This window comes from Anastrepha obliqua, chromosome 3 (genome assembly GCF_027943255.1).
Source record: "Anastrepha obliqua isolate idAnaObli1 chromosome 3, idAnaObli1_1.0, whole genome shotgun sequence".
Taxonomy (NCBI): Eukaryota; Metazoa; Arthropoda; class Insecta; order Diptera; family Tephritidae; genus Anastrepha; species Anastrepha obliqua.
In genome coordinates, this window is record NC_072894.1 from 57,697,398 (window position 1) to 57,985,755 (window position 288,358).

The window sequence follows — 288,358 nt, forward strand, 5'->3', positions numbered from 1 at the left end:
TCCCATATTCAAACGAGCCACCTAGAAGAATATGAAAAAGAAAAGTTACTAAAAATTATTAAAAAATATAAACACGTATTCTATGATAAAGCCGACAGTTTAAGTTTTACTAGTGAAATAAAACATAGGATTTTAACTAAACACGATATGCCAGTTTACTCGAAGTTATACAGATATCCCGAGGTGCATAAAGACGAGGTGAATGATCAAATTGAAAACATGCTAAAACAAAACATAATCAGACACTCTAATAGTCCTTATAATAGCCCAATTTGGATCGTTCCGAAAAAATTAAACTCCTCCAATAAACAAAACTGGCGCATAGTAATTGATTATCGTAAACTCAATGATATTACTATTGAAGACAGATTTCCAATGCCTAACATTGATGATATCTTTGATAAACTAGGAAAATGCCAATATTTTTCTACACTTGATTTGGCGAAGGGATTTCACCAAATCGAAGTTCATCCAGACGACATTCCAAAAACCGCGTTTTCGACAGCAACTGGCCATTACGAGTTTTTGCGCATGCCCTTTGGCCTCCGTAATGCGCCAGCGACGTTTCAGAGACTGATTAACAACGTATTGAAAGAATACATTGGTTCAATCTGTTTAGTGTATTTAGATGATGTTCTAATTTTTTCGACAAGTATTGAAGAACATTTAGAAGCAATAGATAAAGTATTAAGACGTTTAAGCCAGGCCAATTTGAAATTGCAAGTAGATAAGTGTACGTTTCTGGCAAAAGAAACTGAATTCTTAGGCCATGTTGTCACTGCCGAAGGTATCAAACCAAACCCTGAAAAACTTAAAACGGTAGAGAAAATAGCTTTACCCAAAACACAAAAAGAAATTAAGTCATTTTTAGGCATAACTGGTTTTTATAGGCGTTTTATTAAAGACTACTCAAAAGTAGCTCATCACCTTATTAAATATTTAAAGCAAGGAGCAAAAATTAATATAAATGACAAAGATTATAGATTAGCTTTTGAAAAATTGAAACAATTACTTAAGAATGACCCTATACTGGTTCATCCGGATTTTAATAAAACCTTTACACTTGTAACCGATGCAAGTAATTTTGCATTGGGAGCAGCACTTATGCAGGGAAATAAAGCAGTATCCTTTGCAAGTCGCACTTTAAACGGCCATGAAAGAAACTACAGCACCATTGAGAAAGAATTATTAGCCATTGTGTGGGCAACAAAATATTTTCGTCCTTATCTTTTTGGCCGTAGATTCATAATTAAAACCGACCACCGTCCTTTAGTCTGGCTTAATAATATAAAAGAACCTAATGCAAAAATCCAAAGATGGAAAATCAAGCTAAATGAGTTCGATTTCGAAATTAGTTATATAAAAGGTAAGGAAAATGTAATAGCTGACGGCCTTAGTAGATTAAGTTATGAGGCATCAAATAGTGAAATTGATATTAATTTAAATGAATTGTTTGACGAAGATGCCAATACAGTTCACAGCGCAGATACTGATGATGCTGACTTTATTAAAATCACGGAATGTCCTATTAATATGTTTAAAAATCAAATATTTATACAAACGTCAAATGAAAATTCTTGTAAGACGAAAATAATGTTCAAAAATAAGATTCGACACATATTAAAAATAGCAAATACAGACGGTATTTTGAAATTTTTGAAGGATAAGCTTTCTTCAAAAGGTCTTGTAGTAGTTTTTTGTCCAAATATTGAGCTCTACAAAGAATTCCAAACTTTGTATATTAAATATTTTGCCAGAAACAAAAATCTCAAAATATTAAAAGCAAATTTATTTTTGGAAGATGTAGTTGATAGAGACAGGCTCCTAGAGTTAATTGAAACAACACACATTAAAAATAATCATAGGGGTATTAATGAGGTTTACGAAGAATTAAGAAAATTGTATTTTTATCCCAAATTACAAAAAGAAATTCAGAAATACATAAACAATTGCGAAACATGCAAGCTGGCAAAACACGACAGGTCTCCGATTAAATACAATTTAAATATTACGCCCACCCCTGTAAAGCACAATGATATTGTGCATGCAGATATATGGTACCCACAACGAGGCACCATGTATCTCACAAGCATAGATAAGTTAACGAAGTACGCAACTGCGTACTATTTAGAAGATAGAACTTGGGTGTCAATACTAAAAGCACTTAAGCAAAGAATCCAATATTTAGGAAAGCCAAATTTATTAGTATTCGACAACGAACTAGATACTGCCGTAATAAGGGAATTTTTAAAGGAACAAGAAATAAAATTTCACACTACCACAGCGTATCTCAAAACTGGCAACGCAGATATAGAAAGGCTACATGGAACCCTTAATGAGCACATTCGTCTTTTTAATGCGGATCCAAATAATAAAGATGATATTGACGAAAATGTACATAAAGCCATAATATCATACAACAATACAATTCATACTACTACTAATTTTCGACCCAGCGATCTTTTGAATAATATGATTTCACAAGAAGAAATATCCAAGCTTTCACAAAAAGTACATGAAAAGAAAGTTAATAAAATAAATTTATTGAATCAGAAAGCCAATAGAGTTGACACAGACAGTTTTGCCAACAACATTGTTAATAATAACAGGGTTAGCAAATCAAAACCAAAATATAAGAAAATTACTAATTATAAACAAGATGGAAATTACTTAGTATCAAACGATAATAAATTTAAAAAAATATATAAATCCCAAGTAAAACGAAAAACATGAAAAAAAAAAAAAATGAAGAAAAGAAAAAAAATATTCAGAAAAACTAGAAAATGTGAATAATGTTTAAAAATATAAAAATAAATAATTGCAATAATGTATACCAATATAAAAAATATGATTAAACATTTACCTTAAATAAGTTCATTTTGAACAAGCAGGGACTGCTTAGTCTACGGGTGGAGGTGTAACATAAGATACATACCTACATACATGTATAACACATAAATACCTGAATACATATCTACATACGTACATACTTACATACACAAACATATTAACTTACATATTTAAATATTAATCTTAAATTTAGCAATAAGAGAAATTAGAGTAAGAGTAGAACTTTAAGAGATTTCGTTAGATGTAAGCTTTAGATAAATAAGGTTTACTGTAAATAAATTTGAATAAAGGAATTGAGTTATTTCGCAGACACCGAGAAGTGAGTTTGTGTTTTAATAACGTTAATATATTGTTTATACAATTTATTAGCACCTTTGGGTTTCGTTTCACTATCTTAGCGTTCTATTTTTGTTTAGTTTTGATTTGATGAAAATATGTCATCTACATGTAGATTAGGTGACTCACAAATAAGTAGTCTATTAGAGCAGTTATGTGATGACTCTATTGCATCTAATAATGGAAGTGAAACAGAAAATGCCTTACTGGAGGATGATATACAAAGTGATGTAGAAGATGATCTCGTTGATATTCAGGAGTAAGACGAGAATGTGTCAACATCACAAACTTCAAATTCTACTCCTTCCGATTCACGCATTATAACAGTATCCATACCAACCTTTAGAAGTAAAAGTGGGCACTGCTGGAGTACATCAAAAGGAAATAGTGTTTACCGATTTGCGTTGACAAACAAAGTTAGAACCGCAAGAGGACCTACTCGACAATGCAAACCTTTTTATGATCCACAGGAATGCTTCAACGTATTTTTTACTGACAAAATAATTACAGAAGTGGTTCAATGGCTCACATACAACTGTTGACGAGCAGCTTTTGGGGTTTCGTGGTCTCTGTCCCTTTAAAATGTTCATTCCAAATAAACCAAGAAAGTATGGAATCAAAATACCTATGATATGCGATAATTGGTTTACGTCGAAGAGTTTACTGAAAGAGCCATACAAATTAACTCTTGTCGGCACCATAAGATCAAACAAACGTGAAATACCCGAAGATATGAAAAATTCACGAACACGACCTGTTGGAACTTCGAAGTTTTGCTATGACGGCCCATTAACACTCCTTTCATATAAACCTAAGCCATCAAAAATAGTTCATTTACTGTCATCTAATAATGAGAAAGGTACTATTGATGATGCAATAGGAAAGCCGAATATAATATTGTATTATAACCAAAATAAAGGCAGGGTAGATGCATTTGATCAAATGTGTTCCGTGATGTAGTGTTCGCGAAAAACTAATAGATGACCGATGGCAGTTTTTTATGGCATGTTAAATATAGCATTCATTAATTCGTATATCGTATATTGCCATAACATAATGAGTATAAATAAAAAGCCATTGAGCCGTAAAGATTATATGAAGGCACTTTCCTCATCGTTAACAACACCATGGATGAAAAAAAGACTTGAAATTCCTTCACTGTCAAAAACTTTGCGCAGCAGCATTCAAGTTGCCATACAAAACTCAACCGACAGCGCTGAAAGAAGCAATGGTGTTCCAGACCCCTATCCAGATGATACCAACAGTAATCGAGAAGGCAGTGCTGATCAACAAGAACCAAAAAGAAGAAAATGCTGTGGTTTCTGTCCGTCAAAAATAAGACGCATGTCTAAGAAGGTATGCGTCGTATGTAAAACACCTCTGTGTGGAGAGCACCAAAATCAAGTTTGCATCACGTGCATATAAACTTGTTGGATTTTAGCTTTTTTTATTTTGAATGATTATTCGATGCATTGTTGTGCAAATGAAGTTAAATAATTTCCATTCATTTAGATTTAAGAAATCAATTTTTGTCCTTATGAGAAGACTGCCTAATTTTTATTACATTTTGTAAGACAAAATGAATTTTATTATTTATTTTACGTAATGCATTGTATTATTTTATGTTTTTGTTCACTTTATTTGACTGAAAATAAATGATCTCAATTAAAAACTTAGTAATTTTTATTTTTATTCCACCCTTAATTGACACAAAAAGATGATACGTCATTTAGACGTATCCTTATCTTTTTAGGGGTAGACAATAGCGTTATCTTACTAGGGTTAATAGAGAGACATTTTTTTTGAATATGACCCGTGGAAATATTTAAGGGTATTCATAAGACATACTTAATCATAAATTTTGTTTTTGAATAACTTTTAAGTGGTAGACATCTTTATTTTATCTGTTTGTCTACTGCAGCTGTCTACTTCACAAGTGGGGTACGATATTACATATTTTCAAATATTAGAAATGTTCCAATAGGAGATTCATTTTGCGCCATTTGAGAAATTTATTAATTTTCGCAGGATGGTTAGTTATCTGATAATGTTATGGGGAGAGGGTATTGGGAGAAAAAGAGGCTCTTGGGTGTTGTGATAATGAGGTGGCAAGATGTTACGTTGCAAAAAATCAGCACTCCGAATTTTCCCTAAACCAAGGGCTTCTACCACGAGAACGTAGGGCTTTTCTCCTCTATGAATAAGCGATGTACTTGGACATTCGTAATCTTGGGGATATGGGGATAAGGCAACTACTTATACAGCTTCATTTCTCAGCATTCTCTAGTCTGAATTAAAAGCCAAAACATAAGTCGATATAGTTTCTACCGCTCTGAGCGACCTGTTACCATTTATTCTGATAGCCAAGCAATAAATAAATATTATAGTCGAATGATTTGGAGGTCAGAACGGACTGGCTGCGCTACACCACAATCTTAGTATACGGTGAGTGCTCAATAAGTACCCGTTCATCAATGAACCGAGCTTTTTCAGCTTCAGCATGTTTAGTCCGTCAGGGCCAATGGCTTTAGATGGTTTCATGTGGTTGATGGCCCCCTGAACCTCATCGCTGGAGAAAGCAAGTGGCGCACTGTTGTATGTTAGTTTGTGCAGCCGTCTGGTGGCTGACGGTTCGTTCTGTCGGCCGGAGGATGCAGAATAAACTGCCGGCTAAAGTAGATCGCGTATGCCGATGATATCGATATCATCGGTCTTAGCAACCACGCTGTTAGTTCTGCCTTCTTCAAACTGGATAAAGAGGCAAAGCGAATAGGTTTGGTGGTGAACGAGGACAAAACGAAGTACCTCCTGTCTTCAAACAAACAGTCGGCGCACTCGCGTATCGGCACCCACGTCACTGTAGACAGTTATAATTTCGGGGTTGTAAAAGACTTCGTGTATTTAGGAACCAGCATTAACACCGATAACAATGTCAGCCTTGAAATCCAACGTAGAATCTCTCTTGCCAACAAGTGCTACTTTAGACAAAGTAGGCAAATGAGTAGTAAAGTCCTCTCTCGATGAACAAAACTAACACTCTACAAGGCTCTCACCATGCCCGTCCTAACGTATAGCGCAGAACCTTGGACGATGACAACATCCGATGAAGCGACGCTTGGAGTGTTCGAGAGAAAGATTCTGCGGAATATTTTTGAACCTTTGCAACGGCGAATATCGCAGACGATGGAACGATGAGCTTTACGACGACATAGACATAGCGCAGCGAATAAGGATTCAGCGGCTACGTTGGCTGGGTCATGTCGTCCGAATGGATACAAACGCTCCGGCTTTGAAAGTATTCGATGCGCTACCAGCTGAGGCAGAGGAAGAGGAAGGCCTGCTCTGCGTTGGAAAGATCAGGTGGAGAAGGACTTGGCTTCACTTGGTGTGTCCAATTGGCGCCGGTTAGCACGAGAAAGAAACGACTGGCGCGCTTTGTTAAACTCGGCCAAAATCGCGTAAGCGGTTATCGCGCCAATTAAGAAGAAGAAAGTAGCTCGCGCATCTTTTCGGATCCGGCGAAGTACAACCGTTGAAGGTGGCATCCACCTTGCCGTTGTATCATACTTCGTCGAGTTTGCTGCCACAGTGGGCGGTTGCGGGTGCAGAGCTCTGCAGAAAGGGGCAAGAAAGTGTCCACTCACGGGTGGTGCGCAGGTCAGTGCCTGTTGTCAGGTTCCGAGGAACTCTGGTCTGACACACGGAACAGACTGTGGGGGAAACCAAGAGCTGCTGGTTTGTCCCGGCACTGAGATAGGAGCAGGAAGGTTGTGGCTCAGTAGGGGAGTTGTGCTGCGCCTAAGTTCTCCTTGCCGTTAAGGTATGGTTAGTGGCGGCAGTTTGACGTGCCGGCACTGAGGACGGTATGCCGTTGAGGCAGACCCCGCCTGATGACGGGAGCTACACGTGACCACACCCTGTGTGTCTTAAGGCCTGAACAGGTCTTAAGATGGCACCACCCATTGCACTTATTACGCCCTAACCGAGGTGAAGTTCGGGTGGATCTGTTTGTGGCAGATATAGCAGTAAAATACCTCTGGTCCAGGGTTGGGTTCAATGCCAGCCCTGAAGAGAAGTATTTGGAGCAGACGTGCTGCGAGGGACTGCTCCTGTTACGAAAGATTGGGGGTGCGATCCGGTACACTAGACAGGGCTAGTTTACTGTGGCGGCAGCCCTTGGTCGGGAAAAACCCGAGTCATTCCGGTAACATAAAACCGGCTGCCATAGGAATGCGGCCTAGCTGGCTCATACAACTCGCTGTTCCACTGTACACGATACTTCTCAGTAACGCGGATGAGGCCCAAGATCTTACGTAGAATTTTTGCTCTCGCAGACTCCCAAAACTTTTTCATCTGCTGTTGACATCGTCCATGATTCTGCGACATATATTAGGACGAGAATGGTGAGCGTTTTGTAGAGTGCCAGTTTGGTCCTTCGAGAGAGAGATCTATTTCTCAGGTGCCTACTGAGCCCATAGTAACACCTCTTGGCAAGAATTATTCTCCGTTTGATCTTCATGGATCTTCATTTACTTAACTAAAATGTGTAGTTAAATATTTTTATATAGGCCCCAGCGAGGTACCTTCCCCTTCAAAAAGGTGTCGATTTCAATTATGTTTGGAATTTTTTATTGTACTAGAAGCACTACTTCTACATATTTTTTGCTAAAAAAATTATGAACTGATATGACTATGTGTTGTAGGGTTTCATGAACACAGTAAGATATTTTTGCCTAGCATGGGGCAGCAAACTGTGCTCTGTAGTATCCAGCAATGTTTAGATGGTTTTTTGCGCAATTTTGTGATTTTAATATTTTCTTTTATTTATCACTGGATAATTTGTGCACTTCTTGACAAAAATGGATTTTTACCTAAATCTTCGAGCAAACTGCAATTTTAAATATGCAAAAGAACTCAATAAGACGCTTTACAAAATATGCCCTCATTTCTGCCTCGCATCTAACTTCAAAGAATTCTTCAATGCATGGTTTGGTAAGTTAAAACATTTTTGTTTCTTTCTTTTAAAGTGAAACTCTCTTGGGTATCAATATTCCCACTTTCTTTAAAGCTTTTTTTGGCATATTTAAGTTATTTTTACATATCTGTATCGATCTGAATTCACCTAAAATTCTTTCGCGCATAACTGAACAGTTTATCGCAATTAGCCGCTCATTATGAGTTGATTAGCGCAAAAACATGCGAATTTTATTGACAAATGAACGGCTACATTAACACTGATCGTAGATGATCGAGAAATTCCAGCGACAATCCCGTCAAGCGGTAAATGAGTACGACATACAAAGTGTTGAATGAAAATTTGTTCAGATTTTGCTCGAATTGAATTTGTTTTTTTTTTATTATTACTTATTACATTATTATTTAATTTTTTCTTTACGTGGATCTAATTTAGCGGTGGTGTGAATTGTATTTTCCGCAATTAGCAAATACATATGAATTAGTGGAAATTTAGCTGTTTCCCGCTTGGCCAGACTAGTTTTTTCAAAAAGCTGCGTGTGTTAAATTAAGTGTTTTTTAGTGAATAAAATATTCCGCTTCAAAATTATAGGCATTTTTGTATATATCAAGCCACAAAGTTAAATTAAGAAAATATGTACTCAATAATAAAGACTGTCTTACGGGCTCTATGGTCCCACATACAGGCTCCGGCACTCGATAAGTAATCAATTAAAAAGGCCATAAATTTGGTTTGGAAAATTACTTTTATTCAATTCAAAAAAATTATAAAAAATGTGTGAAAATAATATATTATATACAATAATAAAAAATTAATTTACTTTTGCTCGATATGATCACCTCTTGCCTGGACTATTGAGAGTTGCCTGAATGTTATTTGCAGGTATTTTGGCTCACTCGCGGACAATGACTTTTTTCAGCGCCTTCAGACTGGTGGATCTTGCTCTCCAAACTATTGCCTATGGCGAGTGCTGCCTCCTGGTGGCCAATCGATGACTAAAATTCTCATATGAAAGGTCGGTCAAATAAATTCTATCGTTTTGGGAGTTTACGAATTGCTCAATTTTCTTGTCACAAAACACAATTTTCGGAAATTGACCGCTTTCAGCCAAGCGAAGCAATTCCTTCGCTCTCTCAAGCCTGGCTTATTGCTGCTTTGGTGTGAGATCATGCGCCGTTGGGATCTTGTAAGGCTTGACTTTGAGATCATTTTCCTGTATGCGGTGGATGCTACGATCAGATATTTTCCTCTTCAGTTCTTTCGCCATTTGGTTGGCACTTCAACGGGGATTTCGCTCAAGTTGCGTCTTCACTTTTGAACCATTTCACGTGACGTTGCAGTCTTTTGATGACCACCTCCATGACGTTTCGCGATGCTACCAGTATCGGTGTAACGAGTAATGGTGCGATAAACATAAACTTTATTTCCTTTAAGGTGCTCGAGCTCACGAACAATCGCTGGTTCTGATTTTCCAGTCAAATATAATGCAATCGCACTATTAAGTTTGAAATCTATTACCGATTTTCTTTTTTCGCGTTTACTCTGGGCAAAATGCTTCCGCACTCTTGTGAGCAATACTCTGGACTGTCATTTAGTCAACAGACAGCTGATGGCCGTGCATTGCCTGCGCGAGCGCTCTGAAGTTGGCTTCACATCGAGTGCCGAACCCATTGGTGGAAGATTATTCCACCTTTCAAAATTCTCGGTGAGTGAGAAATAAGTTTTATCTATGGCCCTCATCCCTGTAATGAACAGCTAGACGGCGCTTTATCGGTATTTCGTTATTTGGGACCCCATTGTATGCTCATGAAAGTGCTTAGCTATAGGAAATATACGAAACTTGAAAGGTACTGAATTTAAAATCGGAAACAAAGGCAATCTGAATAGTTATCCTATCGATTCAATTAGGTAGAGAAGCCTTAAAAAATCAAGGCTAAACTCCTGAGCTAAAAAAGTGTTTGCCCTTTTTGGGAGCTGGATCAAGGAGGGCATGTAATAAGTATCTGTGATATATCGTTCTCACTAGACGAAGACTAATCAGCGTAGGTAAGGCAATCCAACCAAAAGATGATACATATGTAACCAAGGGTCAAATACCTACATAAGGGTAGATATGGTGAATGAAAAAGTTCAATGGCCCACGAAGGAAGTAATAATAAGAATTGGCACCTACACCCACAAAGGGAGGAGCCTACAGTTTTACGCCGATTCCGAACGGCGGATGATTTTTAGGAGGCACTTTTTCATGGCAGAAATATACTCGGATATTTGTCATTGCTTGTAGAGAGGCCCACACTGCTAGAAAACACCTTTTCTATCATTTGGTGCATCGTGTCCGGGGTTTCGAATCTGTGCACTTCAGAAGGATATGTTGTCTGTATGCATAGGTCCATATATATATGCACTACTTTTAGTTTGTATAATAATTTTATTGTTATGTAAACCTTTATAAAAAAAAAAAAAAAAAAAAAATATATATATATATATAAATACTATATATATATACATATATTTATATATGTATAGCGACCGCAGTAGCCGAATAAGTTGGTGCGTGACTACCATTCAGAAGTACATAGCTGCGACACCTGAAGGTTGATCCCTTAGGACGCCTACCAGAAATCGGAGCAGAAGCTCGACCAAGCACCTAACCGTAACAATGGTAATAATAAAAACAACGCTTTACGGGATATTCTCGCGTTCATAATTAGCATTGCTCTCGGGATTGTGAAAATAATTGTATTCTTCCCTCCATAGTTTATATATGGCTCGGAACTTAAAATCTTCTATAAACCGCCAATATTTCACGACTTTTTTTCTTATTGGCCAGCACCTCAAGTTCTTCAAACAAACCCCTGCATGGCTCTCGTAGCATCCAATCAAAGCCTGTACTCATCTGTGGCAGCATGGCATCCTCGTCGTAGTAGCTGTGCTTTCTTACTCGCTAAAATTAAACCTCTTTTTCTGCTGAGATACGCAGAAATCCAGAATTGTGATTCCGTTGGTCGCGTGAGTCATTTTGTTGAACTGTACAGTCTGAGAATAATCGCAAATCTGCCAGCTGTCCGGTGTCGAGCTTATCTTACAGTATTACAAGCACATACAGTACAGAGGCACATACAGGTTTTAATTCCAACACTGGAAGTGAACATTCAATCCATACCAGCGTAATCGGAGAGAGACACGCAGCTTAGTTCGTATTTTTGTACAGGAACCTGGGACTACAAACGAATATGACTCGGCTCCCACTGACTTCCTTTGAAATGCCTGGGAGCCGCACAATTTGGGGTCTGGAGGATATCCCAAAAATGGATCTTCCAGCGCTGCTTAGATTTGCTAAAAGCGGTGACATCCTATGTGATGTCTACTTTAAATCTTAATAGCGGTCAGTCTCCATCTGGCATGGCTAGGAACCAAAAAGTGGCTTAATGCCAGCTGGGTTAATCTAACCTAAGCAGGGTACTAAAGACTACGCCCACGGCAGCGATAAATGGTATGTTGCACTTATTACCGATTGAGGCCCACAGCAAACAGCTGGCGGCGAAATCGGCACTTAGCTTTGTAACTCAGTAGAGCTGCATGTAACCACATCCTTTACCGAAATCTTCCCAACGAGAGAAGATTGGAACCATTGGATAATAGACAGTAGAAGTGGAATCAGTATCTATACTGATGGTTCCAAGCTAAATGAACAAGTAGGCGGAGGCCTTCACTCTGAGGAAATGAATGCCAACATCTCATTCCGGCTACCGAATCACTGATAAATAAAAGTGTTCTCACCTCAAGAGATATAAAAATATGTTCAGATAGCCAATCAGCCCTGAAGTGTTTACAATCGCCTAATATTACCTCGAAGACAGTAAAAGAATGTATCGACGTTTTGACAGAACTATCACAGTGCTTTGTAATAAAGCTGCTCTGGGTGCCGGGTCACAGAGACATAGTAGCCAACTGCAAAACATATGAACTAGCGAGATTGGTTACCACATTTCCGATCCACCCAGACAAAGCGAATATACCTATACTTTTAACAACTTGTAAGATACTTATAGACAAACACACTATCAGAGCTGCCAACAGGCTATGGACTCAGTACCTGACCTATAGAATGACGTGGCCAGAATGAAACAATGGCCGCACAAACCGACTGTTGAAACTGAACAGAAATAACATGAAACTGAACAAAGAAATCTTCTTGGGGTCCTAACAGGGCATTGTCTGATTGGCAGGCATGCCAGTAGATTGGGAGCACCGTATAGCGACTATTGCAGAGCTGTAACGACATTGAAGAAGAATACACTATAGAACACTTTCTATGCGCGAGCTGGCTCTGGATAGAAGAGGATTCAATATTTTAGGAAAAAGTTCCCTCAATAACTTGGCAGAAGTAGCCAATATAAAAATAACAAGCCTTGTTAGATATATTAAAGCCACATATTGGTTCAATGAGGACAATGTAGAGTGAGGAGAGGGGACATCCCTGGTGGTATCACAATGGACCTACAGCAGGTCTGGGTATGTCAACCGACAACCACTACACCTACCTATCTACTTAACCTAACCTAACCTAAGGCAGTGCTCACAAGTGCGTTCTTTGTTGGTGTCGCTCTTTGCTTGCATCGGGACACACACACAAAGAGGTGAGATATTTAAGAATTTCCTTTTGATGCGAATCGTGAAATGATCAAACTTAGGTACTTAGCGGTGACGTCGCTCTCCCACCACAAATTCAATACAGGCTTGCACTCCTCCACATTGTAGCTGCATATCAAAGACGTTGCAAGTAAGGAAAAAGTTTTTTACTGTCATTCATTTGGCAGTGGCCAGAAACGATTCATTTGGGAACGGATAAAGCAGCTAGCATTTTCTGAATTTTGTAAAGTATCCTATGGGTAACACCAAACAGCTGTTTAATGGCGACTTAAAGTGAAAAGGTGAAAACTGGTAGGTGGCATTGGGACCTATTCGGCTAAAGGATTACACGAATAAGTTCGGATGTTCGCTCTACTTATATTATATAAACGTATTTTCAAAATAAAAAAACCTAGGATCTGGTTCTGCGTTTAGTTTAAAACCCTCCGTGTAAAAACAACTTCTAATCAAAAGTAGTTGAGACATGGCCATTTTTAAGAATTGATTAGTAGATTTGAGGCCTCATATACCTATACCATAAGAATTAGGGAGCCTACGCTCGGATGGTTGTACTCGTGAGAGCAACGTCTGCCTTCTGTTTTATTATTATGAACTAGCAAACCCGGCCTCCTTCGCTGGGCACACTAAAATAGAATAGATATGGTTTAGAACAGAAAATATATGGTTTTCAAATTATTTATTTCTTTATTCTTTATTCAAGCGCTTTGGCATAAACAATATTTTTTGTTTTTCTATTTGTTTTTGAGTAAATATAAAATATAAATTGAAAATCAGGATAAAAGAAGATTGTTTTTAAATTTCAAATCAACGCATATGAATAAACAATCGTCTTTTTTCCTGATCATCCATGAATTTTTCGTTTCAATTTATATGTTCTATTAAGCATTGGAGCTTTTTTAACCATTATCCATTTATATTTTTCAAAAAAAAAAAACGAAAAAAATTGTTTTTTCCACGAACACATAATTTCATTCGGATTTCACATTAAATTCTCAAATTTCGTAAGAAATTATTCACTGTTCCAAAATCCACTCCAAAAAAATTCACAAACAATTTTTACATGTTGCACTTACGTTTTTTCCTTATGGCATCAAAATCAGAAAGAAATATTGACACAATGCAACTCACACTGTCAATTTGACAGTTCAGTTCCGCCCCAAGCGTTAAAAAAGTAAGCGACATTATGGCTGGCTCAAAAGAACGCTGTACCCGTTGCCACTGCTCCGAATTACAACCAAACTTTACAAAACCCATTTTCAATACTTACTTAACAATGTGCATAAGTTTGGTTTAATTCGGTGCAAAGACACGGCGGGTCCACGTTTTGGCATATATTTCGAGACCCTAGTCATCAATAGGTATGAAAATTACCCCGTATTAAAGCACTTATCAACAGCTTTCATTTGATATCCATATTGTATAAACACATTCTAGGGTCCACGTTTTGGTCTCTATCTCGAGACCCTAGTCACGGAACGGATGGAAATACTCTGAACTAAAGCATTCACCAACAGCTTCCATTTGATATCCATATTGTACATACACATCCGAAGGTTACCCGGGTCCACGTTTTGACCTATATCTCGAGCCCTATCCACCGTATCCAAACTATACGGAAACCATCTTCAATACCTTCTTAACAATGTGTGTAAGTTTGGTTTAATTCGGTGCAGACACGGCCGGTTAGTAAACACACACAAAAAGTTGACTTTATTTTATATATAAGATTTTTTCAGTTTGTGTCCGAAAAATCCAAATATCTTACGGAACCCTATTTTTTCCAAAATAAAATGTAATCCATGTTACTCTTGGATAATGTAGTTTTCGAATGGTGAAAGAATTTTTAAAATCGGTCCAGTAGTTTTTGAGCCTATTCGTTACAAACAAACAAACAAACAAAGTTTTCCTCTTTATAATATTAGTATAGACAAAAGGAATTTAACCCATAATTTCCTGGCGGGATTTCCAGCTAATCTTTTCACAAACATTTTCACTCAAACAGATTTTGACTTGTCTTTTATACTTAATATTCTCTTTACCTTGGTGTTACCTCAGCGAAGGAGATTATTATTCATAATACTACGTTTTGTTTAATTGAACCGACTCTTTAACGGAAAACATCGCTTTTAATATTAAATGAAAACAAACAGTTTCGAGCTTTTTAAGTGTTTCAACTTAAGATAAATAAAATAAAATGTATATTAACATTTGTAAAGAAGCCCAATTTAGTTACTGAAAACTCTTAATACTCATGCATGCTCATGCACATACACTCACATATGTACATGTACCAGTATATTGGTGTTGCTTATCAGCGTCGGCGCTGATGGCAGCAACGTCAACACCTGTTCTTATCAAACGTGAGCGACACCTAAAAGCAATACTACTAATACTTTTACGGCAATAATAAACCAATACATATATAACTTAAGTGGCTGTGTAAAACTTGTAGAATACTTTCATGCTCTCAATAACAAACCAACTATTAAGCCATTTTGTATAAAGTATCTATTGTTTTGCTTGAGGACTTCAATCGTTTTGAGTATTTAATCGTTTCTGAATTAGTAATATTAAAAATCGATTGCCATAAATTCTCATATAATAATGAAAAGTGCTCGAAGAATTTTATTTATGGCGAGTTGTTGCGCTCGTCATAAATGTCATACACTTAACTCCTTATGCGAGTAAATTCCTTGGGGTCTTAAAGTGTGCAAATTTCTTTGGGTAAATACGAGTACACACATACATACAGGCATGCATTGGAATAGAGCCGTTTAAATGTTTGTTGAATTGATGTGCATTTAAATTAAAGTAAAGCAAATAGTGCAGTTAACACAGATGGTTCGACATTGATAACATCTCCTATTTACTTTCTTGGAATCACTTGAAGCACTTTGCAACCAAAACTCAAATTAAATCTTAATGCTATGTTATTATTGGGAAGAACCAAGTGTTTTATAATATAGCACCTTTTAGGGTTGCCATCATCTGTCGAGTGGTGGTCGCTAGTTGAAAATTCCTTCAAGACCAGGGGAATAATTTCACGTGATTGGCTTCTCGTGAACATCTTTTGGTAGTGTCTACTTTTCAAATTTAATGCGAATATACATATACCTATATCTTTTTTACTAAAATTTATGAACTTTTTACATATAATTTAAGTGATACAGAAAATATGATGAAGAAAATGTGATTACTTTGCTAGTGATGCAATTAAAATGATACGTTGAATAGATGGGATACATACATATATGAAAGATGAGAAGGTACAGCACGGAGAAATATCGGTTCCGGGGTTATTTATACAGGGTGACAAAAAATAAGGGTATACAATGTTTGAGTAACATTATATTCAGCCAGTTTCGAAGTGGCCACCTTTAACACGAATACACAAGCTAAAACGTTTCAAAAAATGTTGGGCTATAGGCCGTAGTTCGTCTACCGTTATGCGATCCCACTCTCGACTCAACGCTTGCTTCAGGGACTCCAAAGTTTAGTGGTGTTTTGCACTGGCTCTTGCTTCCAAAATCGACCATACGCTGTAATCTAGCGGATTTAAATCCGGTGAGTAGGGTGGCCATTCTTGGAAAGTAATGAAAGAGGGGAAATTGGCTTTGCACCACTCTTGGGTTGTTTTTGCTCTGTGGGCTGGTGCCGAGTCCTGTTGAAACGTCCACTCATCGTCACCAAAGTGCTGCTGGGACCAGGGAAGAACAACTGCTTCTAATATATCTTGACGGTAAACTTCTTTATTGATTTTGACTCCTTGGTCTATGAAAATCAGAGGAGTCTTGCCACTGGCTCAAATTCCAGCCCATACCATGACAGTGCGCGGATTTTGACGCTGTTCAACAATGGACGAAGGTCCAGGGGCTTCTGTAGACCATTTTCTTGTTCAACGGTAAACAGCTTCTCATCCGTAAAGACGATTTTTTCCTAGCCCGTACCTGCGGCCCGACGTTGGAGCGAGCGACATCTTTCGAGTCTTACTTTCTTGTTTTCATCCGTGAGCAGCTGGCATTTTTGTAGTGTATAAGGCTTAAGTCTAAGTTCTTTTTTTGCTACAAGGCGAACTGATTCACGATTGATCCCTATCTCATGAGCAATTTTCCTCATCGAGACCATAGAATTTCGTTGAACTCTTTTTTTAATGATTTTTCGATTGTTGAAAGTGCTAACAGTTCGTTTTCTTCCTCTTCCAGGACGGTCACCTTCATTACCAACCTCCTTAATTTGTTTGATTGCACGAGAAACCAATGAACGTGCAATTCCAAGCTTCCGTGCTATCTCGCACTGCGACTACTTGGCATCGTTGCACAAAGTATTTAAAAAGAGCTGGAACGAAAACTTTTTTGTACTTCAGAACACACACCAAAATCACAAAATAAGAACACTCGCTAAAAAAATTTACATTCATCTAATTGCACAGAGAAGTATACAGTTATTTTTTGTCGGGATGTGAACCAGCTGAAGTAACCAGAGTCTGAGCTCTATGTACGTTTTCAATTTATTTACATTGGCATTAATTTCCCACCTTTGGAACTCTATCCTATTTTATTTATTATTGGAACCTTTTGGAGCCTAATTCGAATACAGTTTAAAAAAAGCTTGGTGTTTATAGTAGTAATTTATTTCATGGGAGACTGACTTTAAAGGTTTTATTTTAAGTCACATAAAGAAAAAAATCTGAATCGAGACCGTTCAAAGTAATCTGTATGTAAATATTGTTATCTGCTCTAAGTTACTTGTGATAATTTAACATATTTAATTCATGTATTGTAATTTATTGTATTTAATTACCATCAAAGAAAATTTACATCTACTAAGTCCATCATTCCATCCCCACTACTCTTTTTACTCTTAAGCCACTATGTAGTCACACTATGTGCAGAACTAAAATCTAGTTGTAAAACAGCCAGGGTTCTGCTAACACGTTCTTCCGACTACGAGCATTACCAAGCAGTTAAACACGTTCAGTCAACTTAAAATGATTCCAAATTTCCACTTTTACACCGTATTCTTCGATGACGTAGCAATTGTGTTCCTATGCAGTATTTTGGAACTCATTTCGGAATTTCTTTCATCTTAAATGGTTCACAAATGGTTCAATTGCGACAAGTTTTGAGCTAATTGAAAAATAAAGAATTATGAGCACAACCAAATTTTGCTTTTTCGAACCGGATAAAAAGAATATAATTCTGAACTAGTTCAAAAAAATATAGTTGTAAACTAGTTAAAAAAGGCCAGTTATGAACTAGTTCAAAAAATCTTAGATATGAACTAGTTAAAAAAAGATTAGTTATGAAGTAGTTCAAAAAAAGGTTAATTATGAACCAGTTTCAAAAGGACGCAATTTTAGTGTTTTTCGGATAAAAGGCAGTTAAAGAAATAAAATAATTTTGTTTTCGTTAAAGAAATAACCAATTAACAATTTAATTTTTAGTTCTGCCTTGAAAGCAGCAATAAATAAATTACCAAACGAAATTACAAAAAATGGGTAGAAATAAAACAGTGTGCCAGAGAAAAAACATACACTTGAATTTCTTATAATGGACAAACTAAAATATAAATATAAAGTAAATAACATAAACTCAAATGAAGGAAACAGAAAAAAATATTGTAGTTATTTTCATATTAGAGTTAAGAAAATTAATGAAACAATTAATTCAAATACAAGGCGCAGTGAAAATCATACATCACATCTATCGGGTGTTTTTTTATCTACATGAGAACTATCGATATCGATAACTATGGTTTGACAGCTGAGAATGGGAAATTGTGTTGACATTTTTGTTCAGTAAGGTTTAGCAAGTTATCATGAATCGTTTAACGTTTAATAAAATTACTACAAAGAACCGCCTCGATCCAGGTGCGGAAGCAATTGCATGCCCGAATCAAATACTCTTTATTCTTATAGACCATAACGGTAATCATTGCAGCTTTCTGAGAAGAAATGGTGTTATAGGGATATTTATTGGTTTCATGCTCAACTACTCTGGCGGGTTAGAGGGCCATAAGTAGAAGGTTATGTGGTCATGAAAATTTTCAGCCATTCAATCTTGTGTCGCTATCGCTGTGTGTGAAGGAGCAGAGTCTGTCTCTATAACCTTGATGTATGCAGCAGAACTCACTCGAAATCCTTGAGCACTTGTAGAATAAATTCTGCAGATCGTGTCAAAACCTTGCTCGTATTTTTTTCGTTTTGTAACAGATTTCACATCCATGCCTAATGCGCGAAATTCATGGCGACCCTTATGAACGGGCGCACTAAAAAAGAGGTTTCTAAATCGATGTTAATTGCACATACAGCGACGATAACTGCACGTCCTTTCATTTCATGAGTTATAGTCCTCCATGTCCCATTTGAAAAGGAGCAAAACGGGAAATAAAGATTTCATACATATGCATGTTAGCAACCACTGTATGCACCCTGTATGTATTGTGTGTATGGTACGCGTTGTTATATTATTTTCTTGAATAAAAATGGTCTGTAGGTGAAGTTAATTTGTTAAATATTTCGAGTTAGATGCGTTTTTCGATATTTCCAGTCATAAAATACAAATTTATTCTAAGCGTTTTCATGCATCCTCGAACCAAGACTCAACCACAAAGTATTTTTCGTTGGTCTAAAATATTTTCAATTCAGTTCAAATGGAGGCACTGATAGAACAAATTGGCGAGGAAATAAACAAAATGAAGCTTATAAAGTCCCCTGAATTTGATTTAATTATAGCTAAAGTCTTTCGTAATCTGCCAAAAAAGTGCATTGTCTATTGACCAGTTTATTTAAGAAGTGCCTCAGCTTGATGTTTGTACCTAAATATTGGTAATTCGACGAAGTTATCATGATACCTAAGCCTGGTAAATAACCCAACGAAATGTAATTTTATAGACCAATATCTCTGTGACCAGTATTGTCGAAGCTTTTTGAAAAAATACTTTTAAAACCTCTGCAGTCAGGCATTGAAAATAAATGTCTAACCCCCATTCACCAATTTGGTTTCAGAAAAAATCATTCAACGCTTATCAAATACATAATGTCGGAAACACCATAGAAAGCGCTATGGAATAGAAAAAAGTGTATTCAGCAGTTTTTCTTAATGTCGATTAAGTATAACATGAGCGGCTCCTCCAAAAGCTAAAGTCCAGCTGCGAACACAATACCGCGAGATGCTCTCGTCATATCTTAATGATGATCCATAGCACACTCAAGCGTTCCACAGAGAAATATTTTGGGTGCTCTGCTTTATCCCCTGTATACCACTATCTATAATTGGTAAATCAACCAGTAACTGCACATTTAGTGTTTTACCAAAAAAAAAAACGCTACTTACAAGTTTATCGATTGATGCCAAACTGAGCTGGAAAGCTCTAGAAAAAGCGGGAAGAACTTGACTTAAAATTAAATAAGCTATATTACCTCATTGGTAGGCGGTTAAGCTTATCAATCAGCAACAAATTAATTATTTAGAAACAGATAGTAAGACCGGCTTGGACCATCCACTGTCTGCAAAACAAAATCCTGCGAAGTATAGTAAACGAGCTACACCATAAGTATCTATATAAGGAACAGCGATCTGTTGATGATCTTGACATAGCAAGTGGGATTGAAGTAGCGAAGGAATTTATCATAGCTCACAAAAAGCGTAAGTAAAAAATATTTAAACAAAATTTAGTTCTTCGCTAATCTGATTTGAAAATTTAAAATTTGTCATAAGCCGTAAAACGCACATTTTTTGAGAACTCAAAATTTATATTGGGTTGGGGAATAAGTTAATAGCGTTTTTATATTTTCCTTTATTTTACAAAGATTTATTGGCTATTTGGCAATGAGTAAGTATTCATTCGATAAAACTCTTTCTGCTCTACAGAACTATGTTTAATGTATTTTTGAGTTATTTAATTTTGTATTAGTTTTGAGGCTTAGACATTTTTTCTGCTTTTCTTTCCTTTCCATCGAGGCCAAAAAGCTGCCGAAGCAGCCCGGGACATTTGCGTCGTATATGGAGAAGGTGTCATAGGTTGTGGACTCACGGAAATGGTTTTCAGAGTTCAAAAATTGCGACTTTGACGTAGATGACCCGTCCCGTAGCGGATGACCTTTTGAATTCGATGAGGAACGTCTCAAATCACTTTTGAAGGACCAGTCTTGGCGGAAAAAATGAACGGCGATTATAAAACGAATCTAAATCACCTTCATTCAATGGGATTTACCGAAAAATTGGGAGCCTGAGTGCCTTACGAGCTCAAAAAACAAAAAAACCAAAAACAAAGTCGCCTTCAAATTGCTTCTCAGCATTTCGCCCCTCATCGAGAAACACGCGGTCATAAACAGTGCTGTTTGTTCCGAATCGTTACGGGAGGTGAGAAATGGTGCCTACACACCAATGTGAAGTAGAGAAAGGAGTGGGTGGCTCCAGCAGATACGCCAAAGCCGAGAGTCAAGCCAGATCATCATCCAAAGAAGATTATGATATGACTGGGAAATGCTCAAAAAGAGTGCCACGGTCAACAAGGAGCTCTACATTGCCCAGCTACACTGCGTGAATGAGACTATTCGACTGAAAAGACTTGATCGACATGTCAAATCGTACTCCTTCACGACAACGCCAGGCCTCATGTTGCATAAGCCGTCAAAGCCGCACTTCAAGAGCTCGAATGGGAGATCCTTCAACATCCGGCGTATTCTCCGGGCCTTGCACCAACCGATTACTATCTATTCCGCTCCCTGTCAAATCATATGAAGAGGTCCTTAAAAACTGTCTTCATAACTTCTTTGACACCAGACCAGGAGAATTTTGGCGGGGAAAGTCATCAACAAATTGACAAAACGGCAAATATTTAATTGATTAACTTTTTCATATAATTATTATTTTTTGTTTAATAAAAGTCTTTGGTAAAAACGCTACGAACTTATTCCCCAAGTTAATAAATATGTTAGTAATAACTTTTTTTGATAAGTAAACATTTATTTTAAAAGATAATGGTAACATTTTTGATCTATAAGAACTACTAAATTCAGAAAACGGTAGTTAATTAAAAAAACAAATAAAACAAACAATTAATAAAAATATTAGAACCTCTTCGATCATTTCTTCCTATATTACAGAAATATTTGAGCTTACAAGGTTTTAGGAACTAACTGTAAATTTTAGAAATTAACTTCAAAATTCAATAACTAAGAAATTAAGTACATACTCACATATTTTATAGACGTAGAAGCATGCATTTCCTTACTATTATTTCGCATATGTCTTTGACCTTGATTTACAGTGAAAATAACTTCTCCCATTTCATAATCCAATATTAAAAAAATGAATATCTTCATAACACGAGTACATACATTTAGCAAAGCCCGTAGAAGAGTGAAATATAACCGATTAACAGGCATTTAATGGAAGAAGAGAGTGCAGAAATAATGGAAGTATATACAACTCTCAAAACCTTTTGGCAATTATGTTATATTGTATTATCACACTTCCATACATATATACGTACATGCCCTCATAACATAAGCCGACACATTGAGGGATGGAGCACACGCAGGCGAAATATGAACGGGTGTGTATGTATATTTACATGTTTTCAATAATTAATAGGAATGTACATTGCAACATATCTACAAATCATATAAAAATAACCTATTTGCGTTGAGGAGTAACTTACCGTTCTCTGGATAACGAAGTTGAGGTCGTCAAATCAGTAGATGGTTGGCTGCCATACTTTGGTGTAATTGCTCATTTTGGTATTTTCGCGGTTTCTCCCATACAAGGTACTCGCCCATATACAAGTAGTGTGTACATTATGTGCATATGTACATTTGTGGTACTGAGCTGAAGTGTAGCAATTCTCGAGTGTTTGCTTTGCACATTTTTATCTACTCGCTTATACATATCTACACTGGTATGTGCTAGGTCAAGTCCGTCAGTCAGTTAGTCAGCTGTTAGTGGTTGTCAATTTATTTGAGTAGTAAAAAGTCGTGTGAGAATGACAATAAGCCGGCAAGTCTGATGACAGACTCAATAAAAGTTCTGGTAATGAGAGAAAGACGAAACAAGTTTAGCACAGTGTCATGTTTTAAGTCATTGGTGGAACAAATATTGAATGAGTTAAGATTGTGTGTTTGATAATTGAAATGAATGATAGGCAATGAATGTGGGAATTTATGAAGAAAAATACAAATATAAATCAAAAGTGTTAGAGCAATAAAATTATGCCTTGTGCCTAGCGTTGTCATGCATGATGTAACCCCAGTGTAAGGGTTTATTGAAAGCAATATCAATCAACCATTAGGGCAACAAAAATTTTTAAACCATTTTAATATTCTTCTTAATTGGCGCGATAACCGCTTACGCGATTTTGGCCGAGTTTAACAACGCGCGCCAGTCGTTTCTTTCTCGTGCTAACCGGCGCCAATTGGACACACCAAGTGAAGCCAAGTCCTTCTCCACCTGATCTTTCCAACGCAGAGGAGGCCTTCCTCTTCCTCTACTACCACCAGCTGGTACCGCATCGAATACTTCCAGAGCCGGAGCGTTTGTATCCATTCGGACGACATGACCCAGCCAACGTAGCCGCTGGATCTTTATTCGCTGCGCTATGTCTATGTCGTCGTAAAGCTCATACAGTTCATCGTTCCATCGTCTGCGATATTCGCCGTTGCCAACGTGCAAAGGTCCATAAATCTTACGCAGAATCTTTCTTTCAAACACTCCAAGCGTCGCTTCATCGGATGTTGTCATCGTCCACGCTTCTGCGCCATACGTTAGGACGGGCATGATGAGAGTCTTGTAGAGTGTTAGTTTTGTTCGTCGAGAGAGGACTTTACTACTCAATTGCCTACTTAGTCCAAAGTAGCACTTGTTGGCAAGAGAGATTCTACGTTGGATTTCAAGGCTGATATTGTTATCGGTGTTAATGCTGGTTCCTAAATAAACGAAGTCTTTTACCACCTCGAAATTGTAACTGTCAACAGTGACGTGGGTGCCGATACGCGAGTGCACCGACTGTTTGTTTGATGACAGGAGGTACTTCGTTTTGTCCTCGTTCACCACCAGACCCATTCGCTTTGCCTCTTTATCCAGCTTGGAGAAGGCAGAACTAACAGCGCGGTTATTAAGGCCGATGATGTCAATATCATCGGCATACGCCAGCAATTGTACACCATTTTAATACTTCACCTTTAATTTGATTAAACCAAATGATCTTGTTCCGAAAATTCTAACGGCTAACAAATAGATGTAAGTTTCTGTCAGCTGCCTTAGAGTTATACATGTATTTCATGTAAATACTGTTTAATAGAAAAATATTACTTGATAGTGTAAACTAAGTGAAATAGAATGATATGTATTTAAGTATTTATAACATTTCAATAAAAAACAAACTTTCATTTAAATACATTAATAAATAAATTTATTTCGATTTGTCAATTCATTATTAGAAGATTCAATTATTAAGGCTTGTGATATTAGAATTCTGACACCTTCTTACAAAATGTCGCATTTAAGTAGGGCGAAGAAAGTGGAAAAAATTAAATATGCTTTTGGTAAAAATGGTAGCAAAAAAGCATTGCTTTTAAATTAAATTATAAATAAATATATGGTACAAACAGAAATTGATAGTATGATATTAAAAAAAAACATGGTTCAACTTAATTCCAGAATTATATGTTGTGAAATATTTTTTAAATTCAAAACTGTTCGCGAAGTTGCGAAGTTTCGCCAATATGACGCTATTATGTCACCTAAGCATTATGCCTCTAATGAATTATTTCATAGAAGAAGCGTATTCGCTACAAATTTAGGTGACAAAAGATAAACTTTGAAAATTCTTACAACTTACTTTACCATGCTTTGCTCACGTAAGTTTGGAGTTTTGACTCCCAAGTCACGATTATTCTTAAATTCCTACTTATGTGGTACTTATTTAACTTTGTTATTATATCGACGGTAGGCGCCATAGTCGAATGTATTGCTGCGTGGTTGACATTCGGAAGTGTACGGACTCGAAACCCCGGGCACGAAACACCAACTAATAAAGGTCGCCCCTCGAGAGGCAAAAGCCAACCTCCGTGTGTATTTCTCCAATGAAAAATGTCCTTATAAAAACCATTTGTCGTTCGGAGTCGACTTAAAACTATAAGTCCCTCCAATTGTGGAACAACATCAAGACGCACGCCACAAATAAGAGGAGGAGCTCGACCAAACACCTAACAGAAGTCTACGTAGTAATTATTTATTTTAATTTTTTTAATAAGTACTTCAGCAACCTATATTTAAAAGATATTGGGTTTAGATTGTCAAAATGTCTAACTTTTGGGCGCATTGTCCCAAAAATATGTTCTATGATATTCTGATCTGAGCGGTATGGCAGGATGTATTCCACATCGTTTTGTACACCTTTTTGAAAACGAAGTGTTCTTCCAACAAATTTCACTTTTCCTCGACTTTTGCTCAAAATTTCCAGAGTCTTGTGTGTTTAAAATGTTTTGCTTCGAAAAGTACGTCGCCAGCAGAAACTCTTAAAATAAATTGTGAAGGTATACCTGTATATCGCCCGCCGTAGTTGAATGCGTTGCTGCGTGACTACCATTCGAAATTCAGAGAGAACGCTTGGTGAAACACTTATATGAAGAAAAAGTTGTTTTTTTCTAATAGCGGTCGCCCCTCGGCAGACAATGACAAACCCCCGAGTGTAGTTCTGTCATGAAAAAACTCCTCATAAAAAATATCTGCCGTTCGGAGTCAGCTTGTAATTGTAGGTCCCTCCAGTTATGGAACAACATCAAGACGCATACCACAAATAGGAGGAGGAGCTCGGCCAAACACCCAGAAAGGGACTACGCGCCAAGTATATGTATATATATATATGTATATTAAGAGAACCTTATCCTTAATTTTCAATTGTCCATCAAAGTGGTTAAAGTTTAAACGTGGTTCTAAAAGCGTTGAAGATGAGCCACATAGTGGACGGCCAAAAAGTGCAACAACACAGAAATCATTGAAGGACCATTGATCTAAATTTTACTAAGCATGAAACTGTGCATTCCACAGGTATCTCACATGAACGACTAGAATTAGAATTTCAATAGCGTTTAGAATTTCAATAGCGCATGCAAAAGCTGTTTGGAAGGTTAGTGCCGCACCCAGAAATTCATTATGGAGATGATGCGATATAAAATAATTGGACTATGAATAAGTGTATTGAAGTTGAGAGAGTTTCATATATTAAAAATACCAGTCTAACGGTTAGACGCGATAGAAGTGAAACCTTCCGTAAAACAAACTGAGAGAGAATGAGACGAAAGCAGCATTAGGAGCGGGATAATTATAGGTTCATTATAATATTGCTATAAAGTTCATATTTTATTTTCTTCATTTTATTATTATTCGTCCTGAATGTTTTCAATTTCAACAAATGATACGAGTGGCTTATGATAGCTAAAATATGATACAAATGCTTTGGTTTCGATGTTGTCAACATATCTTTGAAATACCGCGTCAATTGTTGTTCTTGATCGTGTTGTCGATTCAGTTCGATTGTTACAAATTTTTAAATTGTATAATATGTTGTATTGAGAAAATCAATTAAAGGAACCGCTGTGCCCAATGCAAAATTTACGTTAAAATCGCCACTTAAAATCATTGGAACTTTATCGTAATCTTTTCTAAGTATCCGCGATACTTCTGGTGTATACTTTATTAAATTTTCGTGAATGAATTCCGTGATGCTATTTATTGATTTTTTTTTCTGTCGATATTCACGACACTTTTCTGCATTATTTTTCGGCATAATTGCGGTAAATATTTAAAAATGAAAATATTTACGAATATAAAAATACACACGCGGTTGCTATTATGAGCGTCCCCAGCAAAACCTGCGTGACCGAAACTCTAACACAATTACATTTTTTTGAATGTTACAAACACATATGCACGCAGGTTTTGCTGGGGCGTGACCGAAACTCTAACACAATTACACATATGCACTCGTATTTGTTTGAAAATCGACTTTTGTTTTTGGTTCTCCGTCACCTTTGGAAAATGTGTAAACAGTAAGCAAACTTTATTCATATACTTTTCCTCATTTTTGCATCAGTAAAATTAAACAAACGCCGTAACCGAATGGGTTGGTGCGTGACTACTATTCAGAATTCACAGAGAGAACGTCAGTTCGAATCTCGGTGAAAACACCAAAATTAAGGAAAACTATTTTTCTAATAGCGCTCACCAATCAGCAGGCAATGGCAAAACACCGAGTGTATTTTTGCCATGAAAAAAAGCTCCTCATAAACATATCATAAAATAAAATAAAATAACTGTATAAAAAAATTTTTTTTTCTTGTGATTCGAACCAAGGATTTAGGATCGGAAGCTCACATTGCTAGCCGCTCGGCTATCGCGCCATGCTGTCGGCGCTGGCCTAAAAGTTATTTAGTTCGTCGCTACGTTTATATCAACATATAATATAACGCTTCGTAGCCAAGAGTGTCGCTTTTTCCGTTTCACTTTTTCTCAAATCACTCCCAACGATTCTAAAGAAATTTTCACTTCAAAATATTTTCATGTTTTGTCGAGGTTGAATGTTCAAAAAGGGCCAATAGAGATTGTATATCGTACAGAGGACCGAAAATTTCAGTGCAAGCAGAGTAGATTAAGATGACGGCGAAAAACTCATTACCAAAGTAGCAACTAAGTAACATTCTGATATGATGATCCGCTGAAAAATGTGTTAAAATCAACCTACGAATTTGATAAAATTGAGAAGATTGTAAAAACACAACTGCAACATTCCCAGAATGGCCCTCTACTTGTTGAATCATGATGGATAACTACACGGCATGCATTCAGCTGATTCTTGTTCATTTCTATCTCTTCAATTTTTATAGGCATTATTGTGAGTTATGGCCAGCCTTCTGGCATGGGTTCGACGACATGCCTGGGTTCTTCAATGGATCTAATGCTCTCCAAAAATGATATTTGGGGTGAGTTTGGCAATCCTGATACCTAACGTCATGCACCATCTATGGCAATTGGACCCGCTTGAGCGGTTATAGCGGTAAAAAGCATAAGAAGTGTTTGTTTCAATCGAGGTATTCACACAAGTTTTCTTTATTTTAGTTGGTATTTGGTTATTTTCTTGTTCACTAAAATCAAAATAAAGGATTAGCTGAATGTCAAATAATATTTCACTAATATAGAATTTAGGCGCACAGCTTATGGAGTAATCACTTCTTAAAAATAATCGATTTTATATTCTAGCAAATCAACTGCCAAAAATTTGAAAAGTAAGTTATTAGAGCTATCTTTCGCAGTTACTTGTGCTACTGTGAGCGAGATTTTTTTGTTCAATTTACTACCAACTAATTAACTAATAAACATTTATGGAAAGCAGCAAATATATGACCAGAATACTATGTGCTAAATATTTATTATAAAACACATATATGGTTAGTACAAATACAAGCACGCTCAAGTACAGCGAGCCAAGTTGCCCATTTCCAGTAGAGAGTAACTAAGCAGCGAGTTCTCTATTAATACGCCCAATTATTTAAAAGTTATTAGCAGTCATCAATTTTTTAGCATGTTTTATTCAACTACAAAACACTGTGCTCTGGCATGCCTTAACCACATTTTTATAAACGACATGCAAATGGTTATTGCCGTTGAGAGAAATAGCTCATGCGATGTGCAAGCATGCAACACAGAGAGCCCAAAATAAGCAATCCGCCAATGATGATGATGAAATGAGCGGCAGCTCAGAGCACAGCAGTGCATATTTAAATATGGAAAGATCCATTTGTGTGAGCCAGTCGGTCAGTCTGGCGTACAAACGAAGTCAGCTGCTATGAAGTTAGTATGCTTGCTTATGCTTGCCACTGTTGACTCTGTCACTTTGAGAGACCACAATAACCCGGCCAAACGAAACAAGCCAGCTACTACTTCTCAGACTTTACAAGCAGACGTTTATGCGAGCAAATGAGTACGCGATTCTATCTGCCGGTCTGTCGAAGTGAGTGTGGCAATATTTATGTATAGAGTGTATATAGTAGATATTTGTTTTTCGTTTAAACTTTAAAACGTGCTGCTAAAATCTATAGTAAATCATTGATGTGAGAAACGTGTAAGCGGCAACAAGTTCAAGTTTCGCGGCGCTATATATGTACATATCTACTGATACATAAATACATATTATATATACACATATACATAAATATATTAGTGCGACACGAATACTCCTGGAATACAATTCGGTACAACGTGAGTACAAAACGCGAATGTTACAATTTACCCTAAAGAATGTGCATTGGGCAAATCGAGTCGAGTCGAGACTATAAAATGGTTTGCGTGAAATCGCAACGATATTTCGATATTTGAACTTACATATTGGTTCTCGATTAGTTTTGTGGCAATTTGATGACAGTGTAGAAGGAATGAATATGTGATTGTGAAATTTTTTCGTTAAATATTTAAGAACTTACGTGTATTATATATGTACATACGTACATACATACATACACAAGAGTACATACGTATATAACTTTGGTTGGTTTTTTATGAAGTAAAGCGATAAGCTCGACAAAGCGGCGTCTGTGTTGAATGAATTTCATTTGTTTTTCCAGGGCGGCACATTAGCGAAATTCGATATGCCAACGACGCGGTTGTGCGGTACAAAATGAGTGAAGTGATTAGAAGGCTTAGCTGTGCAAGAGATAGTCTAAAAGAGTGAAGAGTGACTAAGTGGCACAGCAGTGGATGTTTACACCTTTTGTGAAAGGTGCTTAGTTTTTTGAGTGAATAGTTTTTCCGACAATTGGAAAAGCAGACTGAGTGTAAAAAGTGAGTAGTAGGGCGAAGAAAAAAAGACAAAAAGAGTGTCCAACTTATAGCGAATGACCTACTGGTTGTGCTGTATGCGAGTAATATTTATGTTTTTTCTAACACAGTTTGTTTGCTTGTTTTGTTTAGCTGCCTATTCTACGCTTCAAAGCAGTATAACTAATTAACGGCTAACAAAGTTTAATTACACCAAAAGATTATTTCAAATGGAAAGTTATCTTGCAGTTTAATTAGGTAAATTTTTATATAAACATATTTTGAAAAATATTTTCTTCCATTAATTAACTTAATTTGATATTAAATTGTTCCATATTTTTTCTACACATTTTTAAATGATTACTATTTTAAGCATAGCACCAAAAAATTACAAGGTATTTATCTCATTGACTTATTGACTGTTATTGATGCCATTCTTATGATCAACAACCAACATCATTCTTTTGGGAAACTCAAATTTATTCTCAATTTATCAACCCCCTGACTCTCCATAAGTAGGTTGCCCTTGAAAGAGTAATCAAGCGAACGACAGGAATTTTTAAACTGAGGTGCGAATTTACACATTAAGGTGGTTCACCTTGGCTGAGCTTAACATACATTAGCAGCTTGGGCTATAGCAACATACGCAAAGAAAAATTATGCGAAGGGTTTATGCACCTTTGCAAATATTATAGCCGAATGAACAAACAATGAGCTCTATAAGCTTTATAGTGAGTTTGTCATAATACAGTGCATATAGGCCCAGTGGTTTCGCTGGTTAAGTAATAACTTTTATAAAAATCTTAAGTTGTTCCTCTTCTGCTCTTCCCACATTGCATAGCTACACTACGCTTATGAATGGAAATCAGTCATCCAGGCTTATTTCTGAGTACTGCCTGATGATCATGCAGATATGGTAATCTGATTGCCTTAAGTCGCGATTATTACTGTCTGTTTTCTGACAGAAAGATTCCGCCAGAACTATTCAGTTCAGTTTATGCAAGGCCTGACAAAGAAAACACATTTTTTGTTGTTCAAAATCATTGTTTTGATTGACTTGTACACGGTGCGTTTTCTTGATGACACACACAGTTTTTTCTTCGCCATATTCGGTCGTTTCTTTGCAATCTCGGTCTTCAAATGCTTCAATGACGCTTAATATTCACTGTTGATGGTATTTCCCTTCCCAAGATATTCGATGAATATTACACCACACACATCCCAATATACCGAGGATATAACCTTTCTAGCCGATTGTTGTGCTTTGGACGAGGTTCACCAGTTGCTGCCCACTCAGATGACGATCGTTTTGATTCTGGAGTGAAGCGATGGACCCATGTTTCACCCATTGTCACCTACCAACGCAAAAATTCTTGTTTTTTGACAACAGTGAGAGAACGCGGCAATCGCTTTGAACGGAACTTTCTCATTTCTCTCAGATGGTCATGCAATATAAAGCCAACGCGTACTTTTGATATATGTATTTACGATGACAGCAAACTGACGCAACTTCAAAACGATTTTGTGATTCTTTACGATGTTTTCTGGTGTTACCGTCTCATTTGGACGTCCACTGCTTTGTGCATCATTAGTGTCTCTACAACAACGTTTTTAGTTAGCGAATCATTTATTTCTATTTCTGATGGGGCGGAGTCTCCATAATACTTTTCAAGCCATTGCCTTGCTGGAGCAGCATTTTTTCCCCATCATGAAGCAGAGTAAAATTAAAACATGAAATTCTTTTTGATCCATTGCTTTGAAACCAACAACAGCTCAATATCTCACGAACTAATAAATAGAATAACATGAAATTTTAACAACTGTCTTTTTAAGATTGCGATCTATGTGTTAGGCCCGGGACTTTTCAGTCTGTGTGTTGTAATGACATTAAATATGAACCGTGTGGTTTATAATATTGCCTGATTTGTCACTTAACTGGCATTCGCTTTCTTGTTTTGTTTGTTAGAAAGTGAGACATCTCGGCTATTTAACGAAATCTACAAAATATCAAAAATTTTGTTAAAATTTAATAGGACAAACGATTTGAAAATTTGTATTATTATGAAATAAGTTCTTTCGAGGAACTGCTCCTGAAAACAACCTAAACAAAAAAATTCCAGACAGTGAGGAGTAGAAGAGAATTACCACAACGTACACAGTAGCCGTTTATCCAAAAATTATTTAAGGTAGGTATACGAATATTTACACAGTTTAAAATAGGCCTGTTCAGACAATTCCGTCATCTTTTTTACCGTTAGTGTTGCTTTAGTATCAGTTTCGAGATCGGTACATACGGTGGCAATAATTGCTTGATTTATTTCAAAGACGAACTGACGTTATTCTATTGGAAGTTGCATTAGACGTGGATGAAAAATTACCGGATGATAAAACACAAGGTTCTGATAAATTGATATTTAACCAAACTCAGGCATTCCCACTGTGGTTGCCCCTTGCTACCTAAGCATGACTCTGAATGGTGTGATCACTAGGCCAATTATTATTAAAATTCTCAGCAAAATGTCCAAACGTATTAATTTTTTATTTTACAAAAACAAAATTTGTATACTGAATCATGGAAATATATATTTATATATGTACTCGTATATAATATATAATGATAATCACATAAATACCAAAACGCTTAGAATGGTGAAAGGTGTCGACTTAGTCATGTCTGTTCGACCATGAGTATGGCAACTTGAGCACAAGCTAACACATTTCATAGAAACTTGATACAGAAATTAGTACGTTAGTATAGGATGTTGGCGAAATCGGTCAATAACCACACCTACTCTTCATATAATGGTTATATACAAACAAAAAATGTTATATTATCTGTTATAAGCAATTAATATGAGATATTGTTCAAATTTGGTAGAAATAGTGAACCTAAAAAAAGAAATAAGCCGAATAAAATTGTAGAAAATGTATAGCGTCACGCTTAATAATGACTTAATAAAATGCGCCCTAACTTGGTACAAGTTTTGGCCTCATTTAGATCCGTCATAAATTGTATTGAGGTCGGATAAAAACCACGCTCACTTTTTATTTGTTAAGTTCTGCCCATCTAATGTTAAAAGCTAGATACAACCCTCACTATATAGGAATTTGTTTAATTCCAAACATTAACAACGAGACCAAATTTAATTTCACTAAAATGTGCGCTGGTGTATAAAGTTTTAGCCGGACCGAATTTGGCACTTCGTTACTTGTTTGTCTTAAGGTTTCAATTGGTTTATTTGAGATTAAATTAAATTTTTTTCTGATGAGAAAGTTTTGAGCTTCTCACCATGAAAAGGCTAAACCACCCTAATGTGCATATGTACTCGCGTGTATGTGTGCATGAACTCTACATTGGTCGGGCGACTGCTTACTTGCTCTGTTAGTCGCGTTTTCCTTAGCTACCACGCTGTTTTTGTCATTTTGTCATTTTGCGTTTTGTTTATTTTTATTTCGGCTTTTACTTTTACTTACAAGAATGTGTTGTTTTTATTTTCGCTACTAAATATTTTCAATATCTGTTATTTATTATTTTTACGTGGAAATGTTGCTTATTTATCGGACGCTTCTGGTAGCTAGGATAAAATATGAAACTAAGTATGAATTTGGTAATTGCGATGGTACGAATCGCGTAGACGGGTATTTGCTTATGTATTATTTATGCATGAGTGTGTGTGCATATAGGCATAGTATCAAGTCGGTATGCTGAATGTCACATAAGTGCTTATAATTTCATTATTATTTATTGAAAATATTGCTTAGCAATCTTCCTTTTTCCTCTAGTCTCGGGAAGAAACTGAATACTTTTCGCTTGTCGCAATTTCAAAGAAGTGAAAAATACCTGTCAATTTTATGCTATGTAATTAGTGCTGACTGCAAAACTGCTCATTATTATCGTCATAAACACCTTAGTGTCTAAATGGCTCAGCATGGTCTTGCAGGATATGTGTGCAGTACCTATGTGTACGAACATACACACAAATGTATAGATTTTAGACATATCAGTACTTTTTATGAGAGTGAAATGCGTTTGCAAAATCCATTGCCACTCGAAATGTTTTTTATTGTTGTTGTGTGCGGTAAATTTTGATTAAAATAAATGCATAAAAAACGTGTGTTCCGAGAAAAATTACTTAATTCAAAAATATGCTTGAGGAAACCATTAACAAAAAAAAATATTAAAAATAAAAATTCAAGATATTGTAAAGTTGGATACATATGTATATTGCAGAGCGTATTTAGTATGCTAATATAAAATATTTGTTCAACAACAACTACGTTCCTTGCCATTTCACTTTTGCTAATGCACCTGCTGAGTACTTTTTATGCTCTTGATCGTAATGGTTTGACTGCTATTGTGGCTTTGTTGACACTGAAATCGTAGAAAATTTTCGATAGCAATTTTTTAGAAAGTATCGTCCACCTAAACAAGGTTTTCCATTCAAATTTAAAATTCTATGGAAATAATAATTCTCCATTGTGAACAATCATTTAAAACTGCGCACCTTTTTTTCGTGTATATTTATTTTTTGTTTATTTTTAATTTGCATACAGTCAACCAACAAATAATAAATACTATATACTATACGACTATAAGTACTACAAAATATTTACTATCCGAAGAATTGGGATGTTCTCGCTTTTTCTCGCGGTCACTTGACCTACCGTCACATGCTGCGTGTTTATTTCTAAAATTAGTAAAAAACTAAATAAATTAATAGGACTATGTTTAAGTTCGTGCGGTTTTTTTTCGAAATTTGAAACTTTATTGACGTAAAATGGTTACAAATTTAATATTCAAAGTATTGTCCATCGCTTGCTATTACTTTTTCCCATCTTTCTGGCATTTCACGGATTCCCTTTGTGAAAAATTCGGTCGGTTTTGCCGCAATCCACGAATCGATCCATTTTTTGACTTCATCGTAATTACGGAAGTGCTGGTCAGCCAGGCCATGTTGCATCGATCGGAAGAGATAGTAATCGGATGGCGCAAGGTCTGGACTATACGGCGGGGGGGGGGGGGGGTAGGACATCCCATTTGAGCGTTTCTAAGTATGTTTTGACCACTTGTGCAACATGTGGCCGAGCATTGTCATGTTGCAAAATAACTTTGTCGTGTCTATCGGCGTATTGCGGCCGTTTTTCTCGCAGTGCTCGGCTCAAACGCATCAATTGTCGTCGGTAGACATCCCCCGTAATCGTTTCATTCGGTTTCAGTAGCTCATAATACACAACACCCAGCTGGTCCCACCAGATACACAGCATAACCTTCAGGCCATGAATATTCTGCGCCGACGTCGATGTTGAAGCATGGCCAGGGTATCCATACGTTGCCCGACGTTTTGGATTGTCGTAATGGACCCACTTTTCATCGCCAGTCACAATTCGATGCAAAAAACCCTTTCTTTTGTGCCGTTGAAGCAGTTGTTCGCATGCCATAAAACGGCGTTCAACGTCTCTTGGCTTCAATTCATACGGCACCCAATGGCCTACCTTTCGGATCATTCCCATGGCTTTTAAACGTTTGGAAATGGTTGATTGATCAACTCCCAAAGTTTTTGCAACCTCTTCTTGCGTTTGAGCCGGATCTTGATCGAGCAATTCCTCCAATTCGGTATCCATGAACTTTGGCGGCGCACCCTCGCGTTCTTCGTCTTCCAAGCCAAAATCACCACTTTTAAAGCGTGCAAACCACTTCTGGCACGTTCGCTCAGCTAGAGCATGCTCACCATAAACTTCCACCAAGATACGATGACTTTCGGCTGCTTTTTTCTTCATATTAAAATAATGAAGAAGAATTCCCCGCAAAAACACATTATTTGGCACGAAATTCGACATTTTCAAGTGTGGTAAAAATATTGTTGTTTACGCTTCAAATAAAAAACTTATACTGACGTTTGTGCCTTACGACAGTAGCTCTCCAATGAATGTTTGGAAATGTGGATCGATGGAATAATAATCAAGTTACGCCATCTGTTGTAAAACCGCACGAACTTATCGATAGACCTATTATAAAAACTTTAAGAGCAAATAAATGGTACGGCTTTATTTTAGAAATAATTTTCAATAGGGTTACCATCACATTCTATGTGATATTTTATTTTGTGTTCAACCCTTTACAACATACTATATGAGCCCATATATGGTGCAGTTTTGATTCAATTTTATTTACAAATTAAATATTATAATTATTCCATAAAATAAATAATTATAATAACAACAATATTTTTAAAATAATATAAATAATAAAATAAAAAGCAAAAAAAAAGTATGATTTTATGATCTTCCGAAATAGCCTCACTTTTGTGCAAGTGGGGGAAACAGCAGAAATGAAGTGCAAGTGATTCATTTTCAATACACAACAACAGAGTAAAACGTAAGTATTTTTAGACAAAAACATATTTTCATGGAATCAATATATTCATATTTTTCGATGGATAATATTAGGTGGGCAACTAAGTTTCCGCTGTTTGTCAATAGATGCCGCAGCAGTGTGTGCTAGTCGATTCTAACATAACCTAAACGTCATAAACCAGGCTTAGACATATGGTAAACAAACTGCTTGACACATTAGTGATTTTGTTTTCGTATCGTATGCTTTTTGGTTTATACTTGGCTTTGTGAAAATGCCTGATTTTGTGCGGCACAATCGTCATTTACGGGAAGTGTTGATTTTCCTCTTTTATTAGAAAAAACGGCGGCTGAAGCGCATCGAGAGCTATAAAAAGTTTATGGAGATGCTGCTTTAAGTGAAACAATGTGTCGAGATTGGTTCCGTCGCTTCAAAGACGGTGATTTTAATGTTAACGACCGTCCGCGTGAAGGAAGGCCAACAACCTTCGTAGGCGCTGAATTGAAGGCATGCTCAATGCGGATCCGTGTGAAACGCAAGAAGAGCTTGCTTCAGTATTAGGAGTTACCCGCCAATCCATTTCTAAGCGATTGCATGCTTTGGGAATGATTCAGAAACAGGGGACTTTTGTTCCTTATGAGTTAAAACCAAGGGATGATGAACGTCGTTTTTTCGCCTGTGAACGAATGGCTCCAACGGCAAAAAAGGAAGAGTTTTCTTCATTGCATCATGACGGGTGATGAAAAATGGATTCAGCACAGCAATCCAAAGAGAAGAAAGTCATGGGGACTGCCCAGGCATGCTTCTACGTCGTCGCCTCGGCCGAATATTCACGCTGCGAAGGTTATGCTATGTATTTGGTGGGACCAAGTTGTTGTTATTTATTATGAACTGTTAAAACCAAGCGAAACCATCACTGGGGATCGGTATCGACTTCAATTGATGCGATTGAGGCGAGCACTGCGCGAGAAGCGGCCGGAATACGCGGAGAGGCATGAAAAAGTGATTCTACAGCATGACAACGCTCGGCCTCACGTTGCCAAACCTGTTAAAACCTACCTGGAAACACCGAAATGGGAAATCCTTACCCCAACCCCCATATTCTCCACATATTTCGTCGTCCGATCATCACCTGTTCCGATGGATGGCACATGGTCTAGCTGACCAGCAGTTCCATTCATAGGAAGACAGCAAAAAATGGCTTGATCCGCGGATAGCCTCAAAGATTAACAGTTTGACCGCGACGGTATATGAGATCTCCCAGAAAGATGGGAAAAACTAGTAGCCAACGATGGGCAATACTTTCAATGATTCACTTGTAACCATTTGTTCAGAATAAAGTTGTATTTTTATCAAAAAAAGCAGCGATAACTTAGTTGCGCACCTAATATTTTTTCCGCTTTTCAACTGTTTTCTATACTTTACAACTTGTTTTTATATATGGTTCCATAAGGAAACAAAAAAATATAAAACTTTACCATTTTTTTTCTTTTAATTTGCCTCAATGATAATGTAATAAAACTTTTTCAACTGTGAAATATTTTTTTTTCAACGCGTTATTAATTAACGCAGTAAAGTGTTAAATATTTTAAAGCAGGAATGTAAATTTTCTAAGGGACAATACATTTGGCGATTAAACTTTTTCTTAATTTTTGGCCCACCCTGTTTCTTACCTATACATGTATCCGTTATACTATACTTCAACTATTTAAATAATTAAATTAATTAAAAAACATAAATTTTATACCAAAAATGCAATAGTAAGCTTATCCAAAAATATTTTACAATTCAGATTTGTAAAAATGTATCTCATTTGCAACTCTTATTGTGATATTCAGTTTATTAAATACTTGCGAATACTTTGTTAAATAATTTAAAATCAGGCGGCAATCTTATTTAGAATCTTGTCAAAAGAAGTGAGTTCTATATACAAAACCAATACTTTCTTTGATAAAATTTGAAAGCCGATTCACTTTACAATAATACACAAATTTTACTAAATGAGAAAAGTTTGTCTAAAAGTAACCGTAACAACGATTGCTATTCCTGTAAAAACACCTTCTTAATGTACATACCTACATACATAAATACACATATACATTTGTGTACAAACACTTTTCGCTTAAATGCAAATAAGATAAGATATAATCAATCCATAAACCTCACAATTGTAACTTATGTACATATTTAAAAAAGCCTACGCTATGCATCATAAAACGCGCCATATACTAGGTTGTTCAATAAGTTTTGCGGTTCGATAAGAAGAACACAATTGTATGGTTTGAAATATACTCTACAATTCAGTACAGTCTCCCTGAATATCAGTACGAGTACGTCCCTAAATTAACATCTGGAAGGGTTGCAAAATACGCTTCCGCAGCTGTTACGACCTCATCATTTGATGAAGAAACGCTATCCACGCATGCATTTTTTTAGGTCTAGAAACAGATGAAAGTGGCTAGGAGTCAAATCAGGTGAATTCGGTGAATGTTCCAACAATTTGAACTTTAATTCATTTCAGCTATTGTCAAAATGCTGTTGTGACATGGTTCTATTGTGAATTTTTTTGTTTTTGCGCAAACTAACAAACTAAAAGGTTGTACGAATATTCAAATTTTATTGTTTTACCACTTTGCAAGTAATCCCCAAACGAAATTCCTTTCATATCCCAAAAAACTGAAGCTAATATCTTCTTTGGCGATTTCTGGACACGAACTCGTTTCGGAGCCGAAGCACCAGGTTCACACTACTTTTTAGCCTCTTGTTTTGATTTAGAATCATGGTCATAGACCCAGGTCTCATCCGTAGGGATGATTCGACGCACAAAATAAACTTTATCCTTTAGAAAACGCTCTAAATGTTGCTGAGGAAGTCGCATTCGAATGGGTATTTTTACCTTATTGTTGGCAAATGTGGGTGCCACACTGCTTTCTGCTTTTTGAAGCCCAATACTTCAGTCACAATTTAGCTTACACTGCCCAATGAGCTACCAAGGGATTCTATTAAATTTCTCTTAGTCACTCGACGATTTTCCAATACGATATTCTATATTTTTTCTGCTTGACGTGAATCATCTTCAAGGATTGTACGACCATGTTTAGATTCAGCAACCCATCTTTCTACTGTATTATTTAAAGGCGAAAAGTCGTTATACACTTTCAACATTCGTTCCCTTGCTTTTAAACTAATAGGACTATGAATAAGTTCGTGCGGTTTTACAACAGATGGCGTAACTTGATTATTATTCCATCGATCCACATTTCCAAACATTCATTGGAGAGCTACTGTCGTAAGGCACAAACGTCAGTATAAGTTTTTTATTTAAAGCGTAAACAACAATATTTTTACCACACTTGAAAATGTCGAATTTCGTGCCAAATAATGTGTTTTTGCGGGGAATTTTTTAATATGAAGAAAAAAGCAGCCGAAAGTCATCGTATCTTGGTGGAAGTTTATGGTGAGCATGCTCTAGCTGAGCGAACGTGCCAGAAGTGGTTTGCACGCTTTAAAAGTGGTGATTTTGGCTTGGAAGACGAAGAACGCGAGGGTGCGCCGCCAAAGTTCATGGATACCGAATTGGAGGAATTGCTCGATCAAGATCCGGCTCAAACGCAAGAAGAGGTTGCAAAAACTTTGGGAGTTGATCAATCAACCATTTCCAAACGTTTAAAAGCCATGGGAATGATCCGAAAGGTAGGCCATTGGATGCCGTATGAATTGAAGCCAAGAGACGTTGAACGCCGTTTTATGGCATGCGAACAACTGCTTCAACGGCACAAAAGAAAGGGTTTTTTGCATCGAATTGTGACTGGCGATGAAAAGTGGGTCCATTACGACAATCCAAAACGTCGGGCAACGTATGGATACCCTAGCCATGCTTCAACATCGACGTCGGCGCAGAATATTCATGGCCTGAAGGTTATGCTGTGTATCTGGTGGGACCAGCTGGGTGTTGTGTATTATGAGCTACTGAAACCGAATGAAACGATTACGGGGGATGTCTACCGACGACAATTGATGCGTTTGAGCCGAGCACTGCGAGAAAAACGGCCGCAATACGCCGATAGACACGACAAAGTTATTTTGCAACATGACAATGCTCGGCCACATGTTGCACAAGTGGTCAAAACATACTTAGAAACGCTCAAATGGGATGTCCTACCCCACCCGCCGTATAGTCCAGACCTTGCGCCATCCGATTACTATCTCTTCCGATCGATGCAACATGGCCTGGCTGACCAGCACTTCCGTAATTACGATGAAGTCAAAAAATGGATCGATTCGTGGATTGCGGCAAAACCGACCGAATTTTTCACAAAGGGAATCCGTGAATTGCCAGAAAGATGGGAAAAAGTAGTAGTAAGCGATGGAAAATACTTTGAATATTAAATTTGTAACCATTTTACGTCAATAAAGTTTCAAATTTCGAAAAAACCCGCACGAACTTATTCATAGTCCTATTATCTAAATATAAAAATTCAATTACTGCACGACACTTGATTTTTTCCATTGTATTGCGTCAACAATACAAAAAAAATTTAGCAACTCCCTCTCTTATCGAACCGCAAAACTTATTGAACAACCTAGTATTTACAAAGTATGTATATGCTACACATTTAACCCGTGGTAGATGTTTCGGTAGTCACATTCGAACTTATTGAGTTCAGAGGGATTAACATATATACATACATACATATGTACTTATATAAAGGGTGGTTAAGTTTCAAATATATTATTAAAAATATTTTAATTCCACAAAAGTTCCGGACAGACTCATCTGCCCACCGGAGGGTTAACATAGAAAACATTTTTTTGTTTTACTACCTTTTACTGTAGCTTCCACAATAGCCTTTGTACCTAACGCTTTGCTACGCGTTCATCCAACCATGTCACGTTGCATTATTTTTTACATTTGTCAACCCCCATTTCACGCTAATTTTAATCGCTAAAATGAAAACCCTGCGTGCATAAAATTAAGAGGCGCGTGTTAAAATTCCACTCTAATAGTACTCAAAAGAAATAAATATGCTTAAAGACACCACAGTCACATATTTCGTGTAAGTATCCATAAAAGCACTCGAGTGTTCAATCAAATAGTCAATAGGCTATTGACCTGGTGGTGGATATTTGTTTCAAAGCAGTCGTCAAACGTCACGTTTTAGATGATCTCATTGTAAAAAAGGTAATAATAATAGCAATTAAGAAACGGATCTTGCTACTGGTAATAGAATCTATATATTACCGGTCCAAATGGACATGGTTTTACCAAGGGTAAGCAGAGTGAGAGTGGAGAAAGTCTCTGATCATCACTACTGTAGAGCTGAAGCAGCTCACAACTTCCGGATTTCACTCAAGTATCCCCTATGTAGCTTCTGAACTCCCCTTTTGGGTGTGAGAAGATTAAATAATCCAGAATCTCTGGACTGACGCTGGGTTTTGGACATAACAGCAGTGCCTCGGGTGAGAACTCGACCAAAATTGCTTAGGCGGTTCTGCATTAATAAAGAAAGAAAGGAAAAAAGTTCGGGGCAAACATTTGGTTGCAAAAGAAAGCTATAAATGTGTAAATGCATATGTTTTTTCTGAAAAATAGGTGGTAATCCTGTCCGAAATTAATCTCTACTTAAGGCTTGTTTCAGATTATTTCAATAACTTTCAAAAACTGTTTAACTTGTTGTTAAATTTTTTAAGCTGTGCAATATTGGCAGACCTATTCAGTATTAGTTCGAGACATACCTTTTTTAATAAGCATTTTTTAATGTTTTACTTACAGGGTCCGGAACTCAAAGTGTAACCAACTTCAGACCACTAGCGCAGCTGATACACAGGCAGCGGTCAATTTCCAAACATTGTGTTTTCTGACGAGACAAATTTTTTCAAGTTTAGTAATTCGTGAACTTCCAAAACGATAGGGTTCATTTGACCGACCGTTCATATGAGATTTTGACTCATCGATTGGCCACCAGGAGGCAGCACCCGACACAGGTAATGCGAAATATTATCGGGAAAGTATTCTGGAGGTTGCTTTAAAGCCGTGGGCAGACAATCATTTCGGTGGCAGACCGTGGACGTTTGAACAGCACTCGGCACCGTCTCACAAAGCTCGAGTGAACCAAGAATGGGTAGAAAGCAACGCCTCAAACTTCATAACGTCTACACAATGGCTCTCAAATTCACCAGACGCGAATCCGATCGATTATTCTCTTCACACCATTTTGGAGACCAAGATCCGAACTGAAAGATTCATCAGTCTCGAGGCGCTGAAAAAAGTTATTGCCCGCGAGTGAGCCAAAATACCTTCAAGTCACATTTGGGCATCTTGCAATTCATTTCTGGACCGTCTCAAGGCCACAATCAAGACAAACAGTGGTCATATGGAGCAAAAGTAAATTGATTCTTAATTTTGTATTATTTTCAAACATTTTTTACTTTGAATTGAATAAAAGTAATTTTTCAAACTAAATCTATAGCCTTTTTAATTGGTTACACTTCGAGTGCCGGACCCTTCGTCTTCTCATTGTTTTTATAATTACCTATGAAGAAATTTTCTTATGTCGTACATATTCAAGAAGAGACATTTATTCAAGAAACTAGTTTCTGTTCACACTGATAGCCTTTGGCTATCTCTGAAGAAGTATTTTGATTTACTAACTATAAATATTTCAAAGCATTCAATGATATCCTCACGACTTCTGAACTATTAGTTACTGATGGAATAACCAAAACTCTTGGAACGAAAGACCGGAGATCGTGCTGAGAATTTAGTCAAGCGTCGCCACTAAGGAATAACTAGGAAATTTCTGCTTACCATTGCCAATTTGTCATGCTGACTGTTCAGTTCTTTCCAATTCCAATTTGGGAGCGTTGTTCTGGCATTAAACGATTCATGATGACTTGCACAACCTTGCTAAACAGAAATGCCATTATCAGCTGTAAAACCATAGTTATCGTAATCGATAGTTCTCTAGCAGCTAAAAAACGTCACATACTTCAGATTACGTGTGTTTTTTTAATTGTTCTCGCATATAACACTCGCAATGTGATAATTAACTCACTTTACAATGTGATAATTTAAAAAATGTAAGAGTACCATTTATTTTCCATGTATGGCTCTAACCTCTTATCAACATAAGTATGTAATCTTATATGGAATCTACTTTCAATCGCAATCGATACTTGAATACAAAATATTTGTTTATTTGCACCCATTTATGGATAATTACGTACTAGAAGTCAGAAGACAAAAAGAAAATCAAAAACTACTTACTTAATCATACATGAATGTACCTCGTATGAAACTAAATTCACACCCTGTATGCAGGTGTGAAGTTTACGCGATAAATAAGAAACAACAACATAAGATAACGTACACATTGAAGTTACTCACCACGCCAGTAAACCACGCGCCTAAATATAGGACGACATAAATGATTTTCCAGTTCTCTACTTTGTTATTATTGTTCTCTGTTCATGCTGGCAATTGTTGCCCATTGGCACGTGAATCATTTTCAGTGCTGTTCATACGTGCATACCGTGTCGTAAAGAAACACATGAAAACATGCATGCATACAAACTTATGTACTTATATGAGCGCAATGTGGGAGACCTGCAGGAAATCTCTTAATATTGAAGTGGTGCACTTATAGAAAATTATATTCATGAATTCTGTACTTTTATATAAGGATTTTTTACATTTTCAGATAGTTTGGAATTGCATAGTAGGTACTGAATTCGAATTTAGAGGATTAGTACTTCCCTTAGTTCCCAATCAGTGTTAAATTCATAACACATTTAAATTATTAACACCGGACTATTTTCACGCTTTGCTCAACTGAGTATCTTGCATGACTAAGTTTATCAGTTCTTTAAAAAAAAAAAGAGTAGCCCATCACAAATGCTAGGTTGTTCTATAAGTCTTGCAGTTCGATAAGAGAGGAAGTTGCTACTAGCCTATATTAAATATATATTTTTTTTTTAAACATAATTATTTTTTTTTATGATATTAGTACATTCTTCATATGAACGTGGGTGAAGTTTCATTTCAACCTGTCATTCCATGTTTACAAGCCATTTAGTATTGACGTGTCACAATATTTTTTACAATGGAAAAAATCAAGTGTCGTGCAATGATTGTTTTTTTTTATTTTTGGAAGGATTAAAAGCAAAGGAAGTTTATGAACGAATGTTGAAAGTGTATAAGGACTTTTCAGCATTAATTAGTACTGTAGAAAGATGGGTTGCTAAACGTGGTCGTACAAGCCTTGAAGATTATTCACGTCAAGCAGCGATCTAAAAACAGCCACAACACTATAAATCGTAGAAAAAACAGAATATCGTATTGGAAAATTGTCGAGTGACTGGAAGAGATTTAGGGATTCTACTAAATGTCTTTAGGCCCTGAGTATCTCATTAAGCAGTCTCAGCAATAATTACACGGAAGAATTGGGTTTCAGAAAGCTGTGAGCACAATTGGTGTCTCATTCGCTAAAAATAGAACAAAAACACCTTCGAATGTGACTTTCTGAACAACATTTAGAACAATTTCTAAGGTTAAAGTTTATTTTGTAGACCAAATCATCACCATGGATGAGATCTGGGTCTATCACCATGACTCTGAATCGAAGCAAAAGCCTAAAGAGTGGTATGACCTGGTTCTCCACCTCTGAAACAAGTTCGTGTCTACAATTCGGCCAAGAAGGTGTTAGCATCAGTTTTCTGGAACGAGAAAGGAATTTTGCTTGTGGATTACTTGCAAACTGATAAAACAATAAATTCCGAATACTATTGTAACTTTTTCGATCAGCTGAAGAAAAAAATATGTGAGAAAAGTCCAAATTAGCAAACGAAAAAAATTATTTTTCATTAGCGCAATGCACCGTGACACAAGAGCATTGTCACGGACATTGGCTAGAATTCTCGAATTGAAGCTCGAATTGTTCGAGCGCTCACCGTGGTCACCATATTTGGCTCCTAGCGACTTCTATCAGGTTTCAGCATATAAACGCATTTTGTAGTCCTTCCAGATGCTCACTTCAGGCATGAAAGTCATAGTTTGGAATCTCTTTGGATCAAGTGTATTGATGTTCAGGGAGACTATATTGAAAAATAAAGTTAACTCAAACTATAGAATTTTATTTTTTTTGTCGAACCGCTAAACTTATTGAACAACCTAGTAATTGCTGTCTGCCTAACTCGACACAAGTGAGAATCAAACCAAGAATTTAGACGTTGGCTCAGGAGATTTTAATATAGATTGTTGCGGAAAAAGGCAGTTTTTTTGGTTTTTATTTTCTAAATTAAATAGCTTACATTTTATTAAAATTCAATTTCGAAGCAATAACTTATATTATAAATACCAACTCTTCGACTTGAACGCTTTTATCCTCTGAAGATATTCTGTCGCTAAAGCCAAGTTATTTGTTTAATTTTACTTAGGTAAATTTGAAGATACTTTATTACAGATGTACGAGAATACAGCCTTTATAGTCTCGCCTTAGTCATTGCTTCCCTTGGTCTTTTTCCTTATCTTCTTCAGTTCTTTGTGCTAATCAGCTATTATGTAGTATATAAAATTGCTTGCTTATATTTTTTTATTACTGGGTGAATTACAAACTTATATACATATGTACATACGTGTTTCGGGAAATTACTTTTATGATGCGATTAGTCACACTATTTATACCAGGAGGAGTATGAAAGGAAATGTAAGAAATTCTCTCAAAAATAGTGAGGGCGGAGTCATTATTAAAAAGTTCACAACTGAATATTTTAAACTAAATTGAAAGTTTAAACCAAGTATTTTGTAATGAAATATGTATAGTAAGCAGTAAAACCTCCTTTGTGCGGTCATTCATCGTCAGTGAGGGTAATTTGTTCCACATTTAAGGCTTAGTATAGGAAATAATACTCGCCTAATAGAGTTGTTCAATAGGACAGGTTACGCTATGTATTCATATAATAAATACTTCAATATAAAAATAAATAATGTAATTGTCTTACTTACACATCTTATGCTACACTAATAAAACAGCGGTTTTACGGTTCAACTACTTCGACTGAGCAGTGGTTGGTGCATTGCGCAACGAAAGTTTACTCAGCGTATATGGAATTAGCAATACCAGTCATAGTGTCAGCGTCATCTTTGTCAAATAGAGAACGGAAGCGAGTATGACAACATTTAGGTGGTTCACAATGTGTCGTATAATCTTATGTCGGAAAGTCTAAACGGATAAAAAAATGTTTCAATTTCCACCTGCTAGTAACCACTTTTTAAATCAAAGGTAGAAAATCATTTCGCGCGGGATAAATGAGCTTTTTCGTGACTGCATTCAGCTTTCTACTTGTTTGTTTCTTCGCGCTTTACTAGTGCTACTCGACGTGGAGCTTGGCGAATTGGCTTTGCATCTCCTCTATCTACTCTATGTTTCACGGTGGCTGACTTTCTAAAATCACCGTTGCATAGGTAGCCGTATTTTTCGAGCAATCTCTAAGCTTTCATCCTCTCTAGCCCTCTTACTTCCTGCAACCAAGCCTTTATGAATTCAGAGGTTTTTCTTATTGCTTCCTGGAATTCTTCCCTTTCCTGCTGTGGTTCATAGCAGTTTACTATGGCTTCCACAGGCTCCTTCCACATGCCCTCCGTGCCTTATGCCCTCGATAGCCACACGAATTCCATCTTTGAGGTTTTGAATCGACCCTGGACTGTTGGCGTAGATCTTGTCTTTCACGTGGCCTCAAAGAAAAAAGCCACAAGGTGTTAAATTACAAGATCTCGGTGGCCAATTGTGACCACCTCTTCGAGAGATAGGACGGTCCGGAAACTTTTCCCGTAAAAGATCAATGGATTCGTTACTTGTGTGGCACGTAGCGCCGGTTTGTTAAGATAAACGTTGTGAAGATCGATACCACCCAATGATTCATATGACTTGTAGGGTACCTTGGGAACTCCACAAATATATTTTTGTCTGCAAAAGTGTACAACACTTCCCGCCCCTTTATATAACCAATATTTAACCGATAGATTCAGTCTCGTAATGCTTAGAGACCCAGAAACTGATAAGATCACAAAATAATAAGTATATCAAAGGAATAGTAATAAGGAGAAAACAATAATAAGCAAATCAAAGTAAATTTAACAACAGCAACCTATCGTTGCAATAAAAAGTGAAGTACAGATTAGAAGAAAAATACGCACGAGTAAGTGACATAAAACAACTATAGCGAAGCTCAAAAGTCCTTCAATTTGTCGTAGTTGTTCTATGAGGTGTGTTCAAAAAGTATCGCGAATTTTGTGTTTTTTCAAAAATTATTTCTTTATTCTTTAATATCTATTTTGCCCCCTTCAAAGTAATCCCCATGAGACATTATGCACTTGTGCCAATGTTTTTCCAATATTCGAAGCACTTCAAAAAATCATTTGTTTGTATCTTGTTCAGCTCCTCCATCGATGCCGTCTTAATCTCGTCAGTCGTAGTGTAGCGTCGTCCTTTCATGGGCCTCATCAGTTTCGGGAGCAAGAAAAAGTCACAGGGTGCCAGATCTGGGGGATACGGAGATTATGACATCATTAGTTTGTGGTTTTTGGCCAAAAAGTCGCGCACAAGCAACGATGTATGAGCAGGGGCGCTATCGTGATGCAAGAGCGAAATTTTTGTTCTTCCATTGAGATGATTGAGCTTTGGTTTCCACGTCATAACCATAAACCCACGATTCGTCACCAGTTATGACCCTCTGGAGCAAATTTGGCTCGTCGTGGACAGAGTCCAACATCACATTAGCAATGTTCATGCGATGCTGCTTTTGGTCGAAATTGAGCAGTTTTGGTACGAATTTTGCGGCGACCCGTCTCATGCCAAATCATTAAAAAAAAAATCGAATGGCACGTGCCAATCGATGTGTATGGGTTCTCAGCAACTTCTCTAACGGTGATTCGACGATTGGTCAATACCACTTCATCAATTTTTTCGTCTGTTCTTGAAGTGCTCGGGTGTCCGGCACGCTTTTCGTCGTTCACATCTTCTCGGCCTTCTGAGCACATTTTGTACCACCGATAAAAGTTGCTTTGGTCCAAAGTAGTTTCTCCGTATGACACAGTCAACATTCGGAATGCATCCGCGCACTTAATTTCGTTTTTCACACAAAATTTGATACAGGTTCTTTGATCCATCTTTTTGAATACATAAAAATCGAAGACGATCCGAAACACGTGCAAGCAAAGTAGCTGTCAACAATTAACTGAACATTCAAAATGACCGAACTCGTTGGCATGAGTGAGAGACATGAGTACCAACACATCGCCACAAAAAAATCGAAATTCGGATATACGTAACCTGCGAAAATTCTAAATACGCTATACTTTTTGAACACACCTCGTATTTTACTATTGTATTAACCTTCAAGAAAGTGCATCTAAATGAGAAACGCCGTTTAGCGCACGTGAGCAGTTTTCCCAGGTATTGTAGTAAATTAAAGTTATTTTAACATTTTAATGGCTTATTTTCTAAAAAATAAGTTAACATAGGTATTTGGGACTCTCAAACTTTCATTATTTATTGTGAACCCATATTTACCCGATCTAGCTACCTGCGATTTTGTCTTGTCCCTTAAAATAAAGAAATGGCGGGAAAAAAATTTGTTCAAACAAGGAAGTCGTCGCCGAGACAGAGGTGTATGTTGGAGAGTTCGACAAATTCTATTATTTCGAGGGGTTAAAAAATGGGCGGAGCGTTGGGAGAAGTGTATCTTTCTAAAAGAGGACTACATGTATTGAAATATAAAATTTTGAAGAAATGGTGTCTTCGTTTCTAACACCGGTACTTCTTGAACCCCCTTCGAAAATACAATTTACTCATGCCGCGCCTTCTATTTATTTAATTCCATGAACAAATCTCTAAATAAGTTAGAAAGAAAATAAATAATAAATAAATAATTTTGATATAAAATTACAAATTCGGTACAACTATAAACGCCAGTAGAAATGCAGTGGGAATAGCAGTAAAAAAGACAGCGTTACCTTCATATGTTAAAACTGCGTGAACAATATAAATAGTGAATAGTGAATATGCCCATCAGGCTTTTGCATGTAAGTTATATTTTTTGTCAAGATATGTATTGTATGCAAACATTTGTTCAGTAGAACTATAAGTAATTTTCGAGCTGGCAACATAAATGGTAAAGGCATAGGATATTAATTGCATTCTTAGTTTAACGTAATTTGCCGAACCAGAATGGACTACCCTTTGTTTTTATATGTATGTATGACAAACAACATACCAATGATAGTCGACGTGTACCTTAACTTAATTTAATGCAGTGCGAACTGGGCGCCAAACAATAAAGAGTTCAACGAACCAATGGCGTGTATTGTAAATAGAAAAATTCGCAAGTGTTTACATTCATGCAGAAAAGAGGTGCCCCTACCCTGAAGGGAAATCTACCAGTATCGAACGAGCGCATTTCTACTGAATTTACAACCAGGACTAGTTTGCATTCCCTCTCTGTTCTAAATAGCAAAATGAACTTTATATCGCGATGTCTTAGAAGCTGTCAATTATTTGTCGGGACTAGTACGAAATCAAACGGATGAGAAGTAGTACACTCTGCGTCCTTTTTTCGAATGTTTCCAACTAGTATTAAATTTGACAAAGTATATCTATAAAAAAAAACTCTGACATATCTAACATTATTGTCGCTTTCGAAGAAATACTTTTCCTCACAGCCCTACCTAAACGAGGTTTGAAATCTCGGGCACTACCGAATGGTAATTACGCACCAACCCATTATCCTACTGCAGCCGGCGGCAGATATGTAGTAAGTGCACATTTTTTTATTGGTCTCTTTTAAAACTTGGCGTGTTATGAATTTTCAGTCGCTGGCAGATTCACTACATCTGAAACCATACCGATAACATCCAAATAAGGTCTAGTTTATCACAAAACATGTACGATAAATTTTTTCATTGCAGAAAGAATAGCTCCAATCATCACGGCTGTAATGTGCCAGAGGAATGTTTGTGTGCATTTACTTGTAAGCTTTGATAACGTCTGGAGACACTTTGTAGCTATTATGCGTTTGATACGTAAAAATGATCCCAGTGGTAAAATTGGACTAAATGCTTCCGCGCGATTGTGAGCAATACTCTGAACTGTCATTTAGCCAATGGACTGCCCGTTTATCAGCTGCGCGAGCGGTCTGAAGTTGGTTACACTTTGAGTGCCGGAGCCTGTATTACATCCATTAAATATGTTTACGCGAAGGGTCTACCATAATTTCTTCCTGACTAGTGTTTTTAAGACATTCTTCAAGTTCTGGAAACTAAATTGAAAACCATTACCGTACCAAACCCTGCGTTAAACTGTTCTGGCTTTCCTAATATTTTCTGCTTTTATACCAACTAACATTGGATTTCTTCTGATAAATAACTTGCACTAACTATGGTTTACCTACTCAATGATAAACTGCTATATTAATGAGATAATCTCTCTTTAATGGAAAACCGAATTAATTCTTTTATTCATTCCGTAATTCCCTTCTTTTCTTCTGGAGACAGAAAATATTGAGAGCTTCGTTTTTTACCTTGAGAAACTAAATTTATCATTCGGTATGTTTTTGGCTTTCCTTACATTCTTGGCTTTATTTTGAAATTCTTCAAGAGGAGATTATACATTTCATTGCCGAAATTCATTCAAAAATATAAGTAAAATTAAAGATAAAAAGTAAAACTGAATTAAATATCCGGCCAAGTATAAAATTCCCGTTGTCTTTTAATTTCCAGTTTTCGCACAGACCGACCGCTATTGGAATCCAGTAGTAAATGTGAATTCAGTACTCTGTCAACCATTTTAGGGAATGAATTATAATTAATCAGATAAAAACATTCTTTAAATTATTTTTTACCTTGTTTATCAATCACGCGTGAACAAATTATAGCAGTCTATATTTAAATATTGCTAAAACCACTTTAGCTACACAACCTACATTAACTTTCACAGAATTGACAACCATTTTTGAAGACTTTTAAATATAACCGGTTTTTATTTTATTTATGTTAATAGTACAAAGAGAAAAAGGTATGTCCGACTACTTTTGCACTTAGCCTGCCTAGGCAAACTGAAGCAAAGTGATTAGAAGCACCAATATATATATAATCTAAATTGAACCAATAAAAATTGGTAAGAAGTACATTAACGAATTCATCTTCTCAATGGGCACAGTTATTATATGTAGGGGAGATCGGGGGGTTATGAGACGGGTTTTGTTTTTTGACCATAAACATAATATAACCTATCCATTTTTCTGCACATTAAAATTTTTTAATTGTGATTAAGTATAACAACACTTTGACAAAAGATTAATTTCTTAAAATTATAGAAAAATCTCTAAGTTTTGCCTGCCTGCTCAAAAATCATTTTTTTCGGATTTTCGCATGTTCGGGGGGTTGTGAGACACAAATTTCATCAGAAAGAAAACGGCCTGATTTTATAAAAATTTTTTATTTCAATCGTTAAAAAGGCATATATTGGCTTCTACAATATAATTGATATGAACAATATGAATAATATACCTAATCAATCAAGTCAATGAATATCCGAAAAAGAAAATATTAGATTAATCAGATTCACAATGGATGCAGGTGTAATAGCCGGCTGTTAAATTTGCACATTTCAAGTGAACAGGTCTATCGCAAGTATTACAGTGAATCGAATTGTTTCGGTTTAATTTTTTGGGCATTACACCTTTGCAGATAATACAAAAGTCTTCATCTTCAGAGTAGAATACTATTAAATGTTCCTAGATTACGGAAATAGCATGTCTCATGACCCCCCGAATACGCTGTCTCACGACCCCCCAATTGCTTTATTTTCAATGTGGCCACTGTTTTATGGATGCATTTAATATTTACGCAAAACTCTTGTTGTGGGTCAAAAGGCTACTCACCAAGGAAGGTTTTGATGCATGCACTTTTATAATTAGCTTGTTCAACAAAGTGTAAGAAACAACAAAAACGATTATCAGCAAAACTTTCAATCACACAAGTGGAGTCGCGGTATGAGGACACACAAATAACCTGCATGAACAAAATATTTGTCATGTAAATATTATGATTGAAAGCTAGCAAGAAGTTACGCAGATACCAGACAGATGCCGCGCTCTTCAGTTCAGGGCTGTGAGCGTGTCTCATGACCCCCCGTGTCTCACGACCCCCCGATCTCCCCTACGTATTCGAGCTCAGCAAAGCGAACCAGTCGCTCTTATCTCATGTCAACTGCCTCATATTAGAAACGCCAAATAAGTTCAGTTAGTTTCTTATTGATTCTCCAACGCAGTAAATAATGGGTGATTTTTTAGCTATTATCTTTTTAAACAGTTGGTTTAAACAGCTGACGCACGTTTTGCGTTTTGTTTCACTGTCAAATATCTTCAGTTTGGTCTATAATTTAACCATGAATCGTCTTACAAACGAACAACGCTTGCAAATCATTGAATTTTATTATAAAAATTCGTGTTCTGTTAAGAAAGTTTAAGATCCACTTTTTTATCGAAAAATTGTGTTCAGCGACGAAGCTCATTTTTGGATCAATGGGTGCGTAAATAAGGAGAATTGTCGATTTTCAAGTGAAGATCAGCCAGAAGAATTGCAAGGGCTGCCAATGTATCCAGAAATGGTCACAGTTTGGTGCGGTTTATGGGCTGGGGATATCATTGGACCGTACTTCTTCAGAGATGCTGCGAATCGTAACGTAACTGTGAATGGTGAGCGCTACCGTGAAATGATAACCAACTTTTTTTTGCCCAAAATGCAAGAGCTTGACTTGCATGACAAGTGGTTTCAGCAAGAAGGTGCCACATGCCACACAGCACGTGTAACCACGGACTTGTTGAGCGGCGAGTTTGGTGAACATTTTATTTCACGTTCGGGACCTGTCAATTGGCCACCCAGATCGTGCGATATAACGCCTTTAGATTACTTTTTGTGGGGCTATGTTAAAGCTCATGTCTATTCAGACAAGCCTGCTTCAATTAACGCATTGGAAGACATCATTAAAGCATTTATATGTGAGATACCGGCCGAAGCATTGGAAAAGTATGCCAAAATTGGACTAAGTAGATGGACCATTTGAAGTGCAGTCGCGGTCAACATTTGCATGAAATAATCTTCAAATATATAAATTTCAAATAAATAAAAATTTCATGCATTTTTCTGAATTTTACGTGTTTTTTTTGAAAAACTTTCATATAGCTTTTAAAAAATCACCCTTTACTACAGGGGTAAATACTGCTTCGAAAACATTTACATAGATCTGAAGCTTTTGTATCCTTGCATATGGTTTAACCTTGGCGACAGAGGTGCTCATAGTCTGCAATATTCGCCCACTAATGAAGGGCAGTTATTGTTCATTGAAAAAGGAAATTACTTCTAAATTGCGCACTCTATCTTAAGCAGCACTTCTTGGTATTAATTTCAGGAGGATTACAAATTAACATCACATCTTTTTACGATGTGCAATGAGGTTTTAAAATCGGCTGATATAGATTATATTACAGTAGCCAGGCCAAAGCCACGCAGAGACCATTTTGGTCCATAGCGATACCAGATTAGAGTCATTTTTTTTTCTTTAGCGAAAATATGCATCACTCAAGATGCGGTGCTGTTTGCGAATTTTAGGAGTCGCTCAGGTTCCGGCAGATATATATATTTTTTGTACTTCTTCACTCCTCTCGGAAGCATAGGTCCTCGACAACACTAAGTCTTGTGTTGGTTTGGTTAATCTCTTTTGATTTTTAACAGGGTAGGGGATTAGCCTGCCTCTATCAGTCTTAAATAGTGGGAATGTCCACCTGTCGTTGTTTCTAAGTACCTTCACTTTCACACCTTCTTACTGCTTGGAGCGCCATACGTGTTTCAAATTTTTTTTTTCTTTTTTTTTTTGGCAAAAGGATCGCACAGATGGTTGAGGACTTCGCTAAATTTCGTGTGCCTGTGCTATTACCGCGGCCGCCCGCTTCCTCTTGCTGGCACCATTGCATCAGTGGTGTCATCTAGGTCAGATATATAGTAAGTGTAAAACGCAAAACGCACATAATGATTCGTCATTTCTCATCATGGCGCTCATGTAATTTCTTCTTCTTCTTGCATTCTTGTTTGCATTTTAAAATTTCTCTCATACAAATGCACCAGCATGACGTCACCACGTGTCTTTGATGGGCACAATATTGTATTCTATCATTCTATAAGTAGTATTCGTCTTGCTGATCCCTGCTTTCTGAGAGCGAAACAGATCTGTCGGATGTGTTGGTTGTCTGTTACGATTTCAGTTTGGCCGCATAAAGCTGTCAAATCATGGAAGTGAGACGTATTTTACTTTGCAGGAGTTCCCACTTAACTTAGTTGCAATAAGATTTGAGTACATATTAGCTCCAGGCATCATCCGGTTATCTAGAAATATAAAATTGTGGCTGGATACAATGTTTCGAACACGGGTGAAGTAGACTCTCCTCAGTTCAATTGCTTAGGTTTCGTTGGGAAGGCTGATTTTCTGACTTTGATACCAGTGATCCTTTCTTTGCCTACCCTGGCATTGAAAACATCAGACTACATTTTCAGGTCGTGACAGTAGCAGCACTCATAAGAGCTCACAGTAGCTGCTTTTGGTCAGATGGTCACTTCTATCGTCAAGCGTAATATTGGCAATCTGGCTCTGACGTAAATTGTGGCAAAATGTGCGTTTATCACAATCAAAGGCAGTACTTGACGGAGAAGTTTCTCTGAAGCGTTCCCGCTTTCAAATCATAGTTCTTAAAAGGTTTGACGTGGTCGCCCTAGACAGCGGGTTGAGTTTGATTCTATGGTTTAGTTTATATTGTTTACAGATATTGTTGATATTATTTATTGTTGAAAGAAATTTATTTTATTATTTTCTTTTTACAAACTCACTGTACGGTAATTCCCAATCATGAGTAAGCGCCGCGTTCTAGGCTATAACAGGTGTTTACATGTCCATTATTTTTTATGGATGTATGTACTGCTAAATTTGCATAAGCAACTTACAAATTATATTTCCCGAGCTACTTTGAAAGGATCATAAATCATTCGCAATGAAGTGTTTAAAAGCTGCACAAAGTAGTTTAAAATGAAATTACTTACTTACTAATGAATTTTACAATTAGTCACAACAAGCGATTTAAATTAAAAACGTACAATTTTTTGCGCCATAATGGCATTGAAAGCGAAATGTATTTTTGGTGAAAAAGTAAAATAACTGAATTACACAAAACGTGACCTTGCAGGCGTGCTCACATGACATAAAAAATAACAGCCAACCAAAATACCGGTAAATAAATAAATATACCTAATATGAAAACACCAAAACAAAAATAAAAACGCAAAAGTTCAAATTTGTTTGCAAATGTAACAGCTTGCGTGAGAGTGAAAGATCTCAATACCACAGCAAATTTACATACTCGTACATACATAAACGCACCCAGTTGGAAACCAACACTTGATGTATGACAGGTTAAATTCTCACTGTACACACGTCATTAATTCACTTTCTCAATCAAGTGACCGAAATAACCTACACTTTACGATAAAATAGAACTTTTTATGCTAAAATCATTTTTGGACAGTGGGTGCTCCTGCGACGTAGAATGCTTCATATATCCTGACAACCTTGATCAAAAAGCTCCCGGATCAGCCGGATCAGAGTAAGCCTCTAAGTCAATTGATTTGAGCTCTGTTTTTTTTTTTTTGTTTTTTGTTAAGTTTCCATTTCCGTGATTGGCAATCCTAGCAAAACTGTATCCTCAGCACGTGTTTTATATTTTTCTACAGTTTTAAAAATGTATTTGAATTTGAAATTTTTACTAAATTATGCGTTAACTATGCGACGCAGATTAAATGATACGAAAACCTCAGAAAAGTTGGGAAACTCTCTCGTAATAATGCTCTAAAGAAAACAATTGTTTACGAGGGGCACGAATGCGCCAAAAAAGAGATAGGGCATCGTCATCGAAAACGGATGAAAACATCATTGAAGTGAAAGCAAATCAGCCTGCGGAAAGCTGACAGAGAACCTGAACATTGTTTATGAATTCGTTTAGGGTATTGATTTGGGTTTGCATCGTGTTGATGCAAAGTTGGTTACAAAATACCTAAATTTCATGTAAAAATCAGATCGCGTTGACATCAGCAAAGACATGATTTCCAAGGCTGAATCACACCCAATATTCATCAAACGCGTCATTACTGGAGGCGAGACATGAGTTTGTGAGTACGACACGCAATCCAAACAACCAGCAAGTAAGTAGAGAGCTCCGAATAAATCAAGACCAAAAAACCAAGTCGTTTTCAACTAAAAAAGGAAGTGATGCCCACGGTTTTATAAATGGCTATAGTATTGCGCACCATGAATTTTTGCCAGAAAGTTAGACACTTAATAAGGCCAATTTGGCGTTATGAGACGTTTAAGTGAAGGAATTTGCCAGAAAAATAAAGGATTTGTGGGAAAACAAGTCATGGATTTTGCAGCAAAATAACGCACCATCGCACAGTATCATCATTATTCGAGAATTTTTGACCAAGAACGAAATGAATACCATCCAACAGCCCTTGAATTCACCTGATATGGTTCCATGCAACTTTTGCCTGTTTGATCGATTCAAAACCCCACTACGGGGAACGCATTTTAACTGCTGAAAGAGAGTAATTGAACAATTGAGGTCGACTCTGATGGCTATACCGAAAATAGAGCTCCAGAATTCTTTCTAGAGCTCGATAAAACACTGGTTGCAGTTGATGAGGAGTACTTTGGAGACGATAATATCACTTTTAAATTTTTTAAAAACGGAATCTTTTTAATCAAGAGGTATACTCATACTTGTATATGTATGCATAACAAATAATGCGTACAATAATTCAACCATTGAATAAGTAATTAACTCATTTCACATTTCAATTCCGAAGCTAATTTCAATTTCAAATTCAATTGCAATGCGCGCACGCAAAATGCGACGATGATGACAAAGTGACAACATCGATGGCCAAGCAATTGTGCACCAAGCCCCGTACATATGTACGACTGCAATGAATAATTTGTTTTGTGCATAGAATTGAGTATGGGTATTTGTGCTATATATTAACACATCTATATGAGAGTAAAATAAAGCTCAATAAAGCATATAAAAAAACTTTTATTGAAATTAATTGCTGACAATCATGTCGACCAAATCAATAATTTAATGCTGATAAACGTATGAGAAGAATTGCGATAAATTGTAAAAATAACGCAAACAATGTCGAAATACCGTATACTTTTTGTCAATAAGTTATTATTAGACGTTTGTGATAATAGTGAAGAATGAAATGCTGATAAGTAGAGAAGTGTCCAAGTATGGCGGTAACCGAACTTTAAGCCTATACATACAGTTGATTTCCTATTAATGCTGTTTACTGGGAAAAGACTCCGCGTAAAATTATAAAATCATAAAACAAATCTGCTTATTCGTCCTAATTTTGCAACCAAAAATGCGGAAAGTTTAAATATGCAGAAAAATATTCAAAACTCCGTATGAAACTCCTTATTGGGGCAGTGAAAAAATTTATAAGTTGTGTTGAAAAATTTCATATAATATATAAAAAAATATAGATTTGTATATTTGTGGCTCTGTTTTACAGAATAGCAACAAAGAATCGCACTAAAATCATTTTGTCTTAAATCGGTATTAACCCTTAACTGGTATCGTAAATTTGACTAACGAAACTAGTGAACTATTAAAATTAGATTCTAGGATACAAATGTCTACAATTTTTTTCAAGAATTATTTTGATAGGACAAATAACAAGCTTGTTTTATGAAATTAATAAGTTTTTATTCATATACTTCAATAAAATAAAATTTATAATAATCATAATTCAAAAAAATAAAACGCGTGGGGGCTGCGCGGCCCCCACGATACCAGTTAAGGGTTAAAAACTATTAAGCTATTCAAAACCACTTAAAATTTCAAATTCGCGGCATCATTAAATTATTATTATTTTTTTTTCTCAATTTCAAATGTTCACCATTGAAATCGTGGTATCTTAAATGATTTTCGAGTCTGGCAGCTTTGTTTAAACTCAGCCGAGTGAACCTCTATGAAAGTTGAACAGTAGAGAAGGAGTTATCGCATCTTCTTCACTTTCAGCTGCATTGTTGCAATTTTGAAACGTAGTGTTAATAAAATATTATATTAAAAATAACTAGGAAAACCGCGATAAAAGAGAAAAACCTCGTAAAAATAAAAATGTGTGTACGAAAAATTCCGCATTAAAAAATTCGCATAAGAAAAATGGCATTACATGGTTTGTGAGTAATGTTAATCAGATTCCCCTCTACTCGACCCCATTGCACGTCAAATCACACATCATCGTCACATCACACATCATAATTGTCCAATAAATAAGCAAGAGTCGTTACATTCTACGATTTAAAACAACACATACATATAAGGGGGTGGTCCAAAATATATATTATTATTATTTTATAAATTTAAGAAAGAAAAATTATGCTCAAACACGATTTAAATCATTTGCCTGATACGACTGTTTTCGACCAATTTTCTAAGACTCTACAGATGGTTTCTGACCCTACCTTACGAATAGCTTGCACAATATTTGTCTGAAGGCTCTAAAGCGGTCGATGAAACATTGACAGTCAATCACACTCCAAAAATAAGAGCCTAACAAGATTACATCGCAACTCCGAATTGTATCATATGGAGGGCAATCATACGCAAGACAAAGAACGTTTAATTTGATATCTTCAGCCTATCAGCAATCGGTGCTCTGTTGTTTCAGCTACATTTTCGAGAAATACGATTTTGTCTTCTTCGCAAGTATAAACCTCTCGACAATCATGCACGAGTTTATTTATCCTCAGAAGCGGTAATTTTGTTTGTACACATCGCCGGCGAAATGAAAATGTGGCTCATAAAAAGAAATCCGTTTCGCAGTTTGAGCTCTTCTAAAGTTCAAGCTGAGCAGAAAAATAATAAGAGTGCTATTTTGACTTCAATGCCTCAATGGCCTGATATTAGTGACAGTTCAGTGCCCATAAAGTTGAATACCTAAGTAATGGCAACCGCCGTAGCCGAATGGGTTGGTGGCTACCATTTGTTGGCGCGCTGGTTCGCAATCACGGCATGAAACCTCAAATGATAGGAAAAGTTGTTTCTAATAGCGCTCACCTCTCGGTAATGACAAGCTTCTAATAAATTACCATCAGCCTTCCATTTGTGAAACAAATCAAGACGCACAACACAAATAGTAGGAGCAGCTCGACCAAACATCAAATAAGGGATATAAGAGCCAATTATATATGTACATATATTATATATAAAGGGTGATTTTTTAAGAGCTATAGTAAAGTTTTTCAAAAAAACTCACGTGAAATTCAGAAAAATTCATGAAATTTTTATTTAACTCGATAGTACAGTCCATATAATTTAATGTTTGAAGATTATTTCATGCAAATGTTGACCGCGACTGCGCTTCAAATGGTCCATCCGCTTAGTCCAATTTTGGCATACTCTTTCCAATGTTTCGGCCAGTATCTCACATATAAATGCTTTAGTGTTGTCTTCCAATGCGTTAATTGAAGCAGGCTTGTCTGAATAGAATAGCTTTAACATAGCGCCACAAAAAGAATCTAAAGGCGCGCGATCTGGGTGGCCAATTGACAGGTCCAGAACGTGAAATAAAATGTTCACTGAACTCGCCTCTCAACAAGTCCATTGTTACGCGTGCTGTGTGGCATGTGGCACCGTCTTGCTGAAACCACATGTCATGGAAGTCAGCTGTTTAAACCAACTGTTGAAAAAGATAATAGCTAAAAATCACCCTTTATATATATATTGGGAAGGTTGGATATATTGAGGATTCATCATCATCATTTGGCGCTACAGCTCTGTGTGGGCTTTGGTCTGCTGCACAAAATGTCTCCACTTGCACCGTTAGTTGGTTGATTCTTTCTCGTAGGGCGATATATATATGCTGACTGCTTTGCGCTTTTTTGCCATACTTTTTGGACACTTATTCCATTATAAATCAAAACGATTAATATTAAACTATTTGAATTTCCGATATTGTATTCTGAATAAAAAAGTTTCCACAGTATTTCAGTTTGCTGATACAGTCGATGTGTTAAATTTTGCACATATCCTTTGACATTCCACGAATTCGGTATCGAATTTATTTATTTATCAATTGCGTAATTTTCCTTAAAAATAACGTAATAAATATATACAAATTTACCGCGGCAAATATGCAGCTCATATGCAATTCTGCGAAAAAGCTTCAATTGATATGTACCCCTGACGTGAGGTTATCGACTTCTTCACTCACATGAAACTAAACATATTTTGCTCGTATTCTCTCTTTTGAATGTATTGAAGGTTTCTGTACTTACTTGTGTGCAAAATAATTATTGGCTATATTATGTATGTATGTTGCAAACGTACCTTCTGAGTGAAATGTTACCGGCGTTTGCCAATAGAACGAAAACAACTCTACAGAGTCCGGCACTCGAAGTGTAACCAATTAAAAAGGCCATAAATTTAGTTTGAAAAACTACTTTCATTCAGTTCAAAGTAAAAAATGTGTGAAATAATACAAAATTAAGAATCAATTTACTTATTGATATGACCACCTTTTGCCTTGACTATGACCTTGAGCCGGTCCAGAAACGAATCGTAAGCTGCCCGAATGTGACTTGCAGGTATTATGGCCCACTCGCTGACAATGGTTTTTTTCAGCGCCTCGGGACTGGTGAATCTTTTAGTTCAGACCTTGCTCTCCAAAATGGCCTGAAGATAATATCCGATCGGAATCGGGGCTGGCGGATTTGAGAGCCATTAAGTGAACGTTATGATGCTCGAAACGTTGTTTTTTAACCCTTCTTAGTTCACTCGAGCTCTGTGAGACGGTGCCGTCCATGGTTTGCCACTGAAATGTTTGTCTGCCCACGGCTTCAAAGCAACCTCCAGAATACTTTCCCGATAATATGTCTCATTTACCTTGACGCTAGGCTCGATGAAAGCGATTGGAGGGCACCCATCTGTGATTACAGCGGCCCAAACCATTACTTGTGGTGGGTGCTGTCTCCTGGTGGCCAATCGATGACTCAAATTATCGTATAACCGATCGGTCAAATAAACCCTATCATTTTGGGAATTTACGTATTGCTCAAATCTGACTTGCGGCTGCTTTAGTGTGAGATCACGGGACTTTTGGATCTTGTAAGGCTTGACATCATTTTTCAGTATGCGGCGGATGTTACGGTCAGATATTTTCAGTTCTTTCACTATTTAATTGGCACTTCCTCGGGTACTTCTCTCAAGTCGCTTATTCACTTTTCTCAAGTCGCTTCTTCACTTTTTGAACCATTTCACGTGACGTTGCAGTCCATGACGTTTCGCGATACTACCAGTATCAGTGTTACGAGTAATGGTACGATAAACAAAAATTTTATTTACTTAAAAGTGCTCGAACTTAGGAACAATCGCTGATTGTGATTTTCCAGCCAAATATATTGCAATCTCACTATTACGTTTGAAATCCATTACTGATATCGGCAAAATGCTTCCGCGCCTTGTTAGCAATATTCTGGACTGTCATTTAGCCTACTTATAGACAGCTGATGCCCTTGAGGTCTGAAGGTGGTTACACTTCTAGTGGCGGGCCGTATATTGTTAAATTCTTTAATACCTATTTTATTCCATTCTATGTAATGCCAATATAAACAAATCACATATTTTAAAACTTCTGCCAATCTTCGCAACGCTTTTTTATAGAATGATTTTGAAATAGACTTCAGCTCCTCCAGCGAGTTCTTCTTTAATACCTCAATTGTTTCAGAACGCATTTTGCTGAGTGCTGACTTTAATCGTGGAATGACCATATTGCCTGTTGTGGCCCAAGGCAAACATACAGTCTGTCTAATACAAGCGTGCCCTCCACAAAATAGAAAATATTTCGATTCTAACAAACTGCATTCTATAGGTTTTTAATACAGTAAAATTTATAGCCACTACCATTAGCTATAATCGATTCACCTCTACGAGCCATACTTTGTCTTCATTTCTGTTGTGGAAGTAATTGGCTCCACATCAGTCGAATTTTCCCTAAGAACTGTTTGACCGCCTATATTTGTTTTCCTTTGAGTTTTTGCTTAACTATTGCCCAAACATTTTCAATGGGGCTTGCAGCAGGCGACTGTGAAGGTCCATTCAAGATTTCAGTCCTATTTTTCTTTTTTTACTCTACGAACCTTCGGTTTCGATGCTTAGGACCGTTGTCTGCTTGTAAAATCCAATCATTCTTGAAGCATCTTCGCAGTTTACGTTAATAATGCTTCTTGGTAAATTTTATTCAACAAAACTGCAATCAAATTGGCGGTAAACATAAATAAACGGCGGCCAAATTCTTTTTCGGAGAAGCGGCTCTAAACCTGAACCTTAACTGGATACTCAACAGATCGTTAAAGTTGCCGATCATCAGCAACAAACCAGAACCAACGTATGCAGCTATTCGCCCAAAAGGAAGATTCGTCCGTGAGTATTACGGCTGCTCAATTCTATTCAGAATTTGACTTAGCCCATCCACGTTTTTTTTTTCAATGCGTGATATGTTAACGAGAGCAGCGGTTTTTTCCAATGAGCTTCAGAATTTGGAATCTTCTGCAAAGAAACGTCCTCGAATAGGGTTTCCGGTTATTTAAAACTTCTTCGCTCTGTCACTAATAAATCGATGGCTTTCTGATCTTGCTTTGGAGAGGTCCTCGGCCTCGTCCTGGGAAGTAGTCAACTTTTTTTAAATATGGTGTACCACTCTACCCATTTATTTATGAACATCTTTGATTTCTTCAAATATTTTGCTGCAGATGCACTTTACATTTTTGGACCTTTAGGGTGAGTAGATAGAAACTCTGCTTCAAATCGTTTTTAATACGCGGAACTGATTTTATAAAAACAACATACGCTTTCTAAATGTTTCACAAAGTTAAAAAATCGCTTAGCGCGTGCTCTGAAAAGGTTACGCCTATTTAGCAGCATTTAATTTTTTTTTTATAATTAAGTTTGAATTTTACCGGACACGCTTCTAAATCTAACTACATATAATCGCCAGTGACAAATCTTGCTTTGGTGTTGCTTCCATATGCAAATTTTTCGTCAAGCGCACAAAGCCCTAGCATAGCGAATTGAGAAGTGGCGCATCGAAAATTTAGATTTTTCATTTTTACGCTTTTAAGCCAGAATCTCGAAAACCTTAAGTGCTGATGCTATTATGCGTCTAGATTCGGAAGCAATGCGCCGAAAACCTTCAAAAAAGTGCAGACTTGTTCTTGGTTCAAAATTTGTGTCTACCTGTGTTATTCATTCCATTTTGCTGTGCTACCAATTATTTAATTCTTACATAATTTAAATAATAAATACTCACTCAAGTACTTTTTGCGGATATATTAAGTTCGGTCCGGACCGAATTTAGCACTTTCTCACTTATTTTTTAGTAAACATCAACTTGCCAAAAATCAGGTTATCTCCAAATTGGTTGGTATAATTAGTTTCAATAGTTCCGAATTTGCTAGCAGCTAAACTCCCATATGTGGAAACAATAAGCAAGGTACAGATAAGGACGTATAAGGACGTATCAATCATTATTATGAAATTAAAATTTAATTTTTTTTTAAGTTATGAAAATATTAATTAAAATAAAAATATTATAGCTAATACTTGAGTAAAAAGTAGGCTACCAAATGATATTGACATATATACACAGCTGTCAAAAAGCTAAAATCAAACATAAGTAGCGCATAAGCAACAACAAAGAAGCAAAATGTCACACCCAGTTTCTCAATAATCAGCGTGCAAGGTGACAGCATCACGTGCCGCGGAAGTAGCTGCTATTAAAACAGATTTGTGTGTTTATTTATGCATGCGAACGAAATTAATAATAGGTGCAAGTGCGTGCAAACTTTGGAAAAGCAAGAACCTACATTCCGGACAATAAGACTTTTATGTAAGGAAAACCGGTGCCGGTGTTTAATTACTTTTATCGGAAATCAATTTACGGCAATAAAGTCAAACAACGGTTTAATCCGCTTACAAATGGATGTAATGCATGAGCGTGGTGGATATGCACTTATATAAGTATATACATAAGCACACAAACATATATCTACTTATATATGAAAATCACGCGGTTAGATGTCATTACTACAACTTGTTTTGTTGCTAAAAATTTATGATATGTCAGATTTAATGATTGGCGAATACAAAAATGTGCAACTCATACCCTGGCGGAAAGTCCACTAGTATCAAACTGGTTCATTTCTAGTGAAGATAGAACCACGCTAGTTCGCGTTCTATCTGTTTTCTATATATGTAAGACATTACAAGCCATCGCGAGGACCTCTATACGTGTCTTCTAAGCATGATAATTAAAAAAATTTTAGGTCTAGGCGACATGCAGCATATTTTGCCGACACGACCTTACGGAAGACTTAAATTTTAGGAAAATCTCATACATAACTTTGTTTTAATTCCCGCATCGTTAACAACTGTTAACGAAATGTATTCAAAAAAATTTTTTTTCGTCCTTTTACGGTCTTTAACGATACATTTTTTTACATTTATGTAAGTGCCATGTAAAAATAAATAAGTCCATGCATCATTAGTCGATTAAGTCAATTTTATCGAGTTTGGCATTTTTAAATTTTGCTTACATAAGAATAGTATCTACAAGTATAAAGTTAATTCTTTGTATTTTATTTAATTATTTATTCGGAAATGTCTAACAAAAATTGAAAACAGATATATAAGAGATTAATTCATAATTAGCACGTGGATTGAAACGTTCCGGGCCTAACACATAAATGGCACTAGTTTTTGTGCAACCTCCTTTTTTCAGTTATTACTAACTTTAAAGAAGTAGCTGTTAAAATTTCAGGATATTCTATTCATTATTGCGTGAGTTATTGTGCTAAGAGTCCACTACTTTTGTTATTTTCAAAACAATGGATAACTTCGTGTTTTAATTTTACACTGCTTCAATAAAATCCTGTTGAATTATTGGAAAGTGAAGCTGCGTGAGTTAGCTGACATCGTAAAAATAGGGATAAACGCTAAAAAAAAACACTTTTTTCATGAATTTATTGTAGCGAAACGGTTCAAGTCAGTTTATTAAAAGTTGTTGCATATTATAAAGTAACATTTCAAGAATATTTGATAAAATTTTCATGTAAAAATATTGCAAAATGAGCGAATGAGAGCACATTTACGTAGACGTCTTTTCAAAAATACATTTTGCAGTAGTCAGCATATCTCAGCGTAGAATCATCTGAAATCAAAAAAATCGAATACATTAGTTAAAGTATGAGTTCAACTTCCCCCCAACGTTTATTTTGACGATTTATTTTCATTTTCAGCCATTTGGTAGTCGTTTGAAGTAAAAAGTGATTTTTGACGAAAAAATGCCGCCATTTTGTAGGTGTAAAACCACCTTAATATAAAAAAAAATAGCAAAAAAAAACGTTGGGGGGAGGTTTTTTATATGTAAAATATGTGTGCAAAATTTCAAAAGGATCGGTTGAGTAGTTTTCAAATGCCAATGACTACGCACTTAAAAAAAAAAGGTTCGAGAAAACCGCGTTTAAAGTCTGCTGCGTCTCGACAGATGTTTGAGGCGGCTCGGCTTTATGCTCTATAACTTAAAAAGTTTTGCTCGAATTGACTTAAAATTTTAACACGGTATTTTTGAAATGTTTTACTACAATAACATGCAAAAAAAAAAATCGATTTTATCCCTTACCCCCCCCTTAAGCGGCACTGGAATAATTGCGCTGTTCTTGAAGGAAACTACGTTGATGAATAATTAATTTTGAACAAAAAAAGTTGTGTTTTCTTTGCTCGGCTCGGGACTTTTCAGCCCATGTGATAATGTCTTACTAAAGGCAACTCGACTTTTTCCTTTACCGAGCACAAAGATTAATAATACTGCCTGAAGAGTTCCTCTGCCACTTACAGTGAAAGAGACTAATCGAGAGCGAAATTCGTGTGATGAATTCTGGTCTGATAAATTGACTGAATGTAGTGTGAAACGCACATATCATGAAGTCTCCTCATTCGATTTATATAGACTGCATGATAAGGTCTCCAAATAAAAGCAACATAATCTAATTTGGACCGAACAAGGGCAGAATATAATATTTTAAGAGCATATATAGGTCAGTGAAGTGCGATGAGTCACGCCTTACAAAAGCGAGCATAGCAAGTGAATAGAAATCGGTATAAAGTGCGTGATAAAATTAAGCTTCGATTTAAAGAATACCCGCAAATATTTAATCGCACCAGACGAACAAGATGTATATAATTATTATGAAAAGATGTATAAAGGGGTCCTTGAAGCTTAGAAAATGTGAGTTTATGAAATGTTTCTATATAAAGAAATAGCCGATTCATAAGGCAACAGGAAAATAAATTATTCAGCTCAGACTGTAGGACGTCAGAGTCACTAGATAAATAAAATTTTAGATCATCCGCATAGAAAAGATATTTAGCAATGGAAAAACACGAACAGATATCATTAATAAACAAAACAAATAACAAAGGTTCTAAAATACTACCTTGAGGTTAAACAGAGGCGGCCATAAACTGTTTCAAAGAAGCCTCATGAATAACTACTAAGCAGCATATCATTCAATAAGACCAAATTCAATCAAGGAACGTCGCATGAAAACCCAGACATGCCAATTTAATTACTGAAATCGTATGTGAAATTTTATAGAAGGCTTTCGAGAAGCTATAAAACTGCAAACTGAAAAATTTGATGAGAATTTTTTGAGTTTTTATAAATCTCATACAAAATTTGAAACTTGAATTAATATAAATAATATTTATATAATATAAAAATATATAAATTTATGAAAAGGAAAAGTTATAAAAAAATATAGAATTATAAAAAAATACTTGACTTTTAAAAATAAGTAAATAAAAAGTCAAATAATGTGAATTCTAAGAATCAGCTGATTTGCTGACGTATTAAATGTACATTTGTGTTAATTTTATTGCTTTACGAGCGATTTTATCGTAATACGCCGTTATTTTCTTTGTTTGCTCAATTCTTGCGCCACGGCTAGAAATTCTCTCACTGATGTCGCAATCTTGTAATTTATCACTACTGATTAGTCATGATTGAGGGAATAAAAAGGGTTGCGCATATCGCGGTAGCGCTCTCGGCTCTCAGTGAATTTAACAGACTCAGTTTATTCATTCACTTCTTTATTTACAGTTGCTCACATTTTCTTTTCCATGCATTATCCACTGAACCGAATATTTCATTTTAGTTTACAAAACTTGGCTATATTGACACTCTCTTCTTCTCTTCTCTCTCTTCTCTCAGACAAATTACAGGATAAATATTACACTTCAATCTGTGCAATCTTATTCTTTATCATTCTGGGTCATTACTTTGAAATGCGTAATAACTTTTTATTTACAAAATGATTGTTAAAAAAATATTTATATTTTAAGTGACTGGCAAACGGTTTTAAAACTTGAATGTATTAGAATTTACGTCAGCCTACATCACAATGAAAGGGTTGGCTATACCTTACATGTTCGCGAACGAGTATCATAACTGTTTAACTTAACTTAATACGAACTATTATTTTGTAGCATGATAACTCACCATGACGAAAGAAGATGAAACCAAGTTAAGACACTTAAATGACAGATGTGAAACTATTAACGGTGAAAGTTCTCAAGGCATGGTAATAGCATTAACAGACGGCGGCATCAATCCGAATTACCGAGACAGTTCATCTGATTAAAATTGTAATGTGACAGACGGTTCTTATGTGGATTAATGAACAGGTGACTTGTTTATTGGATAGTTTTGTCAGAAAAAGATTGACCGCAGACAACAAATACGGGTGTTAGCTGCCTGATACTAAAAAACAATTATTTACCAAAAAACAAATTATATTGCAACTTCTAAAATTAAATCAAGACTAGGGGTAGTCAGAAGCCCGAAAAAATATGCTTTTAATTTTTTCTTTTTTTACTAGTGAATTGCTTTATTTTACAAAAATAAAAACACAGCATTAATACATCAAGTTTCGACTTCATTTAAGCAAAATTTCAAAAAAAAAGTTAATAATTGTAAAAGTTATCGCTGTTTGTGTGAAGCCCGTTTCTCGAGAAGTCCCTTGCGTTGATCATCACAAGCCTTTGGAGATTCATCTAAAATCAATCTGACAAGAGAAATTAGTTTTATTTATAGATAATCTTGTGCCTGATGGAAGCTTTTTTTCAAAATTAACCATATGGCGGCCCTAGAAAATATTTTACAGATTTACGAGAAAAAAACCGACAATTAATTGTTAAAAAAAAGGAAGTTTTTGAAAAAAAAATCCTTTGATTAGGCGCCAGTCTTTTATGATTTTCGAAAGCATTATATTATACATTTTATTGAAATATACCAGTCGGTTTTAAGTTATCACTGTAACACTAGTTCAAAAAACATTGTTTTGAGAAAAACGCATTTGAAGTTTTGCTATCGATTAGGAGCGCCCCAGCGCCCTTTATTAATTGTTGAATAACTCGAAAAGTATTTGTCGGATTCACTTGAATTTTTCACACAATATTTTTAAGATATGATACTTTTAGAAAATGCTATAAAAACTATTTTTTTTTAAATTCTGATTACCCCTTAATTTAATTCCGAATGGGTGCAAACTAGCATTGCACCCAGTCTTGCTTCTTCTTCTTTTTAAAAGTTTGATTACTTTTCATGCACAATAGATATTAAATGTCGTTTTTACGGCTGTGTTGCTGTCGAAAATTCCCGTAATCCGCTTAAATTATAGGACTAAAGTCTAGTAGATAGTCCGGATTAGTTGCATTTAATTCCTGAGATAATTCCGAATTAAGTCGTAAAACCCGTTTAATGCTACCCTCTGTCTATGCTATAACGCCATTCAAAACTTCATTAATGAAGTCGTTCGTAATTGGCAAAATTTGCTTCACTGCTTCAAGTTTTTCTGGCAGGGTGTTTTTTGGTGTTTATATGTGTGTGCATGCCTATCTAGCTATACATATGTATATACATATATGTGCTCTATGTCATTAAAATTCGAAAGTGTTTCCTAGTGTCTTCTATGCGTGCAATATCTGTAAGAGAAACGTGTTTGCATATATGTGAGCGACGCGCTTGCCTTCTGTGCTATTGAAAGTGCATAATTAGAAATGTTTTGCAACGCTTGCATCAGCTGATATACTCGGACATGCACACATACATACATGCATATACAATATATTTACCTGTGAAACCAATACCTTCTAGGTCATGAAATTAATTTTGTAATTCCTTCCAGTTTTTTGTTTTTGTTACGCATTTTTGATTATATGTGGTTGTTGTTTTGCACCTTGATGTCTGTCGCAAACAACAGAAAATTCATTTAAAATTATTGCACCCACTTCGGTGGCAGTCTTATTTATCTCCACATTCGTCTCGTGCAATATGCAGTTAGAAGCAATCAATTAATGGAGTTTTTTTATTGCTCATAAAACAACAAATATGTGCACATATTTAGGTCTATAAGTATGTAAGTAAAGCTGTCTATTTATTGTTCGAAATCGACAGTTTCTTGGTCATTTCAGCATTTGAAAAATCACTAGCCTACGGCTTTTGGCCATTTGGCTTAAATTGACAATATTGTTGGGAAAGACCTCTAAGCCATTCGATTTTTTGCACAAGCGCGATGAAATTTTGAAGAAGTGTTGGCCTTATTCGGGCCCACATCATCGCCGTCTGGAGCAATGAAAAGCTGCCTTCGTCCTGGACAAAAGGCATCTTAGTGAAGTGAAGAGCTTTACTTAATACCATCAACAAAATTGTAGCCGTAATCATACAAAGCAGGCTTAAAGATAGCGAACACTCCTTAAGAGAGGACCAAGCTGGTTTTCACCTTCGCCAAAGTTGTGTTGACGAGGCCAACACACTTCGAATTATAGTAGACCAACCAGTTGAGCCCGAACTGGCAGTGCTTCATAAATGCGATATCAGCGATCCATTCACGACCAACGCAGGCGTAAGGCAAGGTTGTCCCTCGGGCTCCTTGCCTCTTCGTCATCGCCCTTGATGATGTCATGACCCAACTGACCTTGCACAAAAAAGGCATCATATGGAGTTTTAGCAGACATCTTGAGGACCTGTACTTCGCCGATGACATCTGCCTCCTCTCTCACAAACTCTCTGCCATGCAAGCGAAGGCGGACAAACTAGTCGCGCTGGCACTGGAGGACTGAAAGTCAACATCGCTAAGACCCACGCTTTGAGAGTTAACACAATAACGCAAGGCAGATATTGGTTGATGGATGCCCGGTGCAATTCGCCGAAAGCTTCTGCTACCTCGGCTGCATCTTCACGGCAGATGCTGGAGCAGATGAAGATGTCATGTCAGCTGTATGGGGGAGTTCACAAATCTCCACGCACGCTAAACTACGAGTATTTGGCTCACGTGTGAAGTCCATATTGTTGTACGGAAGCAAACAATGGCTGATCTCTAACACCCCCACACAGAGGCTACAATCCTTCATCAACATCATCTGCCGAATATTCCGGCCAAGCACCATCAGTAAAGACTCACTGTGGAGATTAACGAACCAGGAGCAAATCAAACGCAGAAAGTGGCAATGGATAGGTCTCACATTGAGAAAACCACCAGATAACATCACGAGAATGGCACTGGACTGGAACCAGCAAGGGAGCAGTGGTCGCGGTCGTCCAAAAACACTTGCAGATGGTCGATGCTGCGCGAATTACCAAATGCCGATATCTCATGGGACGGTGCAAAAACAACAGTATAGAACCATGTACGATAGAATAGTCCTGTCAAGGCCCTATGCTCCCAAGAGGAGTGAACGAGGAAAAAAAATCCTCTCATGCAGGAGAAGGCAAAAGCGATAGCCGTAAATACCATACATACAGTTGATGCTATGCCTATTGGGGAGGCAAGCGGAGACCTTTTCTGTGAATATTCAAATAATGTGCAAAGATGAGAAGCTGGAATTACAGTCCATTCTGCTAACAAATTGGGTAAATGCATTAATCTCGATAACAACTTCATAAAATTTGGTATTTAACCTATCTCGTTTAAATCCGACATAGCAAATATTATATTATTAAGATCGTTTAGAAAGCACACCCACATTTTATATATTCAGTCGAAATTTCCGTCCCTCCCTATGATGCTACTTTAACTCTTATCGCCTATTTGGCCATGAGTTGGTTTAATTCCTTAAAGTAACATCCAACTGTATGCGGGAATATAAAGTTCCGTCCGAACAGAATTTGGCCTACCTTGCTTTTACTTTCATCTTTACTTTTATATCTTTCTTCACCTAGGGACCCAAGTCTGGAAAATAGGCCGGATTTGAAACGACTTGAAACCCTATTTCCAATAATTTTGCGACCACAACTATTGAGGAGTTAGGTGGTGCGTTGTCGTGAAGGAGAATAACTCGACTTCCTCGAGTCAAAAGCATGTCAAATACAAAGAAATATACCGAGCAAGCTGAAACTTGGAATGTGTTCTACTCGATACGCCCCAGTAATGCACTCTCTCTGAATTTTTACGGACTTTTCAAAGGACCCTTGAATGTAATAATTACTAATAATAAAAGTTCATTCCATTAACTATGAAAAAACCATGTGCGTATTTTTCTTAAATAATTTCCTCTCAATGTTGACTGCTACTTCGCATACATTATTGGAATCTGGCCTCCACATTTCGTGCCACTCGCTAGAGAAATAATATCGTGATGCCATAAACCTGGCCCAATCAGTAGGCACGAAGGAAATATAACGAAAAAAATTGGCACCAAAAATATATTTCCTACAAGTTTGCAGCAACAAACAAGCGCCAAAAAGTAGGCAGCGTTATTTCTCCCTAGAAATTGGCAACCACAAGGAAAAACTCAGGAAAAATAGTGCATCTAAGATATATAATATATAAGGTATAGCGCTCTCTCTCCTTTTCATCTGCGTTATATCTTTTTTCTCTCTCGCGGAACGAAAATGCCCAAAACGTTGCATAGCCTTGAAATTTTACTCTTCCTTCTCGCTTGTGCATCGACGCCTAAGAAGTTTCACTTCAAAAATAAGGTCCAATTGACCGTTTCTTTGGGTCTGTGAGTGGCTGTTGTTCTTTTAATACTGTGTTATGCCCTTTACGACAGCAATAAGGACAATTTCGCTTATGAGAGAGAGCTTACTGTACGAAATTGTGTTTCGCATAAATGTGTACGTAAATTGTAACGTTTAAACGTAAAGCTAGATATACACGAGGCAACCGTTGAAGCAACGTGTTGCAGCAACGTGTTGCCTTTGTTTAAGAAACACGTTGCGACCGTTGCTTCAATCTCAGTATTGTGTATAACTTTGGTGCAGGAAAGGTACAAGCGGAAGATACGTAAAATTAAATTTTTTAAATGATCGACGAAATGCGTAAAATTACTTCTCTTATTATAATTGACGATCTTTTGTACGAAAATGAGGAAGAAGAAATGCAACAAAAGAAGAGAAAAAAAATCTAGTCCAAAAATTGGCTTTTAAAAAAAATCGAATTTTCGAACGAGAGGCTGCTGAAAGAACTGAAGGAAAATGAGCCAGCGGACTATAAAAATTACATGAGGATGGACGAAGCCCTGTTTAGAAAATTGTTTGACTTCGTAAAGGCCAAATTAACGAAACAGGAAACTCTTTTGCGGACTTGAAGTTTTTATCAATTTTATTGTATTCATTTTTTAATTGTTCGTATGCTTTTTTTCTAAAATTTTTATTTTTATATTTTTCACTACTTATATCCCACAGCTCTCTCAAATTTTTATATTCGTTAATAAAATTAACATAATTTTCATTATTTTCAATTGCCATTTTTTCCTTTTTCACTTTATTTTACTCCGCACGAACCTTCTTGTGTTCAACGAACTGAACGAGTAAAAGCAGTAAACAATGATACACACTAAGCAACGCTTGCAGCAACCTAGCCCAAAAATCAAATTTATTTGATATTTCAAGCAACGGTTGCAGCAACACGAAAATCATTTGGCAACACGGCTACACACGAGGCAACGGTTGCTTCAACATAGCCGTGTTGCTGCAACGGTTGCCTGGTGTGTATTTAGCTTAAGGATTAAGCAATTGCACGATTTGAAGTTTGATAGTACGAAATCTAAGATTGTTCTTCAATATTTCTTGCACTACAGTTTCTAGGAAGTTGCAGAACAGCCGTTGGCTTGCGGACGGACTTGTAGCGCCGAGTTCAGTATTTTCATTTGTTCTCGAACACGGCTGTGCCCCGGCCGTGTGTTGCCTGCCACCGAACTTGTTTCTCAGAACCTTAGTACACTGGAATGAATCGAATCTTCACTTGGGACATCACGTCAACGTCGAATTGTAAGCGTGAAAAAATCCACGATGAGCAGTTGCACATGAAATGTTAGCTTTGAAAACGCTTCGGTAGCGAATGTACGTCGTTCCATCGCCCAGTACGACATCATGAGTAAAACTGCAAGTAGTGGGGCCATAGCCATAACATCATAGCCGTAACCATAACCATAGCAGCAATATCACAGCATCTGTCGACTAGCCATGACGTAACCATAAACAGCTGATGTTGAAGTAGAATTAATGACAGCATTTGCATCTTGTCATTAAAAGAAGGAGAATTCTCCACTAAGTCAATTAATATTTCGTCATTCATTTCTAATATTCAAGTAATGGCTACGGCACAGCACTACTAATTGCAGCTTTAATAATCGGCACGAATATCGAAGCCAATGCTGTCGCTTTTCCGCTCTTACGCTCAGCCGTTAAAATTTGAAACCTAATTCTGCCATCGGACACCCTGTACGTGTACAGGTTTTGACATTTTTATTAGAGTCATTTTTTAATTGATTTTTTCGCTTTATGCTAAGAAAATTTCAAATTTCAAATTTGATTGATTTTCTTTCCTTTAGCATCAAGAAATTTTTCAAATGATATACTTTCGCTATATTTTAAAAACACAGTTTAGCTGTAAAACTTATCATATACGAGTATTTTTGCGTATTTTGAGGTTGATTTTTTCGGTTAAATATATTAAACGCTTTCTATTATAAATTGTTATTATTTATTCCGAAATGCATTCTCTGAAGTATAAAAAAGAGGATAAAAAATAGAAAATGAAGCAGAACCCCTCGGCTTACGGAGTCGGCAAAACAACAAAAAAAAAAACATTGGGTTAGTTCATCACGTTTCCAAAATTGTGAGTTAAGTGAGTAATCAGTGTCAATAAAAAATTACAGCAAAAAGTTTTCTCTAACTTCTTTTTAATTGCGAAGTTTGTACTATAAATGCAATGCCCATTTATCATTCATTTGCTGACAGCTAAATATTTATTGACATAAGATATAATTGTTGCGCTTGTAAATTAAATGTGTATATGTTTATGTGCACACCTACATACACATGCACAATTGCGGGTTAAGTCTATATTTGGAATACTTCGGTGCGTTTCAACTGGTTAAATAAAAAATGTAGCTGGAGTTTATTTGATTTTTATACCCGCTGCAGAAATACGGAAAGTACTAGCAATCGCTGCTGGAAAAGCGAAAAATGTGAAGTCTTCAAATATTATTATTTATGATATATTCAGTTATATTTCAGTTTTACACTTTATTGCACATTCAAGTTAATTACACAAAATTTCTTTTTGCTTGCCAAAAACTTAATTTGTTTTCTAAATTGAATTTTAATTTGAGTTCACAGCTCAAGTATCTAAATTTGGGATTCTCTGCTTTCAAATGAAAAATAATAATCTAAACTCCAGCTGTGTTACAAATCTTCAAATTGCGCCATGTGACAATGTAATGGGTGATCAATTTAGAGGTATTGGATTTTAAATTGAAATGAAACAACGAAAATTCAAATTGGTTAGGCATTTTTTATTATTTTTGTGTAGAAAAATTTGTGACATTTATTTTTTGAAGTAAACCCCTTCCAAATATTAGCCGGAACTGCGCCGTAATTCGGCAATCCGTAAGCACCAATTTTGAATAACTCGCTGTAGGGCTTCGGTCGGTATCTCGTGAATAACTTTAGTAATTATGCCTTTCAATACTTCAAAAAGCATTTAGACTTTCCATACATCAAACGATGGTGATGACCAATCCATTAGCCCGATACGAGAGATAAATTGCTCACCGAAATGACGATGCAGTACCATATATCCATTGTTTCACGGACTGTATGGCAAGTAGCGCCGTCTTGTTGGAACCAAGTGTTGTACAGATCCAGGGCTTCTATATCCGGCTACAAAAAATCGTTTATTATGGAGCGATAGCGTTAGCCATTAAACAAAAAATGGGTCTCATAGCTGAAAATAATTCGGGTCCCAAAAAGCGGATCTTCGGCAAGTGCTTCAATGGCCCAACGACGGAAATTATGACTCCCTGGAAGATCGGCCGGCTTCAATCTTAGATTAACTGTAATTTATACACTTTCACACCAAGATCTTTCCGTTAAATCACCCAAGTAAGTATGATATGTCAAAAAACATCTATTGGAAAAAGTACCTCCAATCTGATCACCCTTTACATATATGTTTACAAATGTAATGCACACCACAAATAGAAGGAGGAACTCGGCCAAACACCCAAAAAGAGTGCAAGCGAAGGGCAATTATTGTTACCACTCAGCACGACATGTAAGAATAGCAGTCCTGCTAAGGAAGTTTTACTACCAGAAGTAATTAATCCTTTCTGTGCAAACAATGTTTTGACTAATTAGCTATAAATGCTCCTTTGGCGCGTGGAATTCGAAAATTCAATGAGTTCTCGAGTACTGTTTTTTTTGATTTCTCACTAACTAAAGAGAGTCTCCTCTATTCACTGACTACTATTTTTAATTTTTATCATTTCGATTGGTACACAAAAGATCTTTTAAGTCGAAGGGTTGACCATTGGTCACACTATATATACAAAATCATACGCATTATGTAGATATTTTTTCGAATAGAGGATAACATATTATAAATTAATACTTGGTTGGTTGGTTGGTTGGTTGGTTAGAGTGGTGATTCATCCAGAATCCAACTAGCGCTTCCGCACCATTTTGTTGCCACATCCTCGTTACCAAATTGTTTAACAATTATTTACAGCAGGACTATATCCAGTCTGTGCGGATTAGGAACCTTATTGGGTTGTTGACGTCTAAGCCTGACAGTTGCTCGAGACTCTCGATCAGCGGTTTGCCCAGGGTTACCATTCTGCCCTTCCATAGGGCAGAGCATTCACAGAGGAAATGGAAGATTGTTTCTTTTTTCTCCGGTTGTTTACAACTATGACAGTATGTGTTGTGAGGGATACCCATTTTGGCGGCTTGTTCTCCGATAGACCAAAAGCCAGTTATGACTGCCGTAAGTCTACAGGTGTCCCGTCGTTTCATGTTTATTAATGTCGACGATTGCTTGAGGTTGTAGGTGGGCCATAACGTTCTGCTGATTTTGCATTTCGTCTTGTCTCTCCATCTACAATCTGCAATTCGAAGGTATTTTAGGGAAATTGCATTCTTGACCGCACCTAGTGGAGTGAATACTGGTATTGCAAGAGCGCTATTCATGGCAGATCCTCCTCTTGCCAGTTCATCAGCTTTTTCGTTACCTTCTATGTTCCGGTGTCCCGGGACCCAAATTAAGGTTACTCTATGGTTTTCACTCAACTTGGTGAAGCTATTCCTACTTTGCTCCACCACTTTAGAGGTTGTTATAGTCGCGTCCAGCTTGGCTATCCGAAAGAATAGCGATATTGCCCTTAAAAGAGAAATCTGCGATTAGTAATCTACAGGCTTCCCCAATTGCTAGTATTTCCGTTTGGAAGACGCTGCTGGTATTAGGAAGACGCACAGATTTTTCAATCCCAAGTCTATGAGAATATATACCAGCTCCAACACCACAATCCATTTTACTGCCATCTGTATAGACTGTGGTATCGAAGTTGTTTAGAGAGAATCCCTTATTCCATTCTTTTTTAATACTTACTTTCATAAAATTTGTGTATGCGTATTTACATTTATATGTATGTATAAAAATTAAAATGAATGTTTGTAATTTTCTTTTATTTAAAATTTTTATTTTCTTGCGGAACTATTAAATATGTATATGTGTTATCCTTTATTAAGTGTATGGTGCTTTTCACAAATGGAGGGGCCTTCAGTGTCATACCGCCTCCGAACGGCAGATGGTTTTTATAAGAAGCTTTTTTATGGCAGAAATGTACTCTTAGGTTTCCATTGCCTGCTGAAGAACACCGCTGTAAAAAAGCCCTTTTATCATCAGCTGGTGTTTCATAATCGAGGTTTCGCACCAAGGGCCTGCCGCATCGCAGTTATGCACCAACTTATTTGGATATGGCAGCCGCCTACAGCGGAACTATTAACGGTATGGTTAAGCGTCTCCACGATTAAATTGCAAATTTCGCGCTCGTTGGAAAATTAACAAAGAAACTCATTTCTGTTCATGCTTAAATGCAAACTCTTATCAAAAACTAAAATAAATAGGATTAAATGAGTAGAAAAAGCAACTTTGACGATGTATGTACGTATGTATATATGTATTTACTTAGAAAAGAAAATACTATAGAGGGTGATTAAGGCATGAATAGTAAATATACAAAAATATTTATGCAGTTTACATTTACACGCCCATACATACTTTCAAGTTTTATTGGAATAATGAAAAGTAAGATGAGCGAGTGTATATTAAGATTTACGCCACAACGGCATATTCATGTGCAATTAATAACGGTAGTTAGATCATTCTACCTGTTGAAGTGGTTGTGCAATTAAGTACATCAGCGGTTCTTTGAAAACTATTTATAGAAATTACTATAGAAATAACATAGAACCAATGAATGGATAAAGGGTAGAAATTACTGCGGTTAAAATTATCGGCTCCCTTCTTCCGCCACCCGGTGTCGCTTTACAGTTATTTTTAATCAATATTCGGTACCTGAATGCGGAAATTATCAGAGTAATTAAAACGAGAATTTTGATACAAATTAATGCAAGTTTGAAAGTAAGTATCAAAGCGTTTTAAAGGCTTAGCAATTACAATATATTATTGTTTACAATAGCTGTCTATTTTGATATTCTCTTCTTGGTGCTCTTGAAGATGTCTTCTTTAATTACTTCACAGCAAGTTTACACTCATTTTTCCCATTTCAACATGCTGAATATTACATTTCATCATTCTTGATAGCTGAGCCAGATTGCTTAAAAAATATAACTAAAAATATAACATTTTCAAGCAATCTGGCTCAGCTATCAAGAATGATAAAATGTAATATTCAGCACGTTGAAATGGGAAAAATGAGTGTAAACTTGCTGTGAAGTAATTAAAGAAGACATCTTCAAGAGCACCAAGAAGAGAATATCAAAATAGTCAGCTATTGTAAACAACAATAAAAAGTTAGTTTGGGTTAATGTAAGCTAAGGATGTTTTTTTTTTTTTTTTTTTGTTTTTTTTTTGTCGGGACAAACTAGCAACATTAATTCCACTGCACTCGGATTCGATTTGTAATTTCCTTCAAGGGGACAGATACCTGTAAACGGCTATATTTTCCCTGATTTTCATTAAAATTATTTAAAATGAAGAAGAATTTTTTCAAAATTGGCATACAGTTTATTTATACATTAAAATAATATAAAATTGGTTTTTTATTTTAATCATTTAAAATGGCGGATGTACACTCAATTCTTCCAGGAAGGTCTCAATCGGCGGTCATTGTAGTATCGGCGTCAGTGACCTGAATACAAAAAACCAAAAATTTGTTTCTTTATTAATGTCATAATTTTTATATGAATTAAAAAAAAAATGGAAAAAAAACTTCGCGGAATAAAACGCTTAAAAAAAATGAGTTTTGGGGCGAATTTTCCTACTATTTTTGCTTCGAAAAACTTATTTTTCCGAAAAATTTTCGAAAACTTGAAACACATAGAAAGTAATATCATAAAAATACGTGAGCAAAATTTCAGGGAGATCGGTCAAGAACTTTTCGAGTTATCGTTTACGCCAATTCGAAATATATATATTAGTTTAGAGAAAAACGCTTCTGAAGTTTGAATACAACGTAACTATACCTCTCCCAGCGCTCGAACGCAAAAAATTGAGTCGTCACGGTTGACGATCTATAATATAAGAAATACTTAAATTTACGCTTTAAAAATTTTTTCACATATTCTTAAAGGATTATATTAACAATTTATAAAAAAAAAAATTTTTTTTCGAAATCTTACAGGTATCTATTACCTTAAATCTACCCAATCTCCGAATAAATCTGAGTAGATCTTGTGATGCCAAGGAGCCAAGGTGGTCGCTTCTTCACACATCAGTGCCAAAGACGCCAAGCCTGATTCGAGCGAAGGCCGGGCAGATGCGCAAAAAGTGGTCCGCCGTCTCATCCTCCTCTCAACATGTTGGGCAGAGTGCATTGTTTGAGATGCTTACCTTTTCCCTGTGCATCGCTCTTAGAAAGTGGCCCGTCATCAATCCAACCAGCTGTCCGCAGTTCCTTCGGCGTAATGACCAGAGTATCTGCGATAGTCGGTCGGACATGACAGATAACATCAGTTTTGTCCAACTGCAGCCTCTCTCAGCCTGTCAAGCGAACTTGTGGGTTGAAGTACATAACCAGTTTGCTAAAATAAACTAAATAGCTTTGGTGCCACTGCAGACACATACAGATCTTCCTCTCCAGCTGTTTTCCACAACAAAGTTCATTGCTTCTTGAATAATATAATAGCAAAGAGAGTAAAGAGAAAAATAATATTAAAAAAATAGAAATTAAAAACAAATTACAAATAAATAAATATTTCCCCTCAATAGTTGGTTCGGTGCAATTCAATTTTGCCAACCGCTACCGAACAATCTTTTAAATTTAGAAAATCAGCTTTTCTCTCTGTCTTCCTATTAAATTATGTACTGGCAGAGCATTAGAGAGAATTAACAATTCAAATGCGTTTTCGATTTAATTTCGCCCATGTTTTTTTTTGAAGATTAGACAACCTATCACCTTCGTGCTATTTGCAATGTGTTATTGTTCAGGTGGACGCTACTTGAACGTACCTTGCCTTGCATGGCCTGGAACTCCAAGCGGGCAAACTTTATTATACAAGTTTTTATGATACACCATTGCCAGCAGGGGTGGGCGAAAGTCCAGCGTCAGTTCAGAATTCTACGTGAGTGAGCCTAATGCTCTAATTCTAGCCTATTTAATACTAAATATGAGGAGTTGCCTTCAAAAAACCACTCAATTTCTTTACTTCGAATATATCGCACAATATTTCTTAACTTATTATTTATAAAACACTTATGTATGTGTGCATGTGGTATAAAAAAAAAGTTGATTACACCCAAACTGTAATTTCTTTATTTACTTGGTAAATCGGTTATCTTTCAGACATCTTTAGTTTGAAGCTACTCAATTAGTTTTTTTGGCGTTAGTTACCATTATCTGTGTTTTTATTAGATTTTTTACTGCCATTTTCGTTTGTTGTCATTTCATAAATGTCACATTTTTGCCATTGCGCAATAGCAGAAAGTATCTCTTCTTCAAACTGACATATGTACTCGTATGTACAAAACCGCGTACCTGACAGATAGTTACATATTAAGTTGTCGCAAGGATTACTAAGTTAATAGATTGTTTTATAATTAGTAGTGCGCAAATATGCTTGCAGTAGAATATGTTTTTACAAGACCATGAAATATATATATAATTGGCGCGTATACCCTTTTTGGGTGTTTGGCCGAGCTCTTCCTCCTATTTGTGGTGTGCGTCTTGATGTTGTTCCAAAATGTAGGTCCCAGTTTCAAGCTGACTCCGAACGGCAGATATTTTTATGAGGAGCAGAAATATACTCGGAGGTTTGCCATTGCCTGCCGAGGTGCGACCGCTATTAGAAAAATGTTTTTTTTATTAATTTTGGTTTCACCGAGATTCGAACCAACGTTCTCTCTGTGAATTCCGAATGGTAATCACGCACCAACCCATTCGGCTATGGCGGCCGCCCAAGAACTTGAAGAGCATTTAAAAAATTAAAAGAACTACGAAAATTAATTATCAAAATAAATACTCTGTCAAACGCTCGGGTTGAAAATCCTCTTAAGTGATGAGGCTCATTTCTGGTTAAAGGGTTTTGTAACGAAGCAAAATTTAGGGTTGTGGGGGGACACAAATCCTTCGGAGATGCATCAGGTGCCTGTTGGTTGGTTGGTTAAAGTGGTAATTCATCCAAAATCCAGCTACCGCTTGCATACCATTTTGCTGCCACAAACTCGTTACCAACTTGTTTTATAGTTATTTGCAGCATGACTATATCCAGTATGTGCGGTTTAAGAACCTTAGTAGGTTGTTGACACCGAAACCAATCAGTTATTCGAGACTCTCGAACAGCTGTTGGTCCAGGGCAGGGCATTCACAGAAGAATTGGAAGATTGTTTCCTTTTTCTCCGATTGTTTACAACTGTGACAGTATGTATTGTAAGGGATGCCCATTTTGGCTGCTTGTTCTCCAACAGAACAAAAGCCAGTTATGACTGCTGATAGCCTCCAGGCGTTCCGTAGTTTCAGAGGTGCCTGTACACTATGAAAAAATCCCTCGTGTAGATTTTGGTGCGCTGGTTTTTATTTCTTCGAAAAAGTAAAACAAAATATTAATAGTTCTGAGATTTATTCGATGTTGAGAATTTTGGTATATATTTATTTCTTTAAAGTGAAATATATCCGTTTCTTACTCTCTTATACTTATTAAAAAAATGTGTGAGAAAAAAAATTTAATTTTTTATACAAAATTTGTAGATTTTTTTTATAATCCTACCATATATCTATGTATATTCCTGTGTCTACAAGTATTTTTGACAACTATTTACGTGGGGAAGGTAAGTCCATCATTTGTCATCCAGTTATTTTTATTATAATTTTTATTGGAAACTGAAAATGACTGCGAAATACATTTATTCTATTCTATTCTATTCTATTCTATTCTATTCTATTCTATTCTATTCTATTCTATTCTATTCTATTCTATTCTATTCTATTCTATTCTATTCTATTCTATTCTATTCTATTCTATTCTATTCTATTCTATTCTATTCTATTCTATTCTATTCTATTCTATTCTATTCTATTCTATTCTATTCTATTCTATTCTATTCTATTCTATTCTATTCTATTCTATTCTATTCTATTCTATTCTATTCTATTCTATTCTATTCTATTCTATTCTATTCTATTCTATTCTATTCTATTCTATTCTATTCTATTCTATTCTATTCTATTCTATTCTATTCTATTCTATTCTATTCTATTCTATTCTATTCTATTCTATTCTATTCTATTCTATTCTATTCTATTCTATTCTATTCTATTCTATTCTATTCTATTCTATTCTATTCTATTCTATTCTATTCTATTCTATTCTATTCTATTCTATTCTATTCTATTCTATTCTATTCTATTCTATTCTATTCTATTCTATTCTATTCTATTCTATTCTATTCTATTCTATTCTATTCTATTCTATTCTATTCTATTCTATTCTATTCTATTCTATTCTATTCTATTCTATTCTATTCTATTCTATTCTATTCTATTCTATTCTATTCTATTCTATTCTATTCTATTCTATTCTATTCTATTCTATTCTATTCTATTCTATTCTATTCTATTCTATTCTATTCTATTCTATTCTATTCTATTCTATTCTATTCTATTCTATTCTATTCTATTCTATTCTATTCTATTCTATTCTATTCTATTCTATTCTATTCTATTCTATTCTATTCTATTCTATTCTATTCTATTCTATTCTATTCTATTCTATTCTATTCTATTCTATTCTATTCTATTCTATTCTATTCTATTCTATTCTATTCTATTCTATTCTATTCTATTCTATTCTATTCTATTCTATTCTATTCTATTCTATTCTATTCTATTCTATTCTATTCTATTCTATTCTATTCTATTCTATTCTATTCTATTCTATTCTATTCTATTCTATTCTATTCTATTCTATTCTATTCTATTCTATTCTATTCTATTCTATTCTATTCTATTCTATTCTATTCTATTCTATTCTATTCTATTCTATTCTATTCTATTCTATTCTATTCTATTCTATTCTATTCTATTCTATTCTATTCTATTCTATTCTATTCTATTCTATTCTATTCTATTCTATTCTATTCTATTCTATTCTATTCTATTCTATTCTATTCTATTCTATTCTATTCTATTCTATTCTATTCTATTCTATTCTATGGGGATGGTCAGTCTACATCGCGCAAGCTAACAGTAGATTAACAATAGAGCTCACTTGGAAAATAATTTGACAATTTTGTCCATGAAGGAATGAGCGCAGAACTAGGTTCTTCAACAATTTAGACCGGTCTTCATTGGTCGGTATCGTGGCCGTGTACTGCCTAATGGGGGCACATGGGAAATGTATGGGGACTTCCCTTAAATGTGATAACGCTGTCTAAACTCTCACTTTTTTCGTTGTCTAGCAGACTTGGAATCGGCAACTATCCACAGTAGCTTATAGTTTATCCGAGAGACAAGGCGGTTTTACTACATTGCGAAATAATGGTGAAACTTAGTACCACATTAGTGGTATCATTATGAGCCACCAACACCTAAGTAGGCCCTCTCTAAGCCCTTACTGAGTGTGGAAACTACTACGTAACTTTATATTGTTATTATGAGGGGCTTTAGAAAGATTGTTTAAGCTCGCTTCATGGTAGTTTTCTGAGCCCAGCTTCGGTAGTAAATTTCAATATTATATTTATCTTGTTTTAATGAGTTGATTTTCCTCTGTAGGTATCAAATGCTTATACCAAGCACTGATTATAAGAAGATTTGATTGTCGTATATACATTGGTTAATGACTTAGACCTGTATCTTTGAGTGATAAGGGTTCCGGAGGTTTCATGAACCAAATTTTATTTTCTGTTTCAATTATAGATACTCTTAAGTTGGAACTTACAAGAAGAATGCGAGTTGCCCACATTTTTGGCAGAGTTCCCTAAGAGTAATTTGGTTCCTGTACTTTAAAAAAAGTTACGGAGATGCTTTTATGACCAGGGATTAACACGAAGCTTATGGTACAACTCGTAGCACCTTCATTTAGTGTCCTGCTATATTAAACTCCTACTTTGGAGAATATTTACGGCAACTTGGCTATCAAAGTTATTGAAAGGTTTTTGGGCACTTCACCAATGCAACGTAGGCACAAGTTTAGTGGAACCCCTTCACCAATCCTATCATTTAACTTTGGGCCAGGATTGAGTTCTTAGTATACCAAAGTCCTAAAGCTTACCAAGTGTCAATATTTGTCTATTAAAGCATATTTTAATCCAGCATCAATTGTTGGTCACGCTAGTGACGGTGTGCGGAAACAACAATTTAAACTCTGCCTGAACACATGTTGTCGATGGCTAGGATTAAGGGGGTTAGGCCACAAAAATTAAGCAGTTCACAAAATCGAGCAGAAAGAAAGAATAATAAGAAAATATTAAATTGGAAGACCTCGTATGGTAGTGCCACGGCAAATTAAAGGTATATAAGTACAGGGTTATCAAAAAATGATATTATTTTATCATCAGTAAGATTTTAAACATGTTTTTCGCAAAAGTACTATTTTTTTGAGCCGACCAGCAACATTTTTACTAATTTATTTATTTATTTTGGTTTCCTGGTTCCTGTTACGCACCTGTACAACTGCAAATTCTTTAAATTAATTTCAAAAAATTTGTGAATTTTTTTATCCTTCAAGGAAAGGCAATTTAAATTGCTACGCTATTTCTAACTTTTCAGTTTTGTTCTCGCCACTGCAGTAATTACATCATCATTTGTAAAAACCAGGTTTTTGCAATGTGTCGCTAGCCTGAGTTTCAATCCTTTGTTGTTTTTGCATTATCACCCGCCTACTTGCTAAAGTTCCTGATAATTTACAAGATAAGATATACTCAATCATACCTACAACTTAGACCACATAATTTGTGTGTTATATTTTCAATGTAGCACCTCAAAATCGCACAAAAAATGCATCCAAAACGATTTAGGGCTGTCGCAGCTATGACAGTAGCAGCAACAGAAGCGAGAGCAGTAGCGGCAACTACAATACAATACAAATAGCGCTCCTACCCACTACAAGTTCTTTGCTACTAGTCCAATTACAGAGAGCACTTAACATTTTTTTGACTATTGCTTTGAGCTACTAGCAGTAATGAAGCGTAGTTTGGAGCGGAGCAAAGCAGTTGATCGCCCGTTTTGCGCTACCTGCTCCATCTGTTCAAGTTGTTCGAATCTGTAACAAGAGCAGAGCAGTGTTTTCGTTGAAGAAGTTATTATAAATACGGCTCTAAAGTATAGGTAATAATTACTTATAAACATATTCTTCATATCGTTCATTCTTTGAACGCAAACAATTGAATTATTCCACTTCTTTACGATCTAGAATGGTGTAATCCATTAATGCAACGAAAATAGGCAAACACCTTATTCACATTGTTATTTTTTTTTTGACAAAAACTGCTTTAATAGTAGAGATACCAGTAATTTTAAGTTATTTCGCTTAAAAAACCACTACAAAATGTTAAAATAGCAACATGTTGACATTTGGTGTGTAATAATAGCGTCAAAATAATGACTTAACGCTTCGGCTGGCGACTTCCAAAAGGATACAACTTTCCAAACACTATCAAAATCTTTGAGACGCTTGGGGCATGCATTAAGAAAATTTCTCGCCCATGCACAATATTTGGCATAGAAGGTCTAACGGAAAAAATCAATTACTTATTCAAATAGAATGGTACCTCATCGTTCAGAATTATTATTATTTAATTTTGTTTTGCTTAGACTTAATTACTTTGCTATCCGTCGATTTACTCGAAAGCGCATGAGTTTCACAAAGTATTATTAAGCTTAAAAATGCATAGCACGCATATGATACATACATATGTAGCATTTAGAGTGGAAAAAAATTGTGACATCAATGAAATTTTGCGCATTTGTTTGTACTAAGAATTAGCGAAATCAATTTATAATCACGATCGCATCCTCTCTAGGGGTAATTTCCAAAGTTGCAAAAACTCTAATTGTTTCTGTAATAAGTAAAAAAAAAAATTTTGAATATTGGTATAAATGATGACTTCAAAGAAAGCTGTAGGATTAAAAGTATGATTAACTGTTGATTTAGTATCAGTTCCAGAAGTTTTGCATGCACTTGTACCTGAAAAGTTATCTAAGTAATACTTTATTTTTGAAATCACACAAAATTTTGCCAATTTTGTTATTTTCGCTCCTAGCAACAATAAAGCCACAAATTTGCGCACATATATACCTTCTCATTTACATCTGTATGTATTTAATTACTTTTTGGTGTTTTGCTTAAAAATGCGATATATAATTAAATATTTATAAATTCCATTAAAATTAATTAGTATATTCATCACTTTGTCACGAGGTCGGCAATAGTCATCAAAAAATCAATTAAATACTACGAACCTGATGGTTATAGAAAAATCACCATACAAGCAACGACAGTTTCAATAAATAGCTCAAATGGACCAATAACAATATCTCCAATATACTGTCCACCAAAATTCAATAATACTCGTACAAAAGATCAATATCTGGACTATTTAAACGGGCTATGAAGGCGATATATCGCTTGAGGTGACTCCAATACGAAAAATTCTATTTCGGGATCAAGGTTAACAACTTCGAAAGGCCGAAAATTACTAGACGTTATAAGAGAAAATAATGGTCACTTCATAAGCACCGGAGAGCCGACCTACTGGCCTACAGATATCAAAAAACAACCAGATTTAATTGATTTATGTATTGTTAAAAATATTCCACAATCCCATATCACCATTAAGTCATGTTTGGAGCTATCATCGGATCATTCCCCACTTCTAATGACAATTCTTGGATCTCTGCACCAACAAACTTTTAGAGGACTACATATATAATAATAAAACAGACTGGAATTATTTCCGACAAAGTATATATTAAAGCACAATTGACTATAAATATTTCATTAAAAACGGAAAACGAGATTGACTCAGCAATAGCTTTTCTCAACGATTCCATCATCAAAGCCATCCCCCTTTCGACACCAAATATAAAAATTAAACAAAAAGAGTCTATTCCAATACATATCAAACAAAAAATTCAACAAAAAAGGAAACTCCGTAAAAAGTGGCAAACTACTAAACATCCCGAAGATAAGGCAAAACTTAACAAATCAACAACTGAATTAAAAACATTATTAAAACAACACCAAGATAAAAAGCTTGAGAATTACATACATAACTTGGGGGTCACGGCAGTCAGCAATTATTCTCTATGGAAAGCAACTAAAAACTTAGTCAAAGCAGTTCCACATAAACCTCCCATCAAAACACATCACGGAACTTGGGCAAAGGCCAATAAAGGCAAACACACTAGCTGAACACTTTAAAACAATATTCTCAAACGAAAAAAACAATCAGCACATTGAATACGAGTAACCCAGAAAATTGAATGAAAATGACAACCTGAGCTCAGATATCATTTGAAAAATCTGAACAGTAAAAAAGCACCGGGCTACGATCTAATAAATGGTAAAATACTAAAAGAACTACCGGATGTAGCAATTACATATATACGACAAATATTCAACAGCATATTAAGGACACAATGCTTCCCACGCCTCTGGAAAGTTGCACAAATAACGGCAAGCCCCAAACCAAAAAATATTCTTTGCCAGATTAGACGAAATTCCGATAGAAAAAAAAAATCTATCAATTTGGAATTAGACGACATCATTCAACTGTGCAACAAGTCCACAGAATTATAAACAAAATATTAAATGATATGGAAAATAAAAGGTTCTGCATAGCTATCTATCTGGATAATGTAAAAGCTTTTGACAGGGTGTGGCATAAAGGACTACTGCATAAACTCAGCCAAATATTACCACGGAATCACTTCACCATTCTCAGAAGTTAGCTGGTAAACCGACTTTTTTTATAAAGTTTGTAGACTAATGCTCAAGAACGATCCAAATGACAGCAGGTGTACCCCAAGGTAGTGTCCTACGACTTCTATTGTAGCTGCTATTTACAGATAAAATAGAAAAAAAAGCGACTGACATTCTTCAACAAACAATAAATGACACTGTATCATGGCTCGATAATTGGGGAATAGAAGTCAACAAAAGTAAAACGGTACAAGCAATATATACAAGCAGAAAGTCTAAGAAACACAAATTAACAATAAAAAGCAATGAAATAAAATCCGTGCTAGTGCAAAGTACCTTGGCATAACTATAGATGAAAAACTAAATTGGAAACGACATATGCAAAACAAACGAAATGAAATCAAAAACTAGTTCGCACAACTATACTGACTGTTGGCTAAAAATTCAAAACTAAGTCTTAACAACAAAGTAGTGATGTATAAATCTATAATCTCACCCGTTTGGAAATATGGCATTGAAATCTGGGCCACAGCAAAAAAACCAAAATCAGAATAATTCAAAGGACCCAATCTAAAATGCTTCAAATAATAACAAAAGCAGGCTGGTATATACCAAACGACGTGATCCACAGCGACCTCAATATCGACACAATAGATGACACAATTAGAAAATACAGCATCCAGCATATACAACGACTAACAAATCATCAAAATGAACAAATGCGCAAACTACCACAATCGGAGAAATTGGGAAAACGAATATTAAAACGATTAACTCCAACAGAACTCACAAAACAAAAAGAAAACTCGTTGTTTTGATGTCAATGCTCTTATACCTGCATGCACTTGTGCACAAAGATATAATATATTTATTCACTTAACAGCGTAAAGGAATCATACATAACCAGAATTTTTTTTGAATCATCAGGATAACTCAAATAATGTAGGAAAATTGAAATCACTAATCCACGTTCCAAGTCTGCAGCCACTTCGAATTCGCATCACTTCACTTCTCGCTCGACTAATAACATTCGAATTCTTAATTGGCCACTTATGAAGGAATTAAGCAAACCAGTGGTAAATGATTCTAATCGGTAGTGAGGAGTTTTGATTTGGTTTATTTGTGCAAAAAAGAGGTTTAAGCAATTTGTCCCTTTCTACTAAAATTGTTTATACGTTGCTGTCATAACAAATATACTTGATAGATCACTTACGCAGATGTTTTTTAACTTTTCCTCATCCTTTTTTGATACACAGGGTGAAGTAAGAAAATGATGAGACTTTTCACCGCGTCATCTTCAATGCAATTACCAGAAGTTGGTCGTGCGATTAGATTATCCAAGTCTCACCGCATATACTGGAATCGGATGCTGCCAGGTTGCGAATCACATCTTTATTGTGAGCTATGAGAAGTCTCCGCCTCCAATGCATTATCAACCAAAATAAACCCTACTCATCCTACCACTAATTTACTTCAATGGTGTCTTAATTCAGCATATTGTTTTTAAATAACACATGGGCTGAAAAGTTCCGGGCCTAGCATAGAAGAAAAGTTTTTTTTTTGTTTTTGTTCAAAATTGGCTTTCTCATCAACGTAATTTCCATCAAGAACAAGGAAATCATTCCAGCGCCACTCTAAGATTTCAATACCAAATTTCCTAGAACGACTTATCTTTCGCCCCAAAGTAGGCTCTTCATTCGAGCGAAATTTCTTACAGGCGAGCATTTTTTAGGCCTTCAAACACTCCAATAATGCTTTATAATATTCATGGTTTGATATTTCCATTATCAAGATAGTCGGTGTATATTACACCACGCACATCTCAGAATACCGAATCCATAACCTTTCCAGCCAATTGTTATGCTTTCGGGCGCTTTGGACGAGGTTCACCAGTTACTGTCCACTCAGACGACGATGGTTTCGAATCCAGAGTAAAGTGTTGAATCCATGTTTCAAAAGTTGTCACATATCGACGGGAAAATTCAGGTTTATTATGTTTAAATATGGCCAAACACTGCTCAGAATCATCAACCTGTTCGTGTTTTTGGTCAACAGTGAGCAATGCTCATTCAATATCAGGCCCACGATATATTTGCGATTTCAGCTGACTCATGCAACTTCACTTTTCGATCATTCACAATTATTTTGTGAATTTTTTCGATGTTTTCTGGTGTTACCACCTCATTTGGACGTCTACGGCTTTGTACATCATCGGTGTCTCTACGACTACGTTTGAAGTCAGCAAACCATCGTTTTATTGCCATTTCTGATGGAGCGGAGTCCCCATAACACTTTTCAAGCCATTGCTTGGCTTGAATGGTATTTTTCCCCATCAAGAAGCAGTGTAAAATTAAAACACGAAATTCTTTTTAATCCATTGTTTTGAAAATAATAAAAGTAGGGTCACTCTTAGCAGAATAATTTACGAACTAATGAAAAGAATATCATGAAATTTGAACAAGAGGTTAGTATTAACTGAAAAAGAGGTGAATGTAGTAAAGCTAGTGCCCTCTATGTGTTGGGCCCAGGACGTTTCAGTCCATGTGTAAAATATACAGAAATTACCACAAGCTCTTCTTTTATGTTGGGTAAAAATTCGTGGCAATATCAATTAGGGGAAAATATGCATTTACTTTTGCTTAGAGACGCATTCTAAATTGAAAACTTTAAAAACGTTTTTCTCAAAAGTTTTAGATTTTTATTATGACACTGTTGCAATAAATAAGCGATATGTTTTCTGCGTTGATCAGAAGTCCATATTTTCAACAGCAGCCCGCAGGTTGCTAAAGAAGTCCAATAGTAAGCTAAAAAACAATCCGCTTTGAGACTGCCTTGCTTTCTTTTATCACATTCGTCGTGTGCCGACAGTCAGCGGTTGAATGAATGGGTTTCATTCTGTCTGGCTCGTTAAAAATACATACCTACATACTCGTGTAAGTATTGTTGGAACTGGTTTGAATTGATTTAAATGCGCGCACTTCCTGTAAAGAAAACGTCACTTTGTGTCTTATGACTCGGTCTTAATCGAGTCCTATATATGTGCATAAGTTAACTAAGCCTTGGAATGCACAAATTCTCAAATTTTTACACACTCATGCAAAGGTTAACATTTTTTTGAATCATGTGCCGATAAACATAAAAAAAACCGGTTTCTCATTCTATATGGCAACTGTTCTTGTGGCAGAAATCCAGCCAAACGGTCAGCCGTAGGAATTAATTAGAAGTAAAACTTGTAGTTTGTGAGGAATCATACGATCCGTAAAATTTTTGATTTATTTCAAAGCTGTGGTTGTAGGTATTCATATGAATGGATACACCTGAAGAGAGTGTCTGTATATTTTCAATACAGTCTGATTCAACAATAAGCTACCTTGTCAGCCGGTAAAAATGCGTTGCATATGTATGTATGTATATGCAGACACACACATCAAAAAATATTGTATACCTATGTACATACATATTTAAGTATACTAGAGATGCAACACTCGCGATTTTCGGGATTTGTGAATTATTACGAAGCATATGAAATGGAGGCAGAAAAATCTCCTTTACTCGTATAGCGAAAAGGCAACATTGAAAAGAACTTTGCGTTTGCAACACTTTTGTGGTACAAATCAGCTGCTTTCTGTATTTGTGTTGTATTTAACTTTCAACTCTTCATATGACTGAAATATTCATGTCCTATTAAATAATATTAAATTAAAATATAATAATTGAATGGCCGTCCACTTCATAATATTCAAGGTAACGCAAAATTAATCAACCAATTTTGTGTTTGAACAACTTGTTTTATTCAATAAAAAAAAAGGTTGCCTGTAAAGTCGGTTTACTGACGATAGTTTAACGTGACACCGTCATAAGAAAATACTGATGTAATGGTTGCAATTTTCAAAACAAAATTTTAATTTTATTTGTTTGATAGATAAAACAAAATTTTAATTTTATTTGTTTGATAGATATTTGGTATGGATATAGAGAAGGAGGTAAAGGGAATCGCAATGGAATAGCACAAGTTACATTTACACAAACGTGAAAAGTGACGAAACATTTATCAAATTCATGAAAGATATTTTCAATTCCGATTGTGCATCAGACGTTAATAAGTCAACAACACTAAGAGACAACATCATCGATTTGACTTTTTTAAGACACATTACACTCGAAACACCCCCTTTCATTTCCTATTTTTCCTATCACCTCCTATTCTCAACAGAGAAATGGTTCATTACCATGCACACAGGAAGAAGGTATATGCAATTACAAATATGTGAATTTATATATAAATGCGCATATACTATGCACACATATACATACATATATATGCTCACTCAAGTAGGAGCGAGCCAGATGTCGAACGTTGCCGAATGCGGGGCCGATTGTGCTCTTTGTCGTTCGTTCCGCGCAAGGTAACGACCATGAGCAAGATAACGACGATTGAGCAATATAACGACGAATGAGCAAGATAACGACACATTTTTTTCGTGCGTGCAGCCGGCTAAATCGAATTATATCACGTCAATAAAATATTTGGAGTGATGAAAATCTTAAGTTTGACCGCGACGCACTCCATTACTTGTCTGTTTGTGCACTGCAGCTGTCTCCTTCAGTGAAGTGTCCAATATAATTGCAGTACGACGCTATTTGAATAAATTATAAATCTATATTATTAATTTTGTGTCACCTTGTATAAGCTAACGCAGTTGCTTGCAAGATTTAACTTCAAAATACTAGCAACCCAACCCCCAACACGCGCAACACAAAAGTTGGCTCAACAGCAGTCCAGTGTTTGAATAAACAACACCCCACATCCGGACCAACACACAGAACAGAATAACATTTGGCATTCCCATGGATAACGCCTAACTACCAAAATACGTAAAAGTCACTTCAGCTTTAACTCTAAAACATTAAAACAAATTATAATTTATTTTACATTAGAGAATCAAAGAGTGAAAACCGGCTTAGCTGGAAGCTAAGTTCAACTTATAAAGGGTGATTAAATTTCAAAGGCCAATGTTCAATGTGAACCACACCTACACGTCAACGACACCGTTGGACTTCTTTCTTTGGGGGTTATTTGAAAGAAAATGTGTACGTCGTAATCCAGCAACAATTCAAGAGCTAAAGGATGAGATAATTCGGCACATTAACGGCATAGAACCTCAATTATGCCTCAGCGGCATCGAAAATTTGGACCATCGGATGGAGGTGTGTCGCCAAGGCCGCGGCGGCTATTTGGCCGATATTTTGTTCAATACGTAATTGAGGCATACCAATATTATCATACAATAATAAAGAGAAATTATAATAATTTTCTAAAAAAATTGTATTTTATACAAAATTAAGACCGGCCCTTGAAACTTAACCACCCTTTATAAATATAAAAATTATATTTCGACTTTATCATTTCAATTTCAGACCATATTACACCGCTTTTGTCCCGTCACAAAACGTAGTTAATATAGAAGACGTCTCCTACGTTTTTAAGTTTTTTTGCATCGATTTTGTTTTTCGATTTACCTTGTGTTGCTTTATTAAATGAATTGACTACTCTTTTTGCTTGGTAACGAATGAAAGAATTTTAACTTTAAATGAAAAAAATTATATTTAATACCCATTTATTAAGTTATCCTAAAGGAGTTTCTCAAACAATATTAATGCAATTTTTTTCGAGTTACTTTGGGCAAAATAATGAATATCTAAGTCCGGAGACTAAACCCAGAATTCCAGAATTGTATTAATAACATCCCGAAAATCCCGAGATAGAAAAAATTGGCATCACTAATAAATACGCATAAATATTGTTAATTTGTCGGCACCTACCTAAACTCGTTTTCGGCGAAGAAATGTAGCGACATTGAACTTGAAAACAGTCTACCTGTCTGCTACCAGTTGCCTGGCTGTAGGCTATTCGTTCACAAAGTTTAAAACTGACAAAAAGTGCAACAAAATCGCCTCATAAGTGTGGAGTGCCATTTGCAAAGTAAAGCCGTTCTTTTCTTTGCCTTCATTGACTCAAGGCAATGCAGTGCACTAAATCCGGTTACAAAGTAATGACACACATTCACATCCATATTCTATAGATAGCAGAAAAATTTGTGCTTGCCTTATGAAATGTGTTTGTTTTATAGCGAATTTTTATAGAACCTCAGTTTTATTGCAAAAAATGCTTCCTTTAAGAAATTTTTTCATGGCACATTTTTCAATGCATTGGAAAAATCGCAAGGGGTTTGAACAATATAAATATGTATGTATATGAAATGAATTTCTCGTATCCAAAAACCATACACAAAAATAATGTAGCAAAATAAAAAATTATTGTGGGTTAATAATAAAAGTTAAAAATTAAAAATAAACGGGCCTGAGATCTCTATTAGAGCTAAGCTCTCCTGTTCATTTTATTGAAAATTGCCCGTATAATATGGAGATGTGAACAAATTGAGATGTACAAATAAGAGACAAACTGTGAACCTACTAGTCGAAATATTTAACTCTGGTCAAGACACGATATCCTCCACAACGAAGTTGATTGCATGCGCAACCTATGAAAGGCAAAAGTGTGGTCAACATCAGGCCATTAACAGGCTCTCAGCAATTTGGAAGCAATCAGATGAATTGTAGACTGAATCGGCGATGTGACATCGTTTTCAGATTGTGAAAACAATCAATGCAATCAATGCCCATATTGCTTCGTTGCCATCTAAAACAACAACTGATTGGACGAGCGTAAGAATAAGAAATGAGCGGCAACAATTCCGCTGCCGAATTTCTCATAACGGGGCAGCCGAAGTTACTCTCACAATTTTGCTACGAATGTCCAAACCTTATCGTCTATCATTCTTGGATTCTATGTCATTTTCGTATCACCTCGAATAGAATACTCTTGGTTATTTTTGTATCAAAGTATAGTTAAGTATACGTTAAAATTCAGAGAGATCTTACTTAGGTTAGGTTAGGTTATGGAAGTAGTTGGTCTATACAACTACTCAATTGGACCTTACAAGTCTGTTGTGATATCGCTGTGCTACACGGAAATCTTATTTATTTTCTTCGTTGAATCATTATGTAGCTTTTATGAAGCGAAAGATTGGTCCCATTTCCACGCCAGCCACTTCCGTAAGAGAATTGAAAAAGTATTTGGCAAAGGAAACCAGCACAATATTCATCGGAGAAAGAGCTTAGACGACGTAAAAAATATTTGCAATACAATTTTAATATTTCTTTTAACATATTCGTAGGCGTAATCTGATTCTTATACTTTTTACATATAAAGCGTACTTTGCAGTTTATAGCCTATAATCTTCAACATGAAAATTCAGTGTTGCATCTTTTGTGTTGAGCGTTCAAAGCTTCTCAGTTTGGCATAGGATTAGGATAATCCCTTTCTTTAATTCCATTTCATTTGGCTTAACAGAAATAAAATTCAAATACAATAGATTTTAATTCAATTACGGAAACAATAGTTTTAAAGGTGGTTTGTGCAAAAGTTAGACAAAGCAAAGCGGAATGTATATATAATATGTTTATCTGTTTGAGAGGCACGAACGGTCGTTAAAGGAGGCAGCTCCTCCAGGCAACGAGTTTTTCAATAATTTTTCTCGAAAACCTGAGAGTAGTATTTATTATCTTAAAATAAATCCATATTAATATTCACGCTTAAATTAATATAGTAACATTTTTTTTAAATAAAAAAAAAACAAATGGCGGCTCTACTGCTGCACAAACGTGGCGCCTGTAATTTGCGCCATGGAATGTATGGCCCCTTGTAATCAACTGAAATCAATCAGACAACAATTTTTCATTAAAATAAGCTATTCCGCTTTGCATTAACCTATTTTTAACGAAACGAAATGAAAATTTGAAGAAAAAATAGCACTTTTTAATAACGAATTGCATAACAAAATTTTTAGTGATGAATAATAGGCCCAAACAATTTCAGGTATATGCAAAGGCCAATATGTTAAAGAATATCCCTGTAAAATTTTAAGTTGATATCTTCATTACTTTTTGAGTTATATTCGACAGCGCGAAAAAAAACGTATTTCGAGAAAAACGTGATTAAAGTTTTTGTTCTTATTCATCTTTCGTTCAACGCTCACCACTTCACTGGCCTCATAAGGACTTTTTAGACTTTTTATTGAGCTAAAACATTGAAAAAAAAACTTTAGATTGTAAATTAATTTTTAAAGCAAAAAAAAAATGGAAAATTTGAAAGTGCTGGAGGAGCTCATATGGTATGGTATCGCACATTTATGCAATATAAAATTCCAAATCCACCTTATCACTCAATATCTAAACAAGAAATTGCTTTCAAAGTCATATATTTGATTGTGAAAAGTTAAACCGATTTCTAAAATTTATCTCTTTCTACTCCAAATTTGTACGAACGTAATTTTAAGACGGTGTATTATTTCAAAGTTTGGTGATGAAATCAATTCTCGACCAATCTGCTATACAAAAAATAGATAAAAGAATGAGTTTTTTATATCTATTATAAACAACAAGAAGGAGTTATTTCCATAGTAGTTAGAGCGCCAAAATGTTCTACACAAATTTCCAACAGAAGATTTAACTAGCATTCATCGAAGCTGGAAAACTCTTATGGATGAAAGAGGAAGCGCGGATCGTAAGAGTATGTTTGGATATTGCGAAATAGATTTCATACTACAGATTCGCCTCACATTCATTTGTGATCTTGAATAAAATGTTCAATTTAAAATTCATAAAGACCATTTTAACCCTCCAACAGCACATTTAATGAGCTTTCATAGAACTTCTCTCAAAGAAGGGTCTTCTTCGTCTTAGCCTTTTATTATAGATTTGTACGTGTTTTTCTTTTCTTTTCCTTCTTCCTTTAAAAATCAAGAATTTACATACATATGCACATATAACAATATAAACATTACAAACTAATTTTATTATTGCACTTTCGTATATGTGGAAACCCAGCTTTCGCGCCATCTCTTTCGTGGACGACTCGGCCTGCGCCCGGATGGTATAAAATCTCTCATTGCTGTAATAATCCTGTCGCTTCCAGCCCTTGTCACACGGTCGATCCAAGTTAGATTTGGTTCGGTACACTTAAATGTCAGTTGTTTTGATTTTGAGTTTTCTGCTCGTCCTTCAGCTTCATAAATAAGGGTCTGATTGTAGTTCTGTATACCAGCGATTTGCATTCATTTCTCATAAATGTATTCCTCCATATTACTCCTTTGAAGCACCCGCAACACGTGCACCCTGCATACATCATTCCCAAACCTCTTTAATAATATCGCGCTCGGTTTGTGTGTAACAATCACTTTGTATACTAGACTTTGGAGACTGTCTTCAGATTTCGAAACCAAAACAACAACATCTGCTTACCATAAAACCGGTGTACCTAGGCTATCAAATTTGTATCCATCTCATGTTTTTACAGCCTTTATTAGTTTTTGTGTAAAGGAATTCAGTATCCCTTTAATTGTTCCATTAAAAAGTTGAGTTATATAATATTTCAGATCAGTTTATCTCTATTTACTTATCTGGAGTTTAACTACTATCGACTATTTACTAAGAATAAATAAATACACCTTATCTTTCATTAATTTGATGCCATATTTTATTCCTACAAAATTTGGCATTTTTTTACACTACACAATTCATCTATTCATTCTTGTTCATTATGTAATAAATTTTTTTTTCGCTTCAAATAGAAAATTAAAAAATTAGATAATTGTATGAATGAATGAATGCATTGAGCGCAAATAAAGCAGCAAACTTTATTACTCGCTTCTGCCCATAAACTATAAATACATAATAATAATTGTAAACATCTGGAAGCTTTTCAACGCTTTGGCATTGAATTATTCACTATATCACCTCCATTCCGCCCTCGAAAGCTAGCAGTGTAGGGACAGAAAAAATATTGCTATGACTAGGTGGCAACATTAAGCCGTGACTGTTGACCGCTGTTGTTGATAGGGAAAACAATAAATTTGTTTCCTTAATGACATGTGACATCATACATGACAGCGAGCATTGATATTATCTCATTCCGCAATAGGATCGCATTCTAATTTTGTGCTGTATTTTTTATTGTTCTATTAAGCAACTGATTCAAAATAGTCATTTCTAGCGCTAAACAACAAAATGTGATGTTTGCCTAAGCAACTCGATTTATTAAATATTTATTATATTCACTATAAATTATATAGTGCACTTGCGAAGATACTACTCGTATTTGCCTATAAATATTACGTCGAGCCCTATGCCCCTTTTCAGATTAACTCCAATGAATTTTACGTACGAGCGATTCCATGTCAAGTGAACCAAGTATTTAGTATATTGCCATAAATGTTCCTAAAAATTGGTTTATTTATAGGCTTGAGTACAGTAAGAAGTAAACTGAAATAAATAAAAAAAAAATTAGAAACTTTGAGATTTATTCAACGTTGAAAATTATGGTAGAGTTTCTTGAAGTCAAATATCTTCGGTTCTTTTTAACATTTTGACAAAATTTTTTTTTTTGCTTTTAACATAACGTGCAATTATTTGAGAAAAGTATACAAATTTTTTATTAACGTTTTTTGACAAAAGACAAACACACGATATCATTTCACAAACAAGAAGAAAAATATAAAGCGCAATCCGAAAATTCAGCATCTGTTTGTTATATGAACATTATAGCATTCGGTAGTGCCCAAGCTCGAAACCTGCTACGGGTATGAAATATCAAAATGATGAAAAAGCTGAAAAAGCTCCTCATAAAACTCCATCTGCCGTCCGGAGTTGGCTTGAAACTGTAGGGAGGGACCATTTGTGGAAAGCATCAACGCACATGACGAATTTGAGGTGAAAACAAACATCCGATTGTAAGCGTCAATTATGCAAATATGTATAATATGTACATATGTATTATATGTGAAATATAAAGAGTTCACTATCTAGGAGAAAAAAACTTCACAGTGTGAATAATATGAAAGGAAAAAACTTTTTATTAAATAAACGCGTCTAATTTGAAAGCGATTTCAATGCAACTTCCATAGTTTTTGTATTATTGTTTTCCTAATTAAAAACTGTTTTAAATAGGGCAGTTTTACAGTCCTCAAATAAATGATTAGTTAATGCAATTGGTGCAGTCAAACAAAAGTGAAATTAAGATAATTCATACATAGTATTGAAATAAAGGTAGTAGAATATAATTGTAATAATTTACTCGTGTCGTAGGGAGCCAGATCGGGTGAATCCATGAGGTGCGGCAGCAATTCATAACGCAATTCAAGCAGTTTGGCGGCAACAAATCCGGATGAATGTGCTGGTGCGTTATAGTGGTGAAACAGCACCTTCTTTTTCGCCAAATGGGGCCGTGTCTCCTTCAATGAAAGTTGTGAAAGGGGTCCAATAACTCACTGTAGTATTGTCCAGTGATCGGTCTTCCTTTTTCCAAAAAATCCATGGGGATGATGGGACAGATGGGACTGTCTTCGTCTTCTTTGGAGCAGATTCACTGAGAGAAATCCATTGTTTTGATTGTTGCTTAGTTCCTGGTGTGTAATGATGAATCGAGGTTTCATCAACGGTGACAGCTCGACGCAAAAATTCATTCGGATTTGTTACTTCGCGTACTTTCGTTCGTCGATCAGCGAGAATAATGTCGTGGACTTTTTGAATGATCTCCTCGGTAACTACGTCTGCCGGGCCGACTAATTATGCCACTTATGTCACACTAGGCTTTTTTTAAAATTTTAGTCAAAACACAAAAAGGAAGATATTTAATGATTCTGAACAAGTCCTAATAAACCTGTGCCGTAAAGAGGGCTATTGAAATCGAAAGATTGGGCGAAGAATAAGAAGATCAGAAGTAGTGTTTCGTTCTTTTAAGAAAAAGGATAAATTGTGGCGTGGGAAAGCCTAAGAAAGACTGAGTAACCGCCAAGTAAACCAAATTAAAAATAATGCCACAAAAAGTTTACAGAAAACAAGGAAGAGAAGCTGAGACTTCCACTAACAACCAGGCAGATCACACACATTCTACGGAGCCCAGAGTACGTAAAATGGAACCAACCAGTGAGCAAGCCTGTATTGAAAATGCATCACAACAAGCGCGTTTAGACACATTCAGTAGAAAACTGAGTGGAGCAATGTTGTATTCACCGTTGAAAAAAAAATCAAACTAGATGACTCAGACTCGTACAGTTGTCATTGATACGATTTGCTGAACGACGACGAACGTATGGTGGTGGCAGCATTATGTCGTGAGCGAAATTTTCATCAAGAAAAAAACAAATATTTACTATGTGTCGAACAAAATTAATTCTCAAATATACACGGAATTCTTGAGCAATGCTCCCATCTCATTTTTGAATAATAAAATGGATGAAAAAAACATTTTCCAAGAAGATAACGGTTCCATTCGCGTTCCCAAAAAATCGTTGAAATGGTTTGAAGAGCACAAAAAACCACTTATGAAGTAGCCTACCTGCAATCTCGATTTGAATCTGGTGGAGAACCTCTGGGCGTGCATGTTGGGCACAATTTTTGCAAAAATCGCAAAAACAGAACTCTAATCAATTGACTTAGAGCGGTTGTTCCGGAAACTTTTTGATCAATGCGCTACAGCCAGAGTATAAACAAATTTGAACGCCTGTTTCTATGAAAAATAGAAAATATTTATTCCGCTATTAAAAAAACCGTTAAAATGAATGCCCGTTTCTTCTTCTTAACGAAACTACATACCTGATTTGTTCTTAAATTTCACACGAGTCACATGTTTGCCAAAGCACTCAAACTTCGTCCAAAGCCCTGAATTAGAACTTCAACTTAATTGCGTGTCCGTTAACTTCTAACTCTAATTCAATTGTTCTGTAGATTTAGTGAAACACAAAATAATTTTCACCTTTTATTGTGGGCTGATAGAGCTGTAAATAAAATTCATTATAACAGTTATGACAAATCATAAAATTTAATTGTCATAAAGGATATAATTGTCATATTTTTGAAGCAGTATTTGCTTTCTGTCTTCGACTTATTTGCTTTTTCGTATATCAATACATGCATACATATGTACATATGCGTATATACTTATATGTATACATATATGTATGTACATATGCACAAGAATATGTGCATATGTATATGTTTCACGAATGTGTTTATTAAATTAATGACAAAAAATCTTATGATTTTATGGAAGCGGGTGGTAATCAGGGCCGGATTTATCTTAAGTGCTGCCGTAAGGCGCCTTGGAAAATTCTGCCCGCGTAATAAATGAAGTAATTAATTTATGATTAAATTTATTATTTTTTATTATAAATGGGATAATAGCATTAGGTCGCTTCAGAGAAGTCTGCGGAAAGACGCAATTCGGTATTTGCGAATACTTTCCGTTCGTTCATTGTAGAAAATAAGTAGCCGTTTACGTTTTATGGGCAGGAAAATTAGCGCCCTCAACTAATACATGTATTCGATATGTTTTTTCCATGCTCGGAATCGGAAACTAAAATTTAATAGAAGAGAAGTGAAGGATTCTCATCATTCATATTGCAAGAGATCAATTAATAACATTTCTGACGATAAAAATAACATCCAGACAAAGGATAGAGCAGACTTTTCTAAAACTACCAGATCATTTCAGCAAAGAATGGAATGATGCCGCGTTATGTGAGTATAATGCTTTAAAGCAGAATATTACTTGGGAGCTAACATGCATGCCATCTGGAAGACAAGCCATCGACTCCAAATGTGTATTCAAGGTGAAAAGGAGTTCTGCTGATATAAGACTACTCGTTAGTCAGAGGCATTGACGATGAGCCAATTTACCCTTTCCACCCAGGGATCTATGATGAAATTTACTCTACTGCTGGGCGGCATTTGTCTACTAATAAATTATACTCAGTTTCGTGGCAAATTTCGCTTGTTAACAATGAAATCGGGAGCTAAACAAAATCGCATTGCAGTGATTCCCATACAAAATTGCGATAAAAGTGCAAGCGAGTTTTACGAATTGCTGAAAAAACTTAATATTTCGAAAATGCTTCTTTACCGCACGATCCATCTTAAAAATTATAAAAGCCATTCGAGAAAGAATTCGCAGAGATCCCCTTAGAAAACAGAAAATTATGTTCAGGGAAATGAATGTATCGACCGATCCATTTCAAGACTAATTAAAGATGATCTTCTTTCGCTCAACTGGTCATCTTTTCACAACGCGCTTGAAGAAAATTACACTCGACAGATGCAAGCAGCATCTTCGGTGGTACGCGGTCAACGGTTATGAAAGTAGCCTCCGAAATGGTTTGGTAGGGGGTGTCTTGCAATGCGTTACATCTCATCTGCAAAAAATGTGTTAAGACGAAAGTGTACCAGAAGAATGTCTTAGAAGGCGTGGTGAAGAAGTTGAGCAGAGTCCTTTTCAATGGAGAGCGTTGGATGTTCTAACAAGATTCCGCTTTAGCCCTTAAGACAGCAGTGGCTAAAACACAAATAATTAAACAAAACTAGCTTCATTAAAAAAATTATAATTTCATATCTGTAACAAACTTAATTTATAATTATGGCTGGACTAAACATATGTTGATGACGTTTTAATTTTTAGTAAGAGACACTACTGGTCACTGGGTGATCGGGACTCATGCGGATAAGCTTGGAATTCCGTACAACCCCTATTGCAGAAGCTGTGGGGATCCTACAGAGAAAGAGACTGTTGAATATTTTCTCTGCAAATGTCCGGTTCTGGCGGCTAGGCGCTTGAGATTCCTTAGCGTGCCCTTTGGGGATGACTTGAAGAAATTCTCCAGTTTAGATCCCTTTTCTCTCCTCCACTACATCAACAGCACTGGATGGCTGTAGAAGGTTTTCTCTTTCCATACATTTTCTTTGCGCAGGTAATGGTCCGCATTATGGTATGAAAACGGCACGTAAGTGCTACTTGAAGTGTGTCTGTGGCACTCTTGCCATTTTACCTACCTAGCTAAGAGACACTACAATAATCAAAATGCTTAAACGGGATTGTCGACACAATTTATAATTAGTGGCATGCGTTCTGCGACATCTATACTTGGTACGCGACATCTATACGAGTCGCGAAACAATGAATGGCCAATTTTAAAAGATCAGGAACTGTATCAGTTGGATGTTGTAAAGCGATTCAACATGAGAGAATGTACTTCGGTGAGCTCGCCTATGGACCCAAATCAGCGCTTATCTAAAGAAATGTGTCCAAAGTCAGATGCAAAGCAACAACAAACGTGTTCACTTTCATAATAAGAGCTAGCAGTTGCACTATGCGGAATAAATTAGGCGCCCGAATATTAACTTTACTATTAGTACGCTGAACTGCTGCAATGTCAAATTTAGCAAGATCCATTGGACAGCGGTTAAGAGGTGCTTAGCTACTTAAAATACACTATTGACACAAAGATAACATATCGAAAATATTCCAACGATCAAATGGCGAGATAGGTATTATGACTCTGATTGGGCCGTTGACCAGCATAAGCATTGGTCCATTTACTAATGCTACGCCTTCAATGCAAATTTACTGCGACAATCAAGGAGCCATAAAATTGGCATTAAACAACAATTATCATGTTCGTTCTAAACAAATCGATGTCAAGAATTCGTGAAAAGCTTGTTGAGGGCAAAATTAAATTTAGTTACCTAAACACGAAAGAAATTATTGCTGGCGTTATAATTATTACTATTATGACTTTTACCATTGCTAAAATGTTATTAATGAATTTCAATTAGTTTAATAAAACATGTTTGAATTGAGTCTCCAGTGAGGGTGTTAGAATATTATAATCGATGAAGCAGTGGCAGCGTGCTGGTCCCAAAACCTTTAGAAATTAAGTAGGAAAAAGAAACACGTTTTGCTACGGCGAGTAGTTTTTGAAGGGAATAAGAGAAAGTAAGAGAAATTGATTAAGCAAGTAAAATATGAAACATACTTGACATACAGGGTTGCCAAATATGAATTCTAGCTCTTATAGTTACTTCATCAATTTCAAATTTTATTGCAATAAGAATATAAAAGAAATTTAAAGATTATATTTATTATTATTTAAACACAATTGTATATATCCTGCACGCGCCCAAAATTTTATTTCATAATTTTTCCGTTACAATACGCGCCGAGTTATACAAATATCCAAATATAAAGTTTATAAATTTTTATATGTTTACTCTGCTGAGAATGTAGACTTCTCTGCCCTACCTTCTTACAAATTTTACAACTCTTCCAAAGACAATGTGTCAGACGTATTGGAATTCAAAACAGAACTAAAGATGTAAGTATCCCAGAAGTTTGATGATGAAAGTCTTGTGTCACTTGTTGTTGTTTTATTGTTTCTCTGCTTTGTTAGATTTCGGTTTAGTTATGTATCATAGCCTCGAAGTGGAATTTAAAGATCATCCACTTTTAACAAAATATTTATTGACTATGATTAACTTTTATATTAAGAGAAATCGCTATTTAAAATACAACGTTCGAGTATATTAGCAACACTCAGGAATGCCAATGAGTTCATCTGCATTGGCGGTGGAGGAGCTATTGACCGAACTTAAGGAGCAGTCGACCAGCAAATCACATTTGCTTATTAAATATGTCGATTACTTGTTTGTCATTAAAACCGCAGCTATCGATGAGATACTCAAAACTCAGCATTTCAGCGGTTCTTGGTCAAGTGCAGCAAGTATTTTGGTAAATAACGTAAATGTTTCTAAAAATTAGTTAAGTGTTTGGCTGGAGCATAATAGGGATTATACTGAATAGGTTTAGAAAAAATGTAATGCATTTCAGTTTTAAGTATTGTTGAAAATTTTGGTATACCACTTTGACTAAAGATCCCGGAATGTATTCAGAAACCTTAAATTATATGATTATTCCTCAAAATTGATATTATCGTTTCCAAAATACTCATTATCAACTGCAACGCCCTAATGCCAGTGCTTCATCCAGCTCCTGAAACATTTTTGGAACTCTATTTTCAGTGTAGCCATCAAAGTAGTCATCGTTCTTATCTTACTTCCTTTCGGCTGTTAAAACGCAGAAGCCGTTCCCCGTAGTGGTTTTTTGAATCGATCGAACAGATAAAAATTGCAGGAGCCATATCAGGTGGATTTAATGGCTGTTGTATGTTATTCGTTTCGTTCTGGGTAAAAAATTCGCAGCTTACGATGGCACTGTGCGATGGAGCGTTATTATTATATGATGCAAAATTCGAGAGTTGTTTTGCCACAAAACCTTTGTTTTTCGGTGAATTGCTTCACGTAAACGTCTCATAACACCCAAATAAGAGTACTTCTTAACTCTCTGACTCTCTGGCAAAAATTTGTGGTGTTCAATATAAAAATCGTAAGCATCGCTTTCCCTTTTTGTTGACTGAAATCGGCTTACTGTTTTTGGCCTTGGTTCGCTTCGAGCTTTCCACTTATTCGTCTGATGTTTGAATTGCGCTTCGTATTCATAAACCCACGCACCCACGTCTCATCCCTAGTAATGATGCGTTTGATGAATGTTGGGTCGTAATTAACCTCAGAGATAATGTCTTTGGCGATATGAACGAGGTCCGTTTTCTGCATTAAATTCAAGTCTTTTGCGACCAACGACCAACCTTGCAGCAACAGGACGCAAACCCAAGTGATTCTTTAGCAATGTTCAAGTCCTCTGCCAGTTCCCTGATGACTAATTTGCGGTTATGGGTCAATTTCCCTTTCAATTTATTGATGACTTCATCAGTTTTTGTTGTTGTTGACCTGCTACTACATTCGTCATCCATTATGGAGTGACAATAACTTCTGAAGCGTTCATGCCACTCGAAAACGATTGTTTTCTTTAAGGTATCTTTACCGAAACAGTTTCCCAACACTTCTAGGGTTTTTGAAGAGTGTTCTAAGAAATATAGCTAACATTTTATATTTTTTTGTAAAACGTGGACACATTTCAGCGGCTTGTTGTTAGTAAGCGTGCCAAAACACAAATCTCTGCAAATCAGTAATACTGGAAAACATTTCTGCAAACGACAGCGTTAAATCTTGAGAGTTGTAGTTTGTTTTTTTGTACGTAAAATTGATCACCCCATTGAAAAATTTATAAGTTTGGTAAATAGCGTCGTATGTCAATCCTATTTGACACTTGTGAACTAGACAGCTGCTGTATGCAATCAAACAAGCAGTGGAACACGTAAAGCTCAAAATAAAGATTTGCTGTTTTTGTTTTTTTCAAATTGAAAATTTTGCCGGCCTTGAAGTCCTGGTAGTGGCAGGTTATATACTCGTATGTAGCAACTACTACTGCACGTATGCCACCAAACCAACACCGAAATTCGACGAAATTACCCGACACTCAATCTTTGGCGCTAATTAGTGTGATTATCGATACCCCAGTCAATGTCAGTTTTAGTATAAAGACTTGCGTATGTACAAAGGCTTGGAGTAGTATAACATTGACACCCACCGGCGTTGACGTCTTTTGATACCAGCGCGTGACTTAATGCGATACCACCTGATATATGTATGTATGTACAGTGCGCAAAGTTGGTTTTGTTTGTATGAGGATCGTGATGGGTTTTGGCCGCAAGAAATTAAATTAAATTAAAATTAAATACCTTACATAAATATTTGTTGAAGAATTAAGCAAAAGTTAGCTAACACTTGTGACTAAATGCCAAACAGTCTTAAAACCATACGTAAATATTTGGTAAAATATCAAAACGCCAGGAGGAATTAATTAAAATATATCGAAAATTTTGATATGTGCATACAAACAAAAATTTACAAACGTTCACATTAGACCCGCATGAAAACACTTCAAAGCTATTAATTTAAGTTTACACTCCTGTCGAAAATATTTACTTTAAACAGTTTATTTTATTTGTTACAAATAAAATTTTTCCTTGCATTCTTTCCTATCATTTCTTCAAAATGTAAACTGAATTAAAAAATTTTGCAACTTTTGGTTTATATGAATGTATTCCAATAAATTAATCAAATGGAAGTCTATAGCATGGTGATAAGGCAATCAAATGTCATATAAAGCTTAGCGCATATCTTAGTAATGAAGGCGTGTCAAATGGTGCTTATATAATGAAAAATCTATGTCGCAAACAATTCGCAGTCCAACAAATAAATGAAAAATCTTTGCTGATAAGCAAATTTTTGGCAACAATTACGACATGCAACGAGCCTACATATGCTGCTGATAGGAAGATATCGCACATTTCTTAAATATCTAACCATGAGTATCACGTGCCAGATACGATAATTGATAACTGTATTTATTAATTTAAGGTATCAGCATTTAATAGTTCCCCACAATGGCGTTCTGAAAGAGCTGAAGAAATGAAGAGGTTACCTTAATAAAAGTCATTCGTTATAAGTAAAAGACAGACGAGAAAATGTTAACCAAAGTTTTTGTGCATAAATAAAAAAAGAACAAAGGGGTTTTTTCGACTAATCACTAATGATTCAGTAAATTTTATAATGCCGTTAAATATAAAGGGTTTTCCAATAACAGGTGTTAGGTGTTAAATAGGAGAGATGATTACGATTTTTTATGACTGGAATTGGAGGGTATTGATCTGGGCAACCTTTTTTACGGCTTCTTATAATTTTCTATTTTTGTACTATAGAAGTATAAAAAACATACTCAAATAATTGGCGTTTACGGCGTTTTTCGGTGTTTAACTGAGCTTCTTCTCCTATCTGAGGTATGCGTCTTGATGTTGTTCCACAGTTTCAAGCCGACTCCGAACGGCAAATAGTTCTTGTTTTTTATGGGGAGCTTTTTCATGGCAGCAATACTCTCGGAGGTTTGCCATTGCCTGCCGAGGGGCGATCGGTATTAAAACAACTTTTTCTATCATTTTTTTCCACCCATTCGATTACGGCGGACGCCAGAGATGTACAAATAATCTATCCAATTTTCATGCCAATATTCCAATAAGGTCTATGGTCAGGCCATTGTAAAATCCTTATTGATTTTTGAGCGAAACAAATTTTTCACTACACGACTAATGCGATTAGAGTCGTTAACTTATTTGCACATGAAATTGCTTTTAGGGTCCATTTCTTGCTTTTATTTTATGTCCATCATCGCCGAATAATTCTCTGCATTGATTCTACCTGTATATCAGATTGGAAACAACCATGGGTCGCACATTTCTCCCTTAACATCTACTTACAATTTTACTTTGAAAGCTCTGATTTGCGCACACAAAAAAGTTGTTTAAAAATATTTAATAAAAGCTTAAATTCAATTTTGCCACCTATTTTTTTTTTAAATTAAGTTGTTCAATGAAATATCGTTACTTTTCTAGGGATAGAAAAATTAATAAAAATTAATTTTCTAACATTTACAATTTTCAAACTCATTTGCAATTATTTGCGCGGAGGTGTAGCAACGGTCGCAGGGTACGGTTAGTAAACACCTGCCCGTACTAATTGAGCAGCACTGATAGAGTTATAGAGTTTCTATTTAAAATCTGTAAATTTCCATAGAATAAAAGATATGAATTTGCTGAATTACCTGGATATGTTGAAATGGGTGGGGTATTAAACGCATACATTCATTTTTGGGCGGGGTACATACGCAAATTTTACGCTGGCGATGACTTTTCAAAAAGCCCAAACATAATTCTTTCTTCGGAAAGTTCTTCAGCCTGTCTGAGAAACAAAGAAACAACACATCTTTTAGTCCGATGCGTACCATATCGAAAACCTTAAAATAATTTTTCTTGAAATTACATTTTGGCAAGTCGGCTGGACTTGAAACAAATCTTGATCTACTCACTGATTTACCGATTGAAATTTCCACTGATATTTACAATTATATTTTCGTTGGAAATGCGGAAGAATGTTTTCGATATATGTATTGCATACGTTTTACTTGGAAGACTTTTTTATTTTAATTTTGATATATTTGTTAAGAAAATCGTTGTTCTTGCAAAAATCAATATATTCGCTTATTCTATAGCTACTTATATATATATATATATGTAATTGGTGCGGAAATATATACATTTATAATTTGCGCTTACACTCTTTTTTAGTGTGTGACCGATATCCTCTTCCTATTTGTGACGTGCGTCTTGATGTTACTCCTCAAACGGAGGGACCTAAAGCTTTAGGCCGACTCCAAACAGCAAATCGCTTTCTATGAAATATAATATACTAGGAGATTTAGTTATTTACTATACAGTTGTACCTCGGTTAACCGGGCCTCTACTAACCGGGTACATCTGTTAACCGGCATGCTGTGTGTTTGATTTTATATCTCTATTAACCGTGCTTTACCTCTATTATCCGTGCGGCGTATAATAACTTTTTTCAATTTAAGTGAATGTGCAAAGAAATAAAATTCGGGGATTCCCATTTTTTGTTTATGTAATAAGTTTGTATCAAATTTCATTTTCATTCATTCTGTAAGTGCAAAGAAATAAAATTCGGGGATTCCCATTTTTTGTTTTTATGTAATAAATTTGTATCAAATTTCACTTTCATTCAGTCTGTAAGTGAAATTTGATCTCTTAACAGGTGCTTTTGTGAAAATGGCTCCATCAATAAGTAAACTGACAAAAAGAGCAAGAAAAGTTCTTTCAATTAAAGAGAAAATAGAACTGATTAACGAATATCGCAAGAACCCATCCGTTCATTTTTTATCTGAAAAATATGGTGTTGGCAAACAAACTGTACGAGACTTAATAAAAAACAAAGAAAAAATTTTGAAATATGAATCGGAAAGTGATTCAATTCACGGTTTAAAAAATAGACATACTCTGAAAAAATCCGAAAATCCAAAGGTTGATTTTGCAACATATGAATGGTTTCGACAAGAAAGATTTAAGGGATGTCCCATTACAGGTAATATTACTCAAGTCCAGACATCCACATAAACTGAAAATTTCCTGCAATTTCTAGGCGAAATGATTACTGAGAAGGCAAAATATTTTCATGGTAAATTAAACATAAATTCCGAGTGTAAGTATTCATCTGGTTGGCTGGAAAAATTCAAAAATCGGCATGGAATTCGTAGGCTGAAATCCACAGGAGAAAAGGAGTGTGCTGATTATGTGTCTGCAACGATGTTTGTGGAAGACTTAAACGAATACATTAAAAATGAACAACTTACAACTGAACAAATTTATAATGCAGACGAAACCGGTCTATTTTGGAAGTGTTTGCCCCAAAATTCGTTGGCGAGTGGTGATGAATATTCTATTGAGGGGTACAAAGAGTCCAAGGAAAGAATCACAGCTTTACTTTGTGCAAATGCAGCTGGGACTCACAAGTGTAAATTGATGATAATAGGAAAAAGTGCTAATCCAAGATGTTTAAAAAATGTTAAATACATTCCTGTAGTTTATAAGTCTAATAAGAGAGCTTGGGTAACACAAGAGCTATTTCTGGAGTGGTTTAACAACAATTTTGTACCAGAGGTAAGAGAACATTTACAACGCATTGGTCTCGAAAAGAATTGCAAAGTTCTTTTGCTATTAGACAACTGTCCAGCACACCCGGATGTAAATGCAATGATATCTGATAATGTTACAGTAAAATATCTACCACCGAATTGTACATCTTTGATTCAGCCTATGGATCAAGGAGCCATTCGGAGTTTCAAATGCCAGTACCGTAAATTTATCGTGCAAAAACTTGTGGATTCTAATAGTCGACACGAATTTGTTAAATCTTTGAACATTAAGTCAGCTTTGTGGACAGCAGCGACTTCGTGGGATTCTGTAACCCCACGTGTTTTAAATAAAGTTTGGAATAACTTACTATCTCAAGATGATGAAAATGATTCAACTTTTAGTATTGAGATACAATCAGATGTATTATATTAATACCACCTGGTTTTACAGCTGATGCTATCTCAAAGTGGATGGAGTGCGATATTGATATCGCACCGTTTGCTATTGTATCTGATGATGAAATCGTTAACATGGTCAATCAAACAGAAGAATATGAGCTTGAGTCAAATTCAGAGGAATCAGATGGAGGTAATACGGTAGAAACCCCCACATTAGCTCAAGCAATAGAGGCTAGTAGTGTTTTGTTAAAGTTCTTAGAAAACTATACTGGTACAGGTATTTCAGAACCAGACAAAATACAAGTGTATCGCATACAAAGTCATTTACTTAAGGAACAAATGAATTCTAAAAGACAAACTACTTTAAACGAATATTTTAAATTAATATAAATATGCATTTATGTACCTATATGTATGTATATGAAAGTATATTATAAAAACAGTAATAAGATATGTATCTGTATTCATAAGTATGTTAATAGGTGCAAATTTACATGTTCTTTTTAAAAATAAATAAAAATAATAAAATTTTTGAATATTTCAAAAAACCTCTTTCAACCGTGTTTTCGATTATCCGTGCTGAGCCCGGTCCCGAGCAACCCGGTTAATCGAGGTACAACTGTAGCTCTTTAATCTACATATAATTGAAAACTATCTGTTGTGTATCGAGAATCAAAAATTGCTGGTGAAGTGGTTGCAATCCTACAACATTCAAAAAACAGGCTTCATCGCAGCTATGTATCTGCTTTTTTCTTTTATATGACTTAAAAAAAGCTTACAATAAAGAGTTTTTTTTTATTAATATTATCTTTTTCATAGTTAAGTTAGGAAAACGCCAATCTGCCTATTTTATGCAGCAGCACAGACCTAACTCTAAAAGCTGCTCACATTGTTTTCAAACAACCGCATTTAATAATTTTGATAGTAAATAGAAGCAAATAAGGCTGAGGTCAAGGTTATACTCCACACATGTGAAATCCAATTAAAAATTAATTTTAAAGGAATTAGTTAGTCACTTTTCTTTAAATAATATTCTGAAAAGTTCAAAAAAAACGTGAAATACGTTTTGGGTCTTGTATTCAGTATTCATTGAAGTTTTAATACAGGGTGGCTGATGAATTTCGCTACATTACATATACATTAAGAAACTCAAATAACTTTTTTTTTAGTGTATGGAATTCATTTATTTTTTTCAAGTTGAAGGTCATTAAATTTTATTAAATGTAGCTTAACTATAATAGTTTTAAAAATAATTGAATTTAAATGCCCCCCATGCTCGTTGACACAAGTGCGGCATCTTAGTAAAAAGTTGTTCAGTGCTGCTTTGAGAGTTGCGACAGGAATAGCCGCAATTGTTACCCGAATGGATTGTTTTAGTTCATCCAAATTTGTTGGCTTTGTTTTATAAACTTCTTGTTTACATAAACCCCACAAGAAAAAGTCAGGTGCAGTAAGGTCAGGCGACCTGGGGGGCCAACGAAATTCGGAGTTTCTTGAAATCAGTTTATTGGGAAATTTTCGTCGCAACTCCGTCATAACAGTCTGGGCTATGTGAGACGTTGCCCCATCTTGTTGAAACCACACAGAGTTGAAAGGAATTCTCTTTCGGCGTAGTTCTGGATAGAAAAATTCTTTCAGCATTTTCAAATAACGGTCTCCAGTAACCGTAACGGCGTGACCATTTTTTTCAAAAAAATAAGGCCCGACAATACAGCGTGAAGAAACCGCACACCACACTGTCACGCGAAGAGGATGCAATTCCGTCTCGTGGAGTATCTGTGGGTTAGAAGTACTCCATATTCGACAATTTTGTTTGTTCACATTGCCGTTTAAATCGAAATGGGCCTCATCAGACATGAAAAGGCAGTTTAACATGTTTTGGTCTTCTTCCACCATTTGCAGGATCTTCTGGCAAAATTCCAAGCGAATCGGCAAGTCTGCTGCATTCAGTTTGTTAACCGTTTGAATTTTGTAGGGAAATAAGTCTAAATCTTTGTGCGTTATTGTTTGCAAAGACTGTCGGCTGACACCAAGTTGAGCAGATAAGCCTTTTGTTGAAACCCTTGGATTGCTTTGTATAGCTGCAGCTACAGCAGCGATCGTTTCCTCCGTCCGAACTGGTGGGTTTCGATGATAAGGCCTTCTTGCGACTGTTCCTTGCTCAGCAAAATTATTCACCAGTCTCATTATGGTCCATCTGCTCGGGGATCGCCGCCAAACATCCGCCTGTACTCTCTCTGTACCAAAACTACGGACTCCAGTGCGTGATAGCGGCGGACTATCCAAATTCTTGTTTGCGTGTCCCAGTTATCCATTTTAATATTGTAAATTTTAAAGATCAATCTGCAAATTAAAACAAAAATGGAACAGATAACTTAAAAAGAAGAAAAGTTATTCAATTTTTTTTTGGTAGCGGCTTTCATCAGCCACCCTGTACTTTTTTCATATGAATGCATGAAAAGGTGAATACTTAATAATTGGTTTTTAGTGACGGCAAAAATCCAACTACCTATTTTATTTAGGATTTACCTGATTATAAAAAAACCAAATACTTTTTTTTTTATTTTTTTTAGGCACGAAATACCTTCTGACTTAAATAAAAATTAAAAAAAAAAAAATTATTTAAATTTTTCATTTACCTCCATTCAGTTTGAGCAAATATATAATAGTTTGCTGGGAACTGCATATCTTTTCTTTGGTGCCCGAAATTAGCTACATAAATATATATGTATAAATGCTGACGTATATTGCATCTACTACATAAAATCATTCAAAACTTATAAGACCAAACCTGTCATTATTTTCAACGTTAACATCTCTCAACTAAACACAGATTTGACAGGTACTAATGGAGAGTCCGTCGCTGAAACAGACAACAGACCATTACTAAATATTTCTATATTGATGAACTCACACTTCATCATCGATGAGTTAACCCATGGTGAAAAGATGTTTAATGGTGTGGCCAATATTAGACCGTTAGCCGTCTCTCAGCGAATTCGACAGATTCAGCGTTTGGGCTGACGTAGCAGGAGTTATGAATCGGTTTGTTTACGAAAAAACTAAGAATGTGTTAGTGATATACGAAAAAAATGTCACTTTGTTACCGTCTGAACAACGATTGTGTGAATATATGTGAAATTATTGTGCATAATTCGGCTGGCGAATACTCCCATGACGTGGCAACCGAAGTTTTCCTTTTCATCATAGTTATTGGCCAAACCTACTAATCTATCATCCTTGGAGTTAACCGATTGTGGTGCGTTAGTCAGCCAAACAAATCCTACCGAGTCATGATGGAATAAGATACAGGTGAATTAATTGTGGTAAGAATTTTTAAAGCAGTAGAAAAAGGGGAAAATACGCAAGTTTAAGTTCTGTAATAGTATTAAAGCAGTCTGGATTTTGCTGAGGTAATTTGGTATAAACTGAATATTATATGAATTTTAATGGCAGCATCAAAAATATTAAAAAAAATTTGTTTACAAAGCGCCTGGTTTTTTTAATACTCCAACCTGGCCGATAGCCTCTTCTGCTTATTGCCTCAATTGCATCGTATAATAAATCGTAATTATATTTCATTTTAATATATTAAATAAATACATTCTCTGTTATTAGATTAAAAGTTATTATGTTTTTATTAGTTATAACTTAATACTCCATAAATATGTTTGTATGATGCAGCCAGGGCTCCATGAACTTCGCGAAACGATTTATTTTTTCAAAGTAAATCCGCAACTTAGAAGTGTTGTTCTGACGTTAAACGATTCATGATTATGACTTGAATTCGACACACTTTGCTATTCTCAGCTGTCAAACCATAGTTCTCATGCAGCTAAAAAACACCGGATAGTTTCTAGCATAGATAGCATACTACCACTTAGGATGCCAATATTAGCGAAAAATGTTCATCCCGTGGTTTTGGACTTTTTTTTTAAGTATTTCCGTGATACCGAAAATCACTTGGATGAACTTTTTTAATTTGTGTAAAAATTCAATAGCTGAATGTACAATGAAATGAAACTAACTGAAATGTAAGATAAACTGATTTTGAAATTCACATATTTATTAATACAGGCAAATCTTCAGGCATTAAATTTTTGAAATTGTATATAAAAAGCTATGTGATTCGAATAAAAATGCGATTGCAGAGTACTTTTGAACGTACAAATTAGTACAAAACTTAAGTTTTACCAAAAATGTACTAAACAAAACCCCTAAGTATATTTATTCTAATCCATAAAACAAACGATTACTTGGTATATAACTAAAGTCATATTTAAGGAAATAAAATATTTATTAATAATTATTATGGCCCGTAAATATGTACGTAAGAAAACCAAAGCATTTAAAGTGCTGATAAAAAACATTTTCCGGCCTCAAGACGTATCTCCACCATAACAAAGTATTTCAACTTATTCATCAGCATTTCAGATAAATTATAAGTTTTTCGATTTAAGGGGGGATTTCGAGTTGATTGGTTTAATGAATTATGCAACTTTTCCTTACAATTTTCCATTTCGCTTAAATTCATTTAAATCTTCCTCACAAGGATATTCAGCCTGTAATTTTTAAAGTATAGTTTCGACCTCTTTCTTAGTTGCAGGAAAATATGGTAATGTACAGAAATAAAATCAAACATTAGCCCATATGTTATGAGGATTCGTTAGAAAAGAGAAAACGTCTGACATAATCGATTAACTCTATGAATAATTTTCGAAACTAAAATCACTTTTGAGTTTATTGTTAAAATATATTTACATATATCTGACGATTTATAAAATGTAAAGATGTGGCCAAAATCATCAGCATCTGATTTGCTGACGGAACTGGAATTATGACAATGAGCAGAAGTGGACAAAAATTGAGATTGTGTTTTTGGTATACAAAAAAAAATCAACGCAACCACTCTTCATATGCTGCTTTGCTGTCTGAATAACGACTGATTCTGCTGACAAAACCGCCGTGACGTAACAGACAAAGTTATTCTCACAAGTTTGCTTTGGATGGCCATACCTTATATTCTATTATGGAGCTCGGTCAAACATCCAAAAAGGGTGTACGCGTCAATTATATATATAATATATATATATTTAATGGTGCAGCTTTTAATTCAAAACAGTTAACACAATATTGTAGAAGAAGCAAGTTTCTTTTATTGTAATAAATAACATATGAAAAGCACGGGAATCCCGAGATTCCGGAATTGGCATCACTAATACCGACCCGGCGAATTCATTGAGCAATGGGCGAGATGTCACGGTGGCTGTCACTGTCACTATAGTTGTTGCTGTTACTGTCAGCCAACAGATGTGCTTGTTCTCATCACTTGCAACGCCAAAGCCAAAATCAACGTTAACGCTAGCGAAATGCCCGTGACTTACCTGATTTTGTCTATTTATTTTTCCACGTCACAGTCGCTTTATACGTCAGCATCGCAGCTACGACTATCAGCCGAACCCATAAATCAGCGAAAAGGCGAGAAAGCGCACGCAACAAGTTCATAACGTAAACTCTCGTTTGTTATTACGGTTCGATCGATCCGCTCGCTGCGACGTGTTGTCTGTTGTTTGAGTCGTGCATTGCTGGGCGGACGTGTTTTTACCCTATTCCGCGTACTACTGACAGTTGTGTTTTTGTTTCGAGACTAGCTATAAATACATATGTAACTGTATATAACGGTACGTGGTGTATTTTCGCCGTATTTGAATAATTTCCTGTTGCTGGTAGTTGGCACAGGCGCGAGTGAGTGTGTGTGTGTGTCCCAACATTTTTTATACGCGCGCGCGCCAGTTTGTAATTGCTTTTATTGCAATTAATTCGTACTTTTTTATATGGATGTGCATGTATGAGAGTAACTCCTGAAGAGTATGCCAATTCTGTCATATCCCATAAATAAACGAGAATTTCATCGAACTTAAAGCTACAGAAAAAGGAATGTAGAGGGCATACGGCTTAGAGTATTCCAAAGGAAGCTGGTGGCGCCATAGCCATGTGATACTACAGTGTGTTTAAAATATCTATTTCTTCCCGGAGTTATTGATAGAATCTGTGTTTCCTCCGCACAAAAGCGATTTTTTTGGGCTTTCGTTCACCTGGTGGGCATCCGTATGGCATTCTGGCACTTGGATTATGTATAATATTGCAAGATTTACGTTTCATCACTAGTCACAATATTATAGTAAAGGAAATTTTATTGTTTTTGTATAATTTTATGAATTTCAATGAAGATGTGTACTGATTTTTCATGAATCTAATGCAGCTTTGATGGAATTTTCTACGGAAGGTCATGCCTTTCGGTTGGCATGTATATTCGCCATTATTTTTATCCTCAGGACTATATTTAAATCACATACACGACTCGCTGCTGTGCCACAGGATAGACTTTCATCAACTTAAATTTAGTTCATCAATTGTATAGCTTCGATAAAATTTTTACCAAATTAAAAAAAGAAAAATACTGACTTTTTTGTATCTATAACACACATATTGCTGAAAGTCGGGAAAATTGTAGCTTTTGAACGCAGAATATCACAGATAGATGGCGCCAAAAAAAGGCTCTTTTCAAAAAGGTCTGTTTCCTTTGGAACGCATTCCATTTGACAAATTTAGTACCTACTAGTTAAGAACGACATCGCCGCTTAAAATGTATCCCTTGATATAAGCAAAATAAAAGAAATGTGAAATATTCATGGCTCCAAAATAACCAAAAGCGAACCAGTGCATTACTGCTGCGCTTCTCTGCAAGGATACGAGCGTCGTCTTTGTTTCTGTCCTGTGCTTTTACTTAATAACTAATTAATGCTAATTTAAAATTCTATTTTGCAGTTTATGAGTAAAAAACTAAAAAGCGTAAGCCACCTTTGAGTGCAAAAACAAGAACAACTACTGCTATTGTGTTTGCTAAATAAAAAAATTGATACTAAGTGATAAATTATTCTCTTATTAAGTATTTAAAACGCTTTTCGCATAAACACTTCAGGAAAAACTATTTCTTCGGCAACTTGTTCTGTGGGCGTTTTCAGCATAAGCAAAGTAAGCTGACTGTATACTTTATACTTTTAGTGCTGTCTGAAAATCAAATATTCGTAGTGAATAGGCAAATAGTGCTAGTGTTTCTGTGTAAAAACTTAGCTTCAGTGTATTTGGTATGGAAAATGTTATTTAGCATTCGCTAAGTTAGCAAAATGTAAACACTAAGCACCAAGTACTTAGAACAGCATTTATTATAGAAAATGGAAAGTTATTCGTACGAGTTTACAAATATTTATTTAAGACATGTAAATTTAATCTTAGTGCAAGGTTTGCTTAAGGTTTGAGATATTAATATGTCTTATGTGGGATTGCCAACGTAAAGTTTGGTCTTTTTAAAAGTAATCGCACTCAGAATGTTTTGTTAAACGAGCGTTTTTTGTGATGTTTACAGATACTCGAAACATGTGATGATTTTCGATAACTTCCGACGTAGATTCAGTCAACAATAGTAAAGCATTAAACTTGTTTCGAATCTTCGTCACGAAACACCATCTCGATGCAACGAGTTTTGCTGGCTTTCCGTGTAAAAGCTCGACCTAAGCTAACAGAAGTATTTTTCACACAAAGCACTTAAGAGCGACGCAAAACCTCCAAGTCTGGCTGAATTCGTCAAATTTGTGAACGTACAAGGTGAAGTCCAAAACAAACAAGACTGAGTTAAAATAGAAACGACAAGAGCTTTGTTCTGATAACTTCGAGTTTATTTATACAAAATAGTCCCCTCTGGCCTCGATACACTGTTTTGCGCTATCTAAGTCATTGACCGGAATGTCCTTCAGGATGTCGGTACAAGCCTTTTGAATCGCCTCTACGGACGTAATACGTTTTCCTCTCACGCACAAATGTAAGTTTTCCGAATGGGTTGAGGGAGCCATATCAGGCGAATACGGTGAGTGATTGATGGTTAAAATGTGATTTCTAGCCAAAAATCAGTCGCAAGAGTGGATCGATGAGTTAGTGCATTATAATGTAATAAGCGCCAGTTTCCAAATTGCATTGACGGTTTGGCCCATTGGCACGAACTCCTTGTGGACAATTCCCTTGGAATCGTAAAAATAAATGAACATCGACTTGGTGTTTTACTTCTCCAAACTCGATTTTTTGGGTGGTGGCTCGTCTGATTACTGATTCTTGGCGGCCCGCATATTTATTGTCATTTCTCACAACCACGAACTCTAGCACGAGATAGACAATCATCGCCATCAACTTTTTCGATCAATTCAAATGTTCTGGTAAATGTTTTACCGATTTTAAAACTAAATTTGATATTAGCTTTCTTCGAAACTCATTTTTGTATCGATGACACAAACATACTGACACTTTGGACGCAATAACTTCACTTCCACTGAACCGAATGTCATCAAACTTTCACTGGAAGTCAGCTAGGGATGTACCTTCTAACGGATTAACTAATTAAAAAGATGGCGCCATCTAAAACATTTTTAGGATGCCAGTTTTTTATAACTCGGCACTGAAAAACTCATATTTCGAACTACGGCATAAGTGAACGGACTTTATTTTAAAGATTCGAGCTAATTTCGGAATGATGACATCCGTCCTCGTATCATTCAATGCACGCGTTTCGTGAAGAAACAGAAGTCGCAGAACGGTCGATATTATGTCACAGACTGCTGTACTTTGACGAACGAAAATGTCTTAAAAATATGCAATAGATGGTTTATAAATAAACTTTCTAAAATAAATTACGAAATGCGTACGATGTGCGCGGTAATGCTAATGGATTACTACAATCACTCAGCTGCCTCCTCATTATGTTTTCATATCCTGCGCTATAACTTGAATTTAAATAGAAAATACAAAGTCGGTGCATGCTAGGTTTTGCTTAATTTAATTTTTTATTTAGAATTATTTCGATAATTCTGCATTTATTGTAAATCAAAAATTCTATTCAAAACGCAGTAGGACTTAAAAATCATTATAAATCGAGAGGACGAATCGCGAAATTGTTTTTTCATACGATTAAAGGATCGCTCACGGATGTGAGGATTTAAGTCCTGGAGGAACACCACAAAGAAAGTTTTAGGCCGACTCCGAACGGCAAAAGGTTTTTATGAGGAGCTTTCTCATGGCAGAAATACACTCGAATGTATGCAGATGGACTGAAATTCAGTCTTAGCGGCGTTTTAAGTTTCGCCGTGCTGTTGGAATCAAATGTCGTCGATGTTTAGCTGAATAATTTTTGGACACAAAAATTCAGTCAGACTGGCTCCAAAGTGGTCGTTATTCTCCATAGCGGCAGATCCTTCCTTATTTCGGAAACAGTTAGGAGCGATGATGCCGCCAGTGCTCTAAGAACTTCGCGAACAGATTTTATTTTTTATAAAGTATATTTCCACGTTGGCGTTGTTCTAGCGTTAAACGATTCTTGATGAGTTGTCAAACCTTAAGTTCGGTTAGGTTTGGCAGCCGCATCGCACATCGAGGGTTCGTTGTGAGCCGTAGCGGCTGGGTTACATATCCCTTTTCATATTGAATCACTCTGAGTTTGGGACAATGCGCAAAATGTTGTTGGTACTTAAAGTGCATAGATTATCTTTATTGATTAAGTAGTAGGACCTTAAATATCAGTTCTTGCTTCTGGCTAGAACCGAGCATGTGCAAAAAAAGTGTTGAATTGTTTCCAACTCCTCCTCATTCCTACAGCTACGACAGAAATCATGCATGTAAACGCTTAATCTCCTTGCGTGATTTCCTACAAGCTGCGAGAGGTACCCCCATAAAATTTTTTATGTTTGGCATACAGGTATCTTCTCTTGCAAGTTGGTCAGCCCTACAGTTCCCTGGTATATCTTTGTGGCCTTGAATAAGATTATATGATATTGCTTGGCCATTTCATTAACAGATTGGCGACAATGTAAGATACTCCTTGATGATGTTTGGAACGCATCCAGGACCCGTAGGGCAGCTTGGCTGTCTGATATCTGCTGATGATGTTCTGTTTATCTCTAACCATCTTAAGACTTCATGAGTAGCGTTTATTTCCGCTTGAAAAACCCTACAGTGATCCGGTAGTTTAAAGTATTCATTGATAAAAAAACTCTTCGCAATATAACCTTGATCCTACACCAGTATCCATTTTAGATCCGTCCATGTGGATCTAAACGGGTGTATTGGATGATGGATCTTCTTCAAGCCATTACTGCCTAGAAGTGATTTTCACTTTCGAAGCAGAAAATGGGAGGGTGATAATCACAATCATGTTTATGTTCATGTGTGACAGTCTTCCATTGTGTGCTCGCTCTGAGCCTTAAAGCGGAACAGGCTGCTGAGTGTTTGCAGAAGGAACCTTACTTATTTCCAGAAGAAACCACCGTACTGTTTTGAAATAGGTGGAAATTATAGGTGTTTGGAATTTTTGTTCGGCACGCATATTTTATTTCAAGTAAATCTACGAAAGGTTTTCGCTGTTCTCGAAAGGTTTATATGAATAATTTATAATGAACAGAAGACATCTCGAGACGGGTTAATATCTGATAATTTGAATACAACTTTGTTTTAAATTGTCTTACCTCTGAAAAATTTTTACATTAAATAAAATTGCTGAAAGCTATTGGCTTTGGACTATCTGCTCAGTAAACTTATGCAAAAAGGTTTGATAAATTTTTCTAACTCATCAAATACAGCCATTTAAGTATGTACACATAGATGATGATCTCCCAAAATAAGCCTGTCTATGGACAGTATCCCCGAGTTAAAATGGGAAATAAAAATTAAAATACAATTTTCAGTTTACTTTCGTAGAAAAATAAATTATTAGTCAGTCTTTCCATATATTCATTATATCTCTATTTCCATGGATATCGTTACGGAATTCTTCATTTCGCTCTATTAAAAGAAAATCAGTTACCACTTAATCTCCAAAACACAAAGAAACGTATATGACAGTCATAAATATTTTGTTTTATAACCATGCAATAGAATTTTTTGTTTTTTAATAATAAATTTGAAAGCAATGTGTGTATATTGCCATACATCGGTATTTGTAGAGTATGTGCGTACCAGACGTTTAATTGAGGCAATCAAAAAACATTAAAAAGGCAAATAAAACACTCGTAAAATTGTAGACGACAACAAAGTATTTGAGTTGAGTTAATTTTCATTTACTTATTTTCATTTTATTTTGTGCCATACGATTTCTAATTTTATAAATTGATGTGCGAACGTGCTGTTAGTGAAATTCACATTTGGTAAATCAGTAAACGATGAGCGTAATCTTAGTAAGTAGATTGCGCTATTTTCAAATGGATTTAGTCAAATAAATCTTGTAGTGTGAGAAAATGAAATTATCTAAAACTTCTAGCTTATAAAAAACCGAGCTTTACTAGATCCCCGGCGGCCGCCGTACCGAATGAGTTGGTGCGTGACTACCATTCGGAATTCACTGCGAGAACGTAGGTTCGAATCTCGGTGAAACACCAAAATTAAGAAAAAGTTTTTTCTAATAGCGGTCGACCCTCGGCAGGCAATGGCAAACCTCTGAGTGTATTTCTGCCATGAAAAAGCTCCTCATAAAAATATCTGCCGTTAGGAGTCGGCTTGAAACTGTAAGTTCCTCCATTTGCGGAACATCATCAAGACGCACGCCACAAATAGGAGGAGGAGCTCGGCCAAACACCCAAAAAGGGTGTACGTGCCAAATATATATATCTATATATGTATGTATATTAGAGCGGGTAGATTTAAAAATCGCTCATTGCTCTGTGAAAATCGTATTCTAGGGATCAAAAATGAAAAAATCAGCTAAATGGCTATGTTTTTTCTTTATTTTTATTTACAGGGTGGCTGATGAATTTTGCTACATTAAGAAACTCAAATAACTTTTTTTTTAGTGTATGGAATTCATTTATTTTTTTTTCAAGTTGAAGGTCATTAAATTTTATTAAATGTAGCTTAACTAGTTTTAAAAATAATTGAATTTAAATGCCCCCCATGCTCGTTGACACAAGTGCAGCATCTTAGTAAAAAGTTGTTCATTGCTGCTTTGAGAGTTGCGACAGGAATAGCCGCAATTGTTGCCCGAATGGATTGTTTTAGTTCATCCAAATTTGTTGGCTTTGTTTTATAAACTTCTTGTTTACATAAACCCCACAAGAAAAAGTCAGGTGCAGTAAGGTCAGGCGACCTGGGGGGCCAACGAAATTCGGAGTTCCTTGAAATCAGTTTATTGGGAAATTTTCGTCGCAACTCCGTCATAACAGTCTGGGCTATGTGAGACGTTGCCCCATCTTGTTGAAACCACACAGAGTTGAAAGGAATTCTCTTTCGGCGTAGTTCTGGATAGAAAAATTCTTTCAGCATTTTCAAATAACGGTCTCCAGTAACCGTAACGGTGTGACCATTTTCTTCAAAAAAAATAAGGTCCGACAATACAGCGTGAAGAAACCACACACCACACTGTCACGCGAAGAGGATGCAATTCCGTCTCGTGGAGTATCTGTGGGTTAGAAGTACTCCATATTCGACAATTTTGTTTGCTCATATTGCCGTTTAAATCGAAATGGGCCTCATCAGACATGAAAAGGCAGTTTAACATGTTTTGGTCTTCTTCCACCATTTGCAGGATCTTCTGGCAAAATTCCAAGCGAATCGGCAAGTCTGCTGCATTCAGTTTGTTAACCATTTGAATTTTGTAGGGAAATAAGTCTAAATCTTTGTGCATTATTATTTGCAAAGACTGTCGGCTGACACCAAGTTGAGCAGATAAGCTTTTTGTTGAAACCCTTGGATTGCTTTGTATAGCTGCAGCTACAGCAGCGATCGTTTCCTCCGTCCGAACTGGTGGGTTTCGAGATAAGGCCTTCTTGCGACTGTTCCTTGCTCAGCAAAATTATTCACCAGTCTCATTATGGTCCATCTGCTCGGGGGATCGCCGCCAAACATCCGCCTGTACTCTCTCTGTACCAAAACTACGGACTCCAGTGCGTGATAGCGGCGGACTATCCAAATTCTTGTTTGCGTGTCCCAGTTATCCATTTTAATATAGTAGGGTCACAAAATCGAAATTTTTTTTCTTCACTCATCTTATAGTAAATCATTTCAAGAATGTTGTGCCAAATTTTAAGTGGATGGGAGCAGAACTCTCAAAGTTATAGCCTTTGTAGGCACTCTACCTCGAATGCGGAGCATCGATAATTTTTCAGAGTCATTTTTTCAAACGCGTTTTTCCCGAAACGACTTCTTAAAAGTCGGTGCCAATCACAACTCCGAAACTATTCAACCGATTCTTTTCAAATTTGGCACACGTTTTCTAAATCAAAAATACCTCCCCCCTACACTGTTTTTTTTTTATTTTTTGTTTTTTAAGGTTGTTTTTCACTTACAAATATGGCGAAATTTTTCGCCAAAAATGCTCGTTTTACGTTTTTTTGCCACCAAAACTACAAAAATGAAAAAAAAAAAATTTATTAATGTAGGGGGGAGCATTACGTCATACTTTAACTGAAAAATTCGACTTTTTTAGTTTCAGATGATTCTACGACGAATGCCGATTGGCACCGCAGAGCACCTCTTGTCATGGGCTTATTTGTCAATATTTTATTATTAATATTTTTTAAAAACTTATTGAAAAGATGTACAATAACATGCAACTGATTTTATTAAAGTATCTTAAGCCATATTTCTGTAAAAAATTAAAAAAAAAAGTGTTTTTTTTTTAGCGCTAAACCCTACCACCCCCTTAACATAAAACAACACAGTTATGCTAAAAAAACGAAAAAACAGCGTTGACAAAAGTAGACATACAGAACCGATTTCCTAGCTTGTACTCGGATATCTTATGTTGTAAAGACGGTAAAATACCGTTTGTCTATTTCTTTCTTTTCTTTAATTTGTTGCTTTGCTAATATTGATTTTAGTTGCAATATGAATACTTAAGCATCTACAATGGCTCCTCAAAAAGAAATATCAGTTGACGTTAGAAATTTAGTTATTCAGCATAGGAAAGAAAAAAAAAATCATATGGCGAAGTTTCAAAAATCTTATACTTAAGTCATGCAACAGTTCAGACCATTGTAAAAAACTTTAAAAATAGTGGTTCCACCGAAAATAAGCCGCGCAGTGGCCGCCCGAGCAAACTATCTCGCAGAGACGTCAGCTTGATTCTAAAAGAAGTGGACAAAAATCCAAAAGCTTCTGCTCCGAAATTGGCCGAGGATATAGCAAGCTCATCCAACAAGTGTGTTCATCCAAGAACAATTCAAAGAGCTCTGAATAAAAACGGCTTTCATAGTAGAACACCACGAAAAAAGCCTCTTATTTCTGAAAAAAAACCGTAAACTTCGCCTGGAGTTCGCCAAAGCATACAGGGAAAAGGGGATGGATTCGTGGCAAAAAATTTTGTTTACAGATTAGTCCAAGTTTAATATATTCGGTAGCGATGGAAGAGCAAAAGTGTGGAGGAAAAAAATACTGCACTGAGTCCGAAGGATTTGGTATCAACAGTGAAGCATGGTGGCGGCAATGTAATGGTTTGGGGAGCTGTTGCTGCATCTGGAGTTGGAAGATTTGTATTTATTGAAGGTAATATGGATCGTTATAAATACAAATCACTATTGGAAGTCAATTTGAAATCTTCGGTGAATGATTTGCAACTAGGATGAAGGATTTTATGCTTTTCCATGCTCCAAGGTAGTAAAATACACCACCGCAAAGCCCATATTTGAATATTATTGAACATGTCTGGGAAATTTTAGATCGAAAAATTAGAAAAAAAGCCGATTTCAAGAGCTTCAGTACTCAAAGAACGACTAATAGAAGCTTGGAATAATATAACTTCTGCAGAGTTAACAAATTTAGTTACCTCGATGCCACGACGGCTTCAAGCTGTAATTGATGATAATGGTGGACCGACTAAATAATATACTAAGAAGCAATATTACTTAGAGTTAAGTGAAGTTTTTCACACTGGAGTAAGATATTTCTGTAGTGTATGTAGACTTTTGTCAACGTTGGGTTCAGGTTTTTTTGCCATAGCTTTGCTAAGTTTATAATTATAAAGCTTTCAAATATGACTGTGTAAACAGATTTTTCAGTAAATTTTTTGAACTTTCAATCCAGTGGAAATGGGGGGTGTATGTAGACTTTTGCTGGTCACTGTATATACACTAGAGCATTTGCAAGAGCTCTGGCGCAAAGTTAATCATACGATTTTGGTTTTGAATAAATTTTTTACGAAATAAAAAAAATGATTTCGAGAGATGGAAATCTTTATTTAAACGCGCTCTATTGTAAAGAAGGCACGTGAGGATTTTATTTAATTTTTAAATATTTCCTCTAAATGTTGACAGTTACGTTTGATACCCTCTTGGAATCTGGCCTAGGCGCTCTGTGCCATTCACTCAAGAAGTGACGTCGGGATGTCATAAACCGCGCGAGTGATGTTTTCTCGGAGAAATATATGGTTGAGAAAAACCTTATATCAAATGGCTAGGGTGTCGTTTGTCTAAAATGTTTTCATATTATTGTTCATAAAACTTAGTTTACATTCACTTGTCATATAGGTTAGGTTAGGTTAGACTTGGTTGATCCTCTAGAAAGCACATAGACCAAAAATTGATTCATAGCGATACCAAGCGTTAGCATATAGAGTTTATTTTGTATTTTTTTCTTTAATATACAGTTTGAATAATTTATGTAGGCTGTTAGTTTTCTAATGCTGGAATTGATGCAGAGCGTAAGCAGTTCGTGTTTTGCTAAGTACAGGGCAGTGTCAGAGTAGTTGCTTCTCTCTCGTTGATTTCGTTACATATTCTGCACTAGCTTCAGTGTGGCCGCGTACGATGGGAAGAGATAAGATATGGTTTGTAAACCTGCTGGGAATTCGCTTTCGCTCGTCATATGTTTTCAATTCAATGATAAATAGGTTTATTTCTGCAAAAATGGTGAATGACGAAGTTTTTTACCCGTAAGCTTCTGAACATGCAACTCCTTTTAATTTATTTACTGGTCCTTAAAAACGTAGAGTATTTCTATATATTTTGGTGCTTCTTTTTCCAGTTATTTTGTAGGTTACGAAATTTACCAAGTAACAGCGAACTTAGAATACGAAATGAGGACAAAATTTGCTAAAAGGTAAATTTTGGTATCAGGGAAAATTTTGTTACCATTCTAGAATAGGTCTGTTATGTTCAGCCGATGAACGACCGGAGTAGCACCCTCCCTATATTACTCCACTAATTGTATCACACAATTTTAATTTGATTCATTAAGGGCGAAATGAGCTCTAACGTAATGCTTTTTGTACTTATGCCAGCCTAATTAAATCTGTCGCTCTCAATTGATCTGATTTTGTTATTAATTTAGAAAGACATTGACGAGTGCATTTATCGGCATTCTCTCTCTTGGTTGCCCATTCGTTACGTCATAGACATATGTAAGTATTCTCACGGATGCCTTAATCTTGAAATATACATATCATTCTTGTGACACTTACGACACATACGTAAACTTCTTTATTCTCTCAATCATGTAGATGAATGGCACAAAATTTATGGAGGCAGTGAGTAATGACAATCACATGCGTTAGATGGGTGGGCCGAGGATTGAGTGAGTGTTACCTGAGCTAGTGTGAGAGCTGCGGTTTACTTATTTGAGATTGATAGCTCATCAAATTTATTAGCGCATACCAGCGTGGTGGGGCGAAACATCTTTCGATAAATTTATTAAGCATTGTGGCTTATGTTAAAAAATAACGGCCCATGTAAATAAATTTTAACAATTATGGAGACTTATTGATAAAAAATTTATTTCTTTTTCAATGAATTGCACCAAATATGCAATTAAATGTTTTCCTTACTTGAAAATATTAAATTTCTTAAAACCTTTTTTTATTTTTCTTTGCAGTTGTGCTTGTTAAATCAAATATAAGAGCCCGAATGCCGAGATTGTTCAAAGACGAGTTCTGGAAATTTGCTGTAGCACCATAAATTCAAGAAACTAAATACAAAAAGGAAGATATAAAATAAGAATAAGAAAAATTTGAAAAAATCGCGCTTTTGTTAGTTTGTTTAGTCTATTGTTTTTGTTGCTGTTAACTGTTATTTTAAATTACTCGTAAAAGTGGCTGTCCGTTATTTGGAGACAAGATGAGTTTCAGCGGACCAAGCGGACCACGTGACAACGTGCGAAAGTTATCGTTCCTCGGCTTCAATACAAAAAAGGTGAGTGCAAGTGAGATTTTCAAAAAGCAAAAAAAACGGAAAAAAATAATGCAATACACGCGTAAATGCACATTATAATAATCCTCCTTGAACTGTTGACTGAAATATTTGTATGATCATGAAAATAGGTACCATATAGGAATAGATTAGATTAGATTAGATTAGACGGAAAAATTAGTTTGGGGTCACTCTTCTACAAATCTCTAGCATTCATTGATAAATCTTAAGAGATCCGGAAGAGAAAGAGTGTGAATTTTATCCATACTCAGTATATCGCAACCCAATATCCTAAGTCTGATTCTGGAAAACGCCGGACAGCTACAGAGAAAATGCTTGCAGTGTCATCATCCTCAAGACAGGATAGGCATATCGGGCTGTCGACAACCCCCATGAGAGCCATATGCTGATCATAGGCGTTGTGCCCTATGGTTACACCCACCAGTACTCTCAGGTCCTTTCTGCTGAGTTTAAGGAGGCAGGTTGCTATTTTCCTGTTTGGTTCTTTCACAAATCACTTGGCTACTCTGCACGAGTTCAACCCAGACCAACATCCTCTATGGGTAGACCTCATGAAGTCGTCATTCCATAGTTGAATCGGTGCGGAATTGACACCTAGAAAGGGTTCAGGGCCCAGTGGCATACTTGCAGAGCCTTCATTAGCCAGTTTATCAGCTAACTAGTTCCCTGTAATACCACTATGTCCTGGAACCCAAATGAGACTAACTTTGTTGTGTTTTGCCGCACTGTTCAGTTTTGTCTTACATTCATCGAGTAACTTCGAAGAGCAGCGTGGGTTAGCAAGGACTTTCAGTGCAGCTTTACTATCACTACAAATACCAATACTGTTACCCCGCCACTTTTTCTCAATTAGCCAGTAAGCCACATTAAACTGGCATAGACTTCGGTAAGGAATACCGTGGCCATCTATCCTGTGGCATAGGAGTTCTTAGTGTCTTCATTTAAGTACCATCCAGATGCGGTATCATCTCTAGTTTTGGATCCACCGGAGGAGAAAATGTGCTGATATCTCCATATAGGAATACATACGATATAAAAATAACCTAGTGATTTTATTAAAAATGCTGTTTAAGTTATCGAAGTTTAATCAATAAGCAACGTGTCCACCATGTTTGTCAATGACTTTCTGTATTCGATTTGACATGGAATTGATAATGCTAAGACAGGTTTCTGCGGATGTAAAATGCCTTAGCTAATGCCTATCTTCCCAAAGGTTTTCAATGGAGTTTAGGTTGGGTGACTAGCTTGGCCAATCCATAACTTTAAAATTATTTTGTAAAAATCATTCACGTACTAACATTTAGGAGTGTTTCGGGTCATTATCTTGCATAGAAAGCGCCCGAAGTCGCAAATGGTATCATAACTTTTTGAAGTATGTCCTTGTAAATAAATTTGTTCATTTTATTTGTTATGAGGTGAATTAAAGCAGCCTCAATTCATTATGTATCACCGTGTATGACTGTTTTTTTGTTGTGTACCACAGTGAGAACTCTTGTCCTTTAGGACTGAACATTAGCATTATTTCTAAATAAATTAATTTCTGTGTAATTGGTTCAAAGTATGTTATACTATTTTTCATGCCCTCTGGTCCACATCATGACTTATGCTCTTATGCGAAACTCTTCCTCTTTCTCAAATTTGCTTGTTTCATTATAGGAATTTCACGAGTTATTCTGCCTGCTAGATCTATGTCTTATAAACGAAGACGTAGGTATAGTTCGCGCTGATGGTACAATACATTAGTAATTTCAGCTGCAAAGGTCTTTGATGTCTTAAAAGAGCCCCTCTTGGCAAGAATCACAATAAATTATCAGTAGTGCAAGTTGTTTTCTTTGTGGGATTTGTGGTATGTTTTGGGCTTAAGGCTATTTACAACAAAATTTTTAAACTTCCAGCGGGCCTTCACTCCTCAACTGTGCAATCTTCGAAAGAAATTTATATTAATTATTGATTTTTAAATGTAGATAGTTCTTTTGCTACTTACTTGACATTCAATATTTTTCATTTAATTAGTTTAAATGCAAAAGTTATCTGCAAAGCACCTAATTTTGTGGCTACGCAAAATTGCACTTCATGAAAATAACTGAATCTGTGCAATGAATACCACAACTTAAGATAAGTGGTATTTTAAATATATAATGAAGCAGTTTGTAAAAAAGTGAAATTTCAATAATTGCTTTAAATTTTTCCGGGCGGTGCAATTAAATTGATAGATAAAGGCAGCGTATCTATTTCAATGACCATATGTGTATATTGCTCATTTGAATTGAAGGGATCTGGCTCTGACATTGAAGGTCTGGCATAAAGCTCTTCCGCTACAGCGTTGAATAGTTTGGTGACCCAGTTGGTTCGTACATTCTGTCAAAAAAGTACCCGGAATTGTTCAATAAAACGCAAATTAATTGTTTAATCATCAAAATTTCTTTTGTCGCCTTCCAAATAGGCTCCATTCGAAGCAATACACATATGATGTAGTCCAATGACCAGTCCAGTCATCAAAGAAAACATCACAGGGAGCTATATCCGGTATGTTTGATCATACTTTTCCAGTTTTTGGTGATCAAATTTTTCACATTATGCGCTTTGTGAGACCGTGCGTTATCATGGTGCAAGATCCTTGAGTTTTCTTTCCACAAATTGGGCCGTTTTCACGCACATTCTCTCTCAAACGTCGCATAGCTTCCAAATAATATTTTTTATTCACCGTAGAACCATGGTGTTTTGGGTTTCGGCTCATGTGGATAGTGCCATTCAACCGCCTGTTGATTGGTTTGCTGAATAAACGTTGGGTTCGAATTCACTTGCTCAAGCATGTCTTCAGCCACCTTTTTCTGACGAGTCGCGCCACCACGCGTCTCATGCCCAATTAATGGTGTAAAATGTTGCGAATTGATTCGTGAGACACGCTAAGGTCACGAACTACCTCCCTAAAACATAAGTGATGGTTTTCGAGTACCATTTTCCTGACTTTATCGGCGTTTTCATCTGTTGAAGATGTTGATGGGGAACCAAATCGGGACAAATCTTCCACGACTTCTTGGCCCTCTACAAAGGCTTATGCTACTCGTAGACCCGTGTTTTTGATGAAGCGCTCTCGCCATAGGCTTTCAGCAACATATTCAACAATTTGGCGCACGAAATCCCGTTCAGAACACAAAATTTAAGACAAATTCTTTGTTCGATAATTAAATGCCAAAAACAAGGTAATTGACAGATCACGCTCAAACTCTGCGACACCATAGAGGACAATTGTACAAACATTCCGGCAAAAAAAGTTAGTCGGATTTGTAACGCATGCTTTTTAAATGAACAAATCCGGATGCTTTTTTGACAGAATGTCAGATAGCGTGCATGTTCCATCGAGCACTTACTCTAAACCCCATATATCCGCATCAAACCCCATTTATCCGCATTTAGCCTTCAGTTAATAAAAGAAAATCGAAAGTTTTACAATAATAAAATTTAGTTTGCGAGGCTCGAGTTCCCAGGCAACTTCTTATTTTCACTTTGGTGTACTCATATGCGTATATATATTTGTCATTTTTTATTCGCATTTTTTCTGAAGCCTCATATACTTAAATAAGACATAATTTTAAATCTATTCAAAAATTGGCTTGTAATCTCAATACTCTGTTAATGAGTGAGTAAGCGTGCGTCAATGTAAACATTAGTAATGAGCTTAAATTATTTCATTGAAGTAGGTTAACATATTATTCGTATTGATACACATATGCAGGTACATAGCATGTGCATACCCAGCAGGAAACTTATCAAGCTACCTGTTTGTTGCAAGATTGCCAGATTTTAATAAAGTAACTCGGCATGAAATTCACTAAGCTGAAATAACACCATTGATAACTACTGGACAAGTAAATTGCTATACTTCTAATTCTGCTGAAGGGTTTAGCAAAAAATTGAGCTTGTAAAGGGTCTTCAAAAGTGACGCCCAAATGTCAGTAATGAATAATTCCTAGACGATACTTTTTTATGTCATAGCATGTCTTTAACAGAAACTATCAACCGAATTAGTCGACAATTCAAAGGTTGATGGGAGAATTTCCAGAAACTGGTGTTTTTCGAAGATAGAAGAAGAACTGACAGACCAAAAACTGGATGTTCTGTAGGAAATATTACTGCTGTTGCGCAAAGTGTTGCTGATGAACACACTGTTGCCAATAATTAAGCATTCATGAATCAACTATTTGGCGGATTTGATCTTAAATGTCGATGGACATTTATATAACGTATATTAAAAGGAGAGAGAGAGAGCTATACCTTATGTATATCTTAGATACACTTTAGGCAATTTTTCCTGAGTTTTTCTTTGTGGTTGCTAATTTCTACTGAGAAATAACACTGCCTACTTTATGGCGCTTGTTTGTTGGTGCAAACTTGTAGGAAATATATTTTTGGTGCCTACTTCTTGGCGTTATATTTCCTGATGCCTACTGTTTGGGGCGTTTTTTTGGTCCCAATGGTTTTGGGGTTTTTTTTGGTGCCTACTTTTTGGTGCTTATTTCCGTTTCCTGGCCAGTGCTTGTGCATACTATAAAGTGCCATCCATTCCGACGTCGGATTTATTAGTATTGTCTTGCGATAACTTGTGCCGTTGCTGTGGAATAGCTGGGTTTGTGCGGCTGATATACGCTCGAAGTAGTGCGCGTTGTTGCCACGGTTTGTGTACGGCATTTACCTACACGGTCCACCCTTCTCCGTTTTTTTGTTAATTTTATCTATTTGTATTCGCTGCAAATGCTGTGAATTTATTTTGATATATATTCTTTCTCTCTCGGTCTCTCTCTCATTCTCTCTCGGGTCTCTCCCTCTTTCTTTGTCTGCCTTGAAAGTTTCACTTCTGTTATGTGTACTACGCTACACGCACTTTTTTTATTTACATACTAGCAAACCCGGCCCCTTCGCTGGGCACACTAAAATAGAATAGATATGGTTTAGAACAGAAAATATATGATTTTCATATTATTTATTTCTATATTCTTTATTCAAGCGCTTTGGCATAAACAATATTTTTTGTTTTTCTATTTGTTTTTGAGTAAATATAAAATATAAATTGAAAATCAGGAAAAAAGAAGATTGTTTTTAAATTTCAAATCAACGCATGGGAATAAACAATCGTCTTTTTTCCTGATCATCCATGAATTTTTCGTTTCAATTTATATGTTTTATTAAGCATTGGAGCCTTTTTAACCATTATCCATTTATATTTTTCAAAAAACAAAAACGAAAAAAAATTTTTTTCCACGAACACATAATTTCATTCGGATTTCACATTAAATTCTCAAATTTCGTAAGAAATTATTCACTGTTCCAAAATCCACTCCAAAAAAATTCACAAACAATTTTTACATGTTGCACTTACGTTTTTTCCTTATGGCATCCAAATCAGAAAGAAATATTGACACATTGTAACTCACACTGTCAATTTGACAGTTCAGTTCCGCCCCAAGCGTTAAAAAAGTAAGCGACATTATGGCTGGTTCAAAAGAACGCTGTACCCGTTGCCAGTGCTCCGAATTACAACCAAACTTTACGAAACCTATTTTCAATACTTACTTAACAATGTGCGTAAGTTTGGTGTAATTCGGTGCAAAGACACGGCGGGTCCACGTTTTGGCATATATTTCGAGACCCCAGTCATCAATAGGTATGAAAATTACCCCGTATTAAAGCACTTATCAACAGCTTTCATTTGATATCCATATTGTACAAACACATTCTAGGGTCCACGTTTTGGTCTCTATCTCGAGACCCTAGTCACGGAGCGGATGGAAATACTCTGAACTGAAGCATTCACCAACAGCTTTCATTTGATACCCATATTGTACATACACAACCAAAGGTTACCCGGGTCCACGTTTTGACCTATATCTCGAGACCCTAGTCACGGAGCGGCATGAAAAATACTCTGGACTAAAGCATTCACCAACAGCTTCCATTTGATACCCATATTGTACATACACATCCGAAGGTTACCCGGGTCCACGTTTTGACCTATATCTCGAGCCCTATTTCCAAAATAAAATATAATCCATGTTACTCGTGGATAATGTAGCTTTCGAATGGTGAAAGAATTTTTAAAATCGGTCCAGTAGTTTTTGAGCCTATTCATTACAACCAAACAAATAAACAAACAATCAAAGTTTTCCTCTTTATAATATTAGTATAGATATACGAGTATACACATTTTTGTACTTGAATAAAAAAAAAAAAAATAAAAATACTTCAAATTAAACTTAAAATTAACTTAACTTAAAATTAACTTGAGTATTTAGAAACGAACAAAAAAAATTAAATATAAATATGTCCCATAAGTTTTTTCATTCATATCTACTTTACCAGCAAAAACCATCCCGCGTTTCCCAGGCAGAGTTCGGATATTTGTCATCGTTGATTTCTTCCATTTCATTGAAAAGCGAAAAGAAAAAACAACACAGAACTGAGAAAAGAAAAAAATGAATGAAGCAACTGTCAAAAGTTGTTTTACAGCCAACTTTAAGTTTAACAATAGGAATAAAAATCACAAAGCGTGTTGCCAGTACTGGAGACAAAATCTCCTCTCTGTTACGCTTCCGTCCTTCTCCCATGAACAAAATGCTTCCATTAAAAATGTTTTCCTATGTAAATCGGCACATGGCAGTTTATTTCTGCCATGAAAAAACTCCTTAAAAAACATCATCGGCATGAATACGCGCGCCATAAACACGAGAAGGAGCCAAACATACAAAATGGGGGTAAGCACCAGTTATATATACATAACTCTAAACCCGAGTTTGCCATTTCATAGACGCGCGTGCCAAATTTTTCTCTTCTGCTTTCACATGTCCAGTGATGTCGCTTATTGTTTTGGCGCGATCGTCTTAAGTGGGTTCGCAACTTTTAAACCACCACTTAAAAGGCTTCTGAATAATTACTAAATATCAACATGAACTAGATATTGAAAAATGTAATGCTAATTAGGATTTTAATTAAAACATTAATAAAAAATCTGAAGAAGAAATTTAAGTGAAATATAGGGTTATTCAATAGGTGCCCTTCAACTTTTTCTTTTTCGATTGTCATTTGTAAACTTCATTAGTATACATTTCATCATGGAACGCTACACACTTGAGCAACGATTGCAAATCGTGCAAATTTTTTATGAAAATAATCGTTCTGTTGCTGCTACTTTAAGAGCATTACGGCCATTTTACGGTCCATTTAACAAGCCGTCCCGTTTAGGGGTTATGTAAAGTCATTGGTCTGCAGTAACAAGCCGGCGACGATTTGTGAGCTCAGAGCCAATATTGCACGCGAAATTGCTGGAATTTCGGCCGATTTATGCAAAAGAGTGGTCGAAAACTGGGTTCAACGATTGGACTTCGTAAAATGTGCACGCGGTGGTCATGCAAAAGAAATCGAATTTCATACTTAAATGTATATGCTCAAACTCGATAATAAAAAAAAAATTAATTAAAAAAGTCGAACCGTTTGTGTTTTATTCAAAAAAGTTCAAAAGTTGAAGCGCTCTTACTGAAACACCCTATATATTATATTAAAAGGTTAATTCGCTAATAGGATCTCTACCTTTCACATTACTTCCATGACAAAAAAATTTATTTTCCAAATAATTTCCAACTCAAATTCTTTGGCAACACGGTTCGCATCAGAGGCGTGAGTTGCTAGTTCTCTTCATGCTCTCATCATCTAGAAAAATTAAAATATGTAAGTTATGTGAGTTGTGGCCAGCGCTACTCTAAACTATTCTACTTTCTCGATATCGACTCTTCTCGCCCTAGCCACAATTAATTCATACTTCTACAAAATTATAAAAATACAACTACTACTTATAAAAACACAGTTCATACCCTTATTACAACAAAAAACACGTAACGAAGTTAAAGTAGATCTAAAAATCTGAGTTGACCGCAAACGGAAAACCATATTTATTGTCATTCAAAGAAAGTTTTGTACCTAAATGTTTACTGATAAGTTTAATGATCTTCTTTCTCTTTCTAATTAATACGTAGAAATTTTTGCAAGTTTCGTAGTTTGCGATGGTTGCCTTTATATTTTGTGTAGTAATTTGTTTACAGGAGAGAGAGGTATTGCATTCACCCTGAACAGCTAATAGTCTGATCGGCCGTCGGCTTTTCGAGCTCACATACTTTTTCTAAGTATAGCAGCGTCAGTATCATTATTTACTAGGCATAATATATAATAACTTTATCAAGAATTCGCACTAATGTTCTATCTCAGGTGAAGGTGCAAAGTGTCACCTAAAATATTTGAATCGGTATAGCCATAGGCTATAAACAACGACAAATCAAAAATTGCATCGATTCGGTTGCTTTCTAATCTTGAGAGCTCCTACAGTGTTAACAAATACGCTATCAGCAGACTTTCTGAACTTTACGGGGTATTTGTTTCTAATGTATCAAACTGTTTTAAGAATGCTATTAAAACTTTTCCAAAATAGCGTTTTCATCATTCATATATTTATTGCAGTCTTCATATTTTGATAAGTAGTAATTATCGCCATATTTTTAATTAGACTAATGAAGTGGTATGATTGGTTGAGATTGATTGAAGCATGCAGTCAGTTTTTATTTATATGACGATAATCACACATAACTTCAGGTATCGCGTAGTAAAGGGTGACCATATAAGAGCAATTGGAAAATAAATGTAAATAAAACAACAATGTTGTGAGTTATCCAGCTCATTCTAACGCCATTCTGAAGCAACAATCGCATAATTCTCCGGTTCAAGCAGTCTGTCCAATTATATGTACTGCGTTATTCTGCAAATAACTTCTTAAATGTTCGCTTTTGTTCCAAAGTGATTGACTTGTTAGTCTAAGGAGAAGACACATCTCCAAGAAAATAATCAAGCGGTGTTAAGACACATACACGATCTTTTGGGCCAATTAATGTATGGTCGCCGTGAGTTGCTCTGTCGTCAAATTTCTCCTTCACAATTTTGTGCGTGGCATCGGTTGAATGATACAACAGTTCATGTATATCGATTTGTAAATCTGGAGCCACACAAAGTCATTTAACGTCGCTTATAACGAGGATCATTAAAATAAAGTATCATAGCTATCTGATCACCCTATACATGGACATAGATATCACTGACGCAAATAAAGGGTAATGCAGCTGTACGACAAACAGTCTTGAAAAATCTACTAATGACTAAGATCACTATGAGTAATTTGAGTTACTAATTAATGGGTCGACTATTGATAGCAACCAAACTTCGTATTTCGATAACGTTGTAAATATTTTTGAAAGCCACACCCACTTTTATACGTTAAAATCTAATGTTTCGTCTAACCTTTCAAGTTTGTTTGATTCCGAAAATTAACAGTAAATTTTGTAAAAATTCGCGCGGGTACATAAAGTTCAGTCCCGAAATTGCAATGGAATTTAGCATTTTCTTTTTTTAATTTTCTTTAGAACTTTGTCAATATCGCTTTATACTTTCCTTTTAAGAGGTACATACACATTTTGCGGTCTCTCCAAATTTAGTTCGTTAAGACGATCAATGTCTGTTTTGGCTTGCATAAAAATGCAATCTGTGCTTAAGAAAATTTATATTCGGTGCAGGTCATGAACCAGTTCAAGTACGTTGTTCACTGAATAAAATGTACTGGCAAAGGCATTTCAATGGAAATACAGTACCAAAATATCATTCACTCTAAGAAAATCACAAGTGATGGTAGAACGATTCTTCAATCGTTTGCAATTTGGCTTCCAGGCATTCATTATGGCTTCCAGGCGGCATTCGTAGCTAAATATAATTGTTTCCACATTAGCGGAGCAACCCGTGTTTGTATTACGACCAAAGACTGTCACTTCAGCAGCATTAGTTAAAAATAAATGTTTGCTGATAACAAAAACCACCCGATGGATTGCGTATCAAAATATGTTTTGCTAGGAGTAGAGTTTAAGATTCCATTTATTATTGGGCTTGAACGGCGCCAATGCGTCTAATCCTTAGCTAAGGTAGCTTGTTATTGAAAATCATAAATAAGCCAAACAAATTTCCAAAAAAAAATGCTCATTCGAGTAAGGATACCAGTTTGGTAGGGACCATTTTTGTTTGAGACGACCATTTTTGTCTGATCTAAACCAGGTAACAAATGTGGATTTAAATTGTCTCATGAGTTTCTTTTATGCTCATTAAATAGTTAAGTTACTATGATTCTTGTAGAAGCTGCTACAATACAGAAGAAGTGGAAACTATTAAACACTTCATTGGTGAGTATGAAGGATTAGCTAGAAGAAGACTTCATATGCTTGGTAACGCATCTTAAACTAACCAAGTTAAGCTCTTTTATAAAAGCCGCAGGATGGTTTGAAAGGGATCCCATAGTGTAAGAAAAAAGGTCCAGTGGTATTACAATGGACCTACGACAGGTGTAAGTGTGTAATTTTGGCAGCTACCTAACGTACCTACCCAGATAGTTAAGAAATAGCTTTTATTAAGTGTTGTGTTAATTTCAGCGGCAGCCACTCCAAACTTTTCGATGTGTTATAAATTAACTTGGCGAAGAAAAACATTGATTTCTTAAAGGTTGTGCTTATGTGTGTGTAATAAAAAAAATCTTGTTAAGACACACATTTTTGTTATAGTTAACAAATTCCAATTCTCGTAATTTTGTTCAGTGTATTCACATGCACTCACGCGAATAAGCTTTTATTTATGTATTATATGTATGCACCTATACAAGCGCAATAATATACGTACTCGTACAAAAGCTGCTGTTATTGAGATTGTGCTAAAGCTTTCTCATACTATTGCTGTTAACGAACAAACTTGTAAATGAATACCTAACTTAAGACCATAATATACCATACATTTGCACATCCAAATGGACAAATTGCAGTGGAAATGGTTTTGTGGTACATAGATGTCTACATACAGCACATGTGTACTCGTAGATACGAGTAAAAAAAAATGCATACAAACACATGGGCATGATCGCTGCGAAGTAAGAATGTAGGAGTTGGCGATATGTAGCCTGTATTTAAGTGTACACCAATGTTAAGCATTTACGTTGAGATTGGCTCTTTAAACTAAACTCTTTGCGAATTTCTGTTTAGCCCTTAAATTATGTTTGCAAACCTTAAAAATGATTCGCAACGTTAACACGTTGACTGCCGCGCCGGCACCCATTGCCCGGCGCATGGCTTTTCAATGGCGCAGCGCCGGGCAATGGGTGCCGGCGCATTGTTTTTGGTGTGGTGGTGATGCACACTTGCGGCGCTGTGTGATAACCAGCAAATTTCGCTCGGCAGTCAACGTGTTAAGTAGGATACAGGTGACGAATATGCTCGCCAACATGCTAGCTGTCGTTTGCCACAGACGATGAGCAGCTCATATGTAAATTTGTGCTGATATCGTAACGATGGATAGCAAAAACGAGGGTGAAGCGTTTGCAATGTTTGTTATTTATTCCTAAGAAAAAGGCAAAGAGAACAAAGAAAGCAACATGCAGAACAGTGTGGGAATTTTGGGACACAGAGAAATTTTTAAGATGCTATCTGAGCAGTATCCACTGCTTTTGGCCTTAAAGATGACCTGATACCCATAGTTTCACTTAGAAGAAAACTTGATATCAGATTGACACAATGGAGCAATCCAGAATGTATTCAGGAAGGTTTGACGGATATTTTCTTTAAATATAGTTCCAAGAATGAAACAGAGTCTGGAGCCGGATGATACTTAAGGCCAGGTTACCCTTGATTTGTGTGCTTTTTTAAATAAACTTTATTCATAGTACAAAATATATTTATTAATCAATTTTTTTACATGTGAAAAAACAAATATTAAATTGCTTAAAAAAAAATTTTTTTTTTTTTTTTCAAATGGTGGCTTTCAAAATGGCTGCTAAATTTTAGCTGATTCGTAGTTGGATGCCATCATATCTCGAAAACGAATTATCTGAAAGTAAAAAATCAAACGGTTTCATCTTCTGTATTGAATTGGTTATAGCCGCAAGCAGAATCACAAACATTTATTGTTATTTAAAAAAGTTATAAACAATTAAAAGTGAAAAAATAGTGGCAAAAAATTCAAAAGTCCGCCATTTTGTTTTTTTTTATTAAAAATATTTGATTCTGCTTGCGGTCATAACCAATTCAATACAGAAGATGAAACCGTTTGATTTTTTACTTTCAGATAATTCGTTTTCGAGATATGATGGCATCCAACTACGAATCAGCTAAAATTTAGCAGCCATTTTGAAAGCCACCATTTGAAAAAAAAAAAAAAAAAAAAATTTTTTTAAGCAATTTAATATTTGTTTTTTCACATGTAAAAAAATTGATTAATAAATATATTTTGTACTATGAATAAAGTTTATTTAAAAAAGCACACAAATCAAGGGTAACCTGGCCTTAAACGATAGTAATAAGTATCACTATGCTATGGGGGAAATGGCAACTCTTTTCCAAACGGAAGTTTTTGCCATCCTGAAAGTAGCCGAATGGATAATCGAGAGGAGATGCAACGGGAAACAGATTGTAGTTTTCAGTGATAGTCAGGCTGCACTGAAGGCTCTGGAGAACGCGAAGCAAACCTCAAAGATTGTTCAAGAAAGTAAGAAGAAGCTTAATTCTGTCGCAAGACAAAACAGGCTTGTACTTATACGGGTTCCATGATACTTCAGTGTTCAAGGAAACGAGATTACCGATGAATTGGCCAACCCTGGATCAGCAGTTCCCCCACAAGGATCAGAGCTAATAATCGGAATCAGTTCCACAAGAGTCATGAATTGGATCAGCGATTATGTATGCAATTTTTAAAAAGAGCGATGGTCTGGTCTGGAACGCTGCAGAACTGGAGAGTGTTTTGTGACAAGTCCGAACAGAAAATTGTCAAACTTCCTACTAAAACTGGGAAGGAAAGACGTTCGGTTGATGCTTGGTATTATTACAGGACACAACCCATGGGGTTAGCATATGACCACCATTGAATTATTGAGGACCCAATGTGCCTGTCTTGCTTGGAGGAGGCGCATAGCACTGAGCACTTTCTCTGTGAGTGTACTTCCTTTGATAGAGTAAGGCTACGAGTGTTGAGTGCATATGTCGTGAGAGGGAGTAATATTTGTTCTCTAAAACTGGAGGTTATTTACAGATTTGCTAAAGAATCTGGAAAATTCTCACAGGACGAACTACCTTTTTCTCTGTCTCTTTTCTTTCCTATCACTTTCTCTGATACTTTTCTCCTTTCCTCCCTGTCTACCTACCCTCTTTGCAGAGCTCTAAATACGATGGGCTTTTTAGCCTAAGTGTTTTAGGAGACACCAAATCTCTTGGTGCTACTTGGCTCAACCTATTCAATTTCAATTTCAACTTGATAGGTAAATTATTGTTTAATAGATGAAGAGAAAGAAAGAAAATGAAGAAGAGGATGAGCTTTTAAATCATCTTGAATTGTCAAATTCCAGAAATTATAAAATTTTTTTGCGTATGGACGTTGAGACAAAGGTACGAGATCTCAAAATTCTTGGCAAATGTTTCACCCCAGCCCCTCAGCTTAATAGTAATATAAACATGCCAAGAAATTATTTTTGCACTAAAGCCTTTTTTATTTTTCTTTTTGTATATGCCATAATTCTATCTCGTTGTTTAGCACCCAATTAAGTGCTTTACTAATTTCCGGCTCAAGCTCATTTTTGGAGTCGAATGATGAAAAATCGCATCATTCAGCGCGTCTAAAGGTAAAATGGGCCAAAAAGTCTATTCATTAATACCTAACTGTTGAGAACGTCGAGATATGGATGTTGAAGGTAGCAAAACTTTGCTCTATAGCAGCAAACTTTCCAACCCAACGTCCACTTCTTGGCCTACCAGTCCTTTTTCTGAGCTCGAAAAAACCAGTTTCTAAACCATCAAAAAAATTATGAATTTTCCAGTGTATTGCTCTTGAAGATGTACCATTTTCATAATATAGTTCAATAGTTTCAACACGCGTTCTAAAGTGTAAAAGTGTTTATGTGTCTACTTGACAAATACCAAATTTGAATTATTCACTACTGACAACTAGGCGTCACTTTTGCAAAAACCCTAAATATAAAAGCTGCGAAGATGTTTGGAAAAACTAGGTAGCTTTGGATATTGCAAGAAGACAACGATCCCAAGCATAGAAGCAGAAGGAGTCTAGAGTGGAAAGTCCAAAATTGTATTGAAATATAGTTGACCTATTTCCGCTTTCATAAAGGGCAATATTGAAAATTCCTTCCATGCTGAATCAAAATTGTTCTCGGTTGAGTGGCGTATTGACTTATTCTTGTATAACTGATTCTGCAAGAAAAATTCTGCAATATACATAATATAGTAAAAGTGGATATGGTGACAGAAATCCATTGGTTTTGCAAGACACTAGGGGATTTCTTCAGAATATTGCCATTTCTTTTCTATTGCCATTTTGTACGTACTTCGCGCTGTTTTTAATTAATAAAAAAAAAATACTGAAGCAGTAGCATTCCACAAGCGAAGAGGTTGTGCTCATTTGATGTCGGGTCTGACCTATAGAGGTGATACCCAAAATCACACAACCAAACTTTGGGAGTTTGTGATGATTAAAAAGTGTGAACTGACACTGCTCCGATGATGAAATTGCCGCAATTTCTCTGCTATTGGTCAATGCTGGCCACTTCTGGATGATTGCTTCTTTCAGACGGTCCAATTGTTAAAGGATCAAGGATGAATTTAGAGTTCGGCAGCAGGAAAATTTTTTTACTACGTCTTATTTGATGCATAATCAGAGGATACGACTGAATTATTAATTAAATTCGTGGGAATATTAAGAAGCAATAAGCTTATAAGAGAATCAATTGGCTTAAGTAGCATTTCGTAAGTAAGCCCAAGCTTAGATGGCTAAATATAGACCACTTTGCATGAAAAAGGCATCTGAGCACATCTGTATGTTTAGAGTTTGATAGAGCAACATGTTTAAAGAGTCGCCACTTGCAATTAAAGGAATTGCTTTACTACGTACAGCACATCAACATATGCCGCATGCATACATACACATCTACATATGTACGATTATATTTGGGGTATGGGCTTGGCAGCACTTTCCAACCAACCAACCAACCATGACCTTCGCCCCCCGGCCACTCAGCCATTCATACAGCTACTCAAGCGTTAGTCTCTCAGTCAACCTTGTTACGAGTCACTACAACCCTAACAGCAAGAAAAATAAGTAAGTAAAAACAAAAACAAAAAAAAGAAACACAAATACTGTTAAAAGTAAAACAACTCAACAGGAAATCAATATTCGTGGTCAAGGCTAATGTAAACGCTTTGGCGAGCTCTTATACAACCTCAGAAATGATAATTATCGACCAACTGTTGACTAGACTTGGATGAGCTGGTGTAACAACACAACCACCACCGCCACCTGCATTATTGACATATGCACATTTACACACATACACATATACATATATGTAAGGGAAATGCAGTGGAAGGGACAACAACAATGTTGACCGTTAGAGGTGGACATTGCGTGCAATTGGCTTTATTGAAATACGCAGATGCATAGGTAAACACATAAATATGCGGTTGGCATGCACATTAATTGCGAGGTATGTTTTTTATGCGCTTGGACATACATACGCACGCACATATAATATATTGTATATGTCTGTTTCAATTAATATTATTGAACGCATGTGGTGGGAGAACATGTGTGACTTTCTGAGATGCCCGTTATTTTTTGCGTACACCAGGTGTGCTTCTGTGAATTTATAAACACTGTTTATGGATTACCTTGTAATTACTGAAAAAATTTTAGTGACAACTTGTCTGCCGTGACGTGCATATGGTGATTTACATACTAACTAGCAGTGGAACATAAAAACTTCCGTTTTGTTTGGATAATTTTGATTCCTAAGTAAGAACGAAATATTTTGCGAATTTCTTTTTTTTTTTTGCTTGGATATTTTAAAAATATTCCAAGAAATATATCTTAAACATCTTGTTGATAGGAAAATAATATAAGAATATAAAAAGTAAAACATAATTGGCGCGTAATGTTTTCTACAAATGGAGGGACCTACACTTTCAAGCGGACTCCGAACGGTAGGTATTTTTATTAGAAGCTTTTGCATATCACAAAGCGGCCGTTAATAGAAAAATTTGTTTCTATTAATTCGTGTTTCATGCCCTGACTTCCAAATGGTAGTCACGCACCAACTCATTCCGCTGCGTATGTATCCACCCCTTGCGATAGGCAAATTTCTTTGATAGTGGTACCACCTAGTCGGAGCGAATTTATCTTTTCGGAGTTATTTCTGCCCTAGTGGTTTAAGGTAAATACTTTATATAGATATTAGAAAACATTGAATACGTTGAAATTGATTTAAAATGTACACTATATAGGTGTAAGTGTTGTAAGTTCAAATCCTCTTAAAGACAACTTTTCGCCAGGCTAGCGCAAAGGCTTAAGAGTAAATTTCCGTCTGTCCGTCCATCAGATATTTCAGCCTATAACTCTCATTATCTATGAGTACTGTATATGATTCCAAAAATTAATAGCCAGCCAAAATTTAGTTTTACTAAATGGGGACCGATTTTAGTAACTTGCTGACTGTTGTCTGTTTGCGAAAAAGTCCATCCAAATATGGTACGACATCTATAGTAAGAAAGCACGGACAATAAAATAATGTAAATATAAATATATACTCGTATATTTGTAAACTTTTTATGCACTTTATAAAGATCTAGTACATATTTTTTATCACTTCAATAATAGAGTAAAAGGAATTTCAAAAAATACCATGATTTTTCGAGCTTTAAAGTTATTTAACCCCGAAAGCCTGTTCAAAGTACTCAGGGTAGTAGTACTCGGTATCTAATCCAAGTTATGGCTTATTCTGATCCAAATAAGTTCATTTCTAAGGCAATACGTAATGAATTTGATGAAGAATTTGACATTCATCGAATGTTTTGGCATTATCTTAGCTTATTCACTTTTTTTACCCCTTCGGAAACCGATGAAACTGATTTACAAATACGAAGAAATGGAAGCAAAACTTTGCAGTTGCGTTTCTCGTAAAAAGCTGAACGGAACGCCCAGCTTTCCTATTAAGAAGTTTGTCACCAAGAGATTTGGTGGCTCCTAAAACACTCACGCTAAAAAGCCCATTAAATTTAGAGCTATGGAAAGAGGGTAGATAGTCAAGTAGGGATAGGGGAAAGTATCAGAGCAAGAGATAGGAAAGAATAGAGACAGAGATAAAGGAGAATACAGATTTACATCCTCCAGTTTTAGAGAACGAATATTACTCATTCTCACGACAGGGGAACCCAAAACTCGTAGCCTTGCTCTAACAAAGGCAGAACACTCACAGAGAAAGTGCTCAGTGCTATGCGTCTCCTGCAAGCAAGACAGGCACATCGCGTCCTCAACGATTCAATGGTGGTCATATGCTGACCCCATGGGTTGCGTCCTGTAATAATACCAAGCATCAACCGCACGTCTTTCCTTCCAAGTTTTAGCAGAAGTTTGACAGTTTTGTGTTCGAACTTGTCACAAAACACTTTCCAGTTCTGCAGCGTTCCAGACCAGACCATCGCTCTTTATAAAAATTGCATACATAATCGCTGATCCAATTCATGATTCCTGCGGAACTGTTTCCGATTATTGGCTCTGGTCCTTTTGGGGGAATCGTTGACCCACAGTTGGCCAATTCATCGGTAATCTCGTTTCCTTGAACACCGAAGTATCATGGAACCCATATAAGTACAAGCCTGTTCTGTCTTGCTACAGAAGTGAAAGTTTGATGTCGAGCAGCGTAAGTTCAGAAGTCTTGTACTTCCTTTCAGCCTAGCAATGGCTAGGGAAGTCATGCCCTTTCTTGTGTGAATTAATTAACTATATCGGCTATATGAGAGACTTCATGCCTACCATTAAGTTTCTTAGCTGGTTTGGAATTTTATTAACGTTGATTGAATCCACTACCACTGATGCGGCTTTGCTAGTATACGAAAGCAAAAGGATATCATAAAATATAATACCTGGAATAGAAGAGTCGCAGTAGAATACCCACCGCCATCAAATCTAACATCAACCAGATACGATCAATTAATCCCTCAAACTTACATTAATTTAGTTAACTTCATTAAATTCGAAAAAATTACGTCATTTTCCAATACGTCTTTCATCAGGAATCTACTGCCTAAGAATACACTACTCGTACATGACTCGGTAGAGCATTTGTCCGAATTCGCGTACCTTTTGGCTTCGACAAAAAAAAAACTCAAGACAGATGAATAGGAAGGTCCTTCGCAAAATGAATAAGAAAGTAGTTCGAAATTGGTGAAATGAGACTAGTTTTGAAACAGAAATTTATTTTGCTAGTGAGAAATTTCCGTACAGTTACATTAATACCACTTTTCGTTACACACATATGCATGTCGGTATATGTATTTGTATATTCGCATGTGTGTTTTAGTTATTGGTTTTAACGCCTACACAAACGGAATACAGTTATTGTTTGGTAAATTCAATTAGAAAGCTTAGTCTACAGGTTTCTGCAGAAATGTGATAGTATTATTGATATACAAGTATTGTTGTTGGGTTTTGCTGAGCTCACTTGTTTTGTAAACTTCCAATTGTATATACCTGGAACTGCTGTAGCGTATTTTTTATTTATTTTGTTCTAATTTGTATTTATATTTATTTTTGTTTTTGTTTCTGTTTATTTTTATTTATATTTATTTATATTCATTTATTCTTAACTCTAAGCTCAATAGTTTGAGCAACAGAAAAGAATAGAGATAAAAATATTCAAATGCAATGCATTTTTCCACCAACTGGCTTTATTTGCATAGTTAATCATATCTGTATAAGACATATATACAGATATACCCGGCTTGAACAAAATTACGTTACCCTTTCCAACTTTCGTGATAGATATATATATATATATATATATTGGGCATAACGTTTGAAAAAAACAAACTCACAAAATTATTATTAAATAATATTTGAAAAACAATTACAAATTACCATGCGTGTACACTCTCGATCTCGTTTGTCTATGTACATTGTACATATGTCTGTCTTATCATACATATTTATATTTGTATTAACAAAATTTACCCACCCAGAGGCCAGTGGCATAAAAATGTGGACGAAGAGAGAATACCAAATGATAAGGCTGAAAAGGGCAGCACCATTTGTGACAGAAAACTTCAAATTAACACTAACAAATTTAAGCCAAAACGTGAATATTATTATGAGTAACCGAAGAGTAAGCGCCACATGTGAGCGGCAGAAACGTGAGCAGAATTTTGTATTTCGTTATGATGCTCCACACGGTATTAAATATGTAATAGTGCAAGGTGGCGCAAAATTAATCATTCAATTTTGTTACTGAAAAATTTTCTTATTAAATAAAAAGTGATTTTGCCTCATAGAAAACTTTACAAATGCTAATTATGATTAGAGTAAGACAACATTTTCAAAAATTATAAATCTTCAAATAGGATTATTAATTTTGCGCCATCTTGCACATATTCCAATATTCTAGTTAAGGGGACAGATACCTGTAAACGGCCATATTTGCCCTCATTTAATTATAAAATTTCTTGAAATGAAGAAGTCAATATCTCTTTTTCAAAATTGGCATACAGTTTATTTACACATACATTAAAATAATACAAATGGTTTTTTTTTTAACCATTTAAAATGGCGGATATACACTCAATTCTTCCAGGAAGGTCGCAGCGGGGCTTCTCAATCGGCGGGCATTGTAGCATCGGCGTCAGTGACCTGAATACAAAAAACCAAAATTTTTTTGTTTATTAATGTCATAATTTCTACATGAATTAAACAAAAATGGAAAAAAAGGATTTGTAGAATAAAAGGCTTAAAAATAGAAAGTAATATCATAAAAAAGATGTGTGCAAAATTTTAGGGAGACCAGTCAATAACTTTTCGAGTTATCGAACGCCAATTCGAAAAAAGAAAGTGTGTGGTAGTTCACGGAACCCGCACGATTGAAGTGAAACTTCTTTTATCAACAAATCAATAATTTAACTATTATTTCAATATAATGCATGCAGAAGTCATGGAAAGCATGGAATGGAATTTTATTAAACAGAATTATTTATTTATTTTAATATAAAAAGAAATGAATTTATTGTACTCAATTACATTTGGTTCTCGGCATTGCCATTATCATTATTGGATTCGTTTTCCAAAAATGAAACAAGGGCTTTATGGTAACTGAAATACGTAAAAAATGATCTACATTCTAATCTATCAAGGTATCGATGAAATACTGCATCAATGGTAGTTCCGCATCTTGTTGTTGGTACTACAAATTATCACTTATCGTACAACCGGAGGATTCACTGTCACGGTGTTCAACAGTAGCTCTTAATTTTTTACGCTCCAAATACTCACGTTGCCGTTCAGCACCTGTTTTCGGTTTCCGTTTTTGTTGATTTGATGCCATATTTAACAGAAATCAATCAACAAAACAAAATATGTTTGTAAGATTTGCTCAAAACTACACACACACTCTATGACGCGTCTCGCGTTACTAATATAATATTGTGTTTGGGATAACTGTCAACTGTTTCCACCGAAATGCGTTCGCAAAGTGTATGGTCTTTGGTATGGTAAACAGATTTATGATACATTATTTTGCGGCGACAGCACAGCGCGATAGCCCAGCGGCTAGCAATGTGGACTTCCGATCCGAAATCCTTGGTTCGAATCACAAGAAAATTTTTTTTTTTTTTTTTTTATGCATTTATTTCATTTTGTTTTATGATATGTTTATGAGCAGATTTTTTTCATGGCAGAAATACACTCGGAGGTTTGCCATTGCCTGCCGAGGGGCGACCGCTATTAGAAAAATGTTTTCATTAATTTTGCTTTCACCGAGATTCGAACCAACGACCTCTCTGTGAATTCCGAATGGTGATCACGCACCAACCCACTCGGCTACGGCGGCCGTCAATCAAATGTCATATTTACAAATTACATTCGATAAGAATGCAATAATAAACGACCGCATTACATTCACGACGACACGCCACGCCAGTCTTTTAACAGATGGCGCTGGCATAGCGTGAGTTTTACGTAGTTTAGCGTAGTTTTACTCCTCACAGCGTTTCATCCACGCCACGCTTTTAACAGATGGCGCTGGCGTAGCGTCACATATCGATGAAACGCTATGGTTTTACTCCTCACAGCGTTTCATCCTTCGAGACAAAAGAAGTTTCACTTCAAAAATATAGTTTTGAGAAAAACGCGTCTAAAGTTGGCAACGTAACTATACCTCTCCCAGCGCTCAAAAGCAAAGAATAGAGTCGTCACGGTTTACGATCTATAATATAAGAAATACTTAAATTTTTTTTCGAAATTTTACAGGTATCTGTGCCCTTAAAAAACAAAAAGTAGTTTTTCGTTCATGTTGAAATACTGACTACATGAAGGAGTCATTTTATTTTATCTATTAGGCATATTTTTATACTAGGTTGTTCAATAAGTTTTGCGGTTCGATAAGTAGGTAGCTGAAATGGTTGAAGTGCCAGTCTGGCACTCCGCAAGTAGCACTAAAGCGCCGTGTTGATACCATTATTAGACCTCCAACAGGCAGATATCTACAGCCAGCCAGAGCTGTTGATGTATCAGCTGCCTCAGACTGCTGAAGAAAGGAGCGCCGAGTGACCTTAATCGTCTAGCTATAAAACTCGGGCATTTGCAGAGAAAATCCTCAACAGTCTCCATCTCTTGTTCCTTCGTATATCGTATTGGGGCCAAAGGATTTTCGAAATAGCACATGAAGAAATTGAACTCCATCTTTTCTGTGCTTTCCTCTGAAATAATTTGTGCAGTTCCCCTTTAACAACTACCAGGGGGATGCCAATGACCGGGTAGGAAGTCTCTGGGACCAATTCAGTCCCCTTCCTGGCAAGCTCATCAGCAATTTATTTTTCCTCTAAGTTCCTATGCCCTGGAACCCAGTTCAGAGAAATGTTACCTGCACACCCAAGATATTTGACCTCCTTCTTACAGGAGTTTACTAATTTCGTTCTTCACCATGGCATCGTCAGAGCCTTGATCGCGGCTTGACTATCGGAGAAAATTTTAATATCTCCCTCGCTCCCGCGTTCCCTAAGCATTTCGCATGCCTGCAGGATCGCAAAGACTTCTGCTTGAAAAACATTAGGAGTATTGGGGAATTTTAAGGATAAAACAAAATGGGTGATTTAGAGAAAACCCCTGCTCCAACTCCCGATTCCATCTTGGAACCGTCAGTGAAGACAAAGGTGCAAGCTTCGGTTTTCCCCCCGATCCAATCCTGCCTATTTGTAAAGATTGCCGTAGCACTAAGCGGTTCAATAAACAGAATTTTATGGTTTGAAATAATGTTTATTACTCAGTATAGTCTCCCTGTGCATCAATACACTTGTTCCAACGAGATTTCAATTTATGAATTCCATCCCTGAAGTGAGCATCTGGAAGGGCAGCAAAATACGCTTCCACAGCTGTTCTGACCTCATCTTTGTAGAAAAACGGTTTCCACGCATACATTTTTTTAGGATTGGAAACAGATGGAAGTCGGTAGTGGCCAAATCTGGTGAATACGGTTAATATTTACACAATGCGAGCTTCAATTCATTGGATTTTAGCCAATGTCAAAATGCTCTTGTGACACGGAGCATTGTCCTGATAAAAAATAATTTTCTTATTTTGATAACTGGATTTTTTTCACGATTTTTTTCTTCAGCTGATCTTAAATGTTACAGTAATATTCAGAAGTTATTGTTTTATCAGCTTACATGTAATTCACAAACAAATTTCCTTTCGCATCACAAGAAACTTATGTTAACACCATCTTAGCCGATTTTTGGACACGAATTCGTTTTGGAGCCGAAAAACCAGGTTCACACCACTCTTTGGCCTCCTGTTTTGTTTTAAAACCATGGTGATGGGCCCAAACCTCATCCATAGTAATGACTTAATGCACAAATTTTATTCACTTTATTCTTTTGAAAACGCTTTAGATGTGGCTCAGAAAGTGGCATTCGAATGTGTTTTTGTTTCATTGTTTTATTTTTTGTTTCACAAAGCTTTCTGCAACCCAGCACTTCAGTAAAAAGATTTCTTATACTACCCAATGAGATATCTAGGGCTCTTATTAAATCGCTTTCAGTCACTCGACGATTTTCCACTACGATGTCCTATATTTTTTCTAAGATTTCTGTTATTGTTGCTGTTTTTGGCCGTCCTTGACGAGGATCGTCTTCAAGGCTTGTACGACTACGTTTAAATTCAGCAACCCATCTCTTTGCTGTACTTAAAAATGGCGAAATGGCCTTATACACTTTTAACATGCGTTCGTAAACTTCCTTTGCTTTTAACCCTTCTTCTAATCACAATTCAGAACTAACCTAAAGTAACAGCAAAGCCTGTCCGTTCCACTTAAATATATTTGGTGTTTTGCTACTTCCGCATAATTAATAAAAGCTATTCTTTTTGGTCATAATCAGTGGATAAAATGAGCATTTCGCCAATTTTTTATGCTCAAGCCTCGGATTTTATGTAGTTCTACAGTGCGTTAAATAACTATAGCCTGTGACTCGCCGGCAAGTTTTGACAATTTTTTTCTTTCTAATGTAATTTAAAATTTTTTTTTTGAGAAAACATAGTTCATTCGAAAAACCAAATATAAGTCAAAGTTGTAAACTTTGTGGAAATTAAAAGGAAAAATGCAACAAACTTTTATCACAATTTCAAACTTTTAAATCTGAATTTTTAGAAAGATTTCAAGTAGGTGGTTAATGTTTTTTTTTGTTTTTTTGCTGACTTTTCTTCCATATAAAAAACCGTCGAGCATATTTTATATGGAGAAAATAAAAAAACTGCCAGCAAGCAAAAGAATTTCAAAAGTATGTTTAAAATGTGATAACTATTTATCCACACCATTGGTTTCGTTAATAAGTATTTGGTAAGCAAACACGGAAACCAAAAAGCCAGTTAATCCCGAAAGCAAGAGCTTTTGAATTAGCAAAAAACAAAAAAATAGGAACAAAACCTATACTTTATAATCTTTGCCACACACAACAACACAAAATCGCATGAACAAATGTGGAGAAAAATTCGAAAAGTAGCAAAAACAAAAACAACAAATTAAGCCAGATAAGTAGACCAAACTAGTCAGAAAAAAAATATTTGTCAACAACAAGAATCTTCTGACTCAAATCGAACTAGTCCAAAAAAGGGCAGGTTGTAAGACGATTTATGCATGTCGGATTTTTAATTAGCTTTCATTTGTTTATGATGCAAGTCATTAAATAGTGTACACATTCAATTATAGACAAGGTGGCGCAAAATTAATCACCCTATCGGAAGATTTATAATTTTTGCAAATGGCGTCGTATGTCAATCCTTCTTTTACACTTGTACAGTAGACAGCTGCTGCATGCAAGAAGATAAGCAATGGATAGAATAAAGGTCAAAATAAAGATTTTTCTTACGAAATAACTTTTTTAGTAAAAAAAGCTATTATATTTAAAACCAAAATTATTAGCAAATCTGAGGCTGCTAAATAAAATTGTGTAACATTTATTTTTATTTATCCTTTTAATCTCAAATGTATGGTTTTGGTGTATTTGTATGACACTGGTGTATTTCTGAAACAAGAATATTATTCCTCTACTTGAAATCTTTTACTCTTCCATATAATGAAAAACTCTTTTATTTAATTTTTGAAATGATACTTACTAATTTGGAAATATTGATTTACTACTGTGGGCAAAAAGTAAGGTGAATGTATTTGTCAAACTTCGCGGGATTAAAATGTCACTCTAGTTATTTTTTTCATGAGTTGGCAACACTGTTAATAACATCTGCGCCAACTTTCATGTGAATGTCATTATCAGTAATATATTTACGCGTGTGTTTACCAAACGACCAAGAGTGCATTTTTCGATTTTTACAATGTCTGATTGGATTGAGCAGAGAAGTGCCATCCAATTTTGTTTGCGGAATGAAATTTCGGTTGCGGAAACGTTTAGCATGTTGCAGAAGGCATTTGGTGATTCGACCATGTCACAGAAAAATGTTTATAAGTGGTACAAAGACTTCAAAAGGGGTCGGGAACGTGTTGATGGCTTGGAGCGCTCCGGACGACCATCGACGTCAACAGTTGACCAAGTGAATGAGTTAATGCTCAAAAATCGTCGGTTGACTGTTAAAGACCTTACTGATATGATCGGAATATCAGACGGATCTGTGAAAATCATTTTGAAAGACCATTTGGGACTACGAAAAGTCAAATCTCGTTTGGTACCGAAAACTCTCAATTTCTTGGAAAAAAGTCGTCGCGTTGATGTGTGTGAAACAATACTTTCAGACATTCAGGACAAGCTCAAATGCACCATTACGAGAGATGAGACATGGATTTATGCTTACGACCCTGAAACAATCGACCAATCAAGCAAATATCGTGCTAAAGGCGAGGCCAGAGAAAAGAGCACGTCAAAGTCGTTCAAAAATAAAGGTCATGATGACAGTTTCTTTCGATTTTCGTGGTTTGGTGCACTATGAGTTCCTTCCACCTGGCCAAACTGTTAATAAGGAATATTATTTAAGCGTTATGCGTCGTTTACGTGAGGCAATTCGTCTAAAAAGACCAGAATTATGGGCCAACAACTCTTGGTTTTTGCATCAAATTCCACGCATATCGTTCCGCAACCACCGTATTCGCCTGATTTGGCTCCGTGTGACTTCTGGCTATTCCCAAAACTCAAAAGACCACTCCGGGGAACGCGTTTCGAGTCGATTGAGGAGATAAAAGCTGAATCGAAGAAGGTGCTGATGGCTATACCAGAAATGAACTATTTGGCATGTATCGGGGATTGGAAAAATCGTTGGCATAAGTGTATTTCATCGAGAGGGGATTATTTTGAAGGGGATGAAATTGATTTAGAAGAATAAATAAAGATTTTTCATTTTACAACCAAATTCACCTTACTTTTTGCCCACAGTAGTATGTATTTAATTTTCATTCCTATCAATACTTCGAAAAGTAAGGCTAATATTATTAGCAAATCGCAGGCTGTTAAATAGAATTGTGTAATATTTATTTTTATTTAAATTTTTAATCTCAAATGTGTGGATTTGGTCCATAATTGGACTAGTATTTTTTGAACCAGTATGAGACTGGTACATTTCTGATTGAAATCTAACAATTTATATCTCGCTTTAACACTACGCTATACTAGCAGTTGCTTGTACGGAGCAAAGACGGTTACTTGACTAGTAGCAACTACTATTCAAACCAGTTGTGAAGTAGTTTGCAACTAGCACATTTGACTATAGATTAGTTATCCCTTTCCCATACATCCCAACAAATATTCATAACTAAAAATAAACACATGCACACACGCACAAAAAACAAACATTCATTTGTACAATACAATCATATGCATATCTACCCGCTGAAAACACCTCGCCGATGTTGCATTATTTGCAGAGATACATGCACATATACTTATTCGGATATACACACCAACAAATTTTTTGTCACACAACAAAAATGCTTCAACGCATACCTGCGCAAGTATTTGCGCTACCCAGTGCACATATACATATATGTGGCCTTGATTGGCCTTGACCGCGCTCATAACTGAACTTTAAGCGCCAGCTAAATCGTCACCCCAATTCACCCCCTTACGAAAATTGACGTATGCTCAATTATACAACGAGCATTGCAAGTCTCAGTTGCAGGAACACTGTTGATGGTACTCTGCTCACTGTATCATTTATGCATTGTTGTTGTTGCCACCTTTAAGCCGTTTACGCTGGAACTAAAAGCATGTTATTCGCCGAGAGAGCCATGCGAAGAGAGCGAAATGATAAAAGATTAAAGTCAAAGTAGGAAAAATTGTGTGGTTGCTTCCCATATCATTCCACCTGTGGGTTGATCCAACAGGGCGTATGAGGAACGTGCATGCTACACATACGTACAAATTGTAAAAGACTTCATGTTCCTGGGTGGGCCGCACATTTTCCCGCGTAAGTTGATGCTTTAGAAGTAATGCGACTATGCGTTTTGATTCCTGGACTACATTTACCTTGAAGAGGGATAACTTCCGCGCTGCAAATGCTCAGTTTTCTAGGAAAATATGGGTTGCAACTAAAGGCAAAAATGAATACACACTCACGTGAGGTAAAATTTCAGGAAATATGGATAGGTTCATAAGAATGTATGAAATGTTTAAATTTTTTGACTTGATGATTCAGAATTTTTTATTTAAAATTTCTAAAATATGAAAGTTTTAGTAATTAAATATTTTAAAATTTCTCCAATATTCGGAAGAATATATTTTTGTCACATAAGAGCGGGTAAGTGACAAAAACGACTTGAAAAGTTTCTTCTTTTGAATTTGCATTGCACTTTATTTATTGTATTTCAAAATAATTTATGCTACTGAGGCACAATAAATGCGCTGATATTATTTATATGACTACTTCAAATGTATTATATTGGCATACGCATTAATTGCAGATTCGTTCGTTTGAATTCGGTTGGTTTTGTGAGAGCTCACGAATGACTTTGAAGAGAAATCGGCTCTTCAAATAATTTTGCAGCACCAAAAATAAAGTGGCCAGATGTAATAAAATGCAGAAAATAGAGACAATTCCACTTTACGCTCTTTAAATCTGCGTATACACGTATGATGCTATTCTTTTAGATGTAAAAAATATCGTTTAGTAGAAGTCAGATTAAAAGCTTATATTATTAGGGATGGGAGTAACCCGTCAAGCAATAGAGTTTGAAATTGCAAGCAGTGATTCTGCAATGTTTTTCAAGCGAAAATGTATTTAATTTACATGGCAGCAAAGCTGAAAAGAATGATAGTAGCCGTTCTTTCCAAACTCGCCTATGTACGCAACTAAGCTGAGATTAGGACTTTCAGTCTGCTGCGATTAAACCAAAGGGTGCTCAAGTATGTTGTATGTCATTAGTCTATCCTGGCTTCGGGATAAATGCAGTATATGGATTATTTGCTCACAAAATGCAATAAAAGCTTCTGAAATGAATTCGAGGCAGGGTCTAGACTATGAGGCTAAAAAGCTGGCAGTTTTGGGGCACCACATTATGTTATCGTTAGGATCTGTAGAGACGAAAGACGGATGTAAGAAAATTCGGTTTAAACATTCCAATAAGAATGTTCCGCATTTCGTAGAACGCACTTCCATTCGTTTGTGGATCTGAATGGATTATGTAAAGTCCCAGTGGAAGATCCGATCAGATTTGCCGAAATATTAGTATAGATTCGAATACGGTGGTTACTACTCTTCACAAAGGTGTAGAGGGGTCTTGGTTAGATCTAGTAGCCCACTGTGATAGCTTGCTTGGAAGACATGCTACTTTGAAACTCTTTCTTAAATTCCACAGTGGGGGACTATGTGATGCCCAAAGTGTGCCAGATACTGATAAAATATGCTAGGTACTGATTTGTACCCTTAAGTAAGCTTATTAAAAAAAAGAAAAGAAAAACAGTGGTAATTTAAATTAACGAATAGATTTTTTTTAAACGTTTGTTTTTTCTCCTCCAAATTAACAGATCAATTTTTATATATTTACTAGCAACCCGCCCAGCTTCGCACGGGTACAAAATATATACCCTATGTCACTCACTGAAAAAATGATTAAAATCGATCCAGTAGTTTTGGCTTATTCATTATTGCCCGTGGCCCGCACGCGTTAAATTTGGAGTAAAACAATTCTCCTTTCTTTACAGCATGAAGATTTCCTGCTATCTTTGGGATATCTAAATTCATACCCTACATTTTTGCATATTAACTTTTTGCATTTTTACATATGTATTTATTTTATTTTTACAACAATTACTATATTACAGAATGTCTTTATATACAACGTTCATAGCCTTCTTGTCATTACACAATACAAACATGTTTTCTCTAGAGGTTACTCTTGAAAGAGCGACATACAGTTGGCCATGTGAAAGACAGTCAACACTCAAATCTAAGCCTGCAATGTTGAAGGTTTAACCCTGAGATTTATTAATGGTCATTGCAAAAGATGTCTTTACCGGAAATTGTAAGCGTTTAAATTGGAATGGTAGATCCGATGGTATCAGAGGGATTCGGGGAATCAATACATCTTCTCCGGTACCACATCCTGTGAGTATTGTGCACTCTGTTATGACAGTTTTCAGTAATTTTACCATCAAACGCGTACCATTGCAAAGTTTAGGTGGACTTAGGTTTCTTAATAAAATAACAGGACAACCTATTTTCAGCTCCATTTTGTGAGGAGGGAGTCCAAACGGTTTCAAAGAATTTAGAAATTCTGTAGGAAATTGAACAGCTTCTTCGAAATCGAGAACAGTATCGACCGAGTAGTATATTTTCGTCGGCGCATCAATCTTTGAAATAATCAAGTTATTTACTTTATCTACTTGATCGTTAGTTGGTGACAGAATAACTCTTTCTTTAAACCAAGATATTGTCTAATAACTTATGTTATCAATGTCAGGATAGACATTGTTGACTAACTCTTGGATGTTGTCTAACAAAACACAAAGGTTTTCTAGGTTAATCCTTCCCTCACTTTGTGTTAATTCTCCATTGCCAACTTTTAGCAGCATCTCTGGAAATAGCCTGTTCTCACGTGAAGATGACGAAATCCTCATATTAGTTTTAAGCTCTAATTTATTGACATACGACTAAAGGTGGGATCTTTTTAGCGAAGCATTTATTTCGTCAGCACGTGTTCCTCGAGTCACAACTGGTAGGATTTGACGGAAATCTCCTGAGAACAGAATTGTACATCCACCCATAGGTGCATTTTTGTTGCGCAAATCGCGCATTGTCCCATCCAGTGCTTCCACAGACGTCTTGTTTGACATGGTAGCTTCGTCCCAGACTATTAATGAGCAGTCACGCATCAATTTTCCTGTATTGCTCTGTCTAGAAACACTACAGACGCTGTTATCATCATCGGTGGCGATTTTCAGCGCGTGCTTCATTGTAGAGTGTGTGGTTCGGCCTCTTTCCAAAAGACTCTTTCCAAAAGAGTAGCGGCAATGCCGGATGACGCAACAGCTAACGCAATTTTTCCGGTAGATCTCAATTACTAATTACTGTTGTAATATCTTGAAAAATATTGTTTTTAATTATATGCTGTAAAGAGCCATATATATACATAGATCTATATGAAAACAACAATGTATTTAAGGTATTTAATTGGATAAGGATTAATGTTGTACCCATTTGTTGAAATCGCTTCGAAAATAAGCTATTAGTTGTCGTAAAAAGTAAATGACAAAAAATGTTATTGTATGGAATTGATAGCAAACTAAACGCGCTCCGAATCAATAAAAACTATTCAAAAACTGTATTTTAATTATGTGCGATTTACTAATATAGAACCTGAAAATAGCGTTTTATTTCGCTGTAAAATTGTATGTACATATAATTACATGGAATTCAGTACATACATAGATACATATGTACATATGTCCGAAATGAAATAATGCGAGCGATTCGTAAATACATACATACATACGTCACCATACGATGTAATTCAACATTAATGAGGTGTGGTGAGATTATCGCTTAACGCCTGTTGTTCCATTCGGTTGACAGCGAACACACACACAAACAGCTTTTTTGGAAAAAGAGCTGCTTTTGTTTAAACAATTTTGGTTAAATAACAAATAAATCAATTATTTTTTTTGATGCAGAACGAAAGTAAATATTTCAAATTTAAACTTCAAGAAAGTTTCATTTTAATTGGTTCATTCGTTTATGATTTATGGCCTTGAAAACAAAAAAATCATGTTTTTTTGCCACATTTTGACCGATTGCCACGCCCCCTTTATATATTTCTTCACATTATATAGATATAAACCTTCCTCTTCAATCAATCTATCTTTAAAAAAAACCGCATCAAAATCCGTTGCGTAGTTTTAAAGATTTAAGCGTATACGGAGACATAGGGACAGAAAAAGAGACTTTGTTTTATAATATGTAGTGATATTGAAAAATAAAACATATGCCAGAGAACGTTAAATATAGAGAATTCTCACGAGCTACGAATAGTGTGAATTGTCAAAAATGAAGTGAAACCGCGAACACTATTTCACCTCGCTTAACTCGACAGCGGGGAAGTTCTTAACAGAGCTGATTACAGTGAATTATGTACAAGTACATTGGCTCTGCTCAGTTTTTGGTTTCTGTATGAAATCAAATTGACGAATGCCGACGGCATTTTGCAAGGCATTTTGTCTTGTGCATTTTTATGTTCCCTTGGTAAACGAAAATTTATTCAATTTATATTTTCAAACAAATACAACCAAATAAATATTTTAAAATCCAACATTTAAAATCAAAGTAACTTTAATGCTCACATTTTGTTGTGTGCGTTTTAGTAAATTTGATGAAAATTTTTACTAATTTTTCGAGTCGAAATTAATTTTAGACAAAAATTCAAAGAGCATATTGGTATATTGATGAATATATATGTATATATACATATATCATGATAGTTATATTTGTGCAAAAGTTCAATTGCATCTTCAATTCTTATAGTGTTACAAATGTATCTGCACACGCACTGAAGCAACATGACCTACCTCACGAGCATCGCCTTATCATATTTCATGCAATAATTAGGGAAATATCGAATTCCTGCAAATGCTAAAACAACTTCTTCTGCATATGCATCGACGCATGTGCATGTGCGTATATGCACACTTGATCCCTAACTATATCTATCTACATAGATACATACAAAACACTTCATTACCAGGCACACAGGAAGATGGCATATGCAAATATAAATATGTGAATTGAATTCAAGCAAAACAATGCTTATTAATATACACATATGCATGTACATACAACCGCATTCACAGGGCACTCGCTTTATTGCTCAAAATGCGTATGTCGTTCAAAGCTAAAATTCTATGCCTAGCGACTACAAGAACAAAATGCAGTCATAGACGCAGGCGTAGCGGCCATCATTCTAGTTGCCATAGCGCTGAACAGTCGCGGCGGCGCCGAACAGTTTCAACTATTGTACTGTGCAACAAAAACTCATCATCAAAAAATTCATTGATAAATTCGAGCTCATAGTTCTAAGAGCAAGAAATTTCATTCATAAAACGAGCCGCCCATATGCCAATTTTCTCGACAATTCGAAAATAGTCAATATTGGAATATTTCGCGTAGAATTATTTGCCAATATTTGATAAATCTTCAATTTTTGTCAAGTCGAGTGCCCGCGGCATCGTACATATGTATGCAAAAATATATGTATGTAAATATGTCTTTCTAAATGCTCGACAGCCGCAGCTGCTGTGCGTCAAGTGCGCGCATGAGCATACAGTAAGTTGCAGAAGAAAACAAGTAGCTTAAAAAAAAGGTCTGATTCGGACATTTTAATACTAAGATAAAATTTGGAAACAATTATTTTATGTTAACTGATAGTAGGCAAATAGTTAATTAGTAGATTACTTTACGTATGTAGTTTTTCAATTGATAAAAAGTGCACAAAACATATGCATATATCTGCAGCTAGAAACTTACTCTGAAATCAGAGCATTTGAAGATGCCTGTAACATTTCAAGCTTACTGTACATACAATGCTGTGCCAATGAATGTGCGCTGCGCCATGAGTGCGCGCTGGATTTCTTGCGAAGTTTTACCGTTTTATCTTGAGCTGTGGCTGGTGAGCACACATACACACAGCATATACATATGCGCAAATGTATATAAATTCACAAATGTATATAAATTCACAAATTTACATTTGCATATGCCATCTTCCTGTGCGCCTGGTAATGAAGCGTTTGCTATAGGGATTTTGATTCAGTTGAAGGTAATTCAACAAAGTTTTACAGACACCAGACAGACAGACAGACATAACATATGTACATAATTTGGATGATTTGGAGAAATTCAAATATATAGGTCATATTAAAAAGCTACCTAACATTCTTTGCTTCTAATCACCAAGAAATTCTTATCGACTGCTGTTAAATTTACATAATTCAGCCCCTTCCTGTTAATTTTTGTTGAAAAATGTGTCAGTGGTGAATTGTCTTCGCGAGACGAGTACCCCTCGAAAATGAACACTTTCCAGTCATTAAGACTTCTCTATTCATTAACGTTCTCTGCATATGCATTTATAGGTTGAAAAAACAATAAGATATTTTTTTAGACTTTATTCAATAAATTTTTTTGGGAAAACTTTGAAATTTTTGGAAGGGTTAACTCAAGGCACTAGCTCAACAACAATGTACGTTTGTACGTTTGATTGTTAAACGAAAGTATGAAATTTCCTTGTTTTGTTCTGGGCTGACATCCACATGGATACGGAGAAAGAAAAAAGACAAATTAGCTGATTTACCGACATCACCTTTAATAGATTCTCCTTTGAATGACATGTGGATTGCATATGTTTGAAAATATTTTTTTTTAATAACATTTCACCTTTCCTAAAATTGTCCTAAAATCTTCGATGCAGCTTCCAGATAAGCAGTTGTTGCCATGTTTACAAACGTCTCCCTCCCTGCAAAGATTTTGCCCATATTTTTATTCTTTTTCCGGCCATTTTTTGCCTTTCTAATAAACTGGCAGCTTTGACGTTTAATTTTAACCCACATTAGGAGAGCCCAATAGCAGCAGTAGTTCTCACAATTTCACTGCAATTATCTGCAAACAGCTGATACCGGCCTCCCAAAATGCTCAGAGCAAACTGTGTTGCCTCTGCACAATGAGTGTGCGCAGCAAGCAGCCACGAGAAGAGGATACAAGTATGCACACGAACAAGTAAGCTCACAAATACTAACAGAAAAAATTACAAACACTTGTGCGGTAAAAGCATTTTATAGATGACAACAACAATAACCTAAGCGAGCTCTGCTCACGCTGACAACCATCCACATCTACCTATACATACATACATGCAAAGAAACTTGCAGACAATAGCGCGTTAAATTGTATTTTACTGGCGTTGGTGGCGAACGCGTTTTTAAAGTCATTACTGTCAAAAAGTTCCTGTGGAGCGGCAGCACGACACACTCATCGGTCGTCGGTGGTGGTAAATACTCGTAAAATAAGTTAAGCAGATTTAAATAGTGAAATGACAAAAAGAATTGTATATTTGCATGCATGTATAAACACTCTACAAAAAATTGTTTTGGCTTGCAAATTAAATTTGTTATTTGACATTGACATTTGACACATATCGATGTGCATGTTTGTACTTACATACCCGTATGTAGATAGATACGGGCATACGGGGCACTATTGAAAGCGCTGTAAAGTTCGAAATTCGTCAATTGACGGGAAACCAAATTGATGTGAAAGCGGTCGTCGCATAGTGTTGTGCAAAGTGGCAATGTGTGTTAATGTAACCAGCTTGCGTGAAGTTGACGCTTTTGATTAAAGCGCCTAAAAGTAAACTTCTTCCCGGTAGTGGATTATGCTCTTGCAATTATTGAATTGGCTGTTATGTGTATTAAATAAGTTGTCTTAGTATGCAAATACCTCTCAGTGAGTGCATTTATAATTCTGCCTATCACAAAAGTTAGCTGAAGACCAAATCAGCTTCATATAAGGCATCTTTGTCTGGTAGAGCTCTAAATCTGGAAGCAATAACCCAAATATACAGCATACGGAAGTAAATGTCGGATTCGAGTGTTGGGTATGAATGAAGGCAAAAGTTTATTGGTCTGTCACTTCAATCGTCGAAAACAAATACGCACATACATCTAAAAATGGAAACACATGAAAGAGCCTATAATGTGTGCGACCTTGGTGATGATTGTATAATCGGAGGGGGAGGAAAATCACCACTAAAATGAGAATGAGCCTGTCTGTGAAAGTGTTCATAAAAAGAATTTTGCATGTAGTGAGCTAATAGCATGCACTAATTTATTGTGTGTGTATAGAAAATTGTATTTTAGTTAAGATTTTTTTGAAATCGTTAGTAGTTTCCTTTCTTGGCATAATTAAATTTAATACTATTTTTAATCTGAAACTTGAGTTGAGAAAAAAATTAAAATGTAAATTAAAGAAAATATTGTGCCATGGGAACTGATCTGCATATCAGCTAATATTATAAAGAGCTTTGGAAATCGGGAAAGTATACAAAGCAAAATGTCTCATCTAATTAGAGATGTACTGAGAACATTAATGCAACGTGGAATGGAAGTGCTATGCTGGTTTTTTGGCTAAATGCGATTGTGGCGATAGTTGCACTTACTTTCACGACCGCTTCATTTCTACTAAACCTGTGTTTTAGTTTTGATTAAAAAATTAAGGACAAATATTAGTTTCACAACAAATATATGCATTTTTATTGCATATATACAATAACTTGTAAAATCTGTGTTCATGTTAAAAACATTATATTTTTAAGCTGAATAAGAATTTATAAGTGAAGACATATTTTATTTATTTATTTCTGCATTACATTTTTAAGTTATAAAAGCAAAGAAAATATCGCGTTTGATCATTTAAATTTTTATATAATGGAAGTAATTGCTGTAACTTGTAAATAAAACAACCAAAAATTCTGCGTTAACTTTTAAAACAAATAGAAAATATTTTATAAATAAATAAAAAAATTAAAAATAAAATTTTGTTGGCCGCAATGTTTTAGGACTTCACTAAATCTGCTACATTTACGATTAACTAAAAATTAACCAAAGTATGTCTAATATACCTACAACTTCCTCGTCGACATCACATCATTAGTCTCTCCTAACTCCGCGAATGCCTCTATGTTCCGGAAAATGCTAAATGAGGAAATGGTATAATGAGATGACTTGGAAAATCGAATTTAAGTAAGACCCTCTATATCTTGCTTTCACTTGTTGTGGAGAATGATAGAAGAATTGTACTAATCTGGTGAGCACTCGTTGAATGCAGTATACGGATTAAAAGTTCACAAAATATAGTAAAAGGGTTCTGAGGGGAATTCAAACAAGGTTCTAGACTATAAGGCTAAAAAACTGCCATTTTTAGAGCGCCGCATTACGTTATCGCTACGATCTGTAGTGCTGAAAGGCAGACAAATACCATTTAACATTTCCAATAAAAATAGACCGGACTTCGTAGAACGCATTCCAGTTTCCAAGGTTCCATGCATTTATGTATATGAAAAGATTAGGCTAAGTCTTAGTGGAAGATCCGATTAAATATTGTAGTAGATTAGTAAGGCTTCTGTTACGGTGGTTGCTACTCTCCATAAGTGTGTAGAGAGGTCCCACTTAGACCTGGAAGCCCATTGTAATAGAAGCCCATTGGAATAGCATGGCTTAAAATCATGCCAGAATGCTACTTTCAAACTTTTCCTGGAATTTCACAGTGGGAGACGGGAATTTGAGATGTGCAAAGTGTGCATATTAATAAAATGTACCAGAAATATGCCAGATTTCCAATAGGTATGGGCCGCACTTCGCACAACGCACTTCCATTCATTTGTGGATCTGAATAGATTACGCCAGGTCTCAGTGAAAGATATCACTTGTTATTACATGCTATCGAATCCTTTTATCTAATAGATGCCACACATGCTCAACAGTATTGGAATCGTGCGACTGTGAGGTGTTTTCAGCTGTTTTGGAACGCTGTACAAGACCCAAAGTTCTACGATCTCGGTTGTGTGTTTTGGGTCGTAAAAAAGATTTTTGGTCCTCTGTTTCAAATTACTTTTTAAAATATTCAAGTGCACCTATTTAGCCATCGTTGAATCAAGATATTCCAATTGGCCTACACCACTTGTCGCTCTGCATACCCACATCAAAACTCCATGTCTGTACCAACTAAAGTTTGTTTCTCATGCGCAGTGCCTGATTTGCGCTAAACAATTTGTCGACCTCTAGTCACAAAAATATAAAATTGATTTTCGTCTGAAAAAATTATTTATTTCTAAAACTCCAGAGGATTATTTATATAATTATTAGTAAATTCAATACGCTTCCCTCTGATCACAAGCGAAATAAATGGCCTTCTACGGTATCTACAGTGTCCAGCTTTACGTAAAACTTTTCTAGTACTTTCGACACAAACGCCTTTTTTAAATGTTTTGTTTACCTCTTCAACAATTTTTGATGATGTAATTCGACGATGGTCTCGTAATTCGGCGCCCGCCGTAGTCGAATGGGTTGATGCGAGACTACCATTCGGAATTCACAGCGAGAACGTAGGTTCGAATCTCGGTGGAACACCAAAACTAAGAAAAACATTTTTCTAATAGCGGTCGCCTCTCTGCAGGCAATGGCAAACCTCCGAGTGTATTTCTGCCATGGAAAAGCTCCTCATAAAACATATCTGCCGTTCGGAGTCGACTTAAAACTGGAGGTCCCTCCATTTATGGAACAACATCAAGACGCACACCACAAATAGGAGGAGGAGCTCGGCCAAACACCCAGAAAAAGGGTGTACGCGCCAATTATTTATACATATATAATTATTTACCGGTATGTAAAAAATAAAGTGAGGAATTTCGTCATGTGTTTTTTTGTTTTTGTAACATATGAATATAATGACAGAATAAATAATTAAAATATTTTTTCAACTATAATTTCATCAATAGTAGATATTTAATTTATTTTATTTTAATTACTTAATCAATTAATTTTTTTTATTTAATCAGTTTAAAAATATTTGTAAGGAGAACGCAGGTATTATGGGCTATGTGAAAATATGTACATATGCAAATTGAAAGCTCACTTTACCGCTCTATTGGCCTTGAAAAGGTTTTGCTTTAAATAGAAAATTCTTATTTGACAAAAGAAGTATGTAAAAAAAAAAAATAATAACATTTTCATATTATAACATTAACCAGAATATATACAAATATGTGATCACAAATACACTCACATGTGCATGTGTCACAAAGTCTTATAACCAAATCACCTTACTGCGGCGACAGTTCGGCTTGGCACATTTAAGCAGTTAGTAAAATTACCCTTTGGGCAAGAAAACGGATACTAAAGATATAAAGACATTAAATTACTGTTAGACAGCTGTGGAACGAAATCAGCGAAAATGTCGAATATAAAGCAATAAAAACATAAATACATACATACGTACATTTATCTATAAATAATGGCAACCGTAAAAAACAGCAGACATTGTAAGCAAAAACAACAACAACAGCAACTACAAACAAGAAACGGTGTATATAACCGTAACTTTCGGAAATGTGAGTAGGTGCCATCATTAAATTTTAGCTCTTCCTTCTTATGCCCACGTATTAACGAGCGCAAGCGTATCATATTTTTGTTCACATAACGGTTGTATGTAAGGAAATCGAGATAGATATAGACGTACTCATATATGTTATACGAAAATGCTCAGAATACAGGGAAGAGTCGATTTAGTCATGACCGTCCGAGCGGCTGTTTATCCGTGCGCACAATTTGGGTAAAATTTAAAATATTACAATGAAACATGGTGCAAATACTGAGTTTTTCCCAAGATAGTTTTATTTGGGCAATGAGGCCACCTTCCATGTAATGGAAAATTTCTGAAAAGGAAAAGAAAACGGGAACTTTCTATTATAAATAAAGCAAAATTACTCAGACTTGTTAAAAGTGATGTAACCAAAAAATGTATATGAGGCATGTCCAATTCTGAAAAAATGGGTATTGCCACGCACATTTTTGGATAAATGCGTATATATATTAACTCAATAACGACTTAATAAAACTCGTTCAAACTTGGTACATGTATTGATCCCCATCTCATTTTGATCCAAAATAAATATTCATTAAAAAATAAGTAAATAATGGGCGCGAACACTTCTGTTAGGTTTTATGTTGTTCCACAAATCTAAGGACCGGACCTACAGCTTTCAATCCGAATACGAACGGCAAATAGTTTTTTTTGACTAACTTTTTATGGCAAAAATACGCTCGGATGTTTGCCATTGCCTGCCGAGGGGTGACCGCTATTAGAAAGAACCTCTTATTAGATCGGTCAGAAATCACACCCACTTTTTTTATGTTCAGTCTAAATTTCCGTCTGTCCATCTGATTAAAATAGAATAGCTAAAACTCTCATTGTCTATGAGTTTGTTTGAATCTAAAAATTAACGGTCTGCTGCGTGGGTATATAAAGGACGAACCGGACCGAATTGAGCACTTCCTTACTTGTTGTTTCTCGTCCTTCGCTTGCTTGTTTTATTTTTGTTGGTTTGCTCGTTTTTGTAACACCACCAATACAGCAACGACATATGTACTTTATTTCGGTCACTTGTTATTACATTTATTATTTAACGGTTTTATTCTGCATTTACTCTGCTGTAACTTAATGCTATGTTGGATGATAAGCAATGCAATTAATTTAGAAAGGAAAATATGATTATCTCATATGAACAGGAATGCTAGTAAAATGTAATAAAGTCTGTCTAATAGAAGCGTGACCGGCAAAATTCACATTTGGAGTGCCGTTAAAAAAAAAATTGAATGCTGCTAAATAGGAGTATCCCTTTCGAAATACGTGTTGTGCAACTTGTTAGTTTTCTGAGATATTTAGAAGCTGTACTTTACTTACGAACTCGTTTCGAACCCGTATGCAAAATGATTTGAAGCAGTTTTCTTAAGAGCAGACCTTGGAGGCCCGCAAATGTTACCTGCATCTGCAACAAAATATTGGGGGAAAAAATTGAGAACGTTGATAAATAAATAATTGCACTGGTATACTGAAGTTACAAAAGTTGACGACTTTCCAAGACGAAGCCCAAAACGGATCAGCCCAAAGCAAGATCGGAAGAACATTAATCGAAACGTATCGTCGTTTTAAATTATGCACGTCATTAGAAGACATTGAAAAAATACTTGCATGGCTATGAAAAAATCAGAATGGAATTAAAAATAAATTTATATATATGGCACTTACACTTCTGTTAAGAGTTTGGCCGAGCTCCACAAATGGAGGGATCTTCAGTTTTAAGCCAATTCCGAATGACAGATATTTTATATGAGGAGCTTTTGCATGGCAGAAATAGGCACGGAGAATTGCCATTTCCTGTCGAGGTGCAACCGTTATTAGAAAAAAACATTTTCTTCATATTGGCGTTTCATGCACCGAGACTTGAACCTGCGTTCGCTGAACTCCGAATAGTTCCCATGCAGCAGAACGGAATTAGACAATGGAAATATTCACGAATGAACTTCTTTATAGGCGAGTATGTCGGTCCTGGTGTACTGCTGATAATCGCCAACTTCAACCAACTGTTAAGCATCTAGTTAAGATTCATGCTTGTGGCTGCTTCTCCAAAAAAGGATTTGACCGTTTACTTGTTTGCATGCAGTTCCATACCATGACACCTTCATCACTCTCATGTTGCTCATAAGAGCTATTGCTGCACCTTTCTGTTTTTCTCCATCCACGTAAGAGTCGGGTCGTTTAAGTTTTACTTCTAAATTGTTTTCATCCCAGTATTGTCAATATGTGTTACCTCTTGATAGGAATTAAACTCTAAGCCATTCTCTTCTTCTTTGTTCTCTTTTTATGAAATAATTAATTAAATACTCTGGTGAAAGCTTATGGACGAATGAAAGCTAATGAACTTGTGAAAGCTTATGTATGGATGAAAGCTAATGAATAGATGAAAGCATACGGGTTAGTGAAATATTATAAATGATTAAAAGCTAATGAATAGATGAAAGCTAATGTTTTGATGAAAACTTATGGATTTGCAAAAACTTATTGTAGTAAGGTCACAAACTGTACTTATAAATTTCTAAATTTCTTGGCGACTATTTTATGTTGATAATACTATCTACATAATTTTTTATCTTGTTTGGCATTCAAAAATGTGGTCATGTTAATCTTTTGTCCGTTTATTCTTGCACTTGCCTTTTGGCGGAAAGTTTTGTTCGGCACTGTAGCTTTGTATTTGGGTAATTTGTTGCCAGCTATTCTGGAATAGCTCGTTAGTTTCCTTTTGAAGATCATCCAACTGAATTAAAACAATAATTGTACGCATGTAAATGTGTCAAGGCAGCAAGAGTAGAAGAATAGTTTAGTTTGTGAAGAAATTTCAATGACAATGGAATAAGAAGGATTCGTTCAAGAGAACCTTCAAATAATTTCATCTGTGTCAGCATCCGAATTGCTTGAATTCAATTTCTGCCATGAATGTGTGTGTGCAAGTTTTTGCTGACTTGACTACAATTCTTAAGGTCATTTCAAAGATATTTGCATGATATTCAACATCTGACTTACTGACCTTGTACATGTGGAAAGTTCATATTAAAGGTTCTTTATCTGAATATGAAATGTGACAGCTGATTAAGTGGACTGCGATTGAAGGATTTAAATACTCGAATTGTAGTTACTTGCATAATTGCTAAGTGTATGCTAAAGGAACCAGAATTTTCATTAAAAAAAATTTATAAAAAAATTCATGCTTAATATAATATTTAAAAATTATGCAGCAAAAGTTACGTAAAAGAAAAATCGTTGAGATCTACTTATATTTTTCCTTTTTCCATGCCCATATTTACAAATTTTATTAGACAATAAAAAAAACTGAAAAAAAAATCTGAGATATATGAAGTGATTTCTATAAATTATACGTATCATCTTAAGTATTCCCTAAAATATATTTCGCGTCTTCTAAAATACATATACATACCACTATTTGAAGCATATTTAACGTTAAAGTTTACTTGCTCATCCAAAAGGATAAAAGGTGGAATCGTGCAATTGAGGTCTGGTATTTAATTTTCTTGCAATGCCTCGCCAGAGCTGTCAAATTTTCGCTTTCTAATCATTACTTTCACAGGGAAACGTTTCCTTTTCTCCAACTATTGTACTCGCACCAGGCGCATATGCGGCATCTGCTACCCTCGACAAAATGAGAGGGTGAACGTTGTTTAGCTGATTTGAGTTTAGCTGTAATTGTTAAAAAATATCTAAACATATCATTCTCTTTCATTATATATAACTAGCATTTCCCAGTGGGCTTCGCACCACCATACATAAAATGCTTTTTTTATATCGCAAGAAATTTTTCATATTAAGTTTTCTTTATAGAACTCGTAAAATGTTTAAACAGTTGAATTAGTTGATTTTTTTCATTCAACATACTTTCTAAAGATGTCACAATAGCCTTTTCTGTACTTTTTTAAAATTTGATTGTGGTGGTTACCTATATACAGGTAAGGTGAAAGAGCCGATAAAAACTTGTAATTAAACTTTGATTCAATTTTTTACGCTAAATAAATTATGCTAAAATATATAAATAAAGTTAAAAATGTTTTTCCAGTTGCTTGAATGATCCAGTTTTCATTATATTTTCGTCCAAAATTAATGTTAATATAATACACTTACAACCACAACAGTACAACAGAAACGCTCATAAGCGGCTGTGTATTTGTTGTTGTTTTTCCCATACAGGCATTTCGTATGAGAGGAAACCATTACTCACATAAAATGTCATAACTCAGGAACGGCTGCACTGATTTCAATCAAACTTCACACAAACTACCTCCTCAAAGATAGAAAAGAACTCTAAAATTTTTGTGTCAATCGGTTTGACGGTTCTTGAGTTATAAGATTACCAAGGAAATGTAACTTCTTTTTATATATATAGATGTATAGATATGTATATGTATGTACATATATATGCGGCAGCCGTAGCCGAATGGGTTGGTGCGTGATTACCATTCGGAACTCACAGAGAGAACGTAGGTTCGAATCTCGGTGAAAGACCAAAAATTAAGAAAAACATTTTTCTAATAGCGGTCGCCCCTCGGCAGGCAATGGCAAACCTCCGAGTGTATTTCTGCCATGAAAAAGCTCCTCATAAAAATATCTGCCGTTCGGAGTCGGCTTGAAACTGGAGGTCCCTCCTTTTGTGGAACAACATCAAGACGCACACCACAAATAGGAGGAGGGGCTCGGCCAAACACCCAAACAGGGTGTACGCGCCAAATGTATATATATATATATATATACATACATATACATACCTATATATGTCTATATATTATATATTAGGTTACATATTGTCATGTGCTGTTATGGCGGCATATAATGAGATTACACTTATTTCAAGAAAAAATTTGATTAATGATTTCTTTTACAGTTGAAGATAAGTCCTTTATGACGCCTTGAAAAGACAAAATAATAAGGAGACACTTGTTTCTAGAAAAATTTTGATTAATGATTTTTTTTTACATTTGAAGTTTAGTCCTTCATTTCGCCTTCAAAAGACAAAATAAGCTTTTTACTACTCACTTTTTCAGAAAAAGGAACTTAGATGTTTATTTTGCTCTTTTTTCACTTTTGGCATTTTTCGTGGCAGACAAATAATACACACTTGTTGTTTACAAAGTTGGCTATTGTTGACCGATTCAAGAGGTGAATATGCTTTCAATTGAGATGAACCATAACAAACTAAATTAAGTTTATTCCACTGGACTTTCACCATATCAAACAAAAGAGTATAAGCGCGCCATATTTTACTTAACGGTCAACAGCTCAATCAAAAAAATAGAACTAAGTTTTCTACGCCCTTTACTTCTGCTCAAACAATTTCTATTCTGCAGTGATTATGTGGCTTCCTTACATTCAAGCATATAAAAGTTGAGTAATCCAATAATTGTATTTCTAGTGTATACATACAAAGATACTTTAGTGTATTGTGTGTAAAAGTAATTACAAAGATAAATACTTACAATATTTATTCCGTACCGTAGTAATTTCACGATAACTTTGCTTGCAGCTTTTGGCAAGAAATTCAGGCCGAACCACTCCTTGGTCAGATGTGCGGTTTGTTTGTTATCCCATAAACGGAGAGCTCTGAGAGTACTTTAACTACTGCGTATGACAGGTGATTTTTTTTTATAGAAAATGCTTTCGTGCCTGCAGTGGGTGATTGTTGTTTGGAAAAAAAAAAAAATTTGATTTTCACGGTGAGAATTGAGCTTGACATCTACTGCCGGTATGTCACACACAAATACACTAAACCATGGCCTTCGCAGTTCATTCACTCATTGCAAGTGGAATATTTCTAACGATATCACAAAATTAGGAGATATAATTTTACGAGTCTGTGTAGGGCCTAGTTTTTAGAGGGGGGTTCTTAGGTGGCATAATTTGCCCAACCACTTATGCCTATAACAGTTGTACGTGAAAATATGTGAGGCAGATATCGGCCAAAGAACACCAGGAAAAGATCCATCCTGCATGTTTTGTTTTCCATAATGGGTAAGGGGTAGTCAGAGGCCCGAAAAAATTATGATTTCCAAAAATTGTTTTGCAAGTCATTTGCTTTATTTAACAAAAATAAGAACATAGCATTAATACATCGACTTCATTTTATCAAAATTAAAAAAAAAGCAAATTCATAATTGCAAAAGTTAACGCTGTTTGTGAGGAGCCCGTTTCTTCAGAAGCCCCTTACAGTGATAATCACAAGTCCTTGGAGATTCATCTAAAATCAATCGGACAAGAGAAATTAATTTTATTAATAGATAATCTTATGCTTCAATGAAATTAACAATATAGCGGGCTCAGGAAATATTTTTCAAATTTTCGAAAATTAATTGAAATTAAAAACTAATTGTTTAAAAAATTTAAAAAAAAAAAATTCTTCTATCAGGCACGAGTTTTTATGTTTTAAATCTATCAAGCGGTTTTAAAGTTACAGGGATCACCAGGTCAAAAATCATAGTTTTGAGAAAAACGCATTTAAAGTTTTGCTATGGATTTATGTATCGCCCGAGCGCCCTTCGTTAATTGTTGAATAACTCAAAATGTATTTGTCGGATTCACTTGAAATTTCACTTGAAACACAATGTTTTTAAGATATTATACTTTAAGAAAATGCAAACATCCAATTTTTTGAAAATTATGACCACTCCTAACCTCATAAAGGCAAGCTGGGGCAATGCTAAGACTTTAGCATCTAATCGCGTACGCTGGAAAAGCCTCGTATGATCCTCAAAGGAGTAAGAGGAGAGAGAAAATAGTAATACTTAGTGATATATGCCAAAAATATTCAGCATAATCAAAGCATTCAACTTAGTCATGTTAGTGTGCCCGTTCATTCGTACGCTCGAAAACTTAAGCAAAATTGATTGCATCATTCACACCCAACTCACATACAGAGGTACCTTTCAAAAGAAGATAAAACCTGAACGAAGAAAACTTACTCACATCTATTACATATAATAAACGCAAAAAGAATTCCGATAAACGAAAAATATTAAAAAAATGGACAGTGAAAATCGAGCGAGTATACCGAATTGTCCGGGCCGAATTGTTCACATTCTTACTTGCTTTTAATGTAATATATATGTATATTAATAGACATACATTATTCGTTTTAAAATATGTACTTAAATATGATCGAGCTTACAAAAAAATATTTTCGAGCAAACTAACCCTCCTTTCACTGAGTTTCTTTATACGCCACTGTGCTGTGTAAGGATCCATGTTTCGTCACGCTCATACACTAAAGGTGTCTCCAGATGTTGTGATGAGAGTGCTTTCAAAATGTATGCCAAACTGAGAAATCTGGGAAAGTAATTGCTGCAGCAGCCACTTTATATTATTTCCAACTGTGCAATAAGTAGCCAACCTCAAATCTGCTCGGCTACGGCGGCCGTGCATACGTTAAAGTAAAATACCATAAAGCATTTTTGTATCTAGAATTTCAAGCCTGTGCCTAATGTGGTTGTGAAAAAAGTTTGGAAAAGTTAAAGCATATGTGTATATCCATAAAGTTAATATTTGGTATATCCCTTTTTATTCATATCTTCGATGTTACTTCTTTTGATTTCATATCATTTAATTTCATATCTTCTGATTTATTTATTTTTATTTCATGCCATTTCGTTTCTCTTAGATTTAAGTCCATTCCCTGTTTAATTTAATTTCATTCATTCATTCATTTAATACCTTCTAAACGCAAATTTTTATGCAACCGGCTCTTTAACCCAAACATGTGTTGCATTTTCTATGATAAGAAGCATTGAAATATTGAGTATTGGGCAATAATGAATATTGACTTCCCGTCGAATAAAATGAAATATGAAGGATATGTACATATAAACGAATGTGAATTCGTATGTAAGTTTGTATTAGCACGTGTTTGAGTAAATATAGTGTAATAAACGTATTCTTGTTGATTCATCGTTATTGCTTTGTCACGCTTATCCGGTCGAATGATTTATGAACATATCTATTTCTTTGTTTTTTTTTTTTGTAGTGTCGTTTATTTTTATGGAAGTCCCTCGAATAGTATATATAGCTTTCTAATTACTAAACGAATTCTATAGCTGAACAAACTTAAGCTCTACAGAAACAATTTTTTTATAAAGCGTTGGTAAATCAAAAAAGCAGTATGAATACAGCCAAGCTATGAAAAGTTTACTCCACTTGCTGAGAAATTGTGAATAGTGAATAAGTTATTGTGAAATTGTTTTCCTTTTTATTATTGAGAGTAATTATAAATACAAAAAACTAAACACAAGGCCGTTACTTTTTTGTCCTTACTTTTCCTCATTAACTCAAATAAAATATTCTGAGCATTTTATTACTGTACATACATACATACACCCTGTACATACATACATACACCCTTTTTGGGTGTTTGGCCGAGCTCCTCCTCTTATTTGTGGCATGCGTCTAGATGTTGTTCCACAAATGGAGGGACTCCGACTCCGAACGGCAGATATTTTTTATGAGGAGCTTTTTCATGGCAGAAATACACTCGGAGGTTTGCTATTGCCTGCCGAGGGGCAACCGCTATTAGAAAAAACTGTTCCTTCATTTTGGTGTTTCTCCGACATTCGAACCTACGTTCGCTGTGAATTCCGAATGGTAGTCACGCACCAACCCATTCGGCTACGGCGGCCGGTGATGTATTGCGACGATTAAATTAAGATATTTAGAATTCGCTCGATCATTTCGTTCGATTTTGAAAGAAATTTCATGATATAGCATTTGAGGAAGTACTCGTTTCTTGACCAGCTAATTTTTACAAGGTTGGCTTGAGGCCAGTTGCGAGTTTTGTAACATGAAGGGAATTTTTCAAATGCGCTAAAGGATGTTAATCGCGTGGTTTCAGACCTGTACTACTCGTACATGGTAGATGCGATAGAAGCTCCCGTCCGAGCTACCGGGCCTCGGGCTCGCTTTTATACCTGTATAGACTTAACACGTTTCCTATATGCCAACGCCTGCTGCATTTGGTCGTTTGTTGACAATCGAGGTTTCAATTGAGTATTTCGACGGGTGAGAGAAACTCATAGTGGAAAACTTCCTCGAATTCAATATTTTCCATAAATATTTTAAGGTTCATGCTTTCGACGTCCATATTAGCTCAACAGAATCTTTCAATATTGTCCTAAGTCCGAAAAAGACTAACATTTGTCAGCCGATTTTTCATCTTAGTTATTGTCATAATTGAATATACGAATTCGTTAAGTGTTCAATCTCTCCAGAGGGCAGTAAAAGTACTCCTGATTGTGAAATACATTAAATAATTAAGGGGTGCCCACATATTTTTGCAACTAAAAACCTTTTAGGCTACAACAAATTTATAATTAATTTATACATACATATGTAGGCTACAGACTCTACAGCCATTCCATTTCATTTCCTCTCTAACTCAAACCTGTGTTCGCTTCCTCTCTGAAAAGAGCGTTTAAGTACATATTATTGATTTTCACTCAACCAAAGTAAACGCACTACTTACATATGCATATGCATATAACCGTTTTATGCCACATATTTAAGTTCATGGGTCATTAACGTCCCATTGTGCATTATTGTCGGCTTGCAACGGTTATTGTTTTAATACTTTGGGTTGGTGAACTATCGGACGATTTTTTAAGAGCTTGAGAACTTAAAATGATAATACAAAATATATTATAATATAATAATATAATTATAAATTAATATAATAATATTTTGTTTTTATTATACCCTGATAGATAATTTCATGGCTTTTTTTTATTTAATATGATATCCGTCATACTTCAGCCGCAGCTACAAGTTACATAGCCACGAGTTGCACGGCCCATTCGATCGGTCCAATAAATCGATTGTGGAGGGTACTGGTGCGCTATATCAAAAGTTGCGCTGTTGGAACCAAATGTCCTCGACTTCCGTTTAGGGTAATGGCAGCTTCTTCCACATTTCGAAAGAAAGAAGGAGCGATGAGGCCGCCATAGGTCTATGAACTGCGCAAACAGATTTATTTTTTTTTTTTCTAAGTAATTTTCCACAATTTAGAAGCTTTATTCTAGCGTTCAACGATGACTTGCCCTGACAAACCTTACTGAATACAGTTAATAAATACAGTTTGCCATTTCAGTTATTAAACCACAAGTCAAAAAGCACTCAATACTTGACTTTTTGTCTTAAATATTGGTTTTGTAATGTATGATACTAAGCATACTGCGAGTTTTCGCTAAAGAGTGCTTTTGTTTCAAAGTCACATATTGTATGTAGAAGAAAAGGAGTCGTATAAGAAAGGAACTGCTGTAATCCAGATCAACTGTTTCCGGCTAATCCCATTGGGGTGCTTTACTTTCAGCAAAATGTTGTGGCGCAGAAAAATGTTACCGACAAAAATGGAATATTTTATTTTTCAAATGAACATTTAAACAAAAATAATATCTAACCCGTTCCATTTCATACGGTTTCTATTCTACGTTACCAATTCCCAGAAAACATTTGGATATGATGGAGTTGATAAAGGAAAATTTAAAGGTTAGCAAAGGCATTGGATTATTGTTTGTGTATTGGTTACTCTGAAATATATAGTGTTATTCAATAGGTGCGCTTCAACTTTTTTCCGATAGGGAGGGCGAACGACGCAATATTTTTTATTTTTCGCTTGTCATTTGTAAACTTCATTAGTATACATTTTATCATGGAACGCTACACACTTGAGCAACGATTGCAAATCGTGCAAATTTTTTATGAAATAATCGTTCTGTTGCTGCTACTTTAAGAGCATTACGGCCATTTTACGGTCCATTTAACAAGCCGTCCCGTTTAGGGGTTATGTAAAGTCATTGGTCTGCAGTAACAAGCCGGCGACGATTTGTGAGCTCAGAGCCAATATTGCACGCGAAATTGCTGGAATTTCGGCCGATTTATGCAAAAGAGTGGTCGAAAATTGGGTTCAACGATTGGACTTCGTAAAACGTGCACGCGGTGGTCATGCAAAAGAAATCGAATTTCATACTTAAATGTATATGTTCAAACTCGATAATAAAATAAAAATTAGTTAAAAAAGTCAAACCGTTTGTGTTTTATTCAAAAAAGTTCAAAAGTTGAAGCGCTCTTACTGAAAAACCTTGTATATCAATGCAATGAGTAATTGATGCGTTTTTGTTATGCTGACGAGTTCCGGGTACATTTTTTACTGAATTATCTACGCGTTCTCGCCCATCCTCTGGGTTCCGAGATAATAATATCGGGTTGTATGAGTTCTCATTGATTATTTTATGAAAGACACACACCTTGTGGACTTGAATGCCCATATACATATAAGCATATGTGTACGTATGTATAAAAAGCGCATTGTGAAGCGCCAATATTAAAATATTATTTAAATACGAGGTGTGTTCAAAAAGTATCGCGAATTTTGAATTTTCGCAGGTTAAGTATATTCGAATTTCGATTTTTTTGTGGTGACATGTTGGTCTCATGTCTCATGTCTCTCACTCATACCGACGAGTTCGGCCATTTTCAATGTTCAGTTAATTATTGACAGCTGCTTTGCTTGCACGTGTTTCGGCTCGTCGTCGATTTTTACCTATTCAAAAAGATGGATCAAAGAACTTGTATCAAATTTTGTGTGTAAAACGAAATTAAATGCGCGGATGCATCCGAATGTTAACTGTGTCATACGGAGAAGCTACTTTGGACCAGAGTAACTTTTATAGGTGGTACAAAATGTTTTCAGAAGACCGAGAAAATGTGAACGACGAAAAGTGTGCCGGTGCCGGACGCCCGAGCACTTCAACAACAGACGAAAAAATTGATGAAGTGAAGAAAATAGTATTGGCCAATCCTCGAATCACCATTAAAGAAGTTGCTGAAGACGTAGATATATCGATTGGCAGGTGCGATTCGATTTTTTTCAATGATTTGGGCATGAGACGGGTCGCCGCAAAATTCGTACTAAAACTGTTCAACGTCGACCAAAAGCAGCATCGCATGAACATTGCTAATGAGATGTTGGACTCTGTCCGCGACGACTCAAATTTGATCCAGAGGGTCGTAACTGGGTTTATGATTATGACGTGGAAACCAAAGCTCAATCATCTGAAAGGAAGCTGCCGCACAAACCAAGACCGAAACAAGCGCGCCAAGTTCGGTCGAATGTAAAAGTTTTGCTTACCGTTTTTTTCGATTGCAGGGGCGTTGTTCATCGTGAGTTCTTGCCACAAGGTAAAACGGTCAATAAGGAATATTACCTGCATGTTATGCACAATTTGGCCGAAGCAATCTGCCAGAAACGACCAGATTTGTGGAAAAACAAAAATTGGCTCTTGCACCACGATAACGCCCCTGCTCACACATCGTTGCTTGTGCGCGACTTTTTGGCAAAAAACAAGATAAAAGAAAATGATTTTTTGAAGTGCTTCGAAGATCGGAAAAAACGTTGGCGCAAGTACACAATGCCTCATGGGGATTACTTTGAAGGGAACCAAATAGATATTAATGAATAAATAAATAAAAAATAGTTTAAAAAAACTAAAAAACACGCTTTTATTGCTAATCGAACTAAAAAGTAGAAAATAAATTTTAATGACAAAGGGACCTATAATGAAGTAATAGCAAATCGAACGATCAGTCAAAGTCAACTACCTCAGAACAGAATTATAACAAAAATTAAGATACAAATAGAGTAATTCAAATTAGAGTTAAAAGCGTCGGATGCATTTTGCTTCACTTTCATAACCCTCTGTACATAGATAGTTGCCAATAGAATGATTATAATATTTACTATATCAAGCATCCCACGCTTTTAACTCTAATTTGAATTACTCTATTTGTATCTTAATTTTTGTTATAATTCTGTTCTGAGGTAGTTGACTTTGACTGATCGTTCGATTTGCTATTACTTCATTATAGGTCCCTTTGTCATTAAAATATATTTTCTACTTTTTAGTTCGATTAGCAATAAAAGCGTGTTTTTTAGTTTTTTTAAACTATTTTTTATTTTCTACTTTTTAGTTCGATCAGCAAAAAAGCGTGTTTTTTAGTTATTTTTTTTTAACTATTTTTTATTATGAATGAAAATTATTGTTATCATTGCAGTCAGTGAATTAATGATTCGATATATTCGTGTTATATTTAATTCCTTTCTTATCGACTGTGAGTCTAAAGCTATGCAGTTATCGGCCGTGATAAGGAAGTAATCGGGATGAAGCACTTATTTCGTGGAGGGAGCCTGAGAAACTGATTTACAAGAATAAATAAAGATTTTTCATTTTACAACCAAATTCACCTTACTTTTTGCCCACAATAAAAAGAAGAAAATATTAATCCTGGCAATCCTAATAAGGATAATGGAAAACTTTTATCAAATTATTGCATTGTCATCGATCCTTGATAGGTGTGCAAAATTTCAAGTCGATCAGATTTTTAGAAGCCAGTGAAAATTAAGCTCAAAGATTCCGTTACATACATACATACATACATACATACAACCCGACCTAATAAAAGTGTGTTAAAAATATTTGAAAAAACACAAAATTTGTGATACTTGTTGAACGCGCCTCGTAAATAAGAGCCAACGTTTTTATTTTGTCTGTTGAACTTAGTTCCTAGGAAATATAAAAGGAAACGGTATTGCAATACATTTGTGTCTAAAGTTGCAATACAAAATTCGATAGCAAAGAAAACAAAAACAATAATATTTACACTCACAAATAGACAAATGAACGTGACCTAATGACAATTTTGTTTATCTTTTACATATTTCTGCCTAACATAAATAAAAAAAGAATACCTACCTATGCGGTATTCTATTTATAAATGTAAAAAAATATTTGCTTTTGCCAGTAATTAGCCTAAGAAATATTTGTATATGGGCAGCAGACACACTTCCATACATAAAGCATACCTTGTAGTGAACGCAGCTAGTTCTGAATTAGCGGATTTCACTAAACATCGGTAGTCATGACTAGTCTCGCGCCAATCGACTTTGCGTGCAATCAACTGCGGAGTTTAATGTTAACATGCACTAGGAGGAAGTTAATTGCCCTCCCTCTTTTTGTAATATCATTCGTCAGCCACCACGCTAGTACTGATAAGTCAAATAACAACGTAGATGACCACGCAGATACTACAAACCCTCAGCAGTGATAATGCACTGTTTACTTTATGAAATCTAATAAACCAACTACCGCACTCATGGTGAGGTGCCAAACACTTCAATAGTTCAAATAAAATACTTTTATTTGAATTCAACAGTTGCATATTTTATATATAATTCGTTGTTTCATAAACGAAGGAGTGGAACATTCAATATTTAATGAAGAATTATAAAAATTCAATTCGGAAATAAAATAGTTTACTAAACTCGGTAATAATAATGGAGATCCTAGCTACATAGGTTGACATCCAAAATGTAAAGCTTCCCTGCAGTAGGTAAGTTTAGGTATGGTAAAGTACAAAAGACCACATCAAAAGTCGCAGTGCACTATGGCCCAATAGAACTGACTAGAGCAGTAGTATCACATTCAGCTCTAACACTTGGTCGATTTTGCACTGCATTGCAGATTTACTTGGGTTTTAAGTTTGTGCCATCAAATATTTTTCATTCAACTGAAGATGCGGAAATAAATCACACAATCGCTTTAATAAGAGTAAAGAGAAAGGAAAACGACTTGCTGTTTCTACTCATGTTACAACATAAATTAAAAAACCACAGTAGAAAACACCCTGAACAAAAAGTTTCATGGTAGTAATTAATAAAATGGAAAATGATACTTTCTTTAATAATTTTCGAATGCAGAGAAGTAAGAAAAACGAATGATGTTTTATTTTCTTGCTATAATATCGCCCTGCCCTCGAGCTGCCAAACTTTGCTTTTTCCTTTCTCAAATTGTTGTACTCGCCCCAAGCGAATGTGTGATGTTTTCAAGTCTCTAGAAAACAAGGCTAAGCAAGACCCTCAGTTGAGTAAGAGTTGCTTTTTATTTACGTACACAAGCTCGTCGAAAAAGTTCTACAAAAGCTTTAATTGGTACAAAAAATACAAGTAAATCTTCTTTTTTTATTATATTCGCTTAGGTGATTCACAAATGTCTTATGTCTCAAAGTTTTTAACGGTGAGAGGAATCGAAACCAGAACCAAAAATTTTGTAATTGCGTGCGATTTCCCTAAACATATTTTTACCAATTTAAAGCTTACAACATACAACAATACGTCACTTACGACACCCTTGTAAATGCTCTAAATATTCATACCTACATATATATTAGTGCTCTTATATTCACGACATCTCTGCTCGACTAAATTGACTAAAAATTTGCATCTGAAAGCATTAAAAAGTTATCGAGCAAGTTTCGCTGCTAGCAAGTACCTCCTAAACAACTAATATAACTATTCCCTGATATATCAGTTGCTTCATCTATTTGCCACTTACTAACGCTAGTTAAAGACTTGGAAGAAAGTCAAAGACTTGCTTGACTTTGGAAAAATATAAAAATTTATTTTTATGAATTAAATTTTAGGGTAGTTCTTAACACTATGTTAATACTGGACTGACTCCCAACATATTTGACAGTCGTATTCATACTTATACCTCATCTTACTGTTTTAGGTACCAGACTTGTATATTAGTTTCTTTGTTTACTGTTTAGGATAAATATTTTAGGTACAATAATTAAACGGATAAATATTTTAGGTACAATAATTAAATAGACGGATTGGGAGCCCAACTAGAGGAGGCCAAAATTTCTTATGTAGAAAAAAAAATTAAAAAATGCGTGTCCAAGTAAAAGCATCTTTTGTAAACCTCGACAAATTATAATTTGCATTTACGGGAAAAAGTACAATTGTACTGACAATATCATCACAGCTATGCACTTGCATATGCAAATACGAAGTCAGTTAAAACTGATCAGATAATAAGAAAATGTTTTTTCTTAGTTCTTCGAACTTACTATTTTCTCTTGCCACCCCTTCTATTTCTCTTTTATTGATTTTTCCAAAATATTTGCGATTTCTCATAAGACGTTTTAAATGCCGGTATTGTCATAATTTTTTCCTCCATATGTACAGTATGTACATTTATACAATTAACTTTTCTTTAAATGGCTTATTGGATGTTTTCTCACGTGCACGTCAAGATAATTGTTTTGTTTTTTATACAATAATAAACACCCCACTAAAAACAATTACTTCACGACACTTTAGATTTAAATGTGCGCACGTAATTGAATTGGGCCTTTTATGCATTACACAAGATTTCGGGTTAATAACTGGTGTTTCTATATACAATACATACATATATGTGTATAGAATATATCAGTTTGGGGAAAGAAATCTATTATTTTCTCGTAGATGTCTATAGTGACCGATATCTCGGAAAGTATCGATCAAACATTTTAAAGTTTATCTCATTGTCAATATGACATTTCAAACTCAAAAATTTGTTTGCAGTTTTTTATTTGTTCCATTCAGTTATGAGTTATAGGATGTTGGGAATGATGTTTATGGTGCCGTAAAAGCTGTAACAGCTAATTACGTGAAATTCAGTCGAGTATGTCGATAAAATCATAGAAAGAACCAGAAGTTAACCGCCATGGTAGTAGTCGTAGCATCGGCCAGAAGGTAAGGATCGACCATAAGACAGTTTTAAGCCATTTCAGTTTATTTATTTAAATATATGTGAATCTTTATATGTACGAGTATATTTATAAAGTATAAACGTCAATAATAATATTACAAGGAGTAAGTTAACTATCAGCTGGTGGCTCACTGCGGTGATAGCACAAAAACAGTTAAACTCCTCTCGCGTTGCATTACCTTGAGTTAGAAGAGTGGTTAGTTACTCGATTCGCTAGTTACAACGCTAGTGATACAGTGGCAATTGACACTTGTGAAACTGGCGGGTAAATAGTACAAGTTGTTTGTTGCCGGTTAATGACACTGTTATTTGATTTCCTGATAAATGAAACAACGCGACTCTAACACGCCCTTGAGTTGTCGTTTTGGCAAGTCAAAGGATTGATGTGCATACATATAAACAATTTTGTTGTATATGATGTTGAGCATTTTTCTATTTATGAACATATGTTTTATGCAAAAAATAATGTTAAAAAATCAATGCGATTTCTGAGCCACCACAAACCAATATTCAATTCTGATTAAAAAGTTTGTAATTTTGATTAAAATTTATTGAATTCTTTTTTAATTTTATAGAAAGTTTGAAACTTTCAGTTATGTGGTTTTTTTTTGTAGTATATAGTAAATCTCAAAACAAGCAATATTCTAAAAAAAATTGATTGCTAAAAATATGTCTTATTTGTAAAACTGTTTTGTGTAAGAGTAATAAGGAGGAATTAGGACTTGAACTATTCGTTTGACTACCAGATTACTGCCGCGTCTATCAAGCAGAGGTTCTAGCTATAAAAGAAGTGGCTACATATCTAAATACGCACGCCGTAACAAAAATCAATGAATGCGGCTATACTAAGATCGAAGGTTGCACAGGAATGCCGGGCGGCCCTATATGATATTAGCGACGTATTCAAGGTCAGCCTTATTTGGGTTGCGGGGCATAGAGATATTGAGGGAAACTGTTAAGGTGATGAGCTAGCCAGAAAAGGTACTGCTCTACAATTACTTCTTCTTAATTGGCACGATAACCGCTTATGCGATTTTGGCCGAGTTTAACAAAGCGCGCCAATTGTTTTTTTCTCGTGCTAACCGGCGCCAATTGGACACACCAAGTGAAGCCAAGTCCTTCTCCACCTGATCTTTCCAACGCAGAGGAGGCTTTCCTCTTCCTCTGATACCACCAGCTGGTACCGCTCTTCAACTGCTCAGTGGTAAAAGTACCATACCAAACTAATAAATAAACAACAGAAATGAAGATACGTGTCTAACAGACTGGTTATTTCGCAGTCATTCCTAAAGACTAGGAGTTTACTCCCAAGAATATTGCAGAAGTTGCAGAGATGAGGAAGAAACAGTTGAGCACTTCCTTTGCAATTGTCGAGCCCTAGCTAAAATCAAAGCAGGTTGCTTAGGTAAATACTTTTTTAATTCTCCTACAGAGCTGTCTGGCGTGGGGTTGGGATCAATACTACGTTTCATAAGAGCCACAAAATGGTTCCACGAAGGAAGGTAAATGAGGTTCCCGGTCATGAAGACCGACTACCACCATAACCTAACCTAACCTAAGAGCAATAAGTATATTTTAGAACTAAAGAAGTCCAGCTGTGCATAAAAATTTCAGCGTAGCCTATAAGTCGCGTCTAGCTGTATAGCAAGTATTATGCAAAGTGGCGTAAAATTAGAATAGAATTTTATTTTTACATAATTTTTTACTTTAATTATTTTATTTATAATTTTGAGTGATAGAGGTCTTTATTTGACGATTGCACACCATTGCTTGTCTCAAAGTGTTTTGGCTTGTAAGTCAACCATAGATAATAAAGGGAGTTTAATTTCAAGGGCTGATGTTGAATGTGAACCACACCTAAACGTCAACGACACCGTTGGACTTCTTTCTTTGGAGCTATTTGAAAGAACAGGTGTACGTTGATAAGCCAGCAACAATTCAAGAGCTAAAGGATGAGATAATTCGGCACATTAATGGCATAGAATCTCAATTATGCCTCAGCGTCATCAAAAATGTGGACCATCGGACGGAAGTGTGCCGCCGAGGTTGCGGCGGCCATTTGACCGATATTTTGTTCCACACGTAATTGAGCCATACCAATATTATCATAATAGAGAGAAATGATAATAATTTCCTTAAAAAAATGTATTTTATTCAAAATCAACACCGGCCCTTAAAACTTAATCACCCTTTATTATGCTTTGCTGATTTCTTTCTCAATTGGACACGGTACAAACATATATGATTTGCGAAAACACGAGAAGGGCCAAACGAGCAGACACGACATCGCCTATATTAATGTATTGTATTATAATTTCATTAAAATTGCATATGACACAGCTTGGACTATAACCTCTTGAACTTGAGAAATCATGTCAATTGACTTCAAAAACAATTTTGGAGAAAAATATGACACCTCAAGTCGAAAAAGTTGAGTGAGTGAAAAGTCGCAAAAGATTTATCTCCTTAACTTGTATTAAGTTGACTTAAAACTTTGGAAGAATATATTGGGAGGTTGAATTAGTTTTAAAGGTTTTTTCGAAGATTTGGGGCTTTATTGTGAAAAAACGGGACAAAATATTTTATTCGAAGTATTGGCCATCGCTAGCTACAACTTTCGCCCATCTTTCGGGCAATTTCCGGATGCCGTTTCTCCAAAATTCTGGCCGCTGCTTGGCTATCCATGACTCAACCCATATTTTGGTAGCCTCGTACGAGGAGAACCGCTGGTCCGCCAAATCGAGACTCATATGCCGGAACAAATGATAATCGGAGGGAACTATGTCTGGACTATACGGCGGGTGGGGTAACACTTCCCAGCCAAGCGTTCCAAAAAACCCTTCCGATTTTGTCGCTCGATCAGCAATTCGCACGTAAAAAATCGCCGTTCGACGTCGCGCAGCTTCAACTCGTACGGGACCCAATGTCCTTGCTTTTGGATCATTCCCATCGCTTTTAGACGCTTGCAAACGGTTGATTTATCAACGCCCAATGATTCAGCAAGCTCTTCTTGGGTTTGGCACGAGTCCTCGTATACCAATTCCCCCAATTCCGCGTCCTCGAACTTTTTGGGCTGGCCAAGACGCTCCTTGTCTTCGGTGTGAAAATCACCACTTTTGAATCGTCGAAACTAGTACTCACATGTTGAAATCGACGGAGTATGGTCTGGGTAGGCCTCCTGCAGCAATTCACGGGCTTGGGCTGTATTCTTTTTCAAATTGAAGCAGAAAAGCAAAGCTTCCCGCAAATTGCGTTTCGACGGCACGAAAGTTGACATACTCGGAGCACGAAAACACTGCGTTGTTTATACTTCAGCGAAATGACAGATACTGATAAACAAAGCCTAGGGGTGAGGCTTTGTCATGAATATATATTCAGTATTGCCAACGCGATAAAGTGATAAATAGCGCCATCTGTGTGTCACCTTTAAAACTAATTCAACCTCCTAATATTTTTATTTTTACATACACGGTAGACCTACATTAAAGTTTATTTTAAAATCTGATGAAACTGAGCTTTAATTAGGACACCAACCGGCGTCTGTTAAGAAATTTTCACTACATATACCACAATTTTAAAACATTCATATGTAAAGGGTGATTTTTTAAGAGCTATAGGAAAGTTTTTCAAACGAACACACGTAAAATTCAGAAAAATGCATGAAATTTTTATTAAAATCGATATTATAATCCATATAATTTAATGTTTGAAGATTATTTCATGCAAGTGTTAATCGCGACTGCGCCTCAAATAGTCCATCCGGTTAGTCCAATTTTGGCATACTCTTTCCAATGTTTCGGCCGGTATCTCACAGATAAATGCTTTAATGTTGTCTTCCAATGCATTAATTTAAGCAGGCTTGTCTGAATAGACATGAGCTTTAACATACCCCAAAAAAAATCTATAACGCCTATAAACGCACGGTCTGGGTGGCCAATTGACAGGTCCCGAACGTGAAATAAAATGTTCACCGAACTCGCCTCTCAACAAGTCCATTGTTACGCGTGCTGTGTGGCATGTGGCACCGTCTTGCTGAAACCACATCTCAAGCAAGTCAAGCTCTTGCATTTTGGGCAAAAAAAAGTTGGATATCATTTCACGGTAGCGCTCACCATTCACAGTTACATTACGATTCGCAGCATCTTTGAAGAAGTACGGTCCAATCATACCTCCAGCCCATAAACCGCACCAAACTGTGACCTTTCCTGGATACATTGGTAGCTCTTGCAATTCTTCTGGCTGATCTTCACTCCAAAATCGACAATTGTTCTTATTTACGTACCCATTGCAGAACACACATTTTTATAATAAAATTCAATGATTTGCAAGCGTTGTTCGTTTGTAAGACGATTCATGGTTAAATTATAGACCAAACTGAAGATGTTTGACAGTGAAACAAAACACGAAACGTGCGTCAGGTGTTTAAACCAACTGTTTAAAAAGGTAATAGCTAAAAAATCACCCGTTACATACATACATATGTATGGGTGTACATATTCGTAAGGGTACTTTACTTAGTTAAAATATGACAAGTCAAAACCATTTATCATTTTATAGAATGCGGAGTCAGAATTGTCGAAACCTTTTTGTTTTTCTCATGAATTCCGTTTCCCCAGCCATTAAATATCAATTTAGTTTTATTAAAGCCAATTATTGACACATTGGTGTGCATTACTCGTCTATTCTAAACATAAGTTGTATATAGAGGTATCACCCATGACGTAAATGGAATTTTTGTAATTTGCAGAAAAAGAGGGGAAAGCCTAATAAATGTAAAGAAGTAACGAAGTTTAAAGTCCGCCCGGACCGAACTTTATATAACTTATATAGTTCACATTTTCGTAAAAGTTAATTTTGGATGGACGGACCGAAATTTTTTGACTTATAAAGAGTGGGCATGTTTTTTGGTTTTACCTGATCACAATATCAATAATGTCAGATCTAAATGAGGCGAGGTGCAATACTTGTGCCAAGTTTAGACAACTTAGTAGTTATCAAAAATTTTGCTTGCGTCCTATTGATTTTTTTAGGTTCGTAATTTGTACTAAATTTTAGAATATTTCGTTTCATTTATAACAGAAAGACTATTTTATTTTTATTTTATTTTTTGAAAATTGGCGTTATATAGGAGGTGGGCGTGGTTATTGACCGGTTTCGCTCAAGTTTCATAGAAATATATAAATTTTTGCTCGAGTTATTATGCGCACGGTCGAACGAAGGTTGCTAGTCAGTGTTCTGAGCATTTTTGTATAGATACAGTCAGCGCCAAAAAAAATGTTTACACCACATATTGAGAGGTTTTAACTATTTATTTATTTAAGTTTTAATTTTAGGTATTTTTTTTATAAAATTTTAGTTTATACTACAACAAAACCAAAATAACGGAAATTTCAAACTGTGTACGAATTTTATAAAAATCAGCGAATTTTCATCAAAATTTCAAACTTTTTAATAGGAATTTCTAGAAAAATTTCGAGTATGCAGTTTTGAAGTACATTGAATTTTGTTAGTGCAAGTTTCAAGAAACTCAAAAAATAAATTTTTGACAATTTTTTCTTCTGACGGAGTTGAGAGTTTCTTTCCATAAAACGAATACTCGATATTTTTTATCGTGATGTTCTCAAAGCACTGACGCATTATCGGCCCTTATTTCTTTCGAAATGAGGAAGGAGCTGACGTTACAATGACTAGCGTGCACCAACGAGCCATGCTGATTGAATTTAAAACTGCGTAAACAAAAATAAAAAAGTACGCTCCTCATTTAAAAAATTATATATACATGTATTTGGAGCACCCTTTGTCGTTTACTTTTAATACTATATTATTTTTCCAAGTGCAGTAAACATAAATAAATTTGTATCGTCTTTATATCAAATTTATAGCATTCCTTATGTAACATGCAATCATTTAAAATTACTAACTGCAGACCTCTTTACCTTCGAATGAATTAGCGAATGTAAACAAATAGTTAGAGGAGTGAGCAAAATGCCAGACAGTCCAACGCAAAATAAATTTAAGTCATGTGACTTGTATGCGTTCCTGCCATTCACTCAATTGAAATAACACTAATAATATTGCACTCAAGCAAGTTAACGCTATTCTATCGAAATGTGCGGCTTCATGCACTCATGTTTTTGCCCATATAAATATATGTAAGTACATATGTGTATTTGTGTCTGTACATACATGCATGCTAGACAGTCCATTTAATTGTTGCTGCAACGTGCAGCTTCATCCGCAAGCTATACATTTTGATGATGAACATCAAAGCCTCACAGCAGTCAATATTCGATTTGATTCATCTTTCGCGTGACTAGGCTTCATCTGTCTTGTCGTGTGCATTGTGGTACACGGTTGCTATTTTGGGCCCATTAATAGAAGAACTGATAAATTTGTTAAGATTATATTCATACAAACATAAGTGCATATATGTACTTACTTTTGCTAAGTGAACTATCAGCATTTAATGAATAATTACTTATTGGTTTTATTTTGTAGTCCACCGGGAATGAGGATCCAAACGAGGTATTCTTGGATTCGGAAATGGAAAAAGTTTTCGCCGGTCCAAGTGCGCACAAGGAAAAGTTCGATGTAACGACATTTCAGGACGCGAATCAGCCAATTGGTTCGTATAAGCAGAGTAATGGTAAGTCAGATTTGTGTAATTTAAATTTGTTTCTTATTTAACCAACTTTACCGGAAAGTACTTACATGTGTATGTATCAATGCGAGTTCATACAAGGTGGTCGCACTAGAGCAACTGATTATTTATTTTTTTCTTGCGATTTGGTTTTTTAAATGTTAAAGTCATCTGCTTTTTTGTTACTGCTTTGTTTATATTTTACATTCTGATTGATGTTTTGACAATTAAAATACCAAGTTCCAAAAATAAGATATGCACATGTGAATGGTGTTATTGCTCTGCTGACACCACCTATGTATAGATTCGCCTTTGTAATTATGTACGAGGTGTGTTCAAAAAGTATCGCGAATTTTGTGTTTTTTCAAAAAATATTTATTTATTCTTTAATATCTATTTTGTCCCCTTCAAGTAATCCCCTTCAAAGTAATCGTAGCGTCGTCCTTTCATGGGCCTCTTCAGTTTCGGGAACAAGAAAAAGTCATAGGGGACCAGATCTGGGGAATACGGAGATTGTGGCATTATTAGTGTATTGTTTTTGGCCAAAAATCGCGCACAAGCAACGATGTGTGAGCAGGGGTGCTACCGCGATGCAAGAGCCAATTTTTGTTCTTCTACAAATCCGGTCGTTTCGGGTGGATTGCTTCGCGCAAATTGCGCATAACTTGCAGGTAATATTCCTTATTGACCGTTTTACCCTGTGGCAACAACTCATGATGCACAACGCCCTGGGGAATCGAAGAAAACGGTAAGCTAAACTTTTACATTCGACCGAACTTGGCGCGCTTGTTTCGGTCTTGGTTCGTGCAGCAGCTTCCATTGAGATCATTGAGCTTTGGTTTGCACGTCATAACCATAAAACCACGATTCGTCACCAGTTATGATCCTCTGGAGCACATTTGGGTCGTCGCGGACAGAGTCCAACATCTCCTTAGCAATGTTGGTACGAATTTTGCGGCGACCCGTCTCATGCCCAAATCATTGAAAAAAATCGAATGGCATGAGTCAATCAGATCCTCAGCAACTCCGCTAATGGTGATTCGACAATTGGCCAATACCATTTTCTTCATTTCATCAATTTTTTCGTCTGTTGTTGAAGTGCTCGGGTTCCGGCACGCGTGTCGTCGTTCACATCTTCTCGGCCTTCTGAGAACATTTTGTACCACCGATAAAAGTTGCTTTGGTCCAAAGTAGCTTCTCCGTATGACACAGTCAACATTCGGAATGCATCCGCGCATTTAATTTCGTTTTTCACACAAAATTTCATTTGAATAGGTAAAAATCGACGACGAGCCGAAACACGTGCAAGCAAAGCAGCTGTCAATAATTAACTGAACATTGAAAATGGCCGAACTCGTCGGTATGAGTGAGAGATATGAGTACCGACATATCGCCATAAAAAAATCGGAATTCGAATATACGTAACCTGCGAAAATTCAAAATTCGCGATACTTTTTGAACACCTTGAACACCTTTTGAACAACCTCGTATGTAATAATAAATTAAAAAGACCTCGTATGTAATAATAAATTTAAAAAAATTGAACCGTCTCCCCCGGTTTAGGACCCATACTTTTAATAGAGATGACTAAGAAGGAGCTTTTGCGGAGGTTTAGACGAAATTACATCTTTGGTTTAAATAATTGGTAATATAATGCTCGAGAAAAAGCCAAAAGAGTTTTGAAATTCATTTAACTGTATCGAAAAAATAGGCTAGAATTATATACAGTTCGATTCACTTGATTGGAGGCAATAATTTTTGTGGAAGAGAATGGTTATTAAGACAACCGTATTTGATCTAGTGACACTAGAGTTTCTTATAATTCAAGGTAAGACTGTACTTTGCTCGAAAATAAACATGCATCAAAATATTATACCATTTAACGGTATTTCGCAGCAGCAGAACTTTTGTGTTTGATTTATTGGTTCGTTTGAATAGACGCACTCAGTTAGCTTGCATTACTTGCGCATTTTTTTTTCTTGTTCACTCCTTTCGGGATCATAGAGCCTCGACAAGACTTGTCTTGCGTTGGTTTCGTTAATATATTTTAATTTCTGATAGGGTACGTGAGTAGCCTCCGCTACCAGTCCTAAATATGTAGTAGAAATGTCCACCTGTCGTTGCTTAGGAACAACGCCTTCTTATTGCTTGGAGCGCCATCAGTGTTTCACATTTTTTTGCCAGATGGTTCAGGACTTCGCTAATTTGGTGTGTCTGCGTCACTACCGCGGTTGCCCGCTTCCTCTTGCTGGCGCCACTGATGCAGTATGTAACTGTGTGTTTTACTTTGAGCTAACTATTGTGCGGGAGGGAGGATGGAAGGGATAAGTTTTTGGGAATATGGGAGAGTAGAAAACTTTAGCAGATCGTGAAAAGGACAAATCGATATCTTTGGCTCAGAGGGATTTTCAAACAAATGGTGTGGATCTTTACGTGAAACAAGTTACCTCCCATGGCAAAACTACAAAGGCAGAACTGCGATAGATGTATGTTAAGAAACAGCAAAAATGTAGGAAATAGCAAATGTTGCAGCCAGCAAATCCACCGTTCGAGGGCTATTCTAAAAGCGCCACATCTGAAGCCTAAAAACTTACAAAAAACCACCTTCAAAGAAGTTTCGCAAAGCATGCCACCTCGATTTTTCAAGGGACGACTTGGCTAGGAGATTTGTTCAAATAACGACCCGGTGTATGGAAAAAAGTAAAATTTCGTGACAAAAAAGTTCTATCTGGATAAGCTGGATAGATAAAATTACTATTTCCATTATTTAAGGATGAAGGCAAGGTACTTGAGTCGATATCACAGCCGTGAGGGTGTTATGGTATGAGGAGCAATATCGGTATATGAAGCGGTAGAATTGAAAATTATAGAGAACTAAATGCCTCTATTCAGGTGAACCAATAAATCAAGTACAATATTACAGCTGCTGAAGTTCTACTGCTGCGAAATATCATTAGATGGAATAAAATTTTGCTGATGTTTAATTTGGAGCAAAGTACACTCTTCACACCACTCGCACACCACATTTAGGAAGAGCAGCTCGGTCAAGACACCCAAAAAAGGTGTAAGCGCGAATTATACTATACCATATACAATATATTTTATAATATTTTGCCTTGAAAATAATCATTTTGACAACTGAGCCCAAAAAGCAAAAAAAAGAATGCATGTACGAGGGTCATTTGAAAAGTTTGTTCAAAGTCAGAGAGATGGCACTACTGGCAAAAATTCTGGTTGAGCGCCTGTATGCAATTATAAAATAGCAGTAAAAGAAATATAAAAAGCAAATTTTCACAAAACATACTTAAATGAAAAAATTATATTAGGAATCTAAAATAAAAAAAAAATATTTATATATAAGAAGCAAACGTCAAATACCATTGCATCCAAGAAGGAAAACTTAAAATAAAATAAATGATAAAAAAAATGGCAGCATTTGTAAGCGAAAAAATGGCAAAGAGGTTTAGTTCTAAAGCAATTTAAGAATAAAAGTGTACAAAAAAAAAAATAAATAAAAATTGTCCATCAGATTTATAAAAATTATGAATTCAAGTATTGATCGCCTTGAAAATCAACTGGATTTGCGTATTTTAATTACAGTGCATCGTAAAAGTGAACTCAATATTGAAGAGGATTCTGAATATGAAAGTACAACTGATCCCGTTAATCCACAAAATTATGATGATATACCCGAAGACTATCCATTAGTATCCGAACGGGCCGGACACGGCGATCATTCGGTAAGTTTAACATTTATAATAAAGAAATTGATCAAGAAAATAATTGAAATTGAAAATTTAAGACGATAGATTTAATCGTATTTTGCATATTAGAGTATGCATTTATACATATACATATGTATTTACATACAAGAAGTTGCTCGCAGCTTAATTTATGCGGCGCATACCCTCAATACTAAAGCATCATAGCTATAAAACAAATGGGAGTATTAAAGAGATATTGGCACCGTTGAAAAGGAAAACTACTCAAGCTCAACAGAATTTTTTAATTTCTTGCGAAAATTTATATTTATGTATTTATGTACATATTTAAGTAACTAAAAACTGAGGATACAAACAAATTGTTGCCCACAACCAATTTGGCACTGATGCCATCAGTTCTTGAGCAAGTTCAGCCGAGACCTTTTTCAGTTTCTCTTTTAGACCATTTTTGCAAAAAATATCCACCATATTTTGGATATTATTTTCCGGAATAGGCTACAAGTCTTCAATAACATTAATGTTTGTTAATAATGCCGGCAACTTCATCAAATGTGGATGGAGGATTGTACATTAGCCAGAATTGGACAAATTGTCCTTTAGAATCTATAGGTAATTAAATTTGTCCATTGTGGTTTCAATAAACGCTAACCTCCAGACGACTTTGGTCCAGACCTATACCATGATGCTGCTACCGCCATTTTTCATCGTCCTCCTCAAACTCCCCGTATTTAGCTGCTACAAACTTCAAAAAATTGCAACACTTTGGGATTTCGCTCCCTCTTGAACAGGATATGTGAAATGAGAAGAGAAATGTTAAGGATATAATACAAAGCGGTTGAATGAGGGAGTATAATACCCTCATCCTAAGGTGTAACAACGTCATAAAATGTACTGTTTGTATCTACTATAACGCCCGGAAGTACGAAATTACAAATTCCTTTCCAATGTCGATGAAAATGTCAAGTTGAGCCCAAGGAAAAAGTATAATTAAATTTCTTACAAAAAATTATTGAATGAAAATGAAATTAATGAAAACGTAACTGTGAAGGTATTGCTGAAATTTTAATAATGTGGATTTATAACGACAGGAAGTCATTGTCGAAGTACCTCCTGTCATCAAACAAACAGTCGGCGCACTCGCGTATCGGCACCCACGTCACAGTTGACAGTTATGATTTCGAGGCTGTAAAAGACTTTGTTTATTTAGGTTAATGCTGGTGTTAATGGTGGTTCTCTTTCCAACAAGTGCTACTTTTGACTAATGGCGCAGAAGCGTGGACGATGACAACATCCGATGAAGCGACGCGTAGAGTGTTTAAGAGGAAGATTCTGCGGAAGATTTGTTTGACCTTTGCACTTTGGCAACGGTGAATATCGTAGGCGATGAGCTGTATGAGCTTTACGACGACATAGACATAGCACAGCGAATAAAGAGCGGCTACGTTGGCTGGGTCATTTTCTCCGAATAGATACGAACGCTCCGGCTCTGAAAGTATTTGATGCGGAACCACCTGGTGGTAGCAGAGGAAGGGGAAGGCCTCCTCTATGTGTTTAACTGGTGCCGCTTAGCACGAGAAAGAAACGACTGGTGCGCTGTTTTAAACCCGGCCAAAGGGCGTAAGCAGTTATCGCGGCAATTAAGAAGAATAATTCATAATACATGTGGGTGGAACTCTCCCTGCCTCACAATGACTTTTTCTCCCGCTTCCCTTGAGGATAGAGGGTCGTGAATATTTTTATGGTAATTTGAGCTGAGAATGCATAGTCCAACAGTCCGGGAATCTTCGAAATACCAGTTAGAATCTTTCCGTGACCAAACTAGAATCGGACGATTTTCTTGAAGCTTTCATTCATATTGTTGCGCTCCTAGCGTTTTATTTTGCCTGCAAATCTACTGGAAAAAGTTTAGTATATCATATATGTTCTACTTTCTATGGCGTGGTTGATTTGTTGTGTGAGTCTTTGAACCTTGTCGACCCTCTTAATGTTCACATCCTACACTACAATATTTATTTATTTCTAGCTACTGCTTTGAAGCCAGTGTATTGTTTCCAGCTCCATTCCCAATAATTCTGTCGCATAAGTACAACGCCGTCGTTACTTTGCGTACTTTATCTATCACTTTGAGACCCCAGTTTAGCTTTTTATTCAGTATAAGGTACAAGTACATTTTCTCCGGATTTCCTTCTAGTACAACGAGATTACTCGTTGAGGGATCTTTGAGGAAGATAATACAATATTGGAAAGGATTTTCCCAAGATTACTATTACAATATCGTCGACGTATCCAATTATTTTTCTCGTAATATCTTCAAGTTCTTGGAGGAGGCTGTTGACTGCCATGTTCCACTACCAGGTTCTCTCACCGTGAATGGACGGCTGACAGGGAATTTCTTGATTAATCGTTCTTCTAACTCTTCGTTTATTGTATGCGCGCTATTTACTCCCATCTTCGATAAATTATTTTATTAGCTGATTCAGAAGTGCCGACGTGTAATAGGTGAATAAAATAATAAGCGAATAGCACAACCAGGTGTTGAGCATAATTGCATACTTAGAAGAGAGGCATCTAATAAGTACGACTAGACTAAATATATTATTTTATTTTATTATATTATATCTAATATCGCATAAATATAAACTAACACTTAACTTTGCCCTGCATGAACAGGATAACTCCGCTGAGGAGAAGCAAGTGCATTTTGGCAAAAAAAAGGCTGTAGTATCCCCGCCCACTTTAGTCTACGATGAACAACCCGCTGACAATATACACGAACGTAAACGACGAAGAAGGTAATTTTAAATTTGTTAATATGTATGTATGCATATGCATCTAAGTGCTTTCTATTATTTTTCTCGTCATTTTCAATTATCTCTGTTGTATGTCTTTTCTTCCCTACAGCCGCCATCAGTATTATAGACAACGTAAATTTTCCCATCAAGACAGCGTGGAAAACAAAAAAGTGGTCGAGGAAAATGGCGAGGCCGGTGTCCGCAAGGTATCCGTGCAACCGGAGGATTCCACATTAGAGGTAATTTAATTTGGATAAAGCGACATTAATGTTTAGAATATTTGCTAGATTTGTTATTAGTTGACATATTTTGATTCTTTGTCCCTATTTCATATAAAGTGTTATTAAATATAAATATTATGAGAAGTAGAAAGTTCTGAGAATTTTTTTCGACCACAAAATTGGTATTTATATATTTGGAACCATATTATTTGGTTTCCATATGTGCCGTTTTCTTCGATAACTTTTGTCCATTTTTGATTTTTTTGAAGGACGTTCCTATTCGTAAAAAATGTTACCAGCCTCTCTTGTGTCATTATACGAATTGCACGAATACTTGAAAAGGTGATAAGCCTTTGGTGCCAAGTATACACCATGGTGTGATTGAGCTTCCCATCCGAGTTCTCGACTCTCTGGCACGCTTTTCATTACCAGTTGCCATATGTTTCAAGAAAGGGTCGACTTCTTTAAGTTTAAGATTTTTAGAAACGAATCGGAATTGTCAATTGGAGGTTTTACGTGAGTTCATGTGACATCCAACCTCTTCTCAAAAGTAGCTTTATACAAATCTTCACCTCTTGGGCAATGAAATAAGTTCCATGATCTTATCGACATTTTCAACGATTTCCCTATCAGAGCGTGTCTAATTTTCGACGTTTGTGTTATCAGAAGGGGGTGTTTGACTATCGCTTTGCTATTGCATTTGCTACTGGACAGATTGTTCAAAAAACGCCCAAATTTGTCTAGCCGCCTGCACTGACATAGTCATATTGGTAATGATAAATGTTTCTTTTACTACCATTACACACTAATTGTAAACATTTTTTTTTTAACGTAATGGCATTTTTAATGGTGCTCACACTCACTAACGTGAACGTACGCCCGTATCAACTGACACGATGAAAGAACCATCTACGATACTACGGAACGGAACAATGGTGAGAATTCATTTACATGGGGCTTTCATTAGTTTAATCGTGTCAGCTGATACGGGCGTACATCTACGTTGGAGAGTATGAGCACCATTAATTCCCGGTCATAAATAATGAGATGTGGGTCACTAAAGAAATCTAGCGGGCCGAACTTTTTACTTCATTTAATATTAACGACCTTATTTACAGGAAATACAACATATTTGTATAGTTCTAATGAGAAATGTGAACATTTCAGTAATTATTGCAGTTGAGACCAGCTTTAAGTTATCGAGGGTTATTATGAAATTCAGTTTCGATAAATAAATATTTTGGAATGTAGAAAAACTTTTAAATATTAAAGCCAATTGTATAAAGAGTGAGTTGTGCAACAAACTAAAAACAAAACGATATATAGGTATATATCAAGATGCAATTAGGGCTGATACTCTAGACTAGAAAGTTAATTATCTGAATAACGCACTCATGGCGATAATGCTAGTCACTTTAGATGTTTATTAGGAAAGAAATGATCGAGCGCAAGACAAGGAAGAAAGCCAAAGGTTCAAAAGTATTGAATTAAGAAATATAAATACATAAAGTTATATTGCCTGTACATATTTTATTAGTGAATACGTTTATGTTGCTTCCGAACAGCAGATAGTTTTTTATGAGAAGAATTTTTTATGCAGAAATGAACTCAGAGGTTTGCTGTTGAATACCGCGGGGCTTTCGTGATAAGATGCAACTTTTGAAATATTTTTCAACCTAGATTTTCAACTCGGAATATAAGGCGACTTAATAATTGGTATAGAAATAAATCACGACAGGTGACATATGTAGCACAGCATCTCTTTATATGCTTATACCTATAATGCTCCTGAGTTTTTTGTAATCAATCTCCAATAAACCTTCACGAGAGTTTATTACCTAGCACTAGCCCAAGATATTGCGTTGTTTATTTAAGTTTTACTTTAGACTTATTCTGGTCAAGAATCTTTTATTTCTAGTAAATACCACACTGGCGTCCGCCGTAGCCGAATGGATTGGTATACAACTACCATTCGGAAGTGCCTGGTTTCGAATCCGAAGCACTTAACCCCAATTTATAGAAAACATATTTTCTATTAACGGTCGCTCCTAGACAGACAAGGGAAAATCTGCGATGAAAAAAGTTCCTCATAAAACCTATAGGAAACAGATAAATTGCTACTATGGTATCACAATGGATCAGCAACGGTCCAAGTGAGTTGGTTGAGGACCAAGTGCCACTTCTACCTACCCTACTCTATGCTACCCCATCAATAGCTGCCTTGCTGTGAATATTTTTTAACGTTTGATTCATTATGACCAGGAACCCATCCACATAGCTGTAAGTACAGCCTGTATTAACCACCAACGTCCACAATACCTCTTTGGATTGTTATCGTGATGGTTCCACAATGCGAACTATCCGCTTTCTAGGGTGATTCCTATCCGCTTTGTGGCATTCTCTAAGGCAATGTCTATTGACTTGCTTTTAATGTAAGGGCGGAAAAATAGCCCTTATTCTGTTTTATAGAGAACAGAGATCGGACTGATGGGCTATTAATTCTTCGGGTATATTTTACTCTTCTGGCCACGCGAGCCTGGCAGTCCTCCAGAGACGGGAATATGATTAAGACTACTACAACTCATACATTTTACGCAGCCGTCCTATTATTTTAAAACCTGCTCTCTCTAAGGAGGAAGTCCATCCCTGGCGAGGGCTTAGTGGATCTAACTAGAAAATTAAACATTTAAGTGATTTAAGATTAAATATAAATTATTTATCATAGATATGACTCTAGATAAAACAAAGTTAACTAATTAACATAAAAAAATCCAATAATATAGTCTTATTGCCTAACTGAAGCTGGTCTTAAAATGGAAATGGCAACAGCTTTATGTAAATAAGGTCGAAAATAGTATTTATTTATTCTAAAGGTTTAAAAAACGAAAAATTTCACCAAAAAAGCGAATCAATTCACTCACCACCTGCTTTATTCCATATGCTTTTCTCTCACCTTTTCTCTGTAAATAAAAAAAATGAATAAATTAAAAAAAAAATTTATAAAAATAAATCAATGCCTGCGAAATAATGTATGAAAACTTCAAATTAAGGCACAACAGCCAGTTTCACAGGTTGCTTCACACTGCTAGAACTTCTTTCAACCCCTACATAATTATTCTAATCAAACATTTACTTATCACTTTAAACAGGAGGCTGATCTCAATGAGTTGAGATCCCATCGTTCGGATGATCCCCGTGCGCTCAGGCGTCACAAAATCCATCATTCATCAATAAAATTACGCGAGCTGCCGCAAATCACTGTGGCGGGCTTGCAACTGAAGAAGGTCTACGACCATAGTCCGCATGAGGTAAGCCTTGTTTATGAGCTATGAGTATATCAAACTTTTATATTATTTATTTGTTTTATTTATATGGTACCATTCATTTCACCTGCATTCTTCAGATTTTCGTACAACTCGATGAATTGACGGGTATTGGTGAAGATCGCGAATGGAAAGAGACGGCACGTTGGATCAAGTATGAAGAGGATGTTCAGGAAGGTTCCGATCGTTGGGGCAAACCGCATGTTGCCTCACTATCCTTTCACTCGTTGCTCAATTTGCGTCGTTGCCTCGAGACGGGCGTAGTGTTGCTCGATTTGAATGAAAAGGATCTGCCAGCGGTCGCATATCGGGTTGTCGAGCAGGTGAGCGAGGATATATTTAAAGCTACGCATTTAGTATTGAAGCTACGCATACAAGTACTTACAATATTGTCTGTTTGTTTTTTACCACTTGTGCAGATGGTTGTCGAAGATCTAATTAATGCCGAAGATAAGCCGGCGCTTATGCGGTCATTGTTATTGCGCCATCGACACGTGAATGAACATCAAAGTGGCTTTCCGTTTACGAAACGGAAATATAGCAGCTACACCAGCTTACAGGTAAGTCTCAAAGTTCACTCACATGAGTAGAAGTAATTATCTATATGTACGTAGGTATATATGTAAGTATCTATGTATGCCTTGCGATACTTGTTGTATCGTGAATGTTCACATATTGGCAACATACTTATATACCATAGATCGGCAATTAACAAACTTGCGAATTCTAATGCACACAAACAGTGTCGGTTTGGTGGCTATGCTGGAAGATTATATATATGGAAGATATAATATATGTATACATGTTTACGCAAATACACTAATTAACATTGCTTTGATAAACATTTTTGCATTCAATTACATTTATTCTTCTCATTACTTGAATATTCATAAGCAACTATGTATGTACGTATGTGTTATATTTGTACAAGTAATAATGCAAATCTTTCATTTCAAATATTTCATTATTCATTTGCTCCAATTTATTGCTATTATTTATTCATGGATTGGCTTTAAATACATAACTGGATAATTGAAATTCTATATTATTATATTTATTATAATAATTTATATATTTATATGAATGTAGAGTATTATTATATATAGTCCTTGCTATATGCATATGTGTATGTACATTATGAATTAAAAACTACATTGCCAACCTGAAATGGAAATGTGTGAAATAATTATATACCCTGAAATAACGATTTATATTTTGTCTTAAAATAGGCCTAAGTTTTAATGCACATATTTTAAGGTCTGCGAACAGCCAGTAGTCGCTGGGAGTCCAAACTGGCGAATACGGTGGGTGTGGGAGCAATTGGAAGTTCAATTCATGCAGCTTTACTATGGTTTTGATTGTTTTGTGGCACGGTGCGTTGCCTTGATAAAAAAAAAAAACAGTGAGCAAACGCGACACTTTGAACAGAGCTTTCTCATAGTCAAATGCTCATGCAATATAAAGCCAACACTGATATCCTTTGATATCTTTGTGATGTCAGCTAACTCACACCTCTTCACTTTTCGATCATTCAAGAGAATTTAGTGGATGTTTTTGTTGTTTTCTAATGTAACCGCCTCATATGGGCGGTCCACTACGTTGTGCATCATAGGTGTCTCTACGACTACGTTTGAAGTCAACAAACCATCGATTTATTTTTGTTTTTGATGGTGCGGATTCCGCGTAAACTTTTTCAAGCAATGGCTTCACTTGAACAGTATTTTTTCCCATCAATAAACAGTGCAAAATTGAAACACGAAATTCTTTTTTTCCATTGTTTTGAAAATAACAAAAGTAACGTCACACTTCGCACAATAATTCAATTCACGAAGTGATGAATAACTAGAATATCATGAAATTTGAACAGCTGTATTTTTAAGGTTAGTGCTAACAGAAAAAGTGGTGAACGCAATAAAACTAGTGACATCTCTATATTAGGTTCGGGACTTTTTAGTCCATGTGTTATGTTGAATTTCATTTCAACACATCCAAGATTTGTAGCGTTGTTATGCTTAGAAGACACCTCATTAACCCTACCCCGAAGGACTTTTTCTGTTCGCGGTTAAACTTCCTTTGTCTAACACGAAGCTCAATTATTCAAGAATAAACCGCTGTAAGCCAAAAGAGCTCTCATGCTTTCTCTGCAAAAAGAATGCAACTTTATAGTTTCTACACTGTTAACAGCAGCCACTTCAAATTTCGTAGTAAAATTCATTAAATATCATAAAACATGCTAAAACAAACTGACACATTTCTTGTAAATTTTGATGAAATTTTGTAGATTTTTCAAAAGTTTTTATTTATTTATTTTGTCTTTGAATGGATACCTTCTTACAGACTATGTTAAGCTAATGTACAATAGTTTAGTAATTCCTAAGAAAAAAAAAACGATTTAAGATGGTTGACTAAGATGCCATACGGCCATGTAAAATCAGCACCAGAAGAATTGAAAAACAAATTTAAATCGGCACATGCCCTAGGAATCGAAGCATTCAACCCGTAGTTGGTTCTCGGGAAGCCAATTTTAAAGGTTTCGCACTGTAGGAGTTTCTTATTAGGAATATTAAATTGAATTATACTTAAATAGATCCAGAAATGATACGAATAATAAATGAGCATGATAAAATAGATCGTCTGCTATCAAGGGGTTTTAAGTCAATCAGTAAACATCGAGAGCGGTACGATGGTAAAGGTTCAGAAAAGTTTTAAAGATCGGAGCGTAAGACGAAGAAAAACTTTCTGAACTCTCTCAATCCGATTAGAGAGACCTGTTTGGTACGATCTCCAAATAACAGCGGCACACTCGAATCTTGATCTAACAAAAGCACAATACAATGTTTTGAGAGTGTGTAGATTGGTAATGCAGAACAATTTCGGCGTACGAATGCTAGCATCGCATATGATCGTCTTATGACGTGGTAAATATGGCTAGTGAAATTTAGTTTAGAGTCGAAAATAACGCCTAAGTCTTTAATTTCCTCATAGGATTGCAAACGTAGGCCAGCAATACTATACGAAGTATTGTTTTATTTAGCATATTTTACGTGAAAGCATTTGCTTATATTTAGTGACAAACGATTTAAATAGCACCAGTTGTGGACTTTGTGTAAGTCAGTTAGTTAGTTGGGTTGCTCTGTCTTAAAGGCAAAGGATGTACGTATGTATATACTTAGTCCTACCATAAGTTGTGGTACAGGTTAAGTATAGACATAGAATTATAACATTTTTTACATGAAGTTAGGTTTATTTAATCATGAAAATATAAAAAAAATGTATTTCCTACGAAATGGTCACCATTTGCCTTACACAAACCTTCTAATGAATAGGCCATTCAGCTATGGTAGCAGTCACGGTTTCCATTGATCTTGAAGCAAATATTGTTTGAGACTCTTCAAATTTCTATGAGGCCATGTTCTGCAATTCTGACCTTCCAAACGCCAAATTTTCAGTGGCTATGAACCCAGGAATATTCTTTTTTAGCCACTGCTGCGTGGTTTTTGTTTTCTGGGCGAGAGTGTAGTATTGCTAGAAGATCCAACGCTCTACATTGAAGAGAATATAGGTCAAATGCTTCAGTGCGCCTTTCAAGACATCCTCTTGATACAGTTTTGCACCGGTCTTAACCGCTTTTTCGCAGAAATGAAGAGATATAACGCTTTTACAAAGCACTCCCCACCAAACCATTACGAAGGCTGGATGGTGGTCACGTTGAACTCTTGGAACAACATTTTTTGCAACTTTGGAAGTTTTAGCATAGATTGTGGGGTTTTACTTATTAAGGCACCTTTCTGGTCTAGAGACATGAAAATTAAAGGCGTTGAAAATTGAAGAAAAACAATTGGTATCAATTGAAAATCATTTATATTCATTACATCAATTCGGTATTAACAAAAAAAAAAATAAATTTTTTTCAATAACAATAATAAAAAAATTGCTTCCCATGACGTAACACATGCCACTGGCGTAACTGATTGGGTTGCCCAGGTACGTCTGTAAAAAAATTCGGTCGACTATTCATCGGGAGAAAGCAATTTTTTTTTTTTTTTGTAAATCTGCTACCCACCATAGCAACATATCATAAGCTATGGTGGGTATCAGATTTACAAAAAAAAAATTGTTTTCTAGATATTTTCTCTGTTTATTGGAAGAACAAAAAAAAAAGATTTTTTTCACGTTCTCGCTCTAAAAAAATAGAAAAATTTATTATAAAATTATAATTCTGCTACCCGCGAGAGCCACAAGTCCACTCAATAACATATTAAAAATTCAAATAAATCGGTTCAGTACTTTTTGAGAAATTACCAACGCCAATTCGGAAAAAATAGTTTCGAGAAAAACACGGTTAACGCGCTTATACCTGGACGTCGTACTCGTTTTAAAAGACTGTAACGTCTAAACTACAACGAATTTGAATATAAAAATTGCCAAGCACATTTTTGAAAGTATAAACTATTATAATTAACATGAAAAAAAATCGATTTTTTTTAGATTCTAGACCAAAAAGGTGCTTTAAAAATGTCTTTAACATTGAAAATTTTCTCATCTGCGAGGAGAATATTGAAAGCGTGCTACGGAAGAAGCTGTTTGCATCTGTCGAGTCCAATTTGTCTAATTTAAGCTTGTTGTATATATCCATATGTATTTTAATTAAGTGTATATAAAATATTTTATTAACTAGAAAATGTAATAAAAAAAATGTATTCAAAATCTGCTTCAATATTAATTACTAAGACAAAATCTTTATTATATCCACTTACATTCCTTGAACATTTTATTTATTCTACTTCTCTTTCTGTTTCCACTCTAATTCATATTCTTTTTCCATAATAATCGTCAATTTTGTCGTGCTTACCCATATCACCGAAAATGCTGGAAAATCACCACTTTTATTACCATGTTTTTGTTACAAAAAAATAATAAAAAAAAATCTTCACTCACTCCTGCACATATACATCCATATGCTATTACAAACAAATTCACATGAAAATTCAATTGATCATTTCAATAAATTTCTCACAATGTACACACTCCACGTGTTTCAATTTTTCTATTTGTGTGCGTGCAAGCAGAAATCACCGCAGAAGAATGGCAATAAAGTAGCAACCGCGATTGCCAAAACAGTAAAGTCATTCAGTAGTTTTTCTATTATTCGTAGGCATATAAATACTTACGTCTGTAATTTGCTGTAAGAGTATCGTAACTGAAAAAGCAAAATTTTAAAGAAAAATGTGGAAATAACCTAAATTTATTTGCTACTTATTTTCAAATTTCTTAATGTAATCTTGTGAAATATTTTCTTGAGTATTTATAAACTTCTATAAGCAGAAATTTCCGCTTAAAGCTTTTACACTTTTTCCCTTGGTATTGAGTTATGACAGTCTTGCAAAAAACGGGCTTTATGTATTGAAATATACGCACAAAAGCGAACTTATAAAACTATTTTGTGTTCAATGTACCAGACAATATAGTTATTGATTAAGTTGTGTCATAAAAACTGACGAAAAGCTAAAAAAAAGTTATTTGTGAAAAAGTTGTGGGCAAAACGAAAGTTTCTAACATTAAAGCATAAACTAGTTAGTTGTTTATGTGCTATATTTCGAACAAATTAAAAAAAAAAGAAATTAATTACATTCTGAAAATTGTTTAAAGTATATTTAATGCTATAAATATATAAATATTTCTCTTTCTCTTTTAACTTTTTTAAATGTATTTATCATCTCGTTATTCATTCCCTTAAATTTTCATTCCAACAACAAAAAATTACAATTTATTCCAATTGTAACCAAATGATCGGCCAATGCATAAAAAAAAATTTAAATCTGTTAAAAAAACTAAAAATTTTAAAAATTTTCGTGCGAATTTTTTTTGTTTCACCAACACATAACATCAAACACAAAAATTCTGTTTAAACACAACATACATTCAAACAAATATATGGGTTGCAGTTGCTTTGGATGGGTGGCGAGATTCAACAGCAATTTCAGCAACAACAACAACAACATCTCATCAATGTTGAGAATGCCAAAAAGCGTCGTTCCGTTTGTGAAACTCTAAGTGCACCACCTACATCCATATCACTTTGCATCGAACCAGGCAGTAACACCAATCGACGGCACTCCACTTTGTCGTATTTGGGAGTAAAGAAAAAAATTAAAAAAAAAAAAAAATATTATTAAACTAAAATTCCATATAGTAATTTTCGAATAGTTTGCAAAAGTTTCTTCGTGATAGCTGTTATTTTTTTTGGTTTGTTTTGAAAATGGTTACATTCATACTGACCTGAAGGAAATTTTTTGCACTTAAAGGGGCTTTGCACTATCAAATGTTTGAAACCAATCATCAGTTATTTTCATGTGTTAGTGAAGAGGAAAGAAGAGCTTTTGGTACAGTAAATAAGTGCAGGTAGACTACATCTTCACTATCTCAATGACAACTAAGATCTGGCACGATCAATTTATAATAAATACTTTTTATATATATATTTTTTCGAACGTATAACGTTAAGATTATAAATACAATTACATGAGGTAGTGTAGGTTATACTAAACAGCTGAGTATCCAAGAATCAGCTGTACTGTACGACAAAATCAAACTTTTTCCAAAATAAAAATGTTCCGGCAATGGATTCCTGTAGGGAACATAAAAAATCGGCGATTTAAAAGTTTATGTAGGAATTTTATTTTAAGGAAGGTCAAAGTTTCCATGATTAAAATTTGCATGATTAATTTTTGGAAATCGGCATAAGAAACTATGTAATTCCTATATTTTGGAAAAATATTTAGTGAAAAGTAACGGAACATATTGTATTTTTGTGGAACATTTCAATTCTCTGACTCCTAAAGTGACGGGCATTTTTTTTCGCTTTTGCGGGAGAAGGCAAACAATACTCATCACGGAGTGATACAGTGGTTTAAAATGTAGCACAAAGATATGTGTCATAAAATTCAACTATAAGTACCGTAAAACTTAAACGCTAGAAGTAAGTATTGAATTATCAAACAAATTTTACAATACGACAATTAAGTTTCTCTAGCATAAGAATGTGTAAAAGGTGACATCTTTGGCCTTCCTCTTAAAAAAAATGTCGAATGTAGTCGCCGATACGCTAAGTTAAACTATGAAAAGTGTGCCGAGAAAAAAAAAATAAAATTGAGTTAGGCCAAATATATCAATGAAGGTAATGAAGAATTGAATAAAGTGAAAAAATAGCAGTCAGACCATTTTGCATATCATGCACGCCACAAAATATCTTTTATGTGTCAAGTGGCGCATACACCCTTTTTGGGTGTTTGGCCTCCTATTTGTCGTGTGCGTCTTGATGTTGTTCCACAAATGGTGGTACCTACAGTTTCAAGCCGACTCCGAACGAAAGATATTTAAATAGGAGGAGAAGTTGGGTCAAACACCCATAATATGTATAGATATAGTAAATACGTATTTACGCTCTAAAGTATATACATTTGACATCTTTGGAAATATTTTGCAAATTCTTAAAAAACCTTAAAGTTGTAAGTACAATTAACTGTTTTAAGTGATTTTCACTATCTTAAAGTAGAATCAAAGGCTTTGAAATACAGTTTGAAGTACGATTCTTGATTCACTTTTATAACACACACATTTAGAATATTGAGTTGTCTGCAAAAATTAGGAAGATTTAGAATTTGAAATTTTTTGAATATTTTTTTTCAAAACTATATGAAAATTATTGATGGCTTACGTGAATTTGCACATCTTACCGCGTACGCCCGTTTGATATTCATCAGTTGATAGGTGCAATGACCATTTTACATTTATATAACTAATGGATTCTTTCGCTTCAGTGCAAATATATACCAAAAGTTAATTTTATGGAATGACACTTTTTCTTCACTTTTCTTGTTATATGATTAAATGTTATGTCTAATTTGCATTTAAAATCGCAACCCTAGTCGTTAACAAATTTGTTTGAAATTTATTGTTTTCATCGTATATTTTTATATACTCATATATGTGTGTATAAAAAGGGTGTTTCAATAAAAAGGTTTAATTTTTAATTGCCAAACTTGAACTGAAATGTGCGCATATTACTTTAATTGTTACAAAAAAATTTATTATGATATACAACTAGGACGACGCCATGTGTTGGATAAGTTATGAAACGGTAGCGGGAATTCGTGAAAGGATTTATGAACTAAATACGAAATTTCGGCTACAGTTGGCTGCCTAATTAGTGCAACTTAACACCTTCGTATTTTTTTTTACATAAAATGTGTGCATATCTTTCAGCAACAATAAATGGGTTCAAAGGCAGGAACGAATATTGCAATAAAATTGTACCCATATTTACATATAACATTTATGCAATTATTATTTTTTTATAAGAATGAGCACCAACAATTCCCTTTCGGTGTTTTAGTAAGTAGTAAAAATAAATACTAAATTTTTTCATTAAATTTAAACCTTTAAAAAAATTTTTTTTTGAGGTATCCTGTTTTAAAAATCTCTGAGATTTTTTAGAATTCCATTTCTAAATTTTAGTATGAAAAATAAATACTTAATGTTTTTAATAAATTTTTAAAATAAACGTGTTTTTGCAACATCCTGCCTTAAAGTTCTTTTAGGTCGAGGTGTCAGCCATTGGGCACACTACAGATAATAAATTATTATTATTACGCACTTTGGTATAAATAAATAAATCTGTTTTTGGGACACACTGTCTTAAAAGTCTCTGAGATTTTAATATAAAAAGTAAATATTTAATTTTTCCACTATTTTTTAAAATAAACGTCTTTTTGAAATACCTTACTTTAAAGCTATCTCGGAAGACCACAAAAGGGCTTTTAGGTCGAAGTGTCGTCCATTGGGCACCCTAGAGATACTAAAATATTGGTATTATATACTAGGGTATAAAAGATAATTACTTAACTTTTTTTATACATTTTTTGGATAAACCTCTTTTTGAAACACCCTGTCTTAAAAACTCTCTGATTTTATAAAATATCATTTCTAAATTTTAGTATGAAAAAGGGTACTTAATTTGTTCCTTTATTTTTAGAACAAACATTTTTTGAGACTCCCTGTCTTAAAGTTATTTCAGATGTTATAGAACTTTATTCATAAACTTTGGCAAATAAAATAGCTAGTTAATTTTTTCACAAATTTTGGAAATAACCTATTCTTGAAACACCCTGTTTTAAAAGTCTCTGCGATTTTGTAGAACTGCGTTTCTAGCTTTTAGTATGAACAATGAGTACTAAATTTTTTACATTAAATTTTAAAATAAACCTCTTTTTGAGACACCCTCTCTTAAGGAAATAATATGACCCTTGCTGAATGGTAGGAATGATACCAAAACATTGCTTCCAAAGAAAATAGTAGAAATACTATTGTATATACAAATTTTTTTCATGCGTCTGTTGCAAATAACTTTTCTACTGCGAGTATGTGTTGTTAAAAAATTAAAGCTTGGAGTAAGTAATTTAGTGATGAAGAGAGGTCCACCAAGATCCCATTCGGGGACTCACACGTGGTAGATAGTGCAGTCCAACGATATAATTATACAACAAAAATAAAAATGAGTATATTTCGACCAACAAAAATATTTAAAGGGACCACTCATAATAAGTAAAAGCCAAGCTCCCCGCAGATGGCATAAACTGTACTTCGCGAATGCGTCTACGGACTCTCTGACTTGTTCTAGCATTTCAAAACATAATTGAAACGTTTTGCTCTTCAAATTAGCAAAAATAAAATATGTAAATATATGTACTTTCAAAAGTTTCATTTATCAGGCCAACAGAAAAATCAGCCAGTCAGTTACAAAGCAATTTTAAAAGTTTGCAAAACAAAATCAATCATTGAATTTTATTTTGTTTTCAAATGTACAATTTTTTAATCCCAATTTTTTCGACAACAAATATCTCAAGGCTTGCGCGCCAAAAAAATTGTTTGTGGATTTTTCTCGATTTTCAATATTTTTTAAAAAGAGTGAAGAAATTATAGACCGTATTCGGTTGAAAATTTTCAAATAAATACTCGTACACAAATACGTAGACAATTGTCACTTAGTTGTTTGATTTTTAAAGATAAAATTTACTTGTCAAAGAATTTAGATACAACAAGTAAGGAAGTTCTAAATTCGGTTCGACTGAACGTAAAATACATACGCACATTTTAGTAAAATAAAATTTGAGCTGATTTTCAATTTTTGAAATCGAAGAAACTCATAGCTTTTAGGGTCAAATGGATAATAATTTATAAAAAATGGTTGTAGTTTTTATCCATTCTCCATAATATTTATGTCGCATCTAGATAAGGTGGGACACAAATTCCGGGTGCCAAGTTTTGGGCGAGTTTTATTAAGCCTTTACCTTTGGTTGCTGGATGGTTTAAATGGTGATTCTTCCAGAGTCCAACAAGCGCTTCCGCACCATTTTGTTGCCACATCCTCGTTACCAACTTGTTTACCAGTTATTTACGGCATGACTATAACCAGTCTGTGCGGTTCAGGAACCTTATCAGGTTGTTGACATCTAAGCCAGACAGCTGTTCCAGACTTTCGAACAGCAGTTTACCCAGGGTTAACATTCTGTCCTTCCATAGGGAAGGGCATTCGCAGAGGAAATGGAAAATAGTTTTTTTTTTCTCTGATTTTTTACAACTGTGACAGTATGTATTGTGAGGGTCCCTCACTGAGGGATACCCATTTTGGCTGCTTATTCTCCCACAGACCAAAAGCCAGTTATGACTGCCGTTAGTCTCCAGGCGTCCCGTCGTTTCATGTTTATCAATGTCGACGATTGCTTGAGGTTGTAAGTGGGCCATAACGTCCTGCTGATTTTGCATTTCGTCTGGTCTCTCCATCTACAATCTGCGATTCGGAGCCTTTACCTTTACTTGCGTTATAGTTATTTTCATGAGCCCATAGTTAGTACCAAATATCAGAAATTTCGCTTCATTTATAACAGAGATACCGCATTTTTTTCTTTTTTTCAATAAATATTATACAGAAGGTAGACACGGATATAGACCGCTTTCGCCCATCTTCAGTACCAAGCTATTATACCTTGGCGAGCAAAGTTATAATACCCTAGGGCACAAATGAAAATGGGTGTAAAAGTGCAGGCATATATGCATAGGTTATTTAGGTATGTATAGGTATGTAAATATGTATGTTTATATACATAGGTAAATCTTGCTATTCTTCTCGATATATGCCCCTCCATGAAAGTAATTTAAATTATGTACCTCAACTATATAATAACAGATATTCATATGTAGAAAAAAACATACCAACAGGCACGCATAAAACTGAAGAGTAGATTAAAATAAAAAAATAAAAATCCCAAAATATCAGTTATGAGCAGAATGATTCAGCTTTTATACATACATACATATACATAGAAATTATTCTGCTTAGTAGCCCAGTAGAACTTGAGACAATCGTTCGAGTACTTCCGGAGTATACCCCGTGAGTAGATGATTACTTTCCATTGCTCCCGATATTTCTGTGAATTTGTTATTTTGTATGTATGACATACTTCTTCTTGCATTGAATGCACTCCTTGTTTTTTTTTTAAATATCAAATCATTGAGTAATGCGACCCTCAGCAGCTAGCAAAACCTTACCCCTTGAAGATTGAAAAACTAATTTGATGGCTTACGGCTTTGCTATTATGGCTGCCTTATGTGACTTATATAGTTTAAAAGAGTACTTAGGTGAGTCACGGAAAGTATCATAATAAGCGTCTTCAAAATCTTTCCTGGAAACTAAGTTATTGCGAAGGCGGTTATAAACACAAAATGCCAATGTTGGTATGAGACTGGTTTCCTGGAAATAGGGATAAGGAATACTATTCAGCAAAATAAACACCTTTGATATTTCCAAACAAGCGTTTATCTCCTTCATCTAATGTTTCCCAAATGTTTCGATTCTCCTCAAATAATACGAATTCTAGTACGAATACGAATAACATCTTCATTCGGTATAAATCACTTATGCACCATCGAATCGTTTCTTCATATTTGGAAACAGGAAATAGTCGCATTGTGCTGAGACTGGAGAATATAATTGATAATGTTGTCCTAACTTTTTATTGGGCTCTGGTATGTTGTGATGAGTTTACGTTTCAACTATGGTTATGAAAATATGGTATAAAAACTCGTTGGATTCGCGTTTGAAGATCGACAAACACCTCTTAGAAGTTGTTATACATATACCGTGGATTATCGGCAATTCTGGTTTGCTGACCTCAATCGGGTGGTCAGAAACTTCGGCGATACTTATGCCAGTACGATCGCGCCGCAACTAAGTAATCAAAAAATGGATAGTATGAGTCGTTGGTAAAGAATCCCCATTATAAATGATTTTCAAGCTTTTGTTTGGTTTACGTGAAAAATAATATTTATTGCGTACGTTTTTCCATTTTTACGAAAATGCCTCCATCTGTTTTAAATGGTTGTTTCTACAAAAGTCTTTAGCAAATCAAAAACTTAGTTAGCATTCCTTTGAAAGAGACTTTTTCGACCAACCTCCTAAAGGCTAAGAATAAATCTTATGATTTGCAGGAAGCAAATAGTAAGCTTAGAAATGTGTGAGCTTCAAATATTTATATATACATACATATGTATGTATTTTGGTAGAAAATTACCTGATTCAGTCTTAAAATTTACCTAGTCCGCAAATTCTAAATGAATTCCAACATATGGAAGATGCGTGAAGCTTAATAGTGCAAACTAAGTCCTTAAACTCTATTGGTGCACCATCGAATTTAAAAAGCTCTCGTTTTTATGATGATGGCTCACATTCGCAATTCAAAATTTAACCTCAGTTGCTGCATTTAGCCTTAATTTAAGGCCAACTGAATCAGCATTGTGAAAGATTTCTTGTTTTACTAAATAAATAGTAACACCTCTGCTTTAATATATAATATATACAGAGAGTCATGTGTATCCGATATAACAGTGAATTTATTAATTTACGAACACAATTTAGTACCTCTGCTTCAGCAGTAGATAGCGAATGTGAGCCGTGTTAAAAAAGCAAGTGCACATTTCGGACTTAATTGCTGTTCTGTCAATAGACAAAAAACTTCACTCTAAAATTAATGAAGTTAAATTAAACAAAGCTAAACTCTATCCGAACCATATTTTATATACCCGCGCACATTTTAGTGAAACTTAATAAGGGCTGGTTGTTTGTTAACTTTTGGAATCAAACTCACTCATAGTAAACGAGATTTAGATCGTAACATCAAACAGAATTTATCTTAACATATAAAAAGGCGGCGTGGTTTTATCCGACCACAATAATATTTATCTTGGATCTAAATTAATTGGAGTGTACCAAGTTTTGGGCGATTCGTTCTAAGTTGTTATTAAGACACATGCATTTACCCGAAAGTTGTCAAGGCACCTCTAATTTTCAGAATTTTACCTGCATTGTATTTCTTTATTTGCCTTTATAAATTTTACCAAACTTCTTTAATTTTGATTCACGGGCAGATGAATGGGGAAACGTGGCAAAATTAACTTCTTTCATCATAAGTATAGTACAGTAACGGACACTGAAATAAGGCACTAAAACAAGCAACACAATTTTATATCTCTTACTGTTCTAATGCGCGCGGGTATATAAATATAAATTTTTTATTTTGTTTTTCGAACTAGATTACCTTTAATTATTTTTAATCTTATTCCTTTTTTAATCTCATTTTATAAACTTTGAATGCGTTTCAATCCCAGTGTAGATATACTAATTTTGTCTATTTAAAAAAAAAAACATGTTAAAACTTTAATATTTATACCTGTAAAGTTTCATGCATAGCACCATTTGTATTTATGAATACGTCAGCACTTGCATGTAAATATATATTTTTATACATACATACGAATATTAGAAAATTTTTGTTCTACCGATTCTTATTACTTTTAAAAATTGCCGCATGCTTCTTAGAGTAGGTGAAAGAAATATTTAATTCAATGCCTTATAGCCTATTTACACTGCAACTTAACTGCTTTTATGTGTCACTACAGCTAATCAAAACATTTAAATGGTTAAGCTTCCACTAATTGTTATTATATCGAAACTCGTAAGCTGTCTTTCAGAACGGAGTTAACTCAGCTTTACTGGCCTAGCAGAAAATGCTATTCTAAATGTGATATCCGTATCACCAGAGAAGTGTAAATATGTTACTAAAATTATTGAATATGATTACAACCAAAATACGATAGAAACATAACGCTTAAGGTGATGGGAATCCCCGCCATTCAATTTTCAAACTCTTTGCGGTGTTCACTGGTCACTGGGGGATCGGCACTCATGCGGAGAAGCTTGGAATTCCATACAACTCAGAAGCTGTGGGGATCCTACAGAGAAAGAGACTGTTGAACATTTTCTCTGCAAATGTCCTGCTCAGGCGGCTAGGCGCTTGAGATCCCTTAGCGTGCCCTTTGGGGATGACTTGAAGAAATTCTGCTCCATAGATCCCTTTTCTCTCCTCCACTACATCAACAGCACTGGATGGATGTATAAGGATTTCTCTTCCCAATAATTTTTGTTTGCATAGGTAATGGTTCACATTGTGCTATCAAAACGGCACGTAAGTGCTAGTTGAAGTGTGTCTGTGGCTCTGCCATTTTACCTACCTACCCACCTACAACCAAAATAGAGGGTTCATATAAGTGCTGCCCATAACACCTATTAAAATGATCCAGATCATTGTAGGATTTTGTCGGACACTGAGCTGAATAGCCCAAGAAAATACGCTAAATACAAAATTTGCATGTAAAGAAATCTGAGGCAGTACGTTTATCATCTTTGCCCTTCCTGCTTGTTCCCACTTAGTGGTATTTGGCACATAATGAAAGAAGAAGAGTTTATTATTATAAGACATATCTACTAATTTCGATTAATGCGGGTGATAGTAAAAAATTTCAAGTTTTATAGAAAGAAAAAAATCGTACTGCAATCGGTTGAATCCTTCTTGATTTGTTGTAGTTTGAACATTAGTTTAATGATTTGTTAACACATTTCGTGGAATTGCAATTCATTTAAAAATTTCAGAGCGTTTTGGGAATACTTACAAGTATTAATGTACATATGCACATAATTTCAGTTTTACTTTATGAGATGTAACAGTACAGTCTTTTCTGAGTATTGTCTACAAACCTCTAATGTAAACAAGTTAACTCCATTCCGATGGAAATGCTTGGTATTTTTCAAATCCAACGGGAATTTTAAAGGCAGTTAAGAGTTCGGTGAAAATTGGTTTTAATATTTAACAACTTCAATTTATCTTTTTCAAAATATTTTTATTAAACAATTCTTTATTACCGAGTCTTAATATTTTATTTTAAGTTTTTTTACTTAAAACCAAAACAAAATATTACTACCCTAGAATCTAACTGGAGAAGACAAGCGGCCCAAGATAATGCCCGCTAGCGAAATTGGCGGCAGCAAGCGTAGTAATGATTTAAAGATTGATATCAGGGACGATATGTATTCGTCGTCGCAGGAGAATCTACAGAAGCTGCAAAATGATAGTATACTCAAGCGTATACCCGTGGGCGCTGAAGCGACGACTGTATTGGTATGTATGCAGTAGGTTTGAAAAACTGTAATATCATATTTCTATATTATAATATATGTATGTATGTATGTATGTAAATAATTTCCTAATCATATTAATGGGTATTCTCCCTATGACCTGCTTAGGTCGGTGCTGTAGATTTTCTTCAACAGCCAACAATTGCGTTTGTACGTCTCGCCGAAGGTGTGCTTATGCCCACTTTGACCGAGGTAGCTGTGCCCGTGCGTTTTATGTTCATACTCATGGGTCCACCAACGCTCGATTTGGACTACCATGAAGTGGGCCGCTCTATTGCCACTCTAATGGCGAACGAACCGTTCCATGCAATCGCATATAAGGCAGACGATCGCAAAGATCTGCTTTCAGCTATCAACGAATTCTTGGATGATTCAATTGTATTGCCACCGGGTAATTGGGAGCGTCAAGATCTTTTGCCATTTGAGGAATTGAAAGCAAAAAAGGACTGGATTCGTTCACGCAAGCGCAAAGCGTTGGAGGTAAGTATTTCAAAGCAACAACTATCCACTGACAGTTATTAACAAAAGTATATATTTCATCTCTGTGGATAGGTAAAGAATGAACTGAAGGAGAAGATAAAGCAAGAAGCTAAAATAATTGTTGAAAAGAAACCGGAATTAGATATTCTTGATGGCAAGAAAAAAATCAATCCGCTCGAAAAGACACACAAGTGGTGGGGTGGCCTACGTAATGATCTCAAGCGTCGTCTGCCCATGTATAAGAGCGATATTACCGATGGTCTGAATTCGCAAACGTTAGCCGCTACTATCTTTATGTACTTTGCCTGCCTCTCGACAGCTATCACTTTCGGCGGTCTAGCCTCCGAAAAGACGGGCAATCTAATTGGTATTTCGGAGACATTATTGAGCACGGCACTTTGTGGTATAATTTTCCATACGATTTCCGGTCAACCACTCGGCATTATAGGCACCACTGGCCCACTGTTACTTTTCGACGAAGCATTGATTAACTTTTGCCGCGAGAATAATTTACCCTTTCTCACGATCCGCGCTTACATTGGCGTTTGGTTGGCCATCATTGCCACAACTTTGTCTGCATTCGAATGCAGCGTTTACGTGCGCCTGTTTACGCGTTTCACCCAGGAAATCTTCTCAGCATTGATCACATTGATCTATATCTATGAGACGTTGATGAAATTGGTATCTGTGTATAAGAAGAATCCACTATTGGCCGACTATAATTTCCCGCCAGCAACGCTCGCACCACAACTGCAGAGCTACGACAACACAACTACGGATAGTTTCGGTAATGTGACCGCCGATGTGTCGATATCAAACACAACATCCAGTATTGGTTTAATTTCGAACATTGTATCCCACACAAATATGCCAAACACAGCACTCTTCTGCACGATACTCACCTTGGGCACCTTCACTATCGCCTACTATTTGAAACTCTTCCGTAACTCCCATTTCCTGGGACGAAATGCTCGCCGTGCGCTGGGTGACTTTGGTGTGCCGATTGCTATAGCAATTTTTGTATTAATTGACTATCTGATACCTCAAGTGTACACTGATAAACTCAGCGTGCCAGAGGGTATTTCACCCAGCGATCCGGAAGTGCGCGGTTGGTTGGTGTCTTTGGGTGGCATGCCCGTTTGGGCACCATTTGCTTGTGGTATACCAGCTATTTTGGTGTACATTCTCATCTTCATGGAATCGCACATTTCCGAGTTGATTGTCGATAAACCAGAGCGTGGCCTGAAGAAAGGCTCAGGACTGCATTTGGATATTGTGATATTAGGTTTTTTGAATACATGTTGCGGTCTTTTTGGTACTCCATGGCATTGTGCAGCCACGGTACGTTCAGTAACGCACGTATCTGCGCTAACTGTTATGTCAAGGTGAGAAGAAAATAAGATTTTGAAAAAATCATTTACATTTTGTGCTTAATAAATTATTCATACATAAATATTATATTTAAGGACCCACGCCCCTGGTGAATCGCCGCGTATTATTGATGTTAAAGAGCAGCGTTTGTCTGGCTTCTTTGTGTCGCTCATGATTGGATTGTCCGTAACAATGGCACCGCTGCTGCGTTTGGTGCCTATGGCAGTATTGTTTGGCGTATTTCTGTACATGGGTATCGCTTCGATGAGTGGCGTACAGTTCTTCGAAAGGTACGTTTTTGTATCTTGTGAGCAAAGGCACTCTTTTATATATTTACTTAATCGATATTTCTGATATTTATAGAATGAGACTATATTTCATGCCGGTAAAACATTATCCACCCACACCGTATGTAAAACGTGTGCCCACCTGGAAAATGCACATGTTCACCACCATACAATTGCTTTGTCTGACATTACTCTGGGCTGTGAAATCATCCAAGATATCATTGGCTTTCCCATTTTTCCTCATCCTGATGGTACCGATAAGACAGCGACTTGTGATGCTCTATACACCCGAACAACTGCAAGCGGTAAGTGAAGTACGCAAGATGCACTTGTGGGCAAGAGTGTTATAATTTTTTTTACCCAATGGTTGTGCGTAGTCGCATAAAACAATTATATAATATTATATACGAGTATACCAAAAGATCAGAATTAGTCGATTTAGTCATGTCTCTATGGGCATCCATGCGCACAGTAAATAGGGAAATTGGGTAAGTAATATCACTTAGTCACAATCGCTCCATTTTTGGCAAAAAGATGCGGTCGGTAGGTTGAAACGGTAAAAGGATGTAGAGGTGAGCGTCAATGCGCACAAAAAATAACTCTGAGCAATTTTTGGTCCTTAGTTAATTTGTGCTGAGTAAAACGTACACAGACCTCTCATAAACCCAAATGACCATAAAATTGCGATAAATTGATGTTTTTGAGATATTCAACTTTGATTCTATGAATTCCAACGATGATTACGGTTCATTTTTGATAAATTTACTAACAATTTCGATGGAGTTTTCTGTTCGGTGGTTACTCATTTTCATTGTCATTTATGTCCTCACAACCATCTCTGAAACGTGTAAAACCCCCTGGCATGAGATAGACAATCATCGCCATAAACTTTTTTCTTCAATTCAAATGTTAAAACAAAATTTCATATTAGCTCTTTGTTCGAAACTAATTTTTGTACCGATGACACAAACATACTGATACTTTAGATGCAATAACTTCGCTTCCGTGGCGCATAATGCATCAACATATCGAAAATTTATAATTTTTGCAAGTGTCATCATCGTACGTCAATCATATTTGACCCTTATAAAGATAAATATTATCATTTTCAAATTTAAAATTTTCAAAATAACTTTTTTGTTCAGTAAAATGATTGGAGAACAAACTTGGATGATAATTTTGCGCCACCTTGTACAATACTTGTTATCGTCCAGCTAGGCGCGACCTAAGTGCGGAGTCACACTGTGCGTTTTCACCGGAGCGTTGAAAACGCTCCGGCGCGAAAGGATGGCAATGACGAACGCGTTTGTATGACAGTTGTCACACTGTGCGTTGTCGCCGCACCTACCGGACGGTTGCCGCAACTTGCTGCGGCGATGCGGCTTGACCGCAAGACCGGAAGACATCGACGACACAAGTATTCTTACGAATACCGTCACACTGTGCAGTTCAAACGCAGCGTTTTGCAATTGTTGAAGTCACTGTAACAAACATCGATAAATACTAAAATGTTTTATTAAATTTAATAATATAATAATAATAATAATATTTAAAAAATTTATCACTATAGAGGCGAATATTTTCGAAAAACCGTCGAAATTTCTCAGTTGATTCACGATGAGAAAAGAATGGATGGACCCAGTGTTGGCGATTCACTGGCTCTCTCAATAATCCTTCCGCTTCCAATAGCGAAATTGCAATTATTTTTTTTCTCAAAATTTTCCGGGACATCTTGTTGTGCTTACAGAATGCAGCAGACTGACGCAGATTGTCGCTGAGTGACCGTACAGTGTGACATGTCGATCCGGTGCGGTGAAAACGCATGCGTTTCAACCGCTCCGGTGAAAACGCACAGTGTGACTCCGCACTAAAGATGACTTGAAATTTTTATGCACTACTGGACTTGTTTAGTTCTAAAATGTATCTATTGCTTTTACACGAAGCAGTTTTACTTAATGAGATAAACTTTTCGGAATAGGGTTTTGATTAGAAAACCATTATTCACTTAGAGATTCGTGCAAGAACGAAAATTTCATGTAAATGAAATGTATTAGTGATCCGTGTTATTTCAATCGTGTTAAAAAAGACCTTGTAAAAAGAGAATTGTGTATATGAGAATTGTCATCATTTAAATGTCCACCATGAGCACGTCCACAGGCAAAAGGGCATCGATATATCGATGAATAAGGTTGTTCAGCAACACTTTGCGCTACAGCTGCAATATTCTCAACCGAAAATCCAGCTCTTAATGTGCCCGTTTTTTTCTATACTCGACAAAACCAGTTTTTTTAAATTTTTCATCAATCTGTGATTCGGGCGATTATTTTCACACAAAAAATCAGGAATATCGGTGTTCTCAAAAATAGATAAATTTTAGTATGTTCCAATAAGTTCCAATATTTTTAACGCTATGTTCTATCGTGTAATTTGTAATATTACATCAGTCTGCTTAACAAATGTCAAAGATGGCGTGTACAAAAATTATAGGAAAAATATATAGAAACTAGCAAACCCGGCCCGCTTCGCTGGGCAAAGACACGGCGGGTCCACGTTTTGGCATATATTTCGAGACCCTAGTCATCAATAGGTATGAATATTACCCCGTATTAAAGCACTTATCAACAGCTTTCATTTGATACCCATATTGTACATACACAACCAAAGGTTACCCGGGTCCACGTTTTGACCTATATCTCGAGACTCTATCTACCAATAGGTATCCAAACTATACGGAAACCATCTTCAATACCTACTTAACAATGTGTGTAAGTTTGGTTTAATTCGGTGCAAAGACACGGCGGGTCCACGTTTTGGCATATATTTCGAGACCCTAGTCATCAATAGGCATGAAAATTACCCCGTATTAAAGCACTTATCAACAGCTTTTATTTGATACCCATATTGTACATATACAACCAAAGGTTACCCGTGTCCACGTTTTGACCTATATATCGAGACCCCAGTCACGGAGCGGCATGAAAAATACTCTGTACTAAAGCATTCACCAACAGCTTCAATTTGATATCCATATTGTACGAACACATTCTAGGGTCCACGTTTTGGTCTCTATCTCGAGACCTTAGTCACAGAGCGGCATGAAAAATACTCTGAACTACAGCATTCACCAACAGCTTCCATTTGATACCCATATTGTACATACACAACCAAAGGTTACCCGCGTCCACGTTTTGACCTATATCTCGAGACCCCAGTCACGGAGCGGCATGAAAAATACTCTTTACTAAAGCATTCACCAACAGCTTCAATTTGATATTCATATTGTACAAACACATTCTAGGGTCCACGTTTTGGTCTCTATCTCGAGACCCTAGTCACAGAGCGGCATGAAAAATACTCTGAACTACAGCAGTCACCAACAGCTTCCATTTGATACCCATATTGTACATACACAACCAAAGGTTACCCGCGTCCACGTTTTGACCTATATCTCGAGGCCCCAGTCACGGAGCGGCATGAAAAATACTCTGTACTAAAGCATTCACCAACAGCTTCCAGTTGATATCCATATTGTGCAAACACATTCTAGGGTCCACGTTTTGGTCTCTATCTCGAGACCCTAGTCACGGAGCGGCATGAAAAATACTCTGAACTACAGCATTCACCAACAGCTTCCATTTGATACCCATATTGTACATACACATCCGAAGGTTACCCGGGTCCACGTTTTGACCTATATCTCGAGACCTTTTTTTTAATAAGAAGTATCCTATGTTACTTCTAACACCTCCAATAACATGTGTACAAAGTTTCATAATAATCGGTTAAGTAGTTTTGGCGTGAAAGCGTAACAAACAAACTTACATTCACATTTATAATATTAGTAGGGATTAGTCACTATTTACATCTAAGCGTCACTTTTGAAATACCCAATACTTTTATAGATGATTATCATTCGGCTGTCTTAAAAAATTTGTTTCTTTAAAGCTGTGAAAGCCTGAAAAAGTCTGCTATGAAAATGTCTCTAAAAAAATTTATGTTTCATTCGGTATCGGCAAAAACTACAGGTAACGCACAAATGTTAACAAATGACATTTATATTGTGTTACATGAAGTTGGTATATTGAAAATTTATTTTACTATATCATATAATTATTACATTATAAACTATTATGAAAACTTATTGTATTATATAATGTCTTGTAATCGTAGAATTAAAGACACTCGTAATACTGAATTTTAATAGCATCACTAATAGCTTTAATTCTTTTACTTAGCTCGATGGCAGTGAAGTCAAGGATGAGGATGAACCTGATTTCTATGTAGAAGCTACTATTCCCGCTTAAAAAGTAATATAAATACTTTCCCTTCAAATGTGCATATTTGTAATTAAAGGAATTGCCTGTACTTAAGCATAAACTTATAAACTTAAGTGCTCTATATTATTTCATGTATTGTTCATAACGGTATTTTTTTGTTTGTTTTTAATTAGATGTATATATATACAATTATATTTTGGAAGCTTTTTGCTTAAAATGTAGTTAAATTTGTTTTATCACCTAAAGATGATGTAAAATGATTCCATTATAAAAATGTTTGAATAAGTAAATGAAACAATGTATTTTTCTATCCACCAAAAACAAAAGAACGAACCTATAAAATTACTTAAGTCAAAACAAACAAAGATTAATCTATGTGTATATTTTAAAATTAAAACAAAAAGAAACAAAACAATTTTGTTACGTGAAATATGCACCATTTACTACGTATTTCACGATGGAAGTATTAAAAAGTGTAACAATTAATAGTAACTATGTAGTTTATAGTTGAGAGTATTGCAATTTTAGTAGTTTTTATCATAGAAATTTTAATTAAATTATTGTCACAAAACGGCCAGGCAACCAGAAAGGAAGATGGCCCGAGCTAAACTTAAAAGAAAGGAAAACTCGACAAATAGCTAATTATTATTGAAATGCACTTGTAACTTAATGAGAGAATACAGTGGTGCATATATATACAAGGTGGCGCAAAATTAATCATCAATTTCGTTTATGACTAACTTTTTTACTAAATAAAAAAAGAAACAGATTTTAAATGATGAAAATCTTTATGTTGACTTTTACGCGCTCCATTGCTTGTATGTTTGTATACTGCAGCTGTCTATCTCACAAGTGTCAAATATGATTGACGTGTGACGCCGTTTGCATACTCTTTTATAACCACCTTGTATATTCCTTTAAACGCAACTGATTCATTTTAAAGTTGATTAAGTCACAAAATAAAATCTTTAACATTTGGCAACTTTTAATATATGAAATTCATGTTTGAGTCTTGAGGTTCCTGTTATAAAACATATATTTTTTAAAACCAAAAAAAATAAATGTAAACTATTTTTTTACATTTAGAGGGTAGACTGGTTGTCTTTCACTCCATTAAAATATGAAAAATGCCTAAAGGAAAATATTTGTTGGAGACAGAAAAAATTAAAATTAACTTTTATCATAAAAATCATAAATCTGGGTCTGTCGTACGTATCTAAAAAAAAGGAGAAGAAAGACATGGTGTCAAAAAACAGACGAAAGTTAATCAAAACTTGACAAAAAAAAAAAAAATTGAGACGAGCAGGCACAAGGCAACCAAAACTAAGCTCAATGCTACTGAAGTACAAAGAAAGCATGATCTGCCATTGTCAGAAGTCATGAGTCATGACGCCTTCACTAATTGCACGAAGACACTTTGCAAGCGCTTGTTTAAATCACCCAACATGACGGCACAGCAAGAATTTACTTGCATACATAAGAAATGGATTACTTAGTGAAATAAAGTTGCATGAGTTGTTATTGGCATGATCTTCGAAGTAATAATTTTCTGATGTCGAAAAGGAACTTTGGCGTTGGGAGTGTCATGGACACTAGAAAGGTTCCGTTTCCCCAAAAATTAACGCGGTTATTTATAATAAAACTGCCGCCGTGGCCAAATGAGTTGGTATTTGATTACCATTCGGAATCTGGACTTCGAATCTCCGTGCATGAAGCACCAAATGATTGAAAAAGGTTTTTTTCTAATAGCGGTTGCCACTCGCAGGTAATGCAGAATCTCCACGTTTATTTCTACCATGAAAAACTATTTGCCATTCTAATAAAAAACCACCAGCCATTCGAATGACGCGCAAAATTGTAGGTTCCTCCGTTTGTGGGAAAACATCCTACCACAAATGGGAGGAGTTGCGCGGCCAAGCACTAAATAAAAAAGTGGTTGGCGCCAATTTCTAATAAAATGTGAGAAGATGCTCTCATCACTTTTATGTATGGAACAATGCGCGATAACTCCGCCTTCCAGCAGGGCGACCCAGCAATTAATATCTTACGGACATAGTTAGAGTGGTGTAGTGAGAACCTCATCTGGTTCCAGCTTGTATACAGACCAGACCTAATTACAGTATTTGCGATCAAAAACTTTGAAATAGTTATTTTTGTGCGGTTATCGAGTTCAAATTGAAAACTAAGCTCAAATTGGTACAAAAATACTTCCAAGCTTAGTAAATTTGATGCCAAAAAGAATATTTGAACTGATTAAAAAAAGAAAATAATAATAATAAATAAAATAGAAAATCAATAAATTTTTATATATGTGTACAATATTTCTGTTGCTTTGCCTAAGTGCACTTAAACAAATATTTCTTCTGTTACGTCATGTGACAAAAATCAACTTTTTTTGTTCGCCAGGGAAATTTGCAAACACACGTGGAACTATAGATATTACACATTGATGCTGCACACTTAGTTTTAAATTTTCTTATAAATTAAATTTGGAAGGGGCTTTAAAATTTCGAGGGGAATCAGAGATATATCTTGCGTATAGTTCATTTCGTAGTGGTAAAGTTCAGCTATTTTACGTTTTTATAAGAGGTTAGGGGTAGTCAGAGGCCAGAAAAATTGATGAGTTTAAATAATCGACTTGACTTTAGCAAAATTAAAAAAAAAAATTATAATTCTAAAATTTTTCGCTATTTGAGCCCGTTTCTCCAGAAGACCCTTGCGGTGATCATCACAAGTCCTTAGAGATTCATCTAAAATCAATCGGACAAGAGAAATTAGTTTTATTAATAGATAATCCAGTTCAAAAAACATAGTTTTGAGAAAAATGAATTTAAAGTTTTGCTATCGATTACCGAAGCGCTCGAACGCCCTTTGTTAATTGTTGAATAACTCGAAAAGTATTTGTACATTGTCCAACAATATTTTTAAGGTATTATAGTTAAAAAAAAAGTCCAATTTTTTCTGACTACCCCATACCCCATAAAACAGTATATAGGTATTACAACAAATATATAACTTCAACACATTGTTTTTTTTTTTTTTTTTTTAATAATTCATTATATATTTCCTAAAGTAGCAGCAGGCTAATCGCCTACCCTGTCAGAAATCAAAATAGATTAACGAAACCAACGCAAGACTGAGTCTTGTCGAGGCTCTTTGTTCCCGAGAGGAGTGGACAAAGAAAAGAAAATATATTTCTTGAATTACAAGTGTAGTACTGTTTTGGTGAAAAATAAGCTTTCTTTCTAAAATCCATTGAGGCAGTTCCGTTCAGATATCGTTCAAATATCGTGAAACCAATAACCTTTGTGCTAAATCCCTTCACAAAAATTATAATAATAATAACCTCCTCCGTTTTATATCCACAGTAATATCGTAAAGTTATTATAAGTATTTAAAACATTTTTTTGAAAATTAAGTCCTTTGAACCTTTAAAGTCATTTAAAAATGTTATTAATGAGAAAGTGAAAAACTGAGTATGCAGCATTACCATGTAAAATCTGTAGTTTTATGGGCATATAAAATTGATTCTGGATTTCTGATTCATTGCATTAATTTAAATATCGTTTCACCATATCAAATTGTTTGAAGACAGTTATGCGTTTAAACGAGTATGTGCCACTGTATAGTTGAAACTTAATGGGAACACTTTGTGTCCCCTCTACTTAATAACTTTTTATTGAACATAAATAATTACTTTAGAAAGCAAAGCTGTGTGTACGTTAACTATAATTAGTGAGTAATAACTACTTAATTTGTAATGCAAAACGAAAGAATGCCACGAGTGATTTACTAATTACATACCTATGTACATAAGTAACTATTTACGAAGAAAAAATGTTGTGCAAATTTAGTGCTTTGAAAGCCTGCGAGTACTAGCGAGTCTATCGCTGTTAATGTCATTGTGATGTACTGTACTTATCAGCTTGGGAACAATAATTGAAACAAAGAAATCGAACATTGAAAATTGTTTATTAGAGATGCTAAATATTTTCAGATAAATAATTAACAATCAAAAAGAAATCACATGTTATTAGAAAATATATATATACATAAAATACACATTTTAAAATATACTAAATAATGTTGTTATTGCAATTAAAACTCACCTAGTATTAGCTAATAAAAATTTAGAGAGATTTAACATGACAATTGAATTGTGTTTTGCTAAACGAAAGTTCCTTACCAAAAACGTATTAGGTGCATTTTTTTAACCCTTTCGCTACTGCTGGGACACTGATATCCCACAGCATGTTCACTTCACACTGAAACTTGCAATTTTCATAGGAAACTCAACCAAAATGTTCTAATCAGTAGCTGCGAACAATACTTACAATTTACCGTTATCCGCATTCCACACTGTTTCAATCGGGTTTAGTTTTGATCAGTTGTTTGTGAGCAGTCGCTAATATTGCATCAAATTTACGCGTAATTTTAGTGAAATAATACGTATTTTTATAAGAAGTGTTGATTTTTCTAAAGAAAAATACTGCCCTTTTACTGGTAAGTACAAATATATATTTTAATAAGAGTTTTGTGAAAAATATTCAGCGAAAATTAATTTTGGGATGCATGTGTCCCAGCAGGGCTTTATATAAGGACATATATGTCCCAACAGTACGTTGTACACAATGTATCACACAGCTAATTTTTTTATTTTTGCAACCTCGTAGACAGCAAAAATGTCGAAATTAAATCGCGATCAAATTAGTGCATTACTTCAAGAAGACGATGATGAATCCATGGAATCAGGAACTGATTTTAGTGACGAAAGTGATGATATTTATAGTCCCGAGTTAGATAAAACCACTGGCAATGACGATTCTTCGAGCGATTCAGAGGAGACCGGATTGAGTGACGAGAATGGTGGCATAAACGATCGACCTGCACGAGGTGAGGAAGCCTCAGGCACGGTTATTTGGAGCACACCGAATGAGTCGCTTATTTCAAGAAAATCGGATAGTAACCACCGCGAATGCATAATTGCAGTAAATATTGGGCGCCACTCAACCCCCACGAAATTTTTCGTAAATTGTTTCCACGAAGCATGTCTTTGTACATTGCCCAATGTACTAATGAGAGGCTCAGGAAAACAGTATTCCAACAATATATGCCACTCAAGCCAGTGAAACGGGCCATCAAAATGTGGCTTCGCTGCGATTCTTTGACTGGATACACCTATGACATGAGTACATATTGTGGAAAAGAAGGATCTGTCCTTGAAGGGACACTCGGCGAACGAGTTGTGAATAATCTTGCAGCAACGATTTCTAACCCTGACGTGACACTTTGCTTTGATCGTTGTTTCATCACTGTTAATCTTATTAACAACATACCATATCCAGCTTTGGGAACATGCATGTCCAACCGGAAGAATGTTCCGAAAATACCAGAAAAATTGCAGCGAGGCGAAGCTATTTTCAAAGTTAATTCGGCGGGTACGAAGTCAAACTAAAACCCTTTAATTAATTTTTTAAGTAACTTTTTTGATTGCAGGTACCATAGCGGTAAAGTGGCAGGACGTCAAAGAGGTAATGCTGCTCAGTAACTGCCACACATCTGAAATGTGCACTGTTAGACGCAAAATGAAAGATGGAACTGAGGCAGAGTTTCCATGCCCTGACATCGTAAAGACGTACCGCGCAACAATGGGCGGTGTGGACTTGGCAGATCAAATGTCGGGATTGTATGATATAAGCAGAAAATCAAATAAATGGTGGAAAAAAGTATTTTATCGTGGCATGATGATGGCTGCTGTAAACACTTGGGTTATATATTCGGGGCTGAATAGGAAGAAACCTGCCTTCTTACCAGTGCTGGTCGAGATTGCTGAGTCGCTAATTGAAAAAGGAAAGGAATCTACCGCATATAAATGATCCCGTCGTTCTGGAAGATCATCGAATAGTCTAAGAGCTGGCTACATGAAAATGCCCTCATCAGGTACATGGCTAATTTATATTGAAAATAATAGTATTAGTGTAGACGAATATAAAAATGAATGTCTGCCATTGCAAAACTGGGGCGCAAAGGGGGGATACGCAGTGAAAGGGGTGAATTTTGGGTGGAAAAAAATTCATAAGGTACAGGTATTCTCTGTACGGGAAAAGTTTGGTTATATATTTGAGAAAGTGTAAACAAAATTGGCAGACATTTTGCGAGGGGCTAACTCGCCGGCAGACGGCGCTGAAGATTGCAAAAATTAATTTAAAAAAATCATAAGGTACATGAATTCCAATTATTGTATTTTGAAGTTTAAACATTCCAAAAGCCATTTACAAAATGGCAGACAAAAAAGTGAGGGCTAAGGCCGCGGCAGACGACGTCAAAAAGTGCGCTACACATCAACATTTTTCGTCACATTCTTGATATTTAAGTGCAGAAGAATTATTATCGATATTTATGGAGTGTTTCGAGTGTAAAGTGTCTTGAAAAAGGCAAATCGATGATGGTGCCCCTTAGTGTTGTTGACTTATTAACGTCTGATGCACAATCGAAATTGAAGATATCTTTCATGAATTTGATAAAAGTTTCGTCATTTTTTACGTTTGTGTAAATGTAACTTGACCTATTCCATTCCCATTCCATTTAACTCCTCCTCTATATCCATACAAGACCATCAGACTTTAATAAAGAACTCCGAAACAGCTTTTTCAAAGAGGCACTCGTGAAATTTTTAATCGTCAACTGGCAAAATCAAGAATTAATTCCATTCTTTCAAAATAAAAAAGTGCTACTCAATTTTGATAACTGTTATCAATATGAAGCTGTGAATGAAAGCATATTATTTTCAAAAAGTGATAAGTTTACTCTCGATTTGCATGAAGAGGCGGATTCAAAAATAGTATATCATGCGTGCAATATCGAGTCAATAGCAAACATTCTAATAAAATGCTCAGATACGGATATTTTAATTATTATGTTGGCTAATATGATTCACGTACAACACAATAGCAAAGTTTATATTCAAACAGGGGTTTGGAATAAGCAACGAATAATTGACGTATCGACGTTGCATGAAAAGTTAGGCGAGATAATGTGTCAATCTCTGCCAGGATTTCATGCTTTGACTGGCTGCGATTTTAATCCCGCATTATTTCGCAAGGGAAAGCAACGTCCTTTACAGATTTTAAAGAAAAATGAAGACTTACAAAAAGCATTCGGTCAAATTGGACATGAAGACTGTGATGAAACCGCTGTTTTCCCGATTCTTGAAAAGTTTATCTGTCATTTGTACAACTTTCGATTGTTGAGCTCCGTAAATGATGCACGATTCGCCTTATTTTTAAAAACCTATAAGGTCAACGATTTGGAGGAACCTTTCCAGAAAAAAAAATTGCAGAATTTTGACTCATCCACTTTGCCTCCTAGCCAGGCTGAATTAACGCAGCATTTATTGAGGACCAAATATATTGCTACAATATGGAAAAATGCTCATAAGAAAATTCTATCATATTTACGACCAGAAACTTGCGGATGGATATTAGTAGATGGAAATTATACATTTAAATGGTTTGACTGACCACAGCTGCCTAGTACAATACAAGATATTATTGATCCTGGAACAAACGAAGGTAATATATTTATCCACAGAACATATAACTATTCCATTCTATTAAATGTCTAAAAATCATTTTGCCTTGTGCTTTGTTACAGGTGATGAAGACATTAATGCAGAAAGCGAATCAAATGAAGATAGCGAAGGAGATATCACGTCCGAATCAGATTCCGATTGCGAATGTGACGAAAAATGTTGACGCACTTTTTAACGTCGTCTGCCGCGGCCTTAGCCCTCACTTTTTTGTCTGCCATTTTGTAAATGGCTTTTGGAATGTTTAAACTTCAAAATACAATAATTGGAATTCATGTACCTTATGATTTTTTTTTTAATTAATTTTTGCAATCTTCAGCGCCGTCTGCCGGCGAGTTAGCCCCTCGCAAAATGTTTGCCAATTTTGTTTACACTTTCTCAAATATATAACCAAACTTTTCCCGTACAGAGAATACCTGTACCTTATGAATTTTTTTCCACCCAAAATTCACCCCTTTCACTGCGTATCCCCCCTTTGCGCCCCAGTTTTGCAATGGCAGACATTCATTTTTATATTCGTCTACACTAATACTATTATTTTCAATATAAATTAGCCATGTACCTGATGAGGGCATTTTCATGTAGCCAGCTCTCCGTCTAGAATACGTACAAATCAATGACAAATTTGGGGGATCCTTTACCCATAGAGCAGTCTAAAAGATGTCGGTGCGTAGCGTGCGCCAATCGAAAAGTCGCGAAAAAACAAAAATTATTTGCCGGGCTTGCAATTTGCCATTCTGTATACAATGTTTCGCTTCATCACATTCATAAAATAAATAAAAGTGCAAATCATATGTTATTACCAAAAAAAATGTTTCTACTTTCTAGGTGTAGTTTTCACCCTGTTGGGACAAATATATCCCATTTTTAAATACTGTTGGGACACATATGTCCCACCTCAAAATACCGTTATCTACATAAGTTACAAGCTTCATCTAGTTTCTACGCACATAAAGTACCAATGGGTATCCAAAAACTCAAAAATAAAGTTTGAGCAAATCCCCTGCAAAAGTCGGAGCGGAAGGGTTAAATCTCTTTGAAACTCTTCTCTTTGCTCTTTAACCTACTTGCTGCTATGTTAATATCAACGTGTAGAGCTTATATGCCGTTAATGTTCCGACAGAAAACATAAAAAGGACGAAAAGGTAAAAATTTGAATAAGTGAGTAGCGTCGCTTGAGGAAATTTACGCCGCACCTATGTGAAAATTTTGGTGTTTTGAGTTATTAATACGGTTAAACTATTATCGACAATTACCTTTGAAAATGCGTTTTTACAATTTTGATTTTCGAGTTATTTTGAAAAATTGTATCGCATTGGGAAGATCCTAATCACTTTGGACAAATTTTTTCATGTTATTTTTGAATACCGCACATTATTAACATTAGTTTGGGGGAAAATAAATACAATACTTTAGCGTAAAACTGTTACGCAAATTGTTTTATGGTTGATCACTAGCTACTCGATACTGCTACAACTACTAGCCTGCCGGCCAATTTCGATTATTTCTGTGATTTTATCGACATTACTTTAAAACCAAAAATTCATAAACGGAATTGACGAAACCTAAATTGCACATAATTTGATGTTACAGTATCGGCACCATAAACAGCATTCACAATTTCAGCGACTTGGCCTGCATTTTTGCTTTTATCAAAGAAAAACTCTAAAATGCACCGAATTTTCTCTTTCCATTACTAACGCCCTGTAACTCACAACTGAATAGAATAAATAAAAAACAGAAAAAAATTTTATGTAAGAAATGCTACCTTGACAGCCAGCATAACCTCGATATATAATTGATTACTACAGCCATCTACTGAGGAAATAATGGATTTATTTTTTCCCAAACCAATATTATTTTTACTATCGTTATTGGGTCATAATGCACACACACATTCTGATGTAGTCTATTGAACTTACCCGCGAGTCATCAGTAACAGACTTTTAATGAACTTGAGCTCCTCCTTGAGCTTTCTGTTCCATATCGCTAATAGATTGAAAGTGGCACCACCTACATCTACGAGTCTTCGAGTTTTGCGAGAGCTGCACATTCGCGAAGTATGTGCTCTGGAGTTTCACCATCCAATTCCGCACCTTTGATAGAAGAAAAGTGTATGGTCCAGTCCGGGGTGAGAATGGTTGCTAGAGAATCAGGGTCAATGAGGAGCTGCTGCAGACTTGCAAAAGGGAAATGTCGTTAAATTCGTCAAATCGCAACGACTTCATTAGGTCATGACATGCGCATGATAAGGGAATGTCCCCTAAAATTCTTCTTAAATTACAACATATTGGCCACCAGATGTAAAGCTAGGTCTAAGAAACGCTGGTTCTACAAAGTCATCGAAGATATCAAGAAACTGAAAATACATAAATTTTGGTCTGCTGTCTTGCATAATGCAACTTGGAGAACGTTAGTTGATGAAGCCAAAGTGCACCCCGAGTTGTTACGCTGTCTGAAGATGAAGAGATTAAGTATAGTCTAGATATCGGTTACTAGATCACCTTTGTTACTACAGTAAAACACCGAGGTCTTCAAATGCAAGTTCTTTCTGCAAGTCGTCGCACTTTCTGGTAGAATTTTTGAGTATTTTTCCTTTTTGAACATGAATTCAAACTTATCGCCCACACAGAACCTCCTTCATCATTAAGGAACCGAACATGTCAGGTACACATCCATCAAACGTTTGCAATATTCGTCGCTCAAAGACAGACGTCCGCTTGCAACCGCACCTCCTAGTGGACAGTAAATACAACGGATTCGCCCCGCTTTTCTTTCATGGCATATATGTAATTTAACTCGGGCAAGATGCAGTGACAAATCTTATATAAATGTTGTTTATGCTACCCAGTCTAAACGAGCTGGGACCAAAGAGACAGGGTTGAGTGTAGTCGCGCTGGTGTAACTCCGTACTCAGAAGCACTACTATACTCTACTGCTGCCGTTATTTGAGCAGTCCCATTAAGATAAAATTTGTGAATTTGTGATTTTTCATAAATTTATTCTTGATCCATGACTTATGCTTTTGTGACAAACTCTCATCATTCGCCGGAAGTTTTGATTTTCTGTTTCTGTTTGATTCGAAGGATACTGCGGCTGGCGCTCATGGAGTGCCTTTAAGTACTTATGGTGAGACTGTAATTAGTAATTAGTAATTAGATTTGACTAATGTAGTACAAGGGGACGCAAAAGTAACTTTGCAATGTTTTTTGGCTGTAATTTAAAACAAAAATCAAAAACTTTGATTCTTCTTGTGGATTATTTTTATTTGGTCTTTTAATTTTTTTACATCAAGTCGAGAATATGATGTCATGTAAATGACCGCCGCCACAGTTGATTGCCATTTGAGCCCTTCTTATGGCATTTTCCATCACTTTGGCCAAAACTTCCGGCGATAGGTCCTCACATTCTTGACGGATATTGTCTTTAAGAGCTGCAAGAGTCTGAGGCTTGTTGACATAAACCCGCGACTACAAAAAGCCCCACAAAAAGAAGTTTGGAGCGCTCAAATCAGGCGATCTTGCTGGCCAGTGCGAATCGCCTAAACGGGAGATTAGGCGCCCGGAAAATGCATCCTTCAGCATATCGGTTGTGGCACGTGCAGTGTGTGCCATTGCACCGTCTTGTTGGAACCACATGTTTTCCAATCCCAATTCATCAAGTTGTGGCAAAAAGAACTCGTTGATCATTGCTCTGTAGCGCTCACCATTCACGGTAACCGTTTGGCCCGCGACGACTTCGAAGAAAAAAGGTCCGATGACTCCTCCAGCGAAAACGGCTCTTCGTGGGTTACACACGGATTTTCAGTGCCCCAGAAGCGTAAATTTTCCTTATTTACGTACCCGCTAAGATGGAAATGGGCCTCATCACTCATGATTATTTTTGATGAAAAATCATCTTCCTCTTGGTGGTGATTAAGGATGGCTTGAGCGTAGGTTAGACGCGATTGGCGGTCAGCAGCTAACAGCTGATGCACCATCTGGACTTTGTACGGAAACATCTTCAAATCTTGTACCAAAATTCGCTGTAAAGACGGTCGACTGATACCCAATTGCGTGGCACGTCGTCTGGTCGATGTCGACGGCGCTTCCATGACATCCTCGGCTACAGCAGCAATATTCTCTGCAGAACGGCTACTCCGGGGTCTGCCACGCCTGGCAGCATCTCGTGTTGTGCCAGACTCTTCGAGGCGAGCGGCTAAACGTCCCAGTGTTTCACCAGTAGGCGTTGGACGGCGAGGAAATCTGCGACGAAATTCACGTTGTGCCAAAGTCACCGACCGTTTATTGGTCAAATAAATAGTCAGCAATATTCCGCGTTCTGGAGCAGTGTAGCGTAACATTTTTTATTAAGGTGTATTTCGCATGTGTTTACTACACAAATGTCAAAACAGAACTGACATTAGGGGCCAATCGCAAAATTTATAGCATTTTCTGATAGGAGGATTACTTTAGTGCCACCTGTTATTAACTCTTCAAGAGAGGCACGATAAAGTTATCCTACAGCATGATAACGCTCTTCCTCTTGTCACAAAAATGGGGACCACATACTTATAAATATTGGAATTGCAGGTCTGACATCACACTTGCATTTATTTAATTAGTTGTATGTGCACTGGGCTCATCAGCATTTTCACACGTGTGAAGAGATCAAAAATGGGCTCGGTTCACGGATCGCTACAAATATGATAAGTTCTTACGGTGCAAGAAATCGTGAGTTTTTCAAAAATGGGAAAAGAATATTGCTAGCGATGGTACTGTACCTTGAAACTTAAACAGGCATTCAGTTTTTTGAAATAAATTAAATTTTATGGAAAAAAATTAGTGTTTTGAACCTCGCAGCAAGTTTAGCGTGTATTTTTGGAGTTAGCTCAAACCTCTTGAAACTCCGACATTTTACTAGAAAACAGCACTATTTTGCATTTAAAAACCTGGCCAAAATTTAAAAATAACAGTTTAGTTCAGTAAACTTATTCTATTCCTAAACATTTGAATCATTTTGTATCGCACAATGAAACTTCGCCTCCCAATAAAGCTTTGTATACTGCTTTAACAGCCTCTGAGCTTTCGGAATTCGATTAGCCCGAAATCCAAACGTAGTTCCACATTTCCATTCTATGTTTTTCTTGCACTCAACTACGTATTTACGTGCCTTAGTCACAATTCTCCCACCAAACCTTATTGTCCCAAAAAGCTCAACGTTTGAGTGAATCTCCCGTGACTCTCCCACATGAAGAGCAAATACGACGAGCTCCAAGTAGTGCAACGAGCACAAAAACCTACCATAACGCTCGTCACCTCCGACCATGTGGTATGCGTAAAGATGATTTCATTGTCGTCCTTTCGTTGTCGTAGTCGTGGTATTAAGTAAACAACATCGTGCAAAATATTGTCAACGTTTATACAAAATGACACGAAAGGTGAAATGAAGAAATCAGTTCAAATCTTGACGTTTCAGCGTACAGATGTGTTCGGAATTGTAGCGCGCGAACGAAACGTGTTTATTTAAAAAAATATATCAAATATTTGTCGTTTATAATTTGTATTAATCGAAAATACTTTGCGCTGGTGTAAAACAGATTCCCGATTGGTGTAGTAAGAAAGCATTTTACATTGAATCCTGTTAACATACATACATATAATATATACACACGCACATGTGAATGTATTGTACTAATGTACAAGCATATCTGGAACAGTTAAGTTTTCGTGCGCGATGTGTATGAGTGAGTGAGTGTTAGTGTGTGCCTTGCAATAATATTTGCAAACATTAGCGGATACGCAACTCATAATCTCCTTCTGTTGCCGTGTAGACCAAAAATTACAATTTCGTTACCTACTGCGGCTTGAAGAGCGCTTAATGTAATCGGGGATTCCCGTTTGTCGTACTCGTACTTGTGTGTGTGTGCGTGTGGATCGCGTGCTATTATCGGTCTCGGTAAATTGACTCAAACGATTCATAGGTCGGTCGGTGGTATATGGTATATACCGGTCAAGTTTTGTAAACGTCTTGTTTTGTGTTTCATATGTACATGAGTGCGTGTGTGTTTAGGTGAGTTTTTCAAAGCAATAACGAGGCTGTGCAAAATTATCAAATATACTTTGCATGCTGCTGCAAACTCACGCTCGATGGATGGATATTGCCTTTGTTGAAAGAAACTCGTGGAAAGTACGTAACTGGAAAAGGTACTTATATAATATTAGCCTACATACATACGTACATTCACACTAGCATTCGCTGATGACATTTAAAATTGAGTTACATACGTGGGGAACATTTTGACACTTTAAGGTCAATGAATCTGTTCATCCCCAATTTATTTGAATCTATGTAAACTTGTAAAAATACTAGCAGCACAGCCAATTGATCAGTTTATTTTTTTTTCTACTTTTTTTTTGTATATTTGTATAAAAGTATAGATACTGCACAAAAGCTTCAAAGACTTCCCAACATATGCAGAATTTTTCGTTTAAATCAACGCGATTTTTTAGCGAGTGAGTATGAAATATTGTAGCAAAATGAAGTCGTTTTCTTAATAGCGGTCGCCCCTCGGTGGGCAATCCCAAGACTCCGAATGTATTTCTGCCATTAAAACTCTCTTTAAGAAAACCATATGCCGATTCGGCTCTGTAGATCCGTCCATTTCTGGAAGAACATCAAGAAATAAACTACTTTAGGCTATTCCGAGTTAGGCTAGTATTAACGCCCTCGCTTATTGAACCGCATAATTTATTGAGCAATCTCGTATGTAGTTTCATAGAAACAAATAAATAAATAATTGATGCGTACACTTCTGTGAGGTGTTTGGTCAAGCTCCTCCTATTTGTGGAGTGCGTGTTTATTGTTGTTCCATAAATGGAGGGACCTACAGGTTTAGGAGGTCTCTGCTGCACGACAGATATTTTTTATGAGGAGATTTTACGTGGCAGAAATAAACTCAGGTTTGCCATTGCATATCGAAGGGCGACCACTATTGAAAAATATTTTCCATCATTGTGGTGTTTCATGCACGGGGATTCAAACCTATGCACATCCTAATGGCAGTCACTACATACTCAGAAGTTTTCTAAATACTCTGATTAAGAAGTTGAAATTTTTTATGAGATTTTTTTTAATTGTGAGCTTTGGAAAAAGTTTGGAGCTTTGTGTTATGTTTTTTTGTTTTTTAGAATAAATTATATTAGGTAGGCAACTAAGTTCAATAGATGTGGCGGCAGTGTGTGCTAGTCGATTCTAACATAACCAAAACGTCATAAACCAAGCTTAGACATATGGTAAACAACGCTTTAAGTGAAACAACGTGCCGAGATTGGTTCCGTCGCTTCAAAGACGGTGATTTTAGTGCTGACGACCGTCCGCGTGAAGGAAGGCCGAAAACATCGAAGACGCTGAATTGGAGGCATTGCTCAATGAAGATCTGTGTCAAACACAAGAAGCGCTTGCTTCAGTATTAGGAGTTACCCGCCAATCCATTTCCAAGCGATTGCATGCTTTGGGAATGATTCAGAAACAGGGAACTTGGGTTCCTTATGAGTTAAAACCAATGGATATTGAACGTCGTTTTTTCGACTGTGAACAACTGCTCCAGCGGCAAAAAAGGAAGGGTTTTATTTATCGCATCATGACGGGTGATGAAAAATGGATGTATTACAGCAAATCAAACAAAAGAAAGTTATTGGGACTGCCCAGTCATGCTTCTACGCCTCGGCCGAATATTCATACTGCGAAGGTTATGCTGGTGGGACCAAGTTGGTGTTATTTATTATGAACTGTTAAAACCAACGAAACCATCACTGGAGATCGATATCGACTTCAATTGATGCGATTGAGCCGAGCACTACGCGAGAAGCGGCCGCAATATGCGGAGAGGCATGAAAAAGTGATTCTACAGCATGACAAGGTGCGGCCTCACGTTGCCAAACCCGTTAAAACGTACCTGGAAATACTGAAATGTGAAATCCTACCCCACCCGCCATATTCTTAGTCCGATCATCACCTGTCTGATCCATGGCACATGGTCTAGCTGACCAGCAGTTCCATTCATATCAAGACATCAAAAAATGGCTGGATTCGTAGATAGCCTGAAAAGATGAACAGTTTTACCGCGACTGTAAACGATATCTACCAGAAAGATGGGAAAAAGTAGTAGCCAGTGATGGGCAATACTTTCAATGATTCACTTGTAACCATTTTTTCAGGGTAAAGTTGAATTGTCATCAAAAAACCAGCGAGAACTTAATTGCGCACTTAAAGGTATACTTTCATAAAAACATAAAAAGCATCAAAAATAAAATAAATAAAAAATTATATTGTAGTTTCTTCTTAACTTGATAATTCGTCACGCTTCTACTACATATTTTGAATAAAGCTGTATACTTAACAGAATTCATTTGTAACCATTAAGGAACGTTAACTAGTGCTAATAAGTTGGTTCACGACAGCGAATCCCTGATAATTGTTTGCATGAAACGATTTGTGCAATGCTCCACTTAATCGGCTAGCTGAAACAAATGCTGGTGGTAGATTGCATTGAATATTTAAGCATCTACTGCGAACAGTGTGAATACAAAGACAAGCATTTACTAAGTTTTTTATTAATTGTTTATGCAATTGATGGTGTGCTAAATTATTAACAGAAATCGCAGCCGGCAACAAACAAGTTTATAAAAAACTACCAAGTATTTCAAGAAATTTTTGATGCTTATTTTCAATTCTTGAACTATTTAGAGACCAAAAATGAGAGAGTTTTAAATCTAAAAACTTAGAATTTTCCGTGCGACAAAGTACTTGAGGAGTCAAGTAGGATGGTTCAAAAAGATTGGTGTTTTTAAAAAAGCGTTTTTTTAACCGTTTAGTTAATAATAATTTTTTTTTTCATAGTCACTAGTTTTTTGCCATTTAAACTAAAAAGTCGGCTTTTCATTTACTAGCAGTGTAAAATAATTATTTTGTATATCTTCAAGATAAGATTTAATTTTTAATTTTTTTAATTTTTAATTTTTTGCTGTGGATCTGGTAGCTGAGCAAAATCGATTATGAAGTTTGTTCTGAATATCATCTTTGATTGTTACGAACTATTAATTTAAATGCGAGATTTGTGCTGAACAGCAGGAAATAAATTGCGATAAAAAACTTAAAAAAAAATAATTAATTTGTTATTCTCATGTAAGAAATATACATAAATACAATACATATAAAAAGGAAAATTTAATTTCATTCTAAATTGCTACTTTTTTTAGTTTTGTTTTTTATTTATAGTTCTGTAAAACGAAATAAAAAACCGCGATTAATCGAAAACCGATTTTTTCGTAACGGTGCTCACCCCTAGGTTCTTAAATTTTGGTTTCAATTTTTTTATATTTTTGCTATATTTTTTTAACAAAAGTTTTTTTTTATTTATACAAAAATATTTTATATATTATAAACTGAATGGCAAACCGTAGCACACTTTTAGGCTTAATATTTATGTGAGAACGATTTGACATTAAAACTCCTTCTCAAGAGTTAAACGTTTGAAAACGGCTTGACTCGAATTCCTCTTTCCCCATTGGAGAAAATTCTTGCTTTTAAATACACTTTGCAGCTTAAAATATACGATGTCTCAAATGCTAATATAAAAGTTATTATGATGGACTTATAATTTATATTTATTATTTTTGGTAGTTTCGTAAAACCATAAACACCAAAAGAAAAAACAAATATATATTATAATACCTTCTGACTTTAATCAATTCTATAGGTTTTATCCAGTTAATTTAGCACTTTTTCCTGCGGCACACAAAACTGCTTTGCTTTTTCTATTGTAGGTTAAGTAATAATATTAAAAAGGTCAATCACATACCACTTTTTTTTTATAATATATCAAAACACAAAACTTCTCAAAGCCACATAATTTAGGAACCGTTTTTTTTTCATCTGAAGAAGAGCTCTTTTAAATGAGCCGTTAAACTATTCCTAAGTTTAAAAGGGCCATTCACTCCACACGTTTTTTCAACTATTTATTTGCTTGACTAATATAAATTTGCTTTTGAATTGACTGAATCAACAATGAACTGTTTTATTTAATTATTTGATAGTTAACTTCAAAACTGCTAATGCCAGTGGGTTTTGTATTCCCATCGCCTTAATTAATTTCAATTCACTTTATTTCAATTTAGATGTATCAACCCATTTTAAAGCACACATCAACTAACGTTTAAATATTTAAATTGAACCAAGTAATATTAAACAGGTAGCAGCAGTAGAGTTAATATACTATACAATTGCGATTTTTTTCTATTTATTTGATACCTCGATTTTAATTTAAAGATTATTGGAGAAAAAATTTTTGATATGAAATTGAGATGTTGAATGTTAAGCAAACGTTTGAGACTGGGTTTGCTTGAATTACCGGCTATAAGTTTTATAAGTTTATAGCAACATGTTTTTAAATAATTTTTAAATAACATTATGATAATTAATTTAAGAATTTGACTGTGATAATCCGCTGACCTATCAACTACCAATGTACTCTGAACTCTTACGAGCGATTTTTAGTTTGAAGAGGCTTTTGAAAGCTATTTTTTCAGTTTAAATTGTTCGAAAAATATTTGAAAATGGTTGCACCCTCTGAGTTGCTTAAATTGTATCCATTTCGGAATTTATAGTCGGATCTTAAAGTGTCGTACACGGAGTTGTTTTTTGTTCCAAAGTTCATGGACTCCAAGTACCTGATTTTTGTACTTACCAACCGAAGGTATAATAAAAGCCAAAAAAATAATATATATATACAGGGTTTTCCATTAAGAGATGTTCTTTTGTTGGTTTCGTTGCTTGTGTGGCACGTAGCGCCGTCTTGTTAAAAATAAATGTTGTCCAGATCAATACCATCCAATTCCGGCCAAAAAAAATCGTTCATCATATCTCAAAAGCGCAATCCATTCACTGTAACTGTTGCTCTAGCTTCATTTTCCGGACCATAAACCGCACCAAACAGTCACACGTGGAGGATAGAGAGGCTTTTCAACAATAACTCTTCGATTTTCTTAGCCCCAGATCCGACAATTTTGCTTGTTGACGAAGCCGCCGAGGTGGAAATGGGCCTCATCACTCAAGATGATTTTTCAATGGAATTCCGGATCATTTCATGCATTTCAACGACCCAATCAGCGACACGACGTTGTTGATGATCGGCCGGCATTAGTTCTTGTGTTAACTGGACTATATAAGACTTAAGACCCAAATCTTTATACAAAATACTGCGTAATGACGTTTGTGGAATGCCTAATTCCAACAATATTTCCGGCTGTTCTTGAGCGACGTGCGCGGGTTTTTTCTTCACATCACTAACTTTTCCCAACAGATCGAATTTTTTCACGAATTTCTGTATTGCGGTCCGAAAAGGTGCTTCACGAGTTTTACTAGCCGTCTGTGCCAAATTTTCACCATTTTTATAGTGACATTCAATAATTTCAATGCGTTGTTTAAGCGGTATCGTTCCATTTTTATCAATGGCATAGTTTCTACTTATCAAATATGAAAAAATGACAGCTTCAAAAGTAACATCTACCGAAATAGCGGGCTATTCAAAATAACATCTGTTATTGGAAGACCCTTTATATTTGTTTCGAAATTGACTTGCAAGGATACTTTATACTTAAGAGCGTTGGAAAGTTTTTTCGTTACGATTTAATAATTAAAAATTACATAAAAATTAAAAAAATAAATAATTGGCGCGTAGACTTCGGTTTGGTATTTGGCTGAGCTCCTCCTCTTATATTATATGTGATATGTGTCTTGATGTTGTTCCACAAATGCTCAAATGCACATATAATATATAAAATATTTCATATTAACTGCTCAATGCATTAAAAAAACACATTTGGCAAATATTTTTGCGAAATTTGGATTTCAAAATTTTGCAAATTCAGGCATTATTTCCGAATTTTCTGTGACCGCTCACAATAATGTTTCAAATAAAAATTAAGAAAAAACTTAATATTTCTTGTTTGTAGAGATAAGCTTGATTTCTTAAGAAAGTTGTGTACAAGTTTTGATATAATTTGCAACAAGAAAGACACTTAAATAAAATTCTTCGTTTAAGCACTACTTAATTTTATCTTAAACACGAGTTCAAGATTGGTTTATTTTTGAGAAATCATATCAACCGACGTCATATACATATATACATCTTTGAGAAAAACACACCAAACCAACCGCCCACTGAGCGAAACATTACACGGCTTTTTCTTCTAAATTTTTTTATTCTAAGTGATTCAAAACTTCGCGACAATATTCAACACATATTCAACCTATAACTTTAGAAGATAATAAAAATAAGTTTCTTTTTTCTAATTTTTCCCTTATAATCCCTCTAAAGAGATAATAATATTAGTAAAAATTAACGGCATGTAAAATTTATCCAGAATGTATACAAATTCTCGAAACTCAGAATCCCGAAGTATAAAATATAGAAAATCGAATTCCCGATCGTACTTAATCCCGACAAGACACAAGGCAGCAAAATGTCCTGACAAAATAAAACAAAAATAATTAAAAAATCGTGTGGTTTCTAATTCTACTAAAAATTTGGATTAAAGATACCTAGTAAAATAATGTTAATGTGCCCAATGAAGTAACATGAAGATGACAACTGACAACACAAGAAGTGATCAAGGCCAGAAATATAATTAACAACCTTAGTACATTATTGGTGCTTAAATAGTTTTTGGGCGTTTGGCCGAGCTCCTCCAAGGCTAGGAACATAAATAGCAACCCTAGTACATTATTGGTGCTTAAATAATTTTTGGGCGTTTGGCCGAGCTCCTTTTCCTATTTGTTTCGTGTGTATTGATCTTGTTCCACAAATGGAAGAAACTACAGGTTTAAGTCGACTCCGAACAACAAATGGTTTTTTAATAAGGAACTTTTTCATAGCACAAATACGCTCTGAGGTTTGCCATTGCCTGCCGAAGGGCGACCGCTAATAGCAACAAATTTTTCTATCATTTTGGTGTCTCATACACGGAGATTCGCACCTAAGTTCTCTCCGAATTCCGAATGGTAGTCACGCACCAACCTGTCAGGGAAATCGGATCAGCTGCTTCGGAAATTAGGTTGGATAAAAACGTTTTTTTGGCTTTTTTTACATGCCAATAACCTTAAGAGCCCAAAATTCCATACATTTATTTTGTTTATTTATATATTTATGTATTTATATGTATTTTATTTTTTAAATTTATTATAAATTTCCCTAATTTATTTATTTGATACAGTGCAGCTTTCGAATGCATTTTCAGGGTCGTCAGAGAATTTATAGCCTTGTGAAAAACAGAAACCCAAAATAATAGTTACTAAATTTGTCAAAAAGACAAAGTTAAGGGCCAAATATTGTAGTAGATACAATTTTTCAAAGTCTGTGTGCTTTTACTTTTCAACTTTTTGGAAAATGTCCAATGTAAACTTTTAAAAGCTGGCGTCTGCTTTCAGTCAAATAATAACAGTTCAAAGGTTACTTTTGTTTTTTCCCGCAAACAATAAAAGTGCTTTAGCAATGCAATTAACATACGATTAACGACATAACAATTCAACACTTGTTGTTGTAATCATTGTTGACGAGAGCGAAAAAAAATTTACTAATCTTTGAAAAAACGTCACAAAAAAATATTCAAATTCAATAATTATAATCATTCAAATAATCAAATTAGTCAGAAATTAACATTTCATTTATTTTTATATATTTTCAACCAAGAAACTAACGTTAATTTAAACATATATTTTTGTATATATGCCTACATGTACAATTTTGTAAAAAAATATCAATACCGTTAGAACATATACGATAAATACGCTTTGGGCTAAAATGTAAAATAAAATATTTCATTTATTTGGTTAAGGCTATGGTTACAAAACCTTACAGATGAGAAGTAAAAAATGACTTGTAATTAAAAAGTAATTTGATTTCAGCTTATGACAAACAATGGGTTAAAATGTAAAATAAAATATTTCATTTATTTGGTTAAGGCTATGGTTACAAAACCTTACAGATTAGAAGTAAAAAATGACTTGTAATTAAAAAGTAATTTGATTTCAGCTTATGACAAACAATTCGTTTTAGTGAAATTTAAAAAAGGACTATTTTTTTAATATTTTTTTATTCTAGTACGGTACATAGCTACAGTCATACTGACTAATAGTTTTTTCGGTTGTTGTGTTTTAGATAAATAAAGAGCTTTTCAATAACAGGTGTTATTTGGGAATGGATTGCGCTATCGAGAGATAATTCATAATTTTTTATAGCCGGAATTGAATGGTATTGATCTGGACAACGTTTATTTTCAACAAGACGGCGCCACGTGCCACACAAGCAACGAAACCATTGATCTTTTACGGGAAAAGTTTCCGGACCGTGTTATCTCTCGCAGAGGTGCTCACAATTGGCTACCGAGATCTTATGATTTTACACCTTCTCACTTTTTCTTTGGGGCCACGTGAAAGTGTAGGTATACGCCAATAGCCCAGGGTCGATTCAAGACCTCAAAGATGGAATACGTATGGCTATCGAGGACATAGGGCAGCCACTTTGCCACTTTCGGTTATGGAAAATTTCATGAAAAGGATATTGTCTTGCAAGCGTGGTCGTGGTGGTTGTTTGCCTGATGTTATTTTCCACTATTAACGGCATGCCTTCTCCTTTATAATGAAATAAACATCCGATCATTTATATTAAAAAATAACATTTTCTTTGAATATCAAAATAACACCTCTGTTTTCCAAAATGGACAACACCGTCCAGGTCCAATTTGTCGGCAGGGTCAACTTCAACACCATTTTTAAAACTATTAAGATTAAATAATTTTTTTTTTCAATTTTAAGTAATATAATATAAAAAACCTAAAAAATTTAAATATCGTTTTTAATTTTTTATTCAAAAAAACAATTCCTGAAAATACCCTAAATTTTCAAGTTCTACCAATGAATGATTGAATTGAGACTTTTTTTTCAATTTTAAACGTTTATTAACAAAAAGTGGTTACAAATTTAATTTTCAAAATAATAACCATCGCCAGCGACACATTTTTCCACCTCTCAGGCAATTTGTGGATGCCCGGCCAATTGTCGTTGGTAGCGTGCACCGTCAACTGTTTCATCTGGTTTTAATAGCTCGTATCAAATCATACCCCGCTGATCTCAGAAAACACACAGCATTGCCTTGCGGCCGAAGCGATTTAGTTTGGCCGTTGTTTTTGGCCATACGATCGTTTACGCTTGGGATTGAAGAAATACACACATTTTTCATCACCCGTAACGATTCGATGCAAAAAAGACTTCCTTTTGAACCGGGAGAGCAGCATTTCACAAGTGGTTTTTCGATGTCCGCAAATCGTAGTTTGAAGGTACGAAATTCGACATTTTTAAGAGCGACAAAAATGCTTTGTTGTATGATACGTAACAATCAATGAACTGAATATTGTTGACAGATGACAAACGAAAAAAAACAAGACATTTTGGAAGGTTTCAAGAAATGATTTGGTGGAATTTTTTATTGTTTTTGGCTTGGTTAATTATTATTGTGTTAACGATGTGAAGAAAAGGCTAATAGAAGCAACAGTTAATTTAATTGCGAAATTTGCTGCTAATAATAGACCGTTGGAAGAATTCCGTAAACGACGTCTACTGAAGTTGCAAAAACTATGGCAGCAATACGCATGCCAAACTCGTAATATAACAAATAAAAATTTTAATAGAATTGTGACTACAAAATTTTCTGTTATTTATCTTAAAAGTTGATGATAAGAAAAATGGTGCGTAATGTGGCTCAGGGTATTCGGGTAAAGTGGGCCACTATATAAAATCACCAAGAACAATTGTAGGAGTTAATAATAAGTCAATGAATTTATTTATATGTTTTTTAAATTTTATTTAACGACCTTCTTGATTTAATGACCTTCTTTCATTATACCGGGGTCCCATTTCCTTATATCTCCATTTTTGGCATCAATATGTGTAATTGGGAAATACAAAACAGGAAAATTAACAAGGTTTAGGAAAATACTAAGGGAGTAATGTGGGCTACTAGTTCACAATACCCGACGCTGACTAGCCCTCATTAGCCACTGTACCACTTACAAGAAAAAAGTAGTACAAACTTTTGTTTAAATAATTTAAAAATAGTTTCTTACAACACTAAAAATGCAGAATAGTTCAATAATTCTATCTGAACTTTCAGACTTTAAAAATAATCACTTGCTAATACTTAAAATACCATTAATATTACACGCCAATGAAAAACAAATCGACTGCACTTCACAAAATATTTTGATCAACTGCTCATCAGTAAAAAGTCCAATTCAAAAGGCGAGCAGCGTAGAACATCCGTCATAGGTATGAATTTTGAAGTTCATAAGCAATCTTTCTAGTGCATATTCCTTATTATGAAAAATATAGACGTTGACCACATTACCCGAATAGCCCACAATATTCGATCTTACTCTATACTTTGCCAAAATAAAGTTTAGTGAAAACAGAAAGTTTACGCGTTTTTCGTGGATTTTAAAGCAACTTTTGACGAAATTCTGAGACAGCTATTGATCTTTAAATTGCGTGCATTATGCTAGGCATTTAACAAAAATGGTAAACTCCATTGAACAAATTTATTTGAATAAAAATTCAGTAATATGGACGGGAGAAACTATGCCAGACAAATTTAGTATTCCTTCGGCTGTAAAACAAGGTTGCGTAATGTCAACAATTTAGAAGGCAGAATAAGTATAGGGGAATTAAATATACAACTATTGTTTTCGCGATTTACATAGTAATAGTATCAGATGATGTTAACAAGCTACAAATTATGATAAACAAACTTGAAAAGTACTGAGATACATTAAGCTTGGAAGTTAACCTTACAAAATTAGTTGTTATGAAATTAAGGAATAGAGGAAGGCTGTCTGAGAAGGAAAAAAGGGTTTTCAAAGGAAATAATATTGAAACAAGATCTGAATATAATAATTATTAACGCCACAACTAAGTTTTAAAAGGCATTTAGGAAACAGAAACAGCTTAGTAAAAATTACTATTAATGCAAACAAAGGCAAACATTTTTAGCAAGCAGCTAAAGTGAGATCTCAGCCAAGTGGAACTTATTTTTAGCTTTAGTACGAGCAGCACAAATCCGTTTGGGGTTTCGCAATGTTTGACGAAGTCGACAAAATGCAATTGTACTTTCTAAAAGTAATATTGCGTCTTCCTGACATTACACCATTATACTGTGTATGGCCGCCGTAGCCGAATGGGTTGGTGCGTTACTACCATTCAGAATTCACAGAGAGAACGTTGGTTTCCATCTCGGTGAAACACCAAAATTAAGAAAAACATTTTTCTAATAGCGGTCGCCCCTCGGCAGGCAATGGCAAGCCTCTGAGTGTATTTCTGCCATGAAAAGGCTCCTCATAAAAATATCTGCCGTTCGGAGAAGTCCTTGCATTTGTGGAACAACATCAAGACGAACACTACAAATAGAAGGAGGAGCTCGGTCAAACACCCAAAAAGGGTGTACGCGCCAATTATATATATGTACCTGTATATAGTATACTGTGTATTTTTATAAGCGAGTGCACTAAGTAACCATTTATAAACGCTTGAATTACACTTAAGATAATATATATTTACAAAACTTTATTTGAATACGAAAATGAAAGACTACCTCGTAAGATGACCAAAATAATATAGGGAAAATAAATATTTTAGGTAGAGAAAATATTAGGTTTAGGAAACTTGGAAAAATAATATTGGATTGCTTGTTGAAAATCTAAACAAAACAGATAAAGAGAAATTGTGGGAGAGGGCGTTAAAGGATCTCGATCACTGTATTGATAAAACCTATTTAAGTGAAAATTTAGAAGCTTTTATATGCTTGGATCTTTAAATCAAAATGTTATTTAATATACCATGGCGAATATAAAAATCTAAGCTGCACTTTGTGTAATTTCAGTGAGACAGAAAATATGACGCACTTCCAGGGGAAACATCCAATACTCCAAAGAATCAAATATAGATATTTGGGGAAATACTTTCTAAAATCAAGGGAAATAATTGACGCAGTAAATGGAGAAATGAGATGAGAAAGTCTAATTAGGTTCATTATTCGTGAAATATAAGCTAATATGTAAAATGTGATAAATACGAGTATAACAACCAAAACTGTTCTTTTTATACTTTAATTTAATTCGCTCAATGTAATTTATTAACTGTCTGGTTATTTAAATGGTGTAGAAAACTCAATTTGTATTGAGTTTTACAGATCACCTAAGATTCAATGTCGTATGTTCTCTAGTTAAGTTATTTATACTGTTTAAAGTGCATTCATTTTTTTTATTTTAACCACTGTCTGTCTATATTTTTATCTATCTAGAAAGTGGCAGTGAAAGTTCCTAGACTGCTTCTCTCAACTTTGCATAAACACGTCGCATAAGGAACTTCTAGAAATTATTGAATTTTACAATCTCACTTAAGGTGGTATTGATGATGGACTGAAATCTAATTAGTCAACTCTTCCCCGTTTATTTTTTTTTTTCAATCCTGGACATTGGTTATGTAAATGCTCATTTAATATTTGACACTTCGCATATGGAGCAGAATTGAAGGATTTCATTATATTTTTGGCATTTTTCCTAATTGAAACTCATCTTGCTCGCCGAAATACAATTAAAACATTGTCTTGGTAGTTGTAGTTTCACATTCAGCGTTTTCCACAATCCTCCCACGAACAAGAAAACATTTCAGAATCCGAAAGAAAAAAGCATAGTTGTGAATTTTGTTCTCAGAAATTAGACAGAAAATGCACAAAAACATTTGCCAATTGCAAACAAACTTTGCACTGCCTAGTAATGGAATACATGGAGTAAAAATGTTCAAATTTGGCTAGGGAATTTTTATATTGGCTTTCGCTTTTCTCAACGTGCAATACCTCTTTTAGTTTTGAAAACTTGAAAGTTATAGATATAAACTTTCTATACAGTTTACTAAAGCAATCAATGATTTCACATAATTAATGGACTGTTTTGTATATGCGAAAACATTTTTTGCTAAGTATTACATGTGTTTTTTTTATTTAAAATATATGTAAATAAAATTTTTATTAAAGAAAGCTGATAATGAATTTTGAAATATTTCAAATACAATTATTTAAATTTGCGGTCATAAAGAACCGCACGCGATGGATAAAGAAGTAAAAAATGGCACGACAGACGGGGGGTTAAGTATCGATATTTACTAGCAATCACGGAAATCAACCCGTAGCTAGTTTTTGTCCGAGTTATACAGAGTGTTTTGTTACCGACTAGAAAGTCTTCTAAGTTATATTCTGTGGTTAAGTGCATGACGAAGTAGATCTAAAAGTTGTGATCCAACTCGAATATACTATTTTTATCTTGCCTAAAAAATACCATATTTTTTGATGTAGGAGTTTCATGCTTGAGTTTATTCGTAAGTCAATAAAATTACTTACTAGATAACTTTGAAAATTGTTTTTGATTTTATATCATGCACTTGAAGGAGCGCGAAAATTAAAAAAAAAAATCGGTGCACTGGTTATTAAACGCTAAAAGCAACCCATTTGCCGTTTCCAAGGCATTTGAGTTGGACTGCAACTTTTAGTCTTTCGTCATGAATTTAATCACAGAATCTAAACCCAAAGTCTTTCTAGTCTATAACAAAATTCTCTGTATATTATGTACTTTTGAAATCGAAACGTTAAGAATAATCGATTGGCACCAGATATAAAAGGTGATTTTTTAAGAGCTATAGGAAAGTTTTTAAAAAAACACATGTAAAATTCAGAAAAATGTTGACCGCGACTGCGCTTCAAATGGTCCATCCGCTTAGTCCAATTTTGGCATACTCTTTTCAATGTTTCGGCCGGTATCTCACATATAAATGCTTTAATGTTGTCTTCCAATGCGTTAATTGAAGCAGGCTTGTCTGAATAGACATGAGCTTTAACATAACCCCGCAAAAAATAATGTAAAGGCGTTATATCGCACGATCTGGGTGGCCAATTGACAGGTCCCGAACGCGAAATAAAATGTTTACCGAACTCGTCTCTCAACAAGTCCATTGTTACGCGTGCTGTGTGGCATGTGGCACCGTCTTGCTGAAACCACATGCCATGCAAGTCAAGCTCCTGCATTTTGGGCAAAAAAAAGTTGGATATCATTCCACGGTAGCGCTCACCATTCACAGTTACGTTACGATTCGCAGCATCTTTGAAGAAGTACGGTCCAATGATACCTCCAGCCCATAAACCGCAAAAAACTGTGACCTCTTCTGGATACATTGGTAGCTCTTGCAATTCTTCTGGCTGATCTTCACTCCAAAATCGACAATTGTTCTTATTTACGTACCCATTGATCCAAAAATGAGCTTCGTCGCTGAACACAATTTCTCGACTTTAAACTTTCTTAACAGAACACGCATTTTTATAATAAAATTCAATAATTGTTCGTTTGTAAGACGATTCATTGTTGAATTATAGACCAAACTGAAGATGTTTGACAGTGAAACAAAACACGAAACGTGCGTCAGCTGTTCAAACCAACTGTTTAAAAAGATAATAGCTAAAAAATCACCCGTTACTAACTTCAGTTAGTTTTGCGGGAACACTAAAAGTAACTTTCAGCCGTTGTTATTCAATCGAAAAAGAGAGCACTTTTTGATACAAAATAATTTGGATTTCTATTTTTTTTATAAAGTGTTTCCGCAACTATTATTATAAAAGTCATAATCGCTTGGGTCCTTGTTAAAAATTAATAAACAACTTTGATATTTCTGAGAAATGTTGCCCCTTATGCATATGTGTTTAAAAACTGAGCAACGAAATACTGTAGTTTCACCAATTTGGAGAAAGCTGCGGGACAAGTAAGATTTTGAAAGATGGGCGGCGCTGCTGCCTCATTTGGGTAAATGTGCGCATCTCTAAAAGGACTAAGTAAAAGTTGCTCAAACTTGCCGCGTGGATTGCGTGGGGTACCTAATACAACAAACAACAACACAACAACAAAGCAGTGAGATGAACGATTCCATTCTGATAGGCCAATCGTCAAAAATGTTGATAAAGACAAAGAAATCGTTGAGCTCGATCGCCACGTGAGCACTTTTCGTATTGCCCAGGAATTGAAGACTAGTCCGAAACCTATTCGAAATCATATGCGTAGGAATAATTAAACGTACATGCATATTCCTTTCATCGCCGAAATAGAGCGATAAAGAGTTGAAAAATCTTTTACTTCACCTAATATAATCAATTCCTCGTCCTCACTTACCATATTTCTTAATGACCTCATAAATTACAAATAATCATTTATTTATCCATTTAGTTTAGGGTTTTTTGTCTTGGAATATATCAATAAGTATAACAAATATTCAAATTCCTAAAATGATCCCTTTACTAGGGTAAATAAATACTCGTACATATGTATGTATTTATATCCTTATACACACACATACACTTCCATCGTGCCGATAATATAATATAATTTTTAACAGAAGCAGTGTCATAAAGATCACATTTTCCATTGGCCTTTCATTGGCGATACGAGCAACTCAACGACCCATCATTTAATTGCGAGCAGTCCATCAGCCATTAAAAGGGTCACAATTCCAAATCAATTAATTTAAGAACAAAAGAACTGTCATGTAAATAAATAATGGCATGTACAGAAACAATGGAAACAAATTGAAAATACAGCAGTAGAGCGCAAAATGGTAAATAAAAACGTAAAAACGGTGTATGTACATACATACATATGGACATATTGAAAGAAATGTATGTATAATAAAAGGACAGATAAATAAGAGTAACAACTTTGGTGGAAAAGAAACTTGGAATACATATATCTTTATAAAAGAGAGCAATACATTTGTAAACATATACATAAAAACCATTGAAGTTTGGCAAATATGTGTATGGAGGTGTATATTTATATAAATACATATGTGCACACATACATGAGTATATTACATATATACAATACATACATATGTAAAAATGTTGATGGGTGTGCAAGTGGATGCCGAGTGATTGGCGTTCACTGAGCCACTGGGAATATGCATATGCATACATTCATCATGATGTTCCATATAGGGGTTTATTTCCAACAGTTAATTCACGTGGTTGCCTCGGCAGGCTCTCCTGTTAACCCGGTTTTTCAAACTTGATGACAGTTTTTGGCTCTAACTCACGAGAGATTGAATCATTTATTGAATATTCCCAAAAGATTGGTTCGTCACGGCACGTCAAAAAAAAAATTCGTTTAACGGCGACAAATGTCAGCTCCAAGGTGGCCATCGATACGGCTGATAACACTATTAACGAAATCGGCGGGCAAAACATCGATTGTAGCACGGTAGTTTAGCGCTTGAAATTAAAGATCGTTCAAGTCCACGTTTTTTCAATTTTCGGCTATTGTGTCTCTGTTTTCTACCAATATTTACAAAAAAAAAATCCAAGCCATCGCAGCCATCTGTCACACTCCGAAACTATATTGGCTTCTTTACGATCACTTGCTGATTTTTCCATTCTCAGATGTGGAAGTATTTTATTTATTTATTTATTTATTTATTTATTTATTTATTTATTTATTTAATTCAATTAATAGTCTAAAAAATACAGTATTTCTTACAGACTATGAAAACATATTAATGCTAAATTAAATTAATTAAAGTTAAATAAAACTTATAATTAACTGGCTTCAATTGTAATGAGTAAAAGAAAAAGATAAAATTTCTTATAACTTACAGAGGACGATTATTCATTTTAGTAAGTCAAGAAATACAAAGTTTCTTACAGACTACATAGAGCTAAGAGTATTTATATAGAAGTAATTAACAAAAATTAAAGCTTAGGAAAGTAAATTAACAAAATATACTAGGTAATTATTTAGAATTCTTACAAAGGAAGACATTTTTTAATTGGGTATTAAATACATGTTTCGCCCTCGATCTAGATCCAAAACGGAGGCGAGATAGTTAATGTCAGATAGCGTTCTAACAAGAGGCGCTTTGGCACTATATAATGTCCCCCTAACGCCAACATGACAAATTTTGACACGGCGAAAGTTCCTGCAAGGAACATTAAAATGTATTCTTTCTAGAAGAAACGGGCAGTCAATTAGTCCATTAACGAGATCGAAAATAAAAGAAACTGCCTGAAACGTACCTATGTCACTTAATGGAGAGAGACTAATCAAACGACAGCGTGAGTCGTATGATGGTTTGGGGTCTGAGAAATTTAGTGAATGTAGCGCGAAACGCACAAAAATTTTTTGAACCCTCTCCACTCGATTTATATGAACTGCATGATAAGGTCTCCAAATAAATGAGGCATAATCAAATTTGGACCGCACAAACGCAGAGTATAAAATCTTAAGAGTACAGGGTTGGCCATATTAAACTGACCCATTGAGTAACCCTATAACTTTTTACTGTAATTTGAAATCTAAGGTTTACGTCAACAAGCCAAAGACACTAGGCGCACTTAAGGCCAATATCCGACGGGAAATAGCCGCCATATCGGCCGAGACGCTAGCCAAAACTATGGAAAACGCCGAAAAACGGGCACATTACGCTATACGAGCTAAGGGCGACCACTTGCGCGATATCATATTCAAAAAGTGATGTAAACGAATCTCCTTGAACTAAATTAAATGTTTTTCACAATGAAACACAAAAAAATGTTTCTTTTTCCATATTTTTTTAATAATCACATGGGTCAGTTTAAGATGGCCAACCCTGTACATATCCAAATACGTGCTAAGGGCGACCACTTGCGCGATATCATATTCAAAAAGTGATGTAAACGAATCTCCTTGAACTAAATTAAATGTTTTTCACAATGAAACACAAAAAAATGTTTCTTTTTCCATATTTTTTTAATAATCACATGGGTCAGTTTAATATGGCCAACCCTGTATATGGATCAGTGAAGTGCGATGAGTGATGTCTAACAAAAGCGAGCATAGCAAGAGAATTGGAAACGGCATAAATTAGGTGCGTGATAAAATTAAGCTTTGAATCAAAGAAAACCCCTAAATCTTTTATCACATCCGACGAAGCAAGATATGTATAATTGATATGATAAGAAGTGTTGAGGGGGTTTTGAAGCTTAGAAAATGTGACTTTATGACTTTTTCAATATTAAGAAATATACGATTTATAAGGCACCAGGAAAATAAATTATTCAACTCGGACTGTAGGGCAGCTGAATCACTAGAATTTCTTATTTCAGCGTACACTTTTAGATCATCAGCATAGAGAAGAAAATTAGCGAAGGAAAAACACGAATAAATATCATTAATAAACAAAACAAATTGCTTGATTTTGGCTTCTTTTCAGTAAAAGCGCTATGTGGACTACACAACAATCGGCTGTGGAAATAAGTTTGCAATTCGTTCACTTTTCGTTCCACGCAGATATGGTGCCGATGTTCTATCAAGATTTCCAGCTGGAAAGAGCTGTCACGTCAAAATAAGATGCCATTAAAAAAAATGCGGTATGAACTACCCTGTAAAATTGTCCGTACGAGTTCAAAGGCAACAAATATGTATGACTTTGTGATGGTTTTTCGAAATGTTTGAGCGATTGGACGCGCCTACTATCGCCTATTCAATCGATTTATTGTTTGTTTGTTGAGTTCCCTCAATGGCATTCGAGTTTGTAAACATCCGGTTGTTGTCAGTCAGCCGCTTACCCAGTAGTTTTCTTTGTGGTGCTATCCCGTTGCGCTCCGTTTCACTGCATTTCTTTCTACACGGATACAATTGAATACGTTTGGTCAGTCTGCCTAATTTTTTGCTGCCTGTGACTCGCTCGCAATGACAGACACATCAATTAAAAGCAATGTCTATGCATTGCTACAACAAATGCAACGTAACAGAAAACACACGTACATCGATTCTGCTGTCGCATAGCCAGACAATGGGCTTTGCTTTTGTAGTTCATTGATTGGTAACCGGGCCAGGTGATGGCAAGTAGTGATACGAGTTGGAATAAAGAGTCGTTGAAATCTTTCCATTGACATACTTTTTTTATTTGTTACTCTTTTTCAGCTTTTCCATGCTACAATGTGTACTTACAAGGCAAGCACATTTTCTTGTGAATGTATAATGCAAAAAAATGATTTTTACTCAAAGGAGGATGAACTTTTCAGGACGCTTACTTTGTAATAAAATGACGAAAGACCAAGGTTGGAGCGAACTTAGTGAATTGACAATACAAACATGCATACATATGACACATTTTTCACTCAAAAATTTAACCTGTTTAAGTGCAGCAGTGATACTAACCTTATGGTGATTTAATGCTGGAAAATATAGAAAATGATACGGGTACCCGAAAATACTTTATATTTTGAGTCCAATTACTGGATATCACCATCCTCTATACCTACAACACTCACGGTGAATCATCCATATTTTTCGTAACAATGCTGAAAGCCTTTTTTTGCCTATTCCTTCAGCATATATGCCACTTTAGCAGTTATACGGAAACCACATGCCGCGAAATCCGGCAAGGAAGGTAGATCGGCTAACCTTTCCAAGTCTATACTTGGCTAGCGACCTCTTAATAAAAAATATAACTCTTATGCCAACGAAGGCTATGACTTTAGTAGTTTGTTTACAGAAGCGAGAAAAAGAAAACCGCCCGCTTAGCACCTGGCGATCGCTTGCATCTGCCGCATGTATGTTTTTGCTTTTATTTTGTAATAATATATTCATGTGAAGGTAATGCATTTATTACAATCTTCTTAGCAAATGAAAAATTGAAACTAAATTACTAATTATTATAGATGTAAGTCAAGTAAGCCTCGGCTAATGCTCAGCTACCTTCGATAGTCGTTCGCTTTTACTGCGCAAATCAAGTGTATAATTTTACTATAGGGTGATTTTATAAGAGCTATAGGAAAGTTTTTCAAAAAACACACGTAAAATTCAGAAAAATACATGAAATTTTTATTTAAATCGATGTACAGTCCATATAATTTATTGTTTGAAGATTATTTCATGCAAATGTTGACCGCGACTTCGCTTCAAATGGTTCATCCCCTTAGTCCAATTTTGGTATACTCTTTACAATGTTTCGGCCGGTATCTCACATATAAATGCTTTAATGTTGTCTTCCAATGGGTTAATTGAAGCAGGCTTATCTGAATAGACATGAGCTTTAACATAGCCCCACAAAAAATAATCTAAAGGCGTTATATCGCACGATCTGGGTGGCCAATTGACAGGTCCCGAACGTGAATAAAATATTCACCGAACTCGCTTCTCAACAAGTCCATTGTTACGCGTGCTGTGTGGCATGTGGCGCCGTCTCGCTGAAGCACCAAACTGTGACCTTTTCTGGATACATTGGTAGCTCTTGCAATTCTTTTGGCTGATCTTCACTCCAAAATCGACAATTCTGCTTATTTACGTACCCATTGATCTAAAAATGAGCTTCGTCGCTGAACACAATTTTTCGATAAAAAAGTGGATCTTAAACTTTCTAAACAGAACACGCATTTTTATAATAAAATTCAATGATTTGCAAGCGTGATGTTCGTTTGTAAGACGATTTATGGTTAAATTATAGACCAAACTGAAGATGTTTGACAGTGAAACAAAACACGAAACGTGCGTCAGCTGTTTAAACCAACTGTTTAAAAAGATAATAGCTAAAAAATCACCCGTTACTTGTACAACAGCGTCAATCCCTTTAGCCACACCTAGTATTGTCGGTATTCTACATTTTCAAATTAAAAGTTGTGTATCGAAAATTTTAAGGGGGGAAACCGGTTTAGGAGGCCAACATTTTGGTGTTTTTCGAGAATTTTTTGAACAAAGAAGGAATACTCAGAAATTGTTTAAGTTTAGAGGATATTTTATTTATATGTTTTAGGCACACTTTTAAATTTTTTTGAAGCTATTTCCGCGGGAGATAGTGGCGTTAGAGCGTGCTGTCCATGGACGATCGCCATCCGAGTGTCTGGTGGGAATTCCTAAAGTTGCAATTTTTCTCGGAAATCAACAGCCATTTTTTTTTTTATTAAAAACATATTTCCTAAGAATATGAACCTAATTTTGGTAAAAAAATATTGAAAATTGCATGCTTTTGAGGCGCTTGAACACAAAGTAGTTTTTTTATACCATATTTTTTCATCTATTTTGCTTAAAAAAACCATATTTTAAATAATAATTTAATCCCAGAATTAGGTTCATATAAATTAGAATATAATAAAGAAAAAATCCTGAAAAATTTTAGAACGATTGGTCGATAACTTTTTAAGCTAGAATGCCCACCAGTTGAAAAAGTAGTTTCGAGAAAAATGTCGCGCGCTAACCCGCGCTACGGTGCGGAACCGACGGGCAGTCACTTAAGTGCTCATAGAATCGGGAACAATGCGAATTTCGCTTTAAAATTTTTACCACATATTCTTGAATAGTTATACTAACGATTTATTTATCGATCTAAACCGGTTTCCCTCTAAATTTCGGATAATTAGTTGGCGACACAGTCGAATTATAGACAATTTATATTTTTTAAAACGATTCATACTCGCAACATGGAAAGGTTTGGTGACAAAAAGTTAACAAAAATGTTGACCCCGATACGTAGCGGAATTCACTGCTGAATGTATGCAAATGCATAGCAGAACTTTACTTGCTCCCATTCAGATATGACATATAAATCAAATACATCATATCATTAGTGCAGAAATTTCTAGTCCCTAAGAAGACCCGCTTTTGTTTTATATTAGGGCGAAAAACAAAGTGCATTGAACATTCGGAGCGACAATCTCCTTACAGGGTTAACAGCAAATGGACGAATAAGTATCCCACAAACTTCGATCAGAAACGTGCAATGGTGATGCCGAATTTTCACACCAAAGATGCCGAAAACCAAAGTACAGAGGTTATAAAATCACAATCAGAACGTGAAATGCTGACCCTGAAAATGAGAATTTATGTGTTTTACCACATTTTCTGTCGTTATCGAAAACATGCAATGCACATAAAACTGTCGAAAATAGTCATTCCGTCAAATCGATCAAGTAAATATGCAAATAAAACATGGGCTGAAAAGTCCTGGGCCTAATAAAGAAAACACGTTCAAGATTACCTTCATTCATCAACGTAATTTTCACCGAAAACAATGCAATCATTGCAGTGCCTATCTAGCATTTCAATACCACTTCTATAGAACGATTTATCTCTTGTCTCAAAATAGGCCTCAGTTTCAGCGATAACCTCTTCATTCGAGCAAAATTTCGTGTGGCGAGCAGCCAGTAGTCGCTGGGGGCTAAATCTAGCGAATACCGTGGATGTAGGAGTAATTCGAAGTTCAATTTATGTAGTTTGCCCATTGTTTGTATTGACTTGTGACACAGTGCGTTGTCTTGATGAAACAACAATTTTTTCTTTGCCACATGCGGACGTTTCTTTGCAATTTCGGCCTTCAAATGTACCTATAACGCTATATAATATTCACTGTTATTCACTGCCCTTCTAAAGCTAGTCGATGAATATTACACCACACACATCCCAAAATACCGAGACCATAAACTTTCCAGGTGATTGTTCTGCTTTCGGGCGCTGTGGAAGAGGTTCACTAGTTGCTGTCCACTCAGATAACGATAATTCTGAAGTGAAGTGATGGATCATCCATTGTCACATATCAAAGCAAAAATCGCGGTATATTTAATAACAAAAGCAGCGTCATTATTAGCGCAATAACTCACGAACTAATGCATAGAATATCAGGAAATTTTGTCAGCTGTATGCAATAAAACTGGTGCCATCTATATGTTAGGCCCGAGACTTTTCATTCAATGTGTATATATATAATTGGTGCTTACACCTTGTATAGGGCATTTGGCTAAGCTTTCATGGAGATGCACAGCACAAATAGGAAGGACCTGCAATTTTATGCCGCATGTCCTCTGTCCAATCCGAAAGATTTGTGGGAAAACTTGAAAATGGATTTGAGCGAATATATTTTGCACCGCCTTGGTAGCGTAAACAACTCACTCAAAATACTTCACTTGAACTTCATGATCGTGATTTAGAGTGAGAATAACTGTACATCGCTAATGATTTCTGCACAGTTGTTGGAGAAAACAAAAACTTTTTGCTTCTCGAACAAAAACTAGCCTACAGCACAATTTCGAATGGCGAAGAAGTGGTTACTCTTCCTTAGAGCGCCTGACGGCATGGAAAAACACATATTTTTAATATGATATAGGCAACCAATTGTCTTAAAATGGAGTTTCTTTGGCTTTTGCTTCATCTGGGATAACGACTACACTAATTGATGGGGGAAGAGCAGCATATTCGGCGGTCAAATTGCCATTGATTTTGTATTTCTTGGATGTTTTAAGTGACAAGATTTCTAAAGTTTCTGGCATGGCTAAGATACTAAAAATTTCCAAAGTAATTATGTGGAATGAATGCGCCATGGCTCATAGGAAATCATCTAAAGCGCTACATTTCAGACATGCCCATTTTTCCCACCGATATTCTATTCGATTTCAAACGACGGCAGTTTCCCACTCAATGTGAATCACTTTCTAAAGTGTGCGGGTTAAATCTAGAAAATCCGTGTTATTCCATTGCCAGTTACATATCTAAGTTGTATGTTCACTAGTCGATCAACTACTTGTTTTCTTCTTTCTTTGCCTATTCGTTTTCGAATTTTAGTGGTCATACAACAAATAATGTAGCTACTTATAATTATGATACAGTATAACATACATATGTATGTCATATTATTCTACATTTGTTTAATTTAAATTGGATATTGTTTCATGACAAATGTCACGTTTTTTTTGATACACCACATAGATATCTGATGTTGTTTATGTTCGTGGACCATCTTATACTTCTCGGCCATAAGAATTGATTTCTGCCTGCTCATTATCTTCCTTCGATGTTTAATTCTTTGCAATAGTTGATATTTTGGGTTTCTTATAATATGTCCGAAATAAGCTGTTTTACGTTTATATTGTGTATATGTTCGGTCTCTGATCCAAGATACTTAAATTCGAGACACGTTCTATCATTTCTTTTTGCATTTTGAGTATTTCAATATTATGCGAATGTTTTCTGCTGGTAATGATAAAGTTTTAGGGAGTATTGAAAAACACTGTCGAATAATCTAAAAGAGCGTAACCGCGCTTTCCCTAAATGAGTATGAAAAGACCAAAGCAGAACTTGCTTTATTTTATAATTTTAGATCTTCTCAATTCGTCACTTCTCTACTCTCACTATGCCTAGATAGGTTTATTTATACCAGTTTGGCGAAAAGAAGAGGTTTTTTTTATATCGAGAAATATCATTACCAAAAAAACCTTATTTTGTAATGAATTATTGCATTACTCGAGCCATTGTAAAATCTACTATTTAAATTACAAGAGCTGTGGATTTACTTGCTCCAATCGGTCCGTCAGTTGTGCACAATTTTTGAAATGTACTGGGTTTTCTCGACATAAAAGCACGATTGCGCTGCATTGGACTTAAATGGTTAAAAATACACATGTGAGGCCTGTTGTTGTTTTGGTGGAACGCAACTCTCTTCCTATTCGTAAATCCAAGCCAGCTTTGGTAGTTCAACAATGTCAATCTGGTAAGTTGTTTATAGTAGAGGTCCCAATTGAATTTTTACCGCATTTTAGAGTAGTTCATAATGGTTGAGCTAATTTCCATCTCACGAAACATGTTACTCGCTGTTATTGTTGTCGGAACAACATAAATATACCGCTGCACTGACAGTCCGTAAGAATGTTGAACGCCGCGATTGACGTTGTTTTGGCCCGGATCACCGCGACTTGCCCACAACCACTTTTTTGTATGTAACCCATTTTTATATCTTCAAAAATAGGTCGACTTCATTACGTTTCATAAAATAATCACAAGGGTTAATTCGATCCAAACAGTTATTCTGCTGCAACTCATCTGGCACCCACACATCGAGCTTCTTTTTTTTTTGAACCAACTTTATCCAAACGGTTTTGAACGGTTTTCCAGTTAATCTTCAGTTGTTGGACAAAATTTACCAAATCTCGCAAACAACATTTAACTGTCACCAATTGATTCCAATTTGACTTATAGTTTTAGATAGATGTTAAGGGGGAGCGGGAAGTATATATGAAGTACTGCACTGTTATTAGCGGATTTCTTTAGCCACATACCTTAAAGGACTCTGGACTGGAGTCTTGCTCTTAAATTGGGTAGATTGTTGCATCACGCACGCAATATACGCTTTAAAATAACCTTTTCGAACGTAATTTGTGTAACAGAAATATCCTTTGAATACAGTTTTTATTAGTAAATGAAATGTATAAGAAAATTATGCTATTTGGGTCCTTGCAGGCTTATAACCCACATATACGTGTATACAAGTTACATACATGCCAGGCAAGTTGTTTAGCAAAAAATTCCACAATTATTTATTTCATATCAATTGAACTCAGAAGCACACATGAACGTGATACCTTCACATGAACAAATATGTTCATATGTGTGCACATAACCCCTAGAACTAGCCCTTGCTTTGCCAAAATGGAATTTGCATTTTTTGGGTTTTGCAAATAAATTTGGCGATATTCCTATGCAGAAGCGTAGTCAAGAATTTTTTCATTCAGGGGCTTTTTGTGGGTTTTTGTCTTTCCATATTTCTTAAGGAACATAACGTTGATGTGTAATATGTATAATAAAGGAAAATATGTTACAGAAAAAAATTTAAATAAACAGGAAACAAGTAAGGAATTGCTCAATTCGGTCTGGACCGAAATTTATACAAACACATTTTAGTAAACTTTTTTTGTGGACGTGGATATTGACCGATTCCACATATTTGAACCTATCTACATACCTTTTTCCCCTGGACATAGAATAATATGTGCAATAAATTTTATTGGAATACATAAATTTTTGCTTAGGTGATTTTGGCCACACACGGATGGAGGGAAAAATCTGCCCAATTAGTAGTTAAATTTTTTAAGTACGCGTATTATTAGTTGGCCTGTAGTGATATTATGGTGGTAGGCGTAAGTATAAATGTAGCTCGCGGGTGTAGTTATCGCTCTAGCGTTTACAAGGTCAGTTCAAAAAGTTCACTGAATGAATCGGAAAGGGGTATGAATCGATCGATAAATATAATACTTCTCACACATTTTATAAAGTTTATTTATACCGCCAAAATGAACTGTTTTCTGTAAACTTTCAAAATCGGTCGATATAACCGACAGAGCACGTCTAGAACAGAGGATGCGTAACTCTTATACTAGAATGCGCCAATTGGTTTAAATTAGAGTACATCGATTTAAGACATTCTCTGTAGCCGACTCCACTTCTTCATAAACAGAAATTTCCACGACGCGTTTTCTTAATTTTGGGCAATAAATAATATCTGATGGTGCTAAAAGAGGGCGGTTCGATGATATGCTTGCATCGTGCACTTGTGAAAAAATGAAGCAGATCTTAGGCTCATTTTCCTTTTTTTCTCGGGTTTTTTTTTTGTTCTTCTTATAAGTGTAGTGTAGCCTTCTCCCGTAGTATTGATATTTTTTAATAAGATTCCTTAAAGTTCAAATTCCTTAATAATAAGATGCTTTAATAATAATAATATATGTATACTTATACAATTGGCGCTTACACCCTTTTTGGGTTTTTGGTCAAGATCCTCCTTCCATTTATGGTGAGCCTCTTAATGTTGTTCCACAAATAAAGGGACCTACTGTATTAAACTCCGAAACAGCAAACCAATGATTGCCGAGGGGCGAACCCTATTAGAAAAAACGATTTGTGCCATTTCGTGTTTCGAACATGGGCACTACCAAATGGTAATGACGCAGCAACCCATTCGACTACGATGGCCGACACACCAATAATAAGATTCCATTTAAATCCAAAAACATTCTTATAATTGAAATTGTTTGATGGCGGGTGGTGCACCTTTTATACTTGAAGTCAGATTCATAGAGTTAATTAAAGTTTCGTCTCCAATAATAATCCAGTTCTTAAATGCTACCTAGCCATATATTCAAAAATTTGCTTGACGAAACGGGGTGTAGTTGCTTATCAAGTACTCTAACAACTCTTAGTTTGAGCACAACCACCATTGCCGGCATTTTGGTTGTTATATCATCAAGAAGGTACTCTATAGTGAGCTTCTGGCAATAGGGATCTACCATTTATTCTATCGATGTTAGCGCTCGCAATCCGTGAAGGGTCGACTTCTTCAAGAAATACTTATGAGTTCTTCAAGCATTATTTATTAAAATTTTCACGTAGAGATGTTATCTTTAATTATTTGTAAAAGTTTTATGCCTTTAATAGTCCATGGTAAGGTTTAACCATAAGTTGGTGAATCTTGCATATACAATGCACAACTCAATGCCATGGGATGTTTTACATATAGTCGAGGTCCAAGATTAGGTTAGGCACGCTTAAGCTCCTGGTTCTTTTTAATGTCGAACGTTAACAGAGAAGATGTTATAAAGTCTTCTCTTCCTCCACATTGTAGCAAATAAAATAAATTAACCTTCCGTGGGACACCTTTGTTAAAACCATCGGCTGCATGTTGTGTATATACCTATAAAATGAGACTTTTTTTTCAATTAAATGGTTACAAATTTAATTTATAGCCATCGCTAGCGACACATTTTCCCATCTCTCAGGCAATTTGTGGATGCTGCGCCAAAACACTTGGCCGTGTTTGGCCACAAACCAATCATCGAGCAATTTTTTGGCTTCTTCGTGAGAGTTGAAGCGCTGCTCGGAAAGTGCGTGGCCCATCGATGCAAACAAATGATAATCGGAAGGCGCCAAGTCTGGTGAGTAAGCCGCATGCACCAGCGGTTCCCAATCGTACGTCTCCACCAATTCCCGGGTCGCTCCTTTTCGATGTGGCGGTATTTCGTAATCAAGTCAGTTCATGCGGCACCCATCTTCCGACCCTTAAAATCATGCCCATGTTTTTCAAACGTTTGGAAATGGTTTTTTAGGTCACTCCCAACTGCTCTGCCATCATTTCTTGCGTTTGACCATCATCTCCACCCAACAATGCTTGCAATTCTGAGGACGCCGAATTTTTTCCGGTGGCCGGCCACGGTCCTCGTTCTACACGCTAAAATCACCATTTCGGAATTTTTCAAAAAATCTGAAGCACTGTGCTCTACATGTCCACCATAAACATCTATAAGCATTTGATGAACTTGAGAAGCGTTTTTCTTCAATTGATAACAGAGAATCAACGATGTCCGCAAATCGTAGTTTGAAGGCACGAAATTCGACATTTTTAAGGGCGACAAAAATGCTTTGTTGTATGAAACGTAACAAACAATGAACTGAATATTGTTGACAGATGACAGACGAAAAAAACAAGACATTTGGGAAGGTTTAAAAATACTCCTACATACATTTGTATGGAAATATGTTGCAAATGCGCCTCAATTATAATTCATGTTTAAGTATTGCAGGTATATATTTTTAATTTCTTATCTTTTTCATTAGTTTTGACTTGAATTGAGTTACCTTCAGAAGCAAAAATATTCGCTGATATTTTGGTTTGTAAAAAAAAGTTTTTTTTGTTCTTTATTTTGACTTATTTGGAGTCAACGAAGAGGGTTGAAGAAAATAACTTGACTACAATGAATTTTATGGTAAAATATGAAATGATATTTATTACGGATTCGTTGGAAAGCAAGCAAAACGCGTATAAAAGATTCTTGAGGCCTGCTGACATTGAATTCTTGCATACAATACCGTTGAAACAAGGTTTTTGACGAAGTTTTTCCGTCTTGTAGACAAAGACAACAATCTCTATTCCCAGGAATAGTAAATTATTTTATTAAATTATTAAAAATTATTCTATAGTCATACGAGTAGTGAATTGGTAAATAACGGCTGGATTACTCATACGATTTTCGATGTTTGCAAGGGCCAATGTGTTCGATAAAGTCGTAAAAATATTTCGTCTCTTGGTTGCAAATACAAAAAATACAAAACGACATCTAACATGTTGCAAGAAAATAAAAGGTCCATCGACTTGTTGGCCGTTTTGATATGAAATGTGTTACCATTTGGTCCATGCAATCGATGTCAGCTTTGCGTGCCCAATCGGAGGTATAACGTTTAAACTCCTTTTCTTCGTCATATTCGAGGATCCATTTTAAGAGGTTATATCCATAAATTGATAAAAAATTAAATTTTAGTAAGCTTTCTGCAAGCTCAACTCGCTAGCTATAAGAGAAACAAGAAAGTCGAAAAGGGTCAGGTTATACCTGGCTGCCATAACCCTCTATGCGGCTCAACGCTCACGCAAATTATAATCAGTTTATTTCATTTTGTATCAGACAGCAATTTCTTAATATTTTTGGATGCAATATAGTTTCGTTTATTCGATTTCATGAAAGTTTGATCAGATCAATTGCAACCCCCCCTGCCCTTCTCTCTAGCCGAGGTCCATGCCAATACGTGTCTGCCTTTATGCATGTATTGGCTTTCACTCCTGTGGCCGCCATTATAGCCCATAAATTTTAAGATTTGCATTTCGAACTAACTGCCAATTCCTTGGCACACTTTCGACTTTGCAATACTACGTTCATATGTATGTACATATATGTAAATACATTGTATACGTAAATATCCATTATTTAGTACCAAACAAAATACTCACATACACATCTGTGTACTATCAGGTGTTTTTGTGGATCAGAAATTTTGCCAACAGTCTTCCAATGGATTGGCAGAGAAAAGAGTAGCGAAAAGAATATCGATGAAGAAATCGACCAAGTTAACGAAAAAAAACGCGCCGATTGGCTAACAATGGGTACCTTGCAAGAGTTCTCACGTTTTCAGAATTAAGGAAATTAAGCGAACGTCAAATAACTCGATATGTTTTGTATTGTTAGTATTAAGCTGTATTAGTTTACGAGTATATGCACATATGTATGTAAGCAAATAAAAAGCAATACCATTCACTGTACAAATGCATTTAGGGGTATATATTTATATGTATGTGTGAATAGCTTCAAAATAAAATGAAATACATAAATATCACGCTGACGGCCACTGACTTTATCGGCAAGCTTTTGTATGCCATTATTACTTAGAACTGATTAGTTAATATAGCATGACTCTAATGATGCAGAACGTGAAAGTCAAATTCTCGACAGTTTTTTCTAGTAGCCGATGTCAAATATAGGCAATATAAGGCGGATGTTAGTTGCTAGATGACACGCGTACAGCAGCGTTGCTTTACTATATTAACGTAAACTAACAATTCCATATACATACAAACACAGAAAATAGCCCATAAAAATTATAATGATCCCACCCATCTAATTATTGTCGAATCGATTACTGGATAGTCTCGTGTGCCTGCCACACATGTTACGCTGACTTTTTGAAATAAAAGACTCTGAGAATAAAATAAACGATACGGTCAATAGTCTTGGACCTGTGGTGCTCTACATTGGCGTCTGGCTACTTTTGCCATTGAGCCTTATACACAAAAAAAACCTGTTCATGGAAAAATTAAGCACTAATCTACTAAAAATTGTCAAATCTACTTTATTTTCAAACAAACGTCTTATCAATAACACCCTTTACTTATGTATATGACTATAAGAATGGCAAATAAAATTTTTTCTTGATGTTACGAAAAAATTTTTTCAACTACAAGGTCCGGCACTCGAAGTGTAACCAATTAAAAAGGCCAAAAATTTAGCTTAGAAAATTACTTTTATTCAATTCAAAGCAAAAAATGTGTGAAAATAATACAAAATTAATAATCAATTTTCTTTTGCTCGATATGACGAACTATTGTCTTGACTATGGCCGTGAGACGGTCCAGAAACGAATCGCATGCTGAACGAATGTGACTTGCAGGTATTTGGCCCACTCGCGGACCATATCTTTTTTCAGCGTCTCGAGACTGGTGAATCTCTTATTTCGGGCCTTTCTCTCCAAAATAGCCCAAAGAGAAGAATCCTGAGTCCTGTTAAAACGTCTATGGTCTGCCACCGAAATGTTTGCCTGTTTGTCTGGCCATTTTCGGTGCTACGGCCAGATATTTTCAGTTCTTTCCCCATTTGGTTGTCACTTCGTCGGGAATTTCGCTTAAGCCACTTCTTCACTTTTTGAACCATTTCACGTGACGTTGCAGCCTTTTGATGACCACCTCCATGACGTTTCGCGATCCTATCAGTACCATTGTAACGAATAACGATGCGATAAACAAAAACTTTATTTACTTTAAACTATTACGCTTGAAATTCATTACTGATTATCTTTTTTCGCGTTTATTCTCGGCAAAATGTTTTCGCGCGCTTGTAGACAATACTCTGGACTGTCATTTAGCCAACTAACAGACAGTTGATGTCCGTGGATATATGTATATATATATTTATTTTTATTTATATAATATTTGCTGTTATTGCAAATGTCAAACCTCCGAGTATATTTCTGCCATGAAAAAGCTCCTCATAAAAAATATTTGCCGTTCGGATTCGGCTTAAAACTGTAGGTCCCTCCATTTGTGGAACAACATCAAGACGCACACCACAAATAGGAGGAGGAGCTCGGCCAAACACCCAAAAACGGTGTACGCGCCAATTATATATATATATATGAAAATTACCACTGAATTTCCACAGAAAAAATGCCCTTTTCCGTAAATTTGGAAATTTGCAAATCGGTTTTATTTAATCTGTCTTTTTTAATTTCCTACCAAAGGCGGCGGGAAAAGATCGCTATAAAATCATTTATATTCTTTTTTTTAAATAAAGCAATCAAGTTATTCTTTTTGGGTCATCCTAATGATAGTACCTGTACGTATTTATGTAGTAGTTGATTGCAGGTTCGTGGGTAAATCGCGAACTATAAAAATTTCGCCATACACGCATAGATAAAAGCCTGGGGGTGCTTTGTTGTCGGTTTTGACTGTAGATAAATCATAAAATACATTTATAAAAGCCTGTGGTTATCAAGCAATAAATACAGTGTCATGGCAATGTAGAAGAAGATTTTTGTAGATGATTTACATGAAATATAAACGAGTATGCGGATTTAATTATATGCTTATGCGCGTTAGCCATTTGTCTAGTTATTTGTACGCCAATAATTGAGCTACGGAAAAAATCATATTTTTCTTTACAATTTCAACATATGTACATACATGTATTGCATATATGTAATAAAAAACATTTATAAAAATATAAAAATAGTAATGATTAAGTCTTTTGATTAAGCAGACAAATAAAAATTATAATGAAGTTTCGCCGTAATTCCTTCTCTTATCAATTTTCACTGCCTTTATGGTCCCATTTTGTGCATTAAATTCCTTAAACTGCTTACTTATCTAGATTAAATATTTATTACACTCCATATATGAGCTGTTAATAGTAAAAGCTCTTTTCTTTCCCAAATGAAAATCAAAAACTAAAACTATTTATTTGATTATTGTGAAAAGCGCAGCGTCTCAAGGCTCTAAGTTTTAGAAAGCTATGCATGAAATCCAAAAAAGTTTCCTCTTTGATAGGCATCGCGTTTATTTTTCACGTTTTATTAAAGGCCAAGAGGGGTTAGTTTATTCTCACTTTTTATAAATATGAAATAGTGTTGTAATCATAACTTTTTCAAATGAGCAAAAATTAAATTTAGAACATTTTCGTAGAACTTTTTGATTCTGAAGAGATTGCCACTGCATCAAATTGAATGTGTTCTCAACATTTAGCCTGTCAGTATTGAAGATGTAATACACGAAATTTTCAAAATGAAAGCCAAAAGATCACCTGGTTTTGACTTCATACGAGCAAAAGTTCTTTAGTTATTTAACAATAATTGTGTCACTTGTTTTTCTCAATTAATTAATTAGAGTTCTTTGTTAAAATATGTTCCTCTGTACTGGAAGGCGGCCGGAAAATCATGAAATTATGTGTTTTCACACGGACCTATATCTCTGCTACCAATGTTATCCACATTTTTGAACTACAGCTGTTAACTCGAATGTTGCCATTATAGAAAAACGAGCTCCTACTCATCAATTTTGCTTTCACAAAAATCACTCAACAATCGACTATGTTCACAGGGTTTTTGGAACCACAGGGTCTACAATAAAGGAAAACAAAGTCTGCGCAGCGATGTTCCTTGACGTCTCGCGGGCGTTTGACCAAGTTTGCCATAGGAGCTTAATCCACAAGCTAAAATTGGTTTTGACTAGCATATTGCGAAATCTATTCTTCCTGCCTGGATGACAGATACTTTCATGTCAGACTTGACAACGCCTACTCTTCATTGCACAAAGTAAGCGCAAGGGTGCCTCAAGAAAGCATCCTAGGTCCTCCCCTATATTTTACAACTGGTATAAGGCCTTTGCAAAGGACGAAAACGTCGACAAAGTCAAGGAAATGGTGGTGGAAAACCATCATTTAAGATTGAAGGAGATAGCTCGCGACAAATATCATCGAACAACCGCTGTATTCACCGGATTCAACCCCCTGTGACTTTTTCCTTTTCCCGGAACTTAAATTGCTACTCCGCCGACGCCGCTTTGAGTCGATAGAGGCCATTAAGTAGAATCCACTGAAGGAGCTGAAGAAGATCTCTTCAAACTCGATTGAAAGGTGCTTTTATGACTGGAATAATCTATCTATCTATTTTTTTGATAATTAAACATTTATTTTGCGTTTTATTGAACAATTCCTGGTACTTTCCTGACAGAATGTATATCAAAAAAATTAAAATTTTTGTTGTAGGTAAAATTATTTGGAAAGGTTTTTTTTTGTAATTTTTAGATTTTTTACTTTTTTTTCATGAATAGCTGCACTAATCCCAAAAAGGTTCATAGTGTGATTTCTATACCACTTCGAAGTTTTGGTACTCAAATATGTAAAGCGAATCAGAGAAAAACTCCTAGTATCCACTAATTGATGTGCGTAAAAATGGATATATTTGTTCTATTTATAGACGGATGAAATAAATATACGAGAATGTGTTCCAGCGCTTCCTTTTAAAAAATTCCATACCAAAACTTTCAATTTGCATAAATCTCAAAATTCTAAAATTTCTTCAGTTTATTTCTTATTAAATTCTTGTCGGCTAGATAAGCAAATTTTCAGAAAAATTGGCCACAGTGTTCCAAATACTTGGGCCACTTTACGTGAAGTCGCTCATTTGCATACATGTGCATGCATGTTTATGCTTATTTACTTCCAAATGCTAGTTTAGGTATATGTGTTATCTGTGCATTTATACATAAACAGGTATAGGTGACTATGCAGCATAAAAAGCCAGCCAAACTGCACTGTCACTCATCGGCAACTGTTTTAACAAACTATATATAAAAGCAAGTGCGACAGCTGAAGTAGCAGCTGCGGTGCTGCATTGCAAGCTTATCAGGGCGCTTCGACATTTACCTTCATTTTCGTGCTATAGTACTTATACTATGCTGTCTTGCATAGAACGGGAGAGAGGGAGGATGTCAGCAGGCGGGAAAAGAAATATAACGTGGCTGTGTGAGAGTTATGGGTGGCATCGTAAATTCATAAAATCCTTCACCACTAAAAGATTTACGATTGTACAGTGATCATAAATTTAAGCACACAGAGAAAAATGTGTACACACACAAACATATCAAACAAATACATATGTACATATATGTCTGAGAGCATAAGTATTGCAAATAAAAATAGAACGAAAAAAGTAGTGATAACAACAAAAGCAGCTTACAACAGACACGAATAGCTCGCAGACACTAAAATCAAAATACAGTCAGGAAACATCGTCAATATCGCAGTTGTTACTGTTCATGTGGCTGTTGGCTATGTGTGTGGGTGTGAGCATGTGTGTGTCAGAAAATGAAATATACACTCAAATTGCATCACTCAAGCGTAAGTAAAGAAAAATTGAATATTTAATACTTAAGCGTCGGAAAGAAGTTTATACAGTAAATATTTGTAAGTAACTACAACTTTTCCACTACGATTTATTTTCCAGTTAAATAATAAAGCGTGAAAAACGATTGTATTTATTTATTAACAAGCTTTTAATATATAATTAGAGAATTTAATAAATCATTATACCACTTGGCGTGAATTTTTATCTATGAGCAATATGCGGCGAGTGCATCTGGAAATAAACAAATGGAGAATCGTAGTCTCGTTGAGGGCCAGAAGAACCGAAATTCGTAGAACGCAGAATACAATACTATTGCCAACATCCCTGGTACCTTGTGCTTATTTGTTGTTTTGCAAATTTAATTGTAAATAACAGCAAATAATTATAATAAATATAACAGTTTAGATTGCTTTGCGCAGCCAGTTATGAAAAATTCACAACTGCATATCCAGTATGGCGTCCATGAATTTTTTTAAATTAATTATTCCTTATCCAATCTGGTTTTTAGTGATTTTGGTGAACGTCGAATGCAAATCTGGAATAGAAGTTTTAAATTTTAAATGTGTGGATCCAATATTGCAAATATGAAAAACGCGCGCTGCATAAATTATAATTTCTGCAACCTACTGCGGGAAAGTTGCGGAACGACTTAAGATTCCATTATTATTTTTTTCAATTAATTTTTTTTTTATTTTTAATTTTTAATATATTTAGTTTGTTTTATAGATAAGTAAAAAGCTAATAATATTTCGCCTTCTTTATTTATTATTAAAGAAGCGCATTTCGTATTAACAGTAAAATTGCAGCACAAATAAATTTTTACTGATTGCTGAAAAAATTACAGTAACCAGTAAAATCTTCATTAGAATCTAGCATACATTAATATTATTGAGATCGGATAAAATCCAGCTCTACTGTATGATGAAACTAAATTTTTTCTCATTTGGCTGATATTACAAGCTTTAACTCGCATTCTGTACGAATTAGTTGGATACCAAAAATTAAGGGTCAGTCCACATTAAACTTTACTAAAATGCTCATAGGTACGATTTAATTTTTTTGATATCTCCAATGCTATCGAAAATGGTGGAAAAATTGTTAATCAAAAGGATCAACATAATAATAGAAAACAAGAATATTATACCGATGCACCAATTTGGATTCCGCACAAAGCATTCGACTATCGATCAAGTACATAGGATAGTGCGAATAATAGAAAATTCTTTTGAAGAAAGAAGAACCTGCTCTGCGGTATTCCTTGATATATCCAAGGCGTTCGACAAAGTATGCCACTATGGGCTACAGAAGAAAATAAATGCGTTGCTACCCAAGCAGTACTTCACCATCCTACATTCGTATTTATCCGACCGTTACTTCAGAGTAGAACAAGAAGATTCATATTCATGTCTCAAACCAATCAAAGCAGGGGTTCCCCAGGGAAGCGTACTTGGCCCTTTATTGTATTTGCTCTTTACATGCGATCTGCCACGCAATTCAAACTGCGTAACAGCTACGCATAGCTTCGATAGGAAACACGGAAAACACATCGACATCACAATTACAATTAGCCATAAATGAACTATATGAATGGACCAATAAATGGTACATTAAATTAAATGAATGCAAGTCTGTGCATACAAAGTGCACTCAAAACAAAATTAAATATGTTCCAATATATTTAAATGGTAGACAGGTTCCATACTCAAAAACTGCAAAGTATCTGGGCATGACTCTAGACGCCAAGCTAAGATTGAACGCCCATGTAAAGAAAAAGAAAGAAGAAATGGAATTAAAATACATAAATATGTATTGGCTTATTGGAAAGGAATCAGCCCTATCCACCAATAATAAAATGATTGTATACAAACAAATTCTGAAGCCTGTATGATTCTACGGCGCACAGTTATGGGGCTGATCCAGCCAAAGTAGCATTCAATCTATACAAAGGCTCCAAAATAAAATTATTAAATGTGCAATCGGCGACCTAAATATTGACTTGGTGGCAGACACAATAAAAAAGATAGCAAAAGCCCACGATGAAAGATTAAAAAACCACGTTAATACGAAGGCCTCTATTCTTGTTAATCCAGCTAATTGGAGAAGAAGACTGAAACGCAAAAAGCCCAAAGACTTAATGTACTAACCACACCTTAGCGTTAGTTGTTGTATATACCTTATTTTCTAAATTCTAAACAAATTGCTCGTTAGTTAATAAAATTTTTCTTTGTAACTAATCGCAATGTAAAATAATAAAAAAAAAAAATCTGGATTCTAATTCTTAAATCTGGAATTAACTATTGATGGCAAAAGCATGAAAAAGAGCTTAGCTGGATCTAAAGTTGAATTTTTCCAAATATCAAGACTCCAAAGTCACATAGCGGCGCCCTAGTATAATAAATAAATAATTGCACTTAAAAAATTTCTATATAAAACACTGAGGCCTCTATCAATCATTATCTGCATTGGTATCGTTTCTTTTTATTTTTTAATATAACATGTAAAAATTTAGGTTCTTACAGGTTTCAATATTTTCATTCAAAATAAGGCTCTTAGTAATTATATCTAAAAAGTGACATAATTTAAATGCCCACCATGAGTACGTCTACACGTAAAATCCGCCAAACAGTTATTTCATGAATGTCTAATTGTTGAGAACATCGAGATATGACAGAACGAACGCACAGTTTTTGGTCTGTCAGTAATTTTTATATCCTCGACAGAACCAGTGGCTTGACATTTTTTTACCAATCTCTGAAGTGTTGACTTATTCGGGCCATTATTTCCACCAACTAAATCACAAATTTTGCGATACATTGTTCCTAAAGATCCACCATTTTCATAATGAGTCCCAGTAATTATAACGCGTTGTTCTATCGTGGAAAATTGTACATTTTTCTAATTAACAAATGTCAAAGACTACATAAAAAAGGTACCGTCTAGGACTTATTCGCTACTAACATCTAGCGTCACTTTTGAATGGCCGCTCAATTTACTAATAATTTAAAACTTAAATTCTTGAATATTTCTGAATTAGGTTCGAACATTTCTCAATGTCTTAATGTCAAGGTAGCTAGTCTATCGGACTCTGAGCAAACATTCATTGATATCCACGTTCTCTCGATTAGCCATTCCATTGAAAAACAGTCAGCAATACCCAGTGAGTAAATAAATCAGAAGTTTTCTTCCAAAATTAATCGTCAAGTAAGCCTAATGAAGTGAAATGACTTTAAACAGCTTCATATTTGCCCTTTTTCTGTATCTGAAAGTTAAAGAACATCATTAAATCTCATCCGCGCCATTTCTATTTGCGTACATACGTATGTGCATATGTATGTATATGTTTGTGTGTACATTCATACAGACAGGCGGAAAGCTAACTCCTTGGAGACGCTTAAATATGCCACTGCTGTGACTCTTAATGTTCTTGTTGGTTTTTGTGACACATATGCTGCTGTTTGGACATCATTTCTGCTTAAGGCAGCTCCTGCTGCGACTGCCACAAAGTGTCCAACTAACAACCACTTAGTCTTAGACACTACAAACCTATTTCATACAGCGTTCACAGTTGTCACCACTGTTGGAAGTGTTTGTCGGGTTTTGTGGGACAACAGTATGCCAACAAAAAAAAATATATATATATATAAAAGCACTTTCACATTTAAAAGTGTGTTTGTTTATGAGCTGACATCCAGTTGATGCTACATTGACATACTTTGGAAGTACAGCTAGGCTGAGGCTGATGTTATTTCTACTGCTTGCTGATATTTATTTTTTCTACGAGACGTGTCTGCTGCAATTGCGTCGTGTTCATTTATCAGCGAGAATAGCAGAAAAAAAGAAGGTAACCAAATAAAATGCTTGAACAAATTATATAATACAATAAAGAAAAACAAACATTTATGCTTGCATGCAAAAGAAGTTTTAATATTTGAACTACTCACACACGTACTAAGCCGTGCGAAAATTGTCATTAACACAAGCGAGAGCGACATCGGGTGCGTTGTGGGTGGCCTGTCACAGGCAGTGCTCATATCAGCAAGTGCTGCACCACAGCATACTCGTACATATGTATGTTTGTATGAGCAGTTGTGTGCATAATTATGAAATGTGAATATTTTTTGGTAAAAAGGAGAAAACATCTGCGGTTAAAAGGCCATACAAAGCCTATTCATACATATGTATGTATATACAATTCATATTTATTTCACTAAGTATCAAATTTGGGCGTAACTTTGTGTGTGTATGTGTTTAGATGACTGCCCTCGAGTACGTGTGGGATCGATCGGCTTTTCGCAAACAGAGTTTAGCAAGTGCTGGAGTAAATCGCTATCGCAGCATTACATGTAGATAGTAAAATACGTGCGAGAGGCTTGTTGCCCTCTTTGAATTACATTACGTCTGCCCTGTGACAGGTCACTTTTGTTTCATTTCGTACGAAAAACAGAAGTACAATGGGAGGAAAGAAAAGTAAATTTGTGTTTTTTGTTTTATTTTGTCGCGCGTTTTGTTAGCACATTTTTCAACATATAACTCCTGTACCAAGCGTTCCGAGCGTTATGGTAGACAAATACTTTAGCTGAATAAAGCGCTGAAAGTCATTAATGTTCATACGAGTTTTAGCTTCATTCTTTCATGATCAGTAAAGTAGCTGTAGCTTAAGTATCCTATGGACAACGCGGAATTCATTCAACACCCACAATGCCGAGTGAGTACCTATTATATTTTAAATATACAGTAATTCTTAGCCGCCGTAGCCGAATGGGTTGGTGTGTGACTGCCAATTGGAATTCAAAGAGAACGTAGGTTCGCATCTCGGTGAAATACCAAAATGAAGAAAAAGTTTTTTTCTAATAACGGTCACGCCTCGGCAGGCAATGACAAATCTCCGAGTGTATTTCTGCAATGAAAAAGTTCCGCATAACAACATTAAGACGCACGCCACAAATAGGAGGAGGAGGTCGGTCAAACACCCAAAAAAAGTTGGGAATGTAAATAAGTTTTCGTCCTTTCTAAGCCAAAGTGACGAATTTTTTAAAAAATTAAATAATGTATGATATTATGTGAAGTATGTGCCATTGGAAGCTACAACTTTACTCCATATTTCAGGCAGCATACGGTTTCCTCTGACGAAGAATTCGAGTTTTTTTGACTTCATCCATTCATTGAGCCAGTTTGCGATGCTCTCGTAAGGCGAGGACCACTCTCTAATAAGAGTTGACTGCATTGGTCAGAACAGAGGGTACTCCGAAGGTGGAGAATACGACGCGTTGCGCAAGATTTCCCAATTCAGTCCCTCTTTATATTTCTGGGCCGATTTAGCAACGTGTAGCCTGGCGTTGTCATGCAGCAAAATCAGTTTGTCATGTCCACCGTTATATTTCGACCGCTTTTCTTTGAGACCTCGGTTCAAACGCATAAGCTGCAGTCGGTAACGATCGTCAGTGATGGTTTCAGATGGTTTCAGATGGTTTAAGGATTCATAATAGATTACTCCCTTCTGATCCAACCAAATGCACAACATAACCTTTGACGCATGAATACTTTTTTCGCTGTAGATGGACCTCGTTCACCTTTATCACTCACGTCGAAATCGTCACTTTGGAAGCGGAAACCACTATTTGCATTTCACTTCTTCACTCTTCAGTTGCAATTTTCTGTAAAAGGCAATAATGAAGCTTTACTTACCGCAAATGCTGTTTTTTTGGCACGAACGTAGACACTTTTGATGTCAGTTAAAAAAGGAATTTTACGCTTCAAACGAATGCCAATTACTGCGATCGAGACCTCACATATACACCTTCAAATCACTAGTATATGACTAGAGCGAACAAAAAAATAGCATCAGCAGTGGCACCTCTTTTACGAAGGCGGAAACCTATTCCCATACACAATATATGTATATATCTAATATATATATATATATATATATAATTCTTATGAAAACCACAATCACTTTCAGAGTCTTCTAGCAACAACGAAGAAATTTGATCTTTTACGTCTCAAAAACTCGAGGATCTGAAAAGTGTATAACGAATTAAAAAATATTTAGTGCAAAGATTTCCCATACACCAGAAACATTTCAAGAAGGAAATCCTTTTTTGTGGGATGATGTCATCAGCTTTATAACTACTCATTGATGCAAATGATTAATGCTTTTTATCATAGCACAACCTTAAATGACATATAAATGTATATAACTGAAGTGCGTTTATTTTGCATTTTTACTTGGGAATAGTTACTGTACCCCTGCATGTATTTAACCATTCCCTAAGGAGCTAAAGAATGACGATCAAAGTGTAAAGCAGAGGTGGCGATTGCCACACGCTTGTATTTTGCTATCTACTTGTAATGCTGCGGTGCCAATGGTCTACTGTGACTACTATACCTTACCAAGTGGCTGACGTTTTCGTCAGTCCGGGACCGATCCTTGGTATTGGCAGGTGGCCTCATTTTTCTACCCCCACTTATGGATGAACATCTTATGCTCAGGTTTTCTCGCTTGGCGCTCGCTTTTCTATTTTGGCAACTGCTGCTCTTACTTCTTATTTCTGCTACTTTCACCATCGTTAACTTTCTGTGTTCTCTTTTCACTTGCCGCTCCTTATGCTCGCACGCTGTTTATGCCAAGGACGTTTTCCGGTGTACCGAATGCCGAAGATTAATGATTATTAGCTTGTTTCCCTATTGTATCAATGTGTATATTTTATAAAATCTCGACGTGCGCCATGTCGTCGCCGACCAACGCCTTCCTCGAGTGAATGTGGGCTTCCAAATAAATATACATATATATATACACACAAATATTTATTTTTGTATTAGTGTACATATGTACACACATGAGCAAAATAAAATGAATGTGCGCACATGTTTGAATTTAGTTATTTGTAAGCTAACGCTTAGGCACATGCTTACATGCAGACATACATTTATTCATTCATACATCCATATATGCATACATATAAGTTAACGCAACAATTTACAAAATTTCAACAAAGTTGACACTTAACAATGGTCAACTACCCTGCACGCGCATCAGCATAACCGCTGACGCTTCAACCCAGTTGCGTAAGCAACGATCAGCAAATTACCAATCAATACGGGTCAACAACAGTCAGCATATTGTACGAGTCAACAACAGTCAGCACATTGATGACCATTATAGGTGTAATGTAGAAGTAAGAAATATAATGTAATTAATCTTAAGTTTGATTCACTTTAATAAAGTCAAAAGCGGACACAAGTCCGCTAGCTTTTTTAAAAACTAAAATAAATCTATGATTTATTAACTGGCGCCCGAGCAGGGACCAGTAGTGTCAAAAGGATCAGTCGGTAAACGTCCCAGTAAAAATTGCATAAGTCGGCCTAAAGTAGCCCGCCGCAATCGGTAAAAAAAAAACGAGTGTGAAAATAATAAAAAAAATATTTTCTCCGCATAAGTCGGCCTAAAGCAGCCCGCCGCAGATAATCACCCGTAACCGCAGGACAACCGACCGAGGACAACTTCCAAATCGCGTAACTCGGACTACAAGGATAGCCTGCAGCGAAAAAAAGGAGGAGACATCTACTGGTTCAACCAACAAAAAAATCCACGGGAAACGAGGCACCTGAGTAGAGCAGCAAAAGGGGAGTGGAAGCAAACACTAGCCGCCCGAGGTTCCAGAAAGGATGATATTCCTACTAATAATGTAAGACACACTAAAATTTTTTTATTAAAATTTCATTAGAAATATATTAAAATTAGAATTAAGAAGTGAAAGTGATCAAAAAAAAAAAAAAAATTCAATAACTAAAACTAAATTTACATACAAAAGTGAAAAAAAATATATCAGGAAAACTGAAACTTTATGTAATTGATTAAAATAAAATTATTTAAAATTTGAAGAAAAAAAGAGATTAGATTAGAAAATCTGTAAAACATTTTAGACAAATTTAAGGAAATTTCTACAATTGCAAAGAATTTTTTACAATCTAAGAAAAAGTAATATCTAAATTAGAAAAAAATATGACCAACCCCGAAAACCTAATTAGACCCCCTGTCCTAAACGCCCCCAACCCACCAACAGTAGCGAACCAGAGGTCTATGGACCAATATGTGACACAACTAGTTGACAGACTGTTTAGCGAACGAATAGACGGACGGAATACGTTTGAAGAAGACGAACTCATTAGCGGAAATAATAATTTAGGAGAATTAGACAAAATTCCCGACATAGTACGATGTCTACGGGAATTCACAGGAAATCCAGCAGACTATGGTTCCTGGAAGAAGAGCGTAGAACGTATACTAAACCTATACGAATCGATACGCGGCTCAGCAAAGTATTATGGCATTTTAAGTGTCATAAGAAATAAAATAATAGGACATGCAGACATAGTGTTAGAATCATACAACACACCTTTAAACTGGACGGCAATTTCTCGTTGTTTAAATACCCATTATGGAGACAAACGCGACTTACGAACACTAGAGTATCAAATGACATCTCTCACCCAAGGCCACCTTAGTATACAAGACTTCTACCAAAAAGTATACTCTAATTTTTCACTTATATTAAACAAAATTTCTTGCCTCGAAGCAGGAAGAGAATCGCGTAATCTACTGATATCTACTTATCGAGATAAAGCTCTCGATACTTTTATAAGAGGTTTGAATGGAGATTTACCTAGGCTTCTTGCAATGCGAGAACCTCAAGATCTTCCAGAAGCACTTCAACTCTGTATAAAACTGGAAAATCAAAATTTTAGATCAGGTTTTGTTCATAACAACTTCAACCCAAGGAAAAATAACATAGGGCAAACAGCACCTCCTATTCCACCACGACGATTTAACCAACAACCAAATCGCCAACCATTTTATCCCCAACTTACTAACTGGGCACAACCAGCCCACAGAAATTATACAGAATATCCTATCTATAGAGCACCCTTGCCACCAAAACATTTTCAGCAATATCCAAATAACCAACCACGTTTTCAAAGATTTAATGAGCATAATCAATCAGCACCTCCTCGACCGTTTGGTACAAAACCACTTCCAAAACCACAACCAATGGAAGTTGACCAGAGTATGCAGACTCGTCACATAAATTACATGAATCGACCAGCCCAACTTCAACAGTTTCAAGGAAAAAGGCCAGCACCTCATCCAAATGCAGACAAAAGGCAGCGAAACTTCAATATCGAGATAAAGGAATATGAAGACATGATGGAAGCAGCAGTTAACCCAGAATTCGATCAACCACTTTCAGAATATACAGGCCCCTATCAAACGGAATACTACGAAGGAAATCAAAACCAGAATACCCACATCGATACCGCGGAAGAATTTGATTTCACAGACGTTCATTTTTTAGAATGAGCGGCTCTTCATTACCGTATATTGAAAGCATATTAAGTAATGGAGAGATTATCAAAATATTGATAGACACCGGTTCTAACAAAAATTACGTACAACCACACCTTGCGAAAAAAGTAATAGAAAATAAAAATCCATTTTATGCATTTTCCGTAGGAGGAAACATAAAAATAACCCACCATACATTTGCAAACCTTTTTGGAGTGAAAGACACCCCTATAAAATTCTTTATCTTGCCCACACTAAAATCTTTTCACGGAATAATTGGCAATGACTCTCTAAAACAGTTAGATGCCGTAATACACACAAAAGGCAATTTCATGTTAGTAAAAAACAGTATAAAAATAAAATTAAAACAACAATATTCACAGGACGTAAATCTCATAAATATCAGATCAGACCATATGACTCACTCTCAAAAAGAAATTATCCGAAAGTTAGCAGTTGGCTACCAAACACTTTTTAGTGAACCAAACGAGAAACTACCATTCACCACAACAGTAAAAGGCGAAATCCGCACCACAACAAATAGCCCCGTTTACACCAGATGTTACCCATACCCAATGTGCCTTAAGGACCAAGTAGGAAAACAAATAGAAGAATACCTACGAGATGGTATTATCCGACCATCGAGATCTCCATACAACTCACCCGTATGGGTTGTTCCCAAAAAAATGGACGCATCGGGAGAAAAAAAATATCGTATGGTAATTGACTATAGGAAATTAAACCTAGTCACAATACCTGACAGGTACCCAATACCAGAAATAAACGAGGTACTTTCCCAACTTGGCAAAAATAAATTCTTTTCCGTATTAGATTTGAAAAGTGGTTTCCACCAGATCCCTTTAAAAGAAACGGATATTGAAAAGACAGCATTTTCAGTGAACAACGGAAAATACGAGTTCACACGGCTTCCCTTCGGACTTAAGAATGCTCCTTCTATCTTTCAAAGGACGCTTGATGACATTTTAAGAGACCACATAGGGAAAAGATGTTATGTCTATATAGACGACATCATTATATTCAGTAAAGATGAGGAAACTCATCTTAACGACATAAAATTAGTTTTCGACACGTTAGACAGAGCCAATTTGAAAATACAATTGGACAAGTGCGAATTTCTAAAATCAGAAGTCGAATTCTTAGGCTTCATAATATCTGGGAATGGTATAAAAACCAATCCAAAAAAAGTGGAGGCAATAATAAATTTCCCAGTTCCTCAAACCCTAAAAGATCTTCGTTCCTTTTTAGGACTATCAGGGTATTACCGTCGTTTTATAAAGGACTACGCCAATTTAGCGAAACCTTTAACACTCCTTCTAAGAGAGGAAGAAGGACGAGTTTCCAAAAACCATTCAAAAAAAGTTTCCATCACTTTAAACCCAAAAGCAATGGAGGCATTTGAAGAACTCAAATTATCCCTCACTGCAAAAGATGTGATGCTCAACTACCCCGACTATACCAAGGAATTCCAATTAACTACAGACGCATCCAATCACGCCATTGGAGCAGTTCTGGCACAAAATGACAGACCAATAATGTTTATATCACGGACTTTGACAAAAACTGAAGAACATTACGCCACCAATGAAAAGGAGATGCTTGCGATCATATGGGCTCTAAATAATTTGCGAAATTACCTCTATGGATCAGTTAAAGTAAAAATATATACAGATCACCAACCACTTACTTACGCCCTCAGCAACAAAAATAATAACACCAAAATGAAAAGATGGAAAGCAATCCTTGAAGAGTACAATTACGAACTGTTGTACAAACCAGGAAAATCGAACGTCGTTGCCGATGCCCTATCTAGACCACCTCAAATTAATATCCTACCTACTTCTAATAATGATGACAACAATTCGCTTAGTGCAACTGTACATTCCGACGAAAGTTCCTCCCATCAATTAATTCCAGCAGTGGAAGCACCAATAAATGTATTCAAAAACCAACTATGGCTCCTAACAGGAGAAGAACCCAGTTACCAGTTTAAAATTCCTTTCCCCACCTTCCATAGACACATTATTATACAACGTGAGTACACACGTGATAACATCATTTCAATTTTCAAGAGATATCTAAATCCTACAGTAATTAATGGACTTTTCACATCCGAAGCCATAATGGCGAAAGTTCAAGAAATATACCCCCTTTATTTCAGTAACAGTAAAATTCGATTTACACAGACCAAAGTTAAAGACTTAACAGACGAAACTGAACAAGAAAACGAAATACTAAAGGAACATAAGCGAGCACACCGAAACCCTCAAGAAAACAAACTTCAACTAATACAAAAATTTTATTTTCCTAACATGAAAGCGAAGATAACAACCATAACCAAACAATGTAAGATTTGCAAGGAACACAAATACGACCGTCACCCAAACAAACCCCAATTAGCTGAAACACCTATCCCACAATACCCAGGTGAAATAATCCACATAGACATATACAGAACCGAAAAAAATCTAGTTCTCACAGCAGTAGATAAATTTTCTAAATACGCGCAAACGAGGATCATACAATCCAAAGCAATAGAAGACATCAGAGAGCCGTTGAGACAAATCATTTTCGCCTTCGGCGTACCCAAACACATAATAGTAGACAATGAGAAATCTCTTAACTCTGCATCAATCTATTTCATGCTTGAAGACCAATTGGGCATTCAAGTGTATAAAACCCCACCATATGCCAGTACAGTAAACGGACAAGTAGAACGTTTTCATTCTACTCTTTCTGAAATAATGAGATGTCTGAAAACAGACCGAATTCACAGATCCTTCATAGAACTTCTTGACAGATCAGTATATGAATACAACTACTCCATCCACTCAACAACAGGGAAAAGACCGATTGAAGTATTCTTTGGAAGAAGAGTTTCAACAACCCCAGAACAATATGAAATTGCTAGACAGGAAAACATAGAAGCACTCAGACAGAAACAAACAAAAGATTTGGAATCACATAATAAAAAAAGGAACCCACAAAAAACTTATTCTCCAGGTGATGCAATATATGTAAAAATCAATAAACGCTTAGGATCGAAACTAACTGCTAGATATAGAAAAGAAATTGTTAAGGAAGACAAAGGAAGTGTAGTCATAACAGAAACAGGACGGACAGTATACAAAGCCAATATAAGGACCTAAAACAAATTTTTTTTTCCCTTTTCTATATTCCCAATTTAGATTATATTTTCAAATGACAAACGCAGGATTTCGAATAATTGACTATACGAACGCACAATTAGTTACATTTAATACAGGATGGACAAGACTGCAAACTGGAACATATAGGATCGTACACGTTATTAACTTAGACGAATACCAAGAGACCTTGGACTACCTTAACACTACCATACAGCAAAAAATAATTAACACTAACCCACTCCTTCCTTTCCTAAAACACGAAGTTGAAAACATCCAGAACAATTTGGATAAATTGAAAACACAACCAAAACATAATAAAAATAAACGCTCAATTAAAATATTAGGCACTGCTTGGAAATGGCTTGCAGGAAGCCCAGATTATGACGACTTTAGAATCTTAAGTGAAAAAATTAATAATGTATTGGAAAACAGTAATGATCAAATAATTATAAATAGAGTACTAAGTGAAAGAATAAAAAACATTACAGAACAATCTAATAAAATACTAAGTGCATTAAAAAATAATGAAAACATACAGCATAATGTAGCTGTTAATATTAAGTATAAGCTAGATATAATAAAGGAAGATATTGCTAACATAAATTACGCCATTCATTGGGCAAAAACAGGCACAGTAAATTCTTACATTTTTTCAAATAATGAAATAAATTTAATGAAAAGCATTCATGAAAATCAAAATAACCCCTTTAATAATATAGACGAAGCCTTAGAATTTTCTAACGTTAATGTAGCTTCAAATAACTCAGTAATATTATATGTAGTAAATATTCCCTTAACCAATAAAAATACATGCGAATCATTACTAATAAAACCAATAAAAAAGGGAAACAAAATAAATAAAATACAATTCGAAAAAATTTTAATATGTGAAAATAAAATATTTGGAAAAAGAAATGAGTGCGAAAAGCATAACACATTAGAAATATGTAATGATAAGGACATTATTGACATAAGCAACTCCTCGTGCATACCAAACCTACTCAACAGTCATCCAGCTAACTGTACAACAATCAACAACCAACACGTATCCGCAATAGAAGCCATTTTACCAGGAATACTATTTTTAAACCAATATGAAGGGTCAGTCACATTGGACAATGAAGAAATGCGACTCAATGGATCATATGCGATCCAATTCCAAAATTCCACAGTTATCATCGACAACCAGCAATACATTTTCAACGGAATATCAGCAAACAACCCACTTCCTGCTATTCTCCAGCCCAGCAATACAATAAACCCAGAGGAAGAAATTCTAAGTCTTGAAATGATGAAGGAATTGCATTTAAAAAACCTTAAGCACATCGAAGAAGCAAAAAGAAGAACCTTAATATCAACAGTAACAAATTTTGGCGTATCCAGCCTATTACTGGTTCTAATAATAGGGCTAATGATGAAATTTAGACCAATAAAGGAAAATAAATTAATCGGAAAATACGTAAAACAAATACCATTGGAGAGAATGAAAACTACACAAGAAGAGGCTAACACACAGTCAACAGAATACGATGACCACACGAATAGTACAGCACCATATTTCAACTACAACACGTAACGCTCGAGGACGATCGCTTTTAAGAGGGGAAGAGTTAACGCAACAATTTACAAAATTTCAACAAAGTTGACACTTAACAATGGTCAACTACCCTGCACGCGCATCAGCATAACCGCTGACGCTTCAACCCAGTTGCGTAAGCAACGATCAGCAAATTACCAATCAATACGGGTCAACAACAGTCAGCATATTGTACGAGTCAACAACAGTCAGCACATTGATGACCATTATAGGTGTAATGTAGAAGTAAGAAATATAATGTAATTAATCTTAAGTTTGATTCACTTTAATAAAGTCAAAAGCGGACACAAGTCCGCTAGCTTTTTTAAAAACTAAAATAAATCTATGATTTATTAACTTATATACATACGCATATCACATATAATAGTAGCAAGAAAAATGTTTGTGATTTTCTGCTCCCATTTCGGATTATATTCTGCATACAGTGGTTCCTAGTTAAGGCTTGTGCATAGTCCCAGTCAGTAGTAAAGTTTTTATGTTGACTTTAACCTCAAAATCTTATTGATTTTTGCATAAACGATTCGGTTTAATTCTATTCAGGTTTGGAATAGAGATATCGTTTCTATGCAATATTTAATATTTTTCTAATATACAATACTTTTTTTTTGGAAAGTCATTTAGTTCATTTGTCCGTTTCACCCGACTTTTATTTGACTGACTTTTTTACTTTTTGGAGCTGAGTCATGTTGCTCAGCGTCCGCAGTTATCAATAGCACCCGCAACAACTGATACATTTCTTATAAAACAAATAGTTCTCTCGGAGATCTGTAGCCTTTTGGTCGGCCATTTATCGAACAGAAAGTAAAATTTCTATGTTAGCATAGTAACGAGCTTCATTTGGTGATCCATCCGCAGTCGTAAGTTTACAGCTTCTATATGGATGGTCTATGGATAAGTTCGTGCGGTTTTACAACAGATGGCGTAACTTGATTATTATTCCATCGATCCACATTTCCAAACATTCATTGGAGAGCTACTGTCGTAAGGCACAAACGTCAGTATAAGTTTTTTATTTGAAGCGTAAACAACAATATTTTTACCACACTTGAAAATGTCGAATTTCGTGCCAAATAATGTGTTTTTGCGGGGAATTCTTTAATATGAAGAAAAAAGCAGCCGAAAGTCATCGTATCTTGGTGGAAGTTTATGGTGAGCATGCTCTAGCTGAGCGAACGTGCCAGAAGTGGTTTGCACGCTTTAAAAGTGGTGATTTTGGCCGCGCCGCCAAAGTTCATGGATACCGAATTGGAGGAATTGCTCGATCAAGATCCGGCTCAAACGCAAGAAGAGGTTGCAAAAACTTTGGGAGTTGATCAATCAACCATTTCCAAACGTTTAAAAGCCATGGGAATGATCCGAAATTCAAATTTCGAAAAAAAACCGCACGAACTTATTCATAGACCATTAATATTGAAGAACATGCAAGAATAAGATAAGTTAGATAAGTTCTTCTTTGAGGTCAGAAAGTAGAAAAATGTAGAGAATATTATTTCATATCACAAGCATGCGCAAGCACAGCTTGTCGGTTAGTTAGGAACACAAAATATCAAGAAAACAATGAGGAATAACGTTGTTCTATTTCAATTTACCAAATTTATTTGATATCTTGGCTAATTCAGTCAGTTTTTCCAAAGCCAAAGATCCTCACATCCTCAATGAAGTCGTTTCCCAGAAACCAGAATCATTCCCTTCGAATTATGTTACATCTCTACTTAAAGTAAAATCTCATAGACGTCGTAGACTTGGTTATATCACAGTCACAAATATCATCATAGTATTCACAGTATTGATAGTATTCAGAGTATTCATAGTTTTCATAATATAATAACAGTAATTGGCGCGTACACTTTTGTTAGATGTTTGGGGGAGCATCTCTTCCTATTTGTGGTGTGCGTCTCGATGTTGTTTCATAAATGGAGGGGCCTACTGTTATAAGCCGACTCCGAACGTCAAATGGTTTTTATGAGTATTCAAGGTGATATTCATAGTTGCCACGATATTCATTGTCACAAGCAATACCGTCGCCAATCGTAGTCCGTAATAAAAAAAAATGCAATTTAACAGATTTATATTCAACACCAACCGTCCCTATACCAAGATAAACATGTTGTACGAGTATATGTTGGTGAGATTCCTGAAATTTCACATTTAAATGGATGGACGAAAGGATATCTTGCTTTAGTCTAAAATTTTTCATTTGAAGAATAGAAGCTTGGAAGAATATCTAGGTCATAAACATTTTTCTAAACAAGCACTCGAAAGTGACTGCCAGCAAATTTATTTTTATTTTCTTTGTTGTTATTCTTACTGCTTGATTGACTTTATTTCCAGAATTGGGATACGCTTAACTTGCATCTTACCCCGTTCTAACGCAACAATCCTCTGATGCTTCGGTAATGTAGTTTTTAAGAGTACTATTTCCTATAGCCACATCGTTAGAGAAAGAGTAGAGAAAACTTAAATTCTAATCCTGAATTTTCTTCAATATTGTTGAAGAATGGTTGGACGAAACTCGTACTCTCGCTCTTGACAAACCCGGACATTTAGAAATATAGTGAAAAGGAGTTTGCTTCACCCACACTTCTTGAGAACTGTGGCATATATTTTTCGTGGAAACAAACGAGAGCTGATAGAGCATGGAAAGAAGCCACAGCACTCTATACATGCAAACGAATTGTGGGAGCAAAATAGGGCATAACCCCGAAAATAATACACTCGAATCATACGGTGTCTTGGTTTGGGGCTCAACACTTGGGGGGAAAAAACTATGGTAAAACGTTTACAAAGTATTCAAAGGGGTGTTAGAATCTGCATAAGTGGGACCATAAAAACTACGCCCGCGGCAGCGATGAATGTCATCCTGCATCTATTACTGTTTGAGGCCTACAGTAATCAACTAGCGGTGAAATCGGCACTCACTTAGCCACTAACAGCAAGGGTCACCAAAAAATACTAAATTAATACCTATTCTTACCCCAAACAACAGACTATTGTAACTTAGCAGAGCTGCACTTAAATACACCCTTTACCACAACTTTCCCAACGAGAGAAGTTTGGGACAATGGGAGTGAGTGGACAATAGAAGTGGAGTCACTATCTGTATTGATGGTTCCAGGCTCAATGAACACGTAGGTGGACGATCTCTTTCTGAGGAAATGAATGCCAGCATTACCTTTTGGTTACGGGATCATTGTAGTGTATTTCAAGCTGAAATTCTGGCTATCAAGGAAAGCCTGTTAGTCTTAGAGAAAAGTGTCCTCATCTGAAGAGAAATAAATATATATTTAGAAAGCCAACGGCCCTCAAATCGCTAAAATAAATCAGGTTGGTGCGTGACTACCATTCGAAATTCAGAGAGAACTTAGGTTCAAATCTGGATAGAAGCTCAAAATAATGAAAAAGTTTTTTCTAATGGCGGTTACTTTTAACGACTTGTAGGCAACTAATAGATAAATATACCATCAAATCTGCCAACGTGCTATCGGCGCAATCAGCGACTTGTGCAATAAGTAGGATGACGTGGCCAGGAAGGATGTGAAAAACCTGCGACATTGTCTTATAGGCAGGCATGCCAGCAGACTGGCAGCACCCTATAACGACTACTGCGGAAGCTGTAACGAAGAAGAAAATTCAATATTCTATGCGGGTGCATGGCTCTGAATAGAAGAAGGTTCAATATTATAGGAAAAAGTTTTTTTAATAACTTGGCAGAAGTAGCCAATTTAAAACTAACAAGGGTTGTTAGATACATTAAAGCCACGGATTGGTTCAATGACGACAGTGTAGAGTGGGAAGGGTTACAGCCCTGGTGCTATCACAATCGGCCTACAGTAGCCTTAGGTGTGTGAATTGGCAACTACTATACCTCCCTACCTATGGCATATATTGTTGCTCCTCTATTTTCCAGTGACCCATGAGGACCGCGGTTAGTATTTGAATGTCAACCATATCCAAGCAGTTATTTGCTCTTTGCCGCATAATAATTAGGCCATGTCTTTCTGGTCATTACACAAGTTGGTTGCAAGGGCTGGGCTGTAATAGTCAGAATCTATTTCCGTCTTAACCCGCCTT

At 35.6% G+C, this 288,358-nt stretch overlaps 3 protein-coding genes across 5 annotated transcripts; all 3 read left to right on the plus strand.

Annotated features, from left to right (window-relative positions):
* The first annotated feature begins 28,837 nt into the window (after positions 1 to 28,837).
* LOC129243087 (anion exchange protein 3-like) lies at positions 28,838 to 223,792 on the plus strand. 3 transcript variants are annotated; one of them, XM_054880197.1, is made up of 17 exons: positions 28,838 to 29,073; positions 29,782 to 29,886; positions 127,768 to 128,084; positions 189,482 to 189,629; positions 193,224 to 193,363; positions 196,016 to 196,137; positions 196,247 to 196,376; positions 199,508 to 199,666; positions 199,762 to 200,004; positions 200,101 to 200,241; positions 205,627 to 205,818; positions 215,059 to 215,250; positions 215,376 to 215,747; positions 215,820 to 217,132; positions 217,214 to 217,408; positions 217,482 to 217,710; positions 221,641 to 223,792. In XM_054880197.1, exons 3-17 carry the CDS (start codon positions 128,010 to 128,012, stop codon positions 221,707 to 221,709), a joined length of 3,720 nt encoding a protein of 1,239 aa, XP_054736172.1. In that variant the 5' UTR covers positions 28,838 to 29,073; positions 29,782 to 29,886; positions 127,768 to 128,009; the 3' UTR covers positions 221,710 to 223,792. The 3 variants fall into 3 exon arrangements, with proteins under 3 accessions (XP_054736172.1, XP_054736174.1, XP_054736173.1); XM_054880199.1 differs by lacking the exon at positions 205,627 to 205,818 and having other exon boundaries at positions 28,843 to 29,073; XM_054880198.1 differs by lacking the exons at positions 28,838 to 29,073; positions 29,782 to 29,886; positions 127,768 to 128,084 and adding an exon at positions 162,192 to 162,225.
* On the plus strand, positions 109,822 to 117,710 carry LOC129242018 (jerky protein homolog-like). Its single transcript, XM_054878580.1, has 4 exons — positions 109,822 to 109,922; positions 109,980 to 110,873; positions 110,924 to 111,148; positions 117,700 to 117,710. The coding sequence occupies exons 2-4, from the start codon at positions 109,985 to 109,987 to the stop codon at positions 117,708 to 117,710; spliced, it is 1,125 nt and encodes a 374-aa protein (XP_054734555.1). The 5' UTR covers positions 109,822 to 109,922; positions 109,980 to 109,984.
* A 2,572-nt stretch (positions 223,793 to 226,364) lies between the features above and the next one.
* LOC129242019 (piggyBac transposable element-derived protein 3-like) lies at positions 226,365 to 227,558 on the plus strand. Its single transcript, XM_054878581.1, has 2 exons — positions 226,365 to 226,575; positions 227,179 to 227,558. The coding sequence occupies exons 1-2, from the start codon at positions 226,365 to 226,367 to the stop codon at positions 227,556 to 227,558; spliced, it is 591 nt and encodes a 196-aa protein (XP_054734556.1).
* The last annotated feature ends 60,800 nt before the right edge of the window (positions 227,559 to 288,358 follow it).

Coding starts and splice junctions, on each gene's coding strand:
- LOC129242019 (XM_054878581.1), top strand. CDS start 226,365: ATGTCGAAATTAAATCGCGATCAAATTAGTGCATTACTTCAAGAAGAC. Junction 226,576..227,178: donor AAACGATCGACCTGCACGAG/GTGAGGAAGCCT, acceptor TTTTGATTGCAG/GTACCATAGCGGTAAAGTGG.
- LOC129243087 (XM_054880197.1), top strand. CDS start 128,010: ATGAGTTTCAGCGGACCAAGCGGACCACGTGACAACGTGCGAAAGTTA. Junction 189,630..193,223: donor TTCGTATAAGCAGAGTAATG/GTAAGTCAGATT, acceptor TTTTAATTACAG/TGCATCGTAAAAGTGAACTC. Junction 196,377..199,507: donor CGGAGGATTCCACATTAGAG/GTAATTTAATTT, acceptor CACTTTAAACAG/GAGGCTGATCTCAATGAGTT.
- LOC129242018 (XM_054878580.1), top strand. CDS start 109,985: ATGATTACTGAGAAGGCAAAATATTTTCATGGTAAATTAAACATAAAT. Junction 110,874..110,923: donor TGAAAATGATTCAACTTTTA/GTATTGAGATAC, acceptor CTGGTTTTACAG/CTGATGCTATCTCAAAGTGG.